At 41.5% G+C, this 233,309-nt stretch overlaps 2 protein-coding genes and 1 pseudogene across 2 annotated transcripts; 2 read left to right on the plus strand and 1 right to left on the minus strand.

Moving 5' to 3' along the window:
• Window positions 1–67,235: 67,235 nt before the first annotated feature.
• RASGRP1 (RAS guanyl releasing protein 1) lies at window positions 67,236–147,321 on the plus strand. Its single transcript, XM_087815018.1, has 17 exons — window positions 67,236–67,270; window positions 71,745–71,929; window positions 114,688–114,827; window positions 120,571–120,641; window positions 121,878–122,009; window positions 123,854–124,007; window positions 127,030–127,203; window positions 128,378–128,494; window positions 130,615–130,890; window positions 132,303–132,383; window positions 133,677–133,781; window positions 134,460–134,569; window positions 135,291–135,435; window positions 136,162–136,198; window positions 136,916–137,068; window positions 138,319–138,704; window positions 145,743–147,321. The coding sequence occupies exons 1-17, from the start codon at window positions 67,236–67,238 to the stop codon at window positions 145,875–145,877; spliced, it is 2,436 nt and encodes an 811-aa protein (XP_087671144.1). The 3' UTR covers window positions 145,878–147,321.
• A 3,819-nt stretch (window positions 147,322–151,140) lies between these two features.
• On the minus strand, window positions 151,141–180,977 carry TSLIG3B (tRNA splicing ligase complex subunit 3B). Its single transcript, XM_016220375.2, has 8 exons — window positions 180,878–180,977; window positions 173,998–174,143; window positions 172,740–172,874; window positions 167,522–167,700; window positions 164,978–165,058; window positions 164,246–164,362; window positions 154,781–154,948; window positions 151,141–151,871 (listed from the first exon to the last, which is right to left on the minus strand). The coding sequence occupies exons 1-8, from the start codon at window positions 180,946–180,948 to the stop codon at window positions 151,536–151,538; spliced, it is 1,233 nt and encodes a 410-aa protein (XP_016075861.2). The 5' UTR covers window positions 180,949–180,977; the 3' UTR covers window positions 151,141–151,535.
• Window positions 157,369–158,341, plus strand: LOC107543002 (aurora kinase B pseudogene; annotated as a pseudogene).
• Window positions 180,978–233,309: the final 52,332 nt, after the last annotated feature.

Raw genomic sequence — 233,309 nt, forward strand, 5'->3', positions numbered from 1 at the left:
TCCTGCGACCACACAGCTTCTTCCTGGAGGAGAAAAGCAGCGTGACTGTCACCAGTCAGCTTATACAAGCGCTTCATTTAGCACAGGCACCCCAGAGGCCTCTTACCCTCTGCAGAGGGGAAGAGCATGCTCACGCACGCTAACCCGCACGCCTGGCCTTTGCGCAGCACGGGTCAATGCCAAGCCCTCGTGCATTTGCAAGTGGCTTCTTATGCAAAGCGTATCCAGGTATTTTATAAGTTTCTGGTGGGAATGTTATTTATCTTTTGTACTCTCTGTAAATTCTTAGAACATTATCACATACTCAATAAACATCAGTGGCTGCTGTTTCATTAACTGACTTTCCTTGGAGGGCAGCCATTGAGAGGTCCTATTTCCGCCGCCCTGCCGCTATTGCAGGCACTATCAACAGTCAGAGAAGCCAAGGAAGCTTTCAGAATAAGCACTTCCCATGCTTCACCCGTCAGTCCCTCTCCCCCCAGCCCCGCACTGCTAATAATAAATGAGTCTCTCCCTACCTTAGGAAAACCTGTAGAGTCAGGAAAGGGCAATAAAGAGCTAAATAAATAATTCTAAAACAAATTATCAGCCTGCCAGGAGTCCAAGAGCCGTAGGACAGGATCTCAAATGCTGACTATTTTCTAACAGGATATTTGTTTAATTTTGGATATTAAATATTCATTCTGCTTGAGAAAACCCTAATCAGGTTTTACCTTTGGCTACAAGTGGTATTCCTCTACTTCTTGATGACTGTTTCTATCTCAGTGATTTAATTTTCATTTCAGCAGACACTTACACATAGTGAAGTATTTAAAAAGAAACCTAAAATATAGATGTCTTACTTAAATCCAATTAATATCTAATGAGTGCACACTGGATGCCTGGTACTTTTGCAAACACTGTTGAACACTAGAGTAATTTTGTTTTTTTCAGTAAATTTCTATTAAGCACAAGTGCCAGCACCATTTTGGGGATATGTATTCGTCAGACGGACTTACTTATGTTGTGGTAACAAAAAATCCCACATCATAGTGATTTAAAACAAAGCTTACTTCCTACTCACACTGTGGGTTGTGTCCCATGGGTTGGCAGGAGATCTGCTCACCATCTTCATTCTCACCCTGGGTCCTGGGCTCACAGAGCAGTCAGTACCTGCACATTGCAGGTCGGCCGAGGGAGCAGCCGGAGTCTAGAGGGTTTCCCACTGACAATTAGCTTCTCTGTACAGGACTGACGCAAATCGCTTTCACACAGAACTCATGGCCAGAACTAGTCACAAGACTTCGGGGGGTCAGGAAGTATAATCCTACCACATGCCCAGAAGCAGAAAGCTAGAAATAGTCAATGACCAGCATAGAATAGACAATTAAAATGACATGGTTCTTGCCTTTGCTGGAGCAATCAATCCAGGTGTGGAGACAGAGAGAGAAACAGAAATTTTCAAATACTGTGTGCTAAGTGCCAAAATTTAAGTCCGCAAAGGTGGCTATGGGAGCACAGAGGGAGGGTGGTGAGCCCAAGATGGGAGGCATGGAAGGTGGCAAAGGCTACCTAGGGAAGGCCACAGTTGGGTGAGTAGTGAAATAAGGATTGAACCATAGGTAGGATCTAGCAAGTGAAGGGGACAGGGGAGGGGTTAGCCCTTCAGGCAGCTGGAGCCACAGCAGAAGCAAGAGCGCTCAGAGCGTGTGGAACAAAAAGCAGGATGCTGGTGCAGCGCTGCCGAGGGTGCAGTGTAGACCAGAAGGGACAGGAGATGAGACTGTAGGTGCAGGCAGGAGCCAGATCACGCCATTGTGGAGGGCTTGGGCCTTACCCCAGGAGAAGGGAGCCATTGAAGCCTTTTAAGCAGGAAAGTATAATGGTCAGTGCGTCATCTCTTAAGGCATAGAGTCCAGTGTTTTCCCCTTAAATTCTCTGGAAATAAAAGAGTAAGATAGTACTTAGAGAAATACTACACAATCAACCTAAATTAGAACAAAGCTGAGAAAAGGAAATTTACCGTAAAAAGAGAATGCATCCCAAACCTTAGCCAACTGGAACCTCCATTAACCGATCTAAAGATATCTGGGAGTGGAGGGAATGGGGAGGTGCTGTTCAGCCTGGAAAGCCTAAAACTGATAGTCACAGAGTCAAATAGAGACTCTGCTCATCCAGCTCTGTCCAGAGGCAAGGAAAAAATTCTCAAAAGGACTTGGGAATTTCCAATCTCATTGCCAAGGTCAATCCAGTTCTGAAAGGGCTTCCTCAGGTGTTGTCAGAGCCTGATGCTGTTGAACAAAATCTTTGTTTAAACAGTGTCATTTAGTCTAAGTGGGTGCTCACTGAGCAAGCTTCTCCTTAGGATTTTTCTTCCAGCATCATATAAGCCTGAGAAGTTGCCCACCAAGCAGGAATATTTAGGTCCCTGTTACTGTTTTCTCACTGTGAAGAGATTTTCTGACAAACCTACATTTTGAGCCTAAAAGACCCAGGTTCATGGTGGAATCACTAAGATAATGTCATCTGTGAAATCTAGTAAGAAAAAGCCCGTTTTCCTTTCCTGATCAACACACCGCATTACCCAGTGGATAGGGGATCTAACTCATCTATGAATGCATTTTTTGTTCAATTTTTAAAATATGAAGTATTTTATATATACAAAAGTACAAAAATCATGAGCAGCTATCCACATATCTGCCACCAGATTTTACCATTTTGATCTTTGCCATATTTGTTTTATTTTTTAGAAATAACAGAACTATTGTTCTGTGTTTTCAATCAACATGAATATAGTATAAGCTCTTTTTGTAACTGGTCTTTTTTCTCAACATTATCTTCAGCAGATGTATTCATATCAATATATAAAAATATAGTTCATTCATTTTTAATTGCGTTATTACAGTGGCTCTCAATCCTGACTACACATTAAAATCTCTTGGGAAACTTTTTTTTTAAAAATTTGATCCCTGAGATCCACCCAAATCAAGTCAATACAAGTGGTCAACTTTGGGAAGTGCTACAATTGCCCTTAAAGTTAATGTGTATTGTTTTAGTTGATGGATACAGAGTTTTATAAACATCCATCAAATCTACTATACTAATTGTATTAGTCAAAATTCCTATGTCCTTACTTGTTGTTTATCTTCTTGATCTATCAATTTCTAAGCAACATATGTGATAAAATTTCCTATTGTGGTTGCTCATTTATCAATGTCTCCATGGAGTTCTTCAATTTGGGGTTTATATACTTTGATACTGTGTTGGAGTATCTTACTCAAAAATTGTTCCTTTTTGTTGCTTTTTCTAATAATCTTCACTTATAAATTCTTTGTTTTAAAGTCTATTTTATTGATATTAAGGTAGTTATTCCAAATTTCTTTGTGTTGCTTTTTTCATGGTATCTCTTTACCAGTGTTTTTATTTTCAACTTTTTTTGGCATTTTACTTTACTTAGGTATTTTTAAACTATCATATATCTAGATTATAAGGTTGTGAGGTTCTTAAAATACAATTTGAGCCTCTATATTTGAACTGGTAACTTAGGTCCATTTACATGTATTATTATTACTGATATATTTGGCTGGATCTATTTCTATAATTGCATTTTGTGCTTTCTACTTACCCTTTTTTTTTTCACTGCTCATATTTTTCTTAAATTCTATTGGATTTATCATGTTTTCTGTTCTTCTGTTGTCTTCTTCTGATTTTGGAGTTATATATTTTATTTCAATATTTTGAGGATTACTCTTAAAATTCTACATAAATGATTAATCAAAAAATCTAAATTTAACCAATATTTCTAACTTTCTCACACATAATGAACACTAGAGTATTTTAAATTTAGTAAATTCTCTGCCATCTTACATGTTATTTTCTTCTACTATAATTCCACTTTGCAAATTACCTCCCCACAATAGTGATCATTTTGTTGGTGTTGTTATTGTTTATGTCTCTGCTTATCAACTTATCACTAAGTTTCCTATCATGTATTATGAATGTGGAATCCCTGGACCATGTAGGCAATATAAATCTGGGTATTAAGTCCATGCAAGACATAGGTCTGTTGATGTCATCTTCTCAGGTCAGATTTTTTTTTTCCCCTCCAAGAGCCATGTAGAAACAGAGAAGTTTCAGTTTCGAGTCTTTGGCCACTGTGTAAACTCTTTTTTCTTACATCCTTTCACGGAAAGTATGTGTGGCCTCACGCTCCACATGTCTTGGATTTTGCGGACACCAGATTCAATCACCACATCATGCAAGTTCTAGCTCCTTATTTCACACACTGTGGTCCTTAAAGCCTGAGGCCCTGGGGGCAGGAACCTGTGTCCCCACACCAAGGGCAGCCAGTGTCAGTTTGCAGGCTCACAGACCTGGCTTTCAGTTCCCTTTTCATTTCTGGGACCTAGGGATTTCCCTTTTTTTTTTCTTGTAGCCTCAGCTATAAATTTCAAAGAATTTTCAAATATTTTATTTAGCTTTTCTCAGAATTTGTAGTGGGAAAGTTTCCGTTTCTCCTAGTCTTTTTTTTTTTTTTTTTTTGGCCAGAGCCACTAGTTTGCTATATAGTTGTGTGCATATGTTTATATTTATATATACATATATGTATTTGTATATGTTTCTATATACTTTTATCATATATTTTCTATGTATTCAATACATTTATATATACATGTATGTGTGTTTAGATATAAAAACAAATAAAAATAGAATGTATACAACATATATACACAACTGCAACAATTGCATGTAAACTCCCACAATTGTATATGATCAAATTTCTATAAGACATGACATAAATAATAGTGGTTTCTGCTTCTCTGAACCTCGACTAATATAAAATTTGTTACTGGGAGCTGTTAGGTTGGTTGCTTCTAAATGCGCTGCAGGACTTGGAGACAGAAAATTATTTAACCAGGGCTTTAAATTCCCTGCTTAAGATCTGCATGAGGGCCTAGAATATATGACTTCCTCATAGATTATCTCCTACAGTCTTAGGTCCAAGATTTCCAAAACCACACTCAAAGTCTACACTTGTAGGTAGCTAAATTACAATGCAAATCCACTTTCCTGCCTTACAGAGTTTCCCATGGTAAAGTTAGAGTATTCATTGGCAGAGTGGGAACCTGAATGTTGGAATGGGAATTTATGGCCAAATTCCGATGAAGCTGGGCAACTTGAACCCCTAAACTCTACTAACCCTCTTTTGCAAACAGAATAGCCCCTCTCCCCTTGTCTAAGGAAGTTCGTCTCCTTTTGCCTAAAGAACTTGTAAATTCCTTCCCTAAAATATTTGGCATTGCAAGAAATTGCTGATCTTTCTTTGGACCTAATCCCCCTGTCTTTACTGTTCCTATAACTGGACTCAAGTCCCAGCACACCCAAGAGGGCAAGGTACAAAGTGTGACTCATAAGGAGATACAATAAACACTAAAGGAATTGAATGACTTTGCCAACTTACATCAAAAGAAATCTATCACAACCAATTCTCAGACTTGAACTTGTTTATATACCTAGAACACCTTGAATGAAGGAAGGTCCCCTTGAGTAAGGACCTGCTACACAAACAAAAAATTTATATTGTAAATCTTCCTTCTAACTTTCCCTGAAGGCACCGGTGGCCATTTATCAAGGTGACTGTGCATTGGAGAAGAAAAAATAGTCAGAATTCAGAGATGACTGGACATACACTAATTCCTGTAGATACAACACATCACTGTATCCACGAGTCAGAGTAGGATTTTATGGCAGTTGGGTGATGAACGAAGTTTTGACTCAGGTCTATCTCCTAATAGTCACAGGGAGTACCCTGACCTCCAACAAGATCATCATTGTATATCACTGAGATTTTGTGGGCTGTTTGTTATGCAACATTAGTGTGGCAACAGATAACTGATATAATTGATTTAAGAAAATTTAGGGGAAGTTAAGTTCCAAGGCCCTGATTTTTAGATGTGATAAGTGGTATTAGCCCTATTTACAGATAATAAGACTGAAGATAAGGGAAAGACAATCTACTTGTCCAAGGTCACAAAGGATAATATTAGAAGGTATCCAGTTTTTATTCTTTGATGTGATGACATGTAAAAGTAAGGTGTAATTACATTGCAAAGAGGTTGTTGTGCCCCATTTAACTAATAGACATTTGCAAAGTAGGTGGTAGGAAATTAAAACTAATGTTCTAACTTTCTTTACACTTTACTATAGGCTGCCTACCACTCAGCCATCATGTTAATTGTTGTCTATCTCTATCTCTATCTCTATCTCTATCTCTATCTCTATCTCTATCTCTATCTCTATCTCTATCTCTATCTAGCTCTAGCTCTAGCTCTAGCTCTAGCTCTATGTCTAGTATCTCACAAAATACTACTCATTTATAGCAAAATGTACCCCCAACTAGGAGTCCTCTTTTTCTTTAAAATGAAGTAGTAGGGTCCACGCTCAGTTGCATGCACAGGAGGACGAAGGAGCCAGCTACAAGGTGTGATTTTCAGGGACACAAGAAAATTACCCTGTCCTAACTGAATGCCTCCACTGGATTTCCTAAGTAGCTCCTTTCTACCGTCAGTCATCCCTTGGGTTCTTATATTAAAAGGCACTGGTAAAATTGAAATATTTCTTGAGAAGGGTAACATAAAACACAGGTGTGAAAGATTTTCTGCTACTAGGGAAGGTTGGGAGGAAGGGAAAGTGTATGGAGGAGAAAGGCCAAGTGCATGTGGTCAATAGAAGAGAAGCCCAAGTAGACAGGCAGGCCCTCTGCCTGGAGTCAGGGTGACCTTCGAGAAGCTTGAAGGGAGGGGTAAAGGAAGTTGGGAGAAGGTTTATCCACTTCTTGGTTTGAAGGAGGCAGGTGGCTGCTTTCTAGGAGTAGGAATGATCAATTTCAAGGAGTCGAGAACAAAAGTGACAGAACAGGAACAATAATTCATGAGTTGGGCATGAGAAGAACTGGCGCTGGGCTCCAACTTGACCACGGGTCAGCCGCCTGACCTTGGGCAATCACTCCACCTCTGTGGCTTCACTGCTCACCCTCCAAGAGAGAATCCTCGGAAGACCTCTCCTGCATCCACATGTGAAATATCCCCTGGCAGAGCCTCAGGATCTAGACAAGAAACACAACAGAAATGTGTGTCTTTTTAAGTCCCAGCAAGTCTCTACGTCTAACTGCAGTTTGCGAGTGGGCGTGTTGTGCTTAGCTGTCAGAACAGGCACATCTCGCACTAACAGACCCTTATCACTGAGGCTAATGTGCACATGACTTGCGGGGTCTTTGCCATCACTGGCGTTGGCAGCCCTTGGTGACTTAACGGCACTGTTTCCAAAGAAGATAACTGCAAAGCCATCTTGCTGTGATGTTCGAGGTAGCAGGTGGTTGTGGTTTTAAAGTGGGCCTTTGTACTCAAACTCTTGCTTATTCAAACTTCTCTTCAAATCATATCAGCCTGCTGGATAACAGATGCCCTGAATCTTACCCATCAGTTGTAAGACCTGCCACTTCACACCCCACCAAAAATATTGTTTCTAATTTCTTTGATCTCAGGCTTTAGAGTTTAATTACCTAAGAGGCCCACAGCTAACCCATGCTCCCCTAACTTGGAGAAAATGGCTGTCATGCCTCACCCTTTAGTTGCTGTCCTGTTTTCAAAGGTCTCTGTAAATTCTTTTCAAGTGCTGATTAATTCTCTCAACAGACCAGTAAGAAAACGGTTTTTCCATATGACAAAACTGAGACCTGGAACCCATGCATTGCCCTTTAGTATATCACAAGTTGGCCTGAAACTAGATCATAAGACACCAAAGTGACATGATATTCTTTCTCATGGCTCTAAGTTTCTCACATTTGCAAATCCCTGATTCATTACAAATCTCCAGACTCCATTTTCACAGCTAAGAATACAAAGTTTGTAATTCTGTCAGACAGATGTGATCTAAGCCAATGTCATTCTATGAACATTTCATATTAACAAGTATCTATTAGGCTTTGTTTAGCATACTCCCACCTGTGAGAAACACACACACCTTTGTACCAACATAGAGGAATGATAACCACAATTATTCTATGGCATCTCCCACTCTTAGGCAGCAACACAGGACTCCTCTCAGCTAATATGTTAATGTGTAGAAAATATCAGATGGCTCCATGGCTTACTAGTGCAGCTTGTGACTTCAGAGTGAGGAGGAAAGTCTCCCAAACCTGTTCTACTTAGAATACAAGTCTTAAATCACCAAGTTTCTGGTAGAGACTGAAATGGTTTCTTGGAAGCCTTTGGCTCTATTCCAGTGGAGTTTCCCTTGGGCAACCTCTGAACTTCATCTGAGAGTTCATTTATCAAAGAAACCCACTACTAACCCACACTCCCCTAACTTTGGAAGAAATGGCTGAAGTGGGGTCAGTGAAAGGAAGGAAAATTATCTACAACTATGCGAAGGGAATATTCTCTTGAAAATGGTATACCCTTGAACACTACTTTAGGATCAGATGTATCTACTAGGCACTAGGATAGTAGATTTGTCCAGTCTCCTGTGGATTAACTTGCATTTTCTCCATAGATCCAGGAGAAGTAGTTAATGAGATCTGCTTGGAAATTTTATCAAGTTGGCCCAGCCCTTCCGACCACCAGGCTTCCTGGCTTAATGCAGGCACACATCTACAGCAGGAGACTTTCTCTCCCCACACATTCCCTTGGTAAACAGACAAGTTGTTTCAGGAGACAGTCTCAAGGTTCAATCTATCTTCTCCTTTCATTGTCACTGCCCACGCCCTACTCCAGGCCCTTGTTACATCTCACATGGATTCTTGCAAAGTATCCCACTTGGATTTTGCCTCTAGTCTTGCCCTCTTTAATCCATTCTCTGTGCTGTCACTGAAGTATTCTTTCTAAAATGAATTGTCATGGGTGCTCTACAGACTAAAGCCCAAACTCCATAGCTTGGTATTTAAGATCCTTTCAACATAGCCATGATCTGGATTTCCAATCTGATCAACCATTTCCAATCTTCATGTCTCTTTTTCTCCTGACATGTCTAAAGGGATAACATCAATCATATATTGTCACATTAATTCTGTGTAACACTCTAAACTCTGTGGCTTGAAACAGCAATAATTTATTCTCAGGCTCCCAGGTCTGAGAATTGGCTGGAGTGGCCCTGTTAATGTGTGCCCCTTGTGGGTGTTCCTTGACTCATGGTTCTCTTTTTCACTTGCGCCTTGATTAGGGTCCCACAGCCGTGTAAATCCTTGAAGCTCCTCCTTTCATCTAAAGGGGAGAGTTGTATCTGAAAGAGCAGGCACATCACAAAGAAGCCTGGAGAAACCCAGAGCCCTGCAGGGAGGAAGAACTGAGCAGCAAAATCCAGCTCCCTAAATACACTCACACAAAGAGGGAAAGAGCCTCATCCAGGCATCTCACTGCAGATGTCCATCATGGGAGCCAGGCAGAGAGCCCTGCGGGCTTTGACATTTAAAGGTCACATCTCCTAGGAAGTCATGAGGATCAACTGAATGGTATACAAGGTAGCATGAACATATTTTTGAACACCATTATTTTTGTTAATTTTTTACTTGTCAGCTAACATGGGCCCATATCTACACACAAATATAAAAATAAATATACACATGATATATAAATAAATATATTAATTTTTTAAATTATAAATTGAATCATGTCAGATATGGGAGGAGGGTATGTTAAAGTCTTTTCTTTCTTTTTTCTTCTGCTGGCTTTCTCCTCACTCCTCTTACCCCCAGAGTGTTAAAACCAAGAAAGTGCCTTTCTCTCCGTGTTCACATGCACACTTGTATATATACTAAGGATGGCTCATTACCTATTTAACAATAATGGAAATCATACTATACAAGCTTTTCAGCAGCATACATTTCTCAATTACAGTATGTCATAGAAATTCCCCTAAGTCAAATGGTATAGCATCGTTCTAAATTTTTCTTTTGTAAATTGCACAATATGTGTTGATGAGATTGACCCATAATTTTTAAAATCTATTCCTCTCTTAGTGGTCCATACTTGTCTCCAATTTTCTTTTTGATTGTTTGTTTGTTTTTAGCACTACAAATAAGATTGCAATAAGATCTATAGGTAGAGTTCCACATTTTGGTGTTTTATCTCTGTGAGATAGATGCACAGGAAAGGGATTGCTGGTTCAAAGGGAATATGTATTTTGGCTCTTAGAAGTTGTTTCCAGTCTGCTGGGGCTAATGAGAAAGCTATCATTACTGAGGTTTATTTCCTTGACTATTGGTAAAAGTGAGCATTTCTTCAGGTATTTGTTACCATTTTCATTTTTCCCTAGAGAATTGTTTTTCCACTATCCTTTGCTTTATTTTTGTTGGGTAGTTTGTCTTTGTCTTTTATTAACTTATAAGAGCTCTTCAAATATTATAGACAAAATTTTGTTGTCTTCCATATTGGAGCTATAGTTTTCCATATTTATCACTTGCGGTTCTTGACATTTTTATGGTCTCTACTGATGTCACTGTTTTTTTTGTATATATGTAAATATTTACATATTCTTGTACAGAGTCTCATTTTCCTGTCTTGGTTAAGAAACTATCTTCTAGCCTATATTGTTCGTGAAGTTTTCTAGATTTTATTGTATTTTGTTGTATTATTTTTTGCATTTACATCTTTACTCCATCTGAAATTTATCTGATTTTTGAACATGGTGTAAAACAGAGTCTAATTTTATCTTTACCCAGGTGAAGAAGCAGTTGTGCCAGCACCACTTATTTAAAAACCCATCATCTCCTCATTCGATCACCTTTGAAGTACATTAAATCCTCACACAGGCTTCGGTTGTTTCTAGTTTCTTTATTCTGTTATGCTGGTCTAGTTCTCTATTCCTATGATACCATCATATTTACATGATTACAAATTGTTGTGATGTCTGTAAAAGCAAATCCAAATCAAGAGAAGCCCCCTTTCTTTCACTCACATTTTCCTAGCTGTTCTAACCCTTATTTGTCTATGTGATGTTTAAGATTATTTTATCCAACTCCAAAGGTACATTTTATTGAGATTCTCATTAAAGGTTGATTAAATTTTTACATTAGTTTTAGGACGGTTTATTTACAATTCTAAGGCTTTCTACTCAAGAACAAAGTATGTATTAATTGTTACTGCTACTGAGAATGAGCTGTTTTCTCTATGTTTGTTTTAGGTGCTCATGGTAATATGAAGGGCAGCTAATGATCTGTATGCATTTATCTTTTAGATAGCCACCTACATAATTCTTTCATTAATTCTAGCATATTTTTTTTTACTAGACACTGATTTCAAAGTATATGATTGCAGATCAAGCAAAAGAGATTATTTTTCTTCTTTTCCAAAGTTTATACAAATTATTTCATGTTTTAAAATATCATTGCATTCACTGGAATCTCAAAGCCAATATTAAGTAACAATATTGATGACAGGCAATCTCATCTAGTTCCTGACTTTAATGGGAATGGTTTTAGCATGGTTGGGCAATTTGGAGAAAGGATTGTGTCACTGTCTAGGACCTCATTTCCCAAATACTCTTCACTTGCTGAGACCTGCCCAGGGATTTTCCAGGAAATGGCATGTTACCACTTTCCTGTAGGTCCTTATTGAACAAAGGCTCAAAGAAGAGGTGATCAGAGGGAGGACCAGGAGTAGCAGAACTCCTTCCCCCCTCCACAAAGGGGGGCGCTGTTTCCTGGAGCATCACACTGTAAGCAAGGGTGAGAGCAGAGCTCAGGGCACAGGAAGCCATCTGTGCACTAGTAAGAACTCTCCACCTGCCGCCAAGTCACCAGGTTCTCCCCTCCTCCCATTTACAGGATCAATCACTTTCTATCAGACTCTTCAGTTCGTCCCAATCCAAACTTCTCATTCCACAAACCTGGGTGTGCGAAGCCCAGCCCCACTCCAGCTCACTGCAGGCTTCCCCTTCTATCACCTTAAGGACTCTTTTAGTCCCACCCCTACCTCCAAGTAAGATACACTGAGCATGGGTTTCACAGGTCCCACTATTTACTGTCGACCAATGACAAGTCCCTGCAGTAACAGAGACACTTTACTATAAATACCCGAGTAACAATCTGGCTACCCAGATTGGCACTGCAAAGGAGGGTCATCAACCATCGTTAAAGAATTAACTCTCTAGGGCAGGGTTTCTCAACCTTGGCACTATTGACATTTAGGGATAGATAATTCTTTGTTGTGGAGGACTGTCCTATGCAAATATAGAATGTTTAGCCCAGCCTGGAGTGGCTCAGTGGTTGAGCCACGACCTAGGATCCAGGCGATCGGGGTTCAATTCCCGGTCAGGGCACATGCCGGGTTGTGGGCTGCAGCCAATCAATGACTTTCTCATCATTGATGTTTCTATCTCTCTATCTCTCTCTCCTTTCCTCTCTCTGAAGTTAATAAAGATATATTTAAAAAAAAAAAATAGAATGTTTAGCAGCATCCATGGCCTCTTAAATGCCAGCAGTATCCCCATTTCCACTTGTGACAACCAAAAATATCTCCAAATATTACCAAATGTTCCCCGATGGGGAGAGGGATGGAGGCGAAATCATCTTAGTTGAGAATCGCTGCCCTAGGCTCTATGCCCTGAAGCACACCACCTAGAGTTGCCTGTGGGTGAAATGGCTCATTTGCAAATCATTGCCTATAAATTGAAGCATCTGCCCTTGACACTTTCAATTTGGAACCTATTTGAAACTACTGCTTCTTCCCTCTATTCAAAGAGGGTATTGTTGTTTGTTTTAAAATATATCTTTATTGATTTCAGAGAGAGAAAGGGAGAGGGAGAGAGAGAGCTAGAAACATCAATGATGAGAGTCATTGATCGGCTGCCTCCTGCACTCCCCCTGCTGGGAATCGAGCCCGCAACCCTAGCATGTGCCCCGAACGGGAATCGAATCATGATCTCCTGGATCATAGGTTGATGGTCAACCACTGAGCCACGCTGGCTGGGCTCAAATAGTTTTAATACATATGGCTTGCTGCTTCTGACTGGCAGTCACCCAGGCCTCTTGTGGAAGGATGAGGCTCAGAAGTCCTGTAAGATGACTTTGTGTGCCACAGTGGGGTTAGTTCACACCAGTGCTATCTATTTTTAGTTGCAAGATGGGATCATTTTTTTATTTAGCTTGCTGGTCTATCACTCAGCATGAAGAAACACGTACTTTGGTTCCTATTGATGATAGAGATAAAATATGTGCAGCTTTCAGAATTGCAATTTTCAGAAGGAAATTAGCTTTCCCCTGAGCAGCCTGACACTGCAGTTTGGCTGATGACATCCCAGTAAACAACCTGCAAACAAACTCTCGACTCTAGAAAAAAATAGGAGCTATTTATAGACAAGAAATTATTTTCAAGTGGGTGGATCAAAGGGAAAAACAAGCTGAGAAAAGTCAGCAAGGAAACTCCCATTCACACAGTACCCTGAAGAGAGGAACCATAAGGCCATTTGCCAAAATGGAAAGTCTGCGTCACAATTACTAACAGAGGAATGATGTTTCGGTGAATTTTCAACCTGTCGAAAATGTCAGCCCATTTTGTTTGACACAACCACAGACTCAATTTAAAACATAAAACCTGAAGGCATGCCCCTAAGATGAAGGAAACAAAGGGGTTTCTACCAGGACCTGGGAACCATCTGAGGAAAGAGTGAAGAAAGACAATGTATAAAATGGGGTCACTTTAACCAACCTGCTACAATTGTTAACATTATGAAAGTTGAAGCATGAGGAAAGACCCTACTCTTCTTCTAAGTGGCCTGTGAACTTAAGTCTCTTTGAACTTTCCAGTCCTGTGTCATTGCCTAGATATGCACCTGGACCTCCAGATCACCCTCTCATTGTCCCCTGAAGGACTCACATAGATACCTACCTGACATCTATTATCCAGACCACTAGATGTGACCAGACCTCCCGACACCCATCTTCCAGACCACCTGGCACCTATCATTCTGACCACTTGACATTCTGACCCATCATTCTGACCATTCTTACTGATAACCATCCTGGACGAATCCTAGGGTTTAGAATGCGGGACATGATTCTCAAGAATCATTCTCAAGTTTACTGTGAGAACTTTTAACTTTTCTTTCTTCTTTGAGACACTTCTGGGTTTTTACCTAGCTGTATTTCCAGCTTGCAAACCCTACGGCCCTTGAATAAATCTCTATCATTTATTTCCAGCAAAGCCTCTAGACTCATTTTGAGTTCCTTCAACACATCAATCAGATGACGTGCATCCTAGCAGCAGGGATACTGGTGAAAGGCCATCTGCCAGGAACGTGAGGTTTTCCACTCTGAGGCTGTGTGAGACAGGTCTCCGTGTGAAGGCGAATGCAAAGGTCCTCAGCATGCTGAAAGGCCGTCATGTCACTGCTGCTCTCTTTTTGGTGAAGGAAAATTAGGAAACTTTGAATTGTCCTTGGAGGAAGTTCAACTTGGGACAGGAGACTGGATTGCAAGCAGCTCTGAAATCCAGAGGCAGCGTCCTAAAAGGGTCAACCTGATGGGCTCTGCAAAGGCAAAGGAAGGTTCTTAGGAAGTTGAGCTGCTTGGTCATTGGCCAGAGATGACAGTCTCCTTCCCAACCAGCCTTTCACGGCTGTGTCTCATGGTTTCTGGACCTTATGGCTCCTAACCTCACTAGAATTTAGGACAAAAGCTCAAGGCAAAGAGCAACCGTTGGCTGGTGGAGAAACAGACTGATTCCCAGAGAGCAGGGACAGACTGTGATGGCAGTGATTTGAGTGTCCAGACCCATATTTAATATATACAGGCAGACCTCATTTTATTGTGCTTTGCTTTATTGCACTTCACAGACATTACTTTTTTACAAATTAAAGGTTTATGGCAACCCTGTATCAAGCCAGTTTATCTGCCATTTTTCCAACAGCATTGGCTCACTTTGTGTCTCTATGTCACATTTTAGCAATATCTCAAACTTTTCGTCATTATTATATTTGTTACGGTGATCTGTAATCGGTGGTGTTTTATGTTGCCATTGTAATTGTTTGGGGTGCCACAAACCACACCCATGTAAGACGACGAACTTAATTGATAAATGTTGTATGTGTTCTGACTGCTCCACCAAACATTCTCGTCTCTCCCCCTCTCCCCAGGCCTCCCTATTCCCTGAGACACAGCAATATTGAAATTAAGCCAGTTGATAACCGTACAACGGCCTCTAGGTGTACAGGTCAAAGGAGGAGTCACACGTTTCTCAGTTTAAAGCAAAAGCTAAAAATGATTAAGCTTAGTGAGGAAGGCACATGGAAAGCCAAGATAGACCAAAAGCTAGGCCTCTTGTGCCAAACATTTATCCAACTTTTCAATGCAGAGGAAAAGTTCCTGAAGGAAGTTAAAAGTACTACTCCAGTGAATATACAAATAATAAGAAAGCAAAATTGCCTGATTGCCGATATGGAGAAAGTTTTAGTGGTCTGGATAGATCCATCTTGCCATAACATCCTCCTACGCCAAAGCCTAATCCACAGCAAAGCCCCAACTTTCTTTGATTCTATGAAGGCTAACAGAGGTGAGGAAGCTGCAGAAGAAAAGTTTGAAGCTAGCAGGGGTTGGTTCATGAAATTTAAGGAAAGAAGCAATCTTCAAAACGTAAAAGTGCAAGGCGAAGCAGCAGGTACCGATGAAAAGGCTGCCGCAAGTTATCCAGAAGATCTAGCTGAGGTAATTAGTAAAGGCGGTCACGCTAAACAACAAATTTTCAATGTAGATGAAGCAGCCTGATATTGGAAGGTGTCATCTAGACTTGCATAGCTAATGAGGAGAAGTTAAAAAAAAAGAGAAGTTAATGTCTGGCTTCAAAGCTTCAAAGGACAGGCTAACTCTCTTGTTAAGGGGCTATTGCAGCTAGTAACTTTAAGTTGAAGCCAATGCTCATTTACCATTCCAAAAATTTTAGGACCCTTAAAAATTATGAAAAATCTACTCTTCCTTTGTTCTATAAGTGGAACAACAAAACCTGGATGACACCATATCTGTTTACAACATGGTATGCTAAATATTTTAAGCCCACTGTTGAGACCTACTGTTCGGAAAAAAAGATTCCTTTCAAAATATTACTTCTTATTGACAATGCACCTGGTCACCCAAGAGTTCTGATGGAGATGTACAATGAAATTAATGTTGTTTTCCTGCCTGCTAACACAACATCCATTCTGCAGACTATGTATCAAAGAGTAATTTTGTCTTTCAAGTCCTATTATTTATGAATAGATAGTGATTCCTCTGATGGGTCTGGGCAAAGTAAATTGAAAACCTTCTGGAAAGGATTCACCATTCTAGATGCTACTAATAACATTCATGATTTATGGAAGAAAGTCAAAATATCAACATTAACAGGAGTTTGAAAGAAGTTGATTCCCACCCTCATGGATGATGCTGAGGGTTCAAGATTTCAAGTGGAGGAAGTAACTGCAGATGTGGTAAAAATAGCAAGAGAACTAGAATTAGAAGTGAAGCCTGATGATGTGACTGAATAGCTACAATCTCGTGATAAATCTTTTAATAGCTGAGAAGTTGCTTCTTATGGATGAGGAAAGACAAAAATCTACCCCTGCTGAAGATTCTTGAAATGACAACAAAGTATTTAGAATATTACATAAACTTAGTTGATAAAGCAGCAGGTGAGTTTGAAAGAATTGGGTCCAATTTTGAAAGAGGTTCTACTGTGGGTAAAATGCTATCAAACAGCATCGCATGCTGCAGGGAAATCATTCGTGAAAGGAAGAGCCGATCAATGTGGCGAAGTTCATTGTTGTCTCATGTTAAGAACTTGTCACAGCCACCCCAGCCTTCAGCCACCATGACCCTGATCAATCAGCAACCCTCAAGATTGAGGCAAGACCAAAACAGAGGTTATGACTCATGGAAAGTTCAGATGATGGTTAGCATTTTTTAGCAATAAAGTGTTTTTAAATTAAATTATATACATTGTTTTCTTTAGACAAAAAGGCATTTTACACTAAATCGACTATAGTGTAAACATAAGTTATGCACACTGAGAAACCAAAAATCTCATGTGACTTGCTTTATTGTGATATTCACTTTATTGCAGTTGTCTGGAACCAAACCCACAATATCTCAGAAATATGCCTGTATAGATATTGTCAGTCTTGACCAGATATAATCAAACTTTTCCTGTAAAGGGCAAGGTAGTAAATATTTTAGGCTTGTCACGCCATAAGGTCACAACTACTCAATTCTACCAATGCAGCACAAAAGCATCCTAGACAATATTTAAAAGAATGGATATAGCTGTCTCCAGATAAAACCATACTTAGAAAAATAGGTGGTGAGCTGCATTTGGCCCACCAGCCATAGTTTGCAAACTCCTGATCTTGAGGAAGGACATCAAACACAGTTTGTTCTCCCGCCTGAAAAGGCCACTCCATCACATCTTTCTGGCCCCTGCCCAAGTCCACTGTCTCTTTTCACTTAATGCCTCCTCCTGACTCTAGTCTTTCCCTTCTCCAATAAATACTTTCCGCTGCTGACAATATTATCTTCTTAGAATATAAAATTAATCCATCACCCCCACCTCAGGACTCTTCCATAGTTCCCAGTGCTTAGAATAAAAAATATAATTCCTCAATACAGCATTCAAACCCGTCCGTAATTCATCACACCTTCACATATGCATCCTGAGCTCCTGCCATGGTGGCGAAGGTGCCACACCCGAACACACCAGGCAGTTACCCACCTCCAGACTTTGGCTAGACACGTTCCCTGGCCAGCACGACCATCCCCACAGTCCCCACCTGCCCCCTTCATGGGCTCCCACAGAATTGACTGTATCCCTCTCTTAAAACAGTATGCCTTGAAGTAAAGTGATTTCCATTTGCTGCCCCCATTCAATAAATTACATGCCACAGTATGCTCAATTCTGTCATTCTATCATTCATCCATTAACATGTATGTTTTGTGTACCCACTGTATGTTTTAGGATGTTCTGGATGCTGGGGAGGCAGCCATAAACTAGACAACACCCTTGCCTTCAGGTTTACATGATAGTGGGGCAAGTTGGATATAAATAAATCAACATATAAGATTATTTCAGATATCGATAAACACCATTAGAAAAACAATACAGGGTAATTTGTTAGGAAAAGTGAGGGTGTGGAAAGGCACAAAGCTACTCTTGCTACAGAGAACACGGAATGCTCCTCTGAGATATTTGACCTGATACCAAGTGTGGATGATGAATGAATATTGAATGATGAGAGGGACCACTTACGCAAAGCTCTGCACAGAGAAAGTGCTTTGAAGTGTCCCTTAAATAAATAATTGAAAGTATTCCTATAATGTAATAAATTATACTACAGTTGTTTAAAAAGAATGAGGCAGGTATATCTATACTTGCATATAGAAAAAATATCTAGGGTATACTGTTAAGTGAAAATGAAAGCAACTTGCAGAAAGGTGTAAAAGATGTTTTCATTTTTTGAAATTTAAAAAATTCATATGTATACACATGTTAATCCATGCCTAAGAAATTTCTGGAAAGATACACAAATGAAAGTTAAGAGTGGTAACTTCTAGGAGGAATAATAGGGAGTTTTAATACTTTTTTTTCTATTTTACACCTGTCTGTACAGTTTGAAACTTTTATAAACACATATCCCTTCTATAAATTTGTGCACACAGAAAAAATCTATTATTGGAAAAATATCCCTTTATGAAGCCTTCTTTCTTCAGTTTTTTCAGTCTGTACCTGATGGGTGAATTTTCCCTGACATACGGGGGAAAAAATCTTCCCCTTCTCCTTATTATCATTGAAACATTTGTCTCTCTCCCCTCACTCCCAAGGGGTGTATCCCACCTTTTCAGTACCCTTCACACACACACACACACACACACACACACACACACACACACACACGCAGCTGCTCGCCCTCACCATTCACCACGAGCATCTTTCTTGATATACCACAACGTCCCGAAGCACTGATGGAGATTCACTGTTCTAAACAGGCTGGAGCCGCCAGATAAAATACAGGACATCCAGTTAAGTCTGAGTTTTGGATAAACAGTGAATAATTTTTTAATGTGAGTATGTCCCAAATATTTCATACTAGAAAATTATACTAAACAATTCTTTGTGCATCTGAGATTCAAACTGAACTGAGTGTCCAGCATTTTTTACTTGCTAAATGTGACAAACAGGCACACATCCTGAATGAAAGATGCTAAAATCTTGGGTGAAGGCCGTAGGTCTTCTCCACAAACACTCGTCCACTGAGTTGGGAAAACAGTGGTGCATTTTTCCAAGCCCTGACTCTGAACACAGTCCCCATGGATCCCTTTTCACTGCCTTCTCAAAAAAAATATCTGCACATGATCAGGCTTGATTGTGTGTTTCAGTATTTATTATATTTTCAGTATTTATTATGTTTTCAGTATATATTCAGTATTTATTATATTTTCCTTCCTTGAGCCTTGTCTACATCCATGCTGCCTTAGTTAGAGTCCCACAGAGCGAGCCCTTGCCCTTCCCCAGATCCACATGCTCGTGGTGGTGGACACATACTCCACTGCTCCTCCTGGGGCAGTGGCGTGAGCCCTGACTGCACATTGGAACCATCCAAGAAACTTGTCAAATATGCCCATGCCCAGATCACATGCAAGCTAAATGAACGCAGAATCCTGAGCAGTGGGGCCCAGTCTAATAGGATCTACAGTCCAGCCAGCGCTGCGAACAATTGCCTTAACACCTAGGCCACTGTCCCTACTCTCGACCTTCAAGTTCCCTAACATAATGCCTCTCAAAATTGTGTGCACACGGGTAAGCTTGGGATGCTGTTAGAATACAGATCCCGATTCCACAGTTCTGGGGCCTGAGAGTCTGCATTTAGAACAGGCTCCCCGCTGATGTTGATGCTGATAGTCCTTGCGACATGCTTTGAGGAGCGAGGCCATTAAAAAAACTACAGGACTCACCCACCTTAAAATCAAAGCCATTGCCACTTTGAATTTTATAATCCACATAATAGGTAAGGTGCATTTTGTAGAGACTGGCAGTAAAGCTCTCCTTGGACCCACAATAGTCCTTAGACTAGCACCATATGTGCGCTGCAGTTTCAAGCAGCAGCTTCCCTGGACTCATTTCCTAGCCGTGGGAAGCTGAGAAGGATATCACACTGGTTCGAGTTTCAGCACACAGATTTTTTTTCAGACAAAAATAGCAACCTCAGCCTAAAGCTGCCTGTAAAAGGGTCACGAAACCCCAGCGGATTTGTCAGACTTGCCTGTGGGATGACTTAACTCCCAACTATTTAGAATTGGGAGGGACAACATCTTTGTGGACAAGCTGAGCATATGTTCTCTGGAGGCAGGGAAATGGGCCAGGTCACCTCAGGAGGGCCCTGCAGCCCTACAGGAGCCACAACTCCACACTGCACACACCCACCCCGAAACTGTCCAAGCGACCTTTCCAAGGGAAGACTTCATGTGCAGTGGATGGTACTGAGGAGCTGGAGCCCCAAGATCTGCTTTGGATCTCTCACCGACCAGCTCTGTGACCCAGGACAAGTTATGTCTCCTCCTTTAAGCCTTAGATCCCTCCATTATCTTCTGTAAAAAAAGAATACAAATGTGCATTTAGATACGTTATAGGTAAAGTATGTGGTTGGCACAGCTCCTGGCACATTAGTAATTTAAATCTTTGCTGTTCTCGTTATGGGTCTTCCTCCATCTCTAAGTTGGGTGGAAATAGGAGCCTCGGTGTCACTCACAGAGAGAAGCCAAAGGCCTGCCTGCTCCCTCTGCCCTGGCTTCGCTTCTAGCCTGAGACGGACAGCCATCGGTGCCCACAAAGAAATACAGTCATAGCCACACCATATCTGCACACATCAAAGAAACCATATCAGGCTTGAAGGCAAACAACATCCAGCAGGTTTTTCTCCCACTTCATGGAAAAAGAAGTCTGTCTTGTGACCCAGAGCTGCTTCCTTTCAAGGCCAAGGCAGAGGGAAGTAAGGACGGCTCGAGTGCTCCGTGCAACCGTGACAGGAGCGGAGACTTACAGGGGGAGGCTATTCGTGGGGCCTGCAAGTGGCAGGGGAGAGGAGCCAGGGGAAAGAAAAGTGCCAGGGCTCTTTCATATGGATGAGAAGCTGTCTGCTCTTTCCTAAGCAAATGAGGAGCCAGACAAGCAAAAAGTGTACCCTGTTTACAGGCGGCCTCCTGAGTAAAGGGGAAACAGTAGAGGTGTTGTGCAGAGCTGGGTTTCAGTGCTAAGCCTACCCGGATGGAGCCTGGCTTCTGGGAGACAATGTCTGACTTGTTTCAGGAAAGAAACGGTAAACATGCAAAACTAGCAGATAACCCTTGAAATGCCAGTGTCAGCCCCAAAGAACAGCTTTCCAGAGATGAAGAGTGGGTGGACTTCCAGAGACAGATTCAGATTCTAACTTTAGCCTGAACTTTCTGAAGCTTCTCAGCAGTCCCAGGGAAAAGATCTGGTGTGAAGGCGGCTAAGAATAGAAACTCAGCTCAGACTGTGGAATGAGATGAGTTTCCATCAGCTGAGTATTCCCCCAATCTCCCATCTCCTCCCCAGCCTCAGCGGGACGCGAACACCCATACGCGTGAACGCTGGAGAGCTGAAGCTACGAGATGGGCCTCAGACCCTGACGGTGATGGCACGAGCTGACATTTATGGCCAGTTAGGACTCACAGGACTTGTGTTAAGCACTTCACATAGATGGACTTATTTTTTCTTTGTGTGTGTGTGTGTGTGTGTGTGTGTGTGTGTGTGTGTGAAAGAGAGGGGGAGGGAGGGAGGGAAGGAGAGAGATTTTATGTTGGAAATGATTTTTTAAATTCCCATCCCTCCTCCCCTCCCTTCCCATTGGCAACCATCAGCTGGTTCTCTATATCTATGGGTCTGTTTCTGTTTTGTTTAATTGATTTATTTTGATTTTTGAATTCCACATGTATGTGAGATCATTGAATATTTGTCTTTCTCTGTCTGACTTATTTCATTTAGCATAATACCCTCTAGGTCCATCCATGTTGTCACAAATGGCAAGAATTCATTCTTTTTTATCTCACATCTTCTTTATCCATTCATCTATTGATGGACATCTAGGTTGCTTCCATACTTGGCTATTGTAAATAATGCTGCGATGAACATAAGGCTGCATATATCTTTTCAAATTAGTGTTTTGGGTTTCTTCAGATAACTACCCAGAAGTGAGATTGCTGGGTCATATGGTAATCCTATTTTTAATTTTTTGAGGAACCTCCATACTGTTTCCCATAGTGGCTGTACCAATTTACGATCCTACTGAAGGTGCAAGAGGGTTCCCTTTTCTCCACATTCTTGCCAGCAGTTGATGTTTGTTGACTTATGGATGATAGTCATTCTGGCAGTTTTGAGTTGATATCTAATTGTTGTTTTAATTTGCACTTCCCTGATAATTAGTGATGTTTAGTGCCTTTTCCTTTTTTTAATCTTCAATTCCCTTTTACTTTTAATTTTTAAAATTTTCAATTACAGTTTGTTTTCAGTATTATTTTGTATTGGTTTCAGGTGTATAGCATACGGGTTAGACAATCATATATTTTACAAAGTGTTCCCCCAATATTTTCAGTACCCACCTTGTACCATTCATAGTTATCACAATGTTATTGACTATATTCTCTATACTGCACTTTACATCCTCACGACTATTTTGTAGCTACCAATTTGTACTTCTTAATCCCTTCATCTCTTTCATCAAGTCCCCTAATCCCTCTCTCCTCTGGCATCCACCAGTTCTCTCTGTGTGTCTACGAGTCTGTTTCAATTTTGTTGTTCATTTATTTTGTTCTTCAGATTCCACATGTAAGTGAAATCATACTTGTCTTTCTCTGACTGGCTTATTTCACTGAGCATAATACCCTCTAGGTCCGTCCATGCTGTCACAAATGGTAAGATTTTGTTCTTTTTATGGCTGAGTAATATTCCATTGAATATATGTACCACAACTCTTTTATCCCCTCATCTGTTGATGGGCACTTGGGTTGCTTCCAAGCTTGGCCATTGTAAATAACTCTGCAGTGAACATAGGGGTGCATATATTCTTTCAAATTAGTGTTTTTGGGGTTTTTCAAATAAATACCCAGAAGTGGAAATACTAGCTTATAAGGCAGTTCCATATTTAATTTTTTGAGGAACCTCCATCCTGTTTTCCACAGTGGCTGCACCAGTCTGCATTTCCACAAACAGTACATGAGGGTTCCCTTTTCTCCACATCCTCGCCAACACTTGGCACTTGAAATATATTGAAGATAGCCACTTGGCAAGGTGATATCTCACTGTGGTTTTAATTTGCATTTCTCTGATGTTTAGTGACATCAAGCACCTTTTCATACTTTATTTAATATTCAGCTCTATACCAGGAGTACCTCCATTTTACAAGTGGGGATACTTATGTTTAGAAATATTAAGAAACTATCCCAAGGTCACTCAGGTGGTTAAGCGGTAGAGCGTAACAAAAAAGTGCTGGGAAATGGAAAGAAAAACTGAAAGAACTAGAAGATCAAGGACCTGACAAAGAGGGGAGATCTTCAAGTATAAAAAGGGCTAAATAATGGGGAGATGCTATGGTTCTCTCACTCTGTGAGAAATGAATAGTGATTTCTTGCATTGCAGGAAGGGGGAAGGAATTAGATTCAATCTAAGGGGGGTGGATTTTGGATTGAGACACTGGGTAACATAAGTATTCATTATTGAGAGACAATGTGAAACTGGCTAAGTTAATTTTTTTAAAAATAGGATGGTTTTGTGCTTCTCCAGGTATGCCTCAAAGAGCATTAGTTCTTTAAGACAGTAATAGGTATAATCAGATACTCTTAGGAAATATTATGCTAAATAGAATCAAACAGGTTTCTCCACTGAAGGAGCTCTAAAGAGCATTTGATTAGCTAATATACATTGTGACCCTGGTAGTAGAATATAGTAGGTGGTGTCTCCCAAATTTATTTGAACAGAATTCTTTTTCAAACTAGTTTTTTCTCAAATGTGCATGGGCAAAGCCTGGGGTTTTCTAAGATGATTTAAGTGTGGAATTTCCTGGAGGCTGGGGACTGGCCTTGCTACTCAACATGTAGTCCAAATGCTTTGTCATCAGTATAAGCATCACTTAGGAGCTGGTGACAAATACAGAATCTCAACCCCACCCAGAGCTACAGAATCAAAGCCTGACTTTTAACTGTATGCCCTGATGATTTATTTGTAGAGAAAAGCTTGAGAAACTCAAAATGTCTTCAAGCCTCAGGATTTGGTTCCATAAAATCCCATAGCAACAGCAGCCTGACATAGCTGTCTGCTGCATAACCATCCACCCCTAAATTGACTGTGTCTTGAAACACTGATGATTCATTTCTCATGGTTCTGTAATTTGACTTGGCTCTTTTAGCAAGATCATCTGCTTCAAGTGGCATGGGCTGGGGTCAATCACTGGGCTGCATTCATGGGCTGCACTGCAAGGTCCAAGGTTTCACTCAGACATCTGGTGCCTTGGTGCTCCTCCCTGGGGCTTCTCCACATAGATAGCTTGGGCTTCCTCAAGCACAGCATTCTCAGGGTTTTGGACTTCATGGCAGCTGATTTTCAAGAGGAAACAGATGCTGCCACCTCTATAAGGCCTGGGCTTGGAAGTCCCGGAACATCACCTTGCTCTTTAGAGCTCCTTCAGTGGAGAAACCTGTTTGATTCTATTTAGCATTCTATTTATTAGATGAAAAACAAATCCCAAGACCAAGTTAGATTCAAAGAAAGGAGAAATGGTTTCTATCTCTTGATGGGTGAAGTGGCATGCATATACAAGGAGAGAAGAAACTGGTATTGCCATCTCTGAAGACTATCTACCATACTGCTCCTCTTGGATGATATCAGACGCTGTGCATGAGCCCTCCCCAAATTCTAAGTAATTTAAGTGTTCAGTGTATGTCCTAGACTGGCTCTTACTCCAAAGTAAACAGGAGCTTCAACCTACTTTAAAAAAGAAAGGTATATTCCATCCATGGAGCATATCAATGCCAGGGGGATGGGAGAATGTGTTAAATCTCACCATTCATCAACACCAACTAAACCTATTAGTTCAGGGCCTACTGTGTGCCAAGAATTTGTGTCTAGGTACACAGCTGTGCAGCACAGTCAGGAGCATACTCTCTGAAACTTACACTCTAGTGGTAGAAAATAGTCAATAAACTACTAAACCATTAAATAAACACAATAATTTTAGAAAGTAATAAAGACTGTGAAGAAAATAAAATAAGCAGTGAAAATGTGAGTAAACTAATTTAGGTTAGGAGGTCAGAGAAGGTCTCAAGGAGGGGGTGCCATTGAACTGAGGCCCAAGGGATGAGAAGGAGGCAGCCATGCGAAGAACTGAGGTTAGGATTTAAGTACAAAGGCTCTGAGGCAGGGACATGCTCCACATGCTCCAGGACAGAAGGAAGGCCATTGTTCGTGGAGCACATTCTTCAAGGGGAATATGGAGATGAGGCTGGAGATGTGAGTAAGGACCAGGGCTCTGCAGGGCTCTGCAGACCAGAATAGGAATAGAATCGCCATCCCAGAGTAAGAATAGGACGTGATGATATGATATTCTAACTGAAAACCACTGGACAGTTTAATGCAGGAGGTGACACAGCTTTATTTTAAAATTTATAAGAAGACTCTGGCTGCTGTGTGAGAAACAGATGTTAGAGAGAGAAGAGCAGAAGCAAAGAGATCAGTTAGGAAGCTAATACAACCACCAAGGTGAGAGAAAATGGCAGTTTGCACTGAGGTGGGGCTCAGTGCTGAGGGGCCACGTGGGGTATCCCTGACCTCTCTATCCGCCTGCCATCAGGGAAACACAGTCAGACATCCTCACCGCCCCTGTGGTTCCACTTGAAGAAATACAGCTTCATTCAGGCCTTCAGAGCAGAATATTGGCCGGGGTGTCTATCTTTTGCATTGAATTGGGTTTAGGTGAGGAGGGATTAGAATAAAAAGTTTCTGTATATCCTTTTATATCTTGGAATATGTGAGACACTTCATTTCCTTCTGTATCTTCCGAAGTCCTGACCCTAAACCCAAAATGGTCAGAATTAGCAGAAGGCGAGTGTGTTACCACAATGAACTGTGGCAGCAGCTGCTAATACCAGTTGATTAATATTATCTTTGCTCGTGTTTCAAATGCTTTGGCAGGTCATCTCCTCTAGCCTTCTGAGATTAAACTACAAGGAGCTGCTGTATGATTCCTGTCTCCCGGCTTGAACCCAGAATATTCACATATGCATTAGCTGGTGCCCACCCCGGTCCCATAGCTCCTGCTAAGTTGAGACCCCACTAAGGGACAGTTTGTGTGTACTCATTCAAAGATCTTACTTTTAAATCCTTTACATGTTTCAGCTTCCGATTTTGCAAGCCATGAGCATGACAGTACATGTTTAATTTTCTGAAATCACCCTAATTTTTTATACTTATTCTTTTCAATAAAGGTGAGTCACTCAATGGATAACAAAATGAATTTCATATTACACTGTTGTACGTTCATGTAAATTCCAAAATCAGAAACAGCTACTTGTCAATCCCAGTCTCCAAATTTTGTTTCTAAAATACATTCATTATCAATAACCTCTGCCTCTGAGAAAGCTGTAAGAAGTGTGACTTCATGTGTCACTGACTCCTTCAAAATAAAGCATTCACTGCACACCCACTGTGTGCCAAGCTAGTGCCAGGTGCCCTCGGGAAACTCACAACCATGCATTTTCAACCATGATGCTCTAATCAATTAAGAACTTAATTATGACCTTTGGTCATCAAGACCTAATTTCTCTCTACCCTGTTGAATAGAAGTTCTAGCAAATAGCCTAGGTAAACTAACATGACAAGGACAGAGGCCAGGAGAACAGGAGAATCTAGCAACACATAACTTATGTGTGTCTTCATTTATTTGCCCCAACCCTCTTTTAAAGTTTGCAATGAAGGGGTTCAGGACTGGCCTCCCCAAGACGTGCCACTTTGACATGTGAATTATTTTGAGCTGAAGGCAATTGAGACCCTGTGGGCTCACAAGAAACTTTTATCTCTCCCTTAAAGAATTTAAATTAGGGGACTCGACCACAATAAGAATTGTCACCAGAAATAACCTTTTATGACCTGTATACAGGGCAGGGCAAACTCCTGGTCACAGAACATCTGTTCTTCTTATCACCCTGCAATGACCCTCTGAGGCCCCAGGTGCCTGGCCTCAGCCTTAGCTCAGGATGCCATAGAGTCCTCATTCCCTTTCTGTCTCTGAACCTCTCATGTATGCAGGAGTCTCTGACTCTGTCATGTGTGTGAAGCTCCCATATGCACATTTGTAATTAAATTTGGTCATTTTTTCTTGTTGATTGGTCTCATGTCAATTTGATTATTAGACCAGCAGGAAGACACTATAAGGATAGTGGCAAGTTGCTTTCTCCCCCACAGCTAAGGGGAGAGAGAGACTGAGGTTTGCGACCTCAGTTTTAGTGCCCACATGTGGGTAAGAAAAGGGGAGCTGGGTTTCCCAGGGGCTCATCAGTAGAGGAAAAGAACGGCTTTCTCTTTCTCATTCCTGTGGGACCTTGGGATAACAGTCACGATTTTTGTGCTCAATGCTCTAGAGCTGTTATTTGTAAACCAAGGCAATAGGGTTGATGGTAAGCTAGGCTGATAGGGGAAGGCGAGAGAGAAAAGAGGGGGAAACAGAGAGAAGATGGGTAAATAAAGAAGAAAAAGCAGTGACGAGAGAATATTAAAAAGGAAGTGGTGAGGTCAGGATCACAGAATCCCAAACCAGAAGTGTGAACTCATTGCTCCAACCTTTTTTTCTTTTTTTTTTTAATATATCTTCATTGATTTCAGAGAGAGGGAAGAAGAGGGAGAGAGAGATAGAAACATCAATGAAGAAAGAGTCATTGATCTGGGAATCGAGCCCGCAACCTGGGCATGTGCCCTGACCGGGAATCGAACCTCTATCTCCTGGATCCTAGGGCGATGCTCAACCGCTGAGCCACACCCGGCCAGGCCGAACCCTTTTTTAAATCATAAAGAGACTGAGGCAAAGTGGTGGAGGTGGGACTCGATTCTCAGAGCTTCTTTTCGTCCTCATTTACCTTATTATTACAAGCTGTGACTCTGAGGATTTTGAGAAGCTGTCTCCATGTATAACTGAGGGTGACATAGCGCCTTGCACCGTGTGGGACTCTGTAAATATTTCAGGACACTAGCCTCCCTCGTGATGATGAGTGCAGTCACATTGGTACTAGCACAAAGGTTTCCGCAGGCCCGAGTGGTTTTTAATAAAGACAAGTCACTGCTGAGGGCAGTAGCCAGGGTATAGAGCCTTGTAAGGACCTGGTGTGTATTTTAGTTTGGGATTCCTCTCGGAGTTCTTTCCAGTGGGATTTTCTCCCCCGTAGCTGCTGTACGGGTGCAGGCGGCTGTCAGGAGGAAAGGGAGACGAATGAATGAATGAATGCATGAATGAATGAATGAATGAATGAATGAATGAATGAATGAATGTTAGCCGCTCAGGGTCAATAGCGTGGCACGTTGCCAACCAGTGGCAGTTCCTTGCTCGGAAGCTGGAATCCAAAAGGGGAAGTCCTCTGCAAAATGCCTGGCAGGGGACATTCTATATTTTATAAAACTGTGATGAGTAAGTAAATTACCCCGCACCCTCTCCATCTCTCACAACACAGCATCGGGCACAGACGAGAAGCTTAAACACGCAAAAGGAGAAACAGCAAAATAAAGTGGAGGGTAACGTTCAATAGCGCGTTGGTTTCTCTCGTGCTTGTATGTCTAGCTCAAAGCTATTTAACAGCTAGGAGTGTCCCTCCCGAAACTGGTGACTGAAGGTGAGGTCAGTGTGCCGTGTGCAGGAGGAGGGGGCAACCTGGGAAGGAAGAAACAGAACAGAAGCAAAACTGAAAGAGGAGCTGCTCCACGTCTCCTGAGGCAAAGGGACTCCGGGCCAAGTGAGCTAATGACACCTGGAGATTTAAAGGCCTGGCGTCTGTGGGGAGGGGAGGGCGAGGCATGAACCGGAGACTGGAGGAAGGAAGCTCTGCCAGCCCCTCCCCTGCCCTGCAGGCCTCCACTGACCCGAGCAGGGGAAGCCGGAGCGCAGGCGGGGCTCCTACCTGACTCAGCCTCCTCTGGCTCCGAAGGAGAGTGAGGCTTAGAGGAAGAAAGACAGTGACTCGTAATTTGTTTTTATACTGAAAGACGAACATTCAGACACCCAAGCAAACAAGAAGACATGTAACTCAACTTGTAGTACAAGAGATAACCAAAAACTCACTTCTGACCCTTTTGAAACAAGTGGGTTGTAGCCAGAGGAGAGCTCGACAGGCAGGGACTTGGCTCTTACTTCCTAGACCCGGGGCCTGTAGCAGTCCTCCCGTTATCTCGCCTGAGAGAAATCCGTGGGGGCAGGAACCATGGCATGTCTCTTCGTCTCTGTATCTTTCACAGTGTGAAACACAGTAGTTTGCACACAGAGCACTGTCTGTGGAATGGTTTATTATGGAGGATGGCTCTTCCCATAGGCTTTCTAAGAGGTCCCTCATCTTTTCTCACTAAATCTATACTTTACTCCAAAGCCAGATTAACCTTCATAATAAACAATTCTGAATATGTCCTACCTATATTCAAAACTTTCCGTGGCTCCCTAGTGCACACAGTTCATCACATCCAGTCACTGGCTGATATGCACACCCGTGCCAGTCTCGTCTCACACCGTCCCCCTTTAAATACCCTCTGCCTTCTGCACTCTACCCGCATCGTTCCCTAATTTCCAAACTCTCTACTCTTCTCGAGTTCAGCACCTTTACTCACACCTTCCTTCTGCCTGGAATGAGAGCAGTAGGAGCCTGACACTTGCCTTGAAATCCCACCTCTCTCGGTTCATTAGCTGTGTGACCTATGGCATATTTTTTAACCACTGAGTCTCATTTCCCCATCTTTAAAATTAGAGATCATATTAACCACACAGAGCTGTTGTGGACAGAGGGAAAGTTAGATAACATTTGTGAAAGCATCAAGCACAGTAGGCACCCAAGTAGCATTTATCCCTCCTCTTTGTGAGCCTTCAAGCTTGAGCACAGATGTACCTCATTACTGTGGACAGAAGAGCCTCTCCTCCACTAACCTGAGCAGGCAGTTATGGAGGGTGTTCAGGCGACGGTGAGGGAGGTTCCATCTCCAGATCAGCCACGTCCACCTGGGAAGCAAATGGGCTGGCAGATGAAGACACAATTAAATGCCCTCCAACACAGAAGCCTGAAGTCATAGAGCTAGAAAATCCTTACAGGTTGTCTAACCACATCTCTTATTTTATAGATAAGAAAATTGAAGCTCAGTGAGGAGTCAAGACTGGGCTCCTGCCTTTTGCTCCTCATAATGCCACGAGTAAAGGCCAATATTCACCGAACCAACCAAATGCACAGCAGTGCCCTGGGCTGAGACTGGAACTAGAATCACAGGCCAAAGAGCTTCCTCAAAAGTGTCCAGTCTGTTGCCTTGTTCCAGACAGGCACGCGCCTTCCACTGACTTGGCACTTATTGGGCTCCTACGAAGTGCCAGGTCTACACCTATGAGGGGGGTAATAAAATGCCTGAGACAGACACTATCCCACCCTTAGGATTCACAGCCTAGCTAGGGAGGAGTCACACGTTCAAATAATTGCCATGCAGTGTGAGAATCGCATCCACCTACCGTGGCGATGCCACCTGGGAGAGCAGAAGAGTTCTCACAAAGAAGGAGATGGATGAGTTGGGCCTTGATGACTAAGCAGCTCATTAGGTGTACAGGTGTTGGGAAGGGCAGTCCCACTTTGCTTTTTATTTTCACTGTGCAAACAATTACAATAGCATATGCTGAAGGGAAAGCTGCACACCTGTGTCCGCTGGTGACTATCTTCTCCTCACAACAGAAGATCCCACTCCATGAAAGGCAGCCAAGATCCCAAGCTGTGCCAAGGTCAGGGAGTCAAATGCCAGTTACCCAACCTCTTCCCTAATTTATTTGTTTTACACAGATTACTTTCAAGGGTCCCTCATCATTCCCTTTACTGCTAGGATTGAGGTGGACCTAGATAAGAGAAATCAGAATCTCAGATATGGAAGGTTTCATTCTGAAAAAAAAAGAAAAGCAAAGGCAAGTGGAAAAGCTCTTAAGTGAGAAATAAATGAGTAACTTCTCAAAAGAGAAGGTATTTTTGCACAATGGGCTGGTTGGTTTCACCAGGAAGCAAATGCCAGGATCGAGTTAGGAATCTAAGAGATTTATTGGAGGTAATATTTGTGAAAGAGAAAGAGGAGAGAAAGCAGGAGTAGGTAGGGAAAGGGTTCAGATAATGACAGAGGTCTGATACCCATGAAAGGAAAGGAATGGGAGAGAGAATTGGGTAATAAGTTTCGGTGTAAAGATTATCCATAGTGAAGATATGACTGCCCCTTGTGCTGTGCTAAGCTCAGTCATGACAAGGGCTGCTCAGTCAGTAATAGATCATTTCCAAAGCGAAGGCAGCTTCCAAATGAACTTCCAGCTGACAGCAGGCCTCACAGCAGCAAGTTCTCTCTCACAGGGAAATCTGAGCACCACATCTCCATGGCTGCTGTACACATGCATCATCCTGGAGCAGAAGAATTTAAAGGGGAATTTACTATGTTGATAGTTAGAAATGTGTTCTAGGTATGTGTGAAGTAAACCCTGATCTCTGATCTTAAGATAGCAGGTTAAGGGTAGTCTCTGTTTATTAGTCTCTGTTTATTAGTGTACCTGGAAGGAAAAACTCAATCACTAGTATTTATGGCCAGCCTGGGTTGAGAGTAAAGCTTTGCTCCTGGAGCTCTTAGCTCTCTAGAAACCAAATTCTTTGGTTGAGCAAACCACTTAGCTATCTGATCAAAAAACGAAAAGAAGTGTAAGTCAGCATTCTCAGCCAGATAGAGAGAATGGGGGAGGGAAAGAGGAATACAGTAATGTGTTTCATAACATCTCAAACAGCAGACCACATATACAGTGGCGATATACCATATAGTCTAGGTGTGTCATCTAGGTTTGTGTACATACACTCTATGATGTTCATACAATGACAAAATTGCCTAATGGTGATGCATGGATCAGAACATATCCCTGGCATTAAGTGGCATGTGACTGCAATCCACTGGACCTTGAACATTATGAATACAGGAGCCCATAGGTTTTTCCCTGGGTGAATAGCTATCTGCTCCCAGTGTCTGGCATATGGAGGTCCTCAATAAACATGGGATGAATGAACGAATAAGTGAATGAACCGATCAATGTCTACCACTGCCTCCAGATAAAAGTTCTCTTTTGGACTTATCCCTTCCCATGTTTAGCTTCTCAGACATATTTTGATATTGTTTTCTATATTTTCTTTACAGGCTGTATCCATTGGGGTTTAGTGGTAGAGAACAAAATCCTTTCCAATAGTTTATTTAGACAGTGATTTATTTCAGGGTATTAAATGGTTTATAGAATCATTAGGAGGGCTGAAGAAAAAAACTCAAGATTGAGTTCTCTGGAAAGACTCCTTAAGCACACTGCAGAACTGGCCCATCAATGGACCTGTCTGTTCTACAACCAGGAAACTACCTTCACCAGAACTACAACACAGCTGCCACAGCCAGGATGCCACTGAGATCAGGAGTCTTCCCCACTGCTGCCAGCTCCAGATGACACAACACCTGCTGCAGTAGGAATGAATGCCCTACACTTGCCTCTCAACACCCATGAAAATGACAGACTATGGAAAGGCCAAATGCCTTCACATCCTTTTTGGCCCTCAGAAGCATCAGAAGCAAGGCCCTTGCCCCACACCTGTCTTCCAAAACTATGTGAGTGCCACTAGTTGGCCAAATTTGAATCACATCAGGAAGCCTAGCTCACAGGAAGTTGAGAAAAATGTAGTTTTTAGACTTCCAGCCTCTGCAGAATAAAAGAAAGCACTCTAGAAGGAGAGCAGAATGAACTGATGATCCATTCCACCATATCCCCCTTTGAGGAAACCACAGAGAAGATCTTATCCTCTTATGTTCTATCAATTGCAACCTAGGCATCTTTAGGCCACTCCTAAGGTAGGGTGGTATCCTCACTTGTGAAGAGATTTAAAACAACTTTTATGCATTTTCTAGGGATATAGAAAAGCAAGAGTCATTGATCATTGGTTGTCTTCCACAAAGGGACATTTTCTGTGGGCTTTGGCTCCCTGGACACTCTACTCCATTCAGAACACCATGAGATCATTAATGTTGCCCTGTAATTGTGACCTTTGTGAGGTCAAAAAGTTAACAATCCTTAACTAGTTCATAGAAACCCCAAACCACAACTTCTAGGGTTCACTTCTTGTTGCTCTTCTGACATCTGTGTCTCCATGTAGAGAGTTCCAGTGCAATCATTATAACCTTGTTGACATTACTCAGTAAAAAGATATTTATTGGGCACCTGCTGCATGTCAAGCACTGTTTGCATATGTAATAGGTATGTTGAGTAAGTATGACTCGTTGATGTACTCAAAATTATTTGTCTTCCATTGTCCTTTCATGGTTTTTTTAGTAGGTTAACCTTTCCTGCCCTGAATAAAAGCCCTGGCAGGCATTATGGCTTTTCTGCTCATTCCTGAGTAATAGAAGAGTATTGGAGTCACTTTAAGTCACAAAGACATTCTCACTTTGGTTATAAACATGTCCAGTCCCATGCAATGATCAAGAGGCTGAGCTTAGTATTGAATCCTCTCACCTTAAGTCTGCCTCAGGCTGGAAGTCCACGGCAGGAAAGGAGGCTTGACATTTCAGCTCTCCTCTTCTTATCACAATCTTTCCCACTCCCTCACTGTTAGACCTAAAAGAGAGAAGGAGAGGGGAGAGGGAAAGGGAGAGGACAGTACTGACTTAATTGGATGGCTCTGTGCTCTCCTGGCATAGCACACGGCTAGTGCTGGTGTCCCTGTGTAGGAGAACTCTTTCTCTCATAATGTGCTTTTATAGTTCTCCACGGGTCTCCTGCTACTCATCTCTCCTGCAGTCCCCTTTGACCTTGTGGAAACAATCTATATTCTTGCTGGCCTCTTCAGCTCCTTCCTGATCCCCTGGGCATTGGGCAATGCACCTCTGGCTCTTTTATTTTTAATTTTTTAAAAAATACATTTTTATTGATTTTAGGGAGGCAGGGAGAGTGAGAGAGAGATAGAAACATCAATGATGAAAGAGAGTCAATTGATCGACTGCCCCCTGCCCACCCCTTGCTGAGGATCGAGCTTGAAACCCGGGTATGAGCTCTAACCAGGAATCTAACCACGAACTCCTGGATCATAGGTCTATACTCAACTACTGAGCCATGGTAGCTGGCCACCTCTGGCTCTTTTAAATGGAGTTACTCCTCTAGAGACAAGTCCTCCCTTATTGGACCAACCAAAGATGGCCCACCTCATCTTTCTCCTAAGTGGTCTCCATCTATTCCACAGAAAACAGGGCAACATTTATGGCATCCGTGCCCTAAAACATCCTTGATCTGGCTGAGGGGGACTGAATCCTCAGAGTTATTTCTTCTGTAAGTCTGCTAAGCGGAGATGGTGGTTTTTTTCTATTCCCTTTGGTAACTTATAACTCTCATATTGGTGCCTCAGTGAAAACAGAGGCAGGAATGGTTCCATTGTAACATCCTGCAACATGTGCTTTCTAATGTCATTTCACAGAAACTTGCCCTGACCCTCGCTTTATACAGTGAGTCCCTCAGCAATAGAAACCATACTTATATTGTTCTCTGCCACCATTACCAGCCCCTTCACACTCCTCAAGACCCAGCTCATCTCCTGCTCCTTAGATGAAGCATGAAGTCTTCCTAGATCTTTCTGACTGTTGAAAAATTCTCAGTTTCCATGTTTCTCAGTCTTTCATATGTCCCTGACAAGTTTGCCTCCTCTGTGAAGCCCCAATCCACCTTTTTGCTCTCCGATGTAATTGCATTCCCTCCTTAGAGCTTCCTAAGGACATTTTACATACAGCTATTAGTACATTTTGTGTTATTTTTTTCCCAACTGTTTGCCTTACATAGTAGCCTAGAAACACTTCAAGGGCAGCACCCATATTTTAGCCAACTTATACTTCTAGTCAACTCATACCATACTTAGTCTGCTTATATCTCCAGTACCATACCCAGTCCATCAAAGGCAATCAACTCATCCAACATGAGTCTATTGAACAACTAACTACTACAGGCACTGAGAACACCATGGTGAACAAGACAGACGAGCCCTTTGCCTTAATAGCACTTGAAGGAACCCAAGTGCATTTGTGGCACCTCATTGAATCCCCCTCACTAAGGTCCTGGTTTGTGCTGGGCCCCTCAGAGAACAGGCACAGTGAGATTCTCAATGGCTTAACATGGAGGTCCAGTGCCCTTCTGAACAACTGCCATGACTACTTCTAGAGAACTCTGACTTGATCTACTAACGTGGACTCACCCATTCAGTGACACAATTTATTCAAAACAAGACGTGCTAAGTGTCCTGAAATTCCATTCTTGGGGAATATCTCACCTTTCCTGAGAAAGGTGACGCTCCCCGCAAGGGGTGTGTCCTTCCCCATGAATCACCTGAGCACACATGCAGTCCAGGATTCCCCAGCAATGACAACAGGTCCGTGCATGCGGAGACGGAGAAGAGTATGCTTACACAGCAAGGTTTCTTGTCTTCGGACAAGAGAGCATGGTTCATTGAGGTTCTAGGTTATGGGTTTATTGTTTTGTTGCATATCTTTATGTGGGGGGAAGGAAGGACAGTGACGCCTGAACACTGGAGGTGGAGAATAGCTGAGTCTGAATCTGTCAGTGCTACAAATACTATGGATCAAGCTCATTGACATGAACAGTCTCCTCATAAAAAGCGACCTAAGCGTTGGGATGGTAGAAGGGCTTGGCAAGGCCCTTCTACCCAAAAACTATTTCCCCCCTCACTTTACATGACAAAGCAAGAAAATCTCACCATGGAACTCCAGCTAAGGTAAAATGTCTCTAGAAGCTCTGTGTTTAGGTAACCATGAAGGCCAGCAGGCATCAAAAACTCCAATAATGCTTGTTGACAATGTAGGTCACTGGGCCCTAAATATTTTGATTCAGAGAGTAGTCAGAGCCCCAAACACCATAGGGTTTGCTATAGGTTTTCCTGGATTTGCCATCAGATTTACTCTGTATAGGTTCAATCTTGCTGAATGCCTGTACTTAATATCAAAAGACACGGGATAAGGGAGACCTGACAAGGGAAGTTGACAGACCATGTCCAGACTTTGGGGTGACATAGAAAAGAGCATGTGGAGGCAAAGGTGTGGTATCTGGGCCCTGGAGGAAGTGATCCCTCAGAAAAACAAACTTCACATCGGATCAAAGTTTAGGCTACTGGTTCCTGGGAGGAAGAAGGGCAGCAGTCCTGTGTTCAAGATGGAGTTATATATATACATATATATATATATATATGGCAAAGACACATGGCAATTTTTCTGTTGAAGTCTTTTTAGTTTCTCAGAAGCCTTCCTGAGCTAAGACTCCTCTGTCCTTCATAAACCTTTCCTGTAAAAGAAGGTGTCAGTACCACAAAACCAAGCTGTGAGGCAGCTGAGCTGCTGACTTCCTGGAGACCATCGCCAAGCCCAAGGCAGGGCTCAGGTCAGACTACACTGGCTGTTCCAGGTGTCTTGATCCAACCAGCCAATCTAGAGCTTCCCTGCAAAGATGAGGTTTTGGCAAACACCATTGGTCCTCTCCTCTCGTTTGGAGCTGATTCTGCTGTATGGCACTGACAGTGGAGACTAGGAGTAGAAATGAAACATTCTCAGAGCTAACTAGCTTTACCACCAGGACCAGCAGGAGCACTGCTCCACCCAGCTTACAAGAGACTGCAACAAAAATAGGCCCAGGTGATGCTTAACCTGCAAACATAAATGTAAAATTTAAGCATGGTACTCTGCCTCAGTAGTTCTCCCTTTTGGACCTGCTGCTCCTGTTTCATAGGTCTCTTTATTTCAAACATCCCTCCCCTACCCACCCCCAACAGATGCCACGGAAAGTCCAAATTTCCTGCATTTGCTCCTCCTGGTCCCCTAGTCTGGAATGTTTTTACCTTTTATCTCTGTATCTCACATCTTCTAAGATCCAGGCCTAACTTCAACCTTCTATGAAGGCATACTTGACTACTCTGAACTCCAGAAGTTCTCACTGTAGTTGTCATCTATCTATAGCGGTGGTTCCAAAATTTGGGGCAAAGCAAAACTCTTTGCTGAAGTGTCACCTAACTATGGGTAGTGTGGCCAAGTGGCTTGAGATGTCCATCATACCAGGGCATCGCTAACTAGAGCCCTGGGTAGGCATTGTTAAATTGCTGCTTTTCACACATGTAGAATCATGTGTGGTCACGGTATACCCCTGCTGTGCTATTATGAGATTTGAAGTTAATCTCCATGAAATACATGGAACAGTGTCTAGCACATGGTCATTGCTATGAATCGCATTATTCAAGCTGTACTGCAACCACTTTTGCTCTAGTTTTCCAGTATGCTATTCCCTTGACTCCCAACTTAGCTTCTTGCCTCAACCCACCCCTTTCAACAACATTGCCTCAACAATTGCCAGATTTCACCATCTCTGCAAATTCATCTGTTTCCAGCGCAGTTCTGATAACACCCTTAGGCAACAAAAGTAAATAAATCCCAGTCTGAAAATGTCCAGGGCTATTCTGAAATCACCCAAACCAATCTAGCCTTTATCTTTGGGAAAGTAGTTTCAAAATCAGGTCTTAAAGAAAGTTGAGGTCACAAACGTGATAGGCATTTGCATGATATCCCTAAATAATGCTACCACAGCAAGCTGGGGAATTTAAATAGTTCCAGAGGATTGCTATGAATCTTGGCATAGTTCTAGAATCATCTTAAGCTATGCCTTATACAAAAAAAGCATTCAGACTTTGGTTGACTTGATAGACAATAAAGACCAAAGAAAGGCAGCATTGCCATGAAGCATCATCCAAACATAGTAAGAGGTTTCTTAGCCCATATATTATAACAACCACCAACTTACATTTGTTTATTTCAAATTTCTCATTTGATATTCCCAACTATTGCCCTGTAAGCAAAGTAAGGCTACTGTTCTCCAGTTCTACAGATGATAAAATTGAGACCAAGTAACTTGCTACCACTTAGCACAACTAGTAAGAAGAATGTAGGAAGAGAACCCAGGTCTCCTGACTCATGACGTTTTGCTGCTCCATGATATCTCTCTGTGCTGATGAAAATTATGAAAGGAAACTTCCAAGTAGTAAGGCAACTGGTTGAGAAATCATCGGTGTCTCTCAAAGTGTGTTCTTTAAATCACTATTGTGTCATGATACTCCAAGAATAAGCTTGGGAATTACTCCTCACCAGATACTCCCTCTTGGTTTCTAATGCACATTAGCTTATTAAAGGCCCTGAGAAATTCTGCCACAAAGAAACCTATCTAACTTATATTAACCCTGTATTTCTCAATCCTACTTGACAATAAAATAATTATTGTGTGTGTTATTTATTAATATCACACAGAGGAATATTCTTTGGAAAAAAAGTTTAGACTGCATTAAAAGCAATTTTCAGTGATGTGAGTAAATTAACTAAAAATTATGCCTTATTCTATTTTGCCTGATCCCCAGTTTCTTAGGTCCAAAGTAATTTCTGGAAGTCATACTAATTCTAGGGAAGTTTTCTGGGCATGCAGCATGCTATTACAAGGCATATAGGAGAGGTGAAACTTTAAAGAACTGAAGTAGGTTTTAGGACAGGTAAATATAAAAATAGAGTTTCCATCTCCAACCTCCCAGTGGCCTACAGAAACTCCAGGTGGCTTTCTGCCTTCATGTTCTCTCCACCTACATAGTGTTTCATCTATCTGGGGCAATGCAAATAGTGAGGGTGAGGTATTTCTCCTTTCCTTCCTCATCTTGTGGTTTTCCCCACAAGGAGAACTTTCTCTAATCCCCTGGGAGAAATCTTTGGCTTCCTGGAGATCAACACCTTATGCATAAAGTGGAAAGGTCACCCTTTGGTGTCCAGGAACAATGACTGGTGGCATTAAGGAGAAAGGAATATAATTTGCATGTCTTTTAAAAATCTATACCAAGCATCAGTTACCCACCAAACTGAAAGTCACTGCACAACCAGAGTGAGCCCTTTCATTATTAAACTGTTTTCTCAGACCTTATCAGTGGCTACAGCTCCCCAATTAACTACTACAGCAGCTTGCCTTGAAAGAATTAATTTTCACTCTTCTTAACCTCACCCCTTTACATCCAACTTAAATTCATTGAACCAGGTCCCAGTTTACTGCAGATATTTGCCACTTGGGGAAACACATGAGCTTCCTTGCCTATAGCCTTTCCCAGGAGTAATAATGTTTTAAGATGTTTTTTCTGGTCTGTGGCCTCACCCTGGGCCTGGAGAGAGTTGAGGAGACTGGCTGCTTTCCGCAGCCTTGTTTTCCTTCCCACACGAAACACATGGCCTGGGCCTTTCAGAGATTTTTCTGCTACGCAGGGCCTCAGCCCTAAGGTTTCTTCTTTGCTATCAGAGCAGTTCTTTCAGGAAACAGTCTCAAGGTTCAAGACAACATGCCCCGGAGGTCAGCCCCTCCTCCAGCTCACAGGTTATGGACGGCACTTCCTCAGTGGCCCAGCTTCTCCCACAGCAGGGAGTGTGTTGAGTCAGAGGGGTGACGGCCTTTCTGAGCGCTAGCTGGGTGGTGCATATGGGGATCCACAGCCCCCCTCCACCTTCTTTGCCTTGTCTGCTATCTCCAGGCCCCTGAGCGATGTTTCCCAACTAGATAGGGTGCTCCTCACAGTTCTTCCCTGAGATCTTGGGCCCTGGAGCAGGAACCACCCACTCCATCACTTGGTCAGAACTGTGTGGACAACACGGAGCACTTGTGAGTCGAAGTTCTGGAAAGTCCAGTATGCTACCATCTCTTTCATCTTTTCTCTCTCCTCTCTCTCTTGCTCAAAGCTAGAGCAAACTTAATTTTCGAGGAACTGCAGAGTGAAAGATTCCTTCTTGAGGTTGTTAACCACCCAGGGCAGAAAGAAAGCACCCCTACTCAAATGATCCCCCTTCTTAGCTGCTCTTAATGCCCTTTATACAATTTATATCACTCCACTTAGGATAAAACAGTACTTTATTTAAAGGCTAAGAATAACATTTTAAAATAAAAAATATTATTATTTAAATAATAACAAAATTAAACAAGATGAAATGCACATAAGTACTTTATAAATATTGATTTTTTTTTTAATTTTTAAAAAATTCTCACCAGAGGTTATTTTTTCCATTGATTTTTAGAGAGAGTGGAAAGGATGGGGAGAGAGAGAGATTGATCTGTTCCACTCATTTATGCATTCATTGGTCGATTCCTGTATATCCCCTCACTGGGGATCGAACCTGCAACCTTGGCTCATCGGGACAGTGCTCAACCAACCTGACCTACCCAGCCAGGGCAATATTATTGGTATTTTATAAACTAATTAATATTAATAAACTCACATGACAATGCTATGAGATAGGTACTATTATTATCTTCATTTTACAGATTAGAAAGCGGAGGAGGAAAGGGGTAAACTATATTCCCTTTACAGCCAGTGTAGTGAGTGGGAGAGCTGGGTTTACTTTTTTCCTCCCAGACTCCTTTGTCCTTGTGTCCCCTTCACTGAGGGGTGTTACTCCCTCTAGAAAAGATCCTCTCTCTCTTCCTCTCTCTCTCTCTCTCACTGTAAAAGAAAAAAAATATTTTGACACTTGTTAGAATGTTAGGGAAGACTTTGTTCAAGACTACTGCAGTAGGAGTATGGTAGTAGGGAAGGGAGATTGGGCTCACCTCCAAATACAGCAAGGACAAGTGGGGATTTATAGCCAGGAAGCAGAGGGAGGGGGTCTGTAGATGGAAAATTACTAAGAGACATCAGGGTAGGAGGATTCTTGCTGAAGGCAGGCCCAGAACTTAGATGGTAAAGGTGGGCGATGAGAATCTTGATCAGATAACCACGGTGGAGGGATTCTTGCTAAAGTGACTTAGCAGGATTCTTGCCAAAACTGTGCTAAACAGACCCAAGATAGGTTGAGGGACAAGGTCAGAGGGCTCAAAGAAAGGAGCCAGACTAAAGTTTGGTCAAGGTGAGAGTTTTTGTCAGCGCGCACACACACACATGCCCCAGGCTTGCCCTCTAACAGTGCCCCCAGTGTTATTTCTTTTCTAAGAATTGAGCTCTGAATTTTGCCTCCCCCTTGCTTTATCTCTTTACCCTTGAGCTCTAGGATAACTGAGGACGAGCTGAGCGGGCATTCCCCTTTCTTGGAGCTCCCTGAGGAAGTGCTGGCTGGTGGGACAGGCACAATGAGCAGTCATCCAGGGCCCCAGTCACTGGCACCAGGGGCTCAGGTGGAGAAGCTGCAGGAGGTGCCAGTGAGCTGCCCTGTGCAGATTTCAAGGAAAACGGCATGCACATTTTATTGATTTATTTGTTTGTTTGTTTATTTATTTAATATGTCTTCATCAATTTCAGGGAGAGGAAGGGAAAGGGAGAGAGAGAGAAACATCAATGATGAGAGAGTCATTGATCGGCTGCCTCCTGCACACCCCCCACCAGGGATCAGCCCACACCCGGGCATGTGCCCTGACCAGGAATGGAACCCCGATCTCCTGGATCCTAGGCCTACGCTCACCCGCTGAGCCACGCCCGGCAGGCATGGCACGACATGCACATTTTAACTGGTTTTCAACGACGTAACAATGGTGCAAGGGGGGAAAGTAGTCCTACCTGGTATTTCCTGCCATGCTTTCAAAGGATGTTTAGCACCGCTGCAGATTTAAGCGCACAGCAAGGTCAAGAAAAACTGAAAAAACTTTGAAATGAGCAAACTGATTATTGAGGATCCTTTCCAAGGAATGCTAGGGATTGTCTCGAGGACCCTTTCAGGGTTGTCTGATGCTTTGGAAGTCGGTGCCTTTCTTGGTCTTCAACTATTTTGCAACTCTATAGAGACAGACTTCAACTTGCAGAGAAGTGATAGTGATGCAAATGCAAATGATTTCTGTCCATAAAAAAGCAAATGATTTTTGTCATGTGAAGTTGCGATTAGTTCCCACCTGTGAAACAGGCTGCCTTTGCATTTATTAGCAAATTAAAACCAGTGTTCCTGATTGCCTATGTAAATGACTAGTATTTGGTTTTTTCTTTGAAGTAGTTGTAATTTCTTATTAGTTCTCTCAATATTCATGAGTTCAATAAAATATTTGACATGTCTTCAGTCTACATTTGTATGAGTCATGGTTTTACCTTTTTAGAAAATTATTGTCTAAGAATAGAGATTCTCTAAGAATTTGATAGCTAGCAATAAAACCCTTTTTCCCTCTGTCCTGGGCTCTCACCCTAAAATTAGACCAGATGCCACATCATGCTCACTCTCGAAAAGAGACTGCTTTAAAAGTAAATAAAGTTTAACAAGGTTCCTTGTAAAGGGACTAGGACTCATAAACCATGTTTTAACTCGTTGGTAGAGACTGCCTGGGGCACTGAGGCTGCCCCTGGGCCTACAGGAAAAAATCAATTAGCAGAGTCTGTCCAAAGAAAGGGGCAGTGTGCGTGGTGTGTGCTAGACCTGTGCTAGAGGAGCTTGAACACAATCTTAAACAGAGGGTGGAAAAACTAAAATGAAGAGAGCAAGAGAGAATTCTAACTTATATTACGTACGTTACTTAAGAACCGGGGTTTCTTTAGTGTTTTTTTAAATATAAATCCCACTTCACTATTTTTGTTTCTTTTGCTTGTACTTTTAGTGTCATATACAAGAAATCATTGCCAAGACCCATGGAATATTATTTGGCCTTTATAAAGCAAGAAATTCTGCCACATGTAACAAAATGAATGACCCTGAAGGACATTATGCTAAGTGAAATAAGTCACCACAGAAGGACAAATACTGCATGATTCCACGTATATGAGGTATCTAAAATAGTCAAACTCATGGGAACAGAGAGTGAAATGGTGAATGCTGGGGCCGAAGGAAGGGGAAATGGGCTTGCTGTGAAATATCTATGGAGTCTCAGTTATATAAGATAAATAGTTCTGGACATCTGCTTACAACATTGTGCCCACAGTCAACAATACTCTGTCGGACACAAAAAAATGTGTTAAGAGGGTAGATCTCATTTTACAAATTCTTGCTGCAATCAGTTAATCAATCAAAATAACAGACAATTTTCAAAAAAAAAGGATTGTGGTCTCTTTAGACCCCAGCTTTTCTCTGCAATGTTATCAGCTCAAACATAACACACCAGAACATGGCTTTAAGGATCGGGGGTGGGCACCCACATTACTGAGCAGCAAGTCCATCCCATGCCCCTGACTTTTGGTCTCCTTTACCCTACTTGCTGTGAGAAAAAAGGGTCAGAGGCTGTGAGCAGTGGGCCGCCCACCATCACACAACTGCCTAATGCCCCATGCCTTGCTTCTCCCACTGCCCCTGCCCCTCACTACAGACAAAAGCAGACCAGGAACACCACCAAAGGGCAGGTAGCCTGGGGTCATTAAATAAGTGACAGAGAAGAGCCCCAAGGCTCAGCTGATTTCCAAGCGTGGTCCAAAGACCAACTGCATCAGAATCACCCGGAGAGCTTGTTAGACAGGCAGACCCCTGCTCTGCACCCCTAAAGGATTCCGAATCAGCTGGTGATTCCAATGGACTTAGAAGTTTTTAAGTCATGGAATTTTAGTCCAGATATCAAAAAGATGGGGACATGTTGCTTGTCTTCCGTGGGCCTTATAAACCTGTCAGGGCAGCGTCAGGACTAGGCCCTGGGTTCCCCGACATGCAGGCTTTCCCCACCCTGCCCGCCGCCTCTCGGGCACAGTTAAGATGGAGGAGCGGCACTCGCTTCCTAAAAGTGTTTTTGCTCTTTACCATCTGTTTGCCATTTTCAAACCATCTGTTCCTTCTCACGAGCTGTTCTGGCTATTAAGGCACTAGAGAGTGGTGATTAGAGCTAGATTCTGGACTAGGATACCAGGATTTAAAGTCTTACTTTGCCATTTCTTGGCTTTGAAACCCTGGGGAAGTTACTTAACCTCTCTGTGCCTCAGTGTGCTCATCTTTAATAATAGCATTTACTATTGATTGTTGTGAGAGATACACTAATTAGTACAAGTTGTGGCAGTTTAGCACAGGCTGTGAGAATTCAAATAATAATGTATATAAAGAATGTAAAACAGAGCCCGGTATGTGATAAGTGCTCAGTAGGTATTAACTATCACCCTTGTTATTATTATTGGCTTCTCTCCTATGATTATTCCTTAAGATAGGAGGAGGGTTCAACTATTAATTTGGCTATCCCAGGTGTAATCCTGAGAGGCCAGTGCCCAGCTACAATCTTAGCCCACTGGCCCATAGCTCCCATATCTGGCCATATTGGTCAAGGTCACTGCCCTTGAAGTTCTGCCCAGGTGCATGTTCAGAGAGGACTGCGCTAGCGCAGAACTGTGTGGAGCAGAGACATAAGGGGAACCCACTCATGCCTCTCTGACTGTGGGGTATTTCATTGTAAGTTACTTTTCTCTTGGTTAGCTTTCCATAGAATTAAAGATGCACATTAATATTCCACCCCCTGACAAAAATCAGAGAGGCATCTATTAAGACATGGTATAGGCTCTTTGGGTAAGAAAAATCTGGGCCATCTCCCCTCCCTCCCTGATTGGATCTTGTTCTTATATACCCCACTCCCTGCTTTCCTCCCAGATCCCCAGTTAAAGGACTCTCTTGGAGTAAAGGTAAATGCTAAGGTCAAGTCAACACAACATGTTGCAGAAAAGGAACACTAGATTTCCTCAGCATTTATAGCATGAATATTGTCTTTTTATAAGGAGATGACAGTCAGAAGTGGTAACTACCGAAGTCTGTCATTTAAATAAAGAGCAGGTGTTACTTAAGACAGAGCTGAGTGTGTTGTCCTAGAAATAAGAATCACTTTAGAGAATCACTCTTCTTGCTTTTAAGAGAACTCCTGAGACTCGCCATGGAAAGTCATTGAAATTGCTGAAGCCCGTCATGTTAAGGGCCCCTGCAGCACCACTCCTAGTCTCCCCGGAGGTAGCACAGATTGGCACTGGAGGTCACAGGGGATGCAGGGTACTGCTCTGAATGGCCACTTGCTGTCTGTCTGAGTTGGAGTAAATAATGGAAATCCCTTTGAGGTTCAGTTTCCTCACCTGGGATGTAGGGAGCAAGATGCTTAAGTATATTAGTTAGGATTCTTCCTTTGGATGCAAGTTATGGAAAAAGCATGACTCAAGAGCTTTAACAACTATGGGAAGTCCCATCTCACATAATAGCAAGTGCGCGGGTGTGCCCGGAGCCGGGAGGCCTGCCGCTGCTACGAGTGGCCCTGGCCTCCTCCCTCTGTGTCGGCTGTCTTTATAGCTGTAGAAACCCCAGGCACACACCCAGACAGCACAGCGTCCAAAGCAGAGGAGAGGGATGTCTCTTCCTACGTGCCTCTTTTTCATCAGCGAGGAAACCTTCCCCATCCAGCTGGCCTTGCCCTCAAGCCTCACTGGCTGAAGTGAGGTACCATGACCCTCTGAACCAATGGCTGGGGATGGATGCCATCATCGGTTTAGACTAGTCAACACTTGCCCCTGGGCTGAGAGCAGCATCACTGCCCCAAGAACAGGGTGGTAGAAGGGCAAACACCTAAACAGCAGCAGGACTTTGCGGGCAAGGAGGAAGTCGTAGCTGGTTGGAGTACAGGCGGTCAACGGTGTTTACTGCACCACCCCACCAGATTCTTGTGAGGAATAGATGAGACTCTGGATGGAAAGGAGCCCACTCAGTGCCTGGCACATGGAAATAATAATAGCAGGTGAGTTTGGGGACTGGCTCTTTATAGGAATTCTGTGAGTTAATTAGTGCCCTATGAGGTAGGCACCATCATTATGCCCATCTTAGAGATGAGGTGACTGGGGCACAGGTGAGTTAGGTACCTTGACCAAGGCAGAGTCTGCATTTAAACTCTGGCCATCTGACCTCAAGGTCCAACTCTCACGTATCCGTTTCCTAAGATCTACTGCACAGAAAGGGTAGTCTAATCCATCACCCCACCTCTTCCTTAATCTCAAGAAATGTGTAAGTTTTGAGTTCGGGGGGGGGGGGGTCACACACATGAAAAATCAGAGAACAATATAATATAGTAGCTAGTGACAGTCTCAGTGGCATAACAGAAGAAAGACATAACCAATCTGTTGAGTAGAAGGAAGACAGCAGGGGTGACGCTGTGAGGAAGGCAGCAGGGGCTGGATCTCGAAGGAGGCGTGAGTTTAAGGAGGCAGTAGGAAGCATGCCAGACTGGTGTAGCAGCTTGTATTTTTCAGGAATAAAAATCTACTCTTATGTGATTTAGGCAAAGGAATGTGGCTTGGAATTCACTCTGGGGAATAGAGAGGCACAGCAGGACTCCAGTCGCATTCGACTTTTGGGAAGACTTTGAAGGTTGTCTTACCCACAAAACGATGGGTTCATGAGCTACATTACAATGGACTTTATGAGTCATAATACTTCTGTGCAAGGGCAACCCAATCCCATTAGTAAACTCTAGAATTTTCCTAATGTTCTCTTATAACTACTGCCTGTGAGCCCCAATCTATAGCACTGTAAACTCCCAAGAGAAGTTTGATGCTGATGGAATACTTAGAATCTCCCCCACAAAATCATGGCAGGACCTCCCGTAGATCTGAGTTGGACGAAAGGTGATGCTAGAGTTCAAACTCAAGGTAATTCTGCAGATACCTCATCTCCCTTAGCCCCTTAATCTCCCCAAGGATTACAGCTCATGCCTGCAGTTTGAGTGCTCAGGTCTTCTGAATGGCTGGAGATTTGGAGCTAAACCTCACATGCTTATGAAGAGTGCCCTGGGTTCTCCAGTCAGAAAGGACATTAGAGTGTTCAACCCTAGATGGTACTTCCCAGAAGAACTTGACTTAAGGAAGAGAATTTCTCTTTATATCTTGAACTGCTTCCTATAGCACCAACTTTCATGCCAAGAGAGGACCTCCAAGGGTATGTTCCGAGCAGGTTTCTCAGGTCATGTTCTCTTCCTGAATTGATATGTTTGAATCAAATCGATGTGTTTATATCCTATTGGGAGTTTTGTCTGGTCATCAGGTTCTTGTTCATCATGTTTTAACTTATTTAGTCTTAATATTACTTCCCAAATTCCCCTGCAATCTGATATTTAGGCAACAGGTACCTTTCTAGGTTAATACAATATGTGAAGTTGGGGAAGGAGGGTCTCTGGAGTCAGAGAGCGAGTTTAGGTCACAGCATCGTCACTCACTGCAGATGCCTCTGGACCCAGGACGGAACTTGTGAGGCAGAGACCTTACGTTCAAGACAGCATGATGCCCATCCTGACAAGGGCACCAAAGTTAAAGGGGGGGGGCTTCAGCCATTGCCAGGCACATAACAGGTGTTTTAAATGTTAGTTTCTTCCTCCCCCCGTCACTTTTCCTTTACAGGGGGAAGGGAAGAAAAGGTTCAAAGGCAGTAAAGGCAAAACAGTGTTTGTGTAGTTTTCGGGTGACCTGATTATGCCACTAAGTTACTGTGTGCCCTGGCGTGACACTCACCTTCTCCAGTTCCTTTTTTTCAATCTACAAAAAGAGGAGGTTAGATTTGATATTCCCAAAGTCACCTGTATGTATATTTAAAATTATATTTTATTATATACTCTCTACATTCCCCAAGCTCTGAGTCACAGGAATTCCCCCAATTCATCTGTCACATCCAGGCTCCAGAGTCATCTCCCCCAAGTGGGTGTAGCCCAGTTTCTTCCCTTTCAGCTTGGCCCGCAGGATCCCTCCTGCTTCTGACCTGTTGTACAATGGCTGCTATCTAAGATTAACAAGTACCTACTGACCACCTAGGGAGGGGGCACACCGGGGACTCAGAGATATGATCTCAGACCCGTCTAGACAGCCAGCAGTTCAGTCAAAGCACCTGATAGCAAAGATGTCAATGGAAAGGAACATGAGGTCACCTTGCCCCGTGGTCTGCAAGCTGTGAGCCTCAGAGACCTGAAGGATTATCAGAGCTTCCCGCAGCTGAGGGGATCGGGGGGCAGAAACAGACCGGCCCAGCACCACTCTACCAGGTGGGCTCACCTCTGGCTCATTCACTTCCCAGGTTTCTGCAGAAGTTTCTGCTGGGAGAGTCTACTGGCTAATAAGAACAGAAGAAAAAAAAAAAAGTTTGGTCACCAATGTCATCTTACCCTTTCACTGTACAAATAAGGAAACTGTACTTATTACTTCAAAAGCCTCAGGATGATTCCCACACCCTTTAGATCCAGCAGTTCCACTTTCAGGTAAGTTCTATCCCAAGAAACTATTTATGGATTTGTGAAAGTTTCAGGAAGGTTCATTATACCGTGGTTTAAAATAGAGAAAATAACTGGAGGCACCAGTAAGAGAGGAGTAGTTGAACACATATTGGTACACCTCCAAACGTGGAATATTAGGAAGGCCCATATATCATAGAAGGAAATAACTTATGTGAAAAAAGTGTTCGTAATATATTGCTAAGTGAAACACACACACACGCACACGTCTGTTCCTTTCATAGGAAGACTTTCTGGGAGCCTCTGAATGGGACGTCATTGTGCCCATGGTCATCTATAGTTCACCTGTGGCATTCACCTGTCCCTTCTCTCACCTACCAGCTCTCTCTCATGCACGACCTCTACCACTGCCACCATAAAAATAAGCATGTCCACGTGACACTGGCACATCCAGATGCTTCAGTGTTTCCATTACTGGTACGTCACAGGCCTGCTGGGTTCTAGGCAAAAGCAGGTAATTCTGAGCCACATGCCCCCTGATCCAGAGCCACAGAGTCTTTCTGAAATGGTTTCATCCATTTCTTGCCATCACCGCCTATCAAGCAGGTCTCAAGTTCACTACTTCAGCCAGAACTAGAATAAACATCACAGAACCTTCTATTCTCTCTTTCTGCATTTACTCCCTGCCCTCACAACCCCGACACACACACACACAACACAAACTCCTCACTATTCCTCAATTTATAACAATAAACATTTGCATGTACAAAAACGGAGGCAAATGGATAATGGAATGTGGTTTTCTTTGGGAAGGAATGATAGAGTAACGGATGCCCCCAAAGTGTACAAATCCTAACCCCTGACCTGTGAATCTGCTAATTTACATGGCAACAGGGAATCTGCTAATTTGCAGGTAGAAGTGAAGGATCTTGAGATGGGAAGATTATCTTGGGAGGCCCAATGTAATCTCAAGGGTCCCTATAATATGAGGCAAGAGGGACAAAGTAAATGAAATAGAGATTGGAGTGCTGTGCTCCGAAGATGGAAGAAGGGACCACAAGCCAAGGGGTCCTGGCAGCTTCTAGAAGCTAGACAGGTTAAGAAAACTGATTCTTCCCTGGAGCTTCCAAAAGGAACTTAGCCCTGTCAACACCCTGATTTTAGCTCAATGGGACTCATTTAAGACTCCTGACCTACTGAACAGTAAGGTTATCGGTATGTGTTGTTTTAAGTCACTAAATTAGGAGTCGCTGTTACAGCAGCTGTAGGAAACGAATGCAGGAGGGTAGGAGTAATACACAATGTCATGATAGGAGCCACCAAACTATCCTATTGTATAATGGTTGGGGTGGGTGTAGGAATTTTTTTTGCTTATCTATATTTCTTATCTTAACTAAAATGAACACACATAACTTCTGTAATAAAAATGAAAAGTTATTATTTTTCAAAAGGTAACTTTGGTGAATCATTTCACCTAAGTCCTAGAGGAGAGCAGGCCTGGAGTCAGGCCTCTGAGGCTTAGGGGGCGATGCCAGCAGGCAGTCAGGAATGTCTCCAACACCCGCTGCTTTATCCAGGGCATCAGTGTCCAGGAACTTTGGAGAGATGAATGAAACAGCACTCAGGAACACCGGGCTTCCCCCAAAATGAATGAGACAATGAATTAGAAGAGAGCAGGCACAGGAAGAAAACGAAACAAACTGAGGAAAAAAACACATTAGGTTAAAAAAGAAAAATCAAAATATTACATGAAAGTAAATGCTCAGACACCTTAGAAATCTATGTGAAGGAGGCAGATAGAGCAAAGGTCAATCAGCTGGCCTACGCGGAGCACACACACGACACAGCAGGATGTGACAGCAACTTCCCTCAGCAGACTCTTTAGGGTTCCTCCCACTGGGGCATCCTAGCCACGCCCTCCCAAGAAGCAGCCTTTTCTGCAGATTTTTCCTAGCCTTTGCTTTCCCACCAAAATATACCTGTCTTATTCTAAGGGCAACTGTGATAGACATGTCATTAAGTTAATGTCATGGGGGAAAAGGAGGGTGGCACATTGAAGAACCAGCTCTGCCCAATAGAAATACAATGCAAGGCCCATATGTCTTTTTTTTTTTTAAATCCTCACATGAGGATATTTTTTTTCATTGCTTTTCAGAGAGAGTAGAAGGGAGAGAGAGAGAGAGAGAGAGGAACATCCATGTGAGAGAGACACATCGATTGGTTGCCTCCTGCACTGGCCCTGACCAGGGCTGGGGATCGAGCCTGCAACCGAGGTACATGCCTTTGGCTGGAACCAAACCTGGGACCCTTCAGTCCGCAGGCCAATGCTCTAACCACCGAGCCAAACTGGCTAGGGCTGCATATGTCATTTTTGATCTTCTGGTGATCACACTTAAAAAAAATAAAAAGAAATAGATGAAACTCATTTTCATCGTATATTTTATTTTACTCTATACAGCCAAAATATCATTTCAACACTGAATCAATGTTACAATGATACTAATATTTTGCATTCTTCCCATCAGGCTAAGTGCTCAGAATTTGCTGTGTATTTTGCACTGAGAGCACATCTCAGTTTGGACTAGCCACATTTCAAGTGCCCAAGAGCTACGTCTGGCTTGTAGCTACTGTACTGGTCAGGGCAGTTCTAAATTAAAAGAAATTAAAGAGACCTAATGCCCAAGGTCAGTGAGTGATTCCAATCTGGATCCTAGTTCTAAAGAAAGAGCTATACAAGGCAATCATGGAACAGCTGAATGCTCAATCAAGAGCATTTGAATGGGAGCCGAACTGAAAAAATAACTATGAACTAGCTAGCTATTAGATATTATTATAGAATTATTGTTAGTTATAAGTGAAATATGGGTATGTGGGAGGGTGTCCTTATATTTAGGGGACTTAGGCTGAAGCATTTAGGGGTAAAGTGTCATTATATCTGCAAATGATTCTTTTTTAAAAAATATACATCTTTATTGATTTCAGAGAGAGGAAAGGAGAGGGAGAGAGAGAGAGAAAAAAACATTAATGATGAGAGAGTCATTGATCGGCTGCTTCCTGCACGCCCCCAACTACGGATCGAGCCTGCAGCCCGGGCAGGTGCCCTGACTGGGAATCGAACCGCGATCTCTTGGATTTTAGGTTGATGCTCAACCGCTGAGCCACGCCCGGCTGGGCTGCAAATTATTCTTGAAAAGAATATTTCTAAGAGGAAGAAAGCAAATATGGCAAACTGTTAATAATTATTGAATCTAGGTGGAGAGTGGACGGATGGTCTATGTACTCTTATTTTAACACCTATGTCTAAAATTCATACTAAACACTCGGGGAAAACACACACACACACATACACATACACACCACACCCCTGCCCTAGACTCCGTTCCAAATAGGGACCATTTATCTGTTGAATGCTGTTAATCTGCTGAATTAATTGTGCTAAAATATTTATGGGGTAGAATATTTTATGGAGGAGGCAGCATGATAAATAGTAAAAACACTAAATTTAAGGACAAAAAAAAATCAAGATTCCAGTTCTAAGTTTACCATTTATTAGTTATCTAATCTGAGTAGCCTTATTTTGGAAGGCTTCAATTTATATATATACTTTATACACACACACACACACACACACACACACATATATGTGTGTGTGTGTATGAGAGAGATAATTTCATATAATATTAAAATATTATAATCTTATATCATATATATCTTTATAAATATATATTATTAATAACCTTATATAATATATAAGACCTTATATTACATATATGTATATATTTCTATGCCATCAATTTGCTGCACAAAGGACAGCTAATGTGGCCTTTTAAAGGGAACTTTGAATGTCCAACGCTCTTTCTACAGCAATTCCAAGCCTTGGAGCCAAGTGAGTGAGGAAACTTTTTTTGTTGGGAGGAACCCCAATGATAGAATTTTAGTACCTCTCTATTTGGTCCACAGTGCTGGCATCCTGGAAAGAGAAATATTCTCGGGAGCCCCAGTCCCTGGCCACATGCTCCTGAGCTGTGACAGGAAAGCTTTGCCCTGCGCAGGTATTGGCATCGCTGCTCCAGGGTGGGTAAGCAGATCCGCCAGCAAGCCGGATGGGTAGGCTGACTGATAGCTGGAAAGGGCTGTGAAACTATGAGATGCCAAATAATATCTGGAAGTAGAAAATTCCAAGTAATATGGAAGAAGGCATCCCTGTGGACAATGAACACTGATAGTCACAAAAATACCTGTTTGGGAATAGCTTCCATTTCTCCTCAGAGACCCACAGTCAGTCAAGATGAGCAGAAAGCAGACCCGTGCAGACCACACCTGGCATTTTAAACTCAGCCTCAGAGGAGGGAGGCGATTTGTCGGCACCAAAGGGCTAGTAAGAAAGACTACTAACTAGACTAAAAGCTCCTGATTGAATGAGAACAAACTGGTTTTGCTCACACCACCAGAGTCAGGAATAGAAAACAGGTCTCTTGTTCTAAGACACAAATCTCAAAAATCATTTATTATTCCCAAACATAAACACCATACAAATGTAGAAATAACCATCTGCCTCAGAAATTCTTTTCTGGTGAGCTCCATTTTTTGTTCTGCCAAATATTCAGATCTTAGTATTTATGATGAAGTTATGATGGCCTCTTACATCCCCCTTTGTTTTTCTTGCTGTGAAGTCTCTCTTTCTTGGTTTTACTTAACTTCAGAATTCTGATAATGATTCCCCCCCCTTTTCCATAAAGGTAGCATCTGTTGCTTCTGCTCTTGTCCCTGGGTCTGCTTCCTTCACTCCTTTGGCACTGAAATGTATCATCATAGCACCCACACCTGCATGCTGCCCACGCTGACACGTATAAACACACGCACCTAAACAGACTCACACATTTGAAGACCACACTTAAATCCCAGAGGTTCTCAGATTACTCTCAAAAAGTCATAGTCCTACAAGTCACCCCAAACCTTATAACATTATGACATCTAGTTAAACTTCTCTTTAGACCAATTGATATAAAGAAGGCCAATGTCATGTTTTGGGGGTTTTCAAAGCCTCAGCTACAGAATATCTTTAAGGATATGGAGCTCTGTGTCATTGTTTTTATTTTTTAACTTCATAGAACATATATTCATTGAAGATTCTTTCAGAATGCTTCTCAGTCTGCTTTGCTAAACTTCTCTGTAATTAGTAGCAGCAGTGTTTAAAAAGTATTTGCATCTTCAAAGGCAGTTTTCTTCTTAGCAGGTTAACTATTTGCTCTACAATCATATGCTTGGGCTTAATAAACACTTTCTTCATACATGTAGTAAGTCTCATCTCATACCTCTGGAATTACTAACCTCTAAAAGTATTGAGTCTGGATTAATGACATATTATTGTATAACTTCTCTAATTGAAGAGCATGGAGTTCAGTCAGAATTAGTGAGGTGAAAATGATCACAGGTGCTACCAACTAGATAGAGCACCACTGGGGAGACCAAGATTTCAGAAGTAAGTGACCTGTCTAGTGTGTTAAAGAAACAAAGAGTTGAACTAACAACCTAACACTAAATGTTTACTTAAAAGCTGGGGATAACTGCAGAACTCAAAGTCTAATTGTCCCTGACCCCTCTCCAGGGCCTATCCCTTTGAAACTAGCTTATGGGTGTCCTGCCTGGGTCAGCTCCAGAGAAGGAGAGGAGAAGGGACTAAACCTCTGAGACCATCTGGCCCCTCCAGAAATTCATCAGATTCCTAATCTGTGTTCTTAGGGTTTTAATTTTTTTTTTCTTCAGCAAAACAAGCAGTGAAATTCAGAAGATTTAGTATTTATATTCCTAGTAAAAAATGTAAGTATATTTTCAGTTTACATATTTAAGTCCCTGTTTAAAAATCAAAAGTGACATATTCAAGGTCAACACTAAAACTGCTCTTTGGGGTCAAGTGTTGCTTCCCTAAACTATAATCCTTGATGTAACCCAGAGCAAATGCTGCAGTGGGGATGGTTTCCAGGATGTAGACAATTTTAATGTGCCATTTTATGTATTTTTATTGCATAGATTTCTTCCTTTTTTTAATGAAACAAAAATAACTCAGCAGAGAGATCACATAAAAATCAAATGGTTTAACATGGATCCATTACAAAGGCTAATCAGACATTTCAGATAATATCTGCTGGAAACAGGACACAGACATGAGATGAAGAAAGGCGGAGACAAATGCTTCACTACGTGTAACATAATCTTTTCATGAAAGACTCGATGCTGATTTGGTCAAGAGGCCAAGCTAGACTTTGAAGTCATGATACAATTCTCAGTTTGTTAATGACCCACCCTGTGACCCAAATAAGTCACTTATCTCTGTGCCTTGGGAAGGACTCTTATGGGTAATGAACCAAGAACAGATGGAAAGTCCTCTGTGAATGAGGAGGAACCACCTGTCTACTGGAATTCCAGGAAAAACTCAGAAAGGTTTGGGATTTTCCACTTCTCAACCCTGAAAGTCTGGAACTGCCTGTTTCAGTCAGTCCCCTGTCAGGAAGGCTCAGTCTAACACGTTTCCAGAGGACACTCACATTTCCAGAAGAGCCTCCCTCAGGCAAATGCCCATCTTTACATGTCCACAGGCTCCTTGGAGGTTTGACTGCTGGGCCTTCCCAGCCAATGCCCAGAACAGGATTCACCTCGCAAGGTAACACCACAGTTGATAAGACCCTCCGGAGTCCTCCCGATGAGACCTGAGTTAAGAAACAAGTAGACCTCAACAGTTTTCAAAAGGAGAGAAAGAAAGAGAGAGAGAGAGAGAGAGGGAGGGAGGGAGGGAGGGAGGGAGGAGAGAGAGAGAGAGAGAGAGAGAGAGAGAGAGAGAGAGAGAGAGAGAGAGAGAAAGGAAAAGAAAGAAAGAAAGAAAGAAAGAAAGAAAGAAAGAAAGAAAGAAAGAAAGAAAGAAAGAAAGAAAGAAAGAAAGAAAGAAAGAAAGAAAGAAAGAAAGAAAGAAAGAAAGAGACAGACAGACATAGGAAAGAAGGAACCTGGTAAACTGGAATAACACTGTTTTCTGTTTGATTACCTGCAACTACAGCCATGCTGCTCATGAAATATAAGAACACATACAGATAAGACGGGAAAGGTTATCTATTTCTCCCCCTTCCAGATAAACATTATGCTGAGCAATGAGCACTTCATATCCCTGAATGGTGGCTGACCTCTCAATCCGAGTGCCCTCAGATTTCAGACAGAAACTTGGATTCCAGTTTCCTGTGCTTTCTCTCTGCAAAAGGAACAACCTCGGTTCAGTGAGGGATGAAACCCTGAATACCAGGGACTGAAAGGACTTTTGTTTCAGACAATCTTTGAAACCGTAATTTTCTTTAGCTCTGGTCCTGTTCATGTCACACAACAATGACTTACTGTTCAGAAAGAGCTGCATCTGCCAAAAACATTGGGCCTTGAGAGCCTGAATCAAAAGCCACCCCTGACTCTGAGAAGCCTATCCTAGGTTTGGGATATCCACAACCTTAGTGAAGTTAGAGCTATGGCATAACAAATACTCAGACGGTTGTCAATTTTAGGCACTTCCACCCCCCCCACCCCCCCACCCCCCACCCCACCCCGGCCCCAAGTAACAAGAACAAAAACCACAAATCTGAGCTGGAAAAATAGCTTTCCCCAGAGGACGGAGTAGAGTGGGACACAGTTAAATAATTTTGCAGAACCGGAACCTATCATGCCTCTTTGTAGCAGAAGCTAGAAAGTAGCTGAGGCATCCTACTTGCTGCATGTCCCTGAACTCCCTCATCTCTGCCCCCCACCCCCATCTATTTCATAGGCATCCTGGGGAGTTACCCATCTAACTCTTCCTTCATGGACTCTGGTGTTTGTAAGGACTTGCACTCTCGGGGCTGGCAGAGATACCAGCCATCATGTTAAATAGAAGATAGACTAAAAAATGGTCCTGAAGTATTCATGAAGAGTAAAAGGGGAAATGAGACACTGGGGTAGCAGGAAATAGAAGCCTGGCTATCCCTGTGAGTCTTCCTGAGAGGCTGGGGCCCAGGAGGAAAAGCAGCACTGCTGGGTCAGGAGCTGCCTGGCATGCAGTCTGCCCTGGGGTGAGAGCAAGGGAAGTAGGAGACCCTTTTTCTTCAGTGCCCAGGTCTGTATCAGGAGCTGTCAGCAGGCTGGATAGGGCAACTGGTATGAAGATGCTGAGAAGACTGGGTTTCTGAGATGTTCTGGGAAGTGTGACCCAAGAAGGGGACTTATAGGGCTGGACAAAATAATCCAAAAAACAGAAAAGTTAAAATCAGTCTTAACTCCCTAGTTTCAACAGATTAAATTAAATGTCTGAATTTATATCTACATCTCAGAAAAAGTATTCATACCTCTTGGAAGTAGATTTTGAAATTGGAGTACAATTGCATTAATAGCTCAGTCCTGAGAATTATTTGAAAAGTACACAGTAGTTTCCCCGTATCCACGGTTTTGCTTTCTGCAGTTTCAGATACGTGCAGTCAACTGCTGTCCAAAAATACTAAATGGAAAATTCCACCTCATTTCATCTCATCACATGGGCACTGTATTATGCATCTCACATTATCACAAGAAGGGTGAGTACTTACAGTACAATTAGATATTTTGAGAGAGAAAACCACGTTCTTTTACTGCTGCATATTATAATTGTTCCATTTTATTATTAGATATTTTTGTTAGTCTCTTACTGTGCTTAATTTATAAATTAAACTTTATCAGGTGTATGTATGTATAGGAAAAAGATAATATATATGGGGTTCAATACTATCCATGGTTTCAGGCATCCACTTTGGGCATCTTGGAACATATCCCCCATGCATAAGGGCGGGAGGACTATTGTAATAATGAGCTAAAACTCTTGTTAAGTAAATAAACTATCTTGGGTTATAGTAAGAAAGCCCTAAGGAATAATACTTAAATCACTTCATCTACGAAATCCCCATTTCTTTTTAATTTTTAAAACTGTTTTTATTAATTTCAGAGAGAGAAGGGGAGGAGAGAGAGAGGTAGAAACATCAAAGATGAGAGAGAATCATTGATTAGCAGCCTCCTGCACCTCCCGCCCCCCCCCCCCCCCCCCCCCCCCAGGAACAGAGCCTGCAACCCAGGCAGGTGCCCTGCCTGGGAATCAAACCATGACCTCCTGGTTCATAGGTTGAGGCCCAAGCCCTGAGCCATGACGGCAGGGCAAAATCCCCATTTGTTCAAGAGAAGAACCAAAGCCCCTAAAAGAATCAGGGAGAAGACAATGTAGTAGGAACCATGTTTTTAGCTCAGTCTGTTAAGGAAACATTCCCATGTGTAGACAGACACACACACAGGCTCTGTACCTGTCATGCGAGAACTGATATAGAAAGACAGTGGCCCCAACCAACATATTCATAGCATGTTGACAACACTTATACTTTCACTTTTCAAATAACTGAGAGTGAAAACTTGGAGAAGGGCCTGAAGAAGCCTTAGGTCAGTGGCTCCCCTTCCCTCACCCATGGCCAAGTCTTTTTAGAAGCAATCCTAGCTTGAACTGGGCCGAGGAGCAGCTGTAACCAGACAGAAATGTTGACCCCCTATGATGCCCTGGTTTGTAAGTTATGGTTGATAAGACAGTTAAAAGGTTAGCACTTCACTGAGACCATCAACATATAGTTAGTGCTGGTTACTTATCCTCTTTATCCCACCCAGATTTCATAATGGGTCATATCTAACAAGCGCAACTGTTTTGGGTGCAAAACCTAAAACACTATGGACAGGCATGTAGCAGGATGGTGACAAGCTTGCACTCCAGAATCACACTGACTTGAAACCAGTTTCACTGGTCAGTAGCTCTGCACCTCACTCAACCTTTCGGAGCCCCAAATCCCCCATCTATAAAGGGGGACAACAGTGGTAAATCATCACAGTGTTTTATGACGATGAAATGAAATCATGTGTACTGACTTCTTGGCACAGTGCTTGACATGTAGAAGTGCCCAATATGTTGGCTCATATGGTCATCATGAGCAATTTAGGATAAACGGAGATACAGAGAAAAAAGTGAAAAGCATTCTGTTTGATCGCAGAATCCTGCTCAGCATAGCCGGCCCCTCTCGCCTTGAATTGACCCTTCAGAGCCCCTAGTTTCAAAGAGGACCATGTGTTCATCTCTCTTCCCCAGGCCTCCACTTTCCATGCCATTTCTCACCTTACTGTTCTCCAGGCAATTGTTCATGTTCCTCCTTACTGCTTGTCCAAAAACTCACCTTTTCTCTTATTTTACACCATTTCTCAGCAGCCAGAAGCTACTAATTCTCCTGGAGCCAAAAAAAAAAAAAGAAAAAGAAAAAAGGAAAGAACTTTGTCTTTCAGTAGGAGCCGGCCATCCTCCTAGGACTGACTAATCAAGGAGGTGCGTTGCCAGGAGTCCTCAGTACTTATAGGGGTCCTTGACAATGTTTTCATTTAATTTCTTTTAAAATCAGAAGGAAAAATGAATATGATAAGAATGAATGTATTATGATGAATCTAGTCTGCATTATATTTATCTTTGTGCCAACACAATCATAAAATATATTTTTAATATATTCTTATGAAGGGCCCACGAATGTCAAAATGGGGCCGTGCCACTCCTGCCGGGTGCAGAGTGTCCCCAAGTTGGGAGGGCCTGAGGCAAACCCCTCCTCCCATACCTGCCTCTGACTCCTACCTCCCACTTGACCTAGTCAACTTCCTCTGGCTGATGCAACACACAAGTCACAGTGACTTAGATTTTCAAGAGGATTGTTGTAAACAATTGCCAACATTGATTATATATAACTTGTCTATTTCTGTCATAAGTCTAACCCAGATTTCTTCACCCCCACCCTCCCCCCCCAAATACAAACTAACCATAGAGGGATTTCATCTGCATGGGCCAAATTCTGATCCAGCATGAGGCAACCTTCCTCAGGAGCAAAGCCTCACTTCTGAAGACTTGAAATTCACACAGTATGAGTACCAACTGGATTTTCATGACATATGGTGGTGCTTTTCACTGATTAATTTAATTTAAAATCAATGAAGCTGAACACTTGGTTCACTATCTTGATTGACCAACAGGGCTATGTCCAGGCTTGTGAAGCCATATGCAGACTACTCCAGCTCACACTTTGTTCAGTTGTGTTCTGAGTTGGATGCAAGATGAAAAAAGAAAAAAACCCAACACAAAACAAAACAAAAAGACAGTTTTCTTTTACTGTAAATTTTGGTTATCATTTGGGTGGACTCTGAGAAATTACTTTGACCAAAATATTTGAGTCAGTTGCCATTAAACATGGGGACAGATCAATCTTGATGGGCACTTGCAGCAAATTTAAGCTTTCGGTTTTGTTTTTAAATCAGTGCATTTCTAATGTTCACGATGCTCATTGGTGTATCTTCATTATTTGTGAAACTCAACGTCTGTGCACAGGGAACAGTTCCCACAGGGCTAAGACACACCCTCCTTAGTCCAGCTGACAGAGCCTCCCTTCCCACTTCCAAAGCCAGAGGAACATAAAAGATGATTCTATCCCAACTTATACTTTCCTAAGGCTGCTTTCTGGCCACAGAGTTTCACTGCCTACTCCCATGACAAAGAACCAGACTGAATACAGAGATAGGTACCCCTGTGTGGGTGGGGAAGACTGGATTTTAGCACAGAGGGGTGGGATATCAGAACTCCACTGTCAAAAGCAAAAGGCAGAATGTTTGCAAGCTGCATGCGAAATGGCCTACTTTGGTAGTTCTGAGTAGAGTATGACCCCTTTTAAAGGGGAAAAGATTCTTCTAAATCCTTAAGGATGCATCTGTAGATGATCCCAGTCTGAGAAGCACCCGCCCACATTAATCTACAATGATTTTCTCCACTGCGTACGTGCAAGTGTATCTATTGATCTCAGGAGTTTTCATTTCAATATTATGCTTATCACAGTACTTTTAAAAGTGTATATTAAACAGTTTTTGTACCCGGAAAACCACATCCTTGGGCTGGTCCAGGCCGTTTGAATCTTTCTATGAACTTTTTTTTTTTTTCTCCAGCTTTTACACATGTGTCCCTGTCGGTGTTAAATTACTAGGTAGTATTAATGCTAGTATGGTGCAGGGTGCACACTAGAAGTTTTTGAAATAGTGGTTGCATTGGTAAACTGGTTTTCGCATTTAAATCACTGCTGTTCAATAGCAATACCAGCCATTTGAAAAGAAGCCTGTTGTTGAATTTTAATTAGCTCAGTCCTCTGCTCAGCTGCACTCATCTCAAGCACCCAAAGGCAAGCTTGAGTGTGGTGTTAATTGAATCACAGCTAAAGTGGAGGGAGGGATCGAAGAAGCCCATGGAACTCTTGAAGGTGTAAAGCCTCTTGGATTCTATAAAGGAAATAAGATTAAGTCAGACTTGAGAACCTTATTTATATATTGATGGAAGGATCAGAATTAAGTTCCTGAGTCTTGCAGTTCAGCAAAGCACCCTGCTCTTTTCTTCCTCACCTCTGCATCTTCCTTTCTCTGAAACACTGATTTCTCCTCACTTCTGTTCATCTCACCCTTTGCATCTTAACCTACACACTTCACTTCCTCTGGAAAGCTGGATCTACATCAACCAAGAACTAGGGGAGGTGCCCCTTGGATGTGATCACATAGCACTTACTAGTTTCCTGAAATGCTCAGCTTCTGTGTCCACAACCTGGCACAGAGTAATCACTCAAAACATTTACACGTCTTCAGTGGTTACTGCATGCTGGGTGTAGACCATGTCCATGTAATCATTAGCGAAGTTCCATGAGGTAGGCCTTGTTTGGACCTATTTTACAGACATGAAAACTGAGGCTTAGAGAAGTTAACTTGCTCTAGGTTACATTACTAGGAAGCACTAGGGCTGAAATTCAAAATCAATCTACCTGCAGAGCATTTAACCACTGTACCATTCTTCCTCCCAAATGTTTGTGAAAAAAAATATTGTTTAAATTTTTTAAGTTTTTATTATTATTTTTAAAACTCCTCACCCAAGGATATGTTTTTAGAGAGAGGAAGGAGGAGAGAGAGAAATAGAGAAACATTGAAGTGAGAGAAACATCTATCGGTTGCCAAACTCACAACCTAGGCATGTGCCCTGCTCGGGAATTGAACCTGCAAACTTTTAGGTGTATGGGACGAAACTCCAACCAACTGAGCCACTTGGCCAGGGCTTGTTTTATATTTTTTAATAAATTTGAACAAAGCAAAATCTCTGGCAGCTCACTTTTGCTGGCCTCAGCCTCTAGTTTTGTAAATCCATTCAGGTCAGAATAGGAAAGCAGGAAGTTTTTTGCAGTCATGATTGAAAATAGGATTTATTGAATAGTTGTGTGCACATAATACAAAATTAAAATTACAAAAGGGGAAACAATGAAAAGTAAAATGTTCCCCTACTCAATGCCACCTGGTTTCCATCTCCCGCGGTAACTATGGTGATCTATTGTCATCATGAGAGGTCGACCTAGAGCTGTATTTTATAAACTATTGTCCCAACCCAGTAATGGATCACTTCAGTGAGTCCTGGCCAGCATTTATTTTTTAATGTCATTAAACAAAATTTAAAAAGACATCAGAGGATCACAGTGGAGCACATGCAGTAAGGGTAGACACTGCCCCACACAGCCTGTTTCAGTTCTACATGTGGGGTAAATGTGCACCTGAGTCAGAGCGTAAAATATGACTTCACTCTTCTTACCATGGAGCCATGTTCAAAGCAACTTGAAAGCCACCAACCTCGTAGACCAGCCAAGTTGGGGATTATAAAGGCACTTCCCCCAGAGCCTTCTGCCCTTACTTCTCATGAGTCACTTTGAAACTCAGCAGCCCAGCCTGAGTGACCCTATAAAGCAGAAGTCAGATCTTGTCCCTCATCTGTTCAAAGCCCTCCAGGGACTCCCATCCCACTAGGAGTAAAAGACATGAGACAACATATATTTCTTTTTTCTTTTTTAAAATATATTTTTCTTGATTTCAGAGAGAGGAAGGGAGAGGGAGAGTGATAGAAACATCAATGATGAGAGAGTCATTGATCAGCTGCCTCCTGCAAGCCCCCTACTGGGGATCCAGCCTGCAGCCTGGGCAGGTGCCCTGACCTGGAATCGATCTGTGATCTCCTGGTTCATGGGTCAATGCTCAACCACTGAGCCATGCCAACTGGGCAACATGTATTTTTGTTTGTTGTGTTAGCATCCTAAAAAAAAAATTCCAAAACAAATTTGATCAAATTTGAGGCCAATCTAACTAAAAATATGGGCTCTGTGATAAAACTCGGGGAAGGGACTTCACAGAGACAGGCAGCATCCTTCAAAGCAGCTGAAAACAAGAATGGATATTCACATTTAAGGCCTATATGTAGGATGATCTATCTTAAAACGTAATTTATAGGACAGTCATCAATCACCTTTGGAGAATCCTGGGGAGACCTCAAGGAGACAGACACTTTCCAGAACGGCTGGCCCACAGATGGAGAGACCCAGAGCAGCCTGCTGCTGCATCTATTAGAAGATGCCCAGAACAAAGTAACAAGCAGGCATCCAACCACCTGCCCACAATCTATAGGCACAGAACAAAAGGGGTCATTTCTCACATGGGAAGTTCCTCTAGCATTGGTCCAAGGTGAGCAGCAGCAGGAACGCCGTGTTCAATGCATGGCTGTGTGGGGCAGCCAGTCACAATCATAAAATAACAAGGCTAATTCTTCCTGTCTCAGAAATAGGAGCAGCACTCAGCAGGAGAGTAAAGGAGGGGCCCACACCCTGCCCTCCTTTCCCTCTCCATCTCTCTCCACTCTCCTCTGGAGCTCTGTGCCCCTAAATGTGGCAGCTTTGTTCTCACAGGTCCATGTGAGGGCCTTAGCTGGGATACGTCTGATGTCCCCATGAGGGCAGGGGTAACCTGACTCTGAAGTGGCAGCTCCTAGAAATCAGGGCGTAAAACTATAGAGTGTTTCTTTATTTATTGACTTGGTTACTGTCTGCTTGTAAGATACGTAAACTCTTGTGAACAAGGATCTTATCTGTCTTGTTTTCTACCAGATTCTCAATGATAAGGACATCTGACACTAAGTAGGCACCCAGTGAATATATCTTAAATGACAACAGAATGGAAGCTGTGGTAGCCAGTAGGCTCTCAGAGCACAGCAGTCATCAGGCAGATTCTGAAAAGTGAGTCTGCACACCTCTGCGCCTGGGAGGCAACCCTGTGTGTGCCCTCTAGGGTGACTTGCCAGTTTGACATGCATTTGGTGTAACTGTGCCTTTGTGTGTTTACCAGGTGAAAAGAGATGGCAGGCAGAAGGAAGTACACAAGCAAAAGCACCAAGGCTTGCAGGGGCACAGGACATGGCAATTACCAGGAGTGACCAAGGTGCCACCTAAGAGGTCAGGTGCCTGGGAGGGCATGGCTGGAGGTCAGATTAGACAAGTAAGGTCCAGCTGTGAAGATACACAATGTTAAGAAGTTTGTACTTGCCCAGCCAGTGTGGCTCAGTGGTTGAGTGTCGACCTACGCACCATGAGGTCATCGTTTGATTCCAGGTCAGGGCACATGCCTGGAGTTCAGGCTCGATCCCCAGTAGGGGGCATGTGGGAGGCAGCCAATCAATGACTCTCTCTCATTATTAATGTTTCTATTTCTCTCTCCTTCTCCCTTCCTCACTCTGAAATCAATAATAATTTAAAAAACTATACTTTTTAAAAAAAGAAGTTTGAGCTTTATTCTGTATGCAACTGGGGAATCCTTGGCAGTTTGGAAGCAGAGACATGACATGATCAGGAAAATCTGAAACAATATGAAAGGAGGGTCAGAGAAGAGGAGGTTCTGTTATTGGGGGGGCAGTGATGAAGTTATTACAAATGTCCAGGTTCTGAGATAATGAGGGCCAAGACCAACATGTGGCTGTGAAGATGGGCAGGAAGTCCTGTGGGATAATTAAAGGAAGTGACCAGCCGGAAATGTGGGTGTGGATATTAGATATCAAGGCTGTATATTCAAACATTAAAGTCATGTGGGTCCTGTTGAAGTTGTGGAAGAAAAAACACCTAATTTGAGTAAAGAATCATTTAGAAAATCTGATGAAAGCAGGTGTTTCAGTCTCAGAGGCTTCACAATACCCACCAAAAGCCAAATAAAAGTTCATGGCCCAGCCAGGCATGGCTCAGCAGTTGAGCATCGCCCTAGGATCCAGGGGATTGAGATTCAATTCCCGGTCAGGACACATGCCTGGGTTGTGGGCTGGATCCCCAGTCCGGGGCGTGCAGGAGGCAGCCAATCAATGACTCTCTCATCATTGATGTTTCAATCTCTCCCTCTCCTTCCCTCTCCCTTCCCCTCTCTAAATAAATAAAGATATATTTAAAAAAAAAAAAAAAAAGTCCATGGACATCAGTTAAGAACACCTGATTAAAAAAGAAAAACAATGACAGAGAGAAAGCCCCACAGAATGACCTCACCCAAGGGGCAGGGAGAGGGAGATAGTGGTCCCCAACCTTTCTCACCTGCTACAGAGACATTGACTACTGCCCATCAAAGAGGTTACAGAAGCAGAAGAGGAGGGTAAGAGGAGAGAGCAAGAGAAAAGAAGTTTGTTCTTAAGGTCAGAGGTGCCTCACACAACACCAGGGGGGCTAACCGCATAGCGAAGATGAAGAAAGATATGGATCCAACTTCTAAGTTTTTAGATGTCTGGAAAAGACAAATTGCTCAAGTGGGAGCAGCCAGAAAGCCTCATCAAAGAGCTCAGGTGGGCCTAGAAACAAAATCAGGTGTAAGTGGAGTACAGAGCTTCTGGGGAGGCTGGAGAAGAGGAAACTTTCAGGCCAGAATCAGGCCTCTTTCTTTACAAAACTCAGCAAGGCTTGTTTCTTCAATGAATGAATAATTCCTATACTTATCCACATAACATACTGCAGGTGTATAGGAGTGTGCCACTGCCTACATGTGTGCTTTGTATTGTCTGCATTCACCAAATGGCCTATCTATCTACAGACATATATTACTTATAGTTAGGTATTTACATAGAGGTATATGTCTATTTGCATACAGACATATGCATATACAGAGTAATTCTGGAAGTGTCATTACTTAATATTTATTAAACATCCACTTGCCCCTTCTTTATATATGCTGTAACTGGGGACTTGGTTCTATCACCCCAAGGTTCATGGGGATTCTTTAGGGAAATTTCTTTCTGGTCTCAGTATCAAGAAGAGTTGATCTCTTGAGCAATTTTCTTTCTTTTATTTTTTGTTTTCTGTCTTGCATGTAACAGAAATGGAATTTTAGATAAGTCTTCCCTTTTGAACTTGACTGCTAGAAATACAGGAGATACGTTTTTCATCCCACTTGTAGCAAGTGTTTTGGACTCTATGGAGTGCAGGTTTAGAAAATGACTTTCATTTCTGGCTCCATTTTAAGGACCTTATTTTTCACTGTACATTTCACATACTTTTGTAGCTTATGTTTGTAAGCTATCTTGAATTCTTATTTGTTTATTTTTAGGACAAGATGGCATATAAATATAAAGCAATATATAAATGAAGTTGCAGAAGGAGGCTCTGAGGTCCAAACATCATGGCTGGGAAGAGTCCTATTACTGTGGCTGGAGTTGTGGCACGTGACAATGATAATGGCCTGTTATCAGGACAGCCCGGCAGTGATTACAGGGAGTCAGATCTCAGCCAAGTCCTAGTTCTCTGTTGTTTACTACTGTCTGCTGTCTCTCTCTGTTCCATGACTATGTCATGGAAGGCATATTATTCTCTAAACCTTAATTTTCTCATTTTTAAAATAGTGACCTCTTGGTATATGGGGGAGATGGATTAAAATGAGGCAATATATAGAAAGTACTTAGCAAAATGCGCTCCATCAACATTAGCTATCGTTACTACCACTTGCAAGCAGGGGTAGGCCGCCATTCCTGGCCAGGCCTGCTGTCCCAAAGTTCTCCGCACTCCTCCCCACCCCTGTTCCCCTCCTCCCACACCTCCTTCGCCTACAGATGCCAGGCAGCTGTCTCCCACCAGACACGCCTCACGGCCCAGAGCGCACCTCCACGCCACCGCCTCCAGCACGGTACAGGGCAGGTGTCTCCCGCAGTCTTGCAAATTGTTACCAAAAGACCTCCAAAGGCGCAGCCTAGGGCACATCCACAACTTTGTCTTAGTTCCTTACTCCGCCTCAGCTCTGAGCTCTCATCTATCCGAAAGAGGCCCGAGAGGGGCCAAGGGGGCCTCAAGGCGGCAAGGGACAGGGGTTGGGGGTTGTTTCCAGAGAGCCGCTGGGCGAAGCGGGTCCCCTCGGGCGCACACCGGCTGTGCAGGCGCGGGTAGGGGGGCACCCCGTGCACCCGGCGCCTCCCCGACCCTCCGTCTCCCCTTCGGCCCGCGCTCGCGGGCTGGGAGAGGCAGACGGCGGGGGCAAACGGCGAGGGCTGGGGGAGGCGCTGGCCTCCCGGCGCTACGGTCCTGGGGCAGGTTTCAGAAGCGAGCGGCAGAGCGCCCACGTTTCCGACGGCCGATAACATCAGCGTGTCAGGTGGTTGGTGCCGGCGAGGCGAGCGTGAGGGCGCGCGCGGTGCGGGCGGGAGGGCGCGCGCACAAAGTTGGAGCCTGCGGGAGCGTGTGGGGCGGGCTCGCCGGGCGCCGAGAGCGGCGGGGGGCGGCCCGAGGGCGGAGAGGCCCGGGGCGAGGGGCCGCGCCGGCGGCTGCGAGGCGCTGCGATGCGCCCCGCGGAGCCCGAGTCGCCGCGCTAGGGGAAGCGGCTCCACGAGCGCGGCCGCGACCATGGGCACCCTGGGCAAGGCGAGAGAGGCTCCGCGGTGAGTAGGGGCCCAGGCCCTGGGGAGCGCCAGTGTCCTTCCTCGGGGCGGGGACCGGGGTGTGGGCAGCCCCCTGAGGCCTCTCGGGGGTAGAACGTGGGGCGGACAGGGACGCCTCCTATTTGGGAAGTTGCCGGCCGCTCCTGGGAGCGACAGGCTGGGTCTGAAGTGTGGGGAGACGCGCGCACTGGACACAAGCCCGAGGGACGGACACGCCCGGAGCGCCCAGCGCGTCGCGCCCGGGAAGCGGGGGAGGGAGCTGGGTTACGCGGTCCGCACGGCCAGAGTTCGCCCGGCGAGCTCCGGAGTTGCAGTGACCGACCTCCTCCCCCGGCACCTGGCCGCCACGCACCTGGGACTCCCACTCGCGGACTTTCCGGGTCACCCGCACCTGCTGCGGGCGCCGGCTTCTGACAGCGCCACCTGGCGGCCCTGCAGATCTCGGGAGCGCCCAGAAAAGCCAGCTGCTCTTGCAGCGAACGAGCAGAGGTCATCCAACCACATCAACTCTGGATGGAAACCTGTATTCCCCTCCACCCCTCTGTGATTCCAGAGAGATGTTTTAAAGGGGTCTTGGGGTGACATAAAATGAAGAGTGACAGTCAGTGAAAAAGCTCTTGTCTGAAGAAAGAGGCCTGGAGGGGCCAGGCAACTTTGAGTTTGTCCCCCAAAAGGCCCGAACCGGACAACTGCCTGGAGGGCAGTCTGGGCTCAGCATAAGGCTGGGCCCCTTGTGCACTTCCCTCCTCCATCCACAGGACTCTGATGGGACTGCGCCGTGCCCAGCCTGCACAAGCAGGCCCAGAAGAGGCAGGCAGCTTTGCCCTGCTGGACTTTCTAGAGCTAAAGATGCTTGGCCCTTTATGCACCCAGCCCTGTATCCCTGAGGGTCCAACGCTAGTTGCACTTGACTGAGGGGAGGGGCTTCAGTACGTTAAACTGAGTTATTCTGCAAGTGGGGAATGGACAGGACTGGAAGGAATCCTCACTAGAAGCCAATAAAAGCTACCTTCCACTGCAAAGAAAACCATGGAAGTTTCCATAAAAAGTTGAACCTTAAATTGTGGCCTCCACTGAGGTGTAACCTGTGCTGAGAGAGGATTTCACTTGAACCAGATCCGAGTGTTGACAATCTCCTTCAGCAAACTTAATGGAGCCTTAGCCAATTTTGGCCTCAGAAAACACCTTCAAGTTAATTGTTTCTCTCAGGGGTTTTTTTTTGGTGTGTGTTTTTTGTTGTTGTTTTGTTTTTAATTCACAAGGGAACTGGCTACTGTCCTTTTAAGGTATGCCTTTGAAGGCTAGGGGCTATTAGTTCTATGGATTAAAACACCTTCAAGACCTGCCTGCAGTGAAGTATTTTATAAAACCTTATCTGCAGCCATTTCACCAGAAGAGAGAGTTTTGAAGGTTTGTCACAAAGCAGCCAGTCACAAAACTGCACAGCAGAAGAGCTGAGGTTTCTGGGTGATGGTTCAGATAACCCCCATCTTCCTTGACCTCTCAGGTGGCAATTTGGTTTCTAGTAGTTTTTCTTCCTTGGTTTCTCATGCTCCAGCCCTTGAGTCTCTCTGGGCTCTCTAGTTCCCAGGTTGAATCTTTTACCACCACCCTCAAATACCCCCTTCAAGTTCTTTCTTTTTACTTGACACCCCCAGTCCCTCCTAGTTCTGGTAAAAGTATCTCACCTTATGAACCAAAGTGGTTTCCGCTACTGCTGACACAAGGAACCACTACTAGAATTAGAACCAGGGCAGTTTTCAGAGTCCTCAGTGGCCACTGCCACCAACTGAGAGAGAAAGTGGAATTTTCCTTGTATCTTCCAGCTGAGAGACTGAGGTAGGCACCTCCCAGCCCCAGAGGGAAGAGCTGCTTGTGGAGGCTCAGCCTCTGGTTGCAGGTGCCTCTTCTCCAGGGTCCAGGGAGAAGTACTGTGGAAGACGTAAGAGAAAAAGAGATTTGTACTGAGAAGGACTTTATTTTTCTCTTTCCCAACTCTGCCTCAGGTGAAGATCTTAATGGGAAAAAGGCAGAAAGCTGATTAATCCCAACACCCAACAACCAGCACCAGGTTTAGAGATTGTCAGTGCTTCCTGGAAGGGGAGGGAGCTCCAGGTGGGGAGCAAGGCATGGGCACAGGAGGCCTGACTTATACCCATCTCTGCATTGGTGGCTGGTCCCGTTGCACTTCTAAGTCTGGACCTCCACACCTCAAGGTAAAGGGCTTAGAAGATGACCATGAAGAGCCCATGTAGCCTGGGGTCTAAGGACTGTTCAGGGGACATGCAGAAGGAATAGGGCCTGAGATTCAGCCTTTATGTAATCAGTTATGCTTTAGGAGGATGTTACTTTTGCCTTAAGTTAAATTGACCTTTTCAGTCTCTCTTGCTAATCCTGATATAGTGAAAAGTGCACAGTAAATATTAAGCAAATAGAGCCAGAGAGGTGCCCAGTACAAATTCCAGATCTAGCACTTATGAGCTGTACTTGGCTATGTCATTTAGGCTCTTTTAGACTCAGTTTCAACATCACAAAATGGAGATAACATCTTTCTGGGGTATAAGCTTTAAAGACCATGTAAATCCCCAGCACAGTGCCTGCCTTGTCATAGGTACTGGATTCATGGTGGCCATTATTTTCTCTCATTTTCAGATACTGATCTGATCCCAGGGCTATCGCAGGCCCTGGGCAAAAATCAGTAATGGCCGGAAAGTCCTATAACATCAACTTGACCTTTCAGAAATCACTGCCTCAGGTTAGCAGATTCCTGATAGCCAGTTACTGATTCAATTTCGTTGGGACCACCCTAGGTCAGAACAGGGCCCAGCAGCCACCACCAGCCCAGCACCCTGGAGCTATTCTGAAATGCACCTCCCTCAAAGGGCAGGGTGTTCCCTCCACGAGTCTGGCTGTGTACTGAATGGCCCCATAGTTCACTAGTCTTTTCACAGGCTGGTTTCCCAAGTTATGAGTAGTGCTCCAGCATTTTATTTTGCTCTCAGCACTTCAGCCCCTTCTGGGTATGCCTTGTCAGAGAAACTTGCCCCAGCCCTCCACCTGCAGCTGGTTCTCCCTTCTCTGAGAACATCACACCCCTTACCTTGACGCTCACGGGATGCTTAAGATTGATAGAGTTATCTTTCCATGGTCTGGGTCTGATTCTCCAACTAGATTTTTGTATGAAAGAGCTTATAAATGACCTGTGTACGACAGCAGCTAACATATAATTAGTACATTTTACAGTTTACAAAGTGCCCTCACATAGGCTGTCCTGCTACTCTTCTCTGACCTATCATGATGTCTCACCCATGGTATAAGCACTGATTGATTAATTGATTCCATCATGTGTTTATCAGAACATATAGTGAGTAGCTAAAGTTATGGCTCTGAGGTATATTTCTTTTTCCTTTTTTTTCTTGCCTTCTCTTTGTAAACTATGAAATATGTAGACCACAGTAGGGAGAGGACAGTTAACGATATGCTGAAAGAAGTTTCCAGTAACAGCACTCATCACTGGTGAACATTCAAAGATGAAACGTGCCTCTGTGTGTTTATGTTTTTTAATGGAAGGAAAAATAAAACGCTTAATTCACCTTCATGTATCATTTTGCAAACAACATGACTTACACTGAGAGGTCATGACCAAAGGTAAAGCCAGGCAAGAGTGGACAGAGGTGACCTATAGGACTCCTAAGCCTTTCCATGTCCAGGCCTATTGTGGATTTAGCTCTGGAATAAAGTTCTCATGAGCTCTGCCTCCCTCCCCCAATAGGTAAGCATCCAAATACAGACTCAATGGAATGATGTTTAATAATAAAAATGACTCGTAATGATTACCCGTATTATCAGTGATGAAAAACAGAATCTTAAAACCCACCAAGACTTATGAGAAAGGCAGGAATAGCTTAAAATCTAAATACCACCATCCTCACCTCTCTTCCCCTGCACACAAGGGTCCTCAGTCTTTGATTTTCCCCCCAAAGTCCTTAAAGATGTTTCTGAGGCCATCTGGGCTGCTACAGCATCTCTGGTGTTGTTCAAGATGAATGAAGTTAGCCGAAGATGAGACCACCTGAAACTCATTTCCTAAGACTGAAGCCAGTGGCCTGGAAGCTAAAATGAAAAATTATTGCTAAGAGCCGAGGACTGCCAAGGTAGTCCTGCCTCTGCCTCTCCCCTTCAGGAAATGGAGACCGCAGGCCAAAGCAATCCAAACCTCAGGAGGACAAGCCCTAGTTGCAACCCTGAAATCTCACCTTGTTATTTGCTTGGGAGATGTCTCTTTAACAGCCAACCAGTCCGTTTGGTGCATTTGCCAAGTGGGAGGGGTGTATCTTCTATCAGCCCAACTCCCGGGATTAATTGTCTTATCTCTACTCCTTTCCTCTCCAATCTGCCTTCAGAGCGTGGAGCTGCCAGTTTGCCAGTCCCCTGGCCGCTCTGCTTGCACTCACTGCCTCCTCTCTCTCCTCAGGAAACCTTCCCATGGCTGCAGAGCTGCCCCTAAAGCAAAACTAGAGGCGAAGCCAGCCAGCAGCCCCTTCCCTTCCCATCCCAGCCTGGCCCAGATCCCCCAGTTCCGGATGATGGTGTCTCTGGGACATTTGGCCAAAGGAGCCAGCCTGGATGATCTCATCGATAGCTGCATTCAGTCCTTTGGTGAGTTGGCTAACTGTCCACATGCATAAAAATCACTCTATTACTTTGTTCTTCCTTTAAAATTGCTTAATAGAATAGCAACCTAGATTGCATTTTGGCTTTAAAAATAGCTTTTGAGCCTTTGAAATGTTGGAGAGAGCGTGCAGTGCCTGTGGCACATGACTGTGTGGGTGTAATAGGTCGTGATGAGAGGTGTGATTTAAAGTGAGAAAAGTTACTGAGGAGAGTTTACATTTCCATTTTTCTTAGAATGGAGGTTTTTCTCGTGACGAAAAATATCATAAAATGCAATTGTGCATCTGGTGCTTTGACTTTTTGTCCTTGTGTTCTTGGGGCACACAAAAACTAGGTTACATGAGCAAACTGTGTTGTCAGACAGAAATTTGAAAGTCTTTGAATCATTTGGACAAAAAGTCTTAATAATTCCCTTTACAATCTGGGTGGTAATTACGGTAGAATAGGAAAGGGTCAGGTAAAGCTGGAATGTCTGTGACTAGAAGATACTAGTTAAGAACCATTGCGTTTGGGGGTCAAAGATCTGGGCAAGAAGAATACAGACGCACGTCAGCAGTGAATTGTCTAGGCGCTATACTCCGTCATCACCGTAATCACCGTGAAGGATGCACGCCCGAGTGCAGCTGACAAGCAGTTATTTGCAAAGATGCCCTATTCTAAAAAATTTTATAAGTACTGTCTTTCTTTTGATTGTTAATTGTGAAATAGTGATGGAAAGGTACTAAATATTTCCTCCCTTCAAAAAAAAAAAAGAATGATTAAAATTGATGGAAAATTCATAGATTTCTAGTGTCACTGTTCCCCTTTTCATGCCCCTCCCAACCCCTGCACCTCCCATCGTGAAGCAGATGAGCACTAGACACTCAGCTCAGAAGCACCTGCCCAGCTCGGCACCCAGAAGCCTCCTGGGGAGGTTGATCAGATCCCAGGTGGCATGTCGTGCAGATGAGTTAGGACTCAGAGCTAGGGATTCCTGGCTGGACTTGTTTAGTGCTTGGTCAGACCTTATTTCTGGAATTGGGAAACACCTGACATTTCAGGAATACTCATTTAGTACACTTTATTACAACATTGAAAAGAATAGTTTGGATGATTTCAACACTGGTTTAAAGCAGTTGCTGTCAAATGTTAGTGCAGAGTCACGTGGAGGTTTTTCTACAACTCATTTGCTGGGCCCCACCCCCAAAGATCCTGCTCCCCGTAGGTCTGGGGTGCGGCCCAAGAATTTACATCTCTAACAAGTTCCCAGGTGATGCTGATGCAGCCAATCCAAACACCTGGCTTTGCTTTATTGTTTGTTGTAGATTTTTTAATCCGGAAAAGAGGGAGCATTTTTATTGCTAGTTTAACCTTAAATTTTAATTAAATTTCTATTTATGTACACTTCAATCTTTCAGTTAAGGATGCAGTTGGGAGCAGAATGAGTAGCTTTCTATTTCAAAATAACCTCCTTAGAAAAGATGCATGCGGGGAGAGGCACTAGGACACAGTGGGGACGGAGGGAGTGCAGCTGTGATAAGCTGTTTTGTCACCCTGTTCCCAACTTCAATAAACAGCAAGTTCCTCACACAGGCCTGGTAGTCATGTTCACTGGTCTTTAGCAGGGCACTATGATTATTTCATGAACAAAGATTGTTATTCCCTTTCCATTTCACTGTTCAGAAAACAGCAACCAATAATGTACCTATCATGCTTGCTTTCTTCCTCCCGTGCCAGTCATGCAGCTGCTGGCTGATTATTAACCCTCACATAATCATGACATCAACCTGAAAAATACATGTCCCATGCTGAAGTCCTTCCCTGAAAGAACCAAGCCCAATCCATGCCCCTCAACAAATAGTAGGAGGGCAAAAGATACATTGTTTTCCTGGAATATATTGAACTGAAAGATGTACCTTAAAATCCCCGAGCTGTAAAAGTCCCACAGAGTCTAATAGTCTTTTATGCATTATCACGAAGCGTTGGTCAAGTCCCCGATTGCCTCTGATGCTGTGCTGGGTCGTGCACAGGGAGAATTACAGGGGCTGAACCCCTGTTCCACTATTAGAGCTCAGAATACCTGAGAAATGCACTGTTCAGGGGGAAAAAAAAAAAGATACAAAAGACAGGTCAATAATAAGCTAAGTGCAAGGAAGAATAAATTCTTTATACCATGTAGAGTTTGAGTAAGTTCACCTCAGGGGTGAAGACATAGATTCGGGAGAACAGCCACTGTTTGTTGAGACCCCTCTTGGGGCCGTGGGAATGTTTCAGGAAGGCGGGAAGGTTAAGGTCTCAGGGCTTCAAGTATTATGTTCTGCGGAGTTTCCTGCCACAGAGTTTACATGAAAGGGGTAAAACAGAAAGACGCCTTACGTCTGGAGGGAGCAGGAGACTTCACTTGGCCTGTGATTTTGAGTCTTTGGTTATCAGTTGACTTGTCTAGTTGGGGGAGGGGAGTGGAGTGGGAGCAGCAGAGGTAAGTGGGGCTGGGGCCGCGTAGCAGACAAAGGAACCTGCACTTGGCTCCTGCCTGTAGGTCTCCCCAGAGGCGATCGGAGAATGGTACAGAGTGGGGCTGATGTTTCTCTTGAACCTGATCTCGCTGGTTCTTTCTCAGCCTTGTATAGGAGTGTTGTTCTATAGACTAAAGTAGTCTAGTTTAGCGTTTTTGTTAATGAGTTTAGATGCCATCTCAGTTTAATACCCGTAAAAATGGAGGGAAATCATACAGGAAGATGGGGAAACTGTTCTTATTTTTTTATAATCTTTCACTTCAGACCTTGATTTTAGCCACTTCTTCCAACTTGAAGAAAAAAGAGAGAGAAAAATAGTTTTGAACATAAAGACTGACTAATTAGTTCATTTATGTTCTACTACTTTCCCAACCTCACTTGCATGCAGTTGCTTTGAGGGGGTTTGAATTGGCCAGAGCTGTGCTGTCCAATATGATGGCCACTGGCCACATGTTGGCTGTTTACAGAGACATTTCAATTAATTAAGATGAAGTCAGGTGTAAAATTTAGTTCACGAATTTCAAGTGCTCAACAGCCATGAATGGGAGAGTAAATAGAAAATATTTCCATCGTCGCAGAAAGTCTGATGGGCGTGCTGGACAGGGTAGATGGCTGACTCGGAAGGGAAAAGCAACAGGCACATTTTCTGGAAACTGACAGACTTGCATTTTTCAAGCATCTCTAGGTAATAGTCTGAATACACCCTAAGGCATCATGGGCATTTGGCAGTCTTTGCTGATGGCTCTCTCTTGAGTATTATTAGCCATTAGTTACCACCTGCACTGTCCTCAGAGAACCGCTTACTACAATGCTTTTAAGAATGGGTGATCAAAAGAAGTTATATGCATATAAGCATAACCCATGGACACAGTCAATAACGGGGTGAAGGCCTGAGGAGGGGGTGGGAACGAGGGGGAGGGGGGAAGTTGGGGGGAAAAATGGGACACCTGTAATACTTTCAGCAATAAAGATAAATTAAAAAAAAAAAAAAAAAGAATGGGTGATCAGCACCTACAAATCAAGTGCACTCTTGCAGGCCTCTAGCAAGCCTCCCAGTGTCCCATACAAGGAACAGATTTGTGATTAGAAACTCAGAGCCTTGAGTCAGCTCATTGCTTTAACCATGAAGCAACCCACCCCACCTTCTGTTTTAATCAGAGGTCATGTTTTACATTCTCAGCTTATTATTGGGAGTTAATTCACCCTTCAGCCAAGCATAATGAGGCAAATCATCACAACCTGGTACATTGATGTCAGATGTATGTGAGTCACACCCTCTGTTTCAGAGGTAGAAAAGACCTCTGAAATCATCTGGGCTTTTTAAAACATTTTCACCTCGTAAGAGGGCTGCCAGCATTTGGGACCAAATGGAAGGCTTCAGATGTCCAAATTCAAAAAGATGACAGCATCACAAAGAAAACTGTAAACGTATCCCAGAAAGGGTCCCTCAGCCAGCCGCTCTCATGCTCTCCAGTGGGGTGTGGGAGGAAGCTCCAGGTCTTTGTCTTACCTGTCAGTGTGAAGGGAAATGAAGCTTAGCCTAGTATCTTATATTTAGAATGTTGTTGTTTTTTTCTTCTTGGAGTTCTGTATATATTGATTTCTTTTAAACTCAAAACAACTCTGAAATAGGCAGGTCAGGTATTATTGTCCCCGTTGGACAAATGAGAAAATAAATTGAGCCTTATGCCCCCAGCCTAAGGAGAAAAGATGCTATTCACGTGCTCCTTCCTCTGCCACAGCAGCCACTTGCAACCTCCCCTAGGACAGGCCTCCCTTCACTCAGGAGAAACCCACATGACACACAGGACAGGCCTGCAGCCTGGGCCCACATTCTGCCCAGATTAGAAATTAATCTCCATGAAATATAAGAACTATGTATTAGACCCCATCTTTATACCAGGTGTCTACCTGAAATTCTCTCTTGAGCAAAGTGTTAAATTGATTAAAATTACCACGTGCCTTGTACTCATGCTATCCAAAGACCTCCCAAACTAGAAATAGCCCCAAAGTTTTAGGTATATTTCCCACACCATGGAATAGTTGGATATTAAAAACATTATATAGACCTTAACTTTTTAAGGGTAAAACACTACACCTATTTTTAAAATTAGAGCAAAAGAAGGCAAACGCACACTCAGGACCACACAGTTTCCTCCATGGCAAAGGGAAGGGTAGATATTCCTCACCACTCTGCAACCTAGAGTCTGTGTACCAAAGTGAGATGCCCTCGGGCAACAGGAACACAAGACCAGAAGCCCAGGGCGGTCACAACCAAGAGCATACAGATGCAAGAATGGGCAACTCCAAGGAACAAAGTCAAGCGTAGATCAGGAAGGGGCCTAAGCCTTCACCACTATTAAGACAGGCCCTCCATGAAGAAGACCACGGCTGTCCCAGTAGCCTCCTCAGTGGAAGCCCCAGTCTCTAGAAGTCATGGCCACCAGGTTTCACGTGTAAAGGATGGTCCTCTGGGCACCCACTTCCTAAGGCTTCCAGGCATCAGAGCAGCTCTCAGACATGACTGTCCTTAGCCCTCTGCAGTGAATTAATTAGTATTCTATGATCAAGATGCTGTTTATTCTAAGGAGCCTCTTTGCTGCATCTTTGAATACCTGGCATCACCCAGTGCCCCAGGTTGGCATGTCTGCCCTCTCATGGGTGTGAGTTACAGTGACTGCCATCCCTGTGAAATGAGGAAGTGGGAAACCCCCTTCACTCTCTCATCTGTGCTCTCCTGTGTGGGGGTATTTATAGCAGACCTCCCACCGTGATAGAGAACAGAGGCAGTCATAAAAATGATTATGCATGAGGTTGACAGTGTCTCAGGAATCCTGAGCATTTTTGTTCAGTAATTCCATCCAGAGAGATTAGACCAACTGCTGAGAAAGAGAGACAAGCAGAGAGACAGGCAGTAGGCTGATGGTGGTAAGGACACATACTGTGGGCTCTGTAGGCTGCTGGGCCTTTACCTGGATTGGTGCCACTGATCTTTATAACAACCCCGTGAGAATATTCTTTTGCTCTTTCAATTAATAGGAAGTTGAAGCTCAGGGACATTAAAAAACCTGTGGAAAGTGGCCCAACTCATTAGCGAGAGAGCCGCTGAGATCTGAACTCTGGTCACTTGTCTCCAAGGTTCATGTTCCTCCCATCTACCAGGAGCTCTCCACCCTTAACATGTGGTGGTGGTGGGGGGGGGGGGCGGTGTTCAACTTTCAGATTCCTGAGGGTCCACTCCAGAGATTGCCACTCAGCTAGCAGTCGCTGTGGTTTTGATGGAGGTGACACATGAACTAATTTTGAGAAATACAGTGCTATGGCACACTTGCTTCTTGGACGCCCCAGAGCATTTTCTTAGGCTTTCTAGGAAAACGTGGAAAACCTGAAGGGTACAAATCCTCTGAGAAAGCAGTAGAGCCAAGTAGTTTGGTTTTTCAACTCTATGAACTAGAAGAGCACATGGTAGAGCCAGCCACCTGGGTACCTTTAAAGCAGCCCCCCAAATCTAAGTAGAGAGAGCCCTGCCCTTGAGCAGGTTTGTAGTCTTGGGCTTGCTTCTTTTAGAGTTTCCTGCATTTCTGTTTCCTTCTCAATTACAGGGACTCCCTTCAAAACTTCCAGCCTATTCATCTTGGGCCATGGAAATAAGTAGAATACGAGTGTCTCTTATTACTGTGGTTTGGTTCTTTGCATTCAAAAGCAGCATTGATATTCTGCATTTCCACCTTTAAGTTTACTGTGGTTCTGAGGTTTTGCTCCCTAATGTATGCTGGTCACACATAGATCAGAGGCTGAAAGTAGTGGCTTTGCTGGGGATGGGGGGAACTGGAGAGGTGCTTCCTATGAGTACTTCCCCCCAAATGGCACTTTTCCAACAGATTTTTTTAAGGCCATAGGTTGAGATGAAAGTTACTAAGTTCATGATGGAAACCTTAGGAAATGTGAAAGCAAAATCTATGTGCTCAGTGATTGACTGAAATAGCAGAGACTGGGCAGTCAGACCACTGGAGAAGGTCATCTGAAGTTCAGACCCCACTCCAGACCCACCTCCTCATGGTAGGAACTGCCCACTTGTGCCTGGAGCAGTTACAGCTGCTGGACTTGGTGACTTGTTCTGCAAATAGTTTGGGCTACTACCTAGTTGGGGTCATCCTAGAGTGGTCGGGAGGAAACAGCAGGGAAAGAGCGAGATAATAAGCAGGGCCAGCTTCATGGGCACACCCTGTGCACTTGGTCTAATGCTGCCTCAGTCTTGAAAGTCTTTTTTTTTTTTTATTGGTAAACATTTATAGCAATTTATTGGGTTTTATACTTGCTTAAGGAGCAAGCAAGTGAACAAAGAGATGAGGTTATGAATTTAAACAATGCAAAGAATCTTGAAATCTAGTATTATTTCTAAGATGGAAAAATCTATTTGCAGAAAAGGTTGGGAAGTTGACATATTCTGTTTTCTTTTTAATATGCCCCCAAACTAATGTACATTTTTGTAGCTAATTTTAAGGTTCTAATTAATTTTCAGAATTATGGAATCAGCTGCAGAAATTTATCTCCCAAACAATATGCTGCTCTGGAAAATAATCCATTTCTAAAATATTTCAACTGTTCTTTTAAGAATTTCTTTACCTAGACTTTATTATTTTTTATAGTTGCACTACTTTAAAAAAAAAAAAAATTTTTTTTTAAGTTTCTTTATCTTTATTGTTGATAATATTACAGATGTCCGCTTTTTACCCCCATTGAACCCCTCCACCCCACATCCATCCCACCCCCAGGCCTTCCCCACAACAATGCCTGTGTCCCTGGGTTATGCTTATAAACATATAAGTTCTTTGATTAATCTTTCCCCACCCACTCCTCCCTCCCCCTCTTCCCTCTGAGATTCCTCAGTCTGTTCCATGCATCTGTGTCTCTGGATCCACTTTGTTCATCAGTTTATTTTGTTTATTATATTCCACATATAAGTGAGATCCTATGGTACTTGTCTTTCTCTGACTGGCTTATTTCACTTAGCATAATACTAGTCTTGAAAGTCTTAACCTGCAAGAACAGATTGTTAAATTTTCAGAAATTTTGCATACGAGTTGTTACACACAGCCATCATTAAAAAGTTAAATTGTATAAATTTATAAGATAAATCCTCAAGACTCATCATTGCTGTACTACCACGTTTTACTATCATCTCTGCTCTTGCGGTTGTCTATTGTCTCTGTATGGTAGGAATGTTATATAATGGTAAGCAATGATATGCACTTCTCTCCCCAGCTCCATGTTCAGTGAAGTTATGCTAGTAGCTTGACATTGCCTATGTTGGGAGTATTTACACCATAGAAATGGGCAAGCACTGCTAACCAGGGCTTCCTCTTAAACCCCACCCCTGGAGAGGTACTGATGAACATTTACCAGCACACCACTTTCCCCAACTACAAGGGTGCTTACTTACAAAGCAAAGTGTTGAGATGGAAAGAGAAGTTAAAACTGGAAATTTAATTTTGAATCACCTAATTAGGAGAAGGTAATATCTGCCATTGTTTCTCTCCTTTCATCTAAGTATCTTATACAACAATTCTCCTTGTGTTCTTCAAAGAAAAGGAAGATTATACCGTAGAGAAAAGGAAAGCACATATCAGTGAAGTTGAGAAATGTTCTTAAATAAGTGACAATGGAACTTAAAAACTAAAACTGAGATTCTCATTCTGGAGTCAAAGTTATCACTCAGTGTTTTTGTTGTGTGTGCGTATGTGTTTTAAATGTACCTCCTCTAAAAATTCTCCATGTTTTAACTACCCCTTATTTCTGACAGGCCAAACCTCAGTTTCGTGAACTTCTGATCTTCATGTATTATATGCTGTCTCTGTTTGTTTGATTCCATCTGTTTAATCATTTGCCCTTATTTCACGCTACATGGTAACAGGTTCCATTGCTATGTATATATAACCAAGCTTTCGTTGTGTGTGTTTTCATAAGTTTGTTTGCTAACTGTATTTCCAATTTTGTGAACTGTCTGTTCATATCCTTTTTTCCTACTTATCAGTTACTGCTCAATGTTTTTATTGTTAGAGGGTTGCAAAAGCTTTTTATATTTAAAAAAAAAAAAGCTGTATTAACTCTTTGAATATCACTTGCTCCAGGCATTATTTCCTCATTCTCATTTCCATTTTTATATTGGTTTGGGGATTTTAATGTATAGAAATTTTACATTTTTATGTAGTTAAATTCATTCAAGTTTTCTGTTATCTTTTCCTTTATTAACTCTAAACTTGAAAAGATAACCCGATTAAAGATTTGGTGAGTATTCCATTAGTGTTATAATCAAAGTTTCATTAAATCCATTCTATGATATACAGTAATTCTATAACCCACTGTTGTGAATGATCAATAAAAGTTGATCAGTCAGTTTTTGCTGGAGAAAAAGAAGCCTTCAGTGTTGTTTCTGAGAGTGCCATTGGCTTAAGACCAGAGCGTTTGGACAGTCACTTTGTAACTCAGAGCCCCAGTTTCCCCTCACTGATACTGCTGAAATGATTTCTGAGATGGAAAATATCTGCGGGAGAAGGTGTAATGACACCTCAATCACGATGTTGAATGTGAGTTTGAAGACAGTCCTATAGGAATTTGTGTATTTAAAGAAAGTACTTTTGATCTTGTTGCAGAGCCAGTATCCTCAGGGTGGAGACTTAGAAAACACACCAAATTTAAATCCATTATTTCTAAATTATTAATATACACTGAGTCTATATTGTTTTTACATAGATTTTTAAATTATGGTTAAATGTATATAACATGAAATACATTTCTAAAATATTATTTTAGTAATCGTTAACTCTCGAGTATTTACTGTGAATAACAGTGTTCATGTTTATATATTTTATATACAAATTCTTATTTAATTCCCACTCTTTTACAAGTTTTTGTATTTACAAAGATCTAATCACAACTCAGCTCTTATATTTACTTTTTTATTTAAAATTTTATTTATTGATTGATTGATTGATTTGAGAGAGAAACCTTTATTTTTTGTTCCACTTATTTATGCATTAACTTTAAAAATTATTCATGATCACTTTAGAAAACTTAGAAAATGAAGACTAGCATAAAGAAGAAAATTACAGTCAACCATTGTGCCATGAAGAGCAGATAAGCAGTATCAACATTGTTGGGGTACCTTCCTAGATTCCCTCCTGTGCATGTTGACTTACACTGTAGTCATATGAACTTTTTTATGGTAGACTCGCTGCAATTAACTCCACTTTCCATAGTTCACATTTTAAACAATTATGCTCTTAAAATCAGCATTAATATTTATAAAGAAGTGTGCTGGCACAGAAAGTTGCTTATTCTATACTAAAGTTGATTTTTAAAAAATAATTCTGGCATAATCCTTTCAAATGTGGGACATAAAAGTGAAGGTTGCTTGGCAACTAAAATGATTCTAATGAGGAATTAAAAACATTACAAGAAAAGAAGAGTAATTACTCATTTCTTTTCAAGGCCAAATACTAAGTATGATCACCAGGTAACTATAGTTATAATAAATGAAGGAAACAAAAAAGTACTTTTATTAACTTAAAAATTCTAGGTGTGGGCTTTTTAAAAAATGTATGGGGGAAGTTAGATGGGTTTTGTGGAAGAGACGCTTTGTTTTCAGAAACAATGGAAAAATCTTGTGTGTTCATTGACTTTCTAAGAGACTTAGAAAGTAGCAACTGGGAAAGAGCGGAAACACGAAGATGCTACAGTTTGGTCCATCTGTGATTCTCCTCCAGAGAGAAGAGATGGTGGGCAGTGGTGCGAGGGGGACCATGTCATCTACTTTGTTTTTTTCTAGAGAGCAGTCAAGGGCCCTGGGGAGAGGTTCTTCCCAAAATCTTCAGGCAAAAGATGCTGCCAGATTGGAGCTTGGACTGGAGGGGCACCAGTGATGAACCGAAATGGACAGAAGGAGTGGGGCTGGAGGCAGGCTTCTTGAAGGGGAGGGGGAAGCAGAGCTCGCCAGCTTCGTAGTGAAGGAGAGAATGGACTAACCAAAGCAGCGAGGCAGCCGGTGATGAAGCCATCAGGGAATTGGGGGGTGGAGGGGCAAAGGCCACTCTGTCTGGCTTCCCGTCACTAATCTCTGGGAACTGCTTTCCAGGACTTGTTTTTGAAGTCTTGTGAACAGCCCCATTTTAAGGGGGCACCCAGGGCAATTAGGAAGCCAAGATATGTTCCAACATTATCATTCATGAGTTTATTATAGCCCGCAGAGAATCCTTAAATCTGATGAGCAGTTAATCATGTTGGTTAATTTTGCATTCACTTGCTGAATGACAAATGCACAGGGATGCTTTTCTGCTTTCTTTCCCCCTTCCTCCCAGTTCATTGGCATCATGGATTCCAGATTTATTCCATCCACGCCTGCCTTGGAGGGTTCGTCATTTACTTACCTCCACTCCCAGGCAGTTCAGGCCACACAGCGAGGCACTCCGCTTCTGATCCGCTGCTTCCCAGAAGGTTGCTGTAGTGTCCATGCTGCTGGCTGCTGGACTTGCCAAGGATGAGCTGAGTGCTGGTTCTCAGTGAATGACACTGGGGTTCACTTGATTGATTGGGGCTGCTTTAAGCCCCCAAGAAAGATCTCCCCACACTGTGCCTGTGGTTCCCTCACCCTCTGTCCCCAGTGGCTTAGAGTCCTGTTGCCTGGCCAGCAACCATTATCATGTGCCTGAGATGGACATAGCTTCAGTGGACTGAGAAAGCATGCCCTTCAATTGCAAGAAAGATGGAGAAGGTCTTCTCAACTAAAAGAGACTTAAAGGACATTTCAACTTGTCAGAGCATGTGAACTTTTTACAAAAACTGTATAACTGAAGATACTTGGAAACTTGTATGCTGACTGGATATTTGATATTAGGAATTACTATTGGGTTTTTTTAGGCATGTTAACGATGCATTGTCTTTTTGAGTCCTTATTTTTAATTCTTTTTTTTTTTAATGCTCACTCAAGGATTTTTTTCCCATTGCTTTTTCAGAGAGAGTGGAAGGGGGAGGAGAGAGAGGGAGAGAAACATTGATGCGAGAGAGACACATTGATGTGAGAGAGACACATCGATTGGTTGCCTCCTGCACATGCCCCAGCTGGGGCCAGGGATGGAGCCTGCAGCCGAGGTGTGTGCCCTTGGCTGGAATCAAACCCAGGACTCTTCAGGACCCTTCAGTCAGAGGGCCAATGCTCTAACCACTGAGCCAAACCAGCTAGGACGAGTCCTTATTTTTAAAAGTGGGTTAAATCTGAAAAGAAAGAAACATTGGAATTAATAATTATTCAAAGTGTGTATACATTTTTTGGGACACCCTATATATACTGAAGTAGTTACTGATGAAATACCATGTTTGGGATTTGCTTTATAATAATATGGGAGAGAAAAGTGAATGGGGTATACATGGGTCAAAACTGGCCATGTGATGATTATTGTAGCTAGGTGAGTCCATGGAGGTTCCTTACATTGTTGTCCCTACTGTGGTATTTTCTTATAATTTTCTTTTCTTTTTTTATTTTATTTTACTTTTCTATGACAATTGACATACAATATTATATTAGTTTCGGGTGTGCAGCATAGTGGTTAGACATTTATATAACTTATGAAGTGATCACTCTGATAACTCTAGTACCCATATGACATCATACATAGTTGTTACAATATTATTGACTATATTCCCTATGTTGTAATTTATATCCCCGACACTTTTATAACTGCCAATTTGTACTTCTTAATCCCTTCACCTTTTTTACCCAGCCCTCCTCCCACCCCACACCAAATCTGGAAAACCTCAATCTGTTCTCTGTATCTGAATTTCTTTGTTTTGTTTGTTAGTTTATTGTCTTTTATATTCCACATATAAGTGAAATCATACAGTGTTTGTCTTTCTCTGTCTTACTTATTTCACTTAGTGTAATACCCTCTAGGTGCATCCATGTTGTCACAAATGGCAAGATTTCATTCTTTTTTATGGCTGAGTAGTAGTCCATTGCATATATGTACCACAACTTCCTTACCCATTGGTCTAGTGATAGATACTTAGGTTACTTTCATGTCTTGGCTATTGTAAATAATGCTACAAAAAACATAAGGATGCATATGTCTTTTCAAATAACTGTTTTGGGTTTCTTTGGATAAACACACAGAAGAGGACTTGCTGGGCCATATGGTAGTACTATTTTTAACTTTTTGAGGAAACTCAATACTGTTTTCCATAGTGGAGGCACCAATTTACAATCCTACCAATATTGCACGAGTGTTCCCTTTTCTCCATCTCCTTTGCATGCTTGTTGTTTGTTGGTTTATTGATAATAGTCATTCTAAAAGGTGTATGGTGATTTCTCGTTGTGGTTTTAATTTGCATTTCCCTGATGATTAGTGATCTTGAACATCTTTTCATATGACTCTTGACCATCTGTATGTCCTCTTGGGAGAAGTATCTATTCAGGCCCTCTGCCCATTTTTTAATGGGATTGTTTGGGGGGGGTTTTGCTGTGGTTTTGTGTGTGTGTGTGTGTGTGTGTGTTATGTTCTTTGAGTTTCTTATATGTTTTGGATATTAACCCTTTATTGAATGTGTTATTGGTGAATATTTTCTCCCAGTCAGTAGGTTGTCTTTTTGTTGTTGGTTTCCTTCACTCTGCAAAAACTCTTTAGTTTGATGTAGTCCCATTTGTTAATTTTTGTTTGTTTCTCTTACCCAAAGATACATATCCAAAAAAAATATTGTTAAGACCAATGTCAGAGTTTACTGCCTATGTTTTCTTCTAGGAGTTTAATGGTTTCAGGTCTTACATTCAAGTCATTAATCCATTTTTATTTTATTCTTGTATATGGTATAAGAAAGTGGTCTAGTTTAATTTTTTACATCTATCTGTCCAGTTTTCTCATCACCATTTATTGAAGAGACTGTCTTTCCCCTATTGTTAGTTGACCATACAGGTGTGGGTTTATTTCTGGGCTCTCTATTCTGTTGAGTAACAGTGGTTAAAGTGGACATCCCTTTGTGTTCCTGATCTTAAAGAAAAATATTTCAGTTTTTCACCTTTGAGTATGATGTTATCTGTGGGTTTGTCATATCTGGCCTTTATTATGCTGAGATATGCTAGTCCTACTTTGCTGAGAGTTTTTATCATAAATGGATGTTAGATTTTGTCAAATGGTTTTTCTGCATCTATTGGTATGATCATATGATTTTTACCCTTCATTTTGTTTATATGGTATATCACATTAATTGATTTGCAGATATTGAACCAACCTTGCTTCCTGGGAATAAACCCCAACTGATTGTGGTGTATGATCTTTTTAATGTAGTGCTGAATTCGGTTTGCTAATATTCTGTTGAGGATTTTTGCATCCATGTTCAATATAGTAATATTGGCATATAATTTTTTTTTGTAATGTCTTTGTCTGGTTTAGGTATCCAGGTAATATTGGCTTTGTAAAATGAGTTGGGAGGCTTCCCTCCAATTTTTGGAATAGTTTGAGAAGGATAGGTATTAATTTGTTGAATGATTGGCAAAATTCACCTGTGAAGCCATGTGGTCCTGAACTTTTGTTTATTGGGATTTTTATTATTGCTGACTTAATTTAATTTCTAGTGATTGATCTGTTCAGATTTTCTTTTTCTTTCTGATTCAGTCTTTGCAGATTGTATGTTTTTAGGAATTTGTCCATTTCTTCTAGGTTGTCCAAATTGTTGACATATAATTGTTTGTAGTATTTCTTACAATGTTTTTTATATCTGTAGTCTCAGTTTTCACTTCTCTTTCATTTCTGATTTTATGCATTTCTTATTTTCTTCATGAGTCTGGCTAAAGGTTTGTCAGTTTTGTATATCTTTTCAAAGAACCAGCTCTTGGTTTTATTGATTTTTTTCTATTTTTTTTTTAGACTCTATTTTGTTTATTTATGCGTTGACCTTTATTATTTCCTTCTACTCACTTTGGGTTTTGCTTTTTCTTTTTGTAGTTTCTTTAGATGTAAGATTAGATTGTTTGTTTGAGCTTTTTCTTTTTTCTTGAAATTGGCCTGTAATGCTATGAATTTCCAGCTTAGAATTGCTTGGCTGTGTCCCATAAATTTGGGGTCATTGTGTTTTTATTTTCATTTGTGTCAAGGTATCTTTTGATTTCTTCCTTTATCTCATTATTAACCCATTCATGGTTTAGCAACATGTTATTTAGCCTCCATGTGTTTGTGTGTTTTTCAGTTTTTTTCTTGTGATTGATTTCTAATTTCATACCATTGTGATTGGAGAAGATATGATTTCAGCCTTCTTAAATTTATTGAGACTTGGCTTAATATGTGGTCTGTCCTAAATAATGTACCATGTGTACTTGAAAAGAATGTATATTCTGTTGCTTTTGTGTGAAATGCTCTAAAAATATCAATTAAGTCCATATCAATCAATTGGTCTGATGTGTCATTTAAGTCAACTATTTCCTTGTTGATTTCTGTTTGGATGATCTATCCATTGATGTCAATGAGTTGTTAAAGTCCCCTACTATAACTGTATTACTGCTGATCTCTCCCTTTATGTCCATCATATATGTCCATTTATATATTTAGATGCTTCTACATTGGATGCATAAATGTTTATAAGAGTTATAGCCCCCTGATGTATTGATCCCTTTATCATTATGAAATACTCTTTGTCTCCTGTCACAGCCTTTGTTTTAAAGCCTGTTTTGTCTGATATAAGAATTGCTTCTCTAGGCTTTTTTTGTTCTTTTTACACAAAATATCTTTTTCCACCCCTTTATATTCATTCTGTGTGTTTTTTCTCTGTGAAGTGGGTCTTTTGTAGGCAGCATATGTATAGGTCTTTTTTTTTAACCCATTCAACCACCCCTATGTCTCTTGATTGGAGCACTTAGTTCATTTACATTTAAAGTAATTATTGATCGGTATGTAATTATTGCCATTTTATTGTTTTCTGATTGTTTTTGTAGTTCTTTTTTCTCTTGCTCTCTCCTCTTGTATGCTGATGATTTTCTATAGTGTTGTGTTTGGATTTCGTTCTCTTTTGTTCTTGTAGACATCTTACAGAGTTTTGGTTTGTGGTTACCATGTGCTCCATATATAGCAAGTTATGTTTATAGCAGTCTATTTTAAGTTGATGGTTGCTTAAGTTTGAACACATTCGAAAATGACTACAAAATGTTTTCTCACCCTTCCACGTTTATGTTTTTGTCATTATTTTTTACCTCTCATGTGTGTGTGTTTATGTGTATCCCTTAACTTATTGTTGTAATTACACATGAGCTTTCTACTTTTGCCTTTTAACTTTTGTACTAACTGTATAGTTGTCTGATTCACTGCTTTTACTAAATTTTTGCCTTTGTTAGAATTATTTTCTTTTCTATATTTTCCTAGTCATATTTTTGATCACTTCTTTTCTTCCTTAAAAAGTCACTATAACATTTATTGTAATACTGATTAAGTAGTGATAAACTCCTTTAGCTTTTTCCTGTCTGGTAAACTCTTTATCTCCCCTTTGTGGTCTAAATGATAGCCTTGCTAGGTAGAAAAATCTTGGTTGTAGGTCCTCGCTTTTTCATGACTTTGAGTATTTCATGCTAGTCTCTCTGGTCTACTAATTTCTATTGAGAAATCATCTGACAATCTTATGGAAACTCCCTAACTGCTTTTCTCTTGCTACTTTTAAGGTTCTCTTTGTCTTTACCTTTGGCATTTTAATTATTACATGTCTTTGTGTGGGCCTTTTTGGATTCCACTTGTTTGGGACTCTGAACTTCTTAGATCTGTATTTCTATTTAGGGAACTTTTTGTCATTATTTCTTCAAATAGGTTTACAGTCCCTTGCTCTCTTCTCCTTAAGGTACCCCAGTGATGCTAATGTTGGTGTGCTTGATGTTGTCCCAGGGTTCCTTTAAACTATCCTCATTTTTCATTCTTTTTTATTTTGCTCTTCTGATTGGGTGTTGTCTTCTACCTTTTCTTCCAGATTGCTGATTCGATCCTCTGTTTTATCTAATCTTCTGTTGATTGCATCTAATGTAGTCTTCATTTCAGTTATTGTATTCTTCATTTCTGACTGGTTCTTTTATTATGTCTTCTATCTCTTTGTCAAAGTTCTCACGTAGTGCATTTATTCTTCCCCTAAGTTCATTGAACATCCTTATAACCATTGTTTTGAACTCTGTATCTAGTAGATTGCTTGTGTCTATTTTGTTAATTTAGTTTTTTCCTGGAGATTTGTTCTTTTATTTGGGACATGTGTTTTTGTCTCCTCATTTTTGCTGACTCCTTGTGTTTGTTTCTATGTGTTAAGTAGACCTGCTACATCTCCCGGTCATGACAGAGTGGTCATATTCTATGACAGAGTAGATATTCTTTGGAGCCCAATTGTGCAGTCTCACTGATCTCTTGAGCCAGATGCTCCAGTGGTATTCCTTGTGTGGGTTGTATGTTCCCTCCTGTTGTAGATGAGCTTCAATTGCTGTTAGCATGTCAGTGGGTAGGATTGGGCATCAGTCTAACTGATTGTGAGAATTGGGCATGACTACAGCAGACAACATGTGTGGGGGCTGATCCCTTGGAGTAGGAGTCGCTTTAGCAGGGCTCTTGTGCCAGTTGAGTCCACCCTTCAGGTATGTCAGTTGTGGAGCAGGTTGGTGGTAGCCTGGTGTGGTCTGAAGCCAGCACACAGTGTCCTTCAGTGTGTTTGTTTTGGAGCCTCTTGAGAGAGACTCGAGTGAAGGCCACAGTCATCCATGGCTTGTGCCAGGCTTGTAGGAGGTACAAAATGATCTGTAGTTGGTTGCTGCTTGTGTTGTAGTTGGAGGTGCATGGGAGAGGCTTTACTGTGAACCAAGGATGGCCGGCACTTTTGGTGGGCTTGGGACCCTTTGGTGGACACTACAATGTGAGCTGAGGTCATCCACCACTTGTACCAGATTTGTGGCCACTTATTTGAAGCTACCAGTCTTGGGACGACCTCATGAGAGTTACAATGCAAATTAAGACAAGTTACTGCTTGTGCCAGGCTTAGGGCCGCTTAGCAAGAAGTATAGGGCATACCAAAGTCTATCACTACTTGTTTGGAGTTTGTGGACCTTTGAGAGATTTTAGGAAAATCCTCAGCATGAGCCAAGGCAGTCACTTGTGTGGACTAGCTGCTGGAAGAGGCTCAGGTGGGTGAATGAGTTGGGTGGGGCAGGGTCTTAGGGAGTCACCAGGGTGGGGTGAATGGTGTTAGCCAGGTTAATGGAGAACTCAGATGTGGCACCCACCTGCACCAGGCCAGCTGGGTGGGAGGAGAGTACATCAAAGAAACAATGGAGTCTGCCAGCACGTCTGTCCCCAGAGAGATCTGCCCTGGCCCCTGGCCCTCCAGCCATCTCCCTGAAGCTAGTCAATTTAGTTTCTGCTTGTAGATCCCTGGTGCTTTTTGAGCTGCGGCCCCTGAACTGGAGCTTATAGTGTGTAAGTTTGTGAGTGAATGAGCATGTGGACAGGCCCCTCAAGAGGAGCTTACTGTCTTCATGAGTTTCCATCTCACTTGAACAGTCCTTGCTGGTTTTTACAGCCAGATGTTATGGGGTCTCCTCTTCCCAGCATTGGTGTCCCAGGCTAAGGAGCCTGGTGTGGACCTAGGACTCCTCACCCTGCAGGGAGATTTCCAGAGCTGGGATATCCCTCCCAATTCTTAATTGCCACACCATGGGTATGGACCTGCCCATTCCACTTCTCCACCCTTCCTGCCAGTTTCAACATGGTTTCTTCTTTATATACTTAGTTATAGGAATTCTATTCAACTAGTCTTCAGGTGGTTCTCAATGATGATTGTTCTACAGTTTCGTTGTAATTTTGACATAATCATGGGAGGAGGCAAGCACAGCATTTATCTACTCTGCCTTCTTGACCAAAAGTCTATAATTTTCCATAATCATCTTAAAAAGAAGTATCCTCAGAACTGAAGAAAAATACATGATTAAGAAAATTCAAAGGAATCTATTATTCTCATTTTCTTGGATGATGAAATAGAAGAGTGTTGTGTGTGTATTAAAGAGGGCAGAGGAGAGTAAAGAATAAAAATGGGGTATTTTGGTTACATATCACTGAAATAACTTATTCATGTTCCGTATTTAACGTCCATGTCACATTCAGCCCATTCCCTCCCTGCTCAATACTGAAATATTGCATTTCTGGTGTCCAGAAAGACAAAAAATAAAACTGAAAACTTTAATATTCAGTCTTATTATCAGAGATGGGAGTTGGAGGTGACAGAATGTAATACTCTCCTCCCTACCCCACCCCACCCCACCCATACACTCAGTTTTGAACAGGGAAAGGCCAGGGCTATAATACAGTCTTATTTTAGCAAGGCAGTGAACAGATTGCATAAAAGGCTAAGGGAGGCCACACAGCATCATGGTCTTTGGAATCCAGTCTTGCCTTAGGCAAGTTACTTTACTGCAGTTTTCACATTTACAAAATGTATAATAATGCAGAAAATGTTTTTTTTATCAGTACTAGGAAAATTATTTATTTAAATTTGTTTTAAATTATAGTTGACTTACAGTATATATGTCAACTTTCTTATATTAGTTTCAGCTGTGAAACATAGTGATTCGACATTGATATACTTTACAAAGTGATCACCACAATAGTCTAGTAACTATCAATTTCCGTACATACTTATCATGATATTATTGATTGTATTCCCTATACTGTATATTACATCCCCATGACTTATTTTATAACAAAATTTTTACTTCTTAATCCCCTTCACCTTTTTTCCCAGTCGCTCACCACTCCACACTGATGACCATCAGTTCTCCGTATTTATTTATTTCCTGCATTTTGTTTATTTTGTTTTCTTAGATTCATCATATAAGTAAAATCATGCATTATTTTTCTTTCTCCTTCTGACTTATTTCACTTAATATTCTCTAAATCCACCCATGTGTCACAAGTCTCAAGATTTTATTATTTTTTTATGGCCAATATTCCACTGTATTTATGTACCACAACTTCTTTATCCATTGGTCTGTTGATGGACATTTAAATTAATTTCATGTCTTGGCTATTGTAAATAATGTTGCAGTGAACATAGGGGTGCGTATGTTTTCGAATTATTTTTTTTGTTTTCTTAGAATAAATTCCCAGAAGTGAAATTGCTGGGTTGTACAGAAGTTCTATTTTTATTTTTTAGGAATGTCCATACTGTTTTCCATAGTGGCTACACTAATTTAAATCTCACCAATAGTGCTCAAGGGTTCTCTTTTCTCCACATTTTTGCCAGCACTTGTTATTTGTTGTCTTTTTTAAAATAGCCATTCTGACAGGTGTGAGGTGATGTCTCATTGTGGTTTTGATTTGCATTTTCCTAATGATTAGTGATGTTGAACATATTTTCATGTGTTGGCCATATGTATGTCTTATTTGGTGAAATGTCTATTCAGGTCCTCTGCCCATATTTTAATTGGATTTTTAAAATGTTGGGTTGCATGAGTTCTTTATATATTTTGGATATTAACCCCTTATTGGAATTATCGTTTGCAAATATCTCACATTTAGTAGATTGCCTTTTTATCTTGGTGGTTTCCTTCACTGTGCAAAAGCCTTTTAGTTTAATGTAGTACTATTAGTTTATTTTTGCTTTTGTTACCTTTGCCCAAGGACATACTTAAAAAAATATTGCTCAGGCTGATTTCAAAGAATTTACTACCTATGTTTTCTTCCAAGAGCTTTATGATTTGAGGTCTTAAATTTAAGTGCTTAATTTACTTTGAATTTATTTTGTATATGGTGTAAGTGGTCTAGTTTCATTATTTTGCATGTACCTATCCAATATTTCCAACACCATTATCAAAGAGATGGTTTTTCCCTCCTTGTATATTCTTGCCTCTTTTGTTATAGATTACTTGACCATAGGAGTGTGGGGTGTTTTCTGGACTCTCTATTCTGTCTCATTGATCTATGTGTTTGTTTTTGTGCTAGTACCATACAGTTTTAATTATTATAGCTTTGTAATATAGTTTTAAGTTGGGGCGCATGACACCTCCAACTTTGTTCTTTCTCAAGATTTCTTTGGTTATTTGGGGCCTCTTGTGATTCCATATAAATTTTAGGATCATTTGTTCTAGTTCTGTTGAAATTGAAAATGCCATTGGTATTTTGATAGAGATTGCATTGAATCTGTACATTTCTTGGGGTAGTATGGACTTTTAAACACCATTACTCCTCTCTATCCATTAGCATGGTCTATCCTTCCATTTATTTGTGTCTTCTTCAATTTCTTTTATCAATACCTTGTACTCTTTAGAGTCTAAGTCTTTTACTTCCTTGGTTAAGTGTATTCCTAGATATTTTATTCTTTCTGATGCAATTTTAAATGGGTTTTTTTCCCTTAATTTCTCTTTCTGATAGTATGTTATTCGTATACAGAAATTTAACAGATTTCTGTATATTAAACACTCAGAAACCTAAGCATATACATTCTTTTTTACAGGAAAAAGGAAAGAAACCATTATTTGTACAGTTGATCCTGGAAAATATATGGAGTTTGTATGATGCTGTCTTTTAAATGCCGTCTTTTAAAGGTTAATTTTGTATCCTGCCACTTTACTGAATTCATTTATTAATTCTAATAGTTTTTTTGTAGAATCTTTCAGATTTCCTATATATAGCATCATGTCATCTGCAAATAGTAACAATTATACTTCTTCCTTTTCAATTTGGATACCTTTTATTTCTTTTTCTTGTCTCTTCCAGTACTGTGTTAAATAAGAGTGGTGAGAGTGGGCATCCTTGTCTTGCTTCTGATCTTAGAGAAGCAGCTTTTAGCTTTTCATTGTTGAGTATGATGTTAGCTATGGGTTTGTCACATATGGCCTTTATTTTATTGAGATATGTTCCGTCTATACTCACTTTGTTGAGAGTCTTTATCATAAATGGATGTTGGATTTTGTTTAATGCGTTTTCTGCATCTAATTATAGGATCGTATAATTTTTATTCTTCATTTTGTTTGTGTGGTGTATCACATTGATTGATTTGTGAATATTGAACCACCTTTGCACCCCTGGATCAGGTATATGATGTTTTTAATCTGTTGTTGAAGTCAGTGTGCTAAGATTTTGTTAAGGATTTCGGCATCTACATTCATCAGGGGTATTAGCCTGTAATTTTCTTTTTGTTGCGGTGTCTTTGTCTGGTTCTGGTATCACAGTCATGCTAGCATTGTAGAATGAGTTTGGAAGCTTTCCCTCCTCTTCAGTTATTTTGGAATCGTTTGAGAAATATAGGTATTCTTTTTTTTTTGAATGCTTGGTAGAAGTCACCTGTAAGCCATCTGGTACTGGACTTTTGTTTGTTGGAAGTTTTTGATTACTGATACAATTTCATATCTAGTGATCAGTCTGTTCAGATTTTCTGTTTTCTTCCTGATTCAGTCTTAGAAGATAATGTCTCTCAAAATTAATCCATTTTTTCCTAGATCATCCAATTTGTTGACATAATATTTTCTTATAATCCTTTGTGTTTTTGTGATGTCAGTTGCCACTCCTCTTCTTTCATTTCTGATTTTATTTATTTGGGCTCTCTTTTTTTTCATGGTAAGTCTGGCAAAAAAATTACTGATTTTATTTATCTTTTCAAAGAACTAGCTCTAGTCTTATTGATCTTTTCTGTTGATTTTGTTTAGTCACTATTTCATTTATTTCTGCTCTGATCTTTATTATTTCCTTCTACCCACTTTAGACTTTGTCTGCTTTTCTTTCTCTGGTTCCTTCAGATATGTTTAGATTGTTTATTTCACATTTTTCTTATTTGTTCAGGTAGGCCAGTATTGCTATGAATTTCCCTCTTAGAACTACTTTTGCTGTGTCCCAAAAATTTTAGAATGTTGTGTTTCCATTTTTATTTGTTTCAAGATAGTTTTTATTTCCTCTTTGATTTCTTCATTAGCCCATTGATTGTTTAGTAGCATGTTGTTTAGCCTCTGTATTTTTCCAGTTTTTTCTTATAATTCATTTCTAGTTTTATACTGTTGTGATAAAAGAAAATGCTTCATAGGATTTCAGTCTTAAATTTACTGAGACTTGATTTTTGGCCAGACTTGGACTATTATGGAAAATGTCCATGGGCACTTGAAAAGAATGTGTATTCTATTGATTTGCAGGGAATGCTATGTAGATATCTATTAACACTGCCCGGTATAATGTGTCATTTAAGGCCACTCTTTTCTTGTTGATTTTCTGCCCAGAAGATCTATCCATTGATAAAGTAGGATGTTAAAGTCTCCAGTATTATTGTATTACAATTGATCTCTCCCTTTATGTCTTAATATTTGCTATATGTGTTTTGATGCACCTACCTTGGGTGTGTAGATGTTTATAACTGTTATATCCTCTTGTTAGATTGATCTCTTTATCATTATATAAGTCACTTCTTTGTCTCTTATTACAGTCTTTGTTTTAAATTCTACATTGCCTGATATAAGTATTGCTACCCCTGCTTTCTTTTTGTTTCTTTTGCATAAAATATATTTTTCCATTACTTCACTTTCAGAGTGTGTGTGTGTGTGTGTGTGTGTGTGTGTGTGTTTCAATCTGAAGTCAGTTGCTTGTAGGTAGCATAGGCATGGGTCTTGTGTGGGGGTTTTTGTTTTGTTTTTGTTTTTTTTTAAATATATCTTTATTGATTTCAAAGAGAGGAAGGGAGAGGGAGAGAGAGAGATAGAAACATCAATTATGAGAGAGAGTCATTGATCGGCTGCCTCCTGCACACCCTCAACTGGAGATCGAGCCCACAACCCGGGCATGTGCCCTGACCGGGAATCGAACCGCAATCTCCTGGATCCTAGGCCGACACTCAACCACTGAGCCACCCCTGGCCAGTCTGGGTCTTGTTTTTTAATATACATTCAACCACCCTATGTCTTTTGATAGGCGCATTATTCCTTTTATGTTTAAAGTAATTATGGATAGGTGTGTATGAATTGCAATCTTACTGTTTTCTGTTTGCTTTTTGTAGTTCTTTGTTCCTTCTCTTTCTCTCTTGTACATTGATGACTTTAGTGATTTTTTGCATTTATTTTTCTTATTTTTGTGTATCTGCTATAGGTTTTTGATATGTGGTTACCATAAGATTCATCTATAACAAGCTATGTTTATAGCAGTCTGTTATAAATTCATTGTCATTTAAGTTCAAATGCTTTATAAAAATATTTTTTACTCACACTCCTTACACATTTTTAACGTCATGCTTTAAGCATGTGTGTATCCCTTAATTTATTACTGTAGCTACATATGCTCTTAATGTTTTTCTTTGCATTTTTTTCATCTGCAAGTAGAATAATGTGAAAAATTTTAAAGGTGGTTATAGTTTGGATGAAAATTAAATAAGATTGTTTTAGTTTGGGTTTTCCCAAATGCGGATCCTGAGACAAGGATTTGAATACAAATAGTTTACTTTGGAAGATGATATTAGGAAAAACTGGTAGAGGAATAGGGAAGGGTGCGTATAAAGAGTGCATTGTCAAGTGAGGTATTACTCTGGATACTTCACTTGAGGAATTCAGAACTGTCTGACCCAAGGCAGAGGAGCTGGGGTATTTATATACCAAGTTCCATCAGTCATTGTTTAAGGGCTGCTTTTAAGGGATGTTAATTCTCTAGCATATCTGGCCTGCCTTGCATACAGGTTGGAGTGGGACGGGCCTCTAGAGAAAGTCCTCAGGAATATGGAAGTTGATGGTATACACTATAATGGTAAGGCCTACGAGTATATATGAGGGGTACTGACCGGTTCTGCTACAAAGTCAAAAATTAAATGCTTGATAAATGTTAGGCAGGCAAATACAGGCTCCGTAAAAATTCAGTAAATAGATTTATAACTGATTAATAATCATACTCAAAGTGTATGCATACAGATATGAGCATGGTGGATGTCATTCTGCAGGTGTAAGCATTTATGAGTGGTTCTGGACATTTTCATCAGAGTTAAACACAATCTATGTTTCGTTAGACACACTGATGGAAATAGTAAATACATTAGATGAAAATTAAAATTCAGGAGATCAATAAGGCAAAACAAAGAACTTTGATAAATAACACTTAAGAATAAATGTCTTGCACTTAAGTTTTAAAATATTGGTTTGAACATGTTTTCTTTAGAGAAAAACTGGATTAATTGTCATTCTTGTGAAAAATACTGAAGGATTTTAGCATATCGTAAATTCAATATAAGCCCATAGTGCCATGTGTCTTCTCAAAAAGTTAAAATGATCTGAGATTGCATTAATAGAAATAGACTCTCCAGGTTAAGGGACTAATACCCCAATTGTACTCTGAGGTCCGGTCTTAATGCTGGCACATAGTAACTCTTTGACCTTAGCAAAGAGCTAATGTCTCTGAGATACATGTTCTAGAAACATGGAAATTAATACACATTTTTTTGTATGGTTGTGAAAGGTGTTATTAAATTCAGGCTTAATCTCTGGGTTTTAAGATAGGAATGGAAAGTTAGAGTGAGTCAAGAGGAGATAAATAGTGAAGAAATGATACAGAAATAAAATCATAAGGATATAAAATGGCAGTACCTGAAGATTATTAGGTGACTTTTTCTTACTTCTTGGTCTTAACATGTGTTAAAATATTAAGCATATGTATGTCTTGATAGTGTTAAGCACAGAAGAGTTGGTATGAGTTATTTACCTCCAAAAAGACAGATAAAAAGTCTTAATGGATTAAAATCTCAGCAAAACAACTGCAACTTCCCATTTATAAAGGTATTCACCATCAAAACAAGAACTTCCAGTTCTGGTCATAATGGAATATTGGGTATTGTAATTATTTTCCTGCTATAAACAACTGTAAAATTGGACAAAATATGTGAAGCAACTATTTTCAATTATTGGAAAAGAGGACAGACTTGTGATTGTGGATAAAATGAAAAGACATGAGGGCAACTCAAAATATCCCTTAGCTTTCTGCCTGGAGGCACTTTACAAATTCTGGTACAGGGACTATGTCCTGGAGAGCAGCATCTTACGTGGCAGAGGAAAGAGTTTGTGTCCAGGGGTTCTGAGATTGCTGGAATTTGTGGAGTAGGTACTGGAGAGAATGGATCTCCTTTAGTAATTGGCCAAATACTAAACTGTATATGAATATGGTATGATTTCATGATACCAGTTAATCACTGGGGGGTCTGTGAGTCAGAGGAAGTCTCATAGTCTGGGAAATATCACAGTTCCAACCACTAGAACGGAGAGATATAGCACCTTGGGCATTCAGTTGAGATATGAAAAAGACTGCAACATAGGAATTGGGGTACTCTAGCCCTAGAATAAGAGCTACTCTTGGCCCACACTAGCAAAGCCTAAATCCAAGCCTTGATAGTAGCAATTTAAGGCTCAAGTAAATTAAATGCCTCAACAATTGTATCCACAATGCCCAGCATGTAATATAAAATTACACCAGCCAGGCATGGCTCAGCGGTTGAGCGTCGACCTAGGATCCAGGCAATCGGGGTTTGATTCCTGGTCGGGGCACATGACCGGGTTGCGGGCTCGATCCCCAGTCAGGGGCGTGCAGGAGGCAGCCGATCAATGACTCTCTCATCATTGATGTTTCTATCTCTCGCTCCCTCTCCTTTCCTCTCTCTGAAATCAATAAAGATATGTTAAAAAGAAAAAACAAAAACAAAAGTTAAAAAATAAAATAAAAATTATAAGGCACAAAAAAGCAGGAAAATGTTACCCATAACCAGAAGAAAAAAGGTTAATAGAAATGAACTCAGAGTTGACACAAATGTTGGAATGAGTCCATAAGGAATTTAAAACAGCTATTGTAAATATGTTGAAGGATTAAAAGTAAAGTGAACAGATGGGTAACCTCAACAGAGAAATAGAAACAATTTAAAAAAAAAGAAATTCTGGAAGTGAAAAATAATCACAGCAAGAGGAAAAATTTACTGAGTGGGCTTAATACCATATTGGACACTGAAAAAGAAAAGATCACTGAATTTGAAGGCAAGTCAATAATTCAGAAAGAAAAGACTGAAAAAAACACCACCACCGGAGTTTCAGGTGATGCAATTGGAGATTATATGGAAATGAAAGGACCTGAAATAGCCAAAACAATCTTTTAAAAAAATTTTTTTTAACAGTACAAAGAGGTCTTTTATTTTTTTCATTCTTATCATCCCATGAATTCATAGGGAGTGGGTTCCAGCAGCTCAGGCCCCCTTCCATTGGCTCTCACACAGTGTGCTGCTCTGGGTGGAGCAGGCTGACGCTTTAGTTGAACCCAGGTACTTGATTTTCTTCTCTCTCTTTCTTATTTTTTTTAATTCTCACCCGAAGATACTCTTTCCATTGCTTTTCAGAGAGAGTGGAAGGGAGAGACAGAGAGAGAGAGAAACATCAATGTGAGAGAGAGACATTGATTGGTTGCCTCCTACACACCCGCCCTGACCGGAGCCTGGGAGCAAGCCTGCAACTGAGGTAGGTGCCCTTAACCAGGTTCGAACCTGAGACCCTTCAGTCCATGGGCTGACTCTCTAACCACTGAGCCAAATTGGCTAGGGCCTGGCTTCCTTCTTTTTCTGGTCATTTCCTTCACATGTTTCAGGAAGCTGTCTCGGCTATTAGAGTGTTTAATGTGCTCAATACGTACATTAATTCTCTTGACAAGAATCTCGCCCTTAACTTGTTTGTTTACAGCAGTGCCCACCACATGCTGAGTGACACTGTAGACTCTTCCAGTTTTGTCATGGGAACATTTGTGGACATTCCTTTTTGAACAGTGCCCATTGGAACAACTCAATGGTTTCTAAAAGCCTAGAGAACATATAGCCGGTGCCTCCCCTCTTTCCCTTTGTGTTGGTCATTTTGGCAAATTACTGGAAGATGGCAATTCCAGCCAGAAGGGCAAAACAATCTTGAAAATGAAGAATGAAGTTGGAAAATTTACACTCCCTGATGTCAAAATTTACTACAAAGCTATAGTAATCAAGACCATATAAGGACAGACAAATATATCAGTGGAACAGAATAGTGAATTCAGAAATAAATCCACATATATGGGCAATTAATCTTCAACGAAGGCACCAAAGTCAGTCAGTGGAAAGGGGACTGTGCCTTCGACACATGGTGATAGAACAACTGATGCTCATGAAAAAAATGACTGCAACCTGTATTTCACACCGTACACAAAAAGTAATTTGAAATGAATCAGGGAACTAAATTTAAAGTTAAAGCCATAAGGCTTCTGAAAAGTAATATAGGAGAATATTTTTGCAAACTTTGAGTAGATATTTTTACACAGGACGCAGAGGACTTAACCATAAATTATGTATTTTATAAGTAGGATTTCTAAAGAATCAAAAATTTCTGCTCATGAAAAAAATCATTAAAGAAATAAATGGCCAAGCCAGAGAACAGGAGAAACCACTTGGCAATACATATCTTTGACAGGAACTTTATATATTCAAAATATATAAAGAACTCCTGTGACCCAATAATAAAAAAACAATTAAAAATGGACAAAGTAGTTGAACACACACCACAAAGGAAGATATATAAATGCAAATAAACACATAAAAAATCCTCAACATCATTAGGCAGTAGAAAATACGAATTATAATCACAGTGAGGTACCACTGCATATCCCTGAAAAGGCTAAAATAAAAACGCTGACAACACCAAGTGTTGGTGAGGATGTGGAACACAGCTCCCCACTGATGGGGTTGTAAAATGATGCAGTCACTTTGGAAAACTGCTTAGCAGTTTCTTATAAAGTTAAATATTCACTACCCTGTGACCCATCAATTCCATTCCTAGGTATTTATGCAAGAGGAAGGAGAACATATGTCTGCAGTATAACTTGTACAAGAATTCCAGACTGGCTTTAGCCATAAAAATTTAAAACTGGAACAATCCACGTATCACTCAACATCAAAAAGAAGAAACAAAATGTTAGTTATTCAACAGAATACATACACATCAATGAAAAGGAATCAACCATTGACGTTGTTAACGTCGGTTCCTCCCAAAAACATTTTGCTTCGTGAAAGAAGCATTGCCCACAAAAATACATGCTGTATGATTTCAATTATATGAAGTGCTAAAGCAGGTCAAACTAATCTATGTTTTTTAAAAAAAAAGAATACTGTCTTTATGGTGGGATGGGGTTGGAGGAACTGACTGGGAATATTAAGGAGTATAAGGAACTTACTGGATCATAGAAATATGCTAGATCTTGAGAGGGGTTTAATAAGCTAGAAAAGGTTATTTTAAAAATCAAGCAAACACCACAACAGGCTACCAGAAAAACTGGTAGGAGCTCCTTCTTCAGTAACTTTAAGTGAGGTAAAATGTTACCACGATCGTGCCCGCGAGGTCGAGCTTGCTAACAGGCAACAGCAGGTGACAGGTGACGATTAGTAACTTCTGCTTCACCCCTGGTTTACTACTTTGGGTTCCTCTGATTGTGTGTGACCAAATATGTGAGGGCCACGATGTGAGGGACAATTGTCTAATAATTCAGAAACCTTCTGAATGACTCACCCAGCAGAATGAGATAAATAAAACCCTGCGAAAAAGAGCATCCTTGTTTAATTGAGTGTCCTGCTGCTGATGAAATATTTTTTGGGACACCCCAAGGACTAAATAGGTAAAATGGCAAATTATTTGAAGGTTGATTCACGAGATCGTTCCAGCCCAGAAGAGGGGTTCATTGAAATTTGCCAAGAACCCTCACATTTTAATCATCCTTTTGAGTCTGTCCCAATTGTTTTATCAGAGTTGCTGAAATACTGTAAAATAACTAGTGTTAGATCCTTCTATGGGTCCTCTCTTAGCACAAGTGTTATCAGTGGTTAAAGGCCCAAGAGCTGGATGGTAGGAAAGGGACAGAGAAATGTTTTAATATCCTGGATACAATGCTCCTGTTCAGTGTAGGACAGAGCCACCTGGGATTGAGCTCTTGGTGTCCCTCTATTAATGCCTGCAAAGTGATAGACCCCGGTGGACACTTCCTCGGATGCCAGAGGCAGAGAGGAGAGCGAAGACTGCCCACAGCCCTTAGGCGAAGGCCAGGAGAGCCGGGAGGGCCACAGGAGAACTGGCATCTTTATTTTGGAGACTATGAAGGGCTAAGGTCTCTGGCTACAGGAGCAAAATATCACCTCAGAACATGGCTGTGCAGGCCCGAGAGAGAGGGGAGCTCTGCTAATGTACAACCGGGAACTCCCTGTGGCCCAGGCTTGTTCCCTTTGAGCGTGGTCCCTGGCTCGCCCCAGACTGATTTCCGATGTGCTTCTGACTATGCTTTGTAAATTAGGACTAACAAATAACAAAATCAGTTGAGTTCGGCAAAAACCAACCTTTATTTCATACTTGGATATGACCTCACTGTAGCAGCAAGTGCACACACATGTACACACACACACACACACACACACGCGCGCGCATTCACACCCTCTTTGGCCTTCCCTTGGTGGTTGTGTCTCTTCAGGGGCTATGCAGTAGGAGAAAGATATACAAATATACAAGTAGAAATTAAAATGAAGTTCAAGGTTCTTTAGAAATGATCCAGCTTGGAGAGAGCCCTGATGGCTCAGATTGGAAGGTGCAACAATCTAGCAATTTGAACAGAATGCTTGGTGAGAGGATATCGCTTCCCTTTTTCTGTAGACCGTTTGTTTTTGCAGAATTTTAAGGTAAAGATCACAGGAAGGGCCACTCCTCAATTTATTATGTGAGGTCCTCACACTATGACCCTGATCTATATTCCCACACTTCTCTCCCTACCTAACAAGTGCTCTCTGATTCAGCCAAACTAAACTATACATCTTTTCAAATATACTTATAACTCCCTCATCCAAAAGTAGAAACTGTTTCTTTCCCCACCCAGAATCCCCTCAACTCCACCTTGGTCTCTCCAAATGTGACCCCTCCTCCAAGGCCCGCCTCAGATGCCACCTCCTTGTGGAAGCTGCGCCATTACTTCTAGTGCACTCCGGCGTCCCCCCTGCGCACACTGCCTTGGTGTTGTCTTTGTTCCCCCTTCCAGGCCCTCAGTGTATGCTCTCCAGATTGTAGCCAGTAGCTCCGGTTCCTTCCTGGGACAGGCGCCTGGTTACCTCTGCACTCCCCACAGGTCCCAGCATAGCGCTCTTAGGACAAAGAACCCTGGACTTGTGGTGAGAGCATCTAAGCCTGGAGCTCCAGCTCTGCCACTTGTGTTATCCTTGGGCCAGTTGTTGATCTGGGGTGATATTCAGAATATGTAACTGGTACAGCACAGGCCACATCGATCCAGACGCCAGTGGACAGACTGAGCCTCAGCTCCACCGTGCCTCTCTCATCGGTAAAACAGATACAGTCCCTGCCTGCCTTGCCAGGATGATGGGAGTCAAAGGAGATCGCACACGTAGAAGCATTTTGTGAAGTGAAATGTTCTGCAAATGTAAGGCAGGTTGTTTAGTGGTATTTCCAGGGCCCTTGTGTGGCATTGGTGGCCCTGCCCTCAGCATTCCCTTCTGGCCTGCTCTGCTCAGGCTCCCAGGAGCTGGCCAAGGAGGTGCTGATCTGTCAAACAGGGTGCGACAAATTGGGGAACTCTTAGAAACAAACTATTAGATCCCACAGAAAGTCCGGACACCAGCTTCTTCAAACATCACGTGGCCCTTACTTTTTCAGTCCTGAAAGTGTCAATGTTTCAGTAGGTACGTTTTGGGAGATCTAATCGAAATGGAAAGCCTGGAAAAGCTTTTTGAACTTGAAGCTTTTCTCACTTGAGGAACCTGTTCTATTGCACAGTGACCTTAAAATTCAGGATTCCTGAGGACATCTGGGAATCTCTGGGTGTCATTGTGGGTCAAGGGGCTGCTCTGTCTGTATCTGTAAATGGAATTAAATGCCGGTGACATTAACACAGATGGAAAGCACAGTCTCCATCTTAGTTCCTGCTTTGTCCTTATAGTTTCTGGACTCTTCTTTTTCCCCTGTCTTCTTAAAAACTGATCATTTACTTCTGCACCATCAGCTCCCTGCATCCCCTCACATCTCATCCTGGGAATGCAAATCCTTGGCTGTTTCTTCCTTCCAAAGGCATTTAACTCTTTATCATAGTAAGTGTGCAGTGATGGTTCTGTGTTTATCAATGGTTGCTAGTTGATGTCTGTTCTATACCATGATTTGAGGGAAGGAAATGGCCCCAGTGTAGTGTACAGCAGGGAACTAGAGACTGTAGGAACCGACAGGAAATAGACACAGCGCTTGCCTTAACCTTGGAAAATCCCCATTAAAAGGCAATGCAGATCTGGAAACAGCCCAAGTGCCCATCAGTAGATGAGTGGATAAAAAAGATGTGTGATACATTTCCATCATGGAACACTATGCAGATGGAAAAAAGAAGGATTTCTTACCCTTTGGGACAGCATGGAGGGACCTGGAGAGTATTATACTAAATGGAATAAGCCAGTCAGAGAAAGACAAGTGTCACATGATCTCACTCATATGTGGGCTCTAATGAACAAAATAAACTGATGAACAACACAGATCCAGAGACATAAAGCATGGAACAGACTGAGGGATCTCAGAGGGAAGGCAGAGGTGGGTGGGTGGCTGGGGAGAGATTAACCAAAGAACTTATATGCTATATACATAACCCATGGACACAGACAATAGTGCGGTGAAGGCCGGAAGAGGGTAGAGGGGGTCAATAGAGAGAAAAAGGGAGATATCTAATACTTTCAACAATAAAGATAAATTTTTAAAAATAAAATAAAAGGCAGTGCAGAACCATCAGACCCAAATCCCTAGAATCGGAGTGATAAAGTGAGCAGGACAGTAATCTGCAGCCCCTTCCTGCCACTTCCTAGCTGTTGACCACTGAGTTCTTTTGCCCCTCGAGCCTGTTTCTTCGTGTGAGAATCAGAGAAGCATCCACCGAGCAGAGCTGTGGTAAAAACTGGAGAGAACGTGGCCTCGCCTGTACCCATCCCACAGGGTGCTCGGTGTAGGGTGGTGATTATTGTTTGTCTTCCCATTGAGTGTGTAGGCTGGTTTCAGAAACCCATAGGCGCTGAGGCGAGGGACGTGCCCGTCATCCTCACAGCTCCCAGACCAAGAAGCGGTGGGAAGGGCAGGACTTGAGTCAAAAGACCAGAACTCGGAGCCTAACACTCACTCATCAGATGTGTGACTTAGGCAGGTCACGTCACCTCACCTCACCTCACCTCACTCTCCATTTCCTCGCTTATAAAGGAGTAACACCCACCCCACAGAGTTGTCTTGAGGCTCAGATGAGCTAATGTGGCGGGAAAGGGTAGTCAGCGAGGAAGCACTAATAGGTGTATGTTGTTAGTGCTTGAGCAACAGAGTGAGGGTGTCATGTGCCTACGTGACAACTGTCAAGCAGCCTAGATGTTTGGGACCCACATGTCAACCAGAAATCACAGTGGTTTAGACTCAGTTCAAGGCCTTGTTCTCCCCAAAAGATACGAAAGCTCTTTTCTTATCGTGACCGATCTCCTGATTATCTGTCTGCCGGGAGGGATGGGGGCAGGACGTTATCAAGCTCTCATTCTGCAGATGAGCAAATGGAGGCTCAGGCAAGATCAGATGTATCCCAGGACTGCGCAGTCCAGGTTCGAATCCCAGGGCTGCCACTTAACAGCTAATCTCGGGAAAGTTACCCTCTTTTGCCGCAGCTGCTTCGTCATCAGGTGACAGTAGTTACCACCTGCCTCATAGAGTTCACACACGTAAAGACTAGTGCACAGGATGCACTCGGGTATGTGAACGGAAGGAGAGCAACAGAGACAGATAGTGAGAGGAGGAGAGAGAATTTTGAATATATATTGTTCATTTTTTAGTCAGATGCTGCATTTCCTCCCCACAGTACCTAGCATTTCTCCCGGCTCTCCCACCTCCCAGTTGGTACCAGTATCGTGAGTTTCAGTGTTGCATTTGGGCTTTTTCTCTAAGAAGGTGACACAGCACCAATTCATGACTTGGGGTGTATGAAACATTCTTATTTGGCTCTTGGCTCCTGAGTAGAGGGCAGTTTCTTCTTTCTTTCAGATAATGAGAGATTTCCCCCAGCCCCACCCACAATTCTCTTTTTCACAGCTGTTCCCCAGGTCCTCATGCAGATTTCGCTCCAGCAGCTCTGTGAACACTAAGAAATCCTTCCGTCTTCAAGGTCTGAGGGGAGGGTGCACTTAAGACCTAGAGTGGGAAGGCGGTTTAGATGCCCGCAACAGACTCCACATGGAGCAAGACCGTGCGTGAGGGAAGCCACTTCCAGTCCCATCAGTTTGGGCAGTTGACACACCACTGTGGACAGCCACTCTCTGAGCAGTGGTTAGAGCCAGTGTTTTATGAGACATCGTGGTCCCATCTGGAAGAGCTGAAGACTAACAGGAGCAAAGAGAAAAGCAAATAGTGTTCCATATCCAGCAAGAGAAATAAGAGCAATTCAACTGCTGTAGTTCGTCACAGTTTACTACGCATTTTTCTGTATTTAATCAAATGTAACCTAAGCCTAACTACAACCAAAGAAGGGGAGGAGACTTTCAGAGTAACTTCCGATCAGGAAAGACTTTGCTCAGTTACTCTGATGATGCATGGTAACTTGATGATGTTGTGGTACGGGACTGGTCAGTGCAGGGAACTGTAAGCCAGGGGCAGTTTTATGGTGAAAGCCCAATTTGTGGCGAGACTGTACTTGTATTGCTATTTTATGTCAACACACCCCGGTGGCTTCAGGCCTGTTCTGCACTGGAACGAGGTTATCCAGGCTCGTGGGGCTGCTAGGAGGAAGCCACACATTGAGAAGGCTGAGTGTGAGGCTAACTTGTCTCAGGGAGGCCCTGTTTTATTTCACTGGGTTAGTCTGTGGGAAGTTCACTGGGTTGCTTCTACCTGTTTAGCCTCTCAACAGATATGCAAGGAAAGAGCACTGCCCCAGATTTTCCTCCCCGTTTTGGTCATTTCTTTTTCTTCAGGTCCACTCCCCCTTTGCTGGCCCTTCTCCCAGCCACCTGTTGGCAGCTCTGTGTGTCCTCTGGGCCCAGCTCCCCCGCCAGGCGCATTCCTGCGGCGCTGTGGTGGGATGAGCCGTGTGTGAGTCAAGTGGGCTGCATCACCAAAGAACCAAATCCCAGCTCAACTGCTACCCAGCCAGATCATGTGATTGTTCCTGGAGTTTGATGGACCCCAGAGGAACAGCCATCTCGGGGTGCTCAGTGGGTGCTACCTTCCAACAGTGGCTTTGAGAGTTTGGGGTCATAGCATTGTTGTCCCAGTCAGATCACTGAGTCTGCCCACGACCTGTCCCACCTCCTCCCTCCTCTCATCTTTTAGTGCCAGCCCAGCCTCCCAACCCCCAACCCCAGAACTGTGTCCAGTTTGCAGAACCGAAGAAGACAGCTGCCTTCACGACTCCTCAGACCCCTGATTCTTCAGATGTGATGGGTGTAGTCGAGATGGCAATCTCCAAGGAAGGCTCAGCAGAAGCAACACAGCTAAAAGCTCTTTTTCACTTTAGGCAATTCGTGCGCTTGGTTAGACATTTATAGATTGCAGCCGCTCATCCAAAAAATCTAGGTCATCCTCCACACAAAGCCGCCCGCTTCTGAAGAAGCACCGTGCCCAGGGAGGAACGTTCCAGTGCCGTCTGGCATGGCCCAGGGAGCGGAGTGTCTGCCGCAGGAGGGAGAGGGGCCAGCACGGGGGCTGTGAGCTCTCAGGGGACTTGGTATTTTCACCCACATGGCCCCTGGCTCACAGGCTCTTTGGTTTCAAGTTGTCTAGCTAAACGGTGCCAGTAACAGCTGCCTTGGGTTGAGGTTATGAAAAGTGGCGGCTTTACGGGTTCTGATCTCCAGAGAGGTTTTTAGAGTATATGCACCATAAATACCATGAGAAGGGTGAAAGGTTGGTCTGTATGGGTGTCAGGCTTCTTGGGGAGAAAAAAAAGAAGTGGGTAGGGGGTTTAGCTTTGTAGGATAGATGGCTGACAGTGAGAGCTCCTCCCCGTACAACTGGTCTTTACCACACTCATCTCCTAATCCTCAAGCAGAGGTAGGTGCCGAGGAAAGACTGAGCCCTGGGCTGGGGGCCAGATGGCCATTCCTGTCCAGGAGCCCTCACTCAACAGCCCTGGGGGCCATGACCAAGGCATAGTACCTCAGTTTCCTCATCTTTAAATGGAGCCCACAGTCCCTGCTACCGCACAGAGGTGTGCAACTTGTGTCAACACAGATAATTCTGTTTGTTGAACCTAAGTGCTGTAAAAACATGATATGCTGCTCTCAGGTGCTCTCATCTCGGGAGAATAGTAGTTCCCCAGGGATGGCTGGCTTCAGGGACAGTTTGTGTGCAGGTGCATGCAGCGTGTGTGTCTGTATTTTCATGCATGTATCTAGACGCTGTGCCACTACAGACCTTCCCCTCCTCCCCTCCATTCTTCTGACCCAGCAGGACAGTGACTCAGTATCAACAGGACAAAGGGAGGAGGTGCAGGCTCTGTTCCCAATTGGCCTCTCCAGGACAGGACTCAAAGGAGGCCTGGGGTTGATCAGCCAGGTTTTTCCCTTCTCTGAGTCTCTGGCCTTGGCTGAGTCGTCATGCCCCAGGTATTAGGTGGGAACAGAGGGAAGAGGTGAGCCTGACCAGCCACTTTTTAAAACTCTGCTTAAAGGCCTGTTGCAGAAGTTTGAAATTGCAGGTTATGGTTAAATTGAGGCTTGTGTATTGTCCATATCTTGGTGTCCCCTAGCGATTACAAATAAATAACTAAAAGCTGATTATAACCAAGATACTCAGAGCTCCTGGACACTATACTGGGCCACGGAATAGAAAATGTTCTAGCAAGACGTACATGTCCCACTCACATGGCAGGGCCCACACCATCGGCCTGGGTATGACATGCTGGGTTGTCCCCGAGGGAACAAGAGCAGGGCTAGATTTACAAGGAACTGGGAGCTTCCCTTCTCCCAAATCCCACCTTACGTTAAAATGTTCATCCTTGGGTTAGAGCACTAACCACTCCAAGGAATCTCTGTCACAATGCTGACCTGAAAGGGTCACCCTTGGGTCCTTCTCCACCAGAGGGATTTGTTGATGTGGATTAGCTCCTCAGTCAGCCAGGCCCAGAGGGCAGAGGGCAGAGGGCAGAGGGCAGGTGAAGAGCGCAGTTCAGGAGCACCTGGGAACGAGGATTCCAGGTAGGAAGGAACACAGCAGGAAGCTGCGCAAGCACCGCCCTTTGTGACCTCAGGTCCGCTGCCGGGACCTGCAGCCCCAGCCTGTGGGAGCAGCTGCACCTAGACGGAGGGCAGACTACAAGCATCTCTCCCCGGCTCCATGTTCAGTGACCTCATGTTGGTGGCTTGGAATTGGACATGGGAGTATTGATACCACAGAAATCTACAAACACTACAAATCAGGGTCCCCCTCACCCCACCCCCAGAAGAGCTGTTCTTTAAACTCTTTTTTTTTTTTTTGCTTTTTTTAATTTTTTTTTTAATTTAATCCTCTCCTGAGGATATGTTTTACTGATTCGAGAGAGAGAGAGAGAGAAACATCTATGTATGAGAGAAACATCGATAAATTGCCTCCAGCACTCACTCCCACTGGGAATTGAACCCGAAACCTAGGTATGTGCCCTGACTGGGAATCGAACCTGCAACCTTTCAGTGCACGGGACAACATTCCAACCAAGTGAGCCACACCGGCCAGGGCTGTTCTTTAAACTCTTCCCAGCACTACTAGCAGTAGCCAGACTGATCCTCACACTCGCCCTGTTAAGTGAGACTCCATCCTTAGCAAAACAGTGGCTTTTCCCTGATTGCTCTCTCCCCACGTCTTGAGGGCCTGGGGACAAATATAAGATCAGAGGGGTGTCCAGTAGCTGTTTTGAGCTGCTCAGGTAGTTGAAGCTGTCAGAGTTCTAAGTACGTATCGCCACGTTTTCTTCACATGCACTTCCTGCCCAGTTGGCACCTGCTGGCACTAAAAACAAAACAACAAACTGGTGACCTTATTTCCAGCTTGTCAGTTTTTGTGCTCTCCACGCAGGATTCAATGAACAGTGTAGTCTTGCTGTCAAGTAGGTATTATTGTTTTGGAACATTGATCACATTGTTATACCCGAGGCGTGTGTGTGTGCGTGTGTGTGCGTGCGCGTGCGCGTGTGTGTCAGTCATGTCTCACCCGGAGCCGTTCTTCTGGTTTGCGGAGATGCTGACCTCCGTGAGCTGCTTCAGCGCTGCATAGGCCATAGATCCGACTTTGCCGAGTCGCTTTCTGATCCCGCCCCCCCGCTGTTCCCCGGCCCTGGTTTCAGCATGCCTGCTATTTTGTGTTTTGCCCCCTGTGCTGACAGCCTGCCTGCCCTCAATATACCAAGTTCTGACACCTGCCTCTGGTACACTCAGAATCCCTTCACCCAGCAGGCGGTTTCCATGGAAACCAAGACAAAGGGGAAGAAAAGGCTCCGTTCTCGAGTTTCTCGGGTGTGGGACATGCTTTGTGTCCATTTCGCAGAGTCGTGTCCGCCCCATCCCCAGACAGGCCTCGGCTGTGGGAGCCGCCCCACCTCTCGTCCGCTTGGAGCAGGGCTGGGCGAGTTTGCCGTCACGGGATTCCAATGAGGGAGCAGCTCACCGCTCTCAGGGGCAGTAACTTATTTAAGATTAAACCACAGAAAGGAAAAAAAAAAAAGGAGTGTGCAGGCTGATTTAGAGGAAGAGGGCTGGAGCGTGAGGGCGCTTAAATCTTAAATTTCTGGGTCACCTCGCCATGGATATTGAGATGCTTCTGAACCTCTACACTGGAGCGGATCGCTCCCTCCTCTGAACTTGACCACTACTCAGCGTGGCCTCCACAGCTTCACCTGCCCACTTACCACCTGGTATTGTTTGGTGCCTTGGTGTGTGTGTCATTCCCCAGCTAGATTGTGAGCTCCTCAGTGGCGAGGTTTTTGTAGCTCTTCAGATCTCCTTGGGGACCTAGGGGAGTGCCTTGCACAGAGTAGATTAATTATCAAAGTTGGTTAATTGTATCCAAAACTGTTTTTAGTTGAAGTAGAATGAAAAGTTGCTGTACAGAGTAGCTGTTATCCTCTCACTGGAAGGGTACAAGCAGAGGCCAGATAGCCACTTACCTGTGACAGTTTCAGGAGGAAATAATGCATCGATGGAAGGTGGAGGTAGAAGACGTCTCAGGTCTTTTCCACCCCCAGATTCTGTGATTCCATGAAGTGTCACTATTGCCACCACTGAATCTAATGATGGAAAATGGGTTGTTGCTTCAGAGACAGATGACTCTCTAGAAGCCATGTGACTCCTGTTTGCTTGTGGAGCAAATGGTCCCCGGCTGGGTGGGTCTTTAAGTAGTAGAGCTCCCCAGCGGCACGCATCGTTACCCAGGTCCAGTGATAGAGTATTAAGATTGACATTTTGTACCCACTGAGGTTTCCGCCCTTTAAAGATCTTCCCCTGAAGTGTAAGGAGAAGCAGATGGGGACGAGCAAGTTCGGCACACTTTATTATGCATTGCACATTTTACTTATTAGAATTCTGAGTGTGACGCTTGCATTTTTAAAAAGCTTCAAGATGCAAACAAAATGAAATTATTCATTGAAATATTTAAATCAGTGTACAGCAATTACATCAAAATATCAAAATAAAATCCAGCAGCCTGGAAGATAGATTCCTGTCTTCCTTTTGAAAGTCATCTTGGGGCTTGCTCTGAGATGAGGTCAGGCAGGGAATGCATCCTTGATGAGGCCGCAGAGGGGTAAGGGGCATCCAAGGTCGTGTAGGGGAGAGACGGTGGTGGGAATGAGGGCAAGTGAATACGCCAAGACATTCTCCTACTGAAAAAAGAACCAAGAAGGGAGTTCAGGACCCAGGTGCCAGGTGCCTCTTCCATCAGCCTGTCTCTGCCGCCCTTTACTGAATGGATTCCCCCCACCCCCGGCCTTGTCGATTGCCAGCCCTCACTCCACAGAGGGCGCATGAGGATTAACAAGCCCCGATGGGTAGCCTCGGACTGTGTGAGAGGGGTGCAAGGTGCAGTGGAGTGCAGTGAATGTGGTTGTGAATCTTAGACATGGCACCCTTCTTACCTTACAGGGAATTTTGATGATCAGTGTCAATTAACCAAGGCTTACAAAAGACTTCAGAAATCACTGGAGTCCAAATGCGCATTGGTTCCAGTCCAACATCCCAGTGGCATCTCTTCGACTTGTAGCCCTGTGGGCTGGAAGAAATCTTACAGCTCATCCACTTTGGCCTCCCGTTTAACACTCGAATTCCCTGTCCTGAGAAATGGTCGTGCAGCATGCAGCCGAGTGCATGGAAGGAGCAGGGCTTCAGGAATCAAACAGGCCTGGAGCCAGGTCTCAGCTCCTCCACCCACTGTCTCTTTGACCCAGAACAAATTACCAGCATCGCCAAGCTTTCATTTCCTTAGCTGTGTGTCACGAGCAATACTAACATTGCAGAATTGTTGTGAGAATTAGAAATAACATTGTTAAAAGATGCTAGCCAGCCACAACGAAGAGTTGAGTCACATCTTAGGTTCTGTCCACTCTGGAGAAGCCTGTGACTGTGTCCGTAGCTCCTTGGGACATTCTAATGCATGCCCTACAAGTATATTTCACAGTTCCCTGCTCCTTACCATAGTATATGGGAATAGGAACACTACTACCTCTGTGCGGAAAGCTGCATCTTAAGAGCTATAATGTCAAATGCTGAACTGAAAAGTTACCTTTCTATAATTGTAGTAGACTGTGGAGAGGAGTAACAGTGTATGAAATACAAAATGAAGTGGGAAATAGTAAAAGGGGCCAGAACCTGTGGAGCTCCATTGGCCATTGTAAGGAGTTTGAGTTTTGTTACCAGTATAATGGAATTCATTGAAGTATATTAAGCACATGACCTGATATATGGGCTTTAGGAGCTTGCTCCTGACTTGTGTGTGGAGAATAGACTGCAGGTGGACAAGAGTGGAAGCAAGGAGGTCATTTAGGTTTTTACCTTGTGATCCTGGCTACAATTAATGTGATGGCGAGGATGGAAAGAAATGGACAGGTTTGCCCGGCCGGGCGTGGCTCAGCGGTTGAGCGTCGACCTAGGATCCAGGCGATCGGGGTTCGATTCCCGGTGAGGGCACATGCCCGGTTGCAGGTTTGATCAATGACTCTCTCATCATTGATGTTTCTATCTCTCTCTCTCTCCCTCTCCCTTCCTCTCTCTGAAATCAATAAAGATATATTTAAAAAAAAAAAAAATTAAAAAAAAAAAGAAATGGACAGGTTTGAGAGGTTGTTTGAAAGTAGAATCAAGACTCGCTGATGGATTGGGTGTGAGGGAAAGTGAGACATGAAAAATGACTCCTGGGTTTTTGGTTTGGGTAACAGTGGTGCCATTTCCTGAGATGAAGAGTGGAGAAGGAATGAATCGGGGGAAGGAGAGGTCAGGAGTTTTGTTTGGATGAGTTAAGTTTGAAATCAGATATCTGAGTGGATTTGCCAAGTGTGTTGGACAAATGAATTCGGTACTCAGGGCTGAAGATATAAGTTGGGCAGTCATGAGCAGATCAATGCTGTTTTACCCAAAGGACTAGAGTAGTTCACTTAGGAAAAAAAGTTAATTTTTTTTTAATTTAAAAATTTAAGAAGTTTTAAATTTTTTAGATTGTCAGAAAAAAGCAGTGGGAGGAATAAGCCGCAGAGCCCAGTGACATTTAAAAGCTCAGCAGAGGAAGGAGAGACAGAAGAAGAGCCTGAGAGAGAGGCTGAGAAAGTGTGATGTTGTGGAAGCCAAGAGAAGCAAGTGTTCCAGGAAAGAGAGAGTTGTCAACGTGGGTTGGCTCGAATGCAACTTGAGTCATAAAGTAAGATGAGTTTATGGAGGCATAAACTATAGGATTTGGTGGAGCCGGTTGGTGACCTTGAAAATAAAATATGTTGTGGAATGATAGAGTCAGAAGTCAAAGCAGAATGGTTGAGAAGGAAAGGGAGTTAAGAAATTGATGACTGAAGTTTTGCTGAAAAGAAGAGCAGAGAAATGGAGAGGTCGCTAGAGAGGATGTGAATTTAAGGTTTTGCTTTATTTCATTTTTGTTTTAAATAGGAGATTCTGGTGCATATTTAAATACTAGTGGAAATAAAGCAGAGAAAAAGAGAGAGAGAAAGGTTACTGCAGGGAATAAAGTAGACAAAGGCAGGATCAAAGTCCTTGAGAAAGGGGTAGACCCAGAGCACCGCAGACGCCTTGGCCTTCTGTGGAAACAGCGGAAGGCAGGTAGGAACAGAGTGGGGTAAATTGGTGGATTTGCGATGGGAAGGGGAGCGATCCTGTCAGTTTACTTACATTTATTTACTCAGTGAACTATGACTTTAGGTCACCTTTTGAGAATGAGCCAGGACTTCTGGTTCCTGAGCCCAAATGCACTATGTCCTTTACTTACCGTTTGTTACGCTTGGAAAGAGTGAAAATGGCAACCCCTTTTGTATGATGTGTTTTAAAGAACTATCAGTGATAAAGTAATTCATGTTTATGCGTTCATTCGATACTTTATCCTGAATTATTCAAGTTCCCAGCAGGGACTAAAATTCACATGGTTTGTTTAAATGAAGACACTTTAATGAAGAACTATTTGCAGAGATAGAGTGGAATTAAGAGGTGCTGCACCCAGAGACTGTCAGCAGTCAGAACTCGTTACCACCCTTAGGGCCAGAGGGCCAAGGGAGATGAGCAGTGTTCAATCCCAGGGGAAGCTGGACGAACTAAGGTCATGGTTTTGCAAAAATTGCAAATGTAAGGTATTTTAACTGTAATCTATTAAGACTATAACTTTTCTCACTCTGACCCTAGAAAGGACTCCCCACCCCTCCATTATATGTACCTAGGGCCCCACAAAACCTGGATCTGCTGCTGCTTTCAACAGAGACTCAGGTGCACTGGTGCAAATTTTACCCCTTTCCCAAGATTCCACCACTACCTGGGTGGGGTGGTTAATGAACATTTTACAAAGGGAAGGATACAGCAGGAGGGTGAGAAAAGCAAAGGAGGAAGGGACACATGGCACCAAAGGAGGAAGAAGGAAGGCCCTGTGCCTGGAGAGTCCCCTATCTGCCATGCACCGTAGAGTAAGGGAGGGTTGTCGGGGCCCCCAGGTGACTGGTTTCTCTCTGGGGCCTCGCTCAGATGCTGCTCTCTCTGTTTCAGATGCAGATGGAAACCTGTGCCGAAGTAACCAACTGCTGCAAGTCATGCTGACCATGCACCGAATTGTCATTTCCTCTGCTGAGCTGCTCCAGAAAGTGATCGCCCTATATCCTTTCAGCATGCTGACCCGCAGGCCCAAAGTGGGCTTTTCTCAAAAATAGCTTGAAACTGGAAGTTTGCTTTTATTTTGATCAATTTGGAATAATCCCAAGTGGTAAATGGGTTCACATGTAACATGTCCTTTCAGGGACATGGTGTGTGTGTGTGTTTATACACATACATAGGTCTGTGCGTCTTCAGTGGGGAGGGGCAATGCTATTGATGCTGATTGCTCTGGGAAGTAGTCAAAGAAATCAGCATGCGAACAGTCTTGTTTGGTGTTCCTGACTAGTAAAAATACTTCCCTGTAGATTCATCAAATTTCATATTCACCCCGTGCAGATTGACAAGGGTGCAAGCTTGACTCAAGTGATGACATGCATTCTGGCTTTCCTGCCCAGTTCTGGAACCTTCCCCAGGTTCTGACGGCTTCCTGGTGGCATAGCATCTGGAGAGTCTGGTGGTGCCTTTTGCTTCAGGCAGCAAACCCTGCTGGATTTTAACCTTCCTGTGGGGTGTGAACTGAGTGGAGCGGGGAGAGCACCTGCCTTCTCCCACTCGCTGATGACACTGCAAGCTGCGGCCCCTGAAGAGAAACCGTGGGTAGGGTGAGACTGTTTAGCACCCGAAGCCCGGATCCCTGGCACTGAGTCATGACTGCGGCCCTTCTAATCTTTACTGCTCCCCTGACCCCTAACCTTTTCATCTGTGTCACACACACACAAAAATAAAGCTGTCAGGACTGAATTCCTTCTCTAAGCCTACTGATACAGGGTGTGTCCCCAAAAATGTATACTCATACTCACACTTTGAATAATTACAAAGGCAATGTTTATTAAAATTGGGCTATCAGCTGTTAAAGTGTGTATCCATTTTTTGGGGACACCCTGTACATCTTTACCTCTCATCTCAAAGGAGGTGTTTCCAGCGGCATTCCAAGGGCGGGGCCCACATAAGAGGTGCAGATAATAAGTGGGTGTCTGGTCTGTAGGGAACTTTAAAACCATAATAAAACCGACCCAGAGTTGGTCTGCTTTTTATTAACTCCATGTACCAGCAATTCTAAACAATGTTAGGGATTAAGTATTTCTCCCTGCAAAATTTGTTGATCTAAGGCCTGAATTGTACCTGGAGCGCCGCGCACACAGTGAATGGTCCCCTCTCCCCTCCCCTCCTCCTCACAGGACCTTACCCATCAGCTGTCTCCCCTCTCTCCTGTACTTTTAAACTCTGCCTCTTCAATGGCACCTGCCCCTCAGCCTAAAACACATCGAAATGTCCCCAGCCTAAAAATAAACTGTCAGGGCTACCTCCCCTTCGTTCCACTGTTAGGGTTAGAAATTTGATGTGCAACCGTCTTAAAATAGTCTGCACCCACTATCTCCAGTCTCTCAACTCCCTCCCACTCTTTAATTCAACCGTGGCCCCACCCCTGCACTCAGACTTTCCTCTGATGTCACCAGTGACCTCCTAGTTGCCAGCCCCATGGCTTTTTTCCATCCTTGTGTATGCTGACCTCCCAGAAGCACTGGGCATTGTTGACACCCCTGCCTCCCAAACTGTCCCTCGAGGGCTCCTGGATATGTACCTGCCTGGCTCTCCTTCCTCCTGGCTGCCCCTCCTCCAGCTTTGCATCCAGCATCTCCTTTAAGCACCTCTTAAATACTGGGCTAACATCTTGGTTTTCTGTGTCTTCTTCCTTCCCTGGGTGATGTCTCACCAGGATTTTCATTACCATTCCTGTGTCGATGACTCTTCGAGTCTGTATTTTTCTAAACCACTTCTTAAAAATGTTTGGACTAATTTGTCCTGCAGACACATCGATCTTAATATGTTCAAACCTTAACTCATTAACTCACCACCCCCTCTCCCCAACTACTACCCCCTTAATTCTGCTTTGACATTTGTATTTTCATTTTCAGTTTCAGTTAGTGGTGACATTACCGTTCAGTTGCCGGAACTTGAAACATCAGCAGCTCTCTGGACTCCTTCCTGCCTTTCACCTCCCACAGAGTCCACCACCCAATCCCAGAGTTTCAGCTCCAGAAATGACTCTCATCTGGTCTCTCCTCTCCATTCCCATGCCATTGCCGTAGTCCGGGCCCCCTGGGCTCTCTCCTAGGCCTCTGTCCCATGGTCTTCTCACCTGCGCGCCTTCCCCTCCTGTTCACTGTCCCCCTCTGAAGTTACTTTCCTGAGAAATCAGTAACCATTGCTTCGGAGCCTCTGCCCCCGAGAGGGGTGATGTCAGACTCCTCAGTTGCCAGGAGATGGCCCTCCGGGGTCTAACCCCAGTGTGTGTCTCCCACTTCACCCTGCTGCTCTCAGAAACCCTTCCCCCCCCCCCCCCCCGAACTTCTCAGCCCCCCAGACTGTAGCGAATGCTCTCCCAGTTCCTGAAGTCATTTCTGACTTTTCCACCCTCCACCCTTTAAAAATACATCTGGTGTTTAAAAATAATGCTGTTGATTTGCAGATCTGTTTAATTCCTATGGCTGTAGTTTTGCATTGCTAAGTGGTCAGTGTATATCTCTTGAGTCTCTGGCCAGGATGTAATCTGCCTGAGGAGCTTTCTCATCTGTCTTTGCAGAAAGTGTGGTGTTTTTTTCTGTTAGCTAAATGAATCGATCCCCCTAAACTTCAGTCTGTAAGGTTTGACATGTAATGCCTACATGCTCTGGTATTTATAGATGACTGTTTTAAAGAAACCTCAAAAACTTTGTGTCTAGTTGCTTTCGTTTCTGTTAGTAATATAGAATTTTGCAAGGGTGTTGAAAAATTAATAAAATTACAAGTTAAGAAAATGTAGTTTTTTAAATGTAGACACACCCCATATTGTAACTTACCTATTTATAAGTTGTCTCCCCCACTGGACTGTGTGTCCCCTCAAGGGCAGGAACCTCAGGCTTATTATTTATCTTTGTTTCTCTAGAACTTAGCTTGGTGGCCATCTCATGGAAGGGCTCAGTGAATGTTGCATTATTGTGGGTGCAAAACATTGGGATATGTTTTCTACATCTGCCAGGACCTTTAGGTGAGAAATCTGGGCTTTGCTCCAGGCTGGGGTGGGGGACAGGGGTTCTAAGAAGGGAACGTGAAGTTAGACATCCCGTCATCGAAACCCAGGTTAAACATTGAAGGCAAAACGATTTTTTCTTCCCACTTAGTTTCCTTGTTCTGACTTGAAAGCAATAGAATTATTAGTTAAATAAGCTCAGATGGTTTCTTGTTTTTCCATTGTTAAAAAAAGAGAGAGAGAGACAAAGGAATTTTAAAACATGCTTCGAATAGTTCATATGCCTGAAAAGCGCAGTCAGAACTGCCCCGGGCCTTCCTGGGGACAGCGCTAGCTGTGCAGACGCCCTGACTGCCGGCCTGTGTTGGGACCTTGGCTTCCATCTCCTCTAGTGAGAAAGGGGGTGCCCTCCCCCCCGCGGGCTGCCTTCGCCGTGCGCAGGGGCTCGGATGGCCTCGGGAGGCGCTGCCGTCCTGCCTGGCATCTGCGTGCCCGCTTGAACGCAGACCTGCCGGCTCTGCATGGACACCTCCCCGCTCCCTCGCTCAGCCACCGGGCACTGCCAGAGGGGACATGTGAGGAGAAGGGTAAGAAGCCACCCAGGGGAAGATAAACTCCACACAGAGGGCACCACGTCGAGTTTTATGTCCATTTAGTTGTTTTAAGAGAGATTGGCTTTTGTGCCTTCCTCATTAAAAAGGAAGAATAAAAATTTCAACAAGTCAGTCAAATAATAAAAATATAGAATCGAAGACCTATTTATCTAAAATGTGCCGTATGCTTGAATCTCTTTGCATTCAGGAGGTGCATTTTCTTCACGATGTGGCATAAAGATACATAAGTCGTCTCATGTTCACTCCTGGCTTTTGTGCCCAAAGAAAGACACGTGTCAGAACCTGTTACTGCATGAAGTTTGCCAGTTGGCTGGCCTTATTTTTATTTTGAATATATTTGTTGATGTGGGTGTGGTTTTGTTTTTGTTTTGGTGCCCTCAAGGACAGATTTTATAAGTGGTAAATCCATTAAAATATGTTTTTAAAATTAAAGTTATTTTATTGAAAGTACAAATTTCACAACCATAGTTTTCCTTTAGGGGTTCAAGTTTAGCTCGCAAATCTTCCTCTTTCTGTAATTCTCTCATGTTCCACCAAACGTTTTTAAGGGGCCTTGAAAAATTTTTGGTTAATTTGGGTCATGCTAATTATTTACTTCCAGTGATTTTAGACAATTATTAATTTTACATCTTAGATTATTTTTTAAAAAAATACTTCAGAGGCCTTCCTGAGTTTGAAATAGTTTTTATAACTCAGTAGATTAAAGTTGTAAACAGGAAAGCTAACATTATCTTAGATGTTCCAAAGCGATGCATAAACTTAATAAGATTTCAATCTAAAACCACAAGTCTAAAGCACTTAATTACATATTCCAAATTGAAGATTCAAGGCTATCATTCTAATATACTCTTGAACTTTACAGGCATATAAAATCTCAAAATGCACAGATGCCTTCCTAATAAAAACATCAATAATGTCTTTTACTTTGCTATATTGAACTCTGAATTTCCCAGGTGTTACAATACGCGCACCCACTGAGGAAAGACTGCTCCTGTCCTAGCTGAGACCTCTGCCAGCTTCTCCCTGGATTCATCTCGGGCCCAGCTGCAATTCACTGAGACCGGTATTGCAGTTACTGTGGCACAAGTTTTTAGAAGAGAAAAGGGCAGAGCCCTGCAGGGCACACAGCCCACATGGCCTCATTGCTCGTTCTGTGTACAGAAGATGGTACTGCCACCAGATTCATCACTGGATCAGATTTGGGGTTCTTTTACTCTTAAGTGAATATTCTTTCTGTATAGCTCTAGGCAGCGATTTTCAACCGGGGTGCCACAAGAATGTTTAAAATATGCAACACCTGACTATTTAGTCAGGGGCACTGACCTCTTTTCCTTTAGATTGTCAAATTAAAAAATGACAAAGCCAACACAATAGCCATCTGGTGTAAATAAATCAAAATTATACCTTTCTTTTTTGTCAGAGTGGCAAAAAATATATTTTTTGGCGTGTGTCGCAGAATTTTAGTAATTAGTTTGTGCCATGAGATGAGAAAGGTTGACACTCACTGGTCTCTAACAGGTGAACTCGCTGGAATCTTGATATTCTTTCATATTCTGAGGATGGCACCATTCTCATGGGATGTTGACGTGGCTCTGTCTGACTTGCCATCACAGCTTACAAGGTCAACCCACTGACATCCTCTAGGCGTGTATTATCATTTTCATCTTATTGGCATGACAGTGTGCCTGAGCATTTATTCCTTCCCCATCTTCTCTAATTCGCTGCGCAAACTGTTTATCAGTTACTGGAAACATTTCAAAAGACAAGAAGGGGCTGGTCTCTTTAACGTGTCTACTGGCTGGGCGCCTGACTGCGGGCCTGGGCCTGGGCCTGGGCCTGGGCCTGGGCCTGGGCATGGGCATGGGCCTGGGCAGGAGGTCCTTTGCCGCTGCTTCCCTCCTCCCAGGTCCCCTGTGCCGGGGCTTCCTCGCGTGGACTCCCTGGCTCTCCTTCTGCAGAGGACTCCTGTAGCCATCTCAGTGGGAGCCGGATGGAAGGTCACCATGTCACCCGTCTAGGTGATAATAGCACATAGCGGCACACACCGAGCTGGTTTCTACCTATGGCCAGAGAGAGAAGAAAACATTTCATTTAAAAAAATTTATTTTGGGAGGGGGTTGGTTTCTGTAACAGAGACTCCATTTCCCTTAACCACGGCCCACCTATAAGGATGCGTTGGCAAAGAAGTCCCCAGGGCTGTGCCTGAAGATCTGCTACTTTGTAAGGTAACGTGTCTGCTTGCACTTGGGACTGTGACTGTGGAGTGGGCTGAAATGAAAGACTGAAGCGGGGCGACTCTCGTTCATCGCTCAGCCCCCCTGCCTTTCCCTGCCTGACCGTCTTTCTAGAGACCACCTCTGGCAGCTGGGCTGGGCAGCCGTTAAAGGAAGTAGAGCTCAGTCCGTTTTTTCTGGTGTTCCTGAGCTTAATGTTCTATACTAGTGTTTTCCTCAGTCTTTCAGCATTTTGGTATCAAACGACATGAGGTGAAGTTATCTTGTTTGTTTTCAGTCCGAATTATAAAGGTAATACAGCTCATATTAGTAGTGCATTTTGAAAGTACAGAAAAGAATATAACTATAGGAATAATCACTCATATCCAACTATCTATTTTGGTATATTTCCTTTGTCTTTTTTCCAAGATTTTTTAAACATAGTTGAGATCACAACGCATATAAAGTTTTATGTCCTCTAGTTATCACTTAACTTTATTATCATTGAAAACTAGTCATTAAAAACTTTGGTAAATAATATTTTTTTAAAAATTTATCTTTATTGTTGAAAGAATTACAGATGTCCCCTTTTTTTCCCCATTGACCCCTTCCACCCTGCCCCTACCCCCCCCCCAGGCCTTCAGCACACTATTATTTCTAATGGTCATATAACAGTCTAAGATATGATTAATGTAATTTACAGATAAGTTGCCCCATCTTGGGACACTGGTTTGTCTGTAGTTATCTTATTTATAATTATCTCTGGTACACATGGCTGTGCCTAAATCTCTCTCATGACTCCTTTGGTTACGATACACCTTGTCCTACCGAAACTTTTAACACGTGGAGGGGCAGAGGGCTGTGGACAGGTGGTTTTCTTCCCCCCACCTTCACCCTGGCTCCTTCTGTGTATGTAGAATCTATATTCTTTGTTCCCAGGAATAGAGAAGGGCACACCAGCCTCTGTCTTTTTCTCAGTCTTCTCTGTGGGAAGAACCCACCAAAGTGAGTCCTTTCCTTCAGTTTTGGATTTTTTTTATTTTTTTTTAAATATGTTTTTATTGATTTGAGAGAGTGGGAGAGGCTGCCTCCTTCCCGGCCCCTACTGGGAATCGAGCTCGCAGTCCTGGGCATGTGCCCTGGCCAGGAATCAAACCTCTGACCTCTTGGTGCCTGGGACACTGCTCAAGAAATTGAGCCACACTGGCTGGGCCAGTTTTGGATTGATTTCTAACTCCCACCTTGCAGGTACTGGACAACAGAATTCTGGACCATGTTTAAAATGGATGCCAGCCTGACAAACACTATGGAGGAGTTCCAGGAACTGGTGAAAGCCCACGGGGAGGAGCTGCACTGCCGCCTGATCGACACAACTCAAATGTGAGTGTCCAGGTTTGGACGAATCTCTGCTCCGCTGGGCTCGGACTCCCAGCTGTGACTGCTGCTCTGTTGCCGCTGGGAGAAGCCCCTCCATGGGCAGGTTGAAATCACCTCACCAAAGTGAAAAGCTTGACATTTGACAAGCAAGCAGAGAAGTCCCTGGCGATAAAGCTGTGGGTGACTAATATTCACGAGCAGAAAAGATGTAAGACCCAGTCAAAAGGAAATCAGGTAGCAGGGTATTGACTAAAATGTGTCCAGAGCATGAGAAACTGAAAGCTCAGTGACTAAACTCAGCAGCTAATGCCTGGAGGCCCCCGAGCTTGAAAATGAGGAAGGGACTGCCAACAGTGTACTGAGCAGAGGGCGTGTAACACATGCGGAGTCTATAAAGACACTCAGACCTCAGGAGCTTGCAGAAAGCTCAGCAATATTTCACATTACTCCTGGGATGTCATATTTAGCGAGGCTAGCCCACTCTGAAAAATGAATACTTTCCTAATTTGGGAGGGGAGGGTGCACACATTGCATGCTAAGATGTTCACAGGGTGCAGATCCCTAGGATATAGAATTCTAGAACTGAAACAAATTCTAGAAATAATTTCATCCAGCATTCTGGGAAGCTGAGGCTCAGCAAGGCTACCTGGCCCGTCTGGGTCACACAGCCAGCTAAGTTAGTGGCAGAGCGGAAGCTCAGGGCACTAGGTCATAGCCATGTAGAAATGACTAAAAATGGCATATCATAGTCCCAAATAAACGGATCTGTCAGTTTGGATTCTTTCTCTGTGCCTCCCTACTTAGAATAATACAACTCAAAAGATAAAAGAGATTTTCAAGTAACAATTTCCTCATTTTAAAGATGCAGAATCTAGGCCCCAGGGCAGTTCTCTAATCCAAATCTTGTCCCTTGGTGACTTCCTTCTACTAATATTTCCTAGTCTATTCTTTAGGAATTAGTCAATGGGATAGTGCCCGACCAGATATATTTGAGAAATAGTGAGTTAAACTTGCAGTGCATCTCAGAGTCTAATATGCTCATTGGCCAAGGGGGCTAGACAGAATTTGTAGCATTTGCCAAACTCATCTGACCACATACCCCTCTGTAGAGAGACAAGGTTCTCAGGAACTCCAGTTTGGGAAACAGATCTGTAACCTGCTCCTCACAAAATGACCTTTTCCCTTTGCTTCCTTAGTGTAGGAAATTGAAACTAAATCAGAAACATATGGGTTGGCTTCAAGAAAATGGTGTTGGGGTGGGCACTCCAGGGTTGACTAGGCCTCCTTGGGGACATCAGCTACACCAGCTGGGGACATGGAGGAAAATCCACCAGTCTGCTCACAGTGACCACATGTTCCTACCCATGATTCCCTGCAGCATGACATCTCCTCTCCGTGGCTCTCTGTGCTCTTCTGAAATGAAAACTACCCTCCTACCTTGAGATTTCTAACCAGTTGGAGAGTCCCTGCACCCTTATAGAAGGAAGGGACACAGAGTAGGCATGGAGAGAGCAGAGGTGCCAGGGCCTAGAGGAAGGAGCTGGGGCCAAAGACCAGAAAACGGTGGCCAGTGCTTGAGACCCTGTCCTTCCCAAGGCCTTAAAAGAGTCCCCAATTCCTATGGAGCGTTCAAAAGGTTCACAGGAAACCAGCAAGGCCGCCTAGTTGCTGCCATGGGAAAATCTACTTGGGAAAGCTCTGTTAATGCATTGTTTTGGCCAAGGAAAGTGAACTAATGGTTCCTTGCATATTCTTGTGTGAAACGTTAATGGGCTTACTTGCATTCAAAAGCAATTTCAATTTATTCTTTTTCCCCATCTTCTGTCTTGCACATTTAACCACAAAAGCAATGCCCGCGACTGGTCCAGGAAACTCACTCAAAGGATAAAATCCAACACCAGCAAGAAAAGGAAAGTCTCCCTGCTCTTTGACCACCTGGAGCCAGAAGAGTTGTCGGAGCACCTCACCTACCTTGAGTTCAAGTCCTTCCGGAGGATATCCGTATGTACCGGGGGCGGGGGAAGCACTTCCCTGCAGTATTTCTGAACATAAGCAGAGAAATTCAGCAGCCTGCTCACCACCCAGCCCCAGAGGCCCCCTCAGGGCAGCGGGCCTCCTGTCACCTGCGCCGTGGGGGAAGCAGTGCGCTCTGAGTTCCTGGGGCGCTGTCCTTCCCCCCATCCTCCATGCCTGCCCCACCCTGCGCTCAAGTGACAACGCAGCGGGCACATGCATACGCAAGTGTACACACACACACACACTTTTTACTCCCGGTAGTCATTAGGTTGCCAGAAATTTTGTTTCTTAATTTTCCTCCCTCCCAAAAATGGAGCTGTGTCTTCTAAGACTGAGTTCATTCTAGGGCAGGTTTTGAACGGCTCTGGGACATGCCCAAATAAAGTAGACGTTACTGGTCCAGCCCAGAATATACCTAAATCCATGAAGGTGCTGACATGGCCCAGCCATTGCCAATGATTCTAAAGATAAACTATGCTGACCCAAACTTGCTCCTTCAATCTCCATACATGATGCCAAAGAACACTGTTCCATACAAGAGAACTTGTCAACACGTCAGAGGCTCGCAGACAGACCCTCACTGGCCACTTGCTTTCCTGGGAAGGGATACCTTCACTCAGCCCCTGCCCCTACTGAAAAATAGTCTTCAGCTTTGCTCTAGAAATGGAGATTGCCTAGTTGCTGGATGCATTTCTTAGAATGGCCAGTATTCCCCGGATGAGGGAATGGAGGCCCAGAGGGGTGGCTCGACAAGGTCACACAGTTTATGAGATTAAGAGCCGGGGCTGGAATTACATGCCTGTCTCTGTCATTCAGCACCAATGTACTGAGCCTGGTTCTGTTTGAAAGGAGTCCTGCAAACCAGGTGACAGAAGTTATTTCAGCCTTTCTCCCATAATGCTGGCATCTGTTTTTGCACAGCTGTTTGCCCAGCCAGCCAGGAAACCCCCAGCTCCCATTTGGAGATAAGTCTCGAAGCGTTAATCTGCACTAGCCCCTCAGTCCCCTCACTGGCGCCCCTCAGACAGAACCACAGGACCCGGCTGGGAGGCTCCGCCTGGGGAGTTTCCATTTGGCAGTACCTTCCCCTGTCACGGGAGGGATGCTGAAGGGAGCAATTTATCACAGTGAAAATCTGAGCTGTGCTGGGCCCAGCTGGCAAGGCTGCTTGGTCAGCCGGGGATGTCTGCCTGATGCCAGTGCTCAGCCCAGCGGAGGCAGGAGTAGAAAATCCGCGTAGAACAGGGACTCTGAGCCTGTGCTCCCTAGGGTTGAGGCGGTGCTCTGTTTACAAAAGAAAGCATTGGGAACCCTCATTACTTTTGAATGGTATAGTGACCTCATAGAGGATGGCTGCTTGGGGGACATTTTCTTTTCCCTCCACAGTTCTAGTTTTCCCAAACAATAATTTTCCCTCCATCGTGAGATCAGAGGGAAGTGTCTCCCTGCTGTGAATTGATGGCACTTGGTATTTTCTGTTTATTATACTACTTTGCGGGAGGGGGGGTGTGGTGAGATTACTGAGATAATTCTTTTAAAAAACAAGTGAATTCAGTGTTATATTTATAGGGGAAGGGGGGTATATAAATGAATTCACTGGAATGAGTCATGGGAATTTTCTGTAAGAGCCAGTATTTTTGCTCTGTGTGTCTCTCCTAAGCAGTGGTTTTGGCCCTACTCAGTTTTCTCCCCGTGAGTAATCCCAGCACAGTGAAATGGGGCTCAGTTAATTTGCATTTATTTTATTTAGGTTGTGAGTTTCTCTCATCAGTGTATTCCCAGGCAGGCAGGACTGAAGTATGTATACTGAAGTCCCCCCCAGCTCCTCCCCCACAATCTCAGTGGCCCCACAAAGCAAAAGAGTGTCTCTCACTCACGCTACACATCAGACATGGGTCAGCAGAGGCCCCTGCCGATCACAGCCGCTCGGGGACGGGATGCGGGAGGCTTGTCTTTACACAGCTTCCACACTCCCTGCAGCGGTGGAAGGGCAACGTGGCAGATAATTCAGTGGCTCTCATATCTCCCTCAAAAGTCACATCATTTCCACTTAAATGCTGCTGGCTGAGCTGTGCTACATACACGGTCACACCTGACTTCAGAGGGTGAGTTCAGGAGCGAAGAGCTGGACGCACCTGGCGAGCAGCACCAGGACCTTCCGAAGCAGCTGGGGCGGGGAGCTGGCACCTCCTGTTGGTTATCCTACCTGAGCAGGATTGTTTGGGGTAGGGATGACTGCTACAGTCATCGCTTCTATAGCGACCTTCCGGGACCTTCCCATATGCTGTTCAACTGTCAACCATAGTCAGGGCTATTGTCTAGTTGGGAAACTCTGGTCACAGAATTAGCTAACCAGGTTTCATGTACCCAGCTCACCTGGCCTCTGTTCGAGTTCAAAGTAAACTCACACAGGTTTGTTTTAGCTCGAAGGTGATAATTATCCTGTGAGCACCACCTCACATTTATGTAGCACTTTGAAAAGTTAAAGTAGTTTCACACCTTATCATGTTTGATCTTCATAACAATTTCATGTGCTAGATAGAGCAGATTTATCATCCCATGCTTAAGGCATGGAAACAGCTGGGGGAGAAAGGGAGGGAGGGAGATGGAGAGCATCGGGGTGGGGGCAGGGAGGAGAGTCTTACGAATTCCTTTTTTCCCCTTAACTTCAGCCACAGAGGTGGAATTAGGACTGAGGTTTTTCTTCTGTATTCTTTAGAATTTAGAAGTACCAATATCTACCCAAATACAATTTGAATTAACTAGTGTGTTGAATTACCTGGTACACATCCACTTGTGCCTAATGACTTTTGGTGTAGAGACGGTGCTGTGGGTAGAAGGTTTCCTTCCCACGTTTTCGCAGTCAAGTAGAGGACACAGGAGAGGGGGGCCAAGAGCTCCTCTGGCCCACAGCAGTTCCAAGCCATCAACTGAACAGAGGTGACCCTGCCCCTGGGATCTCCCAGAACACCAGAGCAGCAGTCCTGATGGGTTCCTTCCCCCCCAGTTCTCCGACTATCAGAATTACCTGGTGAACAGCTGCGTGAAGGAGAACCCCACCATGGAGCGGTCCATAGCCCTGTGCAACGGCATCTCGCAGTGGGTGCAGCTGATGGTGCTCAGCCGCCCCACCCCGCAGCTCAGAGCCGAAGTCTTCATCAAGTTCATCCAGGTGGCCCAGGTGAGTGGCGGAGGAAGGGTATGGACTGGGCTACGAGGGGAATTAGCCCCTCTTCCTGCAGCCACGTCTTTTCCCTCCTGAGCAACGGTGCGGTTGGTGGGCCTTGAACTGTCCTGAGGTCCAGATGTGGATACTTTTCTATTTCCCGCAGAAGGGCACTATGGAGAGGGCCTCCTCGGGTCAGGATATGGTTTTGGATCTGTTTAGATCTTTAATATTTCTTAGAAGGTACTTACCAGCCTACGCTGTTTTCTCAAATCTGGCCCACGTAACAAAGGAGAGGGCAAGACCAAGTTTTCCTGGGGCTGGAGTTGTCAGGTCTTTGGGCCCATGCCGTGTTAAATGTCTGAGTTTAGTGTTTGAGGGGCAGCATGTAAGCATTTGATAAGAGGAAATGCTACAGTAATTCCTCACTTAATGCCATCAAGAGGTCTGTGACATAATGAAACCAGTTTTAATAGGCTAATTGATATAAACAAGAGTCAGGCATCTCATTAACCTTATGATGAAAAGACATTGACTGAAACGATGTTATTCGAGGACCTACAGTACTGTGAACACATATGAAATTCCCCAGATTCTAGCATCTCTGTCCCAATTACTGACCTATATAGGCACTGGCACTGTCCAGGAGAATAAGACAGCCCTTGTCCTCAAAAACACAAAAGCCTGGTTAATTTGGTGTGGAAGATATGTAATATTATGCTTAATGATACATTTCCCAGTTCTAGGTGGTCTAGTTTCTCAAAGAGAAACCAGTGTTTGAGACCAGTGTTTCTCAAAGTTTCATACATGTACTGCTTGCTCCGATATTAACTAAATCTCTATTAAAAGCACAGATCACTAAGCTCAACCCCAGATCCGGGCAATCAGAATATCTGGGCAGAGATTTTTGGGTTAAACAAGCACTTTGGGTGCTTCTTAGAAACTGCTGGTCTAGATGGTGGTCTGCTGACCAGCAGCACAGAGGGAGGGAGACATGACGCCTTGCTAGACTTGGGATCTCCTGGTCTGGAGTTAAGCCTAAGGGGGGACATGAACAGAAAATTGTAACACCAATCACTAGTGCTTAACCAGTGTAAGGAAGACAGGGCACCGAGACGGGAGGCAGCCTCTGAGCGTGCGTGTGACTGACATGGTCAGTGACTCTTCTTACGTGTTTTGTGTGTTGCAGAAACTCCACCAACTCCAGAACTTCAATACTCTGATGGCTGTGATAGGCGGCCTGTGTCACAGCTCCATCTCCAGGCTCAAGGAGACCAGTTCACACGTCCCACACGAAATCAATAAGGTCAGTGCCACTTTCTCTCCTGAAGCTCCTAGCACATTCCTAGGGCCAGTGTCAACCTTTCCTCCTTGAGGGAGTAACCCAGGGAGCATGTGCGAACCACACCATCCCGTCAACCAGGCAATACCAAGGGGGCAAACCCCAAGAAAACCCGCAGGGTGGGGGTGTCACAGATCCGAGAGTGGCTGTGATTCAGTCTTCCTGTTTCACTGCACATGTCCCTGCTGGTCAGATAGAGTCATGTGTGCCTCCTTCCCAGGCTCATGTGCCATACTCCCTTGCTCAGAATGTTTTCCTCAAAGGAACAGTGGACCAGTCTGCATGTCAAGTGCACTCGTACAGTGACACATGAAACCCTTGCTCTCCAGATCCCTAGGAGAGTAACATTCTGGATAGCAGAATTTTCCCAGATAATTGGAAATGAGCTTTTCAGGTGCTATTTTGTTTCCATTAAGGAATATTTTTCTTAAATATCCTATGTATTTTCCTACATTCTTAATTAGATTTTACAGAATTGACTTTAATACTTTATAACGTAAGACTGGTATAAACACTATGGTATATGGGAAATATCAGTGCAGATGTGTGTGGTATGTATTACATGACTGCTCTGAGCATTTTCATCTCATGTAAGAGGACCAGCTCTCCCTTCCTAATCTCAAAGCCCAATCCTCCCAAGCTGGCACAGAGACTCCCTTCTTAGGGAGAGACCTCTGTGCCTCGTTATCCCATCCATTTTCCCAGGTGTGCAGCCTTCTTTGGGGAGCCTCTAATCAACCATCCCTGCTCTCACAGGGCTCGGCTCCGAGGAAAATGACCCACTCCTCCCAGTGGTCTGGGCACCTCATAATTCTCTAGTAGTTCTGTAATAGTTCTTCTGAGACCAGGCAGGACAGCCGAATAGATTGCCCATGTCACAGAGGTGACAGAAGGAGGTAGTCACAGAGATTATGTGCCTTCGTGTCATCTCACTTATAAGATACAGCTCGCTCCTCTCCCGCTCGGGGTCCCCAATACCAGTGTTTCCTTGTCTGTAGCTGCTGCCCCTCTGGGTGGTGTGCAGAATGAATTAGTTAAGTCTAGCATTAAAGCAAGTGTCCCCCCATCATTTATTTCACCTTCTAAGAACAGAAACATTATTTTTTGCTGTTAGTCTCATCTTTGAGCACCTTCCCTACTCACTCACACTCCCCAGCACTGTTTGCTAAGGGTGTATGAGGAGGGGGCGCTCTCCAGCTCAGAGTGACTGAGTGGGGCTAACTCTGGAACCTCAGGCTCTTCTTAGGCCACAATTTTATTAAAAGAATTTCCGGCACAGTGTTAACAATGGTAATTTTGTGTTGTAACATGATTGGCAGACAGTCTTCTGAGAAAGCTGGTCAGTACATGGGGAGTGGGGTTCTGTGAGCCGCTGGCTGACCTGAGCCAGGGTGTTTGGAAAGAACCCCAGATCTGGTTGTTCCCGTTTTGTGGTGAGCAGCCCTGCCCCTTCCAGGGCCCAGGGTGGGACGGGGCCTCTGCCCCATCCTCTGCTGGGAATTGGTCTGCTCTATTCATTCTCTCCAGGTCAGGGTTTCAGTCAGTGAATGGAATGTCACCTGCTTCCTAGACTTAGGCCTGTGTTGAGTCATGAGAGAAGGCCCACAGAGCGCAGCATGCAGAACAAAGCTCTGCTTGCTTTCCCCCATGCCAGCACCCTCAGCACTTCTAATCCCACATTCCAAATGCTAAGGAATGTGGTGTCTCTAGGACCCAAGACACTGGGGACAGAGGTCAGAGGGACACATTAGTCACTGTGTACTCTTGTACCTTTTTGATTTTTATATCAGGTGCTTATTTTTTAAGAAAAAACTTTAGTGTAAAAAAGATAAGACATTTAAAATTTTCCAGTTGTGTAGTAGAATCAAGTAAAGCACACCTGTGTTTGTAACTGCACTCTGTGCCATAAGCTGGAGTGTTCATTTGGGATCATGATCTGTACCTTCTAGATGAAGCACCCCTGCCCAACAGATTAGGGATGGGGTCCAATCATGGTGGAGGCTGAAAGCAGACAAGGTGGCCACTACAGACAGTAAAACTTGCCTGACAAGTGCGGTGATTGGGTCTCCTCTTCTGCTTTTCAGGTCCTGGGTGAGATGACAGAACTGCTGTCCTCCTGTAGAAATTATGACAACTACCGGCGAGCCTATGGGGAGTGTACCCACTTCAAGATCCCCATCCTGGGGGTGCATCTCAAGGACCTCATCTCCCTGTATGAAGCCATGCCTGACTACCTGGAGGATGGGAAGGTGAACGTCCACAAGCTGCTGGCCCTTTACAATCATATCAATGAACTGGTCCAGCTGCAGGAGGTGGCCCCGCCCTTGGAGGCCAACAAGGACTTGGTGCACCTGCTGACGGTGAGGCTCACCTGGGAGACGATAAATAAGCACTGGGTGTCAGGCACCACTCTCTGCACCTTACCAAATATTAGCTCAGTTAATCCTCATACAAACTAGGAAGTAGATACTGCTATTACCCTTTTTATGGATGGGGATATGGAGGCACAAAGACATAATTGTCCAGAGGACTAGACATTAATAAGCAGTAGAGTCTGGGTTCAGACCCAGGGATTAGGACCCCAGCAGCTGTCCTCTTCAGCAGTATGCCCTTCCAACTCCTAGGAGTGTTCCCCTCTTCCTGCAGAAGCAGTCAGTCCTAAGCTCTGTGGGAGGAGCTGAGAGCAGATCAGGACACGGGCTTGGTAAGAGATGGAGACTGTGTGTTCTCATAAAAAAGGACAAGCAACGAGTGAGAAAAAAAAACAGGTTCATTATTTGGATTCCTGTTCCTGGAGGTATTCAAGTCAAGGGGAAGTGAACACTTCAGTAGTGCAGGGACCAGGACTTGAACTTTGAGTGCAGGGGGATCAGATGACTGCCTTCCAGACCTGCAGTTCTGCAGCTCACCAGCTGTGTGACTGCGGGCATATAACTCTAAGCCCCGTTTCCTCCTCTGTAAAACCAGAAGGATTCGTCTAGAAGCTAACTTCAAACTTCTCTTTCAGTTCTGAAGTTATACAGTCTTTAATGTGCTTTTTTTGCAGAATGGAGTAAGTATAGCTTCTTCCTACCTCACAGGATGATTCTGATAGAGCCCCGGGCTTTGCATCCAGCTGGTGTCTAATCCTAGCCCTTTCTCTAATGGCCAGGCAGCCTTGGTCTTGGCCTTACACACCATCATCTGTGGAAAGATGTACAGAATCTTAACTTTGGGGGATCACAAATCCTCTGATGAAAGCTTAACATTCATCCCAGAAAAATATACATAAGACAGATACTTTTGAGTTCTGAACCTCCTGAAGCCCATCCATAGATTATAGGTTCAGAACAAGATTATTTGTAAGACCTCTCTCCTCTAAAATGTTGTAGTTCTAATATATATGTGGAATTTATTAACTCTTAATATTGTTTAATAATACCATTATTTAAACTGGGTTCTGGTGCGATAATCAAGTTTTTATAGTATCAGGCCATGCAAACTATTCTTTCAGATCATCTCTCTGCTCGGGGATAGAACAAGTGAAGTGTGGACCTTTTGACCACATAGGGCCTAAAGTCCTCATAAAGGCTTAGAGATTAAACTGTAGTTTAAGTGAGACCATCTTGAGACTTCTCCAAAATTTAAAAACATTTTAACAATTAAGAATGTTGGCCCTATTGCGAATTTTAAAAAAAACTACTAAGAGCCTAGAAGAGTACACCACTGGTAAGGAAGAACCAAGAAAGAAATCTAGCATCCTAACAGTTAACCCTGTTGTTTTGATCCACAGTTATCCCTAGATCTCTACTACACTGAAGATGAAATCTATGAGCTTTCCTATGCCCGGGAACCAAGGAACCACAGAGCTCCAGTGAGTTTTCCTATTATGATTCTTGCAGGTAACAGGTGTATTCATCTGAAGGAACAGACTTTCAGTTCAGTTTCATAAGAGTATTATGTTTCTACTGTGTGCCCAGCCTTATGCTAGGAACAGAGAAAGCTTCAACATTTGTGTGAGGAACAGTTCCTCACCAAAGAGCCTAGTCTTTTTGAAGGGGTAACTGATGTGTGAACCGTAACTAACTAAATGTCGTGAGAGCATGAATGAGTGGTGGAGTCAGTGGTTTACATTAGAGATGGGAGAGAGTACTGTGGGCCAGTACCTCCCCCTCCTATTTACTATAAAGTGTCCCCACATTAGTGTCCCTTCTGTGATTTGTTGATGAAAATGCGAGCAATATGCACACTATCAGAAGCTAACTTCAGAGGATTTCCAGCTTGGTAGATAGAGCAGCCCCATTGTGCTACAGTCCCTGGGTCAGAAAGAGCAGGCTATTAAGTCCTTTGACCCCCTGTGCAGAGAGGACCACAAACAGCACGGTCCTCGAGCTGCAGTCAGAACATCACAGGATACCTGGCCCCGGTTCCCTACAGGCAGGTTTAATTACCCATCTACCTTCTAAATGACCAATACTTCCCCACAGTGTCCTGAGAAGCTTCCCAGCCCCAAAATAAGTGGTACTCAAGGGAAGGGAGTTGCCTGGACATGTGAAATTCAGCTTACCTGTTCAGGTGGCTAAATTTCATTGTCTATACCGAAGATCAAGTTCTACCTTCCTACTGTAATGGAAGATGTTCACTGAAAATATTTGATAGATCCCATTTTCAGAATGTTAGAAGGCATTTCAATGGAAAGGGTACCTTCTTGTTTTTAGAAGACATTTCAATTTGGGCCAAGTCTTAAATACTTAAGAGTGGGTTCCATCTCAGCTTGTCTAGGCCTCGGATTTTTCTTATGTGTCTTCCTGCCTTTTAGCTATTTTCCGCCTCAAATAGTGAGAGAGAACAGAGAGGGAGTTTAAGTGACCCTCTTTACTCTTTGTTGGTAGCTTTGACAAAGGTTTGAAGAGAGGGAATTGAAACAAAGGTAGGTTGAGAACTTTATCTGTAGATGGAGATAATGTATGTGAGCAACATTTTGTAAACAGGAAGACACAGTGCTCGTGTTAGCTAGGATTACCGTTCTAAATTTCAGGGTGTGGGCTCTCTGCTCCTTGCCACAGCACATAGTTGGGGGTTGTCCGCAGCCCTCAGGTAGTGAGAAAGGAAGGAGCTGTGGATTATATTGCATTTGTCACGGGGATGTCTGTTTATTTCATTTTAGCCACTAACACCTTCAAAGCCACCAGTAGTAGTGGACTGGGCCTCTGGAGTGTCTCCCAAACCGGACCCAAAGACTATAAGCAAACACGTCCAGCGGATGGTGGATGTAAGTACAGCCAGGCTTCGTTTTCTATGTCGGGAGAAGGGGAGGGGGTGCAGCAGTAGAAACAGGGTGAGAAACTTGAAACTCACTCCTATGTGAGCACAGGGAACCACGTTTCTCATATTGTGGCTCTAGAACCGTCCAGGAGTTACATTGTGCCAACACATTTTGGCCTTAGATGGGGGGAGGTGAGCCTCCTCTTAAAGACCTAGGAGGACAGTATATATTTAAAGGTTGCCAGTTGATTTGGGGGCAGAAGGTGTTGGAAAAGGTTTGAGTAAAAGGTAATGAGAATCTGAAAATCTTGGCAGTACTTGATTCAGACCATTCCAGCATAACAACAGAAAAGAGTGAGCCAGAAAGTGACAGGACAATGAGCAGCTGAGGACAAGAATGGGGAAGGTGCACTTCCAGTGGAGCTAAAGCTTCAGAGAAGGTGCCATCTGAGCCCAGCAGTGAAGGGCAGAGCGGAGGGAGAGCATCCTCTGGGCATGAGCGAGGAGCACACTAGCCAAGGTGGCGGAGTAACGGTATGCTAATGCATCGAAAGCACCTGGCCACGCCCAGATGTGACCACGCATCGTTGCAGCAGCTTCGCAAGCATGTTCCCTTGTTCCTCTCATTCTTAACCCCTTTGTCGTTTATCTAAAGGAAGAAATGATTGGTTTCCTTTTTTCACAGTCTGTCTTCAAGAACTATGATCATGACCAAGATGGATACATTTCTCAGGAAGAATTTGAAAAAATTGCTGCAAGTTTTCCATTTTCATTCTGTGTGATGGACAAAGACAGGTGAGGGCTTGCATAGGGGAACATGTGGTTATGAGTCCTTTGGTAAAAGCAGTGTGTGGTGTGTCACTAGAAGAACTTATAAACTTGGATGTGCTGCTGCTCTGATCACTTAATGAATACTAGGGCTAAGATATTGGGGCTGAGAGAGCAATCATCAAATGAATGCCTACCTGGCTTTGGTTTAGACCACAAGAGACCATGAAGCCAGTTTAGGAATAGTCAGCTATGAAATTTTAAAAGTTTAGTCTTCCTTCTTGTTTTGTCCTTACAGATTATATGAGAAACTAATATTTATTAATAACCTGCGTATTTACTTTTTGCAAGGTTATATAAGTTTTATCTTCATTCTCTATATAAAACCAAATATATGGTTGGTGGGTTCCAGGTATGTATTATGTACTTTCTGAAGTCAGAAACTGCATCATAAGGTATTTTTCTCCCTATACACACAATTTTTCCATCATTTCTTTTTTAAGTCTTGTAGATAGTGGTTAAATTAGTTGGGAAAACCTAGGTTAGCCAAAGAACTCTATAAAAATGAGTAATGCTGTCTCGACTACTTATTACAAGCTATTCGTGTATGATTAAGAGGAGGGCTCATGGCAGCAATGACCAGGTAACACCTCCTGTACTAACATTCAGGGATGAAAAGAAAGGTGAACTTCTAGGGTTGGAAGCCACCCTTGATCCCCCTCACATCCTGGTCTGTGGTCCACTGCAGGGAAGGCCTCATCAGCAGGGAAGAGATCACGGCCTACTTCATGAGGGCCAGCTCAATCTACTCCAAGCTGGGCCTGGGCTTTCCTCACAACTTCCAAGAGACAACCTACCTGAAGCCTACTTTCTGTGACAACTGTGCTGGATTTGTAAGTTCTTCTTAGAGTGCCTCAGGGTTGAACTTGGGGAGGAGTATCAGACAAGTTAAATAACTAAGACAGGCACAGACCTCACAACCCCTATCAAGTGATCCCAGCTTAGAGCCTAAGCAAACACCTAGAATAACCAGGTCCTCAAATGTATGGCTTCACTGGCCCTCATCTTTACCCATTCCTTCCTGATTTATTTTTCCCTCTGGTACAAGGCCTTGGGCAAATGGTAAGGAAGAATTAAATTCGGTATATATATTTTTAAGTATTATATATTCGTATGCTGTTCCAAATGTTAGGAAAAATAAATAGGCAACATCATCATCACCCCTCCGCACTTCAAAAGGAACTACCTTTAAGAAGTCATCTGGGTTCTGCCTGTGCTCTGTCCCACCCTGACCAGCAGTTTCCTCCCAAACCCAGTCCCTCACCCCAGACTTGTTCTTGGTCTGGGGTCCCTAGAACAGTTTGTCCTACGATTCAACTTATGGCCTAGAGAAGGCCTGGCTCATAAAACCTATGAGCTTCTTGAGAACATGTGACTGATAACCACGAATCCTTCCTGTTTTCAATTTAAGGTCAGGAGGGACAATACATGTGAGAGAGAAATGAAGTTTCCCTCCCACTTGAGGTAGAAAAGTAGAATGAGGGAAAATCAAGGGTGGATGTCAGCTCCTAGCCTCCTACCAGATAGATGAGTGACGTGTGGCGTATCTTGTCTCACAGCTCTGGGGCGTGATCAAGCAAGGATATCGATGTAAAGGTACGTAAGGCGCAGCTCTGTTGACTGCATTGTTTTCCCTGGTCTTAGGTGTTCTCCTATAATAAAGCATTGTTTACTCATAGTAGTTGTCCATTCAGCCCGCAGCTTCTCAGCACAGCCTCCTCCTTAAACTGGCTTTCCTAGGGGAACCCCTGAGTGTGACTGCCACCACACGAGAGGAGTGCCTGGGTGACCAGTTATGCAGCTTCCCCTTACAAAATCCTCTCTCCACCTTGGAAATAGGGATGGCTGGCAGGAGGTTATGCTCCCATAAGGCCTTGAGAGGTGGATCCCCAATGAAAGGCATAGAATCACTTTTGGAACAGAAGTGACTGCCAAAGGCCCTTGTCAGCTTCCATTTTATCAGTAGATACCTCATGAAGGAAAGGAGACCTTTTACTGCAGGGAAGGAAGAATAAGCCCTAACAGCTGGGAGCCTGCAGAGGATCTCCTTAGAGTAAGCAGTATGTGTGGGAAAACCGAACCATGTCTTCCCTCCAAAGAAAGATGATGCTTCTGAGACTCACGATAGGGGCTACGACAAAACTGTGCAACCCAGGATTGACCAAATGAGAATTCTGGGTTCATTAGCAATGCTAGGTGTCCTAGCTCCACAAGATAGGATGGCATGTGTGACAAGAGGGCCCTGTAAGAATGCAGTTTTGAGACCGTAGGGAAGAAACTGAAAGCCCTTCTGACCAGGTGTCTTGTCCACAGACTGCGGGATGAACTGCCACAAGCAATGCAAAGACCTGGTTGTATTCGAGTGCAAGAAGCGAGCCAAGAACTCAGCAGCTCTCACAGAGAACAGCACCTCTGTGGGGCCAACGTTCAACCTCTGCTCATTGGGAGCCAAAGATCTGCTCCACAGTAAGGAGGCACTGGGAACATTCATTTGGAAAGTGCAATGAGAAGGGTGAAGTTTTCAGGGAGAAAAGATTACTTTTATCTGTCTCTTAATGGAAACCAGCACAAATCCCATTATGGAAGACACACCTGTATACAATGCACCCTGTATTTTAAGAGTTATACATCACCTTTGGGCACAACTGTCACATAAAATCCAAATTTTCATGGGAGGAAAGTGGCAGAGAGTAACACAGAGGTCTGGTGTCTAACTGTGAAGTCTGGAAAAGGCTATACTCATCCTATGCCTCCAGAAAAGAAAGTATAATTATTTTAGAGTGAATATAACAATTTGTTCTGGTATTTAAATAACAGTATAATTTTGGGCTTTATTTGGGTAAATATTTAATGCTAATTTAAATTATGTTCCTGTAGGGAAAAATTAAACTAGGATCCTTAAAAGGTTTCTAATATTACAACTGTTGATTCACATTACAAATGCTAAGTAGAGAACTTTCATTGTCCAGAAGCCATTTGGCTATACCAACGCAAAGATGGGGAACAGAAATAGATATGTAAAATTCTAATAGGAAAGCATACTTTAAAATTACTGCTGTCTTTGCAAAGCAGTAAACAGATGATCTGCTGTCTATCTTAAAGTCTACTACCCATCTCAAATTCGTCCACTCCTACTCTCTTTCTCCAAGAACTTACTACTTCTGGTTAATTTCTAGGCTGGCCCTGGGTCAGGCTGTTGGTTCTAAGAAGAAAACCAGAATGACTCCTCTCTCCTTTTCTAATCAGTATCAAAGGAGGGCAATAGATTTTGATACACTTCCACAAAGCTAGAACTTCCCTCTCACAGTTAAGCTGTGCCTATTGTACAAATGGGCAATACGTGCCACAGAGAATTCCTACCAGCTGTTCAAGGCCCCCTGTATCAGGACCAAATCCCAGGGTCTACTGAAGGTATTTATGAAACATGACAGCACTGAGGCAGGGGCTTCCATTTTTCTGCAGAAACAGAAACCCTCTAGGCAACCTTTGTGCAAACAGAAAAAGATGCCCTTTCCTCAGGGTGAATACAGCCTGATACCAGTGGCCATAGTTTGGCCTGCAAAGTCCTCTTCATCCCCTAAATGGGTGACTGAAAATGAGTCCACTTTGGGCCTCTGGAATTCCTGTAACAATAAGAAAGATCTCATTTGAAACTGTGTCAATCTGAGTCTGCTTTTCTTACCCAGAGCACTAACATGTCATGTGTCTTCCTACAGCTCCTGAGGATGGACCTTTTCCATTCCATAATGGGGAGGCTGTGGAACAAAGTGAAGAAAGCAAAGATCGGACCATAATGCTCATGGGAGTGTCCTCACAGAAGATTTCTGTTCGGCTAAAGAGGACTGTCGCCCACAAGGCCACCCAGACCGAATCACTGCCTTGGATTGGCAGTGAGGGCCCTTCTGATCCTTTTGCACTGTCTTCCCCAAGGAAGACAGCCCAGGACACTCTGTACGTGCTTCCCAGTCCTACCTCTCCATGCCCCAGTCCACTCTTGGTCAGAAAGCGGGCTTTTGTCAAGTGGGAGAATAAAGAATCCTTCATGAAATCAAAGGAGGAGCTCCGTCACCTCAGACTCCCAACCTACCAAGAGCTGGAACAGGTACCTTTTCCTTTTTGCAGACTCTCTCAGAGAAGCGGGGCTAAACCAGGGGAGGGCACGTAAACTGAAGGTTCAGTGCAGGTTGGTTACTAGCAGAATAAAGCAAGAAAAGAAAGGAAAAGAGGGATTCAGGCTTTCTCTCAGGGAAATGTGTGGGGGCCAAGTCACATTACATGGCCACAACCGGGTATGTACAGGGCTCCCTACTGCCTAAAGGTGCCATTTCAAAGTGCTAGCGTCAGGGCCCAAAACTGTTCACGACAGGCTCCTTGAGGAGAAGACAGTTCCTACCGATCCATTTTGCCGTGCTGGCACCACTCCCCTTTCTAGATGGGACTTGAAAGTGACCTTTCCTAAGTCCTCCTTCCTTACACCTTTTACTCTGTCCGTCAGGGCTATGCTTTGGGGCCTTCATGGTTGCCTAGGCATCTTCCTAAAGGAAGGTAGGTGATCTGTGTGCTACCAAAAAAAAAAAGTATTATAACTCGCCAAAGAAAAAGCCTCCCTCTTAATGTAAATGAGGGGAATAATTTCTAACATCAGATAATGTGCTGATCTCTACATATGTTAGAAGAGCTAAGTCAGTAGTAGTTGGCAAGTGCATAGCCAAATATATCTAGCAATGTAATCTATAAAATGGTAAGAATTGTACTACTGGGAGCTGCTTTTTTCTGTTAGGCTCATAGTGTCTAATAAGGGACCTAATGGAGACAGAATAAGGTTTACCAAGAAAAGGAGAACAGGAGTTTGGGAATACACTGCCAAAGATGTGAGAAGGGGATGATAAGGTTAAAAAAGGAAAGTAGGAGATGGAACAACAGGCAGTTTTCAAATACTCTACTCTCTAGGGTCAATTACTAATATACTTCTTTTTGTTTAGGGTACAAAGCTTACACTAAGCTGGCTTAGACAGATTTCTTGTCATGGGGACAGTAGTTTCTTACCAATGGCAGATAAGTCATTTTAGACATAGGCTACATTAGACCCAACATTATCATTCACTTTATTAAAGGGGAGGAATGTCTATCTGCCTTTCCCGCCCCCCTAAAAAAAAAAAAAAAAAATCAAGGTTGGCAATGTTTTTGGAGGCCTATAGTTATAAATATAAAGCCAACATCCACCTAGGCAGAACTTCTTACATAATTCTACACGGTGCACTGAAACTGCAAGATGGCCTCAGGATTCCCGCCTTGTTCTCAGTGTTGTTCCTTTCCTGGCAGACTCCAGGATCTGAGTTAGAGACATGTTTAAAGAAACAAGTTACGGACATATTAGGAGGAACATATGAGAAAAGAACAGATGAAAGGTACTCTCTTGCTCACACTATTTTAAGACATGCTTTAAGTCAATGAAAAGGTGGAAACTGCCAAAAGTAACTTTGAAGAAAAATGAAAGAAATCTTAAAAAGCGAACTCAAGAGAAGAAAGATATTTACAAAGGTTTGTGTTTCTAGTCCAAGATGTTTCTTACACTACCTGCCTATTAAACTCTGTGGCCTGTTTGGTCCTCTGTGAAATACAGGGCGAGGACTCTGTATGCTCTCTAACATCTGCTTCAGATCTGGGTGTTGTACACACCCATGAAAAGGAACAGTGGTGTTGGCAGCACTACTACTTGCTGCAAAAAGAGTGTGGTGGAAATATTTCAGATGAGGGAGGTCCAGAGTAATTCCTACCCACTAATACCAGAACTCATAAACCCTCTCACCAACTTCCCAGTTGCCTCTCTTTACTTTTTTTCTTGTCATACGGACCTAGGGAAAAGAATTCACAATTCCGTTTTAGAAAAACAGTAAGTCCCACTTTCCTATTAAGTAAAATCCTTACCATGACTAGTCTGTCTGCAATTCAATAGCCACATCCACAGCTCACCGTGAGCTTTAACTCTAAAAGGAAGTACATTAGTATTAACCCTACAGAAGAGTATTTGAAAATTGCCTGTTGACCCAATAACCTACTTTCCTACACTACTCTAGCAAAGGTGAAAAATAAACAGAATTAGAAAACTGTAACTATATATTAGAAAGGTGTGTTAACCACTTATTATAGTATAAAGACTTAAAGGAGTATTAAAAAGAACTATTATCTAATTTCTCAATGAATTCACAGCATAAAGAGGTAAACTGTGACATCAAAAATATAAAAAGGGAGAAGTAAAAGGGTAGAAAATTTATAGGCAAATGACGATAACGTGCTATTTTATCTATGATATGTTTTTTATAAGCCACATGGTTACCACAAAGCAAAAATCTAAAGTAAAGTTATAAAACATAAAAAAGAGAGACTGAACAAATTACCATGGAAATCCATCACTTTACAAAAGTAAGTGTAGGGAAAAGAAAAAATGGAGATACAAAACAACCAGAAGGCAAACAATAAGATGGCAGTAGTAAGTCCTTATACATCAATAACCACTCTAAATATAAATAGATTGAATTCACCAATCAAAAGGCAAAGAGTGGACATATGGATTAAAAAACAAAAGACCCAACTATGTGCTACCTATTGGAAACTCATTTTAGCTCTAAAGACTCATAGCTCAAAATGACGGGATGGAAGAGGATATTCCATGTGAGTAGAAACCAAAACAAAGTGACTGTAGCCATACTTATATCAGACAAAATACTTCCAAGCCAAAAACAATAATGAGAAAAGGTACAATTGTAAATACATATGCAGCCGTCACTGGAACACCAAAATATATTAAGCAAAAACAGATCTAAAGAGAGAAAGAGACCATACAATAATAGTAGGGGTCTTCAATACCCCACTATCAGCAATGGATAGATCATCCAGACAGAAAATTAACAAGGAAATGTTAGAATTGAACCACACTCTAGAACAAATCAACTTAACAGACATATATAGAAAATTATATCCACTAGCCACAGAATATATATTCTTGAGAGCACAGGGAACATTTTCCAGGATAGATCATATGATAGGGCACAAAACAAATCTCAGCAAATTTAAAGATTGAAATCATAACTATATTTTCAGACCACACTGGTATGAAACTAGAAATCAACAAGAGGAAAACTGAAAATTTACAAATATATGGAAACTGAACAATCATTGGGTCAAAGAAATCAAATGGGAAATAATCACCTTGAAAATGGAAATACAACATATCAAAACTTACGGGATGCAGCAAAAGCAGTTCCGAGAGGAAAGTTTACAGCAACAAATGCATATCGTAAGAAATTAGATCTCAAACAACCTAACTTTACATCTCTTGGGACTAAAAGAACAAAAAAAAATTCAAGCCCAAAATTAGCAGAAGGAAGGAAATCATAAAGATCAGAGTAGAAATAAATGAGAGACAAGAAAAAGAACAGAAAGGCCCAACAAAACTAAAAGCTGATTTTTTTGAAAAGATTGAAACTGACAAGCCTTTAGCCAGATTAAGAAAAAGAAAGACTCAAATAAAATTAGAAATGCAAAAGGAGATATTAAAACTGTTACTACACAAATTCATGAGACCACAAGAGACTATTATGAACAATTATATGCTAACAAATTAGATAACCTAAAAGAAATGGATAAATTTCTAGAAACACACAATCTACACAGATAGAATCAGAAAGAAATAGAAATCTGAAAGAAATAGAAATCTGAACAGACTAATAACAAAGGGACTGAATAGTAATGAAAAACCTCCCAGCACAGAAAACCCCAGGATAAAATGGCTTCACTAGCAAATTCTACGAAACATTCAAAGAAGAATTAACACCAATCCTTCTCAAACTCTTGAGGAGGGAATACTTCCAAACTCATTCTACAAGGGCACAATTATTACCTTATTACCAAAGACAGATAAGGGCACCACAAGAAAACTGTAGACAGTATCACTGATAAATACAGATACAAAAATTATCAACAAAAATTAGCAAACTGAATTGAAGAACGCATAAAAAGGATTATACACCATAACTAAGTGGGATTAATCCCTGGGATGCAAGGATGGTTCAACATAAGCCCACTCTCGTCAGTCTTATTCAATATAGTACTAGAAGTCTTAGCTAGAGAGATTAAACAAGAAAAATAAATAAGTCATCCAAAACAGGATTATCTGCAGACAATATGAGCCTGTATATAGAAAATCCCAAAGATTCAACCAAAACACTGTTGGAACTAATCGACAATTTCAGTAAAGTTGCAGGATACAAAAATCAACATACAGAAATTAGTTGCATTTCTATACATCTAAAAAAAGAAATAAAACTTTCCCATTCACAGTGGCATCAAAAACAAAAAAATACTTAGACTACATTTAACCAAGGAAAGTGAAAGATCTGTACAATGAAAACTACAAGACTTTGCTGAAAGAAACTGAAGACATAAATAAATGGAAAGACACCTGTGCTCATGGATTAGCAGAATTAATACTGTTAAAATATCGACACTGTCCAAAGCAATCTATAGATTCAATGCAGTCCCCATCAAAATACCAATGGCATTCTTCAGGAAATGGAAAAAACAATCCTAAAAATTATATGGAACCACAAAAGACCCCAAATAGCCAAAGCAATCCTGATTTTTAAAAAAATTGGAGGTACCACACACCCTGATTTCAACACTACAAAGCTACAATTATAAAAACAGTATGGTACTGGCACAAAAATAAACACATAGACCAATGGAACAGAAAAGAGAGCCCAGAATTAAACCCCTGCTTGGACAGTCAGCTAATATTCGATGAGGGAACCAAGAGCACACAATGGGGAAAATATAGTCTCTTCAACAAGTGGTTTTGGGAAAACTGGAAAAAAACATGCAGAGCAAGGAAACTGGACGTCTTACACCACTCACAAAAATTAACTCAAAATGGATCAAAGACTTAAACATAAGATCTGATATTATAAAACTCCTGAAAGAAAACATAGGGAAGACGCTCCTCAATATTAGTTTTGGCAATGATTTTTTGGGGGATATGACACCAAAAGTAAAAATACCAAAAGGAAAAAATCAACAAATGAGACAGACTACATCAAATCTAAAAGATTTTGCAAAGCAAAACAACAAAATGATAAAGGCAATCTAATGGGAGAACATTTTTGCAAACTGTCAGATAAGGGGTTAATATCCTATATACACGTGTGTGTGTGTGTAAAAAACTCATACAACTAATAACCAAAAAAATCCGATTAAAAAATGGGCAGCTCTGACTGGGTAGCTCAGTTGGTTGGGTGTTGCCCCATACACCAAAAGGTTTTCAGGTTCGATCCCCAGTCAGAGGCATACGGGAGGCAACCGATTTATGTTTCTCACATCAGTGTTTCTCCCCCCACCCCCTTCCTCTGTCTAAAATCAACAAACATATCCTCAGGTGAAGATAAAACAAAATGGGCAAATGAACTAAACAGACATTTTTCCAAAGAAGACATACAGATGGCCAACAGGTACATAAAAATGTGCTCATCATCACTAATCAGGGAAATGCAAATCAAAACTAAACTGATAAATAAAATAGAGATATAGAACCATGGAGCAGTCAGACGAGTTTCAGATGGAAGTGTGGAGATTAATCAAATAACTTAGATGCATATATGCATGACCTATGGGCACAGACAATAGTGTGGAGAAGGCCTGGGGGAGCAGGAGGGGTGGAGGGGATTAATGGGGGGAGGGGACATCTGTAATAGTTTCAACAATAAATTTTTTAAAAACTACAATGAGATATCACCTCTATACCTGCTTGAAAGACTGTCATCAAGAATACAAGCAATAAGTGCTGACAAGGACATGGAGAAAGGGAACCCTTGTGCACTGCTGGTGGGAATGTAAATTGGCACATCTACATCCATTGTGGAAGATATGGAGGTTCCTCAAAAAATTAAAGGAGAACTACCTTATGATCCAACAATTCCACTTCTGGGTATTTATCAGAAGAAAGTGAAAACACTAACTCGAAAACAAATGCACCATCATGTTCACTGCAGCATTATTCACAATGGCCAAGATACCGAACAACCTAAGTGTCCATAGACAGGTGAAAGGATAAAGAAAATATGCTACACGTATACAGTGGAATACTATTCAGCCATAAAAAGAAGGAAATCTTCCTATTTGTGACAACATGGATGAACCTGGAGCACATTAGGCTAAATGAGATAAGTCAGAGAAAAACAAGTACTGTATTGTATCACTTATATATAGAATTTTTAAAAGCCAAACTTGTAAAAGCAGAGAATTAAATGGTGGTTACCAGGCAATAGGGGTGGTAAAATAGGACAGATGTTGTTTAAGGGTACAAACTTACAAGTGGTAAATTAGCCTGAGATATAATGCGCACTACAGAAATTATAGACGACAATGTTGTATTAAAATCATCCAACTTGCTAATACTAGAATTATTCCAACTACTAAAAAGGATAATTATGTAACATGATGGAGGTGTTAATTATAGATACAGTGGCAATCATATTACAATACATAACTATCAAATTAACATGTTGTACACCTTAAATTTGCATAATGTTATGTGTCAAATATATTTCAATTAAAAAAAAGTCAAGACTGGAAACCAACTGGTGTCCATATAATTAAATCACTGAAAATTAGATAACTAGATCCCAGTTTAGAGGATGGCATAAAATTCCTGTCTTTATGAAAAGAGTTCATTCGTTTTCAGTGATTTGGGGGTAAAAACACTTGGAGAAAATGAACTATGTTCTGAGTCACTGCTTTCATACCTCAAACCAGACCAGAGACTATTTCTGCCAAGTGTAGGTCTCCTGCTTACACAACCTCAAAGGTTTTGTCATTATCCACCTATAGCCCAGGAATAGTTTATTCTGCCTGTTAGCCATTAGCATCTTTGATATGATTAACAAACACTAATTGCTATTTGCACATGCTCATTTGATGTTTAACTTGTTATTTTCTATTCAGGGTAAAATAACTGTCTTGAAAATAGTTTTTAATGCTCAGCCACAATGAATGGGAGATGTCAATCAAGTATAGTACTCCCAATATTGTAACTGATTTGCTATTCATTGCTGCTTTATTAACATACTTCATTCTTCTTTCTCTTTAGGAAATAAATACACTGAAAGCAGATAATGATGCTCTAAAGATCCAATTGAAATATGCACAGAAGAAAATAGAAAGCCTCCAACTTGCAAAAAGCAATCATGTCTTAGCTCAGATGGAACAGGGTGACTGTTCTTAGCCCCCAAACTCCAGGACCACAATCTGTAGATAAGTGTATCAGAGATCTCACTTCCCAAACCAATTCACACAAAGAGCCCCGGGAACCTTAAAGGGACCAGCCTTAAAGGGTACTTTAAAAAGGAAAAGCTAGTCAGTCTCCCCCCACCCCCCCCAATGTGTGTGACACTGTTTTTCTCTTCCAGCCAGTTGAATCAAAGGAGGAAAACTGAAGAATGCAAACTCTTTCCATTCATACCACAAACTTTTCTTCCCTGAGACTAATGGCAAAAGCATGATAATGTGACTATAGTTTTCTGACAAGGTAGCTTCTCCTATGTGGCCTGCCCGGCTGCTGCCTCCTTAGAACTAAAATCCCTGGTAAATGAATTTGCTTCCTTCCCCGGGGTTTTCTGTGAACTGAGGGATTTACTTTGTTCCATCCAAAGCTTAGTTATAATATTAAAGTAGATTCACTTCCTCTACATTCCAGCATTCTTTATGAATCTGGTTCCCAATTCACTACCTCAAATCTAATCAATTAGCCTTTCCCCTGTCTTTCCTCACAGCACTCATACACACCAGGATATCTATCTAGAAATGAACTTCTAGAGATATAGGCACAAATTGTGGGGGCCTAGTCAACCAGATGACATTATCCAGTTGCAGATCAACTCGTCGTTTTAGTCTCAAAGTCGTAATAAAATAAGTAATCAAATTAAATGCCTGAAAACATGGCTATTATCATCTCATACATGACTGGATAAATAGCTAAAATAAACATAAGGCAAACATGATGTTTGTCCTCATATAATCTACAGTGGATAGAATTAGGACTTTATGGCAATTTTTTTTAAAGTCTGTTTAGCTCTTTTTTTTTAAAGTAACTATTTTTGAGCTGAATTTATGCTTATACTACCTTCACTGTTAATACTATTTAGAAATAAGCTAATTGGATCAGAGCCTTCAACAACAGCTGACAGTGTGTATATATGTATATATGTATTATGTAAATACAGTATCAGGCATGCATGTGACCAGGAATTTTGTTTCCTCCTTCATAAAATGTGGAAGCAAATTAAACAACTTTTAGTCATTCACACAAATTCACAGATGTAAAGTTCAGTTTGTTATAAGGTAAAGAATTTGCTTACAATGTAAATTGTATTTGGCAAAATCACGAGAGCAAGCCCTGTGAGTTATCTATTAATGAAGGTTAATGATAAATGGACTCATTTAGCTCACTGGGTAACTGTTCACAAACTCCTTTTTCAGACTCTGTCTCTAAAAAAATTCATATGATCATTTTCTTTGGGCGGGGGGGACACTTACCTTCCATGCTTGGAAAGCCTGGTACCAAACTGACTTGAAATTCATAAACAAGTTGGCCTGCATATCAAGAACATAACCCCAACCATTAGATGTTCCAAACCTAAAGCCAGCAACACCAAGTCTTAATCAGAATGCAAAGTACATATACAGTGTAGCTTCCCTGGAGGATTCAGACCATTAAGACTAGTTCCCATTTGCATACCTCCTGGTACTGAGCTTTAGTAATAAAGCTAGTGACTAGTTTTCCGTTATGTTTTAAAGAATCACTTTACACACAGACTTACCCTTTCCTAAGTCCAAACTCAAAAATCCCACCATCTGGTATGTAAACTTATAGAAGCTACTGTACTTTGCTACTTACTTTATAGGGAACGACATGAGTTTATGATAATCTTTTTAAAATTCATAGTCTTGGCCATTATTATTTTCCTCTGATATAAACCAAAAATAGTACAGCTCAATTTTTTTTAAACATAGCCATGTAACAATTTTTTTTTTTCATTTTTCTTTCCCTCAACCAAAATACAGATTCCAGGTTAGTTTCTACATAAAAAATCTGTAATCTATAGGAATTCAAAAGGTCAGTCCCCTAATTAGTCAAATTAACAAGGCTAGAGGGTCACAAGCATTCTGGAACTTACCACTGAAATGGACAGGAAGCAGTAATTTCACAGGTTTTTACAGCCCAGCTAGGGCCAAAGTAGTACAGTATGTAAATATTTGTGTGGAATCTACAGAAATCATCTGGAATAGATTTTTGGTTATTAAACCTAGGATACAAACTTTTTTGTCTTGTACTGACTTGAGATAAGTTTAGGCATATATTTATCTGCCAAAACAATGACAAACTTTGTTAACAGCAATGTCACTTCTCATTTTCTTTAGTAATTGACTTGCCTTTTTACTAGTTGTGAATTTCTGTCTAAAAATGTATTATGTAAAAGAACTGTAAGGAAAAAAACAAATGTATAGATTGTAAAGTTTTTTTATACCTAATGTAAGTTTTCTTTGTGTAATATTTATATGATAAAAGACATTAGGATCCCTATAACATAGATGTGTTGTATTTGTTCTAGTTTGTGAATATGTAGAAACTTCCCCTGACTTTTTACTATAATCCACAGCTGAGACCACTCCCCTATCATACTAACCAAACACTTCTGGAAGGAAAAGCAAAGGAACTAATAATTATTCAGTATATTTTTTTCTAAATATTTTTATAACACAAGGAAGTAACAGTACAGAAATATTCAACCTTTTCCCATCTTACTGCATGATGACTTACAGTAGACCCCCAAATATTAAGTCTATAAACACTTAACACTGAAGGAGACAAATCTGAGGCTGTCATTTCTCTGTGGCTTTGGTCTTTAATGCCACAGTTCTAAGAAAACTAGCAAGTAGAGAACCTTTGAAGCTGTGGGTGAAATTGGCAGAGGATGATGGTTCGACCTAGTGTACAGACCACCCAGAGCAATTCATTTGTGCTCGTGCTTATTTAGTGATTAGAGATAGCCGTGATTTCCCTTGATCGCCAGCCATTTTCTGTTTAACCAGACCAATGAAGAAGGGAGAACATTCCACACTCACTCGGATTCCAGCACAGAATGGATCAAGATGCACTTGGATGTGGATGTATTTGTCATTTTGGCAATTCATAATACTGTATACAAAATAATGAAGCTACTCTGACAACCTGAACCTAAAGAAGAGATTAAATTTCCTCTCCTACAGCCCCTATCCCATTCCAAATATCTCTGTCCTGTGCTCCTTACAATATATAGTATGATTGCTCAGAACATTCTCTGGTCACAAATCTTTTTTGCCTTTTCAAAACTACTTTTGACACAAATACAGGTAATTAAATGTTTTTGGTTTAAAATGTGTGTTTTTTCTATTTAGTGAGGCAAAGATTCTCTGCTCTGCAGAACACAAGGGAATAGTTTCAAAGAAAACACCCGATCCCCTCTTTTGCTGAGAGCTAATGTGTAATGGTGGGTGGTTATGTATGGACAAGACTCATGTTCTTTATACAGACCAGATGTGAGGACAGTTACCTTCTTTAATCCAGAAACTCCCAGTAAAGACTTATCTATAGATGCTGTTAGATAACAAAGGCTAAACCAAGGCAAGAAAAGAAAAGGAGGGAAAACAAGGTAATAGGAAAAACTAATGAGAACCAGGCAAAAAGGAATGGAGAGGAAGCATTCATCATACTCTACATCTGTATTGCCCTCAATGTATAAAACATTTTCACATTATGGCCTTTCACATTAAGGTCCCAGAGTACCTTACTGCTATTTTAGATATTGCTTAGCACACTCTTCTACAAATTTTTACTGAACAAAGATTATCATGAAAATCTTAGCACAGAAGAAATAAAATATTTGAGTCTGGACCACTCAGCTTTTTATTTAAGAGGAGTTTATAGGAATGTAGGAGCAAGTGCTAAACTTAGATAAGATTTACAGAGTCCTGTGGATAATCTAACAGCACTCCTATGAAGGTACAAAGAAATCTTACAGAAATTGTAAACTAATGTTTCTGTCATTATTCATAATCCTTTAGCGATAAAACTTGAAGGTAGTTGTAAACCCCTTCTGTGTCAGCAACTAAAGCTCCCAAAATGAAATGAGACAGAAATATAAGAGTTTTAAATGGACGTTTTGTTTTAAACTAGTAATTCTATTCAAATATTTTACTCCAGTGGACTCTGCTTATGTATTTTTAAAAATTATTTTTCAGAGGTCATAACTACTGATAAAAGTGTTTTCTTAATTATGGAAAACATTCTTCTCCAACAATTACAAATAAAATTAAGTCTCTTCATTAAATATAAGCACATTTAAAAATAATCTAACTTTACAAATAACCAAAAAAATTCATTTGCCTATACTAATTTCTTTGAAGGGTATCTTGAAAAACACATGGCCAAGACTGCAATATATATAGTATTTACTTTGAAAGTTTTAACATTATTTTAGATTTCACCACAGGGTTTACTATAAAAACAAAAAACCTGCCAAATATCAAATACCATTTGTCCACTGGTACTCAGCTTTCTATCTATTGAGTTGGTTAAAGCACAGAAAGTTGTTATGCACAGGTGTTGACCAGAAGCCTACGTCGAGATACGGACTTTACAGCGGGAATTTAAAAAATCTGTGTGGCTCTCTCTTTTTCTCTCTGTCTACATTAAGAGAAAAATGCATTACTTGGCCCACCTCTTAAACCATTCACAATAGGCCCATGATAAATTCCCCACAAATTTCACTTGTACTTACATCTTTATGAAACAACCCGAGTAGGACTCAAGCATCACATTCCTCAAATGAGGACAGATCAATCCTTGAGACCTTTGGTCATTTTAATCCACAGACCCCTCAGCTAGTACCATGATTCAAATTCACAACTCTACATCACCAAGTCTTTGACTGCTCCAACCACCAAAACACATATAACCCTTCTCTCACCCTGAGTTTTCCAAATCTAGCTGTGAATGAGAACTACCAAGAGATGCTTCAGCCTACCTCTGATCTATTAACATTGGAAATTACTGCTCTAATCCTACATAATACAGTTCAGTCTGCCATTTAATATTCCGATTATCTAAAATGATGACCTGAAGGATGATGAAAGAATTTATAGGAATATTTTTTACACCATCATGTAAAACTGTTTCATGTCTTTGTCCCTGTAGAGTAATTCTGACCTCAATCTAACTTTGCTTTGTCAAACAAAATCACAGATTTCAAATCCAGTTGGAAAATACATGAAATATGCAAACCAAAAAGTAAACTCAGGCTTCAATTAATGGAACTTTAACAGAAACCTGGGCAGAGGAATCACTATAAAAGAAAAAAACAAGTCATGACAACTACCTATCAAACAAAATTATCAGTCCCTTTCCCTATTTTGTGAAGTAAAATTAATAAATACAGATGAGGCAACAGTCTATTAACAAGCGGGGTCTGTTTTATGTGTCTCAAACCTGAATAAAATACAGGTAACAATCTAAATTCAATCATAACAATAAAATACTTTCCATTTTCCAAGTCTGATGGTAATAAATATTTACATTTTTAAAAATAGCCTTTGCTCATTTTTTTTGTTTTTTTTAAAAAGACATGACATGCTCAAGGGTACACAGAATATGAAAAAAAAATTCATCACTCTAAGAAATCAAATAGTAGTACAAAACAATGCACTTACATATTAACCCAATTCAAGAATGGTATCAAGGAATCTAACATGGTGTTTACTTCATAGATGACATTCAAGTATGTTATTTAGAACACTATGCCTAATGTATCTATCAAGAAGTAAGCACTGCTAATTTTTGTAGTTTTTAATATCTTCTATATCCACCACCACCTCCTCCATATGGATCTCCATAACCTCTCCCACCATAGCCCCCTCTCCCACCATAGCCCCCTCTCCCACCATAGTCTCCCCTCCCACCATAATCTCCCCGACCTTGGAAACCTCCTCCTCTACCACCCCCTCCCCCACCCCCTCCCCAGCCACCTCTTCCACCCCCACCACCTCCTCTACCACCACCTCCACCACCCCAACCACCCCTTCCGCCGCCTTCTTGTCTCTTTTGCCAAGGTGGCATTTCGGGTGGTGGTGGTTCGATTTCATTTGGCCGTCCTCCCCTGTCAGGCACCCTTCCCATCAGCACCTGTATGAAGAAACATTTTCTTTCAGTTTCTAATATTTTAAAAGTTAAAATTTACATAAAGGATTCAAGTAATATTGAACTTACTGATCTAATACAGAAACCGAAGCCAAATATTTAAGGACATGAAAGTATCAGAATGGCAGTATGAATTAATATTGAAAATATAAATGTGATGTGTGACAAATTCCTCACAATGTGGTATTCTTTTTAAACTAGGGAAATATTTCTAAAACTTAAAGGCTTGTTATTTTCTATTATTTACATTTGTTTGGCAAATTCTGTAACAAATGTAGCACCCATCATACTAAGAAACTTTTTAAGCAAAACATTAATACACATAAACTACAGACCCTAAATTAAATTCATATCCTTTTATACAACAACAACTCTGGGCTTTCCATTGTCCCTAATTTGGTAATGGACTAACCAATAAAAGACTATTTCTAAGCACACTTTTATTTCAACAAGTATGAAGTATATGTGATAACGTGGCTATAATGAGGTCAGAGATTAATAATTACTATAATCCAAGGTAACACCGCAAAGAGATACAAGGATTCTTAATGAACTATTCCTCTCTAGTGAGAAACTTAAGCTCATTAACTTTCAATGATGACACTAGTTATTATTAAAAAAATAAACATCCTTCCTTAACCATGCTTTACAATACTTTGAAGAACAAACCAAGAATTTAAGACCCTATAATTCTGTAGAAAGGCTCTACTATATATGCCCATGAAGAGAGAGAGACAGACAGCAGTGAGGAGGGTGCCTCCCCACCAACCATGGCCAAGGGTAAGCCAAAGAGCTTTCTACTAGTCTCTTTCAGGAAGAAGGTAAAACAGTAACTGCCTCAACCAAACTGACCTACGAATCAGTTAGGTTCTACTTCCACTGATTCTCTAACCCAAACTACGTTTTAGTAATTTATGTCATAAATAAAGACAAAAAGTACAACATTCTCACCATGGGGGCAAGGTTCAAAATATGTAAACATTCTTTTAAAGTCAGCAATAATGTCCTAATTACCAAATCCAAAAAACAGCTTTTCTTGGTTGGTATTCTCACTGATCTCTCCACCAAACATGCTATGTTGGTGGGTATATGAGATCACTGCTCCAAGAACTGATAACATTGCCTTCAAAAGGACATTCTAACATTGTCTTTGTTCATCTTTCTACCCTCTGAAAAAGTCCCAGAGAGAACCCATCAATGTTCTTCCCTAATGCCCAGGTTTCTGATACACAGTTCTGTTCTGTATCACTAGTAGCCTCTTAGAAGTACTTACAAAATTTGGAATTCAAAAAATACATCCTGCCATGTTGATATTTTAATATAGAAAATTAGGAACACCGGCCTAGCTACAGGGCAAGGTTATACATGGTAGCGGCGATGATTTGATTAAAGTTGCTACCATGTGCATTGACACCACATAATGTGTGCTGGTCTGTGTGCACACTTTCTACCCTGGAATAAAATTTATAAACTTTCTCTTGGCTTTGCATCATGTCCAAAGGGATACTACTGGGTTGGCTTATACTTGCAATACAAAAGGGAAAGCCATTTAGTTAAGTAATGATTCAGAAGGAAAGGAATGGGAGAATGTTGGCAGATACCTGCTGAGTAGGTATCCTGAATGCTGTCATCCTTATGTTTATCCTACACCAATCTCGGGCTTCTACACACGTTGGCTTTGAAGGACCCTCTTATTTCCCTTGAAGATTTAATTAAATTCAACCACATCCTGTCAATTGTTTCAGTTTCAGTGGAATCTTATATTTCTGGTTTAGTATAACAAGAAATTGGTCTCTCAAATGCAACATAAATAAAAAAGATTGCCCTCAAATAATTAGACTATAAATTATAAACTCAGAAAAGAGATGGGCAGTTCCACTTAAAGAAGTAGAACTCTCGATGCAGTCAAGAGTAAATAACGTGATGCAAGATATTAACTAACATACAGGGTGGGGCAAAAGTAGGTATGAAAAATACAATAATAAATAATAATGTAAGAATACACTCTGTATTTCGAGGGCTCACAACTGTAAACTTACTTTTGCCCCCACCCGGTATTTAAAGACAGGACACTTTCAGAAGATAGAGGAGGTTCATCTAAATTGGAAGTAGGAGGCATGAACACTAGTGCCTAACTGAGCAATAATGAGGCAAATTGACTGAATAAACAACCATCCCTCTGGCAAGGTATCCTGCATTAAGGATACATTTCTCACTTTATTGTGTGAGAAACAATGTTTTGAAATTACCTCAATCCCTTACTTCTGATTTTTTGCTCTTTTGTAACAAAGTCTGTCATAGGCTGCTCTATCTAAATGAGTACATTCTAGTTGAGCTAACATACATTCCAGACTAGTTTACGGTTGCTGCTGTTAAAGTAAAAAATTCAGACTTTCTGAGCTTAAGACCACTGTCAGAAAAATGGATCTACACTCTGAATGAGGAAACCTCTAAGAGACTCAGTAACTTGCCCAAGGTGATTCCTCTAGGTAAACAATAGAACTAGGATATGAACCCAGATTTGTATATACACAATCCCAAAGCATGTACTTCCCTTACACCAAGGATACAGGGGCTCTGTTAGTACCTGAAACAATTCCTACAGATTTTCAGTGACACAGAATGATTACAAAAGGGAAAGACAAATAATTCTTCCTAAAGCTATTGATAAAAACAATTCTTAATTCCTCTGAGTCAGGTAAAACTTTGGTTTACCTTATGAATACAGAAATTCAAATGAACACGCACACAAAACTAAGCCTCGATGGACTGAAGCCCTGACGCCATCTTCTCTAGTTGACCAGGACACAAAAGAAAGACAGATTAAAGTATGTAAAAACATCAAATGATGATACTATAGATTCATTCTCCACTGTACTGAAAGAAAAACCTACCTTATTAATGGCGCATGCCGTCTTCTCTCGGCTAGAGCCGCTACTTGTCCTAATGATCTTGGACAGATCTTCACGAGCAGCAAGTAAATGTGCCAATGTAATCGTTGTCTTGGGTGACAAAGCATAACGCTTAGGCTGATAAATTCTTGCTATGTCATCTGTTTTCACCTAAATGACAATAGTTAAGGAAAGAGCAATGGCAGTCATAAATATCTTATCATTTGTATGTAAAATGAAATAAGTAAACCAACAGATGCTAAAATACACAACTACCAGTATCAACTGACTCATTAAAAACTAACACAAAAAACATTCCATTCATAATAAAAGAAAACAAAACACCTAAAAATACCAAAAACACACACAGGACCTTTCAGAAAAAAACAGTAAATCTTATAAAAACAAAAAGAAAATTTGAATAAATGGAAGAAATACCAATTTTTTGGATGGGGACAGTGAATATTATGTTTCCCCCCACATTAATTGATAGATTTACTACAATCTTATTGGAATGGTTTTTGAAAGGATGAAGGAAATAAAAGGAATCTAAAGTTAATCCAGAAACTAAATATTTAAGAATGACTAAAACAACTTTGAAAAAGAAGAGTTCTATCAGGTATTAATATGCAATATGAAATTACCATCACCTTAACAGCTAACATTCTTTGAGTACTTACTGAATGTGCGAGGATACTGTTCACTTAACAGTCATTTTTTTTATTCTCAAAATACTTGTTTAGAGTGGTTGTATTTATTACCTCCTTTATACATATGGGGGGGGGAAGGGTCTTAGAAAGCTTAAACAATTTCCCCCAAATACAGAGAGAATCCCAGCTTTGCCCACCTACTAATGAAGATCTGCTTGAACCCCAAGCATAGGTGTACCGATGACAGTATACTATCCTACCTCAGTCCAATTACATAGAACTTGGGGAGGAAAAATAGAGACTGATAAAACAAAAAAAGCAATTGAGATTCAGAGCCTCATACATGTATGAATGCAATAAATGACAGAGGGAATCAAGGAACAGTGGAAAAGAAATGGATTATTTTTAAAATGGTGTTGGAATAAACTGTTGGCTATTTGTAAAAATAATAAGGTATACCATATTGGAATTTCAAAACATTGTTTAATGTTTTATCTTAAATTGAAAAAATATATTATAAATATTAAAATTTCTATACATCAAAAAATAAAAAAAATCAGAAGACAATGGGGAAAATATTTTCAACAAATAAAGCAACTAGCTAACTTCCTTAATATATAAAAAGCTCAATCAAAAGAAAAACAGGAAGATCCTAAGAGGAAAAAAAGACACAACACAAACATAAATTTAAAAAAAAAAAAAAAGAGGAAATTGAAATGACTAACAAGCTTATGAAAAAAAGTTAAAACTTTACCAACAATAAAAACATACAAATGAAAAGAACTTAGTCTTTTTAACTGTGAAGTTAGCAATAAAACTGATAATATTCTAATTAAAGAGGCTAAACTAAAGACAAAATTTCATTTACCTTACTGATAAGAGTTTAAATTCATACCCACTCTCTAAAAAGCAATTTGGCCATGTCAATCAAGAGAAGTGTCAATAACCTTTGACACAATAAATTTTCATTTAGGGATCCACCATAAGAATATACTTTGAAATGTGTAAATAAAAATTATACATATTAACATTCTTGGTATTAGTTATATAGAAAAAAATGTATAAAAGTAAATTACAGCTTCACCATGTGATAAAATATAGTAGCTATAAACAGATACTAAAAGGAAGTACTATTATATGAGATGACATGAATGAACCTTGAAAGCATTATGCTAAGAAGCGAGGCACAAAAATCCACATACTGTATGATTCCATTTACATGAAATGTCCAGAATGAACAAATCCAAAGAGACAGAAAGCAGATCGTAGTGGTGGCTTCCAGGGAAGGGACTGAGTATTGGGAGTGACTGCTAATGGGAGCATGCTTCTTTTTGGGGTGATGGAAATGTTCTGGAATTAGTGGTTAACAGATACAAAATACAGTGAATATACTAAAAACCACTGAATTGTACTTTTTTTTTAATATATCTTTATTGATTTCAGAGAGAGGAAAGGAGAGGGAGAGAGAGAGAGAGAAGCATCAATGATGACAGAGTCATTGATCGAGCCCACAACCTGGGCATGTGCCCTGACCGGGAATCGAACCCGGATCACCTGGATCCCAGATCAATGCTCAACTGCTGAGCCAGGCCCGTCCGGGCTGAATTGTACATTTTAAAGTGGTGAATTATATCTCCAAAAATAATTAAAAATTAACTTTGAAATAGAGCTTTTGAGATATGAGACAATGATCAGAACATAATCAGTGAAAAAAACGCAAACTATAAAATTATACTCACAATCTTATCTCAATACTAGCAAAATAATGATAATAATAAAAAAAGATTAACCATACTAATAAAGGTATACAATCTTTTTGAAGAGTAACTCTGGAGTTTGCATCAAAAGCATTAAAATCATGCATTTACTAAGTCATTTGCCAGCAGCCAGGAGGTTGGCTGAGCCATGGGCCTCAGCTGTCCTCCCCCTTTCTCTCTAAGGATGACCCAGGAGGAGACAAACTACCCTTGGCTCTAGCGCCTGCCGGCTTAATCTGGTCTGAACTCTCTCACCCCAGAGAGTCCTCCAGAAGAAGCCTACCACCCCATCTTCACTTGTCCTCAAGAGCCCCTCCAATGCCCAGCCCACAGCTGCCCCTGGCCAGAACAGTGATGGGACACCCATTTAATGCACTCCTTCACAACTGACTTTGAGATTGGCATCCTCTGGCTAAGGGCAAGTTTGAAAATGTGTATTTGGCTTGTTTCACCGTGGCACTCAAGGTCCTCTTCAAGTCTCAGATCGAGAAGGAAGCTGTGGAGCAACAGCTTCACAGCGAGACAGAAATTCAGGCCCGCCTGCAGCCCCCAACATCTTGTGTCTCTACAACTATTGCTATGACCTGCAAAGGACTTCTAGGGGATACCCCCACCACGGGGAGCATTACAAGGAGTTGCAGAAGAGCAGTACTTTTGACCAGCACAATTCATGGAGGAACTGACAGATGTTCTGCGCTAAAGGAATACAGTGATTCACAGAGACATAAAGCCAGAGAATCTGCTCTTGGGGCTTCAGGGAGAGCTGAAGATTGCTGACCTTGGCTGGTCTGTACATGCCCCTCCCTGAGAAGGAAGACAATGTGTGGCACTTTGGACTACCCATCCCCAGAGATGATTGAGGGGCGCACACACAATGAGAAGGTGGGTCTGTGGTGCATCCAAGTACACTGCTATGAGCTGCTGATGGGAACCCCCCCTTCGAGAGTGCTTCACACAATGAAACTTACTGGAGCATCGTCAAGGTAGACCTTAAGTTCCCCTCTTCAGTGTTCACGGGAACCCAGGACCTCATCTCCAAGCTGCTCAAACATAACCCCTCAGAACATCTGCCTCTGGCCCAGGTCTCAGCCTACCCTTGGGTCCAGCCCCATTCTTGGAGGGTGCTGCCTCCCTTGGTCCTTCAGTCTGTCTCCTGAATTGTCCTTGTCATTTCCTCAGTTGTGTATTTTATGTCTGTATATGTATAGTTGGGAGGAGGGGTCCCTGGCCTGTTTCCTGATCCTCTACTTCCTTTTTATTTAACAAAGGCTAAAGATTTAAAAAAAAAAAAAAAAAAATCTTGCATATTCTCTGATCAAGAAGTTCCATTTGGACCAGAAAGACCCTGAATAGGCAAGCAATCTTGAGAAAGAACAACAAAGCTGACACCATCATACTCCCTGATTTCAAACTGTATTATAAAACTATCATAATCAAAATACTATGATATTGATATGACATAGCGATCAATGGAACAGAAGACCCCAGAAATAAACTCATACATGTATAGTCAATTAATTTATGACAAACAAGCCAAGTATATACAATGGGGAAAAGACTCTCTCCTCAATAAATGGTGTTGTGAAAATTGAACAGCAACATGCAAAAGAATGAAACTGGACCACAATCTTAAACCATACATAAAAATCAACTCAAAATGGATTAAAAACTTGAATATTAAGACCTGAAACTTGAAAGCTCCTAGAAGAAAATAAGGCTGTAAGCTCCTCAACATACGTCTTGGCGATGATTTCTTTGGATTTAACACCAAAAGCAAAGGAAACAAAAGCAAAAATAAACAAGTGGGACTATGTCCAACTAAAAAGCTTCTGAACAGCAAAGGAAACCAACAACAAATTAAAAGGCAACCTAGTGAATGGAAATATTTGCAAATCATACATCTAACAAGGAGTCAACATCCAAAATATATAAATAACTCATACAATTCAATAGCAAAAAATAATTTGATAAAAAAATGGACAGAGAAACTGAATAGACATTTTTCCAGAGAAGATATAAAGATGGCCAACAGGTCCATGAAAAGATGCTCAACATCACCAACCATGAGGGAAATGCTAATCAACACTGCAATGAGACATCACCTCACACCTGTTAGAATGGCTCTCATTAAAAAGTCAAGAAATATACACTTGAAACCTGTATGATCCTATTAACCAATGCTACCTCAATAAATTAATTTTTTTTTAAAAGGTCAAGAAATAACAAGTGTTGGCAAGGCTATGGAGAAAAGGGAACCCTGTGCACTGTTGGATGTTAATGTAAATTGGTGTAGCCACTATAGGAGGTTCCTCAAAAAATTAAAAATACAACTATTACATGACCCAGAAATTCCTCTTCTGGGTATTTATCAAAAAAAAAACACAAAAAACAAAAACACTGACTCAAAAAGAGATATGTACCCCCATGTTCACTGAAGCATTATTTACAATAGCCAAGATACAGTAACAACCTAAATGTCCATCAATGGATGAATGGATAAAGAAAATGTGGTGCGCGCGCGCGCACACACACACACACACGAATATTATTCAGCCTGAAAAAATAAATAAAATCTTGCCATCTGCAACACTATGGATAGACCTTGAGGGCATTGTACTAAGTGAAATATATCAGAGAGAGACAAATTCTACATGATCTCACTTTTATGTGAAATCTAAAAAAACGAAACAACCCCCTCCCTTGTATTTAGAAAAAAAAAAGCAGCTCATAGGTAGAACAGATTTGTGGTTGCCAGAGAAGGGATGATGCAAATGGGTAAACAGAGTCAAAGGTACAAATTTTCAGTTAAAAAATGTCATGGGGATGTAATGTACAGCATGATACCTACAGTTAATACTGTACTGCATGTTTGCAAGTTGCTAAGAGAGTAAATCTTAAAAGTTCTCAACACAAAAAAAATTCTGAAATTTATTGTGATCATTCAAATAATTTATGTTCTATGCCTAAAACTAATATATGTCAATTATATATCAATTTTTAAAAAAAGAAATTTTAGTAATATATCAGGAACAAAAATTTAGCTGCTGAGGATTTCATTAGAGTCAAACAAGAGACAAAAATTAAAACCTCAATGTCAATAAAGCATATCATTCTGTGTGATAAAATTTTCTGTAACATTTTAAAATGCTGCAGAACAATATTTGATGAGTCATTCAATAATATCAGGCATATTGTGTGGGGGATAATATTAAAGAAATATTAAATTTACAGGAAATTTAATAAGAAAATTCAGGGTATAAATGCATATATTCATATAATCAATTGAAAAGGATCAAATGAAAGGACTAATTTGACCTATAAATAGCCTAAGAAAAAAACATTTAAAAATTTTTTTCCACACTAAGGAAAAAAGAACAAAAACACAACCTCTTTGTCCTAAAACATGACGAAAAAGACCAAGATGAAAAATAAACTATCAAGATTATTTCCTAAAGGCATATTTTCTCAAAGTCCCCAAGTTTAAGGCTAGTAAAGAGTTAACATGCCCATAAATCCAGGCCACTCGTAATGCTCAAAGAACAGAACATGTCGAAACTCATTTGGGATTTCTCTGTAAACTTAAGGCCAACACTGAAAACATCCTCTAAGTTATGATGTTAAGACACTTTTAATGCACTACCACCTTTCACAGTTGTCCTTATATTCCTAAATTCTTTTTCTCATTAAAATTCTATCAGGTTAAACTGAAGACTCAACATGTATACAACCTCCATAAGTTTCCAGAGGTCAGTAAAACTAATACCTCCCATACATCTAAGCCCTACTGCATTTCTTGAGGTCAGCAATCGTGTCATCTACTTCTTTGGTAACTCATAGCTCTTAGAGCAACTGGGCTTCTCTGTACAACAGTCACTTCAGTGACATATACACACACATCTCAGGAGTTTAGCCTAGTGTACGTGCAGAAGAGAAATACGCTTTAACCATCTGAGAAGCTGATTAGGTACTACAAATACAGAAATCTTCTAAAAATGTTTTATACCTAATTGTGTAGGGTATGGAAATGCTCATCCAGGACCAGGTCCATCATAGTGCTGCACACGAGACGCTGAATAAGTGTTTATTGAAAGAAAATACATAAATGAAAGTTTTCAGCTCCAACACATAGCTACACTATTACTATGCTCAAAAAAATTTTCCCTGAAATAAGTTTTCATTTCACCAGCAACTCTGCTCGAATCACTCTTCAATTTTCTGTATCTGTCTGCCCAGTGTTTGGAAGGAGGCTCTATGTACAATACATGAGGGAGTATTTCTAAGTAAATGAGTCAACAAAGAGAATGGAAAAGAAAGGATACAGATAAGAAGGGAACCAGAATCTCAGAAAATGAAATGTGGAGCCAAAAATAGGGGTTAACTCAGTTCATTTGTAGAACAGTCTACTCCTCCAGCCCCTGGTGCCATGCTGCCACTCCTCCTCCCCTGGACAAAGGGGAAAAAGTGTATAGAAAAAATGAGGTTTCCTATCTTGAAAAAATGAGCAGCTACTGAGAAAAAGACTTCTATAAGAAGGCATTAGGAATGCCCACAGCACAATAGCGGGCTCCAATGCCTCCTGTTAACAATGCCAATCAATGACTGGAGTTTCCTATCAGCTTTTCAGTGTCTTGCTCTTTAAAACAAACAACCAGCGACCATCGTGAATTTGAAGAAAGCCACTACAAGTGAAAAAAACAAAAAATAACCCTGTAGGAAAGAAAAATAATTGAAGGCCAAAAAAAGGTGGAGTTTTCTTTTTGACATTTTTTATCCTCATTCAAGAAGATAGCATATCCATATGAGAGAAAAAAAAATATGAAAAAGAAAAACTTAAGAATCAAAATGAATTCCTGGAAAGTAAAGATGGCAGAAACAAAAATTCAATACCAAGGACATTTCCAAGAAAGTGAATCAGAGAGAGAAAGAGATAGAACATGAGAGAGTAAATAAAGCAACTTAAGTGGATCTACCCAGAGTGTTCAGTACCCGACTAAAGATTTTCAGAAAGAAAAAACAAAAGGGAAGAAGTTAATAAAGAAAAACATAAAAGCTAAAATTTGAAGGTACACCTAGTGTTTAGCACAATGAATGAAAAAAGACCCAAACCGACACCTATTGTAAACTTTCAGAACTCTTAAGAATAGAGAAAAGAATCCAAAAGCTTCCAGGGAAAAAATAAAAGGCCATCCAAAATCAGAGAAAATGGCATCAGGTTTCTCAAAAGCAGCACTAAATGCTAGAAAACAATGCCTTCAATAGTCTTAGAATTTTACATTTACCCAAACCATAAATCAAATGTGACAGCAGAATAATCATATTTTCAGAATTCAAGGATTCAGAAAAATCATTCAAATGCACCCTTTGTTAGGAAATTTTTGTGGATTTACTATAACAGAATAGGAGAATAAACAGTGAAAGAGGAGGCCATTGGATCCAGAAATAGTGGCGTAGCCAAGGATAGCCGTGCAAACAGCTTAGGGTGCAATAGGAGGACAGAAGCTTCTGGGAGGAGAGTGTACAGAAAATGAAGGGCTCTAATGTTAGACTAGCTGATTTTTAAAAATATACTTTTTTAAAAAAGAAAGAAAAAGAAAAAAACAGCAGCATATGATAGTGAAATACAATGCAAGAAAAAATAAAATCCAATTAGAAGGAAGGGGAGACATGTGGTAAATTGAATAATGGCCCCCAATGATGTCCACAGCCTAACTCCTGGAACCTGTGAATATGTTACCTCGCAGATGCAGATGTGGTTAAGGATCCTGAGATGGAAAGATTATCCTGGATTATCTGGGTGGGCCCAGTGTAATCACAAGGATCCTTGTAAGAGAGACAGGAGTGTCTGAGGACTAGGCGAAGTGATAATGAAAGCAGAGGAAGAGAGGTCCGAAGATCCTACACTATCGGTTTGGTTTTGAAGACGGAGGATGAGGTCAAGAGCCAAGGTACGCAGGTGGCTTCTAGAAGCTAGGAAATACAAGGAAACAGATTCTCCCCTGAAGAGTCCAGAAGAAACGCAACCCTGCCAATATCTTCATTTTAGGACTTCTGATCTCTAGAAGTGTAAGAGAACAAATGTAAATTACATAAGCCACTAAGTTTGTGGTAATATGTTTCTGCAGCAATAGGAAACCAATACAAGACATCACATGCAGAGACCACATCAGAGCCAAGAAGACAACCGAAGCAACCCAGCAGACAGAAGAACCCAGACATGTGAGATAAGCATCCTGGATGTACTAGCCCAGGCCAGGCATCATCTGAATGAAGTTGCATCAATGACCCCAGCTGATAAAACAAGTGGCAGAAGAAATGCCCAGTCAATACAAAGAATGTAATAATAGCATCAGAGTAACATGCACAAGATTTACCTTGCAACCTGAAACAACTGTAAAACCCATGTAAACCAATGATTTTTCAGACACTGGACATCAAGGAGCACAGGATGGTGAACCCTGAAACAGGGGAAGCAAATGACTTCCTACAGTTGTCCTAGCTTACTGTCTGGAGAGTTTCTAGAATATGATGCAAGGTAGGGCAGGGAATCCCAGGCAAAGCCTGGGTACAGGTAAAGGCATAAAATGGCAGTGATGGGAGACAGCTCTCTAGAAAGCTACCGGAAGAGATTTTCTCTGTGGATGCCCCCACCCTCCGGCACCCTCTTCAACTGGACCACACTCCACAGCCTTAAGACACTTTTAAGACGACTTGATCAGGTATCTGTATTACCTGTACCTATTTCTTATATCCTGCTTTCTCAATCAGCTGCTCACCATATCTATTTCACTATCTCATCTGATGCCTTCTTTTATGCAATCCTTGCATAAATTACAACAGCTATGAGTTTAAAATAAATGTGAAATATATGGATAGAAATTAAGACATCTGCAAACAAGGATTTACACAAGGCTAGGGTCATTATATAAGACCAGTCGTTGGCCTGGGCATGTGCTTCAGACAGAGTGAAAAAGTGCAAATGTGGCACAGTTACATAACAGATAGAGCCTGAAGAGCTGTCACAGAGTACCACCTACAGGACACAAATGGGAAAACAGCCTTACCTTTGCTCTATCAGACCATCCAAAGGACTGCACTGTTACATCCAATCGTTTCATCAACATCCGCCGGCGGCACTCATATTCACTGGAAAGAGCATCATTGATTCTTTCCAGTTTTTCCTAAAGAATTTGGAAACAAATATCATAAATTTTTGACTCTATCATTATGCACAGAAAATAAGTTTTAAAATTGTGGTCAATACTTCCTACTGATTCAAAAGATATTGTACTTGACCATTTTCTGATCCCATGAGACTTTTCAGTAAATTTTTTAAATAATAATAGAGCATTTGATAGAATATTTATGATATTCAGAAGATATAAACATATAAGTTAAACTTTACAATTGGTGAATTTACATCATCAAATTCAATCAAATATGTTAATTTAAGGTAAATCATCTACTTGCTAAGTAGCAGGGACATATAAGGAAAGAAAATACCAACAACTTCCCATCTTGCTGGCACTGAGCTCCTACCCTTTTCGAATCACAACTATGCTAATATCCTGGGCACTATAAAAACTCTTAGCTAGATATTTTTAAAATTAATAACCTGATTGAAGAAATGCTTGGACCTATTAGAATATCAATCTAGAATATCAATTCATTTTAATTCTCCAAAATAATAAATGCATGCTACACACTGTAAAATCTAGATGTCCATTTATAAAATTAAGTCATATCCACTAAATGAATTAAACAAAACTAATAAAAGGCGGGTAAGGGGGACTTACTGCCTGATCCAGATTTAAATCAATTTTCAGCAGTGGTTTTCCCACATGATTTTTCTGGACTTTTGAGAGAATATCTTTCACCTACAAGTAAATATAAAAGATTGTGAAAATGTATATTACCTAATTTAAAACAATCTTATTCTTTCTTAAAATGTGATTTTTAATGCTAGAAAATAAATAAAATGTTAAAGTGAAATAACTAAAATATACCTTTATATACTAGGAAAGAATATCATTACAAGGCAAAATATCTTTTTCAAAGAGCATTAGCTATATTATTTCAAGCAATGACACACCTTCTTTTCCAGAATAAGAAATAATGTATGTAGATAAGTAGCTACTAAAAGGTTTTGCAATGAGGATTGTATATTTTATGCAAAACAACTTTGGAGTTCTTCTTAAGATGGCACTCTCTTACATCCTGGTATATTCTCAAAAAGGACACCTTTGATAATCACACAGATTTTTCTCAATTAGGTACTATGTACACATTCCAATTGAAAGTATTCTGATTTCACTGTTCAGCAAGACAACACAGGAGAGCAAAACCCTCTCACTTACAGTCACGACATACAAATTTCATTATTTTTGCACAGCCAATGATTTAAATTACCTGAAACATTTTTATCTTTATGAACAACATTAGGCATTCGCTTTTGCTTTAGCAATGTCAGGGGTCATTCAACTAGCAGTCACTTATCCTGAATAAAATGACCGAGAAATGATAGCCTAAGTTACTCATCCTCCTAATTGGAGAATCTTCATTATCTAAAGAAAATATTTCAAAATGGAATGAAATATTTACAGTTTCTTAGTTATAGGTAAGTAGGGAAAACAATCAGGAGCAGTTCATATTTTGGGTGGCATGAAGCTTATTTAATGTTGGGAGGCATTCTTTAAGGAATTAAAAATTATGAACATAAAAGTAGCTTGAAGACTGGTGGTGGTGAAGGGGAGTGACTATAAATGGGCACAGGGTTTCTTTTGAGGGTAATAGAAATGTTCTAAATTTAGATTTGATGATGGCTGTACTCTGAAAATACACTGAAGTTCATTGAACTGCATGCACACTTTAAAAGGGTGAATTTTATGGCATGTGAATTGTATCTTGAGAAAGCTCTTTTGAAAAAATTTGCTTAGAAAGAACTTGTGTAAATGAGGGGTCCCAAAGCTTAAGCTTTATTAGCTTCACAGCAAATCTACCTCTACAACAATAATTACTGATACAATTTTTACATGTTGTAAAGAATTAACTTATTTTCTTAAAATATACCTTTTCTGTAGCTTCCCCAACTATTGTAAATACTTCCAATTTGATTATTTCATATATTACTAAAAGTTTTAGTTGTAATTCCTCACTCAAGAGGGATTCTAAATGCATACTTGTAGTTTCTTACATGTAATCACATTCCCAGGATTTCAACATTAGATAACAGTTTTAATAAGGTTGAGAATTATATAATCAGGGAGTTAAGAGTATAGACTCTGAAGGCTGATTGCTTGGGTTCCCACCTCAAGTCTACCATTACTAGTTAGAAACTTGTATAATTTATTAAATCTTTTAGTACCTCAGTTTCCTCATGCAGCTGTTGTAGATAATAATAGTACCTACCTCACTGTAGGTGACCTAAGAATTCAATGAGTTGTTACATATAAACATTTAGGACAGTAAATGCTACATATTTGTTATTAATATTACTATAATTACTTTAGAGTCACACTTAAACAGCTTCAAGTCAGAAAATAATTTTTCTCCCAATGGTGATAAAGTCTCTTGCATACATCACACATAAAAGAAAATACTTGCTTTTGATAGGTACTGACTGAAGAGGGAAGTCCTTTTAGGTAAATATTTGGCCACAATGGCCCCAGTAACAACCATCTTATAACTAGCCTGCCAGCATTTGAGCAAAGGCATTATAGCCTGCTTTAAGTAGGGAAAAGAGGTTTGGGGAAACTTAATATTAATTGAAGCCCATAAAAGGAAAAAGCCTTTTTGGAATGAATATATGAAAGTACTATCAGGAAAAGCCCAGAAATCTGTCTCATTTTGAAACAGTCCCAGACATTTTAGCCAACCCCAAATCATTCCTAATCCAAAGTTTGTGGTTGTTTTTACTCCATCAGGATGCTCATTCATTCATTCACTCTACAACAAACACTTATTCACCAGAAACTGTGCTGCCAATGACAACCACATTGCAATTCTATTAACAATATCCATTAAAAAATTTAGTTTGCCTTTGACCTTATAGGATAACTACTTGTTTCATTATACTGTCTTTCAACCCTGTTTAGGAAAGGAATCCTTAAATTTGCAAAGAGATTTCTATTACACAACTCTCACAAAGCCTGAGTATTAACTACAGGCAGATTAGGTCACATGCATATTAACTCCAAATCCAAAGTTTAGTTTTCATGAAGATAAACTTCTCTTGAAATGAAATATATATCTTATACTTAAAGGAAATATTTTCATTTTTAATACAACATTTACATGTTAGCACTTATTTGAATTCTGAAGAAAGGAAAAAAAACAAATACCTTTGACTCCACTTGGTTCAACATAAGTGGAATGTCAGAAGTTGTTGACTTGGGAACACCAAGGGTATCACAGATAGCTTGAACTTCTTGATAAATTTCACTATTTTTATCTAATTGAGAATTTTTACCTTTCTTGTTCTGTAAAATCTGTAAAGCTTGGAGCTCTGTACTTAAAAATACTAAAAGAAAAGGAAAAAACAAATAATGTTAAAATGTACACAAACTCCTTAAAAATCCCACTTCTGGGTACATATAAAAGGAATTGAAATTAGGATCTCAAAGAGATCTGCACTACCCTGTTCACGGCCATATTGTTCACAATTCTGAGGATACAGAAACAACCTATGCATTCTTTAACAGATGAATGGATAAAGAAAATGTGGTATACACACACAATGGAGTATTTTTCAGCTGTTAAAAAGAAGGAAATACAGCAATCTGTAACAACATGGATGAACCTGGTGGACATTGTGCAAAGTGAAAAAAGCCAGACACAGGAGCACAAATACTATATATCACTTTGATGGGAAATCTAGAACTGTCAAGCTCACAAAGCAAAAAGTAGAATGATGGTTGCTGGGGGAAGGGAGAAATAGGAAGTTATTAGTCAAATATAAATTTTTTAAGAACTGATGATTTAATGAAGTTTTAAAATCAGAGGGACCTTGACATAGTCCCCATAAGCCAAGTTGGATACATATTGATGTTATACAAGGTAAATCATAGAGATACACTACTTTATAACACAGTGCCTATAGTTAACAATACTGTACTGTAATTTTTAAATACTTAAAAATTTGCTAAGATGATAGATCTTATGCTGTGTTCTTATCACAAAAAATGTATAAAATAATAAAAAGGTGGGAGGAACCAAAAAAAAGACAGTGCCTACCCATAGAGTTTAAAGTCCAGTAAGAGAGACACACCAGTGAATCAATAATTTAAGAATGTATAGCCCAGCCAGCGTGGCTCAGCGGTTGAGGATGAACCTATGATCCAGGAAATCAAGGTTTGATTCCCGGTCAGGGCACATGCCCAGGTTTTGGGCTCGATCCCCAGTAAGGGGTGCAGGAGGCAGCCAATCAATGACTCATCATCGATGTTTCTTTCTCTCTCTCTCTCTCTCTCTCTCTCTCTCTCTCTCTCTCTCTCCCTTCCTCTCTCTAAAATCAATAAAGACACATTTAAAAAGAAAATAATGTATAAAAATATGTAAGACTCTGATAAAATATTCTCTTTCATATGCACAGAGTGCTCAAGCCAGGGGAGAATGTACAGCTCTAACTAATCTATAAGCAGATGGAGTAATCTGAGTAATTATTTGCCAGGATAGACCATCCCTTTACTGTCACAATTTCATTTAATCCTTTCAACAGGCATATTTAAGAAAATTACTCAAAATCTTAGATGGTTATAGTCTTATTTTAAATTAACTTTCACTCCAGTAGTTAAAATATTGGGGTTTTGCTTGTTTTTATTTGCTTAAAGTTACACACACACACACACACAGCACAATTTAATACAGTAATTTCAACTTTAGCTGAGAAGAAATATCTGAAAAACTTTAAAAGTACAAGTGTCAGGATCCCACCCTCAGAGATTCTGAGCCAGATCTGAAGTAGGAGTAGGGCATCTGTGTGGTTTTACACCTGAGGTGATTTTTCATGGGCAGGCAGAATTAAGAGCCACTGATTTAAAGACTTTTCCATGCAATCTACATGTCAGACAGTCCAAAGAGCCCACAAAAAGTTAAGTCCAATAAGTATTAAACTTTGCTTATGAAAACAATGCCAAGGTCCCTCTAAAAATTTATATTTTGGATAGAACCTTGGCTGAAGTCTGCCTTTGTTCTATGGAAACATGCTCTATGTAATAGTACTAACAAGAGTTCAGTCTAGTATTTAAAATACTAATCCATTCAGATGGTAAACAATACAGTGAAAAGTCGTCTTCCCACCACAGATCCTCAGATTCCACTTCCCCTGAGGAAATCACCATTATTCGTTTCTCAGCTATCTTTTTAGGTGTATATGTGTATGTATATTTAGTACACATATCTACCATCTATGCACTTTTCTTTCTTTTCTACAAGCCATAATACACATGTTCTGTATATTCATTTCCTCCTTACCAATATAACTCACAGGTCATTCCATATCAACACATTTGATCTGTTTTCACTCTAACAGCTATAAAACGGTGTCATTCCAAAGATGTGTATCATTACAAAGATGTACCATTGCTACTTAACTACTACAAACAATGCCATAGGGAACATCCTTTTCATGTATCTTTGTACACTTGGGGAAATAAATATGTATTCCTAGTCATGGCAGTGCCAAGCTAAAAGGCAGGTGAATTTCAATTGTGGTATTAATAATTTGCCTTCCAAAGGTTGTACCAGTTATTTTCCCACCACACTCTAATGCCTATAGTATATGAGAATGCTTACTCCCCCAAACTCTATTATGGATTAAAAAAATTTTTTTTGTTTGGTATTGCTAGCCTGCTAAGTGAAAAAGAATGGTACCCTATCATTTTATTTTTTATAAATCTTTAGCTTTGAGGGATACTGCATCTTTTCATGTGTAAAAGAAATTTTAAAACAATATTTTTTCTGTAGAATGCCTTTTTCTTCTCTTATATGCTTTTATATATTTTTCCAGTGAATTTTTTTTTTCTTCTTGATTTACAAAAGCTCTCCACATAGTAAGGATTTTGGCCCTTTATATTTTATACATGTTGCAAATACTTTCAAGATGATGATGAAGAAGCTTCCTATTCAGGTTTTCAAGACAGTGAAACCAAAGATAAGATGGAATAGATGCCGGTAAAATTGTGAACTGGTATAACCTTTCTGGAGCAAAATACGGCAATATATACCTAGACCAGAGTTTTTTTTTCCCATTGATTTTTCTTAGAGTGGAAGGGGGGGGAAGGGGAGAGAGGAAGAAACATCGATGTGAGACACTGACTGGCTGCCTGACCAGGGCTGCAGATTGAGCCTGCAACCAAGGTACGTGCCCTGGACCAGGAATCGAAACCGAGACCCCCTCAGTCCACAGGCCGATACTCTAACCACTGAGCCAAACTGGCCAGGGCGAGATTTTTTTTTTAATGTTTATAATCTAAGTAAAAGCACTCCAAATTTATAAACAGAGAAATTAATGTAAAACAGGAAAAACCCAAATACCCCCAAATTTGAAATCTATTTAATAAAAATGTTATGTCCATAGCATAGAATGTTATGTAGCCAACTTAAATTGTTTTTAAATATTAAGTTATGGGGAAATGTTCACATTATATTAAATGAAGAGGAAGAAGAGAAGGAACTGCATCTGTAACAAGATCTTAATCTTATTTAACTGTGTGTGTACAAAAGAAAAAGAGAAGGAAAAGGAAATATACCAAAAAGTTATTCATGATTCTCTCTGGGAAGTGAGATTATAAATGATTTTGTTCTTCACAATTTTATCTACTTTGTAAAATTTCTATGATGAGCATGCAATTTCTTAACATATAACATAAAATTTACCATTCTATTTTTAAGTATACAGTGGCATTAAGTACATTCACACTGTTGTGAAACCATCACCACCACCCATCTCCAGAACTTTTTCATCTTCCCCAGTGAAAACTCTGTACTCATTTAACACTAACTCCCCATCTTAACCCGCCTCCCAAGCATGTATTTTCATAATCAGAAAAAACTATACCAACTTTTCTTGTATCTCCTCTTTATTTTTACTTGCATCAGAAGCCTATCTTACTACTATTGCGGAGTTTCTTCACAGTAAAGGCAAACAGGGAAACATGAGGAAATTACATAGTTCTCACTGATGGACATAAAGAATATGCATGTTCCTCTAGGCCGTACTTCTTAGCTTCCTTTCTGCCTCAATATACCTAAGGGTTATTATGACCTCCCATTAATAACAATGGTTCACTAAATCAGTGACTCATACTCAGTGGAAGGAAGATGAGGAAACAGTATAGAACTGAGGGGGGGGCGAGACATAATTGCTATTCCCCCCACCCAACACACACAAGGTAATTCAAACATCAACACTTCTCTATCATCATCGATAGTTAAACACATATAGGCAATTTCTGCTCCAGTGAAACAAACATTACTAACACTAGAGTCTAGGAGGAATATATCACATGGATCTTTTAATAAATGGTCAACCTAAAACAACAGAAATCTTCAATAACAGATGTTAGAAAAATTCTTTCAAATGGTCAGTTTGCAGAACTTTGAAGAGATTGAAATTTAACTGAACTAAAAAAATGTTTTAAGAAACCCAATACAAATAAATGGATTCTTATTTATGATAATTGTTTGCATATAGGGTAATTTTACTCCAAATTAACCCCTGATGAAAACAGGCAACACCTGCCCAGGCCAGACAGCTCAGCTGGTTAGAGCGTCATCCCGATACCCCAAGGTTGCGGGTCCCATCCCTGGTCAGGGTGCAAATATGAATTAACCAAGGAATACATAAATAAGTGGAACAACAAATCTGCCTCTGTATCTCTCTTGAAAATAAATAAATAAAAACTTAAAAATATAAAAAATAGGCAACACTCACTAGAAGTCCAGTGGTTCAAAGCTGTAATTTTTTTTCAACTGATATATCCCAAATGCCTAAAATAGTTTCTGGTAAAACAGTAAGTGGTCAATAAATATTTTTGAACCCTCTATCATTCAGTGCCTACCACTAAAATAAGATCTAATAATCAGCTTAGTAGCCTAGTTTCAAAGAGTTTTAGGATTAAATAGGACTTTAGAGATCACCAACTTTAGCAATGTAGTCATAAATGCTAAGAGATGAATTAAGTGAAGGAAAAACTACTAAAATACTATATAAAGCACAAACACAGGGAATTCTACATTGGCCAAATAAATCATAAGCATTAGAAATCTTAGCGAGTACATTAGTAGAATTTATACTACATTTATATAAATATCTCTGAGTCAGCTTCATATTTGAAGTCAAATTTTTTAAATTTATCTTTAAAGTATTACAGATGTCCCCTTTTTCCCCCCCATGGACCCCTTCTACCCTGAACCCACCCCCAGTTAGGTCAAATATTAAAAACTTTTAAATATACAAGATATCTAATGCTTCAATAATAAAATTTCATAAATTTTGACTTGAAAATAATAAAAACCAGATCAAACACATGCATTTAAATGTTCCAAGAAAGGACTTACAAAGAAGTTTCAAGCAGTCATCCTTCTTTTTTAAACGGTCTTTAATATCTCCTGATATTAGTACAGAATATGGACATGCCATTTCTTTTAAAAAACCACTTATCTCAAGCTGGAAGCTTTCTAGATCATCTTTTCCTTTAAAAAAGAAAAATCATAAAATATTTACTGAATATTTACCATATAATCTGATACTATAAAATCTACCACTAGTTCATTTCAATTTTACATTCAAGTCTAAGTTTTCTCTGACATTAAATCCTTACATGTGTGACCCCAAAGCTTAGATAAAGGTAACCAATTTCTACATTTAGAAAGTAACACTTAAATTCAGAATCATAAGTATCGATTTAAGAATCTAAATATGTAACCATGAGATTAGAAATATTTTTATATTTAAATCCGGTAAGTATTTTCCAATGTACATTCCATAAAAGCAGATAAAATGAAAATATTTTGTATTAGTAACCAAAATATTAAAAGAATTATTATGGCTATAATTATTAACTGGTTTCAGAGCAAGTGATCCATTTCTATTATATTTGTATGGATTCAGATAATAAATGCAATCATCTAATTAAGCCTCACTACTTATCTTTCATAACCTAGTTATATGGGAGCCTGTGTCATATGTTTTGAATTTAGTTAATCTTAGCTTCAAGTGAATTCTATTAGATTTGGCAAGAAAAAAAGTAATTTAAAAGGATAGCTTCAAAAGGGAGGTCTACATGGTCCCCTAGCAAATGCCCAATATTTTTTTTTTTTCATTTTATTATACTACCTGAAATTCTATCAAAGACCCACAAAGACTCCAGTTACCAAAGATAGTTATGAATTAAAACTTTATGAGCTAGTATAGGAATATTTTATAAGAGCATTCCTGTGTGAATCCATGTCTTGAGTTACAGGCTTTGTAATACAATTTAAATTTGGGATTACATGTACTTAAAAAAACAAACACCTTATTCAAAATAAGCAGTATTCAAAAATTAAACTTTTTAAATAACCAAATTCAGAGTCTACTTTTTCTAAAAAATACTAAGGTTAAGACAGGATCAACAGTAATTGTTTATAATCTTATACAAATTTAAGAACAAATTTTGGATTAATACAGCATTTAATTCAAAGATATTTAATATACTAAAGTTCTTCATATTGATGATTCTTCTTTGAACAGTAGGCACTTTGTAGATAAAACTGTAAATCATAAGCTATCATTTCATTTTACTACTAAACAAAAAATAAAACACAAGGCCAATACCAGCTGAAGTGATACTTTCTTCCAAGTTGCACAGTGATTTTATCTGAGAGCCTAACCAAACACAGAGCTCTGAAAATTCAGGTGAAGATAGTCCACCCTCAGCTGCCTTGGAAAGGGCTTGCTCTTCTAACAGTGGTCCCTTATACCTAGAAAGAAAGACATAAAAAGTTAAAACACACACACAAAAAAAACCCTTGCATTCTTTATCACAGCCTACTGCCTGTTTTTGTAAATAATGTTTTAGTGGAGCACAGCTGATAAATGTATCCATTTACAGACTGTCTCTGGCAGATTTCACACTGCAATGGCAGAGTTCAATAGTTGTGACAGAGATAGTATGGCCAGCAAAGCCTAAAATTTTTTACTGTCTGGTCTGTTATAGAAATGGTTTGTTGATTCCTGCTCTATATAATTAACATTTGGCTTTTTTCCTATATTTTAACATTTTTTAGTAAAATTATCAACCACTTTTTAGAGAAATATTACATATAACAAAGTCAAATAGAGCTAGGTCTAATAATTATACTAGCTACAAGAATATGAAAAAAGGAAGTAGTGACAAAACAGATGCAAATTTTAAATTTAAAAAATTAAAGTTGAAAAAGCCCTATGAGATCATTTTAACCTAAACCATTTATTTTATAATTTTATACTTTCAAACACTGCTACAAAGTGTATTTGAATAGAACCTTAAAATTTTTAATCATCGTATATATTATCTTAATTGAATTAGATACCAGTTTTCTAATTTTATTGCTCTTTCTGCAACTGAACTTTTTTTCACATTATAAACTTATAGATTTTTAACATATTTGATGAGTTTTAATCCACTGCACTTATTTTTCTTTTCATACAGTCCTATCTTTGGTTAGTGGAGGCAATTCGTGTTTGACTTATCCCCAGTATTCTTTGAATACTTTCCTTGATTTCTTTGACAAGGTGTTCCTGTCCTATGCCTGTAACTGGCCATTTCTCCAAGAAGCCCTGATTCTTTTTAATGGTATTTAGAGTACACAACCTGATACTAAAGGTTAGTCACTGTATCTGTACCTTTTTAAGAGAAATTACATCAGGAGTTCACACTGGTATTTCCAATTCAAACTTAGAATTGTGGGAGTTTTACTTAATTTGTTTTATATTTTTATCTATCTTCTCTAAAGTTGTGGTTTTTATCTAATTTTATTTATTTCCTAGTAAAAATATAAAATGGCACATAGTTTCAGAGTAGGAAAATCAGCATTTTTACTAGCAATAAAATCAATGAAAACAATTGATGTTTTTATCTTTAAGAATATATTCCAGTAAAGATGTATTTTTAAAAATTCCTTTCCATGTGATTAAACCACATACTCAATATAATGACAGACCTTTGTTTCATTTTGCTTTTAATTTTTAGGGATTTGTGTCTTTTTGTTTCATTTTTAATTTTGCTTTATAATTATGTAAGGCATTTATATGGTTTCAAAATCTAATTTACAAAACAAGGTACATTCAGACAAATCTAGTTTTCAACCTTAATCGTGTTCCCTGTACTCTGTTGCCACCCTCCCCTAAAGGTAACCATATTTGTTTTGGGATGTCATTCCACAGTGTTTTTAAATACAAACATAAATATATATACTTTTCCTTTTTTAGATAAAAGGTAGCCTACTATATACTGTCCTATTCCTTGCTTTAAACACGTATACGTTCACACACACACATATTTACATATACTAGAGATAAGTAGAAATACTACTCAATCATTTTTATTGTTGTATAATACTCCACTGTCTGGATGCACCATAGTTTATTCACTATGCCTCCACTGAAGGACATTTGGGTTAGTACAGTGTTTTGTCATTACAAAAAACTGGCAGATTTTTGCCCGTATATATCTGGGATAGATTCCGAGAGGTGGGACTGTTAGGTCAAAGGGTAAGTGGATATGTAACTTTGCTAGATATTATATTTTCCTCTACAGGGGTTCTCATAGTTCACCACTGCTGTCAAACATTTGGATTTTTGACCATCTGGTATCTCAGTATAGTTTTAATTTACATTTCTCTTATGAGCAATGTTGTACATGTTTTCATGTTTATAAGCCATTTGCATTTCTTTCTCTCTGAATTCTCTGGTCATATCTCATGAAGTATATTTTCTAATCCCCATTTTACAAGTAAGAAATTAAGGGTTAATGAGGTTAGGATACATGCTTTAAGAAATAGGCCAGGCACAGTGCTAGTCATATATATATACATATATCATACATATATATATGTATTTATATTTATAAATATATTTATTTATAATTCATTAGTGTTTACAGCAATAATGTGAAGTTAGCATTATCCTAATTCTGGATCAGAAAATAACTAGATGATGACATGCTGATTTAAACCCAGATTTGACCCCAAATGTTCCATGTGAACTGTTAAACTTCTGTCTACACTAATAAGGAAACTAAGCAAATACCCTGGCCAGGTTATGCTGCCAGGTAAAGGCAGAGCTGAGACTAGAGCACTGTCTTTGCTCCTCTAGCCCAGACTTGGTTCCTCTTATGCAGTTACATTTCCTCCATGTCTTACAGTGCCTCTCACTGAGATTTAATCATAAACATCTTATTTCCCCCTACTTGCCTCCATTTCTGCAATAATCATAAACCCTTGAATAAATTTATCTGATTCATACAGTTGGTGATAAGTTATTTTCACTCAAATGCCAACCATAATTCAACAAAACTGATTAAATCACGAGAAATAAAGAATTTAGAGGGAGAAAACCCTACAATCCTTAATGCCTCAGGTTCATCAAGTCGGATAAAAAGAAAAAGAAAGAAATGCATTTAATAAACCTAACATCTAATAACAATCATAATCATAATACAACTAAAATTTATAAACTGCTCTTATGGTAGGCCAGTGCTATGTGCTTTACATGTATTACCTTATTTAATTGCCATAATGTCCTGAAGGGTGTATTATTATGCCCTAAGTTTGTTCTATATATTCTTATTTAATTAGGAAAGTGCTACTCTTATTCCAAACATCAGAGATACCTGCTGGTCTGACACTTCAAACTGCATGATTCAATCTTCAGTCTTGTAGGGCCACTGGCAAACCGCCACAAAGACGCAGCCAGGGCCTAATTTACTTTGTTTTCTATTTTTATTTGCCAACATATAAAATATGAGATCCTTTCCCATCATTTGCCTACCCTATTGGCTTGCCTCTGGTCCAGCTCTCCACTTCTCCGCTTCCCAAATTCTTCCACAATGTTCCATCCATAAACAACAACTCTCCTATATTGTCACTCTCTTCTCAGGAAGATTATCTCTACCACCTCTAGCTTTGGCTAGTTTACCCTCTCAATCAAGAGGGTAGGGTATGTCCTCCTTGCTTCCCAGTATAACATCCATATCATTACTCCCCCATTTTCTTATAAGCATCTCCTGCTCTCTCCAGGCTCAAGGCAGTCAGATTTGCCACCCTTTCTCTCTTGTGATTTTCATCTACCAATCTCTTGGATATTCCTCGATATTCCCCAATATTCCCTGTGCTCACTTTTCCTTTCCATCCCATTTCTGCCATTATATTAAGTTTCTTCAAAGTCCATATGTATACCCTATCCGGTATCCTGAGCTCTCAATTCCCTAACTTCCTCTTTTCCACCCTTTGCTGCTGCATGTCAGTAAGCCACCCCCTAGACCTTGCTATCACCTTGGAAATCATTAATTCAAATATGTCACTCCCCAACCACAACCTACTATCTATCCTTTCAGCTTGATCTTTTGACCAGTCAATCACCTACAATGACAACATTCTTTAATATCATCTCTACCTCCATTCCACTGGTTCCTCCACATTCTCTATTTACTGGCTCCCTGCTGTTTTCACTTTCTTCCCTATTCAATTTAGATTCTAACACATATTTCATTTTGGTGCTAAATACATACCTATTGCAGAAATGAATCCTTGATACCGTCATCTCCTTCAGCTCTAACATCTGATCAATCACGAAGTCCTGTAATGCACTTCTTTCCACATCCACTGCCAATAAGCAACCATCACTTCTAAATTCTAAATCCACTAACTAAATTCTCCAATCCACTCTTCACCTTGCTGACAGAGATAACTTCAAACTAGACATCTAACCACTCCCTTTTTTAATTTAAAATCCCTCAGTCATGTCCCCCCATAACTGCTGTTATGCCAAAGAATAAAATCTACAACACAGCCCAAAAGGTGCTGTATGCCCTGGTCTTCACCTAACTCTCCAATCCAATCTTCCACCCACCACTCTGGCCTCTGCTCTCTGCCCTCCCACCACTTAGCCTCCTTCTAGTTCTAGCACAGCATGTTTCTTTCCATGTCAAGGTCTTTCATACTGCGTCCTCACCATAAGGACACTTTTGGCCTCCTTTCCCATCCAACCTCACCTAGTTAACTCCTATTCACCCTTCCTATTTCAACTCAAAGGCCACTTCCTCAGAAATCTACCACTAACCCCTAAGACTACATGGGTCCTCCTGTCATGTTATGTCATCCTGCGTTTTTCCTTTAAAGCACTTATTAGAGTTAATAAATATCTGTGTGATCATGTCTGTTTCTCTGCCAGACTGTAGCTCCACAAGGACAGGGAACAAGTCTATTTTGACCACCACTGACTTCTCAGAAGTGTCCAATACAGAGTTATGCTCAATAAATATTTGAAATAAACTTCTCTCCATAATGGTGGTTCACAACCTAGGCTGTGAAGCTTTTTTTAAAATGCATGCTTATACTGCATCCCAAAAAGAGATCACGATTCACTCAGGTTGTGGTATATACAAGACTGGGACATTTTTTTACAAGCTCCATACATGATTTTGATGCATGGTCAAGGTTGAGATCCACTGTTCTACAAAATCAGACACTCTCAGAACTAAAAGAGACTTCTGAAATCACCTGTCCTTTCACACATGAGGAAACTTAGTTATTTCTACCCTGTTTTCATTTATAACAGACTGCATCACTGAATTGTTCTTTCACACAAATGTCCACTTTTAATTCCTCCCTTTAACTTACTCTATCTGACAAACTAAAGAACCTTCATGATCTCACGTTTTAATCACAATAAAAATGCATTATTCACAATCTACATAGATAGCATTTTAAAACACTGTTAAATTACAACACCTATTGTAAGTAAACAACTACAGTACTTTTTCTACATTTCATTACCATTATAGGAAAATTAAAACTTCAAAATCTTGTCTTCAGCTATTCCAGGAAATATCAACTCTAACCTGTGTAAATTTTTACTCTCTATATTGAATACTCTGAAACTAATTTTCCTTAAAAAAAGTCAAGATTATAACAACTTCATTTTTCAAACACCTATAATATAAACAAACCCAAGGAATAAAAAAAGAAGGAAAAAAGGACTGAGTTTCCGTTTTCCACAAAATTTTTACAGAATCCCACTAGTCTTACCTGGAGTACTTGGGAATTCAAGCTGTTTGAGGCCTAACACCTCAAGAATTTTAACTTCTCGTTATGGTTACTTCCTTAACCAAGTTAAGTGAAAATTTCTAAGGGGTTTCACAGAAGTAAAAAATGCTCCCAAAATAACCACTGGCTCTGTTCTTTCATTTGGCAAACATTTATTCAGGATCTACTAAGTGTGAGGCTCTCCAACACTGAATCGATGCAAAGTAGATATTCTCGGGGTCCAAAAGAAGCAATTAATTGATAGAGGAGCAAGTGCAGCTTCAGGGAAAGATAAAGGGAGTGGGGGGTTTCAATCTTCATAATAGCACTGCAAAGGCACAGCCTAATCATGAAACTCCAACATGTGGCAAGGCAAACAATTGTGCAGATGGCTCCAATCTCTTTAACGTGTATTTTTTGACTCTCAACTACCTACCCCTGTGCTTATCTCTGTGCACGCTCTTCTCTGAACTCTTCTTCATTCATTCACCCATTCATTCCACCACCGTATATTGTCCCAGACACCACTGCAGGATGGTGTTGGGAATAAGAACTAGTAAGGCACTTGTTTTCCTGCAGCTGACTGGGGATGGGAACAGGGGCATTCAAGACACAATGTGCAGGTCAAGATAATTCGGGAAAGGAGCAACAGCTGTAAAGAAAAACAGGTTAAGGCTGAGGGAGGCTATGTTCCATACACTGCTCCCCCTGCCTGGAAGTATCAGCACAATCCCAGGAGTTCTCATAGCGCTTACCACTCTGAATTGTAAATACCAGTACACTCTTAGTAGCCCCCACAACTTTGTAAACTACTAGTAATCTGAAACTGTCTTTTCCTCTGCCTAGCACATGAATATGCATTAATGAATACAATAACAACAAGTAGACATGCTGTTAACGAACGGAGGAAATGGCTGAATGAATGGACTGAACTATAAAATATTTTCTACAATCAGGAAAGCAGGAGAGATTCGCTCCTGAGGTAAAATTAAGCCACGGGTGAGCCCTAATTAAGCCACAGGTTGTACACCTTAGGAGACCGGTCTCCGGCGGCAGGGCCGGTTCCGGCACCTCCCCCCAGGCGCCGCAACTTTGTAAATAAAAACATCGCCCTCGGGGTAGGACCGTGCTCCCCGCAGCCCGGCCCCTTCGCCCCGGCCGCGAGTGCCGGCTGCGGAGTTCCCAAGCCAGGGGTTTGGAAGAGGGGGCCACGCGCCCCAGCTCTCCGGCCTTACTCCACCCCCAAGCCCCCAAACGGCTTTCTTTCCCGCCTCCCTCTTAACTCCGTCGGCGCCGGAGGGAGCGAGGCGGGGAGGGAGGCCTGCACGGAGCGGCCGGAGCCCAGCGAGGCCCACAGCGTGGAGACTGCAGCCGCCAGGCCGAGCAAGAGCTTGCGGTTTCGGGGGAAGGGCGTCCCTAGGAATACTCACCCCAGCGCTTCTAGGGTGTCCAGCACGTCCCCCTCCATCGTAGGTTGGGGACCCGGCTCCGGCCCTCTCATGGTCCTCCGGCCCACCGCTGTTCACCGCTCTAAGCAGCCCGCCGGAAACCGGCGTCACCGCGCCAAGGTTCCGGCCGGGATCCTGACCGGAGCTGCCTGGGAGCGCCTCCGACTCGGAGCCCAAAGGTTCCCGCCAAAGGAGGGTCGACGCTCAGGGTCTAAAGCGGCTTTCTGCAGCAATAACTTTTAAAAAGAATAATAGAAGTAGTAATCAAAAGCCTTCTTTGTGTTGGGTCTTATCCGTGTTGAAACCAATCTTAGCAAACATCGTGATTCTACGCAAGTTGTTCTCAAACCTGCTTATAACAAAAATCCTGAAATGGGATAATTATCTTGAGTTAAAATTAGTAGGTAATATCACGTACCTGCACATGTGATTTTTACATCAATATACGCGGAGAGCTCCAACGTTAAGAAATAAAGGGCAGCTGATTTATAATTGTTTCATTATGAAATGTAGAAGACTGATAAAGTCATCAGATATTTGCATCTATCTGTAGAATCTTCTTACACATACACACTGTGGTGTTGTATTGCTGATAAAATATAGGTGAGTTGTATAAGAAACATTAATAAAAGCTGCATGTCTCCATCTTAGGGTATTCACTAAAGGGCTGATCAAATGTAAAACTTGTAACTAACAACTAAGAGAAGGGGGAAATAGAATAATGAAAAAAACACTTGACTAAATCTAAAAACAGGCAAAAAGGAAAATAAGTTAAACTGTTAAGATAGCTAAGTAGAAATATTAACATCAGAGAAAATAGCTACTACTGCAAGAAGTATCAGAGAGACATAAATAGGGACATTTCACAATGATAAAAGTATCAAGACCACAAGAGGCTATAATAATCCTAAATGTTTATTTGCTTAATAACCAGCCTCAATATATACAAATTAAAAACCCAAGTGAACTTAAAGGAGAAATAAGCAAATCCACAATTACAGAGGAAGATTTTAAACATATATCTCTAACTGATTTAACAAACAGTCAAAAAAAAAATCAGTGGGCATACATAAGACTTGGAAAACATGATTTATATATTTAACTTAATTGATATACATAGATCACTGCTCCCTAAAACTTCAGAATATACATTTTTCAAGCACACGTGTCATTTATAAAACTTGACTCCATACTGTACCTGAAAGCGTCATCACATTCAAAAACTGAAAGCATAAAAAGCATGTTCTCTGACTACAGTAGAATTGAACTAGGAGCTGAAACCACAGCAATGAGGCCTTCAGTCTGTAGGCACAAGGAAGACAGCAGCAACTATCTCCCCAAACCACTTAATAGCACAAGCTATTGCTAGGGCCACCCTGGCCAGAACACAATGCACGTGTGCATCTCTGCATGGTGCATAAAGTAAATCCAATCAGTTCAGCCCTTGCTGGATTCAGAGCCACTTGCACCCCCTTATTATATCTGGGACTAAATATCCTCTCTTATTCCCTGTTAGGAGAGATGCAATGACCAATCTGTCAAGGTAGTGGACACTTTAACCTCCTCAAAAAAACTTTAAAATGGTCAGCAAACCAAGCTATAGCCCTTGATGACACAGCTGGTCCAAGCTATAATGGAGGCCCATTGTCTTCCTCCTCTACACCTATTATCTATTTCCCACACTCTTGACCAGAATTTCAGTTAATCTGGTTAACAGCCATGTTTGATGAAATTAACCATTTGCAGTCATAAAAAGGACAAGAGTAACCAGAGATGTCCCAGTAAGATCTCAGGTTTCAAATAAATTCCTGCCTCTACTGTGTAGCAGCTATTTACCATGAGCATCTCAGGTTCCTATGTTTATTCTTTGCCTGCAAGTTCACTGGCATGAAGAGCCCAAGATTGTAAGACAGTTGCCACAGTCAACATCTTCCCACCCTGGAAGCCATAAGAGCCTAAAGTTGTTGAAACAGTGAGCACAAATTCTACAAGTGTTTTTAGCTATGATGGTAAGAGACCCAATTCTACTTTCTCCCGTTAGTTCCTGGGCCCATGTTTTCTAGCTAATGAGCACACCATTGTAAATCATCTGTTGGTTCAGCTCATGTACCTATAAGGGAGATCTGCACCTAAACCTGAGAATGTTGAGCCTAAGGTCGTGTCTTACTGGAGTTTTCAATAGGCCATCACGCCATTCAATCAGGACAGCTGCTTCTCATAAGGTGCATGGTAAGTAGCATCTGTAAACATTTCATTGTTTCACCCACTGTCTCGCCATCTTTGCTATAAAATGGATTCCTTATTTCAAAACAATGTTGTCATAGGCGAGACATTCTGTGAACCCTCAATTGATGGAGCTAGAAGAGAACCTGCGGGCAGAAAAGGCAAACTCTGATCCAGAATCACAACCCTCCCCAAGATGGAACATATCCAACTTCTACCAGGAGGCGGGCTGGAATTTCTAAGGAAAAGGCATATTCAGGTTTCTGCTGCCAGCATGTTAGCATTCAGTAGTGCAATAATGGACAGTGCTTCCATATATTTGCTCTCCTTTCCTGCCTCACTTCCCTCTTGCATCAGTTTTGTTTCCCTAGAACTGTACTTAACTAATAACATGTTAGCACCTAAGTTTTTGCTTCAAACTATTCTTGATACAAGCTTTTGGCCCCTGAGCAGAAACAAGACTCTTAGAAGGTAGAAGTGTGAGACTATACACCTGACCAATATATAATTACCATGCAAATGATTTGGAATGGGCCTTGCAAAAATAGGTAAACAGCAAGGGCTCTAAGAATCTGAGGGACGCTTACCAATAATGCAATATATAAAATTCATCTGACCATATGCTATCCTTGAAATTAGGGATAAGCTCATTTATAAAATACCTTGGCATTTGAAATAAGATTGTTAAGTTTACAGTATAGAACCAAGGATTTGAGGTGGATACCTGACCTGAACCAACCAGATATCTTGGAGGTGAGCAGTTCTGCTTGCTCCATGACATTGCCTGAAATGTATTTATTTCCCATTGGAACTTGAGCCAAACCTTCAACTGGAAACATGGTGCACCAAATGGCCTTGGGAATACACATAGCAGCTACCTCCTTGCACCTAGGACTAAATATCCTGTTTGAAATAATGATATCCTCATTTATAAGGTACGGTTCCTTACTCAAACTGGAAAAAGGTATTACTGTTAATCCTGGAGACAAGAGGGTGATTCCCTCAGCTTATGCAATATTATGTGTAGTGGCAGGATAAACTAACTGCTGTAACAACTGCAAATTTCAGTGAATTAAGATAAGATTATGTCATTGGACTATTCTCCATTGAATCAAGGCAGGCCTTGACTGGTTTGATCTACAATATGGTGGAAATGATGCTGTGCCATTTAAAAGATGCCATGCATCTTCATTTTTATTTAAAGGCAAAAAAGAGCAGCTTCTCACAACCACTGAAAAATAATTAAACTTCATCTGATTGGGCCTCCAATCAATCAGATGTATTAGAGATGGTTGGCTACCTCCCTGACATCCATTCCTTATTCACCTTTCTTAACAGAACCTCAAGTTGATAGACATGCAGATACCTTCCCCATGCAACCATATGCTTTAAAGTAAGCTTGTCCCACCCTCAGTCCAGAAGCAGGATCATTTGGTCTAACCCTATCCCATTCTCACTGTACAAATAGAAATGTCACCTAATCTTGATCAATAAAAAATAAGGGGGGGAGGTGTCAATCCAACAAGAGGATGTAACATTTGTAAGTACTTATGCACCCAACATAGAAGCACCTAAATATACAAACCAAATATTAACAGAAATAAAGGGGGAAATTAACAGCAATAAAATTGTAGGGGACTTTAATATTCCACTTTCCTCAATGGATAGATCACCCAGACAAAAAAAATCAATATGGAAACATTAGACTTAAATGGACAAGATAAGCTTAATTGATATATATAAAACATTCTATCCAACAGCGGCAGAATACACATTTTTTTCAAATGCACATGGAACATTCTCCAGGATAGATCATGTCAGGCCACAAAAGAAGTCTCAATAAATTTTTAAAAACAGAAATCATATCAAGCATCTTTTCTGACCATAAATGTATGCAACAAGAAATCAATTACAAAAAAAAAAAAACTAGAAAAAACACAAACACGTAGAAAATAAACAACATGCTATTAAACAACCAATGAGCCAAAAAAGAAATTAAAAAAATACCTTGAGACAAATGAAAATAAAAACACAACTACCCCAAAATCTTTGGGACACAGCAAAAGAAGTTCTAAGAAGGAAGTTCACAGTAACATGGGCCTACCTCAAGAAATAAGAAAAATCCCAAGTAACAATCTAACTTGACATCTAAGTTAACTGGAAAAATAACAAACAAGGCCCAAAGTTATTAGAAGAAAGAAAATAATGATCAGATAATAAATAAATAATATAGAGACTAAAAAACAGAGAAAAGATCAATGAAACTGAGAGCTGGTTCTTCGAAAAGGTAAAGAAAACTATTAATAAACCATTAGCTAGACTTGTCAAGAAAAAAAAAGAGTGCCCAAATAAATAATATCAGAAATAAAAGAGGAAAATTTCAACTGATAACACAGACATACAAAGGGTGATAAGAGAATACTATAAACAATCATATACCCCAAAAACTAGACCATCTAAAAGAAATGATAAATTTTTAGAAACATACAATCTTTCAAGACTGAATCAAGAAGAAACAGAAAATGTAAATAGATCAATTAAAAGTAATGGCATTAAATCAGTAATAAGTATTTTTAAAACTCCCAAAAAACAAAAGCCCTGGACCAGATGGCTTCACAAGTGGATTTCACCAAATAGTCAAAGAAAAATTAATACCTATTTTTCTCAAACTATTCCAAAAAATTGAAGAGGAAAGAAGACTTCCAAACTCATTTTACAAGGCCAGTATTACCCTGAACCAAAGACTACTAAAAGAGAAAATCATCGGCCAATGTCCCTGATGAACATAGATGCTGAAATCGTCAACCAATTATTAGCCCTCCCTGTGTGAAGACCTGGTAGTCCATAAAGACTGTCATGGGATAGAGTAATGGAGAAGGCTGACAAGACTCAGAGCATGGCAGTGTGGAAAATAATTACTGGGAACCTAGAAGTGGGTGAGATAAGGACCCAGGGAGAAGGGGAGGGTGCAGGGGGTTATATCTATCTAATCACTCCACTCCCATCTCCAGGATAAAAGCATCAGCATATTAGGGAGTGGAGCCTAATCCCTAGAAGAAAATGGATTATAAATATCTGAGTGAGACCTGGTAGGACTGGGCCTTTTGAGAGATTTGCTGGAAGTGAAGATGTCTAATAGGCCATTTGAAGCTGGTTAAGCCCAGAGAGAGGAGTCTAGGGGCTGCAGGTAAGTTTGAACCACTAACTTTCCTTCTAGCTTGTCCAGCTCTGTTCACCAGGAGGGGTGGAGGGGGTAAAAATTCCAACCTGGGGCCCAATACCTGGCAACAAGGACCATGTCTAGAGCATCGTGGGCTTCAGGTCCCAAGAAACAACAAACGAGAAAAGGTGAGGACAGTGGGGCCCCTACCAGTCGGCCTCAAGGGCTTCTTATTCCTGACAGCAAGAAAGATGGCACAGTGAACAGGAACTGGGAGCTCTCCGGTGCTCAGGGCAGAGGCAGAGAAAGAAGTGAAGCACGGACCTGTAAAGGCCCCCTCGAACCCCTGGGGGTTCCTCCTAGGCCCCTTTCGGTGGAGGGGAGGGTGCAGCTAGTCTCGAGTACCTCTACCTACCGCACCTCCACCCCCTGGAGCAATTCTCCTTCCCCTTGTTCTCACACTCTACCGATCAAGCTGGCATATTTTAAAACAAAACTTTCCAACAGACATTTTTTGAGAACTACTACTGCAAGGCATCACTCGTCCCAACTGCATTTTGGTTCCCAGCTTTTTGGTGTTAATTGATGAAAAATACAGAGAACAGGAGTTTGAATTACTTCACCTGCGCTGGCCCGGAGCCACCTGGAGGCACCTCTGAGCTCCGTCCCCAGGCTCTGACCCAGTAAGACACGGAGCCTAGGAATCTGTATACAGTCGAGCCTTGAACAGCACGGGCTTGCACTGCGCAGGCCCACCATGTGCAGATATTTTAAATAAATACGTATAGTTCTGTAAATGTATTTTCTATTCCTTATTGGTTTTCTTAATAACATTTTCTCTAGTTTATAGTAAGAATACAGTATATGATACATATAATGTACAAAATATGTGTTAATCAACTGTTTGTGTTATCAGTAAGGCTTCCAGTCAGCAGGCTGTTAGTAAGCTTTGGGGGAGTCGAAAGTTACGTGAAGACTCTTGACTGCATGGGGGTCGACACCCCTAACGCCTGCATTGTTCAAGGATCAACTAATATATATTGTCAAGTTCCTCGGATGGTTCTAAGGAGAAGTCAGGCTTGGAAACTAGTACTGTCCTAAATATTTACACATATTTTGAATTTAAATGATAGCGTAAACCAGCTAACTTCCCCCTTTAAGTTGTACATATTAAAATATTAAAATAAAATTTAGAGCAAAAAAGAAGAAAAAGAGAAAAAACTCAGGGACAACAGTGTGGTGACTGTCATGGGGAGCAGGAGGGGGCGCAGGAGGGTAGGGGGAGAATGAATGTTGATGAAACGAGACCACTTGGGGTGGTGAACACACAATACAGTACACAGATGGTGTGTTATAGAACTGTGCGCTCGAAATTTGTACCATTTTGTTACCCAGTGTCAACCCAATAAAGAAAACAAATGTTGGGGGAAGAGAGGAAGGTAAGGGGACTCAACGGGGTACCTTTCATCCTGCTCCAGTGTTTCCAACTCTTCTCAAAATACGCACACGCAAATACTTCTCTCTCAAACTGGGCATCACGTGCAGCTTTTATGTCCGTGTTTATCGCTCTTTAATGCTTTGCCTTTTCTGTTTGTTGTTTTCAGCCTGAGCCACAGCTCCAGCAGCCCCTGAGGCGCCCGGTTGCTGTTCCCCGGCCCAGGGCCTGGCCCGCCCAAGCCGGGCTATTACAGGCAGCCCAGGTGACTCGACGCCGGCAGATTCGGGAGCTGCAGGCCACGTGCTGTTCTCAACAGCCCACCTCAGCTCTGACCTATCTTAACACTCGAATCAGCGGCGTGTCCCCTCCAGGTGAACGAGGCTAAGGGAGATAAACCCTAGTCCTTCAGAAGACCTTGAAACACATCAGTGAAACAAAACATTAAGTTCACAGCCTGAAGCACATTTCTTCACGCAGATATCCATACAGCCATGCAAACATCTAAACCCTAAATAAGTGAATCAACTAAAACATATTTCCCCACACTCTAAAGAAAAGATAAGACTTTCTTATGGGTGGGTGTGTGAGGAAAGAGGGACTTGAGCTAAGAAGTTTCCACACTGAGTTAGGAATAATGTGAAGTTAATTCAAATTGATTAAAAGCACTTTGCTTAAATTTCACTGGACGGTTCTAATGTGATTGGATTTGTCACTGGAAGGCAGCAAGCTCTGAATTCAAAGTATTTCTTAGAAACAAAACAAATGCTAACATGCATTGACTTAAATTCCGCTCAGCCAGCAGTAACTTCGGAATATACCTTTTAGAAAGAGGAATGTTTCACACTTTTTAGAGCAACGTGAAGCTTCTGATTGGAAAAGATTCAGTGAGGGGATTTTTGTGTTCTTGGAGGTTTAACATGTCTAAAACATTTCTATTTCAGTTTGAAGGATGTAGAAGAAAAGACTGATGTTAACAACAAATATACAACTTGATCCCCTCAATTGAAATAGCCATTGAATTCAGGAAAAGAAAAATTGCAAGGATGTTTTTAAAATTTCATACTAGACAAAAAATATGCTGGGGCTGTGCTAGTAGTGATGGGAAAGGTCTGAGTATTTAGTGCAAGTTATAAAAATCTGTACTAACTAAACTGTAAGACATGGGTCAAAGTTAACATGATTATTAACAAAAATACTACAGTACTATATTTCCTTAATTATAATGTAACACTGCTTGGAAGGTGCACTATAGATCTAACAGCAGTTTCTAACAAGGTGCAGGATGTATAAGTAGATTGTAAGGTTTTCAAATAGCAAGATATCCAAATAGTGTACATAATAGAAACCAGAAAAAAAAATAGGATAATTTGTTCATAAATAAATAGTCCTTAAAAATAGACATGTTGACAAAAATAGATAATTTAGACTTCATCAAAAATAAAAACTTTTGTGCTACAAAAGACAATGTCAAGAAAGTGAAAAGACAACCGACAAATGGGAAAAATATTTGCAAATCATATATCTGATAAGACACCTATATCTAGAACATATAAAATACTCTTACAATTCAAAAATAAAAAAATAAATAACCCAATTGAAAAATGAACAAATGATCTGAGTAGACATTTCTCTTAAAAAGATGAACAAATGGCTACCAAGCGCATGAAAAGATTCTGGACATCATTAGCCATCAGGAAATGCAAATTAAAAGCACACCCACAAGGATGGCTATAATCAAAAAGTCAAATAATAGCAAGTGTTGTTGAGAATGTGGAGAAACTGGAACTCTCACACCTTCCTAGGGAAGATAAAATGGTTCAGCCACTGTGGGAAACACTGGTTTCTGGGGCTCTCCACTCCTTCACTCACCTCTATGCAGGAGTAAGTTCTTTGACTGATGTGACTGTAGAAGGAACCCGATATGCCCAGGCAGCCCCTTCCTGTTCGTCTTTTCAGTTTTGCTTACCTGTGGGAGCATCAGTCCTGTTTGCTCTTTGCCATGTGGTAAGGAGCCTGCCTTTGTGAGGGAGGTTTGCGGTTGTCCAGCTGTGCCAAGTTCTGCATCTGTGGGTCTAAATCATGGATGAAGTATTAGTAAGCCCACACTGTCGAATCAGCTTTATTAGTTCATAAACGTAATTTTTTAAAATATTTTTTTATTTTTCAATTACACTTGACGTTCAATATTATATTAGTTTCAGGCATACAACACAGTGATCAGCCATTTATATAACTTACAAAGTGATCACCCCAATAAGTCTTACCCATCTGACAACATACATAGTTATTACAATATTATTGACCTTATTTCTTATGCTGTATGTTACATCCCCATAACTGTTTTTATAGCTGACAATTTGCACATCTTAATCCCTTCCCGTCTTTCACACCCAGCCTCCAATTCCCCTCCCACCTGACCGCCGTCAAAATGTTCTCTGTATCTATGAGCTTGTTTCTGCTTTTTTCATTTATTTTGTTTTTTAGATTCCACATGTAAGTGAAATTTGCAGTATCTATGTCTGACTTATTTCACTTAGCATATCTTCTAGGTCCATCCATGTTGTCACAAATGGCAAGATTTCATTCTTTTTTATAGCCGAGTAATATTCCATTGTATATATGTGTCACATCTTTTTTATCCACTTGTCTATCAATGGAAGCTTAGGTTGCCTGCATATCTTGGCTAGTGTAAATAATTCTACAGTGAACATAGGGATGTATATGTCCTTTTGAATTAGTGTTTTGGGTTTCTTTAGATAAATACCCAGAAGTGAAATTGCTCGGTCCTTCTTTGTCTCTTGTTATATACTTTATTTTAAAGTCTGTTTTGTCTAATATGAGTATTGCTACCCCAGCTTTTTTTCTTTTCCGTTTGCATGAAGTATATTTTTCCATCCCTTTACTTTCAGTCTGTGTCCTTCGATCTGAAGTGGGTCTCTTATAGGCAGCATATGGGTCTTGTTTTCTCATTAAGCAACCCTATGTCTCTTGATTGGAGCACTAAAATCCTTTACATTTAAAGTAATTATTGATAGGTATGTAGTTATTGCCATTTTATTAGTCATATTTTTTCTTTTTCTTTTCTTCTCAAAGAAGTCCATTTAGCATTTCTTATAATACTGGTTTGGTGGTGATGAACTCCTTTAGCTTTTTCTTGTCTGGGAAGCTCTTTATATGTCCTTCGATCCCAAATTATAGCCTTGCTAGATAGAGTAATATTGGCTGTAGGTCCTTGCATTTCATCACATTGAATATTTCATGCCAATCCATTCTGGCTTGATAAAGGTGATTTTGAAACCTCGTTTTAATAAATCCTGTATCTACCTTTCACCTGCTCCCTAACTCTGGCGAGAAAGAAAGGGATGTTACATGCTAACCCTTAAAACTCCAGCATAGAATTTCAGCCTTTCCTTCAACTCCATGAGCTATCCCCAAGTTTTCAATAATTTATTTTTAGCTTAAGTTAGTTTCTGTTGCTCACAAACATCCAAAGCCAATGGAAACATTACTCAATAAATATTTAACTGAAACTAAAATTTATAATAAAATCAACATTAAATTTAGGCATATATGTTCTAGGATAATATTTAGATGCATTTAAAATAAAATAATGCAAAAAATTTAAAAATAAATAAAATAAAATGAAAAAAAGTAAAAGGAAAGAATGCCTGTACCAAGAGTTCCTTAGCTGCTACTTCAAAATACCCTGAAGCCCAAGTCCTATGTATGTAAATCATACTGTTGACAGCAGGACTAATTTTTCATCCCCTTCTTATAAATTCTGTCATTAACTTGGGGTACCAGGCTTTTCCTAGATTATAGCTAGCTCTATTCACCATTACTTTGTGGTTTATTTCAAATTGATTGCAAGAAAAATGTAATGATTGTTAAACTAGAAGGGAGCATGATTACGGTTTCTGAAAGTAGGTTAATTTTACCCGGAGTCTGTATGTGATATATTTAAAATACACTTTTTTTCTTCCTCAAAAGAAATAGTATCAAATTATTCTTTGCCCTAATAAATCATTATGCGATGCTATTTTTTAAGAACCAAGTAATTTTCATGTCACTCTAAAGTGGATGCTAAAATCAAATTATATTAGTAAGAGTTAGCCCTGTTGGAAATGAAGTAATCTCTTAAAACAGAATTAGTATCTTTGCATCTGAAATGAGCAAAAACGTAAATATGTCACAGGTGTTTCCTTAGCCCATTCTTTGTGTACAATTTTTTTTGTTTTTGTTTTGTTTTTTTCAGTCTTTTTTGTTTCTTTAATATGTCTTTATTGATTTCAGAGAGAGGAAGAGAGAGGAGGAGAGAGAGATAGAAACATCAATGATGAGTCATTGATCGGCTGCCTCCTGCATGGCCCTGACTGGGGATGGAGCCCACAACCCAGGCATGTGCCCTGACCGGGAATCGAACCTCGATCTCCTGGATCCTAGGTCAATGCTCAACCGCTGAACCACGCCCAGCCGGGCCTTTGTGTACAATTTGTGACAAATGTTGAATGATTATGTTTTCTTGAAGTGCTGAGAGAGATGTTGGCCCTGTTACTTAGAGTGAAGAGGTCATGTGGAACTGTTTGCTGCCAACCAGGAGTGAGACATAAAATGGAGAAGCATTGAAAAGACACCCTGGATGTGGGATCGCAGAAGAATCTGGAGAAAATGTTGAGTCCTGTTATATGCAGACTCTATCAAGCTCAATTATTCACACGCAGAGAATGTTAAATTGCTGATTATCCGTATGGATTTAAGGAGCAGTCGGCAGACCACATTATTCCAGCCCCACAAATCATCCTCGCTCACTTACTGCTTTCTGGAATTCCACAGACATCCTGTGTCAGCAATTTGGCTTGAAATTGTGTCAGGTGTTAAAAAACAAATGCGATTCAGTTCTGCGATTATTAACAGATTAGGAATTTGGCCTGATGGAACGAACCTCTGTTTTAATCCCACCTCAATCACACGCTAGGCTATGGAAACACCTGCAGCAGACTTAGCTTCCAGAGGTCCCTCCACAGTACTGGTTATTTTGTAAGAGCACTTTGAAAGAAGACAATCCTCCCAACATTTTGCTCCACAAAGAAAGCTTCAGACCTCTTGGAGACCAATCCTTTCAGATAGCAACTTGGCCACTCCCAGAAGGGCTGGGACCAATCTCAAAGAACCAGACCACATCATTCCTGAGCCAGTGCAAGACTTGTCCACTTTCATCTCCTTGCTGCTTTAGGGCAATTTTGTTTCAAAGGACCCTTAGCCATCTCAGTGGTCCCTCTCAACAGGACTCCCTAATGTTGACACTTCAGGATGTAGGGTTTGGGATATTAGTTCCTTCTATCCCAGGATACCCTGGTTTTCTTGAGCCAATTGGTCCACCTCTTCCCCAAGGGCTTTGCTTTCTGGTTCAGATTGCTTCCCAGTTTTCAAAGAGCAACAACGAACTGTGATATCTGGCCAAATGAAAACTGTATCAGGAAATGTAGAGTGTCGTGACCTGGTGAGAGAGTTTACTAGATAGTAGCAGGTATTCTTTCTCCTCTCATCAGTCTTGTCCACTTTAGCAAGGTAACAGTGAGAGCAGAGCAGAAGATCAAGACAATGCCAGAGCAACAGATGGGAGTGGCAAGGGGGGGGCGTCTTAGGGAGTTGGTGCCAAACCAAGGGTAGGGGATCTCTTTTAGGACAAACAGTGTCTGGCCATGATCTGAGATCCAGATGAGAGAACAGCAGAGGAAAGAAATATTGAAGGAGTTGGAAAAGCACACATGAGACACCCCAGCAGAAGGGAACAATTGCCTCAATGTAGACTGACCCAGAGGCTATGGTTTAGCTGCACTGATTCATTTAAATTTTTTATTTTTAAAACAAAAGTTAAGATGATTGGCTCATAAGACCAGCATATTTCAAAATTTAGAGTAAGAATCACAGACTTCTTTAACAGCGATGGCAGGAACCTTAAAGTTTATCTAAATCCCCACTAACTTCCTGTGTTAAACTTTTCTCTGCACCATCCCTGATTGATAGAGGCAGCCACAGCTCCTCCTTGGACATCACTCCCTCTAATGGCAGCACATTTTGATTGTCAGATCAAATTATCAGATTGGTAGGCTGTCAATAAGACTCTAAAATGGATGGACTCGATGTCCCCACATCACCACTACTCGGACGTCTGCATCCTGGATTAAAGCAAGCAAACAATGTCACAGACTATGAGTGGGCATGGCCAATGCCAATAGTTTTCAGTGTGTCCCCCAAGAAAGAATGTAAAACAGGAATACTTTCTTATTAAAAAGTATTTATTTCTTCAGGGACTGTTTTCAAGTATTCAAATGATTCTGAAGGGGGAGTATGCCAAGGGAAATAATGCATTTTTCCTGTGCAACCAGAGTTGAGATGGGGTGTCATATACATACAAGCACCAATTCATTCTTTTATTCAGTCAACACATATTAAGCTCATACTATGGGCAAGACTTTGCACTCAGAGACAAAGGGGTTCAGCACTCAATGGGCTAGTCTACAGCTCAACAGAAGAAATTTCTAGGGTCCCAGGGCCTCTAAGATATACCCAAATCACTTAAAGAGATTTTTAAAAACTGCATAGTTCTCTTGCAGCTTAAGGGCTTTGGAACAGAGAGAGCTGGGTTTCCCAGGAGTTGACCCGTGGAGGTGCTGTGTCCTGAACCTGCACCCTCGCTGTCTCTGTGCACTTGACCTCACTTGTGTTCTCTTGGGCAGAACCTGGGAAAGAAGGAACTAACAGCGCAAGGAAACGAAGCATTTCAATTACCTACCGCTTCCTGTGCTTCGGGGCCCTTTTTTCATTTAAAGCCACGCATTATGGAACAAAGAGCCCTGAGTACAACTGATTTCAAAGAGATGCAGAATTTGCTACGATTCTCTTGATTCCAGCACGCTGGAGCCACCAGCTGGCGGACGGCTGAGCCCAACTGCATCGTGAAGAGGGAAGGGGCTCCAGGAGGAGACAGCGCCGCGGCGCCACTAGGGGGCGCCCGCGGCTGCACGGAGCAGAGGGACACGGGCGCGCCCGAGGGAGCCAGGGAGGCCGCCCGCTGCATTGTTTTGCCCTTTAAATACTCAGAAACCTAAGCATATACATTCTTTTTTACACGCAAAAGGAAAGAAACCATTATTTGTACAGTTGATCCTGGAAAATATATGGAGTTTGTATGATGCTGTCTTTTAAATGCCGTCTTTTAAAGGTTAAAATTCTCAGCCCATGGGTCCCTGCCTCCTCTCTCCCACATCCACTAGCAGCAGAGCACGCAGGGCTGCATTTCTACTTCGTGAGCAATCACTAAAGTAGGAGGATGTTGAATGAAAGGAGCTCACTGAGGGCCCCGGGAAGGGGCAGGACATTGAGGGCCTCGTCTCTATTTGTCTTTTTAATTCTGTCATAATTTTTCATGGACACAAAATAAGAGATAAGTAGGGCATAAACTATTCTGCCCGTTGTCAGGGGGCGGAGATGCTCAGGTGGGCTGATGAGATCAGGATGGAGGGTAGAGTCACAGCTCAGCTCTGTTCACCAGGGTCAAACGCCCTAAGTGCTGCTGACTTTGCTACAAACAGGTGGAGGGGATCATTTAGAGGTGACAGGCCTTTCGATGAGTTGCTTCTTTATCAGTCCAAGAGTGAGGCCTGCCTTTCCCTACGGGACAAGTGCTTAGCCGCTAACACCCAATACACAGTGGGCCCAACTTTCAGAAAATTCAAAATAAATGTGAAATCAGCCGGAACCTATAAGACAACAAAAATACAGACCCCTGGTCACACTACAAAAGAGCCTACATTACAAAAGCATTATTACTTTTAAAAGGGATGTATCTGTCGTGGGATTTCATTTGAAAGAAACTTGTAGTGTATTTAAAATAAGTGAATTACTGAAATTTAAAATAGGTGAACTTAGCAAAATTTTAAACACTCCTAGTCAACAATGTACTTAGGGCATACTGCATTACGCTAAGGAGGGGGGAAGGGGGAGGGGCATCATCTTTATAAGAAATCAATGCCTCTACCATTAATTTTTAATCTAAGATTAGTTTTATGTGCTATATAATTATCTCACAATGGTGGTATTAAAATATTAGATGTAAGACAACATCACAATTAATTTGAGAAGGGAAAATGCTAATCAATTGTTTAAAAAATATGATGGGGGAAATAAATAAATTTAAAAAATTAAAATATAGATATATTAAAGTCAAGCTTAAAAGTAATGGGAACAAAAATTCTACTCAAATAGTTTTTTCCTTTGTTCCTAAATATTTACTACTTTGACTATTTAACTATTTAAGTACAAAGGTTTCCATTCTATTACTGAACCGGAAATTGCTGGGATCTTCCAAGTTTCATTTACAAAGGAAAAAAAGAATTTGCATGCACCCTACACTAATTAAAGCTATGGACATAGATATACATTTTTCAGGGAATGTTTGAGCCTCAGGTTAATAGTCTCTGCTTGGGAATGGGGGTAACATAGGCTCCAAGAAAAGATGAAATATATGGAAGCTGAAAGGCCCTCAACCCCAAAATAGCATCTGTTCCTCCCACCCCCCAGGCAACCAGAGTGTGAAGCCAAGAATGCCTTGGCTGGGACTCCTAGGGTCTGGGCTTTGCCCAGGAGTGACCTAGAGCCGCAGGCTTCACACAGGCCTGCGGAGGCCTGAGCCCTGCCGGTCTGCTGTCGGCAGCGAGGGTTAAACTGAGCAGCTGCCTTCAGCCCAAGCAACTTCATCTGTTTACGTACTAGGCTTCTGAGTACAATTTTGTCGAAGAAAAGTTTTGGCTGCTAAAAAATATGACATAGAGGATATAAAAGTGCTGAAAAGGTTATCTCTTGGTGGTTTTTATTTTCTGGATCATCCGTGGTTGTTTTCCTATTTTTGCTTTCTGCATCTCCTAAATTTTCAAAACTGAAAAAGTATTCGTTTTGTAATCAACGCACACACAGTTACATTAAAATAAAAGAATAAGCTTTGCCTACTTCTCCAAAAAAAGTGCTGAAAGCGGGTTTTCCGCTGGGATCATAGCATTTTGAACGTGAGTTGCAATTTTCAAACACAAAGCACAGCTGTTTTGTCTCTTAGTCTGAAGCTGTGAAAAAGGGGAAAGATTTTGAAAGCGGGAACAGGAAAAGGCTTGAGAAAAGTGGCTGCTATTTCTGGGCTAAAGTCTCCCTGGCAACAGTGTTCTCAGAAGCATTGTCCTCCTGGGTGGACTCATCAGGGTTTATGAGTGATGATTCCAGAGGATTCATGGCACCCAAAGTCAGCAGAGTCCAGAAGAGAGTGGAGACAAAGGAGAGAGTCAAAAACGGTCCAGAGAGATGTGACAGAGTCAGTGCTGAGCAGTTGTCTGTACAGCCTCATGGTCCACAGAGACGTGCAAGAAGATGGGAACAGAGAGGACACTGAGTTTGCAGCCTTGCAGGTTAAGTTGAGGTTCCTGACAGGCGAACCTCACAAGACCACCTCAAAGCCACCACCATCACAAGACTACTAAGCCCAATGCAATTTAAGAACTAAGTGCAACAGATGAAAAGAATAGCCATAGCTTTCCAGACTAGATCACAGGCCTTCCCAGCCTGATTAGGTGAAACAATTCATGAACGCAGGAGTGCAATGAAAGAGAAAAGTCGAGATTTAAAATGCAAACAAGAAACTCGCATCAGAAAAGGCATAAAAACATACATAATGGAAACTGGGCTGAAGCCAGAACAGGATTAAAAACAAACAAACAAACAGAAAAATCCTTTTAAAAACATCACTTTTAAGGCAGAATGACTTTTGCATTTCCTAAAGATAATAATTTAAGTCGTTTACGATATTTTACTATTATAAATAGCACAGAGCTATTTTTAAATGATATAATGCTATAAAGAAGAATATAAATTTTGTCTTTGTTTCTAATTTTTTCCCTTAGTATAGGTTCCATCCAATAGGGAGCATAAATGTCAGACCTTTTATATCACAACCTTCCCAATATTCAGTTTTTCATTTTCATTTATTTCTCAGGGAGCTGCATGGGGGGGGGGGGGTGTGAGTACAGCAACACAGGGGAACGTTGTTGGCCCATCTGCCCGACTTCTGACTATTTCTAAATCAGTTCAGAACTTGGGCAGAGAAAATGGGTGCTATTTACTGTACGCCAAACCCTCAATACGTTGGAATTCTTATAGTCATTTTCATGGTATTTCTAAGATCTCACATATTGCAAATTATCTTTGCATTTTTCTACACAGTCGTGCTGTGTATAAAGTTCCTTCTTTTCAACCATTTGCCCCACACTTTGGCGATTTTGCTGCATTTTTCAGTTGGCATTTCTCTGCTCCTTACCACTTCTGTCTCTATTCTTGGTTCATACGTGAAAATGAAATGTTTCCCGAATAAATAACTAAGGAATGATTACTACGGGATTCTGGTTTTTCTGTTTGTTCTCGTTTCCCCTCTCCTGTGCCTCTTCTTGTTTAATGCCATTGTCTCTTCCCGCCCAGTTTTTCCTTCTAGTTTCTTTGTACCCGTTTTATGGAGCCGTGTCTTCCTGCACCCTGGGAGCACACGTGGGTCTTATGATAAACTGGTTTTCAGGGGTCCGTCCTTTCTTGGGGTCTTCAGAGTGAAGCTTTGTTCCTTTTACTTGGCAATCCTCCCCCCCCCAGGCCCACATTTCGCACTATTTCTCATGACAGAGTGGGGGGCTCCGCTCAGGCCTCTGATCTAAAACCTGCACAGAGCGCCTGCTTTCCGCTCAGTCCCTGCAAGTGGAGAGGACAGAGTCACCTTCTCAGGCCTAGGTCTCATGTCCGTGTGGGATGAGTGGATGCCCCCAATTTACAGCTACTTCCCACTTTCTAGCCCGAGTTCACCCACTAGGAACATGCAGGACAGAAACAGACCCCAGCCCTGCCCCACTGGGCGACTCTCAGGTGCTCTGACACGTGGGGCTCCCAGCACAGCGGTCCCCACGGCCGACAGTGCTTCCCGAACGCTCCCACCGCAGCGCTTTCCTTGTGGGGACCCAGCCTCCCTCCCAGGACGAAATTCCGCCCTCTCTTACTTCCTGCACAGTTGTTTCCTGAAAGTGCTGTATTCTGCTGAATACAGGGAAAAAAAAGAGGTACAGATGGGAACCAGGGACAACACGGGCTGCTTCGAGAGAAAGCTCCGACGCCGGGGAGGCCGCTGCCCATTTTCGCATTTGGTGCAGATCCGCCCTTTGCGAGCCACAGACAAATATGGGTCACCCCATCTTCTTGTCTGGTTGGCACGGCACAGCACAGATCACCAGCCGTGTCCAAACCAGCTTCTTGGGCTTTACGATTGCTGTAAAATCCTTCCAGATTCTGGCAGCGGGTAGCCAGCTGTCAATCAAAAGCATTTGGTGCCGGTTTTCAAAGTGGAGGCCTCTAGAGTCAGAAAGGCTTCTGTTGGCACCCGGGCGCCTCTGCTCCCCGGCTTTTTGACCTCGGGAGAGTGATTCTGTATCTCCAAGCCTGGCTTTCTCCTCTGTAAAACGGGATGACGGTCCTTACTCCATCGGTGTGTTGTAAAAACTAGTTGGGCGCGCATCTGTCACAGAGCGAACGCAGGTCCTCAGCGCCAGTCTAAGTGTCTGGAGCTAGTGTCAGTTTGCGTCTTCATCTGACTCCACAGGTATCATCAACTAATTTTTATTTTTATTATGCAATTAATGAATGTCCTTTTTACGAAATTTGGAAACTATCATTGAGCAAAGAGAAAAAAATTAAAGCACCTAGAGTCCTGCTATTCAGAGGAACCACTTGGACATTTTGTATGTTTTTTCTGTTTTCTTCCCATGAGCGTGTGTGGGGGGGGGGGGGAAGGGGGTCTATAAACAAAAGTAAACTAATACTATTTTGTAACCTATTTTTTCACTATTTTCCACAAATATTTTTCATGTTACTATGTTTTTACGTACTTCCAATGGCGGCATGGTATGCCATCATATGGATACGCCATAGTTTATTTTATTTAACCTATCACTGCACATTTAGAATTCCAAAAAAATATTTTACTACTAACAGCACAGAGATGGATATTCTTATAAATAAACTTTCCTCTTTCATCTGTATTCATTTGCTTACATATCGCCGAGTCGCCCTCCACAAAGTTCAGAGCAATTGCCAATTTGTATCGCCTTCAACAACGCAAAAATAACTGGTGTCTAAGTGTAATTATTAGTAAGGGTGAACATTTTAGTACATTTATTGGTCACTAAGTTTCTTCTCCCTTTTTCTGTAAATTGCCTATTTGTGTTGTTTTTGTTTTTAATGAAGTATTTTTTCATTGACTTTTAATAAAACTTTATTTAATAAGCATATTAATCCCTTATCAGGAATAGATATTTCTTTATTAAATGTTTGGTATAACTCATTGGTGATGTTATATTGGCCTGTAGCTCTCTTTGTGGGAGTGTTTTAAGTTATATTTTTAATTTCTTCAATAAATACAGGACTTTTCCAATTTTCTAATTCTAATTCTTTTTGAATGACTTTTGGTAAGTTAGGTTTTTCTAGAAATTTGTACAGCTCATCTCCCCTTTAATCCTTCTAGCTTTAAGATATACCCTGATGTTCCTTTTTCCATTCCTGTTGTTAGTAATGTGCCATCTCTCTTTTTCCCTTGATTAGTCGGGTCAAGGCACTATCCATTTTCTTAATCACTTTACTGTTCCATGTACTTGTTTTTATCAGTAGTATACTGACTTACAAAAGTTTAAAAAATAAATCCAGCCTTTTCTTTCCTTGTGATTTCTTTCTTTCCATGTTTTCTCCTCTCAAAAATCAAGTAAATATTTATCTGTATTTTCTTTTAGTTGTTTATTTTTTAAATTGCTATGACATTAAAATTTTAAAATAAAAATGATATATGCACATATTTAAAGAAAATATACCGAACAGTTCAGAAAGATGTATACCATGAAAAGTAAAACTCTCTTTGTTCACCCCCCACTCTCAGTTTCACTTCACGGAACTCCTGTAATGAGTTGTGTGCATGCTTCCAGAATTATTACTACATGGGCCCGTGTGTGTGTGTGTGTGTGTGTGTGTGTGTGTGTGTACTACATATAATATACCATTTTGGGGACAGACAGTTCTAAGCACTATACATGTACTTATATGTTATTATAATTTAGACATTTGCTTGCAAGAATAATAATTTTGCTCTTCTACGTTAGTGATTCTCAAGCTTTAACATGTATCAGAACCACCTGCGAAGTGCACAGATGGCTGAGTGCCACCCCGGAGTTTCCAATTCAGCAGGCCTGGGAAGGGGCTGGAGAATTTGCATTTTAACAAGTTCCTTAGCATTGCTGATCCGGCTAGTCTGAGCCCACTCTTTAGGGGCCACTGCTCTAAATGATTATTTCAAAGTCCCAGAGGCAAGACCCCCATTTAAGTGCATTTAATGAAGAAGAGGGGAACCTGGAAGGAGAGCAGTCACTGATATGGGGTGACCTCCTCAGGAATTCCCTTACTGTGACCGCCAGCCAGCCAGCCCCCTCTTCATACAGACCCCACTTTCCACACCGACATCCGAGCAGGGAGTGGCCTTCACTTATGTCCTGATAATACAACACTGTTCTATAATCAAGTGCTACTGTAGCACCGGAGAGGCATGAATTTAAGCCATTGTTATATGCAACCCCTGTGCGTGGTGCACAGGACACGTCATTTTTGGTGGTTGTGGGAAAAGGTCTGGAGGACAACTGGGCAGAGTGCGGTCCTCAGACCTGCACCAGCACCACCAGAGACGCCCATTTGGGATGCCGAGTCCCACTCCGGCCCTGAGGATCTCGCAATGGGGCCCAGGGAGGCGCATTTTCAAAAAGCACTCAGTCATTTTTTTAAATGTATATCTTTATTGATTTCAGAGAGAGGAAGGGAGGGGGAGAGAGAGAGACAGAAACATCAATGATGAGAGAGATTCATTGATCGGCTGCCTCCTGCACGCCCCTGACTGGGCATCGAGCCCACAACCCGGGCATGTGCCCTGACCGGGAATCGAACCCTGGTCTCCTGGATCCTAGGGCGATGCTCTACCACCGAGCGATGCCCAGCCGGGCACTCAAGGTCATTTTTATGCACCCTCGCATTTTATGAAATAGAGCAGGTGGCAAGAGCGTGAGGGCAAAGGTTAAGGAAGCCTCCAGAAACAGGGAGTGGCACAACACAAGGGGGAAAAAATGGAAACGAGGGGCTGCCTACCACCACCACGGCCATTTCTTAGGCACCTCCTACTTACCTGTCACTCTTTCAGGCACTTCACACACGTTACCTCTTTTTATCCTTGCGAACTATGACAGAAACGAGGCTGCAGCGTTGAGGGAAGAAGCGGTGAGCGGCAAGCTGAGCCCCGGACCCGTCTCACCCAGGCCTGCGCCCTTTCTCTGCTCCACGCTGCCTCCTCCGGCACTGCGCCTGGGTGCGGCAGGATTGTCCTCTGAGTGGGGAAGTGGTGATAGCGGCAGGATTGTGGGTGCTCAGTATGTGCACGTGCCGCGCGATAAAGAGGACAAGAATGGCCGAGTCGCTGGTGCACCTGGTGACCTGGAAATCCAACCCAGATGAGGAGAGCTCAAGGAGAGTGTTCAATCTGAATTGCTCAATCTGGCCGTGGCCAAGGCCCCATTTCTCAGACAACTACTCAGTCAACCATCCTGTGAGTCACCATCACAAAAACCGAGTGCGACATGCCACCAGGCACCAAGAAGCAAAGCATCTGGAGTCTGGGAAGACCCCAAACGGACATTGCCGAGATATCCTTCCTTCCGATTTTTAAATCCGTGTGTGCTTCTTGGATAATTTAATCCACATGTTTTGGGACCACTTACACTTAATCCATCAAAATGCAGTTTTATAAGAGCCATTCGATGTCCGACAAGCCTGATGCACTTTCTCTCTTTCTTTTTTAACCAGAAGGCTCTAAATGCACATTCTTTCCCACCCTTATCCCCAGTTTCTGAAGCTGGAAGTTATATTTTGTCAATAAAAACTAAGCCTAGAACCTGAAAACAGGCAACCTCAGGCCTAATCTACCCTGTGAAAAGTGACAAGTTTGAAGTCTGGGCAAATAGATTTTCTCATTTCCCAGGAAAGTGCTCTTGCAGCTGTGGGAAGAAAGCCCACCATGCTGCAGACTCAGCCTCCTCCACAGACAGCCCTCCGCCTGGCAGGGGAACACAAGATGTATTCCAGACCCTTGCTTCTAATTCAAAGAGAGATCGCCCACTTTTCTCAGGGTAGCATTCTGGATGCCCAACTTACTGATTCATTCCAGTGAAACCCACAGGATACCAAACCATGTGAATAGACTCCATCCTGTTTCTGTCTCACGTCTATGGAAGTGTCTCTCTGGGAAGAGCATCTCAGCCTCTTCCGGGGCACCTGAAATAGAAGGGAACTGGTGAGTATTATCCATAGCATAGTTACAAGCAGGGAAAGAGTAATTGTATGAAATTCACCATTCGTTATTTATTTCATATGCTCCATTTCCCTTTGGCTTTGCTAAGTTGGTTGTAATTGCTATATAGCTTTCCCAGCTTGGGGCTACAATGAAATTACTAGCACTCCTTCTAAAGCAAACCCAAATCCGGAGCAAACTGTTCCATAGCATGAGATTCTATTTTAAGGTCAAAAGAATAAATTGATAGAAAACAGTATGGTGATTCCTCAAGAAATTGAAAATAACATTACCATATATGACCCAGCAATTCCATTTTTGGGTATATATTGAAAACAGAGCCTGGCTGGCATGATTCAGCAGTTGAACATCGACCTATATGATCCAGGAGATTGTGGTTCAATTTCCAGTCAAGGCACATGCCTGGGTTGAGGGCTTAGTCCCCATCAGGGGCCATGTAGGAGGCAGCCAATCAATGACTTTCATCATTGATGTTTCTATCTCTCTCTCTCTCCCTTCCTCTCTCTGAAGTCAATAAAAAATATATTTTTTTTTTTTTAAAAAGAAAGAAAACAGAGTCTTGAAGAGATATTTTACACCAATGTTCACAGCAGCACTATTCACAGAAATGGTAGAAGCAACCCCAAGTGTCCATTGACAGGCAAATGGATAAACAAAATGGGGTACACACAACATACACATACACACACACATACACACACTGGAATATTATTTAGCTTTAAAAGAACAGAAATTTTGACACATGCTACAACATGGATGAACCTTGAGGACATTGTGCTAAGTGAAATAAGTCAGCCATGAAAAGAACAACGCTGTGTGATTTCACTTATATTAGGAACCAAGAAGAGAAAAATTCATAGAGACAGAAAGTGGAATGGTGGCTGTCTCAGGCTGGGAGAGGGGGAATGGGAAGTTATTATTTAATGGGTTCAGAGTTTCAGTTTTGTAAGATGAAAAGAGTCCTGGAGATTGACAGTGGTGACAATTGCCTAACAATGTGAATGTAATTAATGCCACTAAACTGTATGCTTTAAAGTGGCTAGAATGGTAAATTTTATGTTAAGTCTATTTTACCACAATTAGGAAAAAAAAGAAATAAGTTGAACCCAAGTAGGTAAAGAGAGGCTGGATTTGAGCTTACTTTTGTAACTTACCAGCATCTGCCGTGGAAAGCTTAATCTTGTTTTGTCATCCACCTTGGAAATTAGCTTTGGTTGGATAAGAATACCAACGTGTTCCACAGTTTTTATTGTCTCTGCATTGCTGTCATCATTATTAGCCTTAATATTAATGCAGAACTGGTAAGGCCTTGTTGAGAAACTTTGAGAAGTGATCTGTTGAATAATTCACTCCCCTCCCCAACCCCAAGCCTCAGAGACCATAAAGCGTTCAAAGATAGAATGGCATAGTGAAGCCAGATTTTAAATTTTATTCCTCAAAACCCAAGAACAATGATCTCAAAATAATTAAAAACAAGTAAGAAATAGAGGAGCACAAACTCATGCTATAATTTTTAAAAAGTAATGACCAAAAGAAAGGAAAATTCAGAGGCTGACTTAAAGCACCTACCTTACCCCTCTAAAACAGCAGTGGAGAAAAAAAGATTGAAAAATTCCCCTGAATCAACAAGTTTAGGGGTGCACTGTGCTTTTATTTTATATGTGTTAACCTTTAAAATATAGTTGCACTCTAGAGTTATGGCAAAGAATGATAGTCAGCCCCTCGATTCCCTTTGATTTGGACTTTTGACCTTCACTCATAATGTTTTGAATGAGGTAAGAATTTAGACAGCCCCGTGGAAACGAAGAGAGATGTCATGTAGATATAGAGCATTAGGTCGCTCCAGAACAAAGCAATTGCAGAAGAAGAGCCATTGTTCATAGTATCAGAAATTAAAGCTGGGGTGGAGATCAAATTTAACAATGATTTAAAAAAAAAAAAAAAAAGATACAGGTGGAAGGTGCTGAGAAGTTAGGGAAGAAAATGTGTGAGAATACACGAGGGCCTCTAGAGACTGACCTGTGGAAGACGAAGGACGCAGCCCAAAGGAAATGTGGAAGAAAGATTCTGATCGCACATTAAATCCTGGGGGACGAGCATGTGAATTGTTACTCTCACCTCTTGATTACATGTCTGGAAAGTCAAGGTACGAACCAGAAGGACTTGAAAGTTGATCAGGGGAAAGCTTTTGGTGGAAATAAGAGAATTTGGATCTTTGCCATGGGAGAGGTTTAGGGATGACTGATGAGAGGATCCCTGAGCCTTTCCCTGTCATACAACCAGAATGACACCTCAGCTCTCCCACACCGAGGCCCTCCTTGAACACCGTTCCCAGAAACCACAACCTCCAGTTGGGCCTTAGGCACTGCGAGACCAACAGGAAGCGTGTCCTAATGTGTACAGAATTCAGAGTGTTTGTGGAAGGCGGAGGTCTTGCCAGCACACAATGAGTCAGCTGCCGTCAACCAGAAGCGTGAGTTAGAGCAACCACTTTGGACAATATGTTATTTTGGAAGTGAGGATTTCTTTTATAACGTTTGAGACTGGGAACATGGTGTGCTTTATATGAAGCAGAAAATAAATAAAAGATTTCAAGGAATTCTTCTCCCACATGACCAATTCAAAAACCCAGGCTGACAAACCCAAGTACTGAAAGATTCAGTGAGCATGCATCGACTTCAACTTTTAAAATACAACACACATGAAACTATTTTAGACGTTTTTCTCCTAAAAAAGGGGGGAAGTCACTGAAATAGAAACAACTGGCCGCAATAATTTGGTTTTTATGAAGTATATGCACTGCCTCTGATATATTCCCTGGATATATAGGAAAGTTGTTGAGAGTAAATCTGAAGCATTCTCATCCCAAGGAGAAATGTTTTTCTTTCCTTTTTATTGTATCTACCATATGAGACGAGGGGTGCTAACTGAACCTATTGTAGTAATCATCTCACAGTATATGTAAATCAGACTATCATGCTGTATACTTTAAACTTAAAGTGATGTATGTCAATTATTTCTCAATAAAACTGGGGAAAAAAACAAAAAGAAAAAGTAATAGACAATATGCAAAGAAATGAGCATGGCTGTGTTCCAATAAAACTCAATTTACTTACTACATTATTTGTTACTTTATGTATGTATGTATTTTATGGGTGGTGAGTGTGCTGGATTTGTTTGGCTAACAAGCTCTAATTTGCCAACCTCTGGAAGTCTCCAGACTCTAAATCCTGTTCTCTTTTCTCTGGGCTAATTTATAAAAACATAAATAAAACACATGCTCTGGAGTAAGTCTCCACACTAACTGAATTGTGCTCACAAACGTGGACTCAAAAGGAAAAAACATGCCGTCTTTGTACCAGAGCCTCCCTTTCCTATCCATTCCTCACATCTCCATCGATAGAGGTATGGCATCTTTAATCACTCTGTTCTGTGACATAGATACTATTAAAAATAGCACATCCCAAGTGTAAGTAAACATGAGCTCTGAATCAATTTGGAAAGGGGAGGGAGAAGGGGAAGGAAAGGTATTTCTCAGAAACTCTTTTCGAAAGAAGACAGTATCATACATGGTCCAGGGCACAATTGTTTTTAAGTCAGTATTCTGGTTTTAAATACTTCAGAAGAAAGCTGATGCTTCTAATTAATCTTAGTTAATAGGTTAATTAACCAAAATAAATAAAGCTTAGTAGAGAGCCCGGCTGGCTTGGCTCAGTGCTTGAGTGTTGACCTATGGACCAGGAGATCAGGGTTGGATTCCCGGTCAGGGCACAAGCCCAGGCTGCAGGCTCCATCCCCGGGGGGGCGTGCAGGAGGCGGCTGATTGATGATTCTCTCCCCTCATTGATGTTTCCATCTCTCTCTCCCTCTCCCTTCCTCTCTCTGAAATCAATAAAAATATATTTTTTAAAAAAGTTAGTAGAGATAATAATATCTAATATTTAACAAGCCTTTAGTGAATGTCAGGCATTTGGATACAACATACAACATCCCACTGAATCCTTGCAGAAACCCAGCGGGTCTCGCAGAAAACACCCTATAAACCCTGGAAGGAATGTATGTAGCAGGCGAGTTGAGGACCCTGGAAGATAAATGGTAGCAGGCGAGTTGAGGAAGACCAGAATTCAAAGCAAACTGGTGATGTTCACCATTCTCTTACTCTCGGGGCCTGAACTCAACACATGTGGAGCCAGAAGCGGGCACTGGCGCGCACCGAGTTCTAGGAGAAGCCTCTAGTTCTGCTCAGGAGCCGAAAAGGGAACTCCTACCACTCAGGCAGGATGCAGAGTCCCCCTCTACCCATTTTCTCGCACCCTGCAATCAATGGTAGTTGTTCTGGAGGCCTCAGTTCAACAGGAGCCATAACTGTAAGAAAAGGGAGCCTTCCCCTCACGTTGGTAGAGCTGTGATTCCCAGCAGGGTGCGGGGAACCCAGATGCCTGGTTTTTGTTATAGTTTTTTCCTCCTCTCTCTTTCCATCCTTCCACCTCTTAGCTCCGTAGATGGCAGAGTGGGGTAACTGAGCCACAGCTTTCTGGCCAGAGGACCAAAGAGGGAGCCCGGGAAACCAGAAATTACAATAATACTGCAAAGAGGAACAAGCTCTGCAAAGTGAACCCATACAGTTTTTTGTGAACTACTGGGCCACCCCCAACTGTGCCCCCATGGATCTGATCCTAATGGGAGTACCGGAGACTTTGAGCACTGGACTAACAACAGACTTCTTCCCAGGTTGCAGACCGACCACTGGATGGTGCACATGCAGAGAAGCCAGAAGATGTGACTACAAAGAATTAGCAGGAGGAAATTTTCCAGGGATGAAACTGCTCTGCATCCTGATTGTGGTGGTAACATAAATCTATGCAGGTATGAAAATTCATAACTATACACCAAAAAAACCCCCACCTTTATTTGGTATGAAAATTTTAAAAATAATTAACAGCCCTGGCCGGGTGGCTCAGTTGGTGGGAGTATCCTCCCCTGCACCAAAAGGTTTTGGGTTTGATTCTGGTCAGGGCACATCCTTAGGTTGGGGCCGGTTGGGGCCTGTACGAGAGGCAACCAATGGATGTTTCTCTCTCTCTTGCCCCCTTCCTCTTTCTCTCTCCAAAAAAAAGCAAAAAACTAAACCAAACAAACAAACCAAACAGCAATAAGAACATATCCTTGGGTCAGGATTAAAAAAAAAAAAAAAAATTAACAACAAAATCACAGTGAGAGAGTGTATCTCTCACATTTCTCAGATGCAAGCATCAGAATTGGCTCGAGCTAATTTAGGCAGAAAAGGGTTCCCCCCGCCAAGACTACTGATTGGCTCACAGAATTGACAAGTAGGGCAAAGAACTAAGACTATAAAGGTGACGCTATAGAAACCTCTGGCTGGCACTAGGCGCTCAGTTCCACCACAGCCACTCCTGTCTGGCTGCCCCTTTGGCTTCCATACAGATTCTTAGAATGGGCAGGGGTCAACTGTAACAGGAGGGGTGGTCAGAAGTTCAAGTGGCAATAATAAGTATATAAAATACTATTATGAGCCCCTCCCAGAGACGAGAAGACTGAGGTGCTCAGGCTTTCTATAGCTTCCGAGTTCACACGGTTTTACCAGGACTCAGAATCTGTGCTCCCAACCGCTACAATGACGGCTGAAAATATCTCCAGCCTCAGGAGAGCTTTGTGGAAACCATGGTGCCTGTCTAAAAACAAAGAGAAGTAATTTGAAGCAGAAACTCCAACTTCCTCCTGGCCCTGCAGTTCAAGGGAATGCTAACCCAGCTGTTTGTTTTTCTTTTTTAACAGTTTGTTTTGTCTTTGAAATATAAACACTGAATTTTTTTTTAGTATATGCCCTGCCTCTGATATATTTCCCTAGGGCAGTAGCATCCAATTTTTTTTGATCACATACCCATAAGGAACATTTTGAGCATTAGCCCTAAAATATGTTTATTTATGTTATAAATATATAGATATACTGTGTGCATTCTAAATAACATCTAAAAAAAGAAAGATGAAATATTTTAACATTTGTTAAAACAGTACAAACTCATTTTTTACTTCATTAAGAAATTACTAATGTGAGCAATGTTACAGAAAATGCTTCAAATATCTGATCTTTGTAAAAATATATATATTTTTATTGATCAGAGAGAGGAAGGGGGAAGGAGAGAGATACAAAAACATCAGTGATGAGAGAGTCATTGATGGGCCGCCTCCTGCACGCCCCTGACTGGGGATCAAGCCCACAACCGGGGCATGTGCCCTGACCGGGAATCAAACCTCGGTCACCTGGACCTTAGGTCGATGCTCAACCGCTGAGCCACGCTTGGCCAGGCTCAAGGATCTGATCTTAAGTTCAGCTTTTATACTTGATTTTAATGGACGCTATACTTTAAAAAAATTCACAAAAATTGTAAACCCAAATAAAAGAAGTGCATCATTGGCTATGTTTTTAAAACTGTGGTGCTTACTATTTAAACTTCATCTACCAATTATACAAAGGAAGGGTGTTTGGGGGGGGGGTGAGGGGAAGAATCTGGTTAGTAAATTTCCATTTCTGTTGTTGTTGAGCAAACAATTTCAAGATGTTAGGGTTTTTTTTGGTATTTTCAACAAATGGCTTCAAGATTCACTGAAATTTTTTAGCTAAAAAAGTTTAAATAGGTTAGGAAACCATGATTCCTAGTTTTTAACTGCTATGCAAATGAGAGATTTGATGAGTGCCAACCTGCTATCACTTGCCATAACAAAATCTTGAGACAATGAAAATGTTTTTCAAGCATTCCTTTTAAAAATTCTATATAGCACAAATTTATTTTGAAAAGTAGTTCCTTGCTTACTGTTAAACATCACCTTTACCTTGAAGTAATAGATCAAGAATGTTCATTGATTCAACAATAACTATACGGCATCAGAAAAAATATCAGCAGATTTGGTACACTGCATCTTTCACAAAACAAATCTCAGACCTCTTCTTTCCCTTTCAGTAGACGTCTGTTTCTAGCTTAGGTTGTTTCAAAAGTACTTTCTCATTTAAAACAACTAGAAAAAATAAACAAATTTTTAAAGCTGTCTGAAGGTATTCAAGAGCTACTAAAGTGGTGAGGAATTATGGATGAAGACCCAAGAGAGGTGGGCCCAGAGAGGTGAGCCCAACATTGAGAGCTGCTTTTTACCAGTCTAAAAAGTCTAAAACAAACCTTCAGTGTATTCACAAGACTATAGGAAACAAAAATCAGAGGAGGAGCCCTGGTAAGTATTTCAGGGGCTAAACCTAGAAGTACAGAAAACTGGAAATAAATCATCTCTCTCAAGGACTTAAGCCTAACTTCAAAGCATATCAATCCCTGTTTGAATTAAGATGATCTGCTGTTGCTAGTCTAAACAAAAGTAAATCTTCTGGGTGGAAAATAACAATCCAGAGCTTTAGAGTATTTCCTCAATGTCAAGATCTTAAGTTAAAAAAATAACAATACACAAAAGAAAACAAGGCATAATTGAAAATTAATAGGAAAAACACACAATAGATATAAATACACAAGGGATCCAAATAATAAGTTACCAGATATTACCTTAAAATATGTATGATTAATATGTTCAAGTAATTAAAAGACAAGTCTGAGAATGTTCATAGAGACTGAAGCATGAAGAAATAAGATAGAAAGTAAAGAAAGAAGGTATACAATAAGTAATATATATATTTTTTAAAAATCTATAATTAGAAAAGAGGGAAAATTGGGGCAAAAGAAACATTTGAAGGGATAATGACTGAAAATTTTCCATAACTGATGATAGACATTAAACTACAGATTTAAGTATGTTGACACAGGTAAAGAGCTAATTTCTGTGAGGTACAAAAGGTTTCTAAACAGTTTTGGTTGTATAAAATTAACCTCATTGATGATATCTTGTGGCTCTCTGTAAATTTCTGGCTTTACCTATTTTTGGAATAATAGCTTGCCTATGAAAACTATGGAGAATGAATTCTATATATGGTGCTATATTTGTAACTCCAGGATCCTTTATTTATTTATGCTGGCCAAAGCAGCCACTCAATTCAGTGGTTACATGGATACAAACTTTCTATAAATATTGGTGTTTATCATCTTTAAAATATTATTTATTATTAAATAAAAATGTAGGTTTTTGTATTAAAACTTTCTAGAAAATACAATGTACTTTAGAACCACCTTACTTTTTCATATAACTCAGTTATCAGCAAACTTTTTCTGTAAAGGACCTGATGGCAAATATTTTGTGCCTGGAGGGTCACTTATAGTCTTTGTCATAACTACTCAACTCTGCCATTGTAAGTAGCCCCACACAATACATAAACAAATGAGTGGGGCTGTGTTCTCGTAACACTGTATTTACAGAAATAAGCAAAGGGCCAGTTTGACAAGAGGGCCACAATTTGCCCATTCCTTGATTGACTGGATAGAAAACCTCCCATTCTACATGATTTCTTATATTTGTATCTTCATATTATCAGCAATGATTTCTATCTTCCAACAATATCTCCAGAATGTAATTTATGTCTCTGCAATGTTGATTTCTATGCTACTTTTATCAGCAAGGGTTTTCCAATAACATTTTAAAAAACTTTTATTAACAGTAAAGAAAATAGTCTTCTAAACATTTGTTATTGAGGTTAGAGAAACTGTATATGGTACTGGATTGACTGATACATTTAATTAAACATTGCTGGAAAACTGTAGAGATTTGAATTCACATTTGGAGAATCCATTTTTGTCTTCCTATGATGGCTTCATACTGTCACTGGCTAGTATCTTTTTCCCCCAATTTTTTTTTTATTGTGGTAAAATGCACATATAAAATGTACCATCTTAACCATTTTTAAGTTTATAGGTAGTAGATACATTCATAATGTTGTGCAGCCAAAACCACCATCCACCTCCATAGCTCTTCTCATCTTGTAAAACTAAAACTCTATACCCATTAAACAATAACCCCTCATTCCTTCCCTCTCCTCAGCCTCCAGCAACCACAATTCTACTGTCTGTCTATGATTTTGCATACTCCAAGTATCTCATATAAGAGGAATCACTCACATATGAAGACAGAGACTAGAATGGAAGCCACAGAACATTCAGGAATGCCATGGATTGCCAGCAACCACCAGAAGCTAAGAGAACTGTGGAACAGATTCTCTCTCAGAGCCTCCTAAAGAACCAACCTTGCTGATACTTTGATTTTGGACTTCTGGACCCCAGAACTCTCTCAGTAGGAAATAGAAGAAAAACTCAGTAAGGAAGAAACAGCACAAAGAGTGCAAGAATTGGTAGCAAAAAGGGTAGAGGAACAATTGGAGGGAAGGAAGGGTGAAATTGAGCAAGAGGTTCTCTGAAGGGTGGAGGGAGCCAAGCACATCATGGAAAAGCAGTTGCTCGAAGAACTGGAGCGACAGAGCCAAGCTGAGCTTGTGGCACAAAAAGCCAGAGAGGCGGGAAAATGTGCAAAACGTGAAGAGCTAGAGCGAATACTGTCAAAGAGAAAACCCGAAACACTGCAGAAGCACAAGCCAAACTGGCTGAGGAACAGCTGAGAATTGTTGAAGAACAAAGAAAGATTCATGAGGAAAGGATGAAATTAGAGCAAGAGTGACAACATCAACAAAAAGAAGACTAAGAAATTATCCTGGGCAAGGGGAAGTTGAGGTCCAAACTCTCCTTCTCATTAAGAACCCAGGATTAAATTGCAAAAAAAAAAAAGAAGAAGAGGACTCATACAGTATTTGCCTTTTTGTGACTGGCTTATTTCACTTAGCGTAATGTCCTCAAGGTTCATTCACGTTATAGCACATGTCAGACTTACCTTCCTTTTCAAGGCTGAATAACATTCCATCGTATGTGTATGCCACCTTTTGCTTTTCCATTCATCTGTTGATGGGCACTTGGGTTGCTCCCATGCTTTACTATTGTGAATAGTGCTGTTATGAACACTGGTGCACAGAATATCTTAAATAACCATACCGGGAAAGGGTCATTATTGAGGATAGTGGATAGAAATGCTCACTTTAAAGGGTCTCTTGACAGCCTCTAATTCTTTGGGCTGACTTCAGGCCTTCACTGTTTGATTCTCATGTGGTTGTCGAGAAGCTTGTCCTGGTTGCCATAGTACTAGATCTACCATTTTCTTAATACAAATATGTGCTGACACTAATAGATTTACCTCCAATCTTAAGTTTCTTTGCAGGAATCTTTTAAAGCCATTTGTCCATTTTATCATGCTTTATTTTTTTAAATTAAATAATATCATCTGTTAGTCCCCATAACTGAGCATATGCAAATAGCACTTGGCCACCCAACGGATAGATAGGCCTGTGAAATGGTGAGTTTCTAATCTTTCCTCAGGACACCTTTGTTACCATATGTGTAAAGTGACTAACATACAGACCTAGCTGTTTTGGTAAATATTTGTAAAGCTTAATTTCCTTTTAAATGTTTAAATTAAAGTAAAGATATATAGAAGTTCTATTATTTTCTTCCCATACCCTAGTGAATCATTACTTCTTACTTGGGTATTTTTCCCCTACTCTAACCATGGCCCTAGACATTAAAGAACATCTGAGACAATGATATCCTGTTATTTTAAAATACTTTTCTCATCTGAGAATTCCAAAACAGTTAACTATGCTCCTACAAGCTACGTAAGTAGTAGCTCTCAGTCTTTTTGAGTATGGACTCTGGAGAATTTGATTAACTCTATGGAATCCATCTTTTAAAAATAAATATAAATATTTCCTTTCCTTTTTTCCTTCCTTCTTTCTTTACTTTCTCCTTCCCAATCTTTCTCTCTGTCTCTCCCTGCCCTTTTTGCTCCCTCTCTTCCATCTTAGTTCAGTTAAAAAATCTTCAGCATCAGAGGCCAAGATGAAGACACTCTATATGGTATCCCTGGGGTGCAGCCAGAGACTCACATAAGGAAATTATGCCAGTGTGGGCAGTGGCTTCTAGGAGGCAGGTAGAGGGCCCACACAAGGCACATATGTGAAGTGGGGTAGAGGAAGACTGACCAAGTACATACATATATTGAGGATAATGGGATTTGGGCTTTTGCACTGTTGAAGAAGGGACCTACAAACATGAGAAGGGGAAGACTGAGCCTTGTTGTGTTACATTGGAATCAGAGATATCAGAATGAACTTGTGTTTTTAAAATATATATACAGCCCTGGCCGTGTGGCTCAGTTGGTTGGAGTGTCGTCCTGTACACCAAAAACTTGCAGGTTTGATTCCCAGTCAGGGCACATACCTAGGTTGTGGGTTCAATCCCCCGTCAGGGCACTTGCGGAGGGCAGGCAATCGATGTTTCTCTCTCACATCGATGTCTCTCTTTCTCTTTTTCCCTTTTTCTTTCTCTAAAAATTCAATAAAAAATACATCCTTGGGTGAGAATTAATATATATGAATAAACATATACGTATATATATAAACATATATATATGTTTGTACATCTGTGCATGTGTATACCTACATATATTCCTGGGTCTGTCCACTGAGGAGGCCTGGGGGCAGCAACTCCTCAATAATAACGAAGACCTAGTGCCTAGATCTTGATTTCTAAGAGCCGTCCTCCAGTAATAGGTACAAGAGCTCATTGGAGAAATGGTCGGTTTCACGGCTGGGACAGGGAAAGTAACGATGAGTCTGGAACACCTGTTGTGCCAGAAGGTTAAAAAGTGTTCAAACAACCCTGGCTGGGTAGCTAATTGGTTAGAGAGCATTGACCCAATAGGCCAAGGTTGTGGGTTTAATCCCTGGTCAGGGCACATACAAGAAACAACCAAGGAAAGCATAAGTGGAGCAAGAAATCAGTGTTTTTCTCTCTCTCTCCCTTCCTCTCTCTCTAAAAATCAATCAATAAATAAAAATTTTTAAAAAGTTCTCCAACAATGATGAGGACATGGACATGTCAGAGGCACAAGAGCTAGTTTGAAGGGGCTCACACTGGCCATATCAGCCTCTCCTGATAAAAGTGTTCCCTACCACCCATGAAGGCCGTTCAACATGAACAAACAAACCTACATCTGGCCATGACTCTTGATCTAATTTCCAATTTCCAGAAGATACTAAGTTCACACTGCAGTCCCTGTTAACCACAAGAAAAACTTTCGAAGACCCTGAAACTATGGATAGTACCAAGCCCTATATATCCTATGCTTTTTTTCTGTACATACAAACCTATAATAAAGTTTGATTTATAAATTAGGCACATTAAGAGATTAACAACAATAACTAATAATAAAATAGAACAATGACAATAATATACTGTAAAAAAAAAGTTATGTGAATGTGGCATTAAGTAAAACAAGGGTTACTTGAACACAAGCACTGCGATATGCCATGACAGGCGATCTGATAACCACGAGGGCTGCTGAGTGACCAGGGGCAGGTAGTGGGTACAGCGGGGACACACTGGACGAAGGGATGCGTCACAGCCCAGGGCGGATGGAGCAGGACAGTGTGGTATGTCATCACGCTGCTCAGAACGGCGCACAATTTAAAACTTATGAATTGTTTGGTTCTGGAATTTCTCATTTAATATCTTTGGACCGGGGTTGACCATGGGTAACTGAAAACCATCCAATGCAAAAACTCGAGTAAGCGGGGGACTACTTTACTGAGAGGTGTTAAATCACCACAGAGATGCGATCAGTAAAGATCCAGACTGTGGGGAAGTACAGAACGAATGACCTCATGTCTTTAACAAAAATTTGAATGACAGAAAAAAGAAAAGAAATTAAGAGAGACTTAAGAGACATACCAACTAATCACAACGTATAGACCTTATTTAGATCTTGATTAAAATAAGCAAACTGTAAAAAAACACACAAAATTATGAGACAAACAAGGAGATATGAACATCAACTTGGATATTTGTTGGTATTAAAAAGTACTATTAGCTATTTGTGACTGTTTTTTAAACTGGATTTATTGGGGTGACATTGGTTAACAGAGTTTATAGCTTCCAGCTGTATTTGTAACTTTATGATAATGGTATTGCTTAATTTTTATAGGAGTCCTTGTCATTTAAAAATACATACTGAAATACTTACAGATGAAATCATATAGATTAAATGCAATCCCTTTAGAATTTTCTTTAGAATATTTTAGATGGCCAAGGAAGTTAAAGTGTATATAAATACAGTTAGCCATGAGCTGGTAATTGTTAAAGGGGGGTGATTTCAATATTGAGCGCTTTCACTTTTCTTCTTATTTCACCTATTTTGCACAAGGATAAGTGTGGACAGAAGTCCTGCCCTGGCCCCTCTTGCCAAGCCATCGGCTTTGGAAGGCCGTGGTGTCAGCAGGAAGAAGAAACATTTTTTAAATGGTTCCCTTTGACCGGCCATCCTTTTGCTATTCATCGTGGCATATCCTCCTTAAAAATTTGCGTAAAGGGGACTCTCAGGGGGCTTAGACAGGGCTGGCATTCAAGAGCTGATAGCACTGAGGACAACCTCTTCTCTTGTTTGGAGAACTGCAAAGGAGCCTGCGGCAGAAGCCAGCTAAGGCCCATGAGAGAGAACAGCACCTGTTGCATTTTTCCAAGCAGCAGCAGCAGCAGCAGGGGCCCTGGGTCACGCACGACCACTAGGAGGTGCATTACCCTCACCGTAGCCTCAGCGGTAGGTGGGGATAAAAGGCATTCCCTGTTCCAGTAAGTGCTTTGGATGGAAGTCAAAGCATCCACCTTGCAATTATACTCAAGCCGGCCCGTCCCTAAGGTGGGGACAGCCTCAGGAAACACAGGCTCGCACATGCACGCATACCACCCTGCCCCAAAGCACTCATAAATCCTCATACCCCCAGGATGCTGGCTAATATCTCGCAGGTGGCTAGCCACTGATTCCAGCCAGCTGTGCGAACGTGTGCGCGCCCAGCCTAAATCCATGCTTATTAGGAAACGAAATTAGCAGCCTGGCTTTCAATAGGTGCACTTCCCACTGGTGCCTGCCTTCGCCTCAGGTTGCTATTATTTCAGACGTACTGAAATCGCAGGTGTCAGTTGGTTGCAAGTCAGCCTCGGGTCACAGGGCAGCGCATTCGGCACCATTCTCGCGGCCCCGCCCTGCGCTCCAGCCCACGGCCGCCCACACGTTCCCAGGCCGCGAGTGGAGTGGACAGACAGAAGAGAATGCGGTTCTCAGACTTGCTGCCTGGGGAGCCTGGCTCCTCGGTTTCCTCCCTGGTGATTTCCCAGCTTGGCTTCTGCAGGAAGCAGATCTGCTTTACTCCCAGAGGAGGCCAAATGTCATAATAGAGGAAAAGTCTGCTAGCAACAAAGGGGCCCTGCATGGGAGAGCAGGGGAAAGGCTGGACCCAAGGTCCTGAACAGATCATTTTACCGGAATGGAGAAAGACGAAGGTTTTTCTCAAGCTGATTCACTCGCTCCAGACAGTTCTTGCCCCGATGCCTCTGCCTTCCTTCCTGGCTCCCGCCCCCGCCCTGTACACCCCCTTCCTTGCTGGTCCTGGACGTCCCTGAGTGGTAGGTTAGCACAGTGCTCAGCCCAGCGTGTCACCTAGCAACGTGATGCTCACAAATAGCCACAATCATCTCTTCTCCAAAAATGGCTAAAACTTCTTTTAAAGACATCGGGGAAAACGCTTAGCGATCTCGGCGCTGGTGTGAAGTATTCCCGAGTCTATTCCCAGCCTTCCTCTTCCCCTTCTCCAGTCGACCTCCCAGCATGTTTATTGTTTATACTCGGCCTTTTAAAAAATGCACATTTCCTTCTACAGGGTCACAAAACAGCTGGCCATGTAAAAGTCTCCCAGTGGTTCTGTGAACTTCCTTCAGCTCAAAAACAACTCAAGAGCCAAAAACATTCCTGCTTAATTCGCATCCCTCGCACTTGAGAACTCGAGCTGAGCGTCGCCGAGCGCTAAGGCTGGGAAAGAGCCGCCAGGTAAGCTCAGGCCGCTCTGACCAGATGAAAGTCTTACAGTGCTACTGAGTTCAAATACACGGGAACAAAAAGGTGGCTTTACCTGGCCAGACCTACATCTGGCAAACCTGACAACTCATAAATCCAACATACAAATTTTGGGCATCTATTATGTTTCCAATACTGTGCTAGGCAATGACGCAAAGATGAGTGAGGTTAGCGGTAGGGTTAGGGTTACGGGTAGGGTTAGGGTTATGCCATTGAAGGGTTCATGGTGTAAGCGAGAAATATTAGGACATTCTCATTGCAGCTGGATACGCAGCATTCAGGAGAAATCCCCGTCTTCTAATTCTGTGGTTGTTACAGACGGGGCGTCACAGATGAAAACCTTCACGTAAAAACCATGAGGACCCAGCAAAATGTCAACATTTTATGACAGAACCAAGTTTTACGTCCTTGGCTTGACCAAGGGGACCCATGCTGGTGCCAGTGTGCTGTGATGGCAGGACTGGGAGGTTCAGGACAAACAGGAGCCCCATTCGGGCCGTGTTAAAGCCGCGACACAGAACGGTGACCCGCTCTAGGCCCAAAGGGGCAGGGAGAGGAGGGTGGTCTTACCAGAAGCCAGAGGGAATAGCTGTGGCCATTGGGAAGGGCTGACCTCAGCGGGGGGAAACATCTAGGCCACGGTGAGCAGGGAAGGAGGAAGACAAGGGGATGCATACCCTGACCTCACTCTCCTCCCGCCTGCCCGTCCGTGGCCAGTGTGTCCAACTGGGCACCCAACTGGGGGCCAGAGACAGGGCGGCCTGGTGATGTGGCACCGTCAGCCTCACAGACACAGGGCAGGGGGGAGGCAGGCGGAGAGCAGATCCGGAGGGGAAGACGGAAACCATCCAGCCGCATCCGAATAGAGGTGTGAGGAAGGCTTTTAGGTTATGCAAGCCTGGGGACCAGGGGAGAGGTCAAAATCAGAGATAAATTTGGGAGCTCTTCAGTTAATAGGTGGTAATTAAAACCATGTTTCCGGATGAGATCACTCAGGGAAGATAAAAGGCCGAGGCCTGGGACACAATTTAGCCTGTTCGCAGAGGAGCCAGCAAAGGGGCCTGAAGAGGAACTGGCCCAGAGTTAAGGACACCCAGAAAGTGGTATCCCCAGAGCCAAAAGGAAGGCTCCAGAGAGAAGGGAGGGCTGCCCCACGGCCCTGGAAGAAGCTGAGAGGCGGGTAGAGGCTTCCTCTTAGACACGCTGCGTAAGGACAAGCAATACCGAGCGCGCCAACGAACCAGTCCATTGAACAGGCGGATTCAAGGTTGCGGCGAAACCCGTCCTCCCTTTCTCGCAATCGCCTCCGCAATCCTGTCGCGTGGGCTCCTTTAGCCCACAGGTAGAGTTTAGGCCGGGCCCGGGACGTTTTCTATCACTCTCAGACATAATTACTTTTCATTATTCGTGGCTGCCTGAATTTTTCCCCCTTTTGGTTTTCAGAACTGGAAGGGCCCTTTGAGCTCCGCGGCCAGCGGGCGGATGCCCTCTGTCGGGCAGGACAGGCCAACATGCGGAGCCAATCCTGGGAACCCGGAGGCAGGAGAGCCTCACCCGCACCTCCCTGAGATCAGCTCTTCTCACCACCCCCTCGTTCACGCTGCACTGAGTTACCTGCAACACCGAGCATGAGGCCATCTTCGTGTCCCTCTAGGCGGCTACTTTCTCCCAGGAGAATAGGTCTGATACCTTAGAGCGTTCTGGCCCCAGGATACTTGTGCCTCAAGGGAGGACGAGGGGAAGAGGCCAATGCCTATCAGTATTCATTTATTTTAAAAATATTTATTGAGCTCCTACTCTGCTAGGTGCTAGGGATTCAAATGATGAACAAAATAAACACGTGCCTGGGCTCACAGGAGGGGTGGGTCCAGACGAAACACCCGGTGTCTGGCTCGCAGACCAGGCAGGCGGCGGTGAACCATCACCGATTCCTCAGCAAGGGGAGGGCAGAGCCATCGATAACGTGAGGAACATTCTGGGTTTTTTTGTTTGTTTGTTTGTATATCTTTATTGATTTCAGAGAGAGGAAGGAAGAGGGAGGGAGAGAGAGAAACATCAATGATGAGAGAGTCATTGATCGGCTGCAGCCCGCAACCCGGGCATGTGCCCCGACCAGGAATCGAACCCCGATCTCCTGGATCCTAGGTCGACGCTCAACCGCTGAGCCACGCCCGGCCGGGCGACATTCTGTTCTTTATACCATCTCTCAATAGAACCGGCTTTCAGCCACTTCCTTCCTTTGTAGGCCACCGTTTGTACAAAGAATCGCACGTTTTGTTAAGGCGATAGCAAACTAACAAATGCTGCGTTTCGCTCTTCAATACGGGCAGGACTTCCCACAAAACACATCAGATGTCCCCACCCGGCGTTCCACGAAGCATGTGCGCATCCAGCGCTATTCCATCCCTGCCAAAACGTCATCAGTCCCCTGCGCATCCTCATTTAAAGAGTGGCATGTTCACAATCTTGATCAAATTGTGGTTGTATTTCTGGGCACATCATCAAAAGCCTGCAGCTGCTAAATCCATTATGAAATCTAAGAATCTCAGAGGTTTAAGGGAACATTAGCTCTCAGTCGCTTCCAAACCATTCATTTCGCTAAGGCCCAACGAGCTAGCTAGAGGCAGGGCCAGGATTACAGTCAAATAAAACAAGTACATATCCAATTAATACTCACAATCTCTGATCGTTACTCTATTACTTTCAATAGAGGGTTTTTAAAGAACAGCATGGAAAATTTAAGACTCGCCTAAGCATGTCCCCATCACACTAACATGACAACCCAGTTCTGCTGACGAGTGGTCCTCATCAATCAGCAAGCGGCGTTCGGCTCCACGCGACGTGCTGTGAGCACCAGAGGACAGGACAGGCTCATCCTCCCCTTGCCTCTGGCCCCTCTGGGTGGAGACTGATCCACACCGGGCTCTCTCCGAATGGGGTCCCTAGGACTCCAACAGAGACCCCTGAAGAGCAAGGAGGGAACTCAGAACGGTCCGCCCTGGCAGGGACGCAGGGCCGTTCTCTGAATGTGTGCTAGGGGGTTGTAAATTGGGTGGCTGCCTGGAACTAACCGGTTAGGGAATTTGAGGACAAATTGCTAAAGGGAGAGGAGGAAATGATGGGTGCGTGGTGATACTAAAGTAAACGAACACAACAAACTTTATAAATGTAAACTCAACCCCCCAAACTCCTAAGACCACGAGTCTTCAGGATGAATTTTTGTGACTCCGTTACCCTTCAAACTTTCCCTGTATGTTTATTTGAATCTGACTTGTTCTGCAGAAAAATGATGGAGGAAAGAGATGAGAGAATTCCAAACACAGAATTTGCCTCAAACTTAAAGCCTACCCCTCGCCCTCAGGGCTCCCTCTCCTCCGTCACTAGTTCAACATCATTTCCTGCATACGCATCAGTGCAAGGCTTTGTACAAAGGTCTGGGGACTTGATACAAACATGGAAAAGTCACTCTCCCTGTCTTCAAGGGGACTACAGTCTAGCAGGGGCGCAGACTGGTAAACAAGTATCACAGACAAGAGTTCACTGGCAAGTGATACAAGAGCTGGAGGAGGTACTCGGAGGGATTTGAGGGGACACTTCATAAAGGAGATGGGGTTTCAGTGAGTTGTGAAGACCAGATATGATTTGACAGGCAGCCAAGGGCAGAGGGTACAGTGTGTGCGAAGGGCACAGAAACATGGGACCACCAGGGAGAGATCGTCAGGTCATGGCCGGAGGGGAGAGGCCAGATCACCAAGGGCTCCCGGGCCATGCTGCGAAATAGAAGCAACCCACTGCAGAGTGTGCTCTACGTGCTCAGGGCCTTGCCACATAGTAGATGCTCATTTTGCTACAGTCATGCTGGGAACAAGTAACTTTAAACTCTCAGTGGTTTGCAACAATGAAAATCATTTGTCATTTGTGTAACAGCTGAGGTTCAGCAGCTCTGCGACTCTGAGGCTCTGCTCTAGGTTGCAGGTGGACTGTGTGCCAACCTCACGTCTAAACCACGTCTTCCCATTCAGGCTGACTGAGCGGCCCCTCTTGGGGTTATGTGCTACAACGGCAGAGTTCAGCGGTTGTGAGTAGTTGTGAGAGATACTGTGTGGTCTACAAAGTCTAAATCTTTTACTATCTGGGCCTTTATGAAAAAAAGTTTCTCTATCCCTGATCTAGAGTTCAATGGAAGTGATGGTACGTAACTCCCAGGCTGGATCATAAAAGGCGATGTGGCTTCTACCGTGTCGACAGTAACAGTCAACTCTGAAGCCTTCAGCCCCCACAGTAGCAGCCTGAGTGCTCTGGAGTCCCCATGTTGTAAGTGCACAAACCAGCGGGCATGGAGACCCTGAGAATACCTGAGAGGGCTGCTCCGGTCCCGTCCCAGCCCCCCAAACCTCCACTCCAGTGCATTATCAATTCCCAAGCCAGAACCGCCCGGCTGAACCCTTCCTGAACTCTAGCCCTACAGAAACCCTGAGCACACAGCAAGGTGACTGTCGTTGCTTTAAGCCACTGCATTCTGGGGCGACCGGCTACTCAGAAACTGCCCCTGCCATGCCTTTCTTACCACTGCAGCAGGCTCTTCAGGTAGCACATTGTGTTGCCATTTTTAAGTGGCTGGAAAATATCAAAATAGGATTTCTGACACATGAAAATTATGTGAAATTCAAATTTCATTGTCCATAAATTAAGTGTTCTTGGAACAGAGCTTCACTTTGAAATGTAAAAACCATCCTTAGCTTGCAGGCGGTCTAAGAACTGATGTCAGGCCAGACACGGACCCCGGGCTCTAGTTTGCCAATCCCTGCTCCACTGGCAGACATCCAGTAGGGTCTCTCCACCCGCAACTGGAGGTTTTATGCCCACGAGCAGTATTTGGGCCAGAATTAGATCTGGGTGTCACCTGCATATGGGTGGCTGCTGAAGCCCAAACCAGTGAGATTTCCCCAGCAAGTGTGCTTGAGTGGGAAGCAAAGCTATCCTGGGATGGGAACTTTGGGGCTCCAGCATTCAAGGGGTGGACCTGAGGAGCCAATGGGGAAAGGCCAGAGGACCACAGCCCAGCCCCCCTTTCACCTCTTTTTTAACTCTAAATTTTCATCTTCCCACCTCCCCTTCCTTCCCTGTCCCCAGCCTCAACCTCCCACCCGCAGGCACTATTTTCACAGTTCCAGGTACCGAGCAAGGCCTAAAACACTTGAAGTTTGAAGGAGCTGTTCTGTCCCACTCATCGAGTACCTTTATTTGTGAACTCATGTTGTTCAGATACTAGGTGGCATGACTGCATTTTAAAGATTTTCTTAAAGAAAGCTGGCATATTAGATATTTATAAACCATAATGATTTACCAAATAGAGAAACAGACCAAGAAATTTAACCGTACAAATTAGTATTTGAAAACATTATCATTTGCACCTTACTGAGAAGGAAAATACATTTCTCTAGAGGCGGCGTTAAACTGAAGCCTTTTTGTGAGAGAATGAAACTCGCTTAACTATATTTTCTCCACTCCTTCAGTCCTTCAAAAACGCGTTCAAAACTTCTTCAGAGAAGGGACCCTGACGCCGAGAAATAACTGAAGCGATGGATGTATTTTTTTATTCAGAGTTGCAGGGTGGGGAATGATAGGCTTTAAGTAACATGCAGCCAATCGTTCATGCATTCAGCAAATATTTAGTGAACTTCTAAGCTGAGACACAAATCAAAATGAAGAGTGTGCCGTGGGGCTGAAGGATAAACAACATTTAAATAACATTTGGTTCGTGACCAAGCGAAATTACGCTTCGTTAAGGAAGATTCGTGAGTACAAGGAAGGACTGCTCTGGACTGGGAACATAAAATTTCCTACTGACCCCCATCCAATGACTGAAATTAGTGAGGGCAGAAGCCCTGACTAAGGAAGCTATAATTTCAAAATCCAGTGTGCTAGAGGCAAGGATCGGGAGGTTGGCACCTTTAAGAAAACACCTTCATGAGTGTTTTTGTGCTACGCCAGTGAGGCTGCGGCCCAGTCTGAACTATAGGCTTTCCCGGCTAGGAATGTAAGAGGCTATCGCCTTTACCGACAGTGGAAATCGTCCTGTAACTCTGTTTTGCTATTTTAGAGGTTACTTTAGAATTTATCGTGTAAATATTTACCAGTCTGCCTTCAAGAGATAACATTTCACTTATAGTCTAAGAACATTATAATCCTATGTCTCCCTCCCAGCTTTTGTGCTATTGCCACAAATTTTATTTCTACGTCTGCTTTAAACCACATACTACATTGTTTTTGTTTTTGGTTAAACAGTCACGATGCTTTTAAAAAGAATTGCCCTGGCCAGTGTGGCCCAATGGGTAGAGTGTCGGCCTGTGCACCAAAGGGCTGCCGGTGTGATTCCCGTCAAGGGCACGCACCGGGGTTGCAGGCTCGATTCCCCGGCCTGGTTGGGGCCCGTGTGGGAGGCCACCAATCCATGTGTCTCTCTCACGCTAATGTCTGTTTCTCCCCCTCCCTCCCTCACTTCCACTCTCTAAAAATCAAGCCTGCAACCCAGGCATGTGCCCCAACCAGGAACCGAATCACCATCTCCTGAATCATAGGTCGATGCTCAACTGCAGAGACACACTGGCCAGGCTTAAGTCCCTCTTAGAACCAGTTATTTAGCACTGTGATTCTAATATTTCCTATATATATATTTTTCTAATTTTTTGTTTCCTAACTTCATTTGAGACCAGAGATCTGGCTATAATCAAGCTTTGAAATGTATTAAAATTAGTTTTATGGCCCAACATGTAGTCAATTTTTCTAAAATGTCTAAGTGAGTTTGAAAATAAAGTATATTCTGCAATTTTGGGGCACAACGTGTGTTCACAGGTGAAGCTTATTAATAATGTGATTCATAATCTAAGTCCCACAAAAGGAAGACTGAAAGTCAAGGCAAACTCTTTTATATACCAGTTTTACATCTTTAAACCTGGTTGCTCCTCAGAAGTATATTCATCTATTTAAGGCCCTATTTAACTTCTCCACTTGGATGTCTAATAGTCACCTCAAATGTGATACGGCGTTTCTCTTCACATCCTTACCAAGACCTGCTCTGTCCCAAGCTTGCCCACATCATCTCTCCAGGCTTAAGCCCAAAGATTGTTCCTTTTCACTGATTCCCTCCCCCTGCCCATCCCGCCCAATCCATTAGGAAGTCTTCTTGATGCCTCCTCCAAAACTCACGTAGAATCTGTCCACTTCTTCCATCCTCACTACCACCACCTGATCCAAATAATTCACCAAGACTGCTATACAAGCCTCCTGATTGGCCTTCCTGCTTTCTGTTTCGCCTCCCTCCGCCCCACTCAGTTTTCTATATAGTTGCAAGAATCCCCTTTTAGAAAATACAAAATGTCATACCCCACTTAAAACCTTTCTATTATTTCCTCTCATACTTAGAATAAAATGGAAACTCCTTACCTCGGTTTACAAAGCCAGTGTGATCTGGCTTCAGACTGCCTCCCTGTGCTCACTCCGCTCCTTTTCTGGTCTCCCACAAAACTCGTTCCCGCCTCAGGGCCTACCTTAGATAGGATTGGGTGGGTTATGCCACAGGAATACACAGTCCCCAAATCGCACAAGTATCCACTGGGCCTAGGCTCTCTAGGGCATCTGTTGTCTGTGAGGGGCCTCAGCAACTCAGGCTGCCTCAATCTTGAGGTCCCAGCACCTCACTATGTGGCCTTACCCACAATCACTGTGGCAGGAATGGAGAGAGGCCCATGGGTACCAGATACGCACTAACAATCCCTGCCTTAATCAGGTCAGCATCGATTATTCCTTTAATCCTTTCTATCCACACAAAGGACACAATCAGTCCATTCCCAAGTGAGGCAACCCGAGGTACCATCCTATTGTTGCACCCAGCTTCAGGTCCTGGACCTCCAAGTCGTCGACAGGTATTTCTCTTCTTTGAGACACGCCTGTTCTCCACAGACCTGTGAGCCAAGGGTTAACTACCTGTCCCTTCCTTCAACACATCCAACATGCAATGCTGAGGCAAGAGCAGTATAACTACAATAAAATCTCTTATTTGAAAAGAGAAGGGAAAGCAAACATAAAGCAATCAATAGTTCACAGCAGTTCTCCCACTTGGGAGAAACCAGGGCATGCTCCTGCCTTGGAAGCGGGGAAAGAATCTTTGATTAGCCCGATTCTGCTGAGAAAAATAATGTCCTGGGGCTGTTGTAACAAATTACCACAAACTTGGCGGCTTAAAACAACACACACTTTCACAGTTTCGAAGGCCCAGAGTTTGCAATTAGAATCACGGAGCTGAAACCCGGGCGTCAGCAGGGCCGTGCTCCCTCTGGAGGCTCTGGGTGGGAGAATCTTCTCCTTCCACTTCCAGCTTCCCGGGCCACCAGCATTCCTTGGCTTCAGACTACATCCTTCCAATCTTCAAATCTCTCCCTGTCCCTTGTCTTTTCCTGTGTATGTAAACTCTCTTATAAAAATACTTGTGAACGTGTTTGGGGACCACACGAATAATCGAGGATAATCAATCTCAAGATTCTTAAACTAGTCATACCTGGAGAGAGCATTTTTTGACATAAAGTGACATTTATAGGCTCCAGGGATTAGGATCTGATATTTTTGGGGCCATCATTCAGCCTGATACAGCCAGTTATTCCTTTTTTATTATACTCCACCTGAAGTGGGACTTGGAGGCTGCAGTTTCCTCAGCCTGCTTCTTGCTGATGAAAGTTTAGGGGTCCGGGAATGGTTTAGTTGTGTACACTACTTTTCCAGAATTCTCATTCTTCAGTTTTCTTTTTATAATTTTATGAATCATCTCTCTTCTTGAGGAGCAAAGGGGAGTTTGAAAATTAGGTACTAAAACTACTAATAATTTAATTCTGATTAAAAACCCTACCGTGTATTATTAGGTTTACCCACATTAAAAATTAAGTGAGAAAAGCTAAAACCCTAAGGAAAATATCAATTAATATAGAAGAAAATAATTTTTAAATGCTGAAAAGGAGAAATTTTCTATCATGATACACACAGAGTAAACCTACATTGTCATCAGAAGTAGAGATTTTAATCAGTTGCAGGTCAAACTACAGAAAGTAATAGACGGGGGCCAGCATTTACGAAGCACAATAGATTCAATGCTGCCCCATTACCAGGAAGCAAATAAAGGCCTCTTTGTCAGAGGCAGGGCATTGCAGAAACATGTTGCAAAGGCTCAGCCTGACCAGTCATTTTCTTTGTAAGTCTTCAAAGCATAAATGTATCATAGTTGAGCAGCTCTGATGTTGATGGTGGTCATGAAGCTAATCCGACACACTGTCCTTGGAAAACTATTACTTGAGTGTCATTGATGGGTAAGAGCAGGTCACTGAGTATGAGAAAATGAAAAATGAGACAAAATAGAATGGCAAGAATTTGAGGGGGGCCCGGCTGGCTGTGGTTCAGCGGTTGGGCATCAGCCTATGATCAAGGTTCGATTCCCGGTCAGGGCACATGCTGGGTTGTGGGCTCGATCCCCAGTAGGGAGCCGATCAAGGACTCTCATCATTGATGTTTCTCTCTCTCTCTCTCCCCCTCCCTTCCTCTCTTTGAAATCAATAAAATATATATATATATATATTTAAAAAAATTTTGAGGGAGGAGAAAAGATTGAGCAAAAGCAATAAAATAACAGAAATCAAAGCAGAGGGTTGGCCAGGGACTTAAGGAGGACACACGGAGGAAAAGCCCGCAAAGGCAGAATGGTAGCCAGGAACGTGGGGGGTCACAGGACAGGGACCTAGCAGAGGAGACACCAGGGAAGCAGGAGGGAGCCAGGACAGTGTAGTACCAAGGAAGTAAGTGATGTGTCAAAAGCTCCTCAGTGACGTGATGTCCAAGAAACAGCCGTCAGATTTAGAAACACAGTAGTGGGGGAGAGCGTTTCAGTAGGAAAGTCAGGACATAGCTTGAGAGGATAGAACGATACCGGCCCAACATCTGAAACCAGAATTGGGTTTTCTATTAAAAAAAAAAGGCCACGTCATAGCTAGAGCATGAAATGTCCCTGTTCGAATCCTCTGATTTCTATTATTACCCTCAGAATAAAATCCGAACTCCTTCCCATGACCCACGAGTCCCCACAGATCCGGCGCCTGCCGTATGTGACTTCACCTCCTTCCACCAGCTGCCTCGCCCTGCCCTCGCCATATTCGCCTTCTCGCTCTTCCTTACAACCCACCAAGCTTCTTTCTACTCAGAGCCTTTGCATTTTTGGCTCTTCCTCTAACCTGGACGATTCTTTCCCCATTTACTTGCATGGCCTTCCTGGACTACTATATCTAAAATGGTACCTGCCCAAGGCGTGGCCGGGTGGCTCCGTTGGCTGGAGCATCAGCCTGCACGCCAAAAGCTTGTGGGTTCGATTCTGGGTCAGGGCACATACCCCGGTTGCAGGTTCAACCCCCAGTTGGGGTGTGCATGGGAGGCAACCGATGGATGTTTCTCTCACACATCAATGTTTCTCTCTCGCCTGCTTCCTCTCTCTCTAAAATCAGTAATAAAAAAAACACCTGATTAAAAATAATTAAAAAAAAATAAATAAAACATCTACTTGCCCAACATCTTTGAAGTCAGTCAGCCTTGCCTGGAGATATGACCTTCTAAAGGGGAAATCTATAGTAGGCAATTTTTGATGCTGCTAAGGGAAAAATTATTTGTAAAAAGCAAAGAAAATCTTTTAAATATGGGCTCACTTGCTTATGGAGCTATTGATTTACTTAAAATGCTATTAGCAATAGGACTTCAAAGGTTTCCAGTAATGGACTCTCTTCTTTCACCCAAGCTCTCAGAAAACCGCCACCACCACAATGGACAAGCTTACATCATGTATAAAAGGGAATGGGTTTGAGGAAAGGTGAACACACATAGTTTAAAGTTTAGCACTTCAGTAAGTTTGTACTTCATAGTTCAAGTTACTCTTAATTCTCTAGATGGTTCTAGGTGCTGAACTAGTCTTCAAAGTCACCATCCCTTGATTCCTCAATCCCACCACAAATCATTTCTGTCTAAATCTAGGGATATCTCCATCTGAAGATCAGTTTTATTATCATTTTGTTGTGGTCTTAAGTTATTTTCACCTTTCAATCATTTAAAATATAGACCATCTCTTCAAAAATAAAGACGTCCAAGTGATTCAATGCCAAATCGCCAACGTCAGTAGTGTGAGGTGACTTCTACCAGCATAGCAGCAAGTGAGGACAGATAGAGGAACATGGGCAGATTTGAGGGACACTTAGGAAACAGAACTGTAGAAAATTGAGAATCGGTGGTGAAAAGTGAGGGAAAGTAAGAAATTAAGGAAGATGACCAGGTCCTGGCTTAGACTACTGGAGGGCAGCACCGTCTATCAAGACAGGGGAGAGGGGGTTAAAAAATAGGAAAATCAGTTTGGGGCATATTGAATGCGGGGGGCCTGCAAGAGATGCGCTTCAGGTAGGTGGCTGTATGGGCGCCAAGTGCAGGCGGTTAGTGAGTAAGTGAATGACTCTGCACAACATCTTAGGCTCCTTGGGCCTGTTTCTCCATTTGTAAAGTAAGGATGTTGTACAATCTCTAAGATGCCTCCCAGCCCTAAAACACCCATGATCTCAACTTCATCAGTAATCTTAATTTGGGTTGCATTCCTATTTCCTTCTTAAAAATTTGGAGTATCATGCCATGTGCACTTTACTTTGACAATGTAACAGGAACTATGAAACTACCTGGACGCTGAGGAATTCATAAAACTTTGTTTTCTCTTAAATTTTAAGTGAAACAGTGGCTTCCCCTTACTGATGAAAAACAAATTTAAGCTTGCTGGCCTTTCTTGAGGAGAATACAGTAATTTTAAAAATCATTATAAAAAACTGCTGGAAATGTCTTCTCCATGAATTCCTCCCCTCATAGTTTTGGAGAAGTTGGAGACATTCCTCTAACCGGGGAAAGGAGGGAGGAAACACAGAGGGCAAAAAAATGGGGCTTAGGTTTGACAACATCCACGAGGTCTTCTGTATCACGATACATTTCAAAAGTAAAAAACCATTTAATTTTGAAATGCAAAATCAAGAAGCAATGGAAACAAAAGTTACACAGGTCTCCTTAAGTTTTACCACCCAGAATTATTTCAGTATTAGGAATTCTGGAATTCTCTGTCCAACTTCTTTCCTAACTGCACACAGCCTCTAGGTGATTACAAGTTATTTCCAGGTTAAAATTAAGCCTCAGGGAGGAGGGGACACTAACCTAATCACTCTGACATATGTGCAAGTAGCCCTGATACTAAGCGAAACTCTTGGTTCAAAGACAGGCTTTGTGGAGTAACTGACATGGAACTGGCTGGCCATCTGAAAAGCAACAGTACAGAATACAGAAGACCCATTTGAGAGCTTTTTTTTCTACTGCCTCAGGAGGAAGTATCATTGTTCGGGTGAAAAAGAATCCCTCCGACTTAAAATCTTTAGCAAAATACCAACTGGGCAAAATGACCACCACCACACACTGGACTGTACGTTATGTCTTTAGTGCTCCCTATTGGATCAGCACACAACTGATACATCCTAACGCATTATCCCAATTTTATTCTCCCAATTTTAAGGACCTCCACATGCCACAGGGTGGGTAGTGCACAAGCTAGTAAGGTAGATAAAAAGTGAGCTCAGGAATGAAACAAATGTGAATGGAAATTATTCCCTTATAAAATTATTCCAGTTTAAAAAAATTGCATTTTAACAAAGCAATGTTTATTCTATGAAGTACATCTGTAACTTTTATAACACAAGGCAAAACTGCACTGTGACTAGAAACACGAGCTTTGGCATAAGCAGACTATGGCTTTAACATCTTAAAGCCTAAATCTCTTCAGTAAAATGAGGACAATACGCTATAGGCTTCTTTGAGGCCTGGAGTTGACTCCAGATCTCATATTATTAATACTGACTTTTATAAAGGACCACTGTGTGCACGATGCTAAAGTGATGACCAAGCAGGTACCCTAGTTTCAATTTCTCTGATGTAAAAACTTTCCTACTTACTTGTGGGTATTAACTTGATGTGAAGACTATAAAGCAAATTTCTGAAAACCTGTAAATAAGCATGAGAGGTTACATTTCATAATTCACAGGAAAGGTATAAACAGTTAATTCTTGATTTTTCAAACAAACCCAACTGTACTATATAATCCAAAGGTTGTTCTGGTATTGAAATACACTATGGTTTTAAGTACTGTCCCAACATTTTTTCATTTAGGTTACTGGCTATCTGTTTATATTACAAGTTAAGCCACACTCGGAAACTTACTGGGAGACACAAAACACTTAGTAGCAATCTTGTTAAACATGCCCCACATACCAGTTAAGGTGGTTAATCTAGATTTAGCTGTAACATATCCCCAACCCAATGAATATAATGTATTAGGTAACAGACTATAAAAAATCTGGATACAATCAAGGATGACTATGTAAGTCAATAAGATGAACTATACATGAACTTTCAGTTAAAAATATACCTTAAAAAAGTATGATCAAAAGCTTCCATTTCTACTATTACTTTCTCCTCTGGTAATTATTCTCTCTTATGTGAAGAGTAAGAAAAAGTCCTTTTGTATTTCATGATAGGTTTAATTGGGTAATGAAAACAAATTCTTTGATATCATCTGATATGTCCAATTACATGGGTAGGATGTAACAAAAACAGTTACAAACTTATATATGCATATTTACATTATATACCCCAAACTATCAAGCTAGTCAACTATATCTAAGGAGATACATTATGACATGAGTTAAACAATACTTCATTGCTTATTAGAAAGAATGCAGTCAAGCTTTTAATGGAAGGAATATACAAGTGAGGCACTTTTGAGGTCAAGAATTGAAAGCAAATGACACTACATACTGGCAATGTTCACAAAAATCTATGTGTATCTTTAATACAAAAGCTTTCCAACTCGGTTATTTTTGAAAATTTTCAAAACTAGCAACTTAAGCAATTTAAGGAGATTTCAGAAACAAAGGCTAACATAAGTGAATCAGAGCATATGAAAGTTTTATAACCACCTGGTTGCTAGGCAAACAGTACCTTAATACCTTAAAGCCCTTTTTTTTTGGTTTATATAAATCACCTCAGGTTGTGATTTCTTTTTTGTTTTGACGTACTGCAAAATACCTTATGGTACCATTATCATGGTTTACAAACCAAATTTTTTTTTTAAGTGCAACAATAATGCAGGTTTCTAGTGCTTTTCCTTATACTTAGAAATGTGATTCTGGAGTTCAAATTATGAATATTTATTGAAGAATCTGTTTTTTTCAGGTAAGTAAGGTTTCAAAGTTTTATGTAGAAAAGTTACACTTGCTTAAAGTATCTTTGGGCTACAATTAAAAACCCACTCTTAAACATACTCTGAAGTGTAACAGCAAGACTGAAAAAACATTTCAACGTAAGAAGCATCCCTAAGATTTATTAAATATGGAAGAAAATACAGTTCCTGTAGCCTGTAAGAGAATTTTATGGATATTAAGAAACACCTTTGTGGTGTTCAATTAAATGGGGGTTGGAGTTGGGGGCGGGAATAAAAGAAAAAAGCAGGACTTACCTAAGATACCAGATGGCACTATAACAAGAATTAAAAGTGCATTTGGATTACTTCAAAAGTTCCTATCAGGCACTGCTGAAGAGCCAATGAAAACAGGTAGTTTCAGTTTTCCCCTTTATGTTTTTACCCTGCCCCAGCATCCCAGAGACATAAACACACACTCCCTCTGAAGTTGTCTTCATGTAATATAGGTGATGTTTATTTTCTTTAAAAATTCTCCCTGACTAGCAATGGGAGGAAAAGTAAGAATACCATCTTGGTAATGGCTTTAGCAAGTTAAAGGAATCGGTTCTATAAATGCTTCGGCACAGCCATTAATTAAGTTTGATTGCCAGTTCCAAGTATCAATAAATATTTTAATACAGGATATATGAGAAAAAAGTGCTTAAAGTCTTCCAGCAACCAGTAAGACACATTAGGGAAAATACTCCTTTTACAGTTTGAGATACTTTATTCCTGCTTTCTCCATGTGGAGGTGGCCACCCCCCACAGAGCCCTTTCCTGATAATAGTGAGGGACCTGGTGAGACCCCAACCGCCACCTTCCGTCTCTGGC

The sequence above is a fragment of the Miniopterus natalensis genome, chromosome 1 (genome assembly GCF_054644295.1).
Source record: "Miniopterus natalensis isolate mMinNat1 chromosome 1, mMinNat1.hap1, whole genome shotgun sequence".
Taxonomy (NCBI): Eukaryota; Metazoa; Chordata; class Mammalia; order Chiroptera; family Miniopteridae; genus Miniopterus; species Miniopterus natalensis.

Excerpts from the sequence above, each read along its gene's own strand:
- RASGRP1 (XM_087815018.1), top strand. The coding sequence starts at position 67,236 with ATGGGCACCCTGGGCAAGGCGAGAGAGGCTCCGCG. Across the intron at positions 71,930-114,687 it reads TAGCTGCATTCAGTCCTTTG|ATGCAGATGGAAACCTGTGC; the intron begins GTGAGTTGGCTA and ends TCTCTGTTTCAG. Across the intron at positions 128,495-130,614 it reads TCCCACACGAAATCAATAAG|GTCCTGGGTGAGATGACAGA; the intron begins GTCAGTGCCACT and ends TCTGCTTTTCAG.
- TSLIG3B (XM_016220375.2), bottom strand. The coding sequence starts at position 180,948 with ATGAGAGGGCCGGAGCCGGGTCCCCAACCTACGATGGAGGGGGACGTG. Across the intron at positions 164,363-164,977 it reads ATTTAAATCTGGATCAGGCA|GAAAAACTGGAAAGAATCAA; the intron begins GTAAGTCCCCCT and ends CAAATTCTTTAG. Across the intron at positions 154,949-164,245 it reads GATGGTCTGATAGAGCAAAG|GTGAAAACAGATGACATAGC; the intron begins GTAAGGCTGTTT and ends ATTGTCATTTAG.